This window comes from Pleurodeles waltl, chromosome 2_2 (genome assembly GCF_031143425.1).
Source record: "Pleurodeles waltl isolate 20211129_DDA chromosome 2_2, aPleWal1.hap1.20221129, whole genome shotgun sequence".
In the NCBI taxonomy this organism is placed as follows: domain Eukaryota; kingdom Metazoa; phylum Chordata; class Amphibia; order Caudata; family Salamandridae; genus Pleurodeles; species Pleurodeles waltl.
In genome coordinates, this window is record NC_090439.1 from 1,192,116,681 (window position 1) to 1,192,405,038 (window position 288,358).

Sequence of the window (288,358 nt, forward strand, 5' to 3'; positions counted from 1 at the left end):
CTACTGATACAGAGTCGATTTCCGAGAGGCTCAACCCACAGCCACCAACCCCGGTCCTTGAGGGAAAAGGCATATCAATCATGACGTGGAATCTAGCAGGCCTTGGGAGGAAATTAGATGACAATGACTGGTGCTCGTATATTAACACCCAAGACATATGTCTTTTTCAAGAAACATGGACCAAAGAGCCGACCACCTTAGACGGTTTTCTTTCTTTTAATGTGGCTGCTCAACCCTCCACAAAATTGACGGGCAGAGCCAAAGGTGGACTTTTGATGCTAATAAATAAAACTGTGCAGTGCATATATAAGACCCTAAAGTTCGATAGCCCAGATCTGACGGGGCTACAAATTACGTTCCAACAGGATTTCACCATAACGTTTGTTAATATTTATGCCCGCTCGGTTTCGCGAGGGGCTGAGTCACCAGTCTTAAAACAGCTTCTTGATTTTCTAGACACCCTGCAATCAACCTCCTACCTAATAATAGCTGGGGATGTAAACTGCACCTTTGAACCCTCTGTGATACTAACTGGTCTCACAGAGGATGAAGATGAAACATGGGGGATTGCACAGTTGACTAGTGAAAATAAATGTTTTAATTCTCGTGTAGCTACCCAATTGGCATCCCTTTGTTTAAAACACGGTCTCAGGGCATGCAATGGCCGAATGCCCTCTGACCTGGATACTGCCCCCACTTTTAAACGTGGTTCAATCACAAGCGTAATCGATTACTTTTTAGTGGATGTGAGACTGTGGCCCCTTCTGAATGACATGAAGGTGGACGCTAGAACCGAAAGCGACCACTATCCTTTGCTACTCTCTGTCAGGTGTTGCTTTTGGTAGGACTTCGAACCAACAAACTACTTTGGTCCCTATTCCTACCATGAACATCACATCTACGAAGGTCAGGTGGCCAAAGGTCCAGTCAAACCCTTACCTGCTAAGCGAGATTTATCAGGCTTTTATAGATATCCTTGCTCCATACAGTGACCACGATTCTAATGATATACCCTTCCTATCTATACATGAAAATATGATCACAAGATTACAACGTACATTCTATAGGAAGGTTGGGGCAAGACATCAAGGAGCTACCTCTAACACAGGGTTTGACGAGTCCTGCCACATGGCCAAGAAAGGATTAAAAGGAGCCCTCTTGAACGGTTCCCATGGGGAAATACTATTAGCTAGACGTACTTACAAAGAATCCATCACCCGAGCAAAAAAAACCTGGGAAGACACAACTTGGCAGAGTTTGTTGGATGCTACTCAATCCAACAATAACAAATTGTTTTGGGAATTGTTAGGCAAACGACAGAAAGAGGGCAGGATTGGTGTGAGAAGCCACATACAGCCAGAAAAATGGGTTGACCATTTCTCTGGCCTATACAGGAAAATTGAGACCCCCATAATCTTAGCTACAGGGGAAACAGATCAAGATCTTCCTTCTATTCCTGATGAGCATTATGGCCCAGCTCCTCCTGTAGGGGGCAAACAGGTTTTTAAGAACCACATCTGCTTTACTACTAAAGAAACAGCCAATGCTATTAGTTCTTTAAAACTTGGGAAAGCTCCAGGCCCAGACAAAATACCGGGGGATCTCTACTCGTCTGAACCAATAGTCTGGACTTGGTATATCAATACACTCTCTAATAGAATTGCCGAAGGGGGGCAGATCCCCATGACATGGAAGGGTGCAGAAATTATCCCCATCCATAAAAAGGGTGACGTAAACCTTCCGACAAATTACAGACCAATCAGTTTAATCGATAACATCCAAAAAATATTTGCCAAACAAGTTCTAGGTAGATTAACCAATTGGGCCAAAGATCAGAATATCCTTTCCCCTCTCCAAGCCGGATTTCGAACAAGGACCAGTACAGTAGACCAGGTCATTAGACTGGCCATTCTGTACTGGAAGTATACAGCCCTGGCCAAACAACCATTATAAATCGCCTTTGTCGATCTGAGATCAGCATTTGATCTGGTCCCGAGGGAAAAGTTGTGGGAGGTGCTACAAAAAATAGGGACTCCGGCCAATCTAATCCAACTTTTAAAGCGGTTGCACAAGGACACATATGCACAGGTGAGATGGGGGAACCTAGGCGAACTAACGGACAAAATCCCCATAAATAGGGGTGTTCGCCAGGGTTGTGTGTTGGCACCTTTTTTATTCTCTATCTTTATTAACGAGGTTGTACAGGTTTTAATGACGTGCCAGAATGATGCCCCCACCCTATGCGCTCAAAAAATTCCAATCCTTCTTTTTGCTGATGATTCTCTTCTTATTTCTAAATCTCCCATGGGCCTTCAAACTCTTATCAATAGATTTAACTCCTTTTGTCGAGACTACGGCCTAGAGCTAAACCATAAAAAGACCAAACTAATGGCGTTCCGCTCAGGAGTGCGGAAGAAATGCACTATCCATTTAGAAGGGAACCTCTTGGATAAGGTTTCCTCCATTGACTACTTGGGCATAAGGATTGCTGACAATCTAAATTGGGGAGAACAGATCAACAAAAGTGTGGGCCGCCTGCAGCATGGTGCGGCATCAATCCTGCGCTTCTACAGGGGTACGACAGCAAAAACTGTCTCCCCGGCAATTAAGATCTACATCGCCAGAGCACAGGGTGCCGCCGCATATGGAGCAGAGGTCTGGGGTTCTTATGATTGTAACAGGCTCACTATTAGTGAGAACAGTTTTGCGAGGTCATTGTGTGCTTGTCCTCCTAGTACTCCACTGATACCACTGTTCTTAGATCTGGGCCTGAGACGCATAGCCGATCTAATTATCTTAAGACCATTATTATATTGGATACGACTATGGACCACCCCCGAATTAGACGTTTATAAGACCTCACTCCACGACCTGCTAATGTGTCCCAATTCAACCTCCATTCCCTGGGTCAAACATGTATCCAGTTGGTTCAATAAACTTGGCCTCAGCCACTTTTGGGAGGAACCCCACAAACTAGAAAAGGCTCACTCCATTGTGCTGAAACGCATATATTGGTCCTATGTATGTAATGACCATATTACCCACAGAACCTATGGCACCTTAACAAATCGCTTCACAGATTTTAAGTGGTATCCACAATTTGAACCATACTTAGACAATATTCCTGACATCCTCGGTAAAAGCTTATACGCCAGATTCCGTTTCGGGTCACTGCCGTTGAAGACATTGATGTGCAGATGGGGTACAAAAACAGAAACAAGTACATGCCCAGCTTGCGGTGTAAAATCAGAAACGGTTGAACATTTCATGTTTTTTTGCCCTGCATACTCCCTTCCCAGGTCTAAGTGGATCTGTCATATTTGCCGCGATATGGGGATAAGAGATTGTGCCTCTGCTTTGAGGATTTTAAAAAGTCACCATTCCACGGTTTTAATACTTGCTGTTAGTAAATATTTATTAGCAGCATGGCGAATACGCAATTCCATTGCAAAGACTGTGTTTTAACCTAGTGTCTTATTTTTTTATTCTTTTACCCTTACAAGAACTGTAGGAAGGGGGTTGGAACCGTATTATATGTACTATGTGTATTATGTGTACTGAGATTTTTAATTAGACTATGCTTTTAGGAACCTATGTTCCACAATAATTTTTATCTATGTTCTATAACATTAATATTATAGGTTTTATCCTTATTCTTATTATTATTGTATATTCGCTTTGATGATTGATTGATCAAATAAAGCATGTGTTAAACCAAACAATGGGCTGGCTTGGGATGTGAGCAGGCAATAAGACACTCGGCTTGTGTAGGATGCAAGCAGGCAACAGGACACACTCACATGGTGTGGGATGTGAACAAGTAATAAGACACACTGTGCAGGTGTGGGATGTGAGCAGGAAATAGGAGACACTTAGTGGTTTGAGATGTGAGCAGGCAATAGGACACAACAGAAAAGAATCCAAATCACAACACAAGAAGGTTTCTCTTTTTTTCTTTGTGAGAAAGTAGCCTCTTGCTAGCCTTGTTACCCCCACTTTTGGCCTGTTTGTGAGTGTATGTTAGGGTGTTTTCACTGTCTCACTGGGATCCTGCTAGCCAGGGCCCAGTGCTCATAGTGAAAACCCTATGTTTTCAGTATGTTTGTTATGTGTCACTGGGAACCTGCTAGACAGGACCCCAGTGCTCATAAGTTTGTGACCTATACGTATGTGTTCCCTGTGTGATGCCTAACTGTCTCACTGAGGCTCTGCTAACCAGAACCTCAATGGTTATGCTCTCTCTGTACAAATTGTCACTAACAGGCTAGTGACCAATTTCACCAATTCACATTGGCATACTGGAACACCCTTAGAATTCCCTAGTATATGGTACTGAGGTACCCAGGGTATTGGGGTTCCAGGAGATCCATATGGGCTGCAGCATTTCTTTTGCCACCCATAGGGAGCTCTGACAATTCTTACACAGGCCTGCCACTGCAGCCTGAGTGAAATAACGTCCACGTTATTTCACAGCCATTTTACACTGCACTTAAGTAACTTATAAGTCACCTATATGTCTAACCTTTACCTGGTAACGGTTAGGTGCAAAGTTACTTAGTGTGAGGGCACCCTGGCACTAGCCAAGGTGCCCCCATATTGTTCAGGGCCAATTCCCTGAACTTTGTGAGTGCGGGGACACCATTACACGCGTGCACTACATATAGGTCACTACCTATATGTAGCTTCACAATGGTAACTCCGAATATGGCCATGTAACATGTCTATGATCATGGAATTGCCCCCTCTATGCCATCCTGGCATAGTTGGCACAATCCCATGAGCCCAGTGGTCTGCAGCACAGACCCTGGTACTGCCAAACTGCCTTTTCTGGGGTTTCACTGCAGCTGCTGCTGCTGCCAACCCCTCAGACAGGTTTCTGCCCTCCTGGGGTCAAGCCAGGCTTATCCCAGGATGGCAGAACAAAGGACTTCCACTGAGAGAGGGTGTTACACCCTCTCCCTTTGGAAAATGGTGAGAAGGCAGGGGAGGAGTAGCCTCCCCCAGCCTCTGGAAATGCTTTCTTGGGCACAGATGTTCCCAATTCTGCATAAGCCAGTGTACACCGGTTTAGGGACCCCTTAGCCCCTGCTCTGGCGCGAAAATGGACAAAGGAAAGGGGAGTGACAACTCCCCTGACCTGCACCTCCCCTGGGAGGTGTCCAGAGCTCCTCCAGTGTGCTCCAGACCTCTGCCATCTTGGAAACAGAGGTGCTGCTGGCACACTGGACTGCTCTGAGTGGCCAGTGCCACCAGGTGACGTCAGAGACTCCTTCTGATAGGCTCCTTCAGGTGTTAGTAGCCTATCCTCTCTCCTAGGTAGCCAAACCCTCTTTTCTGGCTATTTAGGGTCTCTGTCTCTGGGGAAATTTTAGATAACGAATGCAAGAGCTCATCAGAGTTCCTCTGCATCTCTCTCTTCACCTTCTGCCAAGGAATCGACTGCTGACCGCGCTGGAAGCCTGCAAAACTGCAACATACTAGCAAAAACGGCTACTGCAACTCTGTAACGCTGATCCTACCGCCTTCTCGACTGTTTTCCTGGTGGTGCATGCTGTTTGGGTAGTCTGCCTCCTCTCTGCACTAGAAGCTGCGAAGAAATCTCCCGTGGGTCGACAGAATCTTCCCCCTGCAACCGCAGGCACTAAAAAGCTGCATAACCGGTTCCTTGGGTCTCCTCTCAGCACGACGAGCGAGGTCCCTTGAAACCAGCAACTCTGTCCAAGTGACTCCCACAGTCCAGTGACTCTTCAGTCCAAGTTTGGTGGAGGTAAGTCCTTGCCTCCCCACGCCAGACTGCATTGTTGGTAAGCGCAACTTTTGCAACTTCTCCGGCCCCTGTGCACTTCCGGCGGAAATCCTTTGTGCACAGCCAAGCCTGGGTCCACGGCACTCTAACCTGCATTGCACGACTTTCTAAGTTGGTCTCCGGCGACGTGGTTCTCCTTTGTGTAACTTCAGGTGAGCACAATTTCACGCATCCTCGTAGTGCCTGTTTCTGGCACTTTTCCGGGTGCTACCTGCTGCTAAGAAGACTCCTTGTCTTGCTCGATGTCCCCTCTCTCTCCTGACGCAAATTGCGACATCCTGGTCCTTGCTGGGCCATAGCAGCATCCAAAAACGCTAACCGCATGATTTGCAGCTAGCAAGGCTTGTTGGCGTTCTTTCGGCGGGAAAACACTTATGCACGACTCTCCAAGGTGAGTTAGATCCGTCCTCCGAAGGGGAAGTCTCTAGCCCTTTTTGTTCCTGCAGAAACCTCAGCTTCTTCTGTCCATTAGAAGCTTCTTTGCACCCGCAGCTGGCATTTCCTGGGCATCTGCCCATCTCCGACTTGCTTGTGACTTTTGGACTTGGTCCCCTTGTTCCACAGGTACCCTAGATTGGAAATCCACTGTTGTTGCATTGTTGGTTTGTGTCTTTCCTGCATTATTCCTCTATCACGACTTCTTTGTCTTTAGGGGAACTTCAGTGCACTTTGCACTCACTTTTCAGGGTCTTGGGGAGGGCTATTTTTCTAACCCTTACTATTTTCTAATAGTCCCAGCGACCCTCTACAAGGTCACATAGGTTTGGGGTCCATTCGTGGTTCGCATTCCACTTTTGGAGTATATGGTTTGTGTTGCCCCTATCCCTATGTGTCTCCATTGCATCCTATTGTAACTATACATTGTTTGCACTGTTTTCTAAGACTATACTGCATATTTTTAGTACTGTGTACATATAACTTGTGTATATTTGCTATCCTCACTCTGAGGGTACACTCTGAGATACTTTGGCATATTGTCATAAAAATAAAGTACCTTTATTTTTAGTATAACTGTGTATTCTGTTTTCTTATGATATTGTGCAAGTGACATTTGTGGTACTGTAGTAGCTTCACACGTCTCCTAGTTCAGCCTAAGCTGCTCTGCTAAGCTACCATTATCTATCAGCCTAAGCTGCTAGACACCCTATACACTAATAAGGGATACCTGGGCCTGGTGCAAGGTGTAAGTACCCCTTGGTACTCACTACAAGCCAGTCCAGCCTCCTACATTGGTTGTGCAGCGGTGGGATAAGTGCTTTGAGACTGCTTACCACTCTTGTCATTGTACTTTTCATAAGAGAAAAATATACAAAACAAGTTCAGTGTGTGTACACATAGCTAAAAAGTTTTGCATTTCCTCTTTTCACTGTTTTCTAAGTGCTGAAAAGTACTTCTAAACTTTCAAAAAGTTCTTAAAAGTTTAAAAGGTTTTTTTCTGTCTTTCCAAAAAGTTCTGAAAACTTTTTTCTCTTTTTCTATCACTTTAACTCTCTCTAAAAATGTCTGGCACAGGCCAAAATGTTGACCTGTCTAAGATTGCATATGATCACCTTAGCTGGAAAGGAGCAAGGAGTCTCTGCATAGAGAGAGGTTTGAGTGTAGGGAAGAATCCTTCCTTGGAATTGTTACTTAACATGCTTAGAGAACAAGATAAGGCTAAAAGTGCCCCATCTGTTGAAAAAGTAGCTAATGGTTCCCAATCTGATCCAGGGACTCCCCCAGGAAAAGTTTCAGGAAAGAAAGTTCCTAGCCTGCCCATTACTAGACAGTCTAGCATAGTTGGTACTGAGGTGGAGTCACATCATACAGATGATGTGCTCTCACATTACACTGTCAGCCAAGCTGTTAGGGTGGCCTCTGTAAGGGACAGGTCTCCTTCTGTGCTCTTCAGGGGGTGGAGATAAAACAAATTCTTCCTATTCTTCTCAACCTACACAATTTAAAAAGCCTTGGTGCTTTGTGTGTAAAAATAGAGGCCATAGGCCAGGGGATAAGTCCTGTCCAGGTAAACCCCCTGAGCCTACCACCACTAATACATCAAGCTCTAGTGCCCCTAGCAGTAGTGGTACTAGTGGTGGGACTGCTGGCAACAGTCAAGTTAAGGGTGTAGTTGGGTTCACTTATGGGTCCATAGTAGAAACTGGGGTAGTCAGTCCCAAGACAGTTTCTGTCACACCTAGTGGCATTGGCCTTGCCACACTGGCTGCTTATCCCCTTACAATGGATAAGTACAGGCAGACAGTTTCAATAAATGGTGTTGAGGCCTTGGCCTACAGGGACACAGGTGCCAGTATCACTTTGGTGACTGAGAACCTAGTGCACCCTGATCAACACATCATTGGACAACAGTATAAGATTATTGATGTCCATAACTCCACTAAGTTTCTTCCCTTAGCTATAATTCAGTTTAGTTGGGGTGGAGTTACTGGCCCTAAGCAGGTGGTGGTATCACCTAGCTTACCTGTAGAATGTCTCTTAGGTAATGACCTAGAGGCCTCAGGTTGGGCTGATGTAGAGTTTTATGCCCATGCAGCCATGCTGGGCATCCCTGAGGAATTGTTCCCTGTCATTTCTACTGAAATGAAAAAGCAAAGGAGAGAAGGCCTGAAAACTCAGGATCCCTCTCCATCAACAGGTAAAAAGGGTATCACAGTATCCCCTAACCACCCTACCATTCAGGATACCATTCCTGTGGTGGGAGAAACCTCTCCTGGGGTGGCACCTGTTCCAAGGGAATCATCAGTTGGCAAAACTGTACTCCCTGAGGTGGAAGTACCTCTCTGTGGGATAACTAACATTGGTGACAAAAAGAGCACCATTTTAGTTAACATGGAGCATCCCTCCAACCCTCCCAGAGAAACTTTAGTGCAGAAACCCTGCACTGCCTCACAACACTTAGGACAGCATCCCTGCCCTAGTGTGGAGCTCATAGGACAGCATCCCTGCCCTGCCCTGCTCCAACTCAAGAGAAGCAGCATCCCTGTTCTCTCTTCCAGCCATATGGACAAAGTTTTTGCCCAGCTATGGCTTTTCTGAGACAGCATCCCTGTCTGGCATTTCCATCACTACAAATAGGTTCAGTGGACAATTCCCACTGCTCTAAACTAAAACTTACTGATAGAAACTCTGAAAATACATCATCACATTGTTGCTTAGCTAAAAAACTTCAAACAGGGTGGTTTACATCCCCACAGGGAAGTAACCATATAGTGGATGATAAAGGGAGAAACCAGTCTATTGCAGAGCTACTCTCTACTTATCAGCACTTAGACAATAAAGTCTCAACTGGCCAAGTTTAGCCTTATTGTCCTTCGTTTGGGGGGGGGGAGGGTTGTGTGAGAAAGTAGCCTCTTTCTGGCCTTGTTACCCCCACTTTTGGCCTGTTTGTGAGTGTATGTCAGGGTGTTTTCACTGTCTCACTGGGATCCTGCTAGCCAGGGCCCAGTGCTCATAGTGAAAATCCTATGTTTTCAGTATGTTTGTTATGTGTCACTGGGACCCTGCCAGTCAGGACCCCAGTGCTCATAGGTTTGTGGCCTATATGTATGTTTTACCTGTGTGGTGCCTAACTGTCTCACTGAGGCTCTGCTAACCAGAACCTCAGTGGTTATGCTCTCTCATTTCTTTCAAATTGTCACTAACAGGCTAGTGACCAATTTTACCAATTTACATTGGCTTACTGGAACACCCTTATAATTCCCTAGTATATGGTACTGAGGTACCCAGGGTATTGGGGTTCCAGGAGATCCCTATGGTCTGCAGCATTTCTTTTGCCACCCATAGGGAGCTCTGACAATTCTTACACAGGCCTGCCACTGCAGCCTGAGTGAAATAACGTCCACGTTATTTCACAGCCATTTTACACTGCACTTAAGTAACTTATAAGTCACCTATATGTCTAACCTTTACCTTGTAAAGGTTAAGTGCAAAGTTACTTAGTGTGAGGGCACCCTGGCACTAGCCAAGGTGCCCCCACATTGTTCAGGGCCAATTCCCTGAACTTTGTGAGTGCAGGGACACCATTACACGCGTGCACTACATATAGGTCACTACCTATATGTAGCTTCACAATGGTAACTCCGAATATGGCCATGTAACAGGTCTATGATCATGGAATTGCCCCCTCTATGCCATCCTGGCATAGTTGGCACAATCCCATGATCCCAGTGGTCTGTAGCAAAGACCCTGGTACTGCCAAACTGCCTTTCCTGGGGTTTCACTGCAGCTGCTGCTGCTGCCAACCCCTCAGACAGGTTTCTGCCCTCCTGGGGTCAAGCCAGGCTTGTCCCAGGATGGCAGAACAAAGGACTTCCTCTGAGAGAGGGTGTTACACCCTCTCCCTTTGGAAAATGGTGTGAAGGCAGGGGAGGAGTAGCCTCCCCCAGCCTCTGGAAATGCTTTCTTGGGCACAGATGTGCCCAATTCTGCATAAGCCAGTGTACACCGGTTCAGGGACCCCTTAGCCCCTGCTCTGGTGAGAAACTGGACAAAGGAAAGGGGAGTGACCACTCCCCTGACCTGCACCTCCCCTGGGAGGTGTCCAGAGCTCCTCCAGTGTGCTCCAGACCTCTGCCATCTTGGAAACAGAGGTGCTGCTGGCACACTGGACTGCTCTGAGTGGCCAGTGCCACCAGGTGACGTCAGAGACTCCTTCTGATAGGCTCCTTCAGGTGTTAGTAGCCTATCCTCTCTCCTAGGTAGCCAAACCCTCTTTTCTGGCTATTTAGGGTCTCTGTCTCTGGGGAAATTTTAGATAACGAATGCAAGAGCTCATCAGAGTTCCTCTGCATCTCTCTCTTCACCTTCTGCCAAGGAATCGACTGCTGACCGCCCTGGAAGCCTGCAAAACTGCAACATAGTAGCAAAGACGACTACTGCAACTCTGTAACGCTGATCCTACCGCCTTCTCGACTGTTTTCCTGGTGGTGCATGCTGTGGGGGTAGTCTGCCTCCTCTCTGCACTAGAAGCTGCGAAGAAATATCCCGTGGGTCGACGGAATCTTCCCCCTGCAACCGCAGGCACCAAAAAGCTGCATTACCGGTCCCTTGGGTCTCCTCTCAGCATGACAAGCGAGGTCCCTTGAATCCAGCAACTCTGTCCAAGTGACTCCCACAGTCCAGTGACTCTTCAGTCCAAGTTTGGTGGAGGTAAGTCCTTGCCTCCCCACGCCAGACTGCATTGTTGGTAACCGCAACTTTTGCAACTTCTCCGGCCCCTGTGCACTTCCGGTGGAAATCCTTTGTGCACAGCCAAGCCTGGGTCCACGGCACTCTAACCTGCATTGCACGACTTTCTAAGTTGGTCTCCGGCGACGTGGTTCTCCTTTGTGTAACTTCAGGTGAGCACCATTTCACACATCCTCGTAGTGCCTGTTTCTGGCACTTTTCCGGGTGCTACCTGCTACTAAGCAGACTCCTTTTCTTGCTCGATGTCCCCTCTCTCTCCTGACGCAAATTGCGACATCCTGGTCCTTGCTGGGCCATAGCAGCATCCAAAAACGCTAACTGCATGATTTGCAGCTAGCAAGGCTTGTTGGCGTTCTTTCGGCGGGAAAACACTTATGCACAACTCTCCAAGGCGAGATAGATCCGTCCTCCGAAGGGGAAGTCTCTAGCCCTTTTTGTTCCTGCAGAAACCTCAGCTTCTTCTGTCCAGTAGAAGCTTCTTTGCACCCGCAGCTGGCATTTCCTGGGCATCTGCCCATCTCCGACTTGCTTGTGACTTTTGGACTTGGTCCCCTTGTTCCACAGGTACCCTAGATTGGAAATCCACTGTTGTTGCATTGTCGGTTTGTGTCTTTCCTGCATTATTCCTCTATCACGACTTCTTTGTCTTTAGGGGAACTTCAGTGCACTTTGCACTCACTTTTCAGGGTCTTGGGGAGGGCTATTTTTCTAACCCTTACTATTTTCTAATAGTCCCAGCGACCCTCTACAAGGTCACATAGGTTTGGGGTCCATTCGTGGTTCGCATTCCACTTTTGGAGTATATGGTTTGTGTTGCCCCTATCCCTATGTGTCTCCATTGCATCCTATTGTAACTATACATTGTTTGCACTGTTTTCTAAGACTATACTGCATATTTTTAGTACTGTGTACATATAACTTGTGTATATTTGCTATCCTCACTCTGAGGGTACACTCTGAGATACTTTGGCATATTGTCATAAAAATAAAGTACCTTTATTTTTAGTATAACTGTGTATTGTGTTTTCTTATGATATTGTGCAAGTGACATTTGTGGTACTGTAGTAGCTTCACACGTCTCCTAGTTCAGACTAAGCTGCTCTGCTAAGCTACCATTATCTATCAGCCTAAGCTGCTAGACACCCTATACACTAATAAGGGATAACTGGGCCTGGTGCAAGGTGCAAGTACCCCTTGGTACTCACTACAAGCCAGTCCAGCCTCCTACATTGGTTGTGCAGCGGTGGGATAAGTGCTTTGAGACTTCTTACCACTCTTGTCATTGTACTTTTCATAAGAGAAAAATATACAAAACAAGTTCAGTGTGTGTACACATAGCTAAAAAGTTTTGCATTTCCTCTTTTCACTGTTTTCTAAGTGCTGAAAAGTACTTCTAAACTTTCAAAAAGTTCTTAAAAGTTTAAAAAGTTGTTTTCTGTCTTTCCAAAAAGTTCTGAAAACTTTTTTCTCTTTTTCTATCACTTTAACTCTCTCTAAAAATGTCTGGCACAGGCCAAAATGTTGACCTGTCTAAGATTGCATATGATCACCTTAGCTGGAAAGGAGCAAGGAGTCTCTGCATAGAGAGAGGTTTGAGTGTAGGGAAGAATCCTTCCTTGGAATTGTTACTTAACATGCTTAGAGAACAAGATAAGGCTAAAAGTGCCCCATCTGTTGAAAAAGTAGCTAATGGTTCCCAATCTGATCCAGGGACTCCCCCAGGAAAAGATTCAGGAAAGAAAGTTCCTAGCCTGCCCATTACTAGACAGTCTAGCATAGTTGGTACTGAGGTGGAGTCACATCATACAGATGATGTGCTCTCACATTACACTGTCAGCCAAGCTGTTAGGGTGGCCTCTGTAAGGGACAGGTCTCCTTCTGTCCATTCTCACCATACTTCTGTGTCTAGGAATGTCCCTCCCGCCCACCCTGATGACAGATTGTTAGAAAGGGAGCTCAATAGATTGAGAGTGGAGCAATCCAGACTGAAGCTTAAACAGCAACAGCTGGATTTAGATAGACAATCCTTAGAAGTAGAGAAGGAAAGACAGAAATTGGGTTTAGAAACCCATGGTGGCAGCAGCAGTATTCCCCATAGTCATCCTGCAAAAGAGCATGATTCCAGGAATCTGCACAAGATAGTTCCCCCTTATAAGGAGGGGGATGACATTAACAAGTGGTTTGCTGCACTTGAGAGAGCCTGTGTTGTACAGGATGTCCCTCAAAGGCAGTGGGCTGCTATCCTATGGCTATCATTTAGTGGAAAAGGTAGGGATAGGCTCCTTACTGTGAAAGAAAGTGATGCCAATAATTTTACAGTTCTTAAGAATGCACTCCTGGGTGGTTATGGCTTAACCACTGAACAATACAGGATAAAGTTCAGAGAGACCAAAAAGGAGTCTTCACAAGACTGGGTTGATTTCATTGACCATTCAGTGAAGGCCTTGGAGGGGTGGTTACATGGCAGTAAAGTTACTGATTATGACAGCCTGTATAACTTGATCCTGAGAGAGCATATTCTTAATAATTGTGTGTCTGATTTGTTGCACCAGTACTTGGTGGACTCTGATCTGACCTCTCCCCAAGAATTGGGAAAGAAAGCAGACAAATGGGTCAGAACAAGGGTGAACAGAAAAGTTCATACAGGGGGTGACAAAGAGAACACTAAGAAGAAAGATGGTGAAAAATCTCAAGATAAGCATGGGGATAAGGGTAAAACCAAAGATTCCACTTCAAATCTTAAACACTCTTCAGGGGGTGGAGATAAAACAAATTCTTCCTATTCTTCTCAACCTACACAATTTAAAAAGCCTTGGTGCTTTGTGTGTAAAAATAGAGGCCATAGGCCAGGGGATAAGTCCTGTCCAGGTAAACCCCCTGAGCCTACCACCACTAATACATCAAGCTCTAGTGCCCCTAGCAGTAGTGGTACTAGTGGTGGGACTGCTGGCAACAGTCAAGTTAAGGGTGTAGTTGGGTTCACTTATGGGTCCATAGTAGAAACTGGGGTAGTCAGTCCCAAGACAGTTTCTGTCACACCTAGTGGCATTGGCCTTGCCACACTGGCTGCTTGTCCCCTTACAATGGATAAGTACAGGCAGACAGTTTCAATAAATGGTGTTGAGGCCTTGGCCTACAGGGACACAGGTGCCACTATCACTTTGGTGACTGAGAACCTAGTGCACCCTGATCAACACATCATTGGACAACAGTATAAGATTATTGATGTCCATAACTCCACTAAGTTTCTTCCCTTAGCTATAATTCAGTTTAGTTGGGGTGGAGTTACTGGCCCTAAGCAGGTGCTGGTATCACCTAGCTTACCTGTAGACTGTCTCTTAGGTAATGACCTAGAGGCCTCAGGTTGGGCTGATGTAGAGTTTTATGCACATGCAGCCATGCTGGGCATCCCTGAGGAATTGTTCCCTCTCATTTCTACTGAAATGAAAAAACAAAGGAGAGAAGGCCTGAAAACTCAGGATCCCTCTCCATCAACAGGTAAAAAGGGTATCACAGTATCCCCTAACCACCCTACCATTCAGAATACCATTCCTGTGGTGGGAGAAACCTCTCCTGGGGTGGCACCTGTTCCAAGGGAATCATCAGTTGGCAAAACTGTACTCCCTGAGGTGGAAGTACCTCTCTGTGGGATAACTAACATTGGTGACAAAAAGAACACCATTTTAGTTAACATGGAGCATCCCTCCAACCCTCCCAGAGAAACTTTAGTGCAGAAACCCTGCACTGCCTCACAACACTTAGGACAGCATCCCTGCCCTAGTGTGGAGCTCATAGGACAGCATCCCTGCCCTGCTCCAACTCAAGAGAAGCAGCATCCCTGTTCTCTCTTCCAGCCATATGGACAAAGTTTTTGCCCAGCTATGGCTTTTCTGAGACAGCATCCCTGTCTGGCATTTCCATCACTACAAATAGGTTCAGTGGACAATTCCCACTGCTCTAAACTAAAACTTACTGATAGAAACTCTGAAAATACATCGTCACATTGTTGCTTAGCTAAAAAACTTCAAACAGGGTGGTTTACATCCCCACAGGGAAGTAACCATATAGTGGATGATAAAGGGAGTAACCAGTCTATTGCAGAGCTACTCTCTACTTATCAGCACTTAGACAATAAAGTCTCAACTGGCCAAGGTTAGCCTTATTGTCCTTCGTTTGGGGGGGGGGGGGGTTGTGTGAGAAAGTAGCCTCTTTCTAGCCTTGTTACCCCCACTTTTGGCCTGTTTGCGAGTGTATGTCAGGGTGTTTTCACTGTCTCACTGGGATCCTGCTAGCCAGGGCCCAGTGCTCATAGTGAAAACCCTATGTTTTCAGTATGTTTGTTATGTGTCACTGGGACCCTGCTAGTCAGGACCCCAGTGCTCATAAGTTTGTGGCCTATATGTATGTGTTACCTGTGTGGTGCCTAACTGTCTCACTGAGGCTCTGCTAACCAGAACCTCAGTGGTTATGCTCTCTCATTTCTTTCAAATTGTCACTAACAGGCTAGTGACCAATTTTACCAATTTACATTGGCTTACTGGAACACCCTTATAATTCCCTAGTATATGGTACTGAGGTACCCAGGGTATTGGGGTTCCAGGAGATCCCTATGGTCTGCAGCATTTCTTTTGCCACCCATAGGGAGCTATGACAATTCTTACACAGGCCTGCCACTGCAGCCTGAGTGAAATAACGTCCACGTTATTTCACAGCCATTTTACACTGCACTTAAGTAACTTATAAGTCACCGATATGTCTAACCTTTACCTGGTAAAGGTTAAGTGCAAAGTTACTTAGTGTGAGGGCACCCTGGCACTAGCCAAGGTGCCCCCACATTGTTCAGGGCCAATTCCCTGAACTTTGTGAGTGCGGGGACACCATTTCACGCGTGCACTACATATAGGTCACTACCTATATGTAGCTTCACAATGGTAACTCCGAATATGGCCATGTAACATGTCTATGATCATGGAATTGCCCCCTCTATGCCATCCTGGCATAGTTGGCACAATCCCATGATCCCAGTGGTCTGTAGCACAGACCCTGGTACTGCCAAACTGCCTTTCCTGGGGGTTCACTGCAGCTGCTGCTGCTGCCAACCCCTCAGACAGGTTTCTGCCCTCCTGGGGTCAAGCCAGGCTTGTCCCAGGATGGCAGAACAAAGGACTTCCTCTGAGAGAGGGTGTTACACCCTCTCCCTTTGGAAAATGGTTTGAAGGCAGGGGAGGAGTAGCCTCCCCCAGCCTCTGGAAATGCTTTCTTGGGCACAGATGTGCCCAATTCTGCATAAGCCAGTCTACACCGGTTCAGGGACCCCTTAGCCCCTGCTCTGGTGCGAAACTGGACAAAGGAAAGGGGAGTGACCACTCCCCTGACCTGCACCTCCCCTGGGAGGTGGCCAGAGCTCCTCCAGTGTGCTCCAGACCTCTGCCATCTTGGAAACAGAGGTGCTGCTGGCACACTGGACTGCTCTGAGTGGCCAGTGCCACCAGGTGACGTCAGATACTCCTTCTGATAGGCTCCTTCAGGTGTTAGTAGCCTATCCTCTCTCCTAGGTAGCCAAACTCTCTTTTCTGGCTATTTAGGGTCTCTGTCTCTGGGGAAACTTCAGATAACGAATGCAAGAGCTCATCAGAGTTCCTCTGCATCTCTCTCTTCACCTTCTGCCAAGGAATCGACTGCTGACCGCGCTGGAAGCCTGCAAAACTGCAACATAGTAGCAAAAACGACTACTGCAACTCTGTAACGCTGATCCTACTGCCTTCTCGACTGTTTTCCTGGTGGTGCATGCTGTGGGGGTAGTCTGCCTCCTCTCTGCACTAGAAGCTGAGAAGAAATCTCCCGTGGGTCGACGGAATCTTCCCCCTGCAACCGCAGGCACCAAAAAGCTGCATTACCAGTCCCTTGGGTCTCCTCTCAGCACGACGAGCGAGGTCCCTTGAATCCAGCAACTCTGTCCAAGTGACTCCCACAGTCCAGTGACTCTTCAGTCCAAGTTTGGTGGAGGTAAGTCCTTGCCTCCCCACGCCAGACTGCATTGTTGGTAACCGCGACTTTTGAAACTTCTCCGGCCCCTGTGCACTTCCGGCGGAAATCCTTTGTGCACAGCCAAGCCTGGGTCCACGGCACTCTAACCTGCATTGCACGACTTTCAAAGTTGGTCTCCGGCGACGTGGGACTCCTTTGTGTAACTTCGGGTGAGCACCGTTTCACGCATCCTCGTAGTGCCTGTTTCTGGCACTTTTCCGGGTGCTTCCTGCTGCTAAGAGGACTCCTTGTCTTGCTCGACGTCCCCTCTCTCTCCTGACGCAATTTTCGACATCCTGGTCCTTGCTGGGCCATAGCAGCATCCAAAAACGCTAACTGCATGATTTGCAGGTAGCAAGGCTTGTTGGCGTTCTTTCGGCGGGAAAACACATCTGCACGACTCTCCAAGGAGAGAAATCCGTCCACCAAAGGAGAAGTCTTTATCCCTTTTCGTTCCTGCAGAAACCTCAGCTTCTTCTGTCCAGTAGAAGCTTCTTTGCACCCGCAGCTGGCATTTCCTGGGCATCTGCCCATCTCCGACTTGCTTGTGACTTTTGGAATTGGTCCCCTTGTTCCACAGGTACCCTAGATTGGAAATCCACCGTTGTTGTATTGTTGGTTTGTGTCTTTCCTGCATTATTCCTCTATCACAACTTCTTTGTCTTTGGGGGAACTTCAGTGCACTTTGCACTCACTTTTCAGGGTCTTGGGGAGGGCTATTTTTCTAACCCTTACTATTTTCTAATAGTCCCAGCGACCCTCTACAAAGTCACATAGGTTTGGGGTCCATTCGTGGTTCGCATTCCACTTTTGGAGTATATGGTTTGTGTTGCCCCTATCCCTATGTGTCTCCTTTGCATCCTATTGTAACTATACATTGTTTGCACTGTTTTCTAAGACTATACTGCATATTTTTAGTACTGTGTACGTATAACTTGTGTATATTTGCTATCCTCACTCTGAGGGTACACTCTGAGATACTTTGGCATATTGTCATAAAAATAAAGTACCTTTATTTTTAGTACAACTGTGTATTGTGTTTTCTTATGATATTGTGCAAGTGACATTTGTGGTACTGTAGTAGCTTCACACGTCTCCTAGTTCAGCATAAGCTGCTCTGCTAAGCTACCATTATCTATCAGCCTAAGCTGCTAGACACCCTATACACTAATAAGGGATACCTGGGCCTGGTGCAAGGTGTAAGTACCCCTTGGTACTCACTACAAGCCAGTCCAGCCTCCTACATTCTTCATTATTGGTTCCTTTGAGAGGTAGTGGCATGGGAATATGCAGCAGGAAAAAGGACACAATTGGCCTGTGTGGGATGTGATGTGGCAATAGGACACACTGGACTGGTGTAGGAAGTAAGCAGGCAATATGACAGACTCATCTGGTGTAGAATGTAAGCAGACAACAGGACAGAAGTGGCCGGTGTTGAGATGTAAGCATTCAATGGGACACACTGGGCCGGTGTGGGATGTTATAGGAAGGTGGCATCTTTCTAACCTTGTTACCCCCCCTTTTGGCCTGTTTTTTGAATATATGTCAGTGAGTTTTCACTGTCTCACTGGAAATCCTGCAAGCCAGGGCCCAGTGCTCATAGTGAAAACCCTATGTTGTAAGTGTGGTTGTTATGTGTCACTGGGATCCTGCAGGACAGGACCCCAGTGCTCATAAGTTTGTGGTCTGTATGTGTTCCCTGTGTGGTGCCTAACTGTATCACTGAGGCTTTGCTAACCAGAACCTCAGTGGTTATGCTCTCTCTGCTTTTAAAATTGTCACTGCAGGCTAGTGACTAATTTTACAAATTCTGATTGACACTAGAACACCCTTATAATTCCCTAGAATATGGTACCTAGCTACCCAGGGTATTGGGGTCCCAGGAGATCCCTATGGGCTGCAGCATTTCTTTTGCCACATATAGGGAGTTCACACAATTCTTACACAGGACTGCCACTGCAGCCTGAGTGAAATTACGTCCACGTTATTTCACAGCCATTTTACACTGCACTTAAGTAACTTATAAGTCACCTATATGTCTAACCTTCACTTAGTGAAGGTTAGGTGCAAAGTTACTTAGTGTGAGGGCACCCTGGCACTAGCCAAGGTGCCCCCACATTTTTCAGGGCTATTTCCCCAGACTTTGTGAGTGCGGGGACATCATTACACGCGTGCACTACATATAGGTCAATACCTATATGTAGCGTCACCATGGTAACTCCGAACATGGCCATGTAACATGTCTAGGACCATGGAATTTTCCCCCCAATACCAGAATGGTATTGGGGGGACAATTCCATGCATCCCCCAGCTCCACTATGGACCTCAGGTACTGCCAACCCAGCTCTCTGGGGTTTTCTATACAGCTACCGCTGCTGCCAACCCTTGGACAGGTTTCTGCCGCCCCTGGGTCCTGGCAGCCCAGTCCCAAGAAGGCAGAACAAAGGATTTCCTCTGAGAGAGGGTGTTACACCCTCTCCCTTTGGGAATAGGTGTTATGGGCCTGAGAGGAGTAGCCTCTCCTGGCCTCTAGAAATGCTTTGAAGAACACCAATGGTGCCCTCATTGCATAAGCCAGTCTACACCAGTTCAGGGATCCCCCCAGCCCTGCTCTGGCGCGAAACTGGACAAAGGAAAGGGGAGTGAACACTCCCCTGACCAGCACCTCCCAGGGGAGGTTCCCAGAGCTCCTCCAGTGTGTCCCAGACCCCTGCCATCTTGGATGCAAAGGTGTGAGGACACAATGGACACCTCTGAGTGGCCAGTGCCAGCAGGTGACGTCAGAGACCCCTCCTGATAGGTGCTTACCTTCCTCTGTAGCCAATCCTCCTCTGAGGGCTATTTAGGGTCTCTCCTGTGGGTATCTCACCAGATAACGAATGCAAGAGCTCACCAGAGTTCCTCTGCACTTCCCTCTTCGACTTCTGCCAAGGATCGACCGCTGACTGCTCCAGGACGCCTGCAAAACTGCAACAAAGTGGCAAGAAGACTCCCAGCAACATTGTAGCGCCTCATCCTGCCGGCTTTCTTGACTGTTTCCTGGTGGTGCATGCTCTGAGGGCTGTCTGCCTTCACCCTGCACTGGAAGCCAAGAAGAAATCTCCTGTGGGTTGATGGAATCTTCCCCCTGCCAACGCAGGCACCAAACTTCTGCATCACCGGTCCTCTGGGTCTCCTCTCATCCTGACAAGCGTGGTCCCTGGAACACAGCAGCTAGGTCCAAGTGTCCCTGACAGTCTACTGGCCCTACTGTCCAAATTTAGTGGCGGTAAGTCCTTGCCTCCCCACGCCAGACAGTAATCCTGTGTAGTGCGTGAACTGCAGCTGCTAGGGCTTCTGTGCACTTGTGCAAGACTTCCTTAATGCACAGCCTACCCCAGGTCCCCAGCACTCCGTCCTGCATTGCCCAATTCACTGAGTTGGACTCCGACTTCGTGGCACTCCCTTTTGTTGTGCTGAGTCGACCGCCATCCTCAGATCTTCTAAGCGCCTGTTCAGGTCCTTCTGCAGGTGCCGCCTGCTTCTGCATGGGCTCTCCCTGTTGCTGAGTGCCCCCTCTGTCTCTTCCTCCAAGGGGCGACCTCCTGGTCCTTCCTGGGCCCTGGCAGCACCCAAAATCATCAACTGCGAATCTTGCAGCTAGCAAGGCTTGTTTGTAGTCTTTCTGTGTGAAAACAACTCTGCAGCCTCCAGCACGCCATGGGACATCTTCTGACCAAAGGAGAAGTTCCTGGCACCTTCTGTTGTTGCAGAATCTTTGGCTTCTTCCACCCAGAGGCAGCCTTTTTGCACCTTCATCCAGGGTTTAGTGGGCTCCTGCCCCTCCTGGACACTTGTGTGACTCTTGGACTTGGTCCCCTTCCTTTGCAGGTCCTCAGGTTCAGGAATCTGTCTTCAGTGCTTTGCAGTCAGTTGTTGTCCTTGCAGAATCGCCTATCTCGACTTTACTGTCTTTCTGGGGTAGTAGGGTAACTTTACTCCTACTTTTTATGGTCTTGGGGTGAGGTATCTTGGACACCCTTAGTGTTTTCTTACACTCCCAGCGACCCTCTACACACTACACTAGGCCTGGGGTCCATTCGTGGTTCGCATTCCACTTTTTCAGTATATGGTTTGTGTTGCCCCAGGCCTATGTTTCCCTTTTGCATGGTATTGTGTTCTACAGTGTTTGCACTACTTTTCTAACTGTTTACTTACCTGATTTGGTTTCTGTGTGTATAATTTGTGTATATTACTTACCTCCTAAGGGAGCACATCCTCTGAGATACTTTTGGCATATTGTCACTAAAATAAACTACCTTTATTTTTAGTAACTCTGAGTATTGTGTTTTCTTATGACATAGTGCTAAGTGATATAAGTGGTATAGTAGGAGCTTCGCATGTCTCCTAGTTCAGCCTAAGCTGTTCTGCTATAGCTACCTCTATCAGCCTACGCTGCTAGAAACACCTCTTCTACACTAATAAGGGATAACTGGACCTGGCACAAGGTGTAAATACCACAAGGTACCCACCATAAGCTAGGCCAGCCTCCTATAGATGTGAGCAGCCAATAGGACACACTCAGCCAGTGTAGGATGTGAGCATGTAATACGACATACTATGCTGGTTTGTGATGTGAGCAGACAACAGGAAACATTCCGTGGTGTGGGATGTGAGCAAGCAATAGGACTCACCAGAAAAGAAGTCAAAATCTTCCACAAATCACACCACCAGCAGGCTTCTCTTTTTCTCTTTATCATTGATTCCTTTGAAAGAGGTAGTGGTAAGGAAATGTGCAGCAGGAAATAGGACACACTTGGCCAGTGTTGAATGTAAGCAGGCAATAGTACACACTCAGCCAGTATGGGATGTGAGCAGACAACAGGAGATACTCAGTGGTGTGTGATGAAGCAGGCATTAAAACACAACAGAAAAGAAGCCAAAATCTTCCACAAATCACACCACCAGCAGGTTTCTCTTTTTTTTTGTTCATTATTGGTTCCTTTGAAAGAGGTAGTGGCAAGGGAATGTGCAGCAGGAAATGGGACACAATTGGCCCGTGTGGGATCTGATCAGGCAATTGGACATACTGTGCTGGTTTGTGATGTGAGCAGACAATAGGAAACACTCAGTGGTGTGTGAAGTGAGTAGGCAATAGGACATGCCAGAAAATAAACCAAAATCTTCTACAAATCACACCTACAGACTTCTCTTTTTCTCTTTATCATTGATTCCTTTGAAGAGGTGGTGGTAAGGGAATGTGCAGCAGGAAATAGGACAAACTGTGGGATGTGAACAGGAACTAGGACACACTTGGCCGGTGTGGAATGTAATCAGGCAATAGTACACATTCAGCCAGTATGGGATGTGAGCAGGCAATATGACAAACTCACCTGGTGTGGGATATGAGCAGGCAATAGGACAAACTGACCTGGTGTGAGATGTGAGCAAGCAATAGGACACAACAGAACAGAAGCCAAAATGTTCCACAAATCACAGCACCAGCAGGTTTCTCTTTTTTCCTTCATCATTGGTTCCTTTGAAACAGGTACTCACCTGATGTGGGATATGAGGAGATAGTTGGACAAACTGTGCTGGTTTGGGATGTGCCATAGGAAATAGGGCACACTGGGCTGGTGTGGGATGTAGGCAGGCAATAGGACACTCTCAGCTGGTGTAGGATGTGAGCAGGCAATAGGACACACTGGGCGAGTGTGGGATGTAAGCAGGCAATAGAACACACTCAGCCAGTGTAGTATGCGAGCAGACAACAGGTCACACTCACATGATGTGGGATGTGAGCATGTAATAGGACACACTGTGCTGGTGTGGGGTGTGAGCATGGGATGTGATCAGGCAATAGGAGACACTCAGTGGTGTGGAATGTGAGCAGGCAATAGGACACAACAGGAAAGAAGACAAACTCTTCCACAAATTGCACCACTAGCAAGTTTCTCTCTTTCTCTTCATCATTGGTTACTTTGAAAGATGTAGTGGCAAGGAAAAGTGCAGCAGGCAAAAGGACAGACTCACATGGTGTGGGATATGAGCAAACAATAAGACACACTGTGCTGGTTTGGGATGTGCCACAGAAAATAGGACACACTGGGCTGGTGTGGGATGTAAGCAGGCAATAGGACACTCTCGGCCAGTGTAGGAAGGGAGCAGGCAATAGGACACACTGGGCTGGTGTGGGATGTAAGCAGGCAATAGACACTCTCGGCCAGTGTAGGAAGGGAGCAGGCAATAGGACACACTGGGCTGGTGTGGGATGTAAGCAGGCAATAGACACTCTCGGCCAGTGTAGGAAGGGAGCAGGCAATAGGACACACTGGGCTGGTGTGGGATGTAAGCAGGAAATAAGACACACTTGGCTGGTACAGATTGTGAGCAGGTAATAGGGCACCCTCAGCTGGTGTAAGATATGAGCCAGCAATAGGAAAAACTCACCTTGTGTGGAATGTGAGCAGGCAATAGGACATACTATGCTGGTGTAGGATGTATAATAGGAAAAAGGCCACACTGGGCTGGTGTGGGATGTAAGCAGGTAATAGGACACTCTCGGCCAGTGTAGGATGGGAGCAGGCAATAGGACACACTGGGCCGGTGTGGGATGTAAGCAGGCAATAGGACACTCTCGGCCAGTGTAGGATGGGAGCAGGCAATAGGACACACTGGGCTGGTGTGGGATGTAAGCAGGCAATAGCACAAGTTCATCTGGTGTAGGGTGTAAGTATGTAATAGAACACACTATGCTGGGGTGGGATGTCAGCATACAATTGGACACCCTCAGTGGTGTGGGATCTGGGCAAGCAATAGGACACGCCAGAAACAAAGACAACATCTTTCACAAATCATTCCACAAGCATAATTCTCTTTTTCTCTTCATCGCTGGCTCCTTTGAAAGAGGTAGTGACAAGGGAATGTGCAGCAGGAAATAGGACACACTTGGCCCGTGTGGGATGTGACCAGGCAATAGGTGTAGGAGGCTGGCCTGGCTTGCAGTGGGTACCAAGGGGTACTTACACTCTGCACCAGGTCCAGTTATCCCTTATTAGTGTAGAAGAGGTGTTTCTAGCAGCTTAGGCTGAACTAGGAGACATGCAAAGCTCCTACTGTACCACTGGTGTCATATGCACAATATCATAAGAAAACACAATACACAGATATTCTAAAAATAAAGGTAGTTTATTTTTATGACAATATGCCAAAAGTATCTCAGTGAGTACCTCAGTATGAGGATAGCAAATATACACAAGATATATGTACACAATACCAAACATATGCAGTAATAGCAAAAGGAAGTAATGTAAGCAATGTAAAGTTACTGTAGATTGCAATAGGAGCACATAGGTATAGGGGCAACACAAACCATACACTCCAAAAGTGGAATGCGAATAACGTATGGACCCCAAACCTATGTGACCTTGTAGAGGGTCGCTGGGACTGTAAGAAAACAGTGAGGGTTAGAAAAATAGCACACCCCAAGACCCTGAAAAGTAGGTGTAAAGAGCACCTATATTCCCCAGAGAGCACAGAAGTCGTGATAGGGGAATTCTGCAAGGAAGGCCAACACCAGCAATGCAACCAAAGTGGATTTCCGGACGAGAGTATCTGTGGAACAAGGGGACCAAGTCCAACAGTCGCGACAAAGTCGAGATTGGGCAGATGCCCAGGAAATGCCAGCTGAGGGTGCAAAGAAGCTGCCACCGGATGGTAGAAGCTGAGGATTCTGCAAGAACGAAGAGGACTAGGAACTTCCCCTTTGGAGGATGGATGTCCCACGTCGCGAAGAAGCTTGCAGAGGTATTCTCACGCAGAAAGACCACAAACAAGCCTTGCTATCTGCAAGGGTCACGGTTAGGGTTTTTGGATGCTGCTGTGGCCCAGGAGGGACCAGGATGTCGCCAATTGCGGGAGGAGACAGAGGGGGCGCCCAGCAAGACAAGGAGCCCTCACAGAAGCAGGCAGCACCCGCAGAAGTGGTGTAGCAGGCACTTCAAAGAGGAGTGAACCAGGGCTCACCTGAAGTCACAAAAGAAGATCTCACAACGCCGGAGGACAACTCAGGAGGTTGTGCACTGCAGGTTAGAGTGTCGGGGACCCAGGCTTGGCTGTGCACAAAGGAAATCCTGGAAGAGTGCATAGGAGACGGAGCAGCTTCAAATCCCTTGGTACCCAGCAATGCAGTCTAGCGTGGGGAGGCAAGGACTTACCTCCACCAAACTTGGACTGAAGAGTCACTGGACGGGGGGAGTCACTTGGACAGAGTTGCTGAGTTCCAGGGACCACGCTCGTCGTGCTGAGAGGGGACCCAGAGGACTGGTGATGCAGTCTTTTTTTGCCTGCGGTTGCAGTGGGAAGATTCCGTCGACCCACAGGAGATTTCTTCGGAGCTTCTAGTGCAGAGAGGAGGCAGACTACCCCCACAGCATGCACCACCAGGAAAGGAGTCGAGAAGGCAGCAGGATCAGCGATACAAGTTTGCAGTAGTCGTCTTTGCTACTTTGTTGCGGTTTTGCAGGTGTCCTGAGCAGTCAGCGGTCGATTCCTTGGCAGAAGGTGAAGAGCGAGATGCAGAGGAACTCTGATGAGCTATTGCATTCAATATCTAAAGAATTCCCCAAAGCAGAGACCCTAAATAGCCAGAAAAGGAGGTTTGGCTGCCTAGGAAGGAGGATAGGCTGGCAACACAGGTAAGAGCCTATCAGAAGGAGTCTCTGACGTCACCTGGTGGCACTGGCCACTCAGAGCAGTCCAGTGTGCCAGCAGCACCTCTGTTTCCAAGATGGCAGAGGTCTGGAGCACACTGGAGGAGCTCTGGACACCTCCCAGGGGAGGTGCAGGTCAGGGGAGTGGTCACTCCCCTTTCCTTTGTCCAGTTTCGCGCCAGAGCAGGGCTAAGGGGTCCCTGAACCGGTGTAGACTGGCTTATGCAGAATTGGGCACATCTGTGCCCAAGAAAGCATTTCCAGAGGCTGGGGGAGGTTACCCCTCCCCTGCCTTCACACCATTTTCCAAAGGAGAGGGTGTAATACCCTCTCTCAGAGGAAGTCCTTTGTTCTGCCATCCTGGGACAAGCCTGGCTTGACCCCAGGGAGGCAGAAACCTGTCTGAGGGGTTGGCAGCAGCAGCAGCTGCAGTGAAACCCCAGGAAACGGAGTTTGGCAGTACCAGGGTCTGTGCTACAGACCACTGGGATCATCAAATTGTGCCAACAATGCCAGGATGGCATAGAGGGGGCAATTCCATGATCTTAGACATGTTACATGGCCATATTCGGAGTTACCATTGTGAAGCTACATATAGGTATTGACCTATATGTAGTGCACGCGTGTAATGGTGTCCCCGCACTCACAAAGTTCAGGGAATTGTCTCTGAACAATGTGGGGGCACCTTGGCTAGTGCCAGGGTGCCCTCACACTAAGTAACTTTGCACCTAACCTTTACCAGGTAAAGGTTAGACATATAGGTGACTTATAAGTTACTTAAGTGCAGTGTAAAATGGCTGTGAAATAACGTGGACGTTATTTCACTCAGGCTGCAGCGGCAGGCCTGTGTAAGAATTGTCAGAGCTCCCTATGGGTGGCAAAAGAAATGCTGCAGCCCATAGGGATCTCCCGGAACCCCAATACCCTGGGTACCTCAGTACCATATACTAGGGAATTATAAGGGTGTTCCAGAAAGCCAATGTAAATTGGTAAAATTGGTCACTAGCCTGTTAGTGACAATTTGAAAGAAATGAGAGAGCATAACCACTGAGGTTCTGATTAGCAGAGCCTCAGTGAGACAGTTAGTCACTACACAGGTAACACATTCAGGCACACTTATGAGCACTGGGGCCCTGGTGAACAGGGTCCCAGTGACACATACAACTAAAACAACATATATACAGTGAAAAAATTGGGGTAACATGCCAGGCAAGATGGTACTTTCCTACACAACCCCCCCCCCCAAACGAAGGACAATAAGACTAGCCATGACCTGATGAGTCTTCATTGTCTAAGTGGAAATATCTGGAGAGTCCATCTGCATTGGAGTGCTACTCCCAGGTCTATGTTCCACTGTATAGTCCATTCCCTGTAGGGATATGGACCACCTCAACAATTTAGGATTTTCACCTTTCATTTGTTTTAGCCAAAGTAGAGGTTTGTGGTCTGTCTGAACAATGAAGTGAGTGCCAAACAGGTATGGCCTCATCTTCTTCAGAGCCCAGACCACAGCAAAGGCCTCCCTCTCTATGGCAGACCAACGCTTTTCTCTACGGGTCAACCTCCTACTAATAAAAGCAACAGGTAGATCCTGGCCCTCAGAATTAAGTTGTGATAGGACTGCACCTACTCCTAATTCAGATGCATCAGTTTGGACATAGAATTTTTTAGAGTAACAAGGGCTTTTCAGGACAGGTGCAGAGCACATGGCCTGCTTCAGCTCCTCAAAAGCTTTCTGACAGTTTGCTGTCCATAATACCTTTTTAGGCATCTTCTTGGAAGTGAGGTCATTAAGAGGGGCTGCAATGGAGCGATAGTTCTTAATGAACCTCCTGTAATACCCAGTGAGGCCTAGGAAGGCTCTCACCTGAGTCTGTGTAGTAGGGGGAACCCAATCAATAATTGTTTGGATTTTCCCCTGAAGTGGTGCAATCTGTTCCCCACCAACAAGGTGTCCCAGATAAACCACCTTACCCTGCCCTATCTGGCACTTTGAAGCCTTGATAGTGAGGCCTGCCTTTTGCAGGGCCTCCAAAACTTTCCATAGGTGGACCAGGTGATCATCCCAGCTGGAGCTAAAGACAGCTATATCGTCCAAATATGCTGCACTGAAAGCTTCCAGCCCTTGCAGGACTGTATTCACCAACCTCTGAAAAGTGGCAGGTGCATTTTTCAAACCAAAAGGCATTTCAGTAAACTGGTAATGTCCTCCAATGGTTGAAAATGCTGTTTTAGGTTTAGCATCTGCTGACAATTTGATCTGCCAATACCCTGCAGTCAAGTCAAAAGTGCTTAGATACTTGCCAGATGCCAGTGTATCTATGAGCTCATCTGCCCTGGGTATAGGGTGAGCATCAGTTTTGGTTACCAAGTTGAGACCTCTATAGTCTACACAAAACCGCATTTCCTTCTTTCCATCTTTGGAATGGGGTTTTGGTACAAGTACCACAGGAGAAGCCCATGGACTTTCAGAGTGCTCAACCACTCCTAGTTCTAAAATTTTCTGGACTTCTTGCTTTATGCAGTCCCTGACATGGTCAGGCTGCCTATAGATCTTACTTTTGACAGGCAAGCTGTTTCCAGTATCTATAGTGTGCTCACACCAAGAAGTGGTACCTGGCACACTAGAGAAGAGTTCAGAGAATTGATCTAGGAGATTTATGCAATTATCTTTCTGCTCAGCAGTAAGACAATCAGCCAAAACTACACCTTCCACAAGAGCATCTTGTTCTGTGGAAGAGAAGAGATCAGGTAGAGGATCACTGTCTTCTTCCTGTCCCTCATCAGTTGCCATGAGCAGGGTGAGATCAGCCCTGTCATAGTAGGGTTTTAGGCGGTTTACATGGAGTACCCTAAGGGGACTCCTTGCAGTGCCTAAGTCAACTAAATAGGTGACTTCCCCCTTTTTCTCAACAATTGTGTGGGGTCCACTCCATTTATCTTGGAGTGCTCTTGGGGCCACAGGCTCCAAGACCCACACTTTCTGCCCTGGTTGGTACTGAACCAAAACAGCCTTCTGATCATGCCATTGCTTCTGGAGCTCTTGGCTGGCCTGAAGGTTTTTACTGGCCTTTTTCATATACTCAGCCATCCTTGATCTGAGGCCAAGTACATAATCCACAATATCCTGCTTAGGAGCTTTTAAAGGTTGTTCCCAACCCTCCTTCACAAGTGTTAGTGGACCCCTAACAGGGTGTCCAAAAAGAAGTTCATAGGGGCTGAAGCCCACTCCTTTCTGGGGTACCTCCCTGTAGGCAAAAAGGAGGCATGGTAGAAGGATATCTTATCTCCTGCGGAGTTTTTCAGGGAGACCCATAATCATGCCTTTGAGAGTTTTGTTAAATCTCTCCACCAGTCCATTTGTTTGTGGATGATAGGGTGTTGTGAACTTATAAGTTACACCACACTCCTTCCACATGGCCTTTAAGTATGCAGACATGAAATTGCTTCCCCTGTCTGATACTACTTCCTTTGGGAAGCCCACCCTGGAAAATATTCCCAGGAGGGCCTTTGCCACTGCAGGAGCTGTAGAGGTCCTTAAAGGAATAGCTTCAGGATATCTTGTGGCATGGTCCACTACCACCAAGATGAATCTATTGCCTGAAGCTGTAGGAGGGTCAAGGGGGCCAACTATGTCAACCCCTACCCTTTCAAAGGGAACCCCAACCACAGGCAGTGGGATAAGGGGTGCCTTTGGGGTGCCACCTGTCTTGCCACTGGCTTGACAGGTTTCACAGGACTTACAAAAATCTTTTGTGTCCTCAGACATCCTAGGCCAATGAAACAAGGGAACAAGCCTGTCCCAAGTTTTCATTTGTCCCAGGTGCCCAGCTAGGGGAATGTCATGTGCCAGGGTTAGGAGGAACTTTCTGTACTCCTGAGGAATCACTAATCTCCTGGCAGCTCCAGGTTTAGGATCCCTATGCTCAGTGTACAAGAGGTTGTCCTCCCAGTAAACTCTGTGAGAGTCACTGACATCCCCATTAGCCTGTTTGACAGCTTGCTGTCTTAGACCCTCTAATGTGGGACAGGTTTGCTGTGCCACACTCAGCTCCTCTCTGGCAGGCCCCCCTTCACCCAAAAGCTCAGCAGTATCTGCTTCAAGCTCCTCTGGTGTAGGTTCTGCACAGGGAGGGAATTCTTCTTCCTCAGAAGTTGAATCCACTGTAGAGAGAGGGATAGTAGGAAGTGGTTTGCTTCTACTAGCCCTAGCTTTAGGGAGCACTTGGTCCACTGTTCCAGGATCCAAGCTTCCCTGTCCGTTTTGCTTTTTGGCCTGAGCCCTGGTTAAAGCAAAAATATGCCCTGGGATGCCCAGCATTGCTGCATTTGCCTCCAACTCCACATCTGACCAAGCTGATGTCTCCAAATCATTTCCTAGTAGACAGTCTACAGGTAAATCTGTGGCTACCACAACTTTCTTTGGACCAGTAACCCCCCCCAGTTGAGATTAACAACAGCCATGGGGTGGCTAAGTGTGTTGTTGTGAGCATCGGTTACTTGGTACTGGTGACCAAGTAGGTGTTGTTCAGGGTGGACCAGTTTCACTATGACCATAGTCACACTGGCACCAGTGTCCCTGTAGGCCTGAACCTCAACACCATTTATTAGGGGTAGCTGCTTGTACTTATCCATATTAAGGGGACAAGCAGCTAAGGTGGCTAAATCAATAGCCCCCTCAGAGACTAACACAGCCTCTGTGGCCTCCCTAACAAGGCCAATCCCAACTAAGTTACCAATAGTGAGACCAGCTACTCCCTTGGATTGGCTATTACTGTAGTAGGTTTGCTCCCACCACCACTGCTATTAGTAGGGGCACTAGGTGTAGCAGTAGGAGTTGTAGTGGTAGGAGGCTTGGTGCTTTTCTTTGGACAACTGGGATCTGTTGTCCAATGGCCTTTTACTTTACAAAAATAGCACCATTGTTTCTTTTCCTTGTTCTGATTAAAAGAGGATTTGGGCCCACCACCCCCACCAGAGTGTTTTTGTGGGCCTGATGAAGACTCATTTTTAGATTTGTCCCCACCCTTGTCAGAAGACTTACCATCCTTCTTTTTGTTGCCATCTTTGTCACCCCCTGTATGAACTTTTCTGTTCACCCTTGTTCTGACCCATTTGTCTGCCTTCTTTCCCAATTCTTGGGGAGAGGTCAGATCAGAGTCCACCAAGTACTGGTGCAACAAATCAGACACACAATTATTAAGAATATGCTCTCTCAGGATCAAGTTATACAGGCTTTCAAAGTCAGTAACCTTACTGCCATTTAACCACCCCTCCAAGGCCTTCACTGAATGGTCAATGAAATCAACCCAGTCTTGTGAAGACTCCTTTTTGGTCTCTCTGAACTTTATCCTGTATTGTTCAGTGGTTAAGCCATAACCATCCAGGAGTGCATTCTTAAGAACTTGGAAATTATTAGCATCATTTTCTTTCACAGTAAGGAGCCTATCCCTACCTTTTCCACTAAATGATAGCCATAGGATAGCAGCCCACTGCCTTTGAGGGACATCCTGTACAACACAGGCCCTCTCAAGTGCAGCAAACCACTTGTTAATGTCATCCCCCTCCTTATAAGGGGGAACTATCTTGTGCAGATTCCTGGAATCATGCTCTTTTACAGGATGACTATGGGGAATACTGCTGCTGCCACCATGGGTTTCTAAACCCAATTTCTGTCTTTCCCTCTCTATTTCTAAAGACTGTCTATCCAAATCCAGCTGTTGCTTTTTAAGCTTCAGTCTGGTTTGTTCCACCCTCAACTTATTGAGTTCCCTTTCTAACAGTCTGTCATCAGGGCTGGTGGGAGGGACATTTCTAGATACAGAGGTATGATGGGAATGAACAGAAGGAGACCTGTCCCTTACAGAGGCCACCCTAACAGCTTGGCTGACAGTGTAATGTGAGAGCACATCATCTGTATGATGTGACTCCACCTCAGTACCAACTATGCTAGACTGTCTTGTAATGGGCAGGCTAAGAAGTTTCTTCCCTGAACCTTTTCCTGGGGGAGTCCCTGGATCAGATTGAGAACCATTAGCTACTTTTTCAACAGATGGGGCACATATGGCCTTATCCTGTTCTCTAAGCATGTTAATTAACACTTCCAAGGAAGGATTCTTCCCTACACTCAAACCTCTCTCTATGCAGAGACTCCTTGCTCCTTTCCAGCTAAGGTGATCATATGCAAGTTTGGACAGATCAACATTTTGGCCTGTGCCAGACATTTTTAGAGAGAGTTAAAGTGATAGAAAAAGAGTAAAAAGTTTGTCAGAGCTTTTTAGAAAGACAGAAAAAAACTTTTTAAACTTTTAAGAACTTTTTGAAAGTTTAGAAGTACTTTTCAGCACTTTTGAAAACAGTGAAAAGAGGAAATGCAAAACTTTTTAGCTATGTGTACACACACTGAACTTGTTTTGTATATTTTTCTCTTATGAAAAGTACAATGGCAAGAGTGGTAAGTAGTCTCAAAGCACTTATCCCACCACTGCACAACCAATGTAGGAGGCTGGACTGGCTTGTAGTGAGTACCAAGGGGTACTTGCACCTTGCACCAGGCCCAGTTATCCCTTATTAGTGTATAGGGTGTCTAGCAGCTTAGGCTGATAGATAATGGTAGCTTAGCAGAGCAGCTTAGGCTGAACTAGGAGACGTGTGAAGCTACTACAGTACCACAAGTGTCACTTGCACAATACCATAAGAAAACACAATACACAGTTATACTAAAAATAAAGGTACTTTATTTTTATGACAATATGCCAAAGTATCTCAGAGTGTACCCTCAGAATGAGGATAGGAAATATACACAAGATATATGTACACAGTACTAAAAATATGCAGTATAGTCTTAGAAAACAGTGCAAACAATGTATAGTTACAATAGGATGCAATGGGGACACATAGGGATAGGGGCAACACAAACCATATACTCCAAAAGTGGAATGCGAACCACGAATGGACCCCAAACCTATGTGACCTTGTAGAGGGTCGCTGGGACTATTAGAAAATAGTGAGAGTTAGAAAAATAGCCCTCCCCAAGACCCTGAAAAGTGAGTGCAAAGTGCACTAAAGTTCCCCAGAAGACAAAGAAGTCGTGATAGAGGAATAATGCAGGAAAGACACAAACCAACAATGCAACAACTGTGGATTTCCAATCTAGGGTACCTGTGGAACAAGGGGACCAAGTCCAAAAGTCACAAGCAAGTCGGAGATGGGCATATGCCCAGGAAATGCCAGCTGTGGATGCAAAGAAGCTTCTACTGGACAGAAGAAGCTGAGGTTTCTGCAGGAACGAAAAGGGCTAGAGACTTCCCCTTTGGTGTACAGATCCATCTCGCCGTGGAGAGTCGTGCAGAAGTGTTTTCACGCCGAAAGAACGCCAACAAGCCTTGCTAGCTGCAAATCGTGCGGTTAGCGTTTTTGGACGCTGCTGTGGCCCAGGAGGGACCAGGAGGTCGCAAATTGGACCAGGAGAGAGAGGGGATGTCGAGCAAGACAAGAAGTCCTATTAGGAGCAGGTAGCTCCCGGAGAAGTGCCAGAAACAGGCACTACGAGGATGTGTGAAACGGTGCTCACCCGAAGTTACACAAAGGAGTCCCACGTCGCCGGAGACCAACTTAGAAAGTCGTGCAATGCAGGTTAGAGTGCCGTGGACCCAGGCTTGGCTGTGCACAAAGTATTTCTGCCGGAAATGCACAGGGGCCGGAGTAGCTGCAAAAGTCGCGGTTCCCAGCAATGTAGTCTAGCGAGGTGAGGCAAGGACTTACCTCCACCAAACGTGGACTGAAGAGTCACTGGACTGTGGGGGCCACTTGGACACAGTTGCTGGATTCGAGGGACCTCGCTCGTCGTGCTGAGAGGAGACCCAAGGGACCGGTAATGCAGCTTTCTGGTGCCTGCGGTTGCAGGGGGAAGATTCCGTCGACCCACTGGAGATTTCTTCGGAGCCTCTAGTGCAGAGAGGAGGCAGACTACCCCCACAGCATGCACCACCAGGAAAACAGTCGAGAAGGCGGCAGGATCAGCATTACAGAGTTGCAGTAGTCGTCTTTGCTACTTTGTTGCAGTGTCGCAGGCTTCCAGCGCGGTCAGCAGTCGATTCCTTGGCAGAAGGTGAAGAGAGAGATGCAGAGGAACTCTGATGAGCTCTTGCATTCGTTATCTAAAGTTTCCCCAGAGACAGAGACCCTAAATAGCCAGAAAAGAGGGTTTGGCTACCTAGGAGAGAGGATAGGCTAGCAACACCTGAAGGAGCCTATCAGAAGGAGTCTCTGACGTCACCTGGTGGCACTGGCCACTTAGAGCAGTCCAGTGTGCCAGCAGCACCTCTGTTTCCAAGATGGCAGAGGTCTGGAGCACACTGGAGGAGCTCTGGACACCTCCCAGGGGAAGTGCAGGTCAGGGGAGTGGTAACTCCCCTTTCCTTTGTCCAGTTTCGCGCCAGAGCAGGGCTAAGGGGTCCCTGAACCGGTGTAGACTGGCTTATGCAGAATTGGGCACATCTGTGCCCAAGAAAGCATTTCCAGAGGCTGGGGGAGGCTACCCCTCCCCTGCCTTCACACCATTTTCCAAAGGGAGAGGGTGTAACACCCTCTCTCAGAGGAAGTCCTTTGTTCTGCCATCCTGGGACAAGCCTGGCTTGACCCCAGGGGGGCAGAAACCTGTCTGAGGGGTTGGCAGCAGCAGCAGCTGCAGTGAAACCCCAGGAAAGGCAGTTTGGCAGTACCAGGGTCTGTGCTACAGACCACTGGGATCATCGAATTGTGCCAACAATGCCAGGATGGCATAGAGGGGGCAATTCCATGATCTTAGACATGTTACATGGCCATATTCAGAGTTACCATTGTGAAGCTACATATAGGTATTGACCTATATGTAGTGCACGCGTGTAATGGTGTCCCCGCACTCACAAAGTTCAGGGAATTGGCTCTGAACAATGTGGGGGCACCTTGGCTAGTGCCAGGGTGCCCTCACACTAAGTAACTTTGCACCTAACCTTTACCAGGTAAAGGTTAGACATATAGGTGACTTATAAGTTACTTAAGTGCAGTGTAAAATGGCTGTGAAATAACGTGGACGTTATTTCACTCAGGCTGCAGTGGCAGGCCTGTGTAAGAATTGTCAGAGCTGCCTATGGGTGGCAAAAGAAATGCTGCAGCCCATAGGGATCTCCTGGAACCCCAATACCCTGGGTACCTCAGTACCATATACTAGGGAATTATAAGGGTGTTCCAGAAAGCCAATGTAAATTGGTAAAATTGGTCACTAGCCTGTTAGTGACAATTTGAAAGAAATGAGAGAGCATAACCACTGAGGTTCTGATTAGCAGAGCCTCAGTGAGACAGTTAGTCACTACACAGGTAACACATTCAGGCACACTTATGAGCACTGGGGCCCTGGTGAACAGGGTCCCAGTGACACATACAACTAAAACAACATATATACAGTGAAAAAATGGGGGTAACATGCCAGGCAAGATGGTACTTTCCTACAGTCGGCCAGTGTGGTACTTGCAGTAGGCAATATGAAACAGTCAGGCAGTAGGCCAGTGTGGTACAAAACTTCTACATCACCGGTCCTCTGGGTCCCCTCTCATCTTGACCAGCGTGGTCCCTGTAACACAGGAGCTGGATTCAAGTGACCGTGACAGTCCAGTGGTCCTTCAGTCCAAATTTGGTGGAGGTAAGTCCTTGCCTCCCCACGCCAAACAGTAATCCTGTGTACTGCGTGATCTGCAGCTGCTAGGGCTTCTGTGCACTTTTGCAAGGATTCCTTTCTGCACAGCACAGCCCAGGTCCTCAGCACTCCGTCCTCCATTGCTCAACTTGCTGAGCTGACCACCGGCTCCGTGGGACTCTCTTTTGTTGTGTTGAGATGACCGCCGTGCTCAGATTTCTTGGATGCCTGCTCAAGTGCTTCTGCAGGTTGTAGGAGGCTGGACTGGCTTGTAGTGAGTACCAAGGGGTACTTGCACCATGCACCAGGCACAGTTATCCCTTATTAGTGTATAGGGTGTCTAGCAGCATAGGCTGATAGATAATGGTAGCTTAGCAGAGCAGCTTAGGCTGAACTAGGAGACGAGTGAAGCTCCTACAGTACCACTAGTGTCACTTGCACAATATCATAAGAAAACACAATACACAGTTATACTAAAAATAAAGGTACTTTATTTTTATGACAATATGCCAAAGTATCTTAGAGTATACCCTCAGTATGAGGATAGCAAATATACACAAGTTATATGTACACAATACCAAAAATATGCAGTATAGTCTTAGAAAACAGTGCAAACAATGTATAGTTACAATAGAATGCAATGGGGTCACATAGGGATAGGGGCAACACAAACAATATACTCCAAAAGTGGAATGCGAACCACGAATGGACCCCAAACCTATGTGACCTTGTAGAGGGTCACTGGGACTATTAGAAAATAGTGAGGGTTAGAAAAATAGCCCACCCCAAGACCCTGAAAAGTGAGTGCAAAGTGCACTGAAGTTCCCCAGAGGACAAAGAAGTCGTGATAGGGGAATAACGCAGGAAAGACACAAACCAGCAATGCAACAACAATGGATCTCCAGTCGAGGGTACCTGTGGAACAAGGGGACAAAGTCCAAAAGTCACAAGCAAGTTGGAGATGGGTAGATGCCCAGGAAATGCCAGCTGTGGGTGCAAAGAAGCTTCTACTGGACAGAAGAAGCTGAGGATTCTGCAGGAACGAAAAGGGCTAGAGACCTCCCCTTTGGAGGACGGATCCCACTCGCCGTGGAGAGTGGTGCAGAAGTATTTTCCCACCGAAAGACCGCCAACAAGCCTTGATAACTGCAAATCATGCGGTAAGTGTTTTTGGATGCTGCTGTGGCGCAGGAGAGACCAGGATGTCGCAAATTACGTCAGGAGAGAGAGGGGACGACGAGGAAGACAAGGAGCCCTCTCAGCAGCAGGTAGCATCAGGAGAAGTGCCAGAAACAGGCACTACGAGGATGCGTGAAACGGTGCTCACCCGAAGTTGCACAAAGGAGTCCCACGTCACCGGAGACCAACTTAGAAAGTCGTGCAATGCAGGTTAGAGTGCCGTGGACCCAGGCTTGGCTGTGCACAAAGGATTTCCGCCGGAAGTGCACGGAAGCCGGAGCAGCTGCAAAAGACACAGTTTCCAACAATGCAGTCTGGCGTGGGGAGGCAAGGACTTACCTCCACCAAACTTGGACTGAAGAGTCACTGGACTGTGGGAGTCACTTGGACAGAGTTGCTGGATTCAAGGGACCTCGCTCGTCGTGCTGAGAGGAGACCCAGGGGACCAGTAATGCAGTTCTTTGGTGCCTGCGGTTGCAGGGGGAAGATTCCGTTGACCCATGGGAGATTTATTCGGAGCTTCTAGTGCAGAGAGGAGGCAGACTACCCCCAAAGCATGCACCACCAGGAAAACAGTCGAGAAGGTGGCAGGATCAGCGTTACAGAGTTGCAGTAGTCGTCTTAGCTACTTTGTTGCAGTTTTGCAGGCTTCCAGCGCGGTCAGCAGTCGATTCCTTGGCAGAAGGTGAAGAGAGAGATGCAGAGGAACTCTGATGAGCTCTTGCATTCGTTGTCTAAAGTTTGCCCAGAGACAGAGACCCTAAATAGCCAAAAAAGAGGGTTTGGCTACCTAGGAGAGAGGATAGGCTAGCAACACCTGAAGGAGCCTATCAGAAGGAGTCTCTGACGTCACCTGGTGGCACTGGCCACTCAGAGCAGTCCAGTGTGCCAGCAGCACCTCTGTTTCCAAGATGGCAGAGGTCTGGAGCACACTGGAGGAGCTCTGGACACCTCCCAGGGGAGGTGCAGGTCAGGGGAGTGGTCACTCCCCTTTCCTTTGTCCAGTTTCGCGCCAGAGCAGGGCTAAGGGGTCCCCTGAACCGGTGTAGCCTGGCTTATGCAGAATTGGGCACATCTGTGCCCATGAAAGCATTTCCAGAGGCTGGGGGAGGCTACTCCTCCCCTGCCTTCACACCATTTTCCAAAGGGAGAGGGTGTAACACCCTCTCTCAGAGGAAGTCCTTTGTTCTGCCATCCTGGGACAAGCCTGGCCTGACCCCAGGGGGGCAGAAACCTGTCTGAGGGGTTGGCAGCAGCAGCAGCTGCAGTGAAACCCCAGGAAAGGCAGTTTGGCAGTACCAGGGTCTGTGCTACAGACCACTGGGATCATGGGATTGTGCCAATTATGCCAGGATGGCATAGAGGGGGCAATTCCATGATCTTAGACATGTTACATGGCCATATTCGGAGTTACCATTGTGAAGCTACATATAGGTATTGACCTATGTGTAGTGCACGCGTGTAATGGTGTCCCCGCACTCACAAAGTCCGAGGAATTTGCCCTGAACAATGTGGGGGCACCTTGGCTAGTGCCAGGGTGCCCACACACTAAGTAACTTTGCACCTAACCTTTACCAGGTAAAGGTTAGACATATAGGTGACTTATAAGTTACTTAAGTGCAGTGAAAATGGCTGTGAAATAATGTGTGCATTATTTCACTCAGGCTGCAGTGGCAGGCCTGTGTAAGAATTGTCAGAGCTCCCTATGGGTGGCAAAAGAAATGCTGCAGCCCATAGGGATCTCCTGGAACCCCAATACCCTGGGTACCTCAGTACCATATACTAGGGAATTATAAGGGTGTTCCAGTAAGCCAATGTAAATTGGTAAAATTGGTCACTAGCCTGTTAGTGACAATTTGAAAGAAATGAGAGAGCATAACCACTGAGGTTCTGGTTAGCAGAGCCTCAGTGAGACAGTTAGGCACCACACAGGGAACACATACATATAGACCACAAACTTATGAGCACTGGGGTCCTGACTAGCAGGGTCCCAGTGACACATAACAAACATACTGAAAACATAGGGTTTTCACTATGAGCACTGGGCCCTGGCTAGCAGGATCCCAGTGAAACAGTGAAAACACCCTGACATACACTCACAAACAGGCCAAAAGTGGGGGTAACAAGGCTAGAAAGAGGCTACTTTCTCACACAACCCCCCCCCCCCCAAACGAAGGACAATAAGGGTAACCTTGGCCAGTTGAGACTTTATTGTCTAAGTGGTGATAAGTAGAGAGTAGCTCTGCAATAGACTGGTTACTCCCTTTATCATCCACTATATGGTTACTTCCCTGTGGGGATGTAAACCACCCTGTTTGAAGTTTTTTAGCTAAGCAACAATGTGAAGATGTATTTTCAGAGTTTCTATCAGTAAGTTTTAGTTTAGAGCAGTGGGAATTGTCCACTGAACCTATTTGTAGTGATGGAAATGCCAGACAGGGATGCTGTCTCAGAAAAGCCATAGCTGGGCAAAAACTTTGTCCATGTGGCTGGAAAAGAGAACAGGGATGCTGTTTCTCTTGAGTTGGAGCAGGGCAGGGGTGCTGTCCTATGAGCTCCACACTAGGGCAGGGATGCTGTCCTAAGTGTTGTGAGGCAGTGCAGGGTTTCTGCACTAAAGTTTCTCTGGGAGGGTTGGAGGGATGCTCCATGTTAACTAAAATGGTGCTCTTTTTCTCACCAATGTTAGTTATCCCACAGAGAGGTACTTCCACCTCAGGGAGTACAGTTTTGCCAACTGATGATTCGCTTGAAACAGGTGCCACCCCAGGAGAGGTTTCTCCCACCACAGGAATGGTATCCTGAATGGTAGGGTGGTTAGGGGATACTGTGATACCCTTTTTACCTGTTGATGGAGAGGGATCCTGAGTTTTCAGGCCTTCTCTCCTTTGCTTTTTCATTTCAGTAGAAATGAGAGGGAACAATTCCTCTGGGATGCCCAGCATGGCTGCATGGGCATAAGACTCTACATCAGCCCAACCTGAGGCCTCTAGGTCATTACCTAAGAGACAGTCTACAGGTAAGCTAGGTGATACCACCACCTGCTTCTGGCCAGTAACTCCACCCCAACTGTAGTGCTTTCCTCTTATCTAGTTTCTAAGCACTTACATAAAACACCAGAAATGCACTTCTGAGTTCAAAGAAGACTTTTATTGTTGTTAATTCTTCCCCAACCACACTTTTTATGTTGACGAATTAGTAGCTTTCAAGCCCGCGTTAATCAAACAAAATATATCGGTTTGCAATATACACAGCAGGTTATATTTATAAGATATTGAATGCAAAGCAAAACAAATACTTCACTGTGTGGGAAACTATTTACAGCTTCATCTTTCTAAGGTCTGCAAGCTGATGACCCCTGTCAGCCGCGAGAAAGAGAGATTCATCTACCCACACGGGATTGCTGGCAGCCTGCGCCAAGCTCCAGCACGAGGTCCGGCAGATTCGAATCTGACTCTCTGCAGCCTGTTACATTCGTTACAAAGGTGTGCCCCCTCCTCTCAGACCTGGGAAACTGAGCAAGCCTTTTGGAGACTGGCCAGGTCTCCAAGACTACTCCTGTTCCCAAGCTCAAGCGGAGAGAACAACACCCATGTACTCTCTCTTATCATGTCTAGTCTACTGTGAGAAAAACATCTTGGTTCTCTGGTGCAAAAACACAGCTTGGAAAAATACAGCTTGGATTCTCAACTGCAATGTCTAACTCCACGTTAAAGGCAATGGGCAGCTAACCTAAATATCAAATGCAATGTCTAGTGTCATGTCAAAGCCAATAAGCATCTAAGCTGAATACAAAATGCAATGTCTTATATCATGTCAAAGCCCATAGGCAGCTGAGCTGAATACAAAATGCAATGTATAATATCATGTCAAAGCCAATAGGCAGCTGAGCTGAATACAAAATGCAATGTATAATATCATGTCAAAGCCAATAGGCAGCTGAGCTGAGCTGAATACAAAATGCAATGTATAGTATCATGTCAAAGCCAATAGGCAGAATATCTAATAGCATGTCAAAGCCAATAGGCAGCTAAACTGACTACATCATGTCAAAGCCAATAGGAATGCAATGTCAAAGCCAATAGGCGGCTAGACTGGATACAGCATGTCAAAGCCAATAGGCAGAATACAGAATGTAATGGCTAATGCAATGTCAAAGCCCATAGGCGGCTCAACTGAATACAGAAAGTAATGGCTAATGCCATGTCAAAGCCAATAGGCAGAATACAGAATGTAATGACTAATGCAATGTCAAAGCCCATAGGCGGCTAAACTGAACAAAACATACCATGTGCTACTGGTGAACATTGAGCAACTAATATGCGCAGTGGTGAAACACAAAGTGATTGGTCAAAACAAAATTTAACAAATGGCAGTACACCAACTAAACTGAATTATAGCTAAGGGAAGAAACTTAGTGGAGTTATGGACATCAATAATCTTATACTGTTGTCCAATGATGTGTTGTTCAGGATGCACTAGGTTTTCAGTCACCAAAGTGATACTGGCACCTGTGTCCCTGTAGGCCTGGGCCTCAACACCATTTATTGAAACTGTCTGCCTGTACTTATCCATTGTAAGGGGACAAGCAGCCAGTGTGGCAAGGACAATGCACTAGGTGTGACAGAAACTGTCTTGGGACTGACTACCCCAGTTTCTACTATGGACCCATAAGTGAACCCAACTACACCCTTAACTTGACTGTTGCCAGCAGTCCCACCACTAGTACCACTACTGCTAGGGGCACTAGAGCTTGATGTATTAGTGGTGGTAGGCTCAGGGGGTTTACCTGGACAGGACTTATCCCCTGGCCTATGGCCTCTATTTTTACACACAACGCACGAAGGCTTTTTAAATTGTGTAGGTTGAGAAGAAGAGGAATCATTTGTTTTATCTCCACCCCCTGAAGAGTGTTTAAGATTTGAAGTGGGATCTTTGGTTTTACCCTTATCCCCATGCTTATCTTGAGACTTTTCACCATCTTTCTTCTTATTGTTCTCTTTGTCACCACCTGTATGAACTTTTCTGTTCACCCTTGTTCTGACCCATTTGTCTGCCTTCTTTCCCAATTCTTGGGGAGAGGTCAGATCAGAGTCCACCAAGTACTGGTGCAACAAATCAGACACACAATTATTAAGAATATGCTCTCTCAGGATCAAGTTATACAGGCTGTCATAATCAGTAACTTTACTGCCATGTAACCACCCCTCCAAGGCCTTCACTGAATGGTCAATTAAATCAACCCAGTCTTGTGAAGACTCCTTTTTGGTCTCTCTGAACTTTATCCTGTATTGTTCAGTGGTTAAGCCATAACCATCCAGGAGTGCATTCTTAAGAACTGTAAAATTATTGGCATCACTTTCTTTCACAGTAAGGAGCCTATCCCTACCTTTTCCACTAAATGATAGCCATAGGATAGCAGCCCACTGCCTTTGAGGGACAAACTGTACAACACAGGCCCTCTCAAGTGCAGCAAACCACTTGTGAATGTCATCCCCCTCCTTATAAGGGGGAACTATCTTATGCAGATTCCTGGAATCATGCTCTTTTGCAGGATGACTATGGGGAATACTGCTGCTGCCACCATGGGTTTCTAAACCCAACTTCTGTCTTTCCTTCTCTAGTTCTAAAGACTGTCTATCCAAATCCAGCTGTTGCTTTTTAAGCTTCAGTCTGGTTTGTTCCACCCTCAACTTATTGAGTTCCCTTTCTAACAGTCTGTCATCAGGGTTTGTGGGAGGGACATTCCTAGATACAGAGGTATGATGGGAATGAACAGAAGGAGACCTGTCCCTTACAGAGGGCACCCTAACAGCTTGGCTGACAGTGTAATGTGAGAGCACATCATCTGTATGATGTGACTCACCTCAGTACCAACTATGCTAGACTGTCTTGTAATGGGCAGGCTAAGAAGTTTCTTTCCTGAACCTTTTCCTGGGGGAGTCCCTGGATCAGATTGGGAACCATTAGCTACTTTTTCAACAGATGGGGCACTTTTAGCCTTATCTTGTTCTCTAAGTATGTTAAGTAACAATTCAAAGGAAGGATTCTTCCCTACACTCAAACCTCTCTCTATGCAGAGACTCCTTGCTCCTTTCCAGCTAAGGTGATCATATGCAATCTTAGACAGGTCAACATTTTGGCCTGTGCCAGACATTTTTAGAGAGAGTTAAAATGATAGAAAAAGAGAAAACAGTTTTCAGAACTTTTTAGAAAGACAGAAAAAAACTTTTTAAACTTTTAAGAACTTTTTGAAAGTTTAGAAGTACTTTTCAGCACTTTAGAAAAGAGTGAAAAGAGGAAATGCAAAACTTTTTAGCTATGTGTACACACACACTGAACTTGTTTTGTATATTTTTCTCTTATGAAAAGTACAATGACAAGAGTGGTAAGTAGTCTCAAAGCACTTATCCCACCGCTGCACAACCAATGTAGGAGGCTGGACTGGCTTGTAGTGAGTACCAAGGGGTACTTGCACCTTGCACCAGGCCCAGTTATCCCTTATTAGTGTATAGGGTGTCTAGCAGCATAGGCTGATAGATAATGGTAGCTTAGCAGAGCAGCTTAGGCTGAATTAGGAGACGTGTGAAGCTCCTACAGTACCACTAGTGTCACTTGCACAATATCATAAGAAAACACAATACACAGTTATACTAAAAATAAAGGTACTTTATTTTTATGACAATATGCCAAAGTATCTTAGAGTATACCCTCAGTATGAGGATAGCAAATATACACAAGTTATATGTACACAATACCAAAAATATGCAGTATAGTCTTAGAAAACAGTGCAAACAATGTATAGTTACAATAGGATGCAATGGGGTCACATAGGGATAGGGGCAACACAAACCATATACTCCAAAAGTGGAATGCGAACAATGAATGGACCCCAAACCTATGTGACCTTGTAGAGGGTCGCTGGGACTATTAGAAAATAGTGAGGGTTAGAAAAATAGCCCACCCCAAGACCCTGAAAAGTGAGTGCAAAGTGCACTGAAGTTCCCCAGAGGACGAAGAAGTCGTGATAGGGGAATAATGCAGGAAAGACACAAACCAGCAATGCAACAACAATGGATTTCCATTCGAGGGTACCTGTGGAACAAGGGGACCAAGTCCAAAAGTCACAAGCAAGTCGGAGATGGGCCGATGCCCAGGAAATGCCAGCTGTGGGTGCAAAGAATCTTCTACTGGACAGAAGAAGCTGAGGATTCTGCAGGAACGAAAAGGGCTAGAGACCTCCCCTTTGGAGGACGGATCCTTCTCGCCGTGGACAGTCGTGCAGAATTGTTTTCCCGCCGAAAGACCACCAACAAGCCTTGCTAGCTGCAAATAGTGCAGTAAGAGTTTTTGGATGCTGCTGTGGCCCAGGAGAGACCAGGATATCGCAAATTGCGTCAGGAGAGAGAGGGAACGTCGAGCAAGACAAGGAGCTCTCTCAGCAGCAAGTATCTCCCAGAGAAGTGCCAGAAACAGGCACTACAAGGATGCGTGAAATGGAGCTCACCCTAAGTTGCACAAAGGAGTCCCACATCGCCGGAGACCAACTTAGAAAGTCGTGCAATGAAGGTTAGAGAGCCGTGGACCCAGGCTTGGCTGTGCACAAAGGATTTCCGCCGGAAGTGCACGGAAGCCGGAGCAGCTGCAAAAGACACGGTTTCCAACAATGCAGTCTGGCGTGGGGAGGCAAGGACTTACCTCCACCAAACTTGGACTGAAGAGTCACTGCACTATGGGAGTCACTTGGACAGAGTTGCTGGATTCAAGGGACCTAGCTCGTCGTGCTGAGAGGAGACCCAGGGGACCGGTAATGCAGTTCTTTGGTGCCTGCGGTTGCAGGGGGAAGATTCCGTCGACCCACGGGAGATTTCTTCGGAGCATCTAGTGCAGAGAGGAGGCAGACTACCCCCACAGCATGCACCACCAGGAAAACAGTCGAGAAGGCGGCAGGATCAGCGTTACAGAGTTGCAGTAGTCGTCTTAGCTACTTTGTTGCAGTTTTGCAGGCTTCCAGCGCGGTCAGCAGTCGATTCCTTGGCAGAAGGTGAAGAGAGAGATGCAGAGGAACTCTGATGAGCTCTTGCATTCGTTATCTAAAGTTTCCCCAGAGACAGAGACCCTAAATAGCCAAAAAAGTGGGTTTGGCTACCTAGGAGAGAGGATAGGCTAGCAACACCTGAAGGAGCCTATCAGAAGGAGTCTCTGACGTCACCTGGTGGCACTGGCCACTCAGAGCAGTCCAGTGTGCCAGCAGCACCTCTGTTTCCAAGATGGCAGAGGTCTGGAGCACACTGGAGGAGCTCTGGACACCTCCCAGGGGAGGTGCAGGTCAGGGGAGTGGTCACTCCCCTTTCCTTTGTCCAGTTTCGCGCCAGAGCAGGGCTAAGGGGTCCCCTGAACCGGTGTAGCCTGGCTTATGCAGAATTGGGCACATCTGTGCCCATGAAAGCATTTCCAGAGGCTGGGGGAGGCTACTCCTCCCCTGCCTTCACACCATTTTCCAAAGGGAGAGGGTGTAACACCCTCTCTCAGAGGAAGTCCTTTGTTCTGCCATCCTGGGACAAGCCTGGCTTGACCCCAGGGGGGCAGAAACCTGTCTGAGGGGTTGGCAGCAGCAGCAGCTGCAGTGAAACCCCAGGAAAGGCAGTTTGGCAGTACCAGGGTCTGTGCTACAGACCACTGGGATCATGGGATTGTGCCAATTATGCCAGGATGGCATAGAGGGGGCAATTCCATGATCTTAGACATGTTACATCGCCATATTCGGAGTTACCATTGTGAAGCTACATATAGGTATTGACATATGTGTAGTGCACGTGTGTAATGGTGTCCCCACACTCACAAAGTCTGGGGAATTTGCCCTGAACAATGTGGGGGCACCTTGGCTAGTGCCAGGGTGCCCACACACTAAGTAACTTTGCACCTAACCTTTACCAGGTAAAGGTTAGACATATAGGTGACTTATAAGTTACTTAAGTGCAGTGAAAATGGCTGTGAAATAATGTGTGCATTATTTCACTCAGGCTGCAGTGGCAGGCCTGTGTAAGAATTGTCAGAGCTCCCTATGGGTGGCAAAAGAAATGCTGCAGCCCATAGGGATCTCCTGGAACCCCAATACCCTGGGTACCTCAGTACCATATACTAGGGAATTATAAGGGTGTTCCAGTAAGCCAATGTAAATTGGTAAAATTGGTCACTAGCCTGTTAGTGACAATTTGAAAGAAATGAGAGAGCATAACCACTGAGGTTCTGGTTAGCAGAGCCTCAGTGAGACAGTTAGGCACCACACAGGGAACACATACATATAGACCACAAACGTATGAGCACTGGGGTCCTGACTAGCAGGGTCCCAGTGACACATAACAAACATACTGAAAACATAGGGTTTTCACAATGAGCACTGGGCCCTGGCTAGCAGGATCCCAGTGAGACAGTGAAAACACCCTGACATACACTCACAAACAGGCCAAAAGTGGGGGTAACAAGGCTAGAAAGAGGCTACTTTCTCACACAGGTGCTTCCTGCTTCTGCATGAGCTCTCTCTACTGCTGAGCACCCCCTCTGTCTCCTCCTCCAAGGGGCGACCTCCTGGTCCTTCCTGGGCCCTGGCAGCACCCATTATCTTTAATTGCAACTCTTGCAGCTAGCAAGGCTTGTTTGTGGTCTTTCTGCGTGGGAACAACCCTGCACCCTCCAGCACGCTGTGGGGCATCTTCTGACCAAAGGAGAAGTTCCTGGCACCTTCCGTTGTTGCAGAATCTTTAGCTTCGTCCACCCTGAAGCAGCCCTTTTGCGTCTTCATCTGGGGTTTAGTGGGCTTCTGCCCCCCCGGACACTTGCGTGACTGTTGGACTTGGTCCCCTTCCTTTGCAGGTCCTCAGGTCCAGGAATCTGTCTTCAGTGCTTTGCAGTCAGTTGTTGGCTTTGCAGAATCACCTATCTCGACTTTACTGTCTTTCTGGTGTAGTACGGTAACTTTACTCCTACTTTTTCAGGGTCTTGGAGTGGGGTATCTTGGACACCCTTGGTGTTTTCCTAAACTCTCAGTGACCCTCTACACACTGCACTAGGCCTGAGGTCCATTCGTGGTTTGCATTCCACTTTTGGAGTATATGGTTTGTGTTGCCCGTAGGCCTATTGCAATCTATTGTGTTCTATAGTGTTTGCACTACTTTTCTAAGTGTTTTACTTACCTGATTTTGTTTTGTGTGTATATTTTGTGTATTTTACTTAACTCCTAAGGAGTATATCATCTGAGATACTTTTGGCATATTGTCACTAAAATAAAGTACCTTTATTATTTGTAACTCTGAGTATTGGGATTCTTATGATATAGTGCTATATGATATAAGTGGTATAGTAGGAGCTTTGCATGCCTCCTAGTTCAGCCTAAGCTGCTCTGCTATAGCTACCGTCTATCAGTCTAAGCTGCTAGACACCTCTTCTACACTAATAAGGGATAACCGGACCTGGCACAAGGTGTAAGTACCATCAGGTACCCACTATAAGCCAAGCCAGCCTCCTTCGAGGTGTGAAAGTAATGTCACACGTAAGTCTGCACAGCTCAGGTTTTAAATAATTGGCTAGAAGAGCCCATCAGTGGTTATTTTGCGCTCTCTTGCTTACTATGTTGATGATTCATGTAGGATACTGACAATTTTTCAGTTTCTGCGTACGATCCTTCACTTGTATGTCAAAGTTCTGAACATCACTGTAGTTGCGCGTACATTGCAAGAATTGGCCAAATGGAAGGTTAGTTCTTAGGGCTCAAGGATGGTGACTATTACAAGGTAGTAGGCTCTTTCTGTCGGTTTCCTTACGGTAAGTGGTTGTGTGTAATCGTCCCTCCTGTATAGGAATCAACATATCCAAAAAGGGGATCTCTTTGTCAGCAACAGATGCAAAAATCTTAAAGTGTTCATCCAAGCTTCTTATCTAGGTTATGAAATGAGGGATATCCGTGGTGTCTCCTTCACAAATGTTGAGGATATTGTCTATATATTGAATCCACAGATTAATTCCTCAGAAAAATGGATTGCTTGCTTTAAGGATGCATTAGGCATGTAGGAACATGCAAGACTAGGGGCAAAGGTACAACCCATTCAATTCCAAGTATTTGGTGGAACAATAGATTTTCAAATTGAAAAACAAAATCTTTTAAAGCTATGTTGGCACATTCCATTACATAGTGCAATGGGGTTGGGGAATTTGAATCTTCCATCTCTAGGATCTTGTGGAAGACTCTCACGGTGGTAACAAGACTGCTAGATTTTGGGCCCCAGCACCATCAAGCATGGCAGACTGAGTGTGATCCCACACCGTGTGACAGATGTCGGACTAACCCTTTCTGGTTAGCTAGCAGCACATCACCAGTACCAAAGGTAGAAGTGATTTGTGGCAGCCTATCACATGACACTCAGGGGCATATTTATACTCTGCGCTGAATTTTGAAAAAGTTAACTCTATATTTACATTTTGACGCTAGACCTGTCTACCTTCAAAATATTGGAGTTAACGTCATTTTTTTACTATAGAAACCTACCTTGCGTCAATGAGATGCAAGGTAGGCGTTCCCAGGCAAATAATGACTCTAAGGCCTTTGCGACTTATTTATCCTCCCATGCAAAAATCATGCACGGGAGGAGGAGGGCCTTAAATAATGGTGCTGAGCCTGTTTAGCGCCATTATTTAACGCCTGGGTTAGGGCAGGTGTTAGGGGACCTGTGGGCTCATTGCCATGGTCAGAGACCATGGAAGCAGTCCACAGGTGCCCTTCCCTGCCTCCAGGGACACCCCGACCCACACCTGGAGGACACCCAAGGAAGGGGTAACCCATCCAAGGTAAGTCCAGGTACGTTTTTTTTTTTTTTTTTAAAGTGCCATAGGGGTGCCTAACTTGGTCTCCTCTACATGGCACTCTGCCCAATGGCCATGCCCAGGTGACATAAGTCCCCTGGGCATGGGAATTGGACAGGGGGGCATGACTCCTGTCTTTGCTAAGACAGGAGTCATGTCCATTGGGGTTGTGCATCAGAAAATGATGCTAGTCAGGTTAGAGTCAATATTTTTGATGCTAACCTGACTGTCGTCATTCTTTGACGCACAACCTCCAGTCTCCCCTACGCCTCCCCTACCCAGTTAGCCTTCATTTATTTTGATGCTCACCGGGCCTTAATGCCGGCTAGCGTCATTCCTTAAGTATGACACCCGGCTGGCATCTAGGAATGACGGTAGCCAGCGATAAACTAGCGCAGGTTTACATCTAAAAGTATAAATCAGGGCCTCAGCATCCTCAGGAAGGTTGTGGTGTAACAGATCGTACCCCTGAGGATAATTAAACAGAGCATTATTACAGCAGTGACCAGGAAAGTGAAACACAGGAAGAGTCCCACCATCTTGCCACAAATAGCATGTCTAACATCCCTACCTGTACTCCTACGTTTCTACGTGAAGCGAATAGCAGTGATAGCCTTAATGTGCCCATCTGGTCCCAAGAGGAAAGCCCAACCCCAATATCTGTGTTTAGAGGTAAAGAAGAGGTCTGTTAGTCTGCTGAGAGTCCTCCAACATAGATGAAGAAGAACCAAAAGGTTTTGGCAGAAACTGATGATGTGCAGCATAAGAGGACAAGCTGGCAGGAATATCCCATCTAAGATGTTGCGGGTAGTGTGATGTTTTATAATAACATATCTGTTGTTCTAAGAACTGCCCTGATGTGACGACACAAATCTTTCTGTGTAGGGTAGACAATGTACCCTTTGGACACGGCAATACCCAGTAAATAGCGTGCACAGCCTTAAGTTGAGCACAGGATGAAATGTTGTGCAAAGAAACGAATAACAGATTCTACCTGGAAAGACAACTGACAACAGATTAAAACATCTCTATTAAAATGAAGCCTTAAAAAAATAATTTAAGGAACAAAGGACTTGAGATGCCACACATAAACACACCACACCCATGGGAATGTCACACTCAAGGCCTTGAGATGACACATAGACACACTGCACAGATGGGAATGTCATACACAAGGCCTTGAGATGTCACAAATAAACACACTGCACACATAGGAATGTCACACACAAGGTTTTGAGATGTCACAAATAAACACACTGCACACATAGGAATGTCACACACAAGGTTTTGAGATGTCACAAATAAACACACTGCACACATAGGAATGTCACACACAAGGTTTTGAGATGTCACAAATAAACACACTGCACACATAGGAATGTCACACACAAGGTGATTGCACACACACTCCTACATTTGTCTTCCCTTTCCTTGCTATTAACAAACCTGCGTAACTGAATCCAGACAACAATGAGGTTTAATGTATTTATTGCAAGAGTTTGATAATACACAGAGCTGGCTCCAAGGAGCAGCAACAGTTCAGGTAAGCACTTCACAGACAACATGTTTGTCAATGGAGGAGCATCTCCCCCGCAAGGAGCTGGTTTGCCAGAAGACTGCTGCCAAGTGAGCCCAGCTGTGTCCAGGTGACAATCACAATACATGCATTATCAGTTCTAGGGACAGGAAATGATTGGCCCAGAATGGGTTCTCTTTGGTTAAGTTTAGAATTGTAGGCTTTCCCAGCAGGGCAGCTCTCCCGCTCTTTAGTGTGTAAAGGTGACTTGTCTGCAGGATGCTTTCTTCAATGATGTCAGCTATAACTGTTTAAGAGCCCAAAGGTGTCCTCCTGGGTACCCTAGGTGTGTCAGGATGATGGCTGATCAACTAACACATTCTGAACTTTGGGGCCCCCAAGATGTTTACACAGAAGACCAAGGGCCTAACTGAGATCTTGATGGACAAGTGACTCCGTCACAATGGTTACGAATAACCAGTCTGCCGAAAATTAAATCCCCTTATTTCCTACTTGATTTTTATTTCTGTGGACAGGATATCCGTCAACATTATGACAGAGCAACTTATCCGCCAATATCTCAATCAGGCCCCAAGTGTTCACTAGCATTGAGCATTACTTAAAAACATAAAGATAAGAGAAAATACTGCTCCTCGAAAGGCTATCATTCCATTGAGGATCACAAGCCATCCAGAAGGCGGTGGGGAGGAGAAGACTGGGGGTTAGAGGTGCCTAGCACAGCTGAGGTGGGCTTCTAGCAGGATCCCTGGATGTGCTGAGGGCAAACTCACTCCTTGTCTTCTTGTGTTCACCTTTCCTTCCTCTTACACAGCTGAGGCAAGGCCCACGCGGTTGTTCCCTCGGTCAAACACCACAAAGTACCCCCTGATGAAGATGTCCCCCAGGACCCAGTGTCCTCGAGAGGTGACCTGGAAACCACTGTTGCAGGAGCCGGGGTACTAGGGAGAAGGATAAACAGAGAAGGCATTAGGGGGGTGTGTTGAGAGCCACTGAGCAGGAGGTTTCAAGACAAAGGTTGACTGGAGTGGTACCCAGAAAAACAAAATCACTCTAGCTAAGTACAAACTTTCATACATAGGACAACTTGAGATGTGGCATAGATTACAAGGATTCTGTGAGTCACAGCGGAGTTCCTCAGCTACAGTGAACAATGACAGCAATGTCCAGGAACTTCCAAAATGTCTTAACTCCAATCTCATTTGCAATATGTTTTATTGTATTTTACATAATATTTCTTTATTTTAAAATTGCTTTTGTATAGCACTTCTTGTCACCTTTCATTGTTCCAGAGTGCTTCAGCTGTACCAGTCTCTGCATGCTGTGAAGAAGAACCTGGCGGGAAATCTGCTCAAAATTTGGTCACAGAAAAAGCAGTCCCAATTTGGGTACTAAGTGTTTGAAACCACAAATTTATTTTGAGAACCATCCTTGGTAGGAATAAGTGAGTTTACAAAATAAAGAATCAGAGTGGGTACTCATGATGTAGATCACAAATTGTTGCTTACTTCAATTCAGGGATGGTGGATGGTGGCCTCTTGGGTCAGCATCCCAGGCCCTGCCTAGGCCCCATCTCCCACTTACCTTGGACTGGTCCTCTGACCAGTCTAAGGCCCTTCTGGACCAGGCCGTCTTGCCTTGTCGCCCTGCCTCTCTGTGCCTGGCTTTCTGTGCTCATTGTCATGTGCGCCCTCTTTGTTGCAATGCTCAGTCCTTTTGTCTTTTGTGCCCTCATTTGTGTTTGGTCTCTTGTACTTGTTTTTCTTCTGTGCCAATTTTGCCTTTTGTGCTTTGGTGTTTCGTACTTGTTTTTCCTCTGCACCCATGTTCTCTTTTGTGCCTTGGTCTTTTTGTGATCATTTTACCTGTTTCGTGTGCCTTTGTGCTTTCATATCCATTATGCCCATTTCACTCTGCCCAGTTTTTGTGCCTGTAATTGTGCTTCCCCCTGATCTCCCTCCCATGATCTTCCCAACTTCTTCCTCCTCTCCTTAACTGCTTCTCCCATGCCTCTTCTCCCACGAACTTACTCCTGCTGCCTTCTCCCATTGCCTTTAACCCTCCCTAGCCTCATCCCTGCACTCTTCCCCTCCTGGGACCTATTTAATGACAGCTACCGTGTGACCATTCCACAGGTGTGTGAAAGGCAAGCCTGTCTACATCCATCTGTGACTGGACCTGCCCAGAGCCTTGGACCCTGGTCTGTCCAACTGACGTGGCTAAAGCTCAGCAGACCTGCTAGTGATCAACACCAAACCCCCTCCACCACTGCTGCCCCATACTGAACCGCATCACATTGTAGATACCTTCTTATGCGCTCACTGCCGCTGCTCCTGCAGCACCCACCCCCACACTATCGTCTGCACCCATCTCACTCCACACCACCTGCATGATCCGCTAAACCAGATCCCTCTGCAAGAACGCCACCAAGATAAGGAGCCTCATCAACACTCACTCCCTGCACATCCTCGTTCCCACCAAGACCTGACTCAGCCCATCTTCCACCCCAGCTATTGCCGCGGCCAACCCCCTAGACTCAAGATCATCGCCCACAACAGGCCCCACAAACTGGGAGGAGGCCTTGCAGTTATCCACAAGGATACCAATACCTGCACTACCTCTTCGAATGAACCACACTAGCTCATGAAACACCTACACTTCCTACTGCAGATCAGCCCCACCTCCATGACCATCTCTGCCAGCCTCGCTTATCGACTGCCAGGACCCTGCACCACCTTCAGCAACCTCCTCTCAAAACTCCCTCATGCCCCTCTCTATTACAACCAACAACTTTGTCCTACTCAGCAACCACAACATTTATCTCAATGATCCCAAAGACTGCAGTGACAAAACATCGGCCTCATGCAGCTTGTATGTGGCTCGGCTCACGCTACCAGACACACACTTGACCCAACTTTCACATCTAGCAACAAGGTCACCTTCAGCAATAGAGGTGTGGCTATGGGCTGCTTGATCCTGAAGCTCCAAGGCCCAGACCCTAATCCTGCTGAATGCGCCCACAACACACAGCGTCAGTGGTCAAGACAACCAGATTTGTGTTCCTGAAGGGATGCAGCACCCAGAAAGTTCTCTTGGGGTCTTTGAGATGATTTGTGTGCAGTCTGAGCAGTGTCAGCACTCTTGATCACAAGACGACCAACACATGCCAGAGACCCTGGCACCCTGGGCCGGAGAAGTGACAAAGCAGTGAAAGACGTAAACAGAGGTGCCGACGGACAGTGGCGGTAACTTCCACTCTTGAGCCACACAAGTCCTAGTCTGCAAAACAACAGCAGCGCACAGCAGTCACAATACTTCATTGCACTGCTGAAACACACTCAGCGACTTTCAGTAGCGGGGAGGGAGTACTCCTGACCCAGCACATTGACTAATTTGTACATGCAGTATCCCCTGTTTTTTCTTCCCCCTTCCTTCTCACTTGCTCAGTGGTGAATGAGTGAGCCTGATCAGGTGACTGACTGGTGCACCAGAACCGCAGTGCACTGACAGCTGAAGGTGCCACCGCAATGCAACTGCTTCCTCCCCACTTTGGCCCTACATCAAGCTTGGGCTCGCTGAAGGGTTTTAGAAAAGCCTAAGCAGGGCCCTACTGACTATTGTAACCACTGGCATACCAAGCATGCTGGTTGTTCCACCAGGCCTAATTTTTCCACCTTATGTGATTGGTCTCCCCTTATCACACAGATGCAATATTGAATGCTGCCTGCGCTGACTCAAATGGTGCACAAGATTACTGTCTGGGGAGGGAAGGCAAGGACTTATGGCCTCCAAATTCAGACAGTTGGACCGCTGGACAGTCTTGATCACTTTGGTCCACCACCTGTGTTCCAGGAGCCACGCTCGTCTTGATGAGAGGGGACCCAGAGTACCAGTGAAGCTAAATTTGGTGCCTGCTGGAGCAGGGGGAAATTTTGTCAACCCACAGGAGATTTCTTCTTGGCTTCCAGTGCAGGGTGAAGGCAGGCAGCCCCCAGAGCATGCACCACCAGAAAACAGTTGAGAAAGCCGGCAGGGTTAGGTGCTACAATGTCGCTGGTAGTCTTCTTGCTACTTTGTTGCAGTTTTGCAGGTGTCCTGGTGCAGTCAGCAGTCGATCCCTGACAGAAGTTGAAGAGAGAAGTGCAGAGGAGCCCTGATGGATTCTTGCAAATCTTAATCTGAAGAGAAGCCCACAGGAGAGACCCTAAATAGCCCTCAGAGGAGGATTGGCTACTTAGCTAGGTATGCACCTATCAGGAGGGGTCTCTGACGTCACCTGTTGGCACCGGCCACTCAGAGGCCTCCAAAGTGTCCTCACACCTCTGAAAAGAAGATGGCTGAGGTCTGAGACACACTGGAGGAGCTCTGGGCACCACCCCTGGGTGGTGATGGACAGGAAAGTGGTCACTCCCCTTTCCTTTGTCCAGTTTCGTGCCTGAGCAGCCACTGGGGTCCCCTAAACTGGTGTAGACTGGCATATGCAAGGAGGGCACCATCTGTGCCCTTCAAAGCATTTCCAGAGGCTGGGGGTGGCTACCCCTCCCCCCCAGCATTTAACACCTATTTCTAAAGGGAGAGGGTGTAACACCCTGCTCTCAGAGGAAATGCTTTGTTCTGCCTTCCTGAGACTGGACTGCCCAGACCCCAGGAGGGCAGAACCCTGTCTGTGAGGTGGCAGCAGCTGTAGCTGCAGTGCAAGCCTCAGAGAGCTGGTTCAGCAGTACTCGGGGTCCATAGTGGAGTCCCCAGGATGCATGGAATTGGCTCCCCAATACCAGATTTGGAATGGGGACAATTCCATGATCCTAGACATGTTACAAGGCCATATTCGGGGTTACCATTGTGAAGCTACATATAGGTATTGACCTATATGTAGTGTTCACGTGTAATGGTGTCCCCGCACTCACAAAGTCTGGGGAATTTGCCCTGAACGATGTAAGGGCACCTTGGCTAGTGCCAGGGTGCCCTCACACTAAGTAACTTTGCACCTAACCTTCAGCAAGTGAAGGTTAGACATATAGGTGACTTATAAGTTACTTAAGGACAGTGAAAATGGCTATGAAATAATGTGTGCATTATTTCACTCAGGCTGCAGTGGCAGGCCTGTGTAAGAATTGTCAGAGCTCCCTATGGGTGGCAAAAGAAATGCTGCAGCCCATATGGATCTCCTGGAACCCCAATGCCCTGGGTACCTAGGTGGGTCCAGTATGACAATTGAAATTGGTAAATTTAGTCACTAGCCTACAGTGACAAATTTAAAATCAGAGAGAGCATAAGCACTGAGGTTCTGGTTAGCAGAGCCTCAGTGACACAGTTAGTCACTACACATGTATACACATTAGGCCACAAACTATGAGCACTGGGGTCCCTGCTAGCAGGAGCCCAGTGAGACAGGCAAAAAGATACTGACATACATGTAAAATTGGGGGTAACATGCCAAGAAAGATGGTACTTTTCTACAACTATGGAGTACATTTGACCATTAGCCCTGTGGCTTGTGTGCCCAGCAGCCAGTACACCCTGAAGGACTGCCACTGGCCCACTACTGCTGACCCTGTGGCTGCTATACCCTACTCTAAACAGTGTAGGACCTGGCAACTGATGCAGAGGCTCCTGCATTAACTTCTGGGACATGGAGGTACCCTACTTGAGCCAAGCTCTAAAACTGTATCCCCTCTGGTCCCCAGTGCACACTGTGATTAGTGTCCGTAACCTGGTTGTGATTATAATTGCAGCGCATTACACCACTGGGAGGGTTTGCACCCGCAGCCAATGGCCTCGTGAATGTGGTGTCCATGACTAAGGCAGAAGGTTGCAACCAGTGGGGACACGAGGGGAGGAGCACCCCAATTGCCCAGTCCTATACTCTTAAGTCCTCTGAAAGTTGCAAGAGTGAGGTTCGGTCCACAGTGTTGGTGATGACTACCTGCTCCTCTGAACATTAATACTGACAGACATGGGTCAAACTAAACACAAGACTGGAACACCAGCCCCACATTCTCGCTCGAGATGAATGCCCTCAGAGAGCTCAGTTACGCAAATGCCCGAAGATATGATACCCCCCCACCATTATGCTCCTTCAGACTGCCAAACTAGATGTCATTCTTCAAGAAATAGGCAAATCGCAGGTGGCAATTGAGCAGCACTTGGGGACAATCACATCAGATATTAGTAGTCTACAAGATGATCAGAGTAAACTGTCCAATAGAGTCAAAACAAAAGGAACAACCCTTTCAGCCCTCACCACTTGTCAAGTGGATTATACCACACGTTTCACTCACCTGTGTCAACAGCTGGATAGGCTCCAAGACCGTGTGGATGATGCAGAAGGAAGGGCTCGTAGAAATGATGTTCGAATATTGGGAGCACCAGAATGTGTGGAAGGCTCCAATGCAACCTGATTTGTGGAGAGCTGGTTCTACACAATGGTGGGCCAATCCAGTCTGTCTGATTTCTATACGGTGGAGAGGGCACACCGGGTCCTCACTAAGCAGACCATCCTCAGAGGACTGCCATGACCAATGGTGGTCTGGATCCTTAAATTTAAAGACTGGGACACTTTGTTTTATGCAGCATGTGAAAAGGTATCCATTTTTTCTGGACAATGCCAGGGTTTCCTTATTTCCAGGTTACATGCTGTTTGTTCATCAGAGGCTATCCCCATTCCAGGAGGTTGAAAAAATATTGGGTGATGTGGATCTTCAATATGCTTTATTGTTCCCCACTAGACTAAAGATGAATTTTGAGTCACGCACTCACTTCTTTGACACTCCGGAGGGAGCCTGGGATTGGATGGAAATTCATTTACCAGACTCACGAGGCCAACAAGCATCCCAAAGTGCGCCTCCCAAACCACAGCACACTCAGCATGGAATGAGATCTTCTCCTTCCCCACAACAAGTCTGACATTGGTGACGGCAGTGATCACCTAGGCAACCTCCTTAAGACTCAATAATCACCAAGCTCGCTAGCTCCAGTTCATCGCAAGGCAGCATCTATGACTTGGAATCTGCAAGAAGCATGTTATTATGTCTGTCAATCTCCCGCAGTTGGCACATGACTTTGAGTGATGATGGGTATATATGGGGTGTATAATTTCCCTTGTAATCTTTTCCTATTAAGGGTGGACTCTGTGGCCAATAGGTAGCAGTTGTGCAGCCACCGACTTCATCCACACGTAATGCACTGTTACCAACCGTCAAGTGACCTACTTATGGCCTGGAGCTAGGCAATGTTTACCTGTTATATGCATAGTAATGGGTGTTGCAATATTGCTCTGTATCTTTTTTCTACGACTAGGGTGACCTCTCACGCTGGGTATGGTCCCACCCCATTTTTTTACTTTATCTGAAATACATAGCTCTCTGCACCCCCTTTGCATAGGCAAATGTGTTTCCACTGTGGTTATTTTGTTGTTGGATTCACTGTTGGGTCTGGTAGTTACAATAAGCTGGACCGAGTATTTGGGTTTAAATATATATTGTTTGCCTCTGTCACCTACTACACCACTTGAAGATGAAGTGAAATGATAATTGGAAGAGATAAAATTGTTGGGGGGAACTCTGGACATAACATCAATATTAGCTATGGCCACGATTGCAAATAAATATAACATTGTCACCTGGAAAATGCGTGGTCTGAGATCCGTTTACAAATGACACCGGGTTTCAGCATAAATTAATAAACTGCGCCCAAATCATATTTATGGAGGAAACCCACCTTTTCACACATGAGGCCCTAAAATTATGCAGAAAATGGAGGGCACAGTTATTTCACACTTCCTATTCAGCATTGTGCCCGGGGCGTGGTGATATGGTTCCATGCTGGGGTCCCATTTTCTATCCTTGACACAAAGGTAGACACACAGGGGCACCACATACACCTGAGGGGTACGCTAGATGGAGCCCCCATCATGCCAGGGTGCATATACGCACCCACCATGGAACATGATGTGTTCCTATCACACCCATCCTCAGTACTGGCAGAATGGACAGCATACCCCTGGGTGTTGGGTGGACATTTTAGCGCAGTGTGGATACCTCATTAGACAGATCACATCCTCCCGGCCTGGCACAGCATCTATTCGTCAGTCTAAGGCCCTGAAACAATGGATGGAGTCTTTTTAACATCTGGTGCAGACAAAATGTTACAATATGTCCTACTGCCACCCCCATACCCTGCATTCCCACCTCAACAGGTTATTCTGCCCAATGACATTCCTTCCCAACACGACACATGACACATACTTGGGTAAGACATCTGACTGTAACCCAGTAAAAATACTGCTGACTTGGCGACATGTGCCAACCCCGATGCCCACCTGGTGACTACAACCAGCCATACTGAAGGATATAGTTTTCAGGGAAACACTGGCCAGGGCCATTGAGACCTACTTTGCAGAGAATGAGGGTATGGCCTCTTCTCCATTAGTGGATTGGGAGGCTTTTGAAGTCATAGTTCGTGGTTCCCCTATTGGCACGTTAGTGAGAGCTGGACATGAGGTGATGCAGGAAATGATACATCTGGAGAGCAAGCTGTGCCCGCTCACTGACAAAGAGGCGGCGAGCACGCTGCAGGATGCTCGGGTGGCTTATTCTGAACTGCTGGGGCAGCTACGATTTATATATTATAAAACATATACCCAAAAAATAGATTCCAAAGCAGAGAAGTCCGGGCCCTTGCTGGCGTGCCCGATATGATCTGAGGTCACATCGACCCCCATCTTAATCATGCATGACTGCGGCATGCTTGAAACCCCATAGATTGTCAATGGGGCCTGAAGATCTTTATATGGCTCCGCCTGCCACAACTCCCGCAGCTGTTGCTGCATTCTTACAGCATGTAACACTACCTAGAGTATTGCCGGATGAGAGGGAAGCCTTATAGCTGCCCATATCACCAGGAGAGATATGTGGTGCAATCAAAGAACTCGCCAGAGCTAAAACATCAGGATCGCACAGGCTCCTGATAGAGTTTTATTCCATGTATGCCTCAAAATTAGTGCCTCACCAACAAAAACTGTATAATTCTTCTTTAGAGGAATGTATATTACCTCCTTCTACTAGAGAAGCAGTGGTTACATTGCTACTGAAGCCCGATAAGACACTGGCGGAACTCCCTTCGGGCCTGCCCCTCTCCCTATTAAATACTGAATACAAGATACTGAGAAAGGTCCAAGCCCGTTGACTCCTCCCATTAGTCCCATGGTTATTACACAGAGATCAATGTGCCTTCATACCTCGCCGCAATACCATGCTGAACATCCCCCGGCTTTCCCATGTTATGACTGCATCCCAACACCATTAGCAATTTGCAGGTTGTATTTCACTGGACTTACACCAAGCTTTTGGTACCTTGGGATGGGACTGTGTTCACTGGGATCCTGCTAACCAGCACTCCAGTGATTATCCTCTCGCTCCCAAAACTCTGTATTTCATCCCCCAGTTGGCAAACTGGTGCCCCACTGTAAGTCCCTAGTATATGGTACCTAGGTACCGAGGGCATTGGGGTTCCAGGGGATCCCTATGGGCTGCAGCATTTCCTTTACCACCCATAGGGAGCCCAAGCACCGGGTTATGCAGGACTGTCACTGCAGCCTGTATGAAAAGGTTCAAGCACCCTTTCACTGCCACTTTTCACTGAACCAGCTCACTCATAAGTCACCCTTATGGCAGGTCTTCCAGCACAGAGGGTAGGGTGCAAAGTACCTGTGTGTGAGAGCACCCCTGCACTAGCAGAGGTGCCCTCACAACCTTCAGGCCTATTTTCTCAGACTTTGTGAGTGCAGGGATGCCATTTTACGTGTGTACTGGACATAGGTCAGTACCTATGTCCAGCTACATAATGGTAACTCCAAACATAGGCAGGTTTGGTATCAAACATGTAGGAATCATACCCCTATGCTTTTGCAAGCATTGGTTGAATAAACCCAACCACTCTAGGATGACGGTTGAATCATGCAGGAAGTGAGGAGACCCAGGACTGAGCTAATTGCAGTATCTATCAACGTGTTGATGGTCAAGGGATGGAACCCTCCTTCTTCCTCTGAGCGCCATTGGTCTGTGGTAAGTTCTTGGCACTGCCATCATCTCAGACCTCAGCACATGTATAGTACTCAGTGACGTATTGCTATAGAAGATACTTTAAATAAAATACAAATGTCATAATCTTGCAACAATAAAACAAGCATAGAATATGGTCAATAATATCCCAAGATGGCTGACTGGGATGTGGGGCACAGTAAACAAAATGCTCAGCAGGATGTGTGATCGTACTGTCTCTAGAGCTGCAGGATGCTCTAAAAACAAAACAAACAGGAGGAAGAAACAAATTAATGGTGACAGATAAAAGGAGAAAATGGAAACCTAAAGGACTACCCAAGAGCCCATTAAAGATATACACTTGTGATCTGACAAACACTGTTTCAGACTATAGATGGAGTGTGTTGTGGGAGGTCTTTAACATGTCTGCGGATGTCTGACTGTAGATGGACTGTGGTGTGGGAGAATCTTCTACATGTCTGCGGGTGTCTGACTGTAGATGGAGTGTGCTGTGGGGGAATTTTCCACATGTCTGCTGGTGGCTGACTGTAGGTGGAGTGTGATATAGGGGGTCTTCATCATGTCTGCTGGTGTCTGACTTTAGGTAGTGTGTTATGTGGGGGAATGCTCCAGCTGTCTGCTGGTGTCTGACTGTAGCTGGAGTGTGATCTAGGGGGAATCCTCCAGGTCTGCTGGTGTCTGACTGTAGATGGAGTGTGATGTAGGGGGAATCCGCCATGTCTGCTGGTGTCTGACTGTGGATGGAGTGTTGTAGGAGGCTGGACTGGCTTGTAGTGAGTACCTAGGGGTACTTGCACCTTGCACCAGGCCCAGTTATCCCTTATTAGTGTATAGGGTGTCTAGCAGCATAGGCTGATAGATAATGGTAGCTTAGCAGAGCAGCTTAGGCTGAACTAGGAGACGAGTGAAGCTCCTACAGTACCACTAGTGTCATATGCACAATATCATAAGAAAACACAATACACAGATATACTAAAAATAAAGGTACTTTATTTTTATGACAATATGCCAAAAGTATCTCAGTGAGTACCCTCAGTATGAGAATAGCAAATATACACAAGATATATGTACACAATACCAAAATATGCAGTAATAGTCTTAGAAAACAGTGCAAACAATGTATAGTTACAATAGGATGCAATGGGGACACATAGGGATAGGGGCAACACAAACCATATACTCCAAAAGTGGAATGAGAACCACGAATGGACCCCAAACCTATGTGACCTTGTAGAGGGTCGCTGGGACTATTAGAAAATAGTAAGGGTTAGAAAAATAGCCCACCCCAAGACCCTGAAAAGTGAGTGCAAAGTGCACTAAAGTTCCCCAAAGGACATAGAAGTCGTGATAGGGGAATTCTGCAGAAAAGACACAAACCAGCAATGCAACAACGATGGATTTCCAGTCGAGGGTACCTGTGGAACAAGGGGACCAAGTCCAAAAGTCACAAGCAAGTCGGAGATGGGCAGATGCCCAGGAAATGCCAGCTGTGGGTGCAAAGAAGCTGCTACTGGACAGTAGAATCTGAGGTTTCTGCAGGAACGACAAGGGCTAGAGACTTCCCCTTTGGAGGATGGATCCCCCACGCAGTGGAGAGTCGTGCAGAAGTGTTTTCCCGCCGAAAGACCGCCAACAAGCCTTGCTAGCTGCAAATCGTGCGGTTAGGGTTTTTGGATGCTGCTGTGGCCCAGGAGGGACCAGGATTTCACCAATTGCGTCTGGGGACAGAGGGGGCATGGAGCAAGACAAGAAGCCCTCTCAGCATCAGGCAGCACCCGCAGAAGTGCCCGAAACAGTCACTACAAAGATGAGTGAAACAGTGCTCACCCGAAGTCGCACAAAGGAGTCCCACGTCGCCGGAGGACAACTTAGGAGGTCGTGCAATGCAGGTTAGAGTGCCGTGGACCCAGGCTGGACTGTGCACAAAGGATTTCCGCCGGAAGTGCACGGAGGCCGGAGTAGCAGCATGTAGGAAAGTACCATCTTGCCTGGCATGTTAGCCCCATTTTTCACTGTATATATGTTGTTTTAGTTGTATGTGTCACTGGGACCCTGTTCACCAGGGCCCCAGTGCTCATAAGTGTGCCTGAATGTGTTACCTGTGTAGTGACTAACTGTCTCACTGAGGCTCTGCTAATCAGAACCTCAGTGGTTATGCTCTCTCATTTCTTTCAAATTGTCACTGACAGGCTAGTGACCAATTTTACCAATTTACATTGGCTTACTGGAACACCCTTATAATTCCCTAGTATATGGTACTGAGGTACCCAGGGTATTAGGGTTCCAGGAGATCCCTATGGGCTGCAGCATTTCTTTTGCCACCCATAGGGAGCTCTGACAATTCTTACACAGGCCTGCCACTGCAGCCTGAGTGAAATAATGTCCACGTTATTTCACAGCCATTTTACACTGCACTTAAGTAACTTATAAGTCACCTATATGTCTAACCTTTACCTGGTAAAGGTTGGGTGCTAAGTTACTTAGTGTGAAGGTACCCTGGTACTAGCCAAGGTGCCCCCACATTGTTCAGGGCCAATTCCCCGGACTTTGTGAGTGCGGGGACACCATTACACGCGTGCACTACATATAGGTCACTACCTATATGTAGCTTCACAATGGTAACTCCGAATATGGCCATGTAATATGTCGATGATCATGGAATTGCCCCCTCTATACCATCCTGGCATAGTTGGCACAATCCCATGATCCCAGTGGTCTGTAGCACAGACCCTGGTACTGCCAAACTGCCTTTCCCGGGGTTTCACTGCAGCTGCTGCTGCTGCCAACCACTCAGACAGGCATCTGCCCTCCTGGGGTCCAGCCAGGCCTGGCCCAGGATGGCAGAACAAAGGACTTCCTCTGAGAGAGGGTGTTACACCCTCTCCCTTTGGAAAATGGTGTGAAGGCAGGGGAGGAGTAGCCTCCCCCAGCCTCTGGAAATGCTTTCTTCGGCACAGATGTGCCCAGTTCTGCATAAGCCAGTCTACACCGGTTCAGGGGACCCCTTAGCCCTGCTCTGGCGCGAAACTGGACAAAGGAAAGGGGAGTGACCACTCCCCTGACCTGTACCTCCCCTGGGAGGTGCCCAGAGCTCCTCCAGTGTGCTCCAGACCTCTGCCATCTTGGAAACAGAGGTGCTGCTGGCACACTGGACTGCTCTGAGTGGCCAGTGCCACCAGGTGACGTCAGAGACTCCTCCTTCAGGTGTTGCTAGCCTATCCTCACTCCTAGGTAGCCAAACCCTCTTTTCTGGCTATTTAGGGTCTCTGGGGGTTATTCCAACTTTGGAGGAGGTGGTAATCCGTCCCAAATGTGACGGATTTACCACCAGCCGTATTACGAGTTCCATAGGATATAATGGACTTGTAATACGGCTGGTGGTATATCCGTCACTATACCGTCACTTTTGGGACGGATTACCACTTCCTCCAAAGTTGGAATAACCCCCTCTGTCTCTTGGGATTCCTTAGATAACGAATGCAAGAGCTCAGCCGAGTTCCTCTGCATCTCTCTCTTCACCTTCTGCCAAGGAATCGACTGCTGACCGCGCTGGAAGCCTGCAAAACTGCAACATAGTAGCAAAGACGACTACTGCAACTCTGTAACACTGATCCTGCCGCCTTCTCGACTGTTTTCCTGGTGGTGCATGCTGTGGGGGTAGTCTGCCTCCTCTCTGCACTAGAAGCTCCGAAGAAATCTCCCGTGGGTCGACGGAATCTTCCCCCTGCAACCGCAGGCACCAAAAAGCTGCATTACCAGTCCATTGGGTCTCCTCTCAGCACGACGAGCGAGGTCCCTCGAATCCAGCAACTCTGTCCAAGTGACTCCCACAGTCCAGTGACTCTTCAGTCCAAGTTTGGTGGAGGTAAGTCCTTGCCTCACCTCGCTAGACTGCGTTGCTGGGAACCGCGACTTTTGCAGCTACTCCGGCCCCTGTGCACTTCCGGCGGAAATCCTTCGTGCACAGCTAAGCCTGGGTCCACGGCACTCTAACCTGCATTGCACGACTTTCTAAGTTGGTCTCCGGCGACGTGGGACTCCTTTGTGTAACTTCGGGTGAGCACCGTTTCACGAATCCTCGTAGTGCCTGTTTTTGGGGGGTCCATTCGTGGTTCGCATTCCACTTTTGGAGTATATGGTTTGTGTTGCCCCTATCCCTATGTGTCCCCATTGCATCCTATTGTAACTATACATTGTTTGCACTGTTTTCTAAGACTATACTGCATATTTCTGGTATTGTGTATATATATCTTGTGTATATTTCCTATCCTCTCACTGAGGGTACACTCTGAGATACGTTGGCATATTGTCATAAAAATAAAGTACCTTTATTTTTAGTATAACTGTGTATTGTGTTTTCTTATGATATTGTGCATATGACACTAAGTGGTACTGTAGTAGCTTCACACGTCTCCTAGTTCAGCCTAAGCTGCTCTGCTAAGCTACCATTATCTATCAGCCTAAGCTGCTAGACACCCTATACACTAATAAGGGATAACTGGTTCCTGGTGCAAGGTGCAAGTACCCCTAGGTACTCACTACAAGCCAGTCCAGCCTCCTACATTGGTTGTGCAGCGGTGGGATAAGTGCTTTGAGACTGCTTACCACTCTTGTCATTGTACTTTTCATAAGAGAAAAATATACAAAACAAGTTCAGTGTATATACACATTGCCAAAAAGTTTTGCATTTCCTCTTTTCACTCTTTTCTAAGTGCTGAAACGTACTTCTAACTTTCTAAAAAGTTCTAAAAAGTTTTAAAAGTTTTTTTCTCTGTCTTTCTAAAAGCTCTGACAAACTTTTTTCTCTTTTTCTATCACTTTAACTCTCTCTAAAAATGTCTGGCACAGGCCAAAATGTTTACCTGTCTAAGATTGCATATGACCACCTTAGCTGGAAAGGAGCAAGGAGTCTCTGTATAGAGAGAGGTTTGAGTGTAGGGAAGAATCCTTCCTTGGAATTGTTACTTAACATGCTTAGAGAACAAGATAAGGCTAAAAGTGCCCCATCTGTTGAAAAAGTAGCTAATGGTTCCCAATCTGATCCAGGGACTCCCCCAGGAAAAGATTCAGGAAAGAAACTTCTCAGCCTGCCCATTACTAGACAGTCTAGCATAGTTGGTACAGAGGTTGAATCACACCATACTGATGGTGTGCTCTCACATTATACTGTTAGCCAAGCTGTTAGGGTGCCCTCTGTAAGGGACAGGTCTCCTTCTGTCCATTCTCACCATACTTCTGTTTCAAGGAATGTCCCTCCCACCCACCCTGATGACAGATTGTTAGAAAGGGAGCTCAATAGATTGAGAGTGGAACAAACCAGACTGAAGCTCAAGAAGCAACAGCTGGATTTGGATAGACAGACTTTAGAAGTAGAGAAGGAGAGACAGAAACTGGGTTTAGAAACCCATGGTGGCAGCAGCAGTATTCCCCATAGTCATCCTGCAAAAGAGCATGATTCCAGGAATCTGCATAAGATAGTTCCCCCTTATAAGGAGGGGGATGACATTAACAAGTGGTTTGCTGCACTTGAGAGGGCCTGTGCTGTACAGGATGTCCCTCAAAGGCAGTGGGCTGCTATCCTATGGCTATCATTTAGTGGAAAAGGTAGGGATAGGCTCCTTACTGTAAAAGAAAATGAAGCTAATGATTACAAAGTTCTTAAGAATGCACTCCTGGATGGTTATGGCTTAACCACTGAACAATACAGGATAAAGTTCAGAGAAACCAAAAAGGAGTCTTCACAAGACTGGGTTGATTTCATTGACCATTCAGTGAAGGCGTTGGAGGGGTGGTTACATGGCAGTAAAGTTACTGATTATGACAGCCTGTATAACTTGATCCTGAGAGAGCATATTCTTAATAATTGTGTGTCTGATTTGTTGCACCAGTACTTGGTGGACTCTGATCTGACCTCTCCCCAAGAATTGGGAAAGAAGGCAGACAAATGGGTCAGAACAAGGGTGAACAGAAAAGTTCATACAGGGGGTGACAAAGATGGCAACAAGAAGAAGGATGGTAAGTCTTCTGACAAGGGTGGGGACAAATCTAAAAATGAGTCTTCATCAGGCCCACAAAAACACTCTGGTGGGGGTGGTGGGCCCAAACCCTCTTCTAATCAAAACAAGGAAAAGAAACCATGGTGCTATTTATGTAAAATAAAAGGCCATTGGACAACAGATCCCAGTTGTCCAAAGAAAGGCACCAAGCCTCCTACCACTACAACCCCTACTGCTACACCTAGTGTCCCTACTAATAGCAGTGGTGGTGGGAGCAAACCTACTAATAGCCAATCCAAGGGAGTAGCTGGGCTCACTATTGGTAATTTAGTTGGGGTTGGTCTTGTTAGGGAGACCACAGAGGCTATACTAGTCTCTGAGGGGGCTATTGATTTAGCCACATTAGTTGCTTGTCCCCTTAATATGGATAAGTACAAGCAGCTACCCCTAATAAATGGTGTTGAGGTTCAGGCCTACAGGGACACTGGAGCCAGTGTGACTATGGTCATAGAGAAACTGGTCCACCCTGAACAACACCTACTTGGTCACCAGTACCAAGTAACCGATGCTCACAACAACACACTTAGCCACCCCATGGCTGTTGTAAATCTCAACTGGGGGGGGGTTACTGGTCCAAAGAAAGTTGTGGTAGCTTCAGATTTACCTGTAGACTGTCTATTAGGGAATGATTTGGAGACATCAGCTTGGTCAGATGTGGAGTTGGAGGCCCATGCAGCAATACTGGGCATCCCAGGGCATATGTTTGCTTTGACAAGGGCTCAGGCCAAAAAGCAAAAAGGATAGGGAAGCTTGGATCCAGGAACAATGGACCAAGTGCTCCCTAAAGCTAGGGCTAGTAGAAGCAAACCACTTCCTACTATCTCTCCCTCTACAGTGGATTCAACTTCTGAGGAAGAAGAATTCCCTCCCTGTGCAGAACCTACACCAGAGGAGCTTCAAGCAGACACTGCTGAGCTATTGGTTGAAGGGGGGCCTGCCAGGGAGGAGCTGAGTGTGGCACAGCAAACCTGTCCCACATTAGAGGGTCTCAGACAGCAAGCTGTCAAACAGGCTAATGGGGATGTCAGTGACTCTCACAGAGTTTACTGGGAGGACAACCTCTTGTATACTGAGGCAAGGGATCCTAAACCTGGAACTGCCAGGAGATTAGTGATCCCTCAGGAGTACAGAAAGTTCCTCCTAACTCTTGCACACAACATTCCCCTAGCTGGGCACCTGGGACAAATGAAAACTTGGGACAGACTGGTTCCATTGTTTCATTGGCCTAGGATGTCTGAGGACACAAAAGATTTTTGTAAGTCCTGTGAAACCTGTCAAGCCAGTGGCAAGGCAGGTGGCACTCCAAAGGCACCCCTTATTCCACTGCCTGTGGTTGGGGTACCCTTTGAAAGGGTAGGGGTTGACATAGTTGGCCCCCTTGACACTCCTACTGCTTCAGGCAATAGGTTTATCTTGGTGGTAGTGGACCATGCCACAAGATATCCTGAAGCAATTCCTTTAAGGACCACTATAGCACCTGCAGTGGCAAAGGCCCTCCTAGGAATATTTTCTAGGGTGGGCTTCCCAAAGGAAGTAGTATCAGACAGGGGAAGCAATTTCATGTCTGCATACTTAAAGGAGTGTGGGTTGACTTACAAGTTCACTACACCCTATCATCCACAAACAAATGGACGCGTGGAGAGATTTAATAAAACTCTCAAAGGCATGATTATGGGTCTCCCTGAAAAACTCCGCAGGAGATGGGATATCCTGTTACCATGCCTCCTTTTTGCCTACAGGGAAGTACCCCAGAAAGGAGTGGGCTTCAGCCCCTTTGAACTTCTTTTTGGACACCCTGTTAGGGGTCCACTCACACTTGTAAAGGAGGGTTGGGAACAACCTTTAAAAGCTCCTAAGCAAGATATTGTGGATTATGTACTTGGCCTCAGATCAAGGATGGCTGAGTATATGAAAAAGGCCAGAAAAAACCTTCAGGCCAGCCAAGAGCTCCAGAAGCAATGGCATGATCAGAAGGCTGTTTTGGTTCAGTACCAACCAGGGCAGAAAGTGTGGGTCTTGGAGCCTGTGGCCCGAGAGCACTCCAAGATAAATGGAGTGGACCCCACATAATTGTTGAAAAGAAGGGTGAAGTCACCTACTTAGTTGACTTAGGCACTGCCAGGAGTCCCCTTAGGGTGCTCCATGTCAATCGCCTGAAACCCTACTATGACAGGGCTGATCTCACCCTGCTCATGGCAACTGATGAGGGACAGGAAGAAGACAGTGATCCTCTACCTGATCTCTTCTCTTCCACAGAACAAGATGCTCTTGTGGAAGGTGTAGTTTTGGCTGATTGTCTTACTGCTGAGCAGAAAGACCATTGCATAAACCTCCTAGATCAATTCTCTGAACTCTTCTCTACTGTGCCAGGTACCACTTCTTGGTGTGAGCACACTATAGATACTGGAGACAGTTTACCTGTCAAAAGTAAGATCTATAGGCAGCCTGACCATGTCAGGGACTGCATAAAGCAAGAGGTGCAGAAAATGTTAGAGCTGGGAGTGGTTGAGCACTCTGAAAGTCCATGGGCTTCTCCTGTGGTACTTGTACCAAAACCCCATTCCAAAGATGGAAAGAAGGAAATGCGGTTTTGTGTAGACTATAGAGGTCTCAACCTTGTAACCAAAACTGATGCTCACCCTATACCCAGGGTAGATGAGCTCATAGATACACTGGCATCTGCCAAGTATATAAGCACTTTTGATTTGACTGCAGGGTATTGGCAGATCAAATTATCAGAAGATGCTAAACCTAAAACTGCATTTTCAACCATTGGAGGACATTACCAATTCACAGTAATGCCTTTTGGATTGAAGAATGCACCTGCCACTTTTCAAAGGTTGGTGAACACAGTCCTGCAAGGGCTGGAAGCTTTCAGTGCAGCATATTTGGACGATATAGCTGTCTTTAGCTCCAGCTGGGATGATCACCTGGTCCACCTATGGAAAGTTTTAGAGGCCCTGCAAAAGGCAGGCCTCACTATCAAGGCTTCAAAGTGCCAGATAGGGCAGGGTAAGGTGGTTTATCTGGGACACCTTGTTGGTGGGGAACAGATTGCACCACTTCAGGGGAAAATCCAAACAATTATTGATTGGGTTCCCCCTACCACTCGGACTCAGGTGAGAGCCTTCCTAGGCCTCACTGGGTATTACAGGAGGTTCATTAAGAACTATGGCTCCATTGCAGCCCCTCTTAATGACCTCACATCCAAAAAGATGCCTAAAAAGGTATTGTGGACAGCTAGCGGTCAGAAAGCTTTTGAGGAGCTGAAGCAGGCCATGTGCTCTGCACCTGTCCTGAAAAGCCCTTGTTACTCTAAAAAATTCTATGTCCAGACTGATGCATCTGAATTAGGAGTAGGGGCAGTCCTATCACAACTTAATTCTGAGGGCCAGGATCAACCTGTTGCTTTAATTAGTAGGAGGTTGACCCCTAGAGAAAAGCGTTGGTCTGCCATTGAGAGGGAGGCCTTTGCTGTGGTCTGGGCTCTGAAGAAGTTGAGGCCATACCTGTTTGGCACTCACTTCATTGTTCAGACAGACCACAAACCTCTACTTTGGCTAAAATAAATGAAAGGTGAAAATCCTAAATTGTTGAGGTGGTCCATATCCCTACAGGGAATGGACTATACAGTGGAACATAGACCTGGGAGTAGCCACTCCAATGCAGATGGACTCTCCAGATATTTCCACTTAGACAATGAAGACTCATCAGGTCATGGCTAGTCTTATTGTCCTTCGTTTGGGGGGGGGTTGTGTAGGAAAGTACCATCTTGCCTGGCATGTTACCCCCATTTTTCACTGTATATATGTTGTTTTAGTTGTATGTGTCACTGGGACCCTGTTCACCAGGGCCCCAGTGCTCATAAGTGTGCCTGAATGTGTTACCTGTGTAGTGACTAACTGTCTCACTGAGGCTCTGCTAATCAGAACCTCAGTGGTTATGCTCTCTCATTTCTTTCAAATTGTCACTGACAGGCTAGTGACCAATTTTACCAATTTACATTGGCTTACTGGAACACCCTTATAATTCCCTAGTATATGGTACTGAGATACCCAGGGAATTGGGGTTCCAGGAGATCCCTATGGGCTGCAGCATTTCTTTTGCCACCCATAGGGAGCTCTGACAATTCTTACACAGGCCTGCCACTGCAGCCTGAGTGAAATAACGCACACGTTACTTCACAGCCATTTTACACTGCACTTAAGTAACTTATAAGTCACCTATATGTCTAACCTTTACCTGGTAAAGGTTGGGTGCTAAGTTACTTAGTGTGAGGGCACCCTGGCACTAGCCAAGGTGCCCCCACATTGTTCAGGGCCAATTCCCCGGACTTTGTGAGTGCGGGGACACCATTACACGCGTGCACTACATATAGGTCACTACCTATATGTAGCTTCACAATGGTAACTCCGAATATGGCCATGTAATATGTTGATGATCATGGAATTGCCCCCTCTATACCATCCTGGCATAGTTGGCACAATCCCATGATCCCAGTTGTCTGTAGCACAGACCCTGGTACTGCCAAACTGCCTTTCCCGGGGTTTCACTGCAGCTGCTACCAACCCCTCAGACAGGCATCTGCCCTCCTGGGGTCCAGCCAGGCCTGGCCCAGGATGGCAGAACAAAGGACTTCCTCTGAGAGAGGGTGTTACACCCTCTCCCTTTGGAAAATGGTGTGAAGGCAGGGGAGGAGTAGCCTCCCCCAGCCTCTGGAAATGCTTTCTTGGGCACAGATGTGCCCAATTCTGCATAAGCCAGTCTACACCGGTTCAGGGGACCCCTTAGCCCTGCTCTGGCGTGAAACTGGACAAAGGAAAGGGGAGTGACCACTCCCCTGACCTGTACCTCCCCTGGGAGGTGCCCAGAGCTCCTCCAGTGTGCTCCAGACCTCTGCCATCTTGGAAACAGAGGTGCTGCTGGCACACTGGACTGCTCTGAGTGGCCAGTGCCACCAGGTGACGTCAGAGACTCCTTGTGATAGGCTCCTTGAGGTGTTGCTAGCCTATCCTCTCTCCTAGGTAGCCAAACCCTCTTTTCTGGCTATTTAGGGTCTCTGTCTCTTGGGATTCCTTAGATAACGAATGCAAGAACTCAGCCGAGTTCCTCTGCATCTCTCTCTTCACCTTCTGCCAAGGAATCTACTGCTGACCGCGCTGGAAGCCTGCAAAACTGCAACATAGTAGCAAAAACGACTACTGCAACTCTGTAACGCTGATCCTGCCGCCTTCTCGACTGTTTTCCTGGTGGTGCATGCTGTGGGGGTAGTCTGCCTCCTCTCTGCACTAGAAGCTCCGAAGAATTCTCCCGTGGGTCGACGGAATCTTCCCCCTGCAACCGCAGGCACCAAAAAGCTGCATTACCAGTCCCTTGGGTCTCCTCTCAGCACGACGAGCGAGGTCCCTCGAATCTAGCAACTCTGTCCAAGTGACTCCCACAGTCCAGTGACTCTTCAGTCCAAGTTTGGTGGAGGTAAGTCCTTGCCTCACCTCGCTAGACTGCATTGCTGGGAACCGCGACTTTTGCAGCTACTCCGGCCCCTGTGCACTTCCGGCGGAAATCCTTCATGCACAGCCAAGCCTGGGTCCACGGCACTCTAACCTGCATTGCACGACTTTCTAAGTTGGTCTCCGGCGACGTGGGACTCCTTTGTGTAACTTCGGGTGAGCACTGTTTCACGCATCCTTGTAGTGCCTGTTTTTGGCACTTCTCTGGGAGCTACCTGCTGTTAACAGGGCTCCTTGTCTTGCTCAACGTCCCCTCTACCTCCTGGTCCAATTTGCGACCTCCTGGTCCCTCCTAGGTCACAGCAGCATCCAAAAACGCTAACCGCACGATTTGCAGCTAGCAAGGCTTGTTGGCATTCTTTCGGTGGGAAAACACTTCTGCACGACTCTACAAGGCGAGAGGAATCCGTCCTCCAAAGGGGAAGTCTCTAGCCCTTTGCGTTTCTGCAGAAACCGCAGCTTCTTCAGTCCAGTCAAAGCTTCTTTGCACCCGCAGCTGGCATTTCCTGGGCATCTGCCCATCTCCGACTTGCTTGTGACTTTTGGACTTGGTCCCCTTGTTCCACACATACCCCAGATTGGAAATCCAGCGTTGTTGCATTGTTGGTTTGTGTCTTTCCTGCCTTATTCCCCTATCACGACTTCTTTGTCCTTTGGGGAACTTTAGTGCACTTTGCACTCACTTTTCAGGGTCTTGGGGTGGGCTATTTTTCTAACCCTCACTATTTTCTAATAGTCCCATTCGTGGTTCGCATTCCACTTTTGGAGTATATGGTTTGTGTTGCCCCTATCCCTATGTGTCCCCATTGCATCCTATTGTAACTATACATTGTTTGCACTGTTTTCTAAGACTATACTGCATATTTCTGGTATTGTGTATATATATCTTGTGTATATTTCCTATCCTCTCACTGAGGGTACACTCTGAGATACTTTGGCATATTGTCATAAAAATAAAGTACCTTTATTTTTAGTATATCTGTGTATTGTGTTTTCTTATGATATTGTGCATATGACACTAAGTGGTACTGTAGTAGCTTCACACGTCTCCTAGTTCAGCCTAAGCTGCTCTGTTAAGCTACCATTATCTATCAGCCTAAGCTGCTAGACACCCTATACACTAATAAGGGATAACTGGGCCTGGTGCAAGGTGCAAGTACCCCTAGGTACTCACTACAAGCCAGTCCAGCCTCCTACACCCCCCCCCCCCAGTTGAGATTTACAACAGCCATGGGGTGGCTAAGTGTGTTGTTGTGAGCATCGGTTACTTGGTACTGGTGACCAAGTAGGTGTTGTTCAGGGTGGACCAGTTTCACTATGACCATAGTCACACTGGCACCAGTGTCCCTGTAGGCCTGAACCTCAACACCATTTATTAGGGGTAGCTGCTTGTACTTATCCATATTAAGGGGACAAGCAGCTAAGGTGGCTAAATCAATAGCCCCCTCAGAGACTAACACAGCCTCTGTGGCCTCCCTAACAAGGCCAATCCCAACTAAGTTACCAATAGTGAGACCAGCTACTCCCTTGGATTGGCTATTACTGTAGTAGGTTTGCTCCCACCACCACTGCTATTAGTAGGGGCACTAGGTGTAGCAGTAGGAGTTGTAGTGGTAGGAGGCTTGGTGCTTTTCTTTGGACAACTGGGATCTGTTGTCCAATGGCCTTTTACTTTACAAAAATAGCACCATTGTTTCTTTTCCTTGTTCTGATTAAAAGAGGATTTGGGCCCACCACCCCCACCAGAGTGTTTTTGTGGGCCTGATGAAGACTCATTTTTAGATTTGTCCCCACCCTTGTCAGAAGACTTACCATCCTTCTTTTTGTTGCCATCTTTGTCACCCCCTGTATGAACTTTTCTGTTCACCCTTGTTCTGACCCATTTGTCTGCCTTCTTTCCCAATTCTTGGGGAGAGGTCAGATCAGAGTCCACCAAGTACTGGTGCAACAAATCAGACACACAATTATTAAGAATATGCTCTCTCAGGATCAAGTTATACAGGCTTTCAAAGTCAGTAACCTTACTGCCATTTAACCACCCCTCCAAGGCCTTCACTGAATGGTCAATGAAATCAACCCAGTCTTGTGAAGACTCCTTTTTGGTCTCTCTGAACTTTATCCTGTATTGTTCAGTGGTTAAGCCATAACCATCCAGGAGTGCATTCTTAAGAACTTGGAAATTATTAGCATCATTTTCTTTCACAGTAAGGAGCCTATCCCTACCTTTTCCACTAAATGATAGCCATAGGATAGCAGCCCACTGCCTTTGAGGGACATCCTGTACAACACAGGCCCTCTCAAGTGCAGCAAACCACTTGTTAATGTCATCCCCCTCCTTATAAGGGGGAACTATCTTGTGCAGATTCCTGGAATCATGCTCTTTTACAGGATGACTATGGGGAATACTGCTGCTGCCACCATGGGTTTCTAAACCCAATTTCTGTCTTTCCCTCTCTATTTCTAAAGACTGTCTATCCAAATCCAGCTGTTGCTTTTTAAGCTTCAGTCTGGTTTGTTCCACCCTCAACTTATTGAGTTCCCTTTCTAACAGTCTGTCATCAGGGCTGGTGGGAGGGACATTTCTAGATACAGAGGTATGATGGGAATGAACAGAAGGAGACCTGTCCCTTACAGAGGCCACCCTAACAGCTTGGCTGACAGTGTAATGTGAGAGCACATCATCTGTATGATGTGACTCCACCTCAGTACCAACTATGCTAGACTGTCTTGTAATGGGCAGGCTAAGAAGTTTCTTCCCTGAACCTTTTCCTGGGGGAGTCCCTGGATCAGATTGAGAACCATTAGCTACTTTTTCAACAGATGGGGCACATATGGCCTTATCCTGTTCTCTAAGCATGTTAATTAACACTTCCAAGGAAGGATTCTTCCCTACACTCAAACCTCTCTCTATGCAGAGACTCCTTGCTCCTTTCCAGCTAAGGTGATCATATGCAAGTTTGGACAGATCAACATTTTGGCCTGTGCCAGACATTTTTAGAGAGAGTTAAAGTGATAGAAAAAGAGTAAAAAGTTTGTCAGAGCTTTTTAGAAAGACAGAAAAAAACTTTTTAAACTTTTAAGAACTTTTTGAAAGTTTAGAAGTACTTTTCAGCACTTTTGAAAACAGTGAAAAGAGGAAATGCAAAACTTTTTAGCTATGTGTACACACACTGAACTTGTTTTGTATATTTTTCTCTTATGAAAAGTACAATGGCAAGAGTGGTAAGTAGTCTCAAAGCACTTATCCCACCACTGCACAACCAATGTAGGAGGCTGGACTGGCTTGTAGTGAGTACCAAGGGGTACTTGCACCTTGCACCAGGCCCAGTTATCCCTTATTAGTGTATAGGGTGTCTAGCAGCTTAGGCTGATAGATAATGGTAGCTTAGCAGAGCAGCTTAGGCTGAACTAGGAGACGTGTGAAGCTACTACAGTACCACAAGTGTCACTTGCACAATACCATAAGAAAACACAATACACAGTTATACTAAAAATAAAGGTACTTTATTTTTATGACAATATGCCAAAGTATCTCAGAGTGTACCCTCAGAATGAGGATAGGAAATATACACAAGATATATGTACACAGTACTAAAAATATGCAGTATAGTCTTAGAAAACAGTGCAAACAATGTATAGTTACAATAGGATGCAATGGGGACACATAGGGATAGGGGCAACACAAACCATATACTCCAAAAGTGGAATGCGAACCACGAATGGACCCCAAACCTATGTGACCTTGTAGAGGGTCGCTGGGACTATTAGAAAATAGTGAGAGTTAGAAAAATAGCCCTCCCCAAGACCCTGAAAAGTGAGTGCAAAGTGCACTAAAGTTCCCCAGAAGACAAAGAAGTCGTGATAGAGGAATAATGCAGGAAAGACACAAACCAAGTACAGCAAACCACTTGTTAATGTCATCCCCCTCCTTATAAGGGGGAACTATCTTGTGCAGATTCCTAGAATCATGCTCTTTTGCAGGATGACTATTGGGAATACTGCTGCTGCCACCATGGGTTTCTAAACCCAGTTTCTGTCTCTCCTTCTCTACTTCTAAGGACTGTCTATCCAAATCCAGCTGTTGCTTCTTGAGCTTCAGTCTGGTTTGTTCCACTCTCAATCTATTGAGCTCCCTTTCTAACAATCTGTCATCAGGGTGGGTGGGAGGGACATTCCTAGACACAGAAGTATGGTGAGAATGGACAGAAGGAGACCTGTCCCTTACAGAGGGCACCCTAACAGCTTGGCTGTATGATGTGACTCCACCTCAGTACCAACTATGCTAGACTGTCTAGTAATGGGCAGGCTAAGAAGTTTCTTTCCTGAATCTTTTCCTGGGGGAGTCCTTGGATCAGATTGGGAACCATTAGCTACTTTTTCAACAGATGGGGCACTTTTAGCCTTATCTTGTTCTCTAAGCATGTTAAGTAACAATTCCAAGGAAGGATTCTTCCCTACACTCAAACCTCTCTCTATGCAGAGACTCCTTGCTCCTTTCCAGCTAAGGTGATCTTATGCAAGTTTGGACAGATCAACATTTTGGCCTGTGCCAGACATTTTTAGAGAGAGTTAAAGAGATTGAAAAAGAGAAAAAAGTTTGTCAGAGCTTTTAGAAAGACAGAGAAAAAAAACTTTTAAAACTTTTTAGAACTTTTTGAAAGTTTAGAAGTACTTTTTAGCACTTTAGAAAAGAGTGAAAAGAGGAAATACAAAACTTTTTAGTTATGTGTACACACACTGAACTTGTTTTGTATATTTTTCTCTTATGAAAAGTACAATGACAAGAGTGGTAAGTAGTCTCAAAGCACTTATCCCACCGCTGCACAACCAATGTAGGAGGCTGGACTGGCTTGTAGTGAGTACCTAGGGTACTTGCACCTTGCACCAGGCCCAGTTATCCCTTATTAGTGTATAGGGTGTCTAGCAGCATAGGCTGATAGATAATGGTAGCTTAGCAGAGCAGCTTAGGGTGAACTAGGAGACGAGTGAAGCTCCTACAGTACCACTTAGTGTCATATGCACAATATCATAAGAAAACACAATACACAGTTATACTAAAAATAAAGGTACTTTATTTTTATGACAATATGCCAAAAGTATCTCAGTGAGTACCCTCAGTATGAGGATAGCAAATATACACAATATATATGTACACAATACCAAAATATGCAGTAATAGTATTAGAAAACAGTGCAAACAATGTATAGTTACAATAGGATGCAATGGAGACACATAGGGATAGGGGCAACACAAACCATATACTCCAAAAGTGGAATGCGAACCACGAATGGACCCCAAACCTATGTGACTTTGTAGAGGGTCGCTGGGACTATTAGAAAATAGTAGGGGTTAGAAAAATAGCCCACCCCAAGACCCTGAAAAGTGAGTGCAAAGTGCACTAAAGTTCCCCAAAGGACATAGAAGTCGTGATAGGGGAATTCTGCAGGAAAGACACAAACCAGCAATGCAACAACAATGGATTTCCAGTCGAGGGTACCTGTGGAACAAGGGGACCAAGTCCAAAAGTCACAAGCAAGTCGGAGATGGGCAGATGCCCAGGAAATGCCAGCTGTGGGTGCAAAGATGCAGCTACTGGACAGTAGAAGCATAGGTTTCTGCAAAAACGACAAGGGCTAGAGACTTCCCCTTTGGAGGACGGATCCCTCATGCCGTGGAGAATCGTGCAGAAGTAGTTTCCCACCGAAAGACCGCCAACAAGCCTTGCTAGCTGCAAATTGTGCGGTAAAGGTTTTTGGTCGCTGCTGTGGCCCAGGAGGGACCAGGATGTCGCAAATTGCGTCAGGAGACAGAGGGGACGTCGAGCAAGACAAGGAGCCCTCTCAGCAGCAGGCAGCACCCAGAAAAGTGCCAGAAACAGGCACTACAAGGATGCGTGAAACGGTGCTCACCCGAAGTCGCACAAAGGAGTCCACGTCGCCGGAGAACAACTTAGGAGGTCGAGCAATGCAGGTTAGAGTGCCGTGGACCCAGGCTGGACTTTGCACAAAGGATTTCCGCCGGAAGTGCACGGAGGCCGGAGTAGCTGCAAAAGTCGCGGTTTCCAACAATGCAGTCTGGCGTGGGGAGGCCAGGACTTACCTCCACCAAACTTGGACTGAAGAGTCACTGGACTGTGGGAGTCACTTGGACAGAGTTGCTGGATTCAAGGGACCTCGCTCGTCGTGCTGAGAGGAGACCCAAGGTACCGGTGATGCAGTTCTTTGGTGCCTGCGGTTGCAGGGGGACGATTCCGTCGACCCACGGGAGATTTCTTCGGAGCTTCTAGTGCAGAGAGGAGGCAGACTACCCCCACAGCATGCACCACCAGGAAAACAGTCGAGAAGGCGGCAGGATCAGCGTTACAGAGTTGCAGTAGTCGTCTTTGCTACTATGTTGCAGTTTTGCAGGCTTCCAGTGCGGTCAGCAGTCGATTCCTTGGCAGAAGGTGAAGAGAGAGATGCAGAGGAACTCGGATGAGCTCTTGCATTCGTTATCTAAGGAATCCCAAGAGACAGAGGGGAGGCCGCCCACCAGCCCAGTGGGAAACACCCCTCCATGAGGATGCCGGCTCCGAATGGAGCCGGCGGAGTGGAGGATGTGCGACGGGTGCAGTAGCACCCGTCGTGAATTTCAGTGTCTGCTAAGCAGACACTGAAATTCAGGGTGGGACCCTCTTACGGGGGCCCCTGCAGTGCCCATGCCATTGGCATGGGCACTGCAGGGGCCCCCAGGGGCCCCACGACACCCCATACCGCCATCCTGTTCCTGCCAGCCAAAGCCGCCAGGAACAGGATGGCGGTATGGGGGTCAGAATCCCCATGGCGGCGCAGCTTGGATTCTACAGGGCAGCGGAAAACCGGCGGGAGACCGCCGGTTTTCCCTTTCTGGCCGTGGCTGAACCGCCGCGGTCAGAATACCCTGGGGAGCACTGCCAGCCTGTTGGTGGTGCTCCCGCCGACCCCGGCCCCGGCGGTCCTTGACCGCCGGGGTCGGAATCAGGCCCAGAGACCCTAAATAGCCAGAAAAGAGGGTTTGGCTACCTAGGAGAGAGGATAGGCTAGCAACACCTGAAGGAGCCTATCACAAGGAGTCTCTGACGTCACCTGGTGGCACTGGCCACTCAGAGCAGTCCAGTGTGCCAGCAGCACCTCTGTTTCCAAGATGGCAGAGGTCTAGAGCACCCTGGAGGAGCTCTGGGCACCTCCCAGGGGAGGTACAGGTCAGGGGAGTAGTCACTCCCCTCTCCTTTGTCCAGTTTCGCGCCAGAGCAGGGCTAAGGGGTCCCTGAACCGGTGTAGCCTGGCTTATGCAGAAATGGGCACCAAATGTGCCCATGAAAGCATTTCCAGAGGCTGGGGGAGGCTACTCCTCCCCTGCCTTCACACCATTTTCCAAAGGGAGAGGGTGTAACACCCTCTCTCAGAGGAAGTCCTTTGTTCTGCTATCCTGGGCCAGGCCTGGCTGGACCCCAGGAGGGCAGATGCTTGTCTGAGTGGTTGGCAGCAGCAGCAGCTGCAGTGAAACCCCGGGAAAGGCAGTTTGGCAGTACCAGGGTCTGTGCTACAGACCACTGGGATCATGGAATTGTGCCAACAATGCCAGGATGGCATAGAGGGGGCAATTCCATGATCATAGACATGTTACATGGCCATATTCGGAGTTACCATTGTGAAGCTACATATAGGTAGTGACCTATATGTAGTGCACGCGTGTAATGGTGTCCCCGCACTCACAAAGTTCAGGGAATTGTCTCTGAACAATGTGGGGGCACCTTGGCTAGTGCCAGGGTGCCCTCACACTAAGTAACTTTGCACCTAACCTTTACCAGGTAAAGGTTAGACATATAGGTGACTTATAAGTTACTTAAGTGCAGTGTAAAATGGCTCCTTCAGGTGTTGCTAGCCTATCCTCTCTCCTAGGTAGCCAAACCCTCTTTTCTGGCTATTTAGGGTCTCTGTCTCTGGGGAAACTTTAGATAACGAATGCAAGAGCTCAGCCGAGTTCCTCTGCATCTCACTCTTCACCTTCTGATAAGGAATCGACTGCTGAACGCGCTGGAAGCCTGCAAAACTGCAACAAAGTAGCTAAGACGACTACTGCAACTCTGTAACGCTGATCCTGCCGCCTTCTCGACTGTTTTCCTGTTTGTGCATGCTGTGGGGGTAGTCTGCCTCCTCTCTGCACCAGAAGCTCCGAAGAAATCTCCCGTGGGTCGACGGAATCTTCCCCCTGCAACCGCAGGCACCAAAAAGCTGCATTACCGGTCCCTTGGGTCTCCTCTCAGCACGACGAGCGAGGTCCCTCGAATCCAGCAACTCTGTCCAAGTGGCCCCCACAGTCCAGTGACTCTTCAGTCCAAGTTTGGTGGAGGTAAGTCCTTGCCTCACCTCGCTAGACTGCATTGCTGGGAACCGCGACTTTTGCAGCTACTCCGGCCTCCGTGCACTTCCGGCGGAAATCCTTTGTGCACTGTCCAGCCTGGGTCCACGGCACTCGAACCTGCATTGCACGACCTCCTAAGTTGTTCTCCGGCGACGTGGGACTTCTTTGTGCGACTTCGGGTGAGCACCGTTTCACGCATCCTCATAGTGCCTGTTTTTGGCACTGCTACGGGTGCTACCTGCTGCTGAGAAGGCTCCTTGTCTTGCACTACGTCCCCTCTCTTTCCTGGTCCAATTTGCGACCTCCTGGTCCCTCCAGGGCCACAGCAGCGTCCAAAAACGCTAACCGCACGATTTGCAACTACCAAGGCTTGTTGGCGTTCTTTCGGCGGGAAAACACTTTTGCACGACTCTCCACGGCGAGGGGGATCCGTCCACCAAAGGGAAAGTCTCTAGCCCTTTTCGTTCCTGCAGAAACCGCAGCTTCTTCTGTCCAGTAGAAGCTTCTTTGCACCCGCAGCTGGCATTTCCTGGGCATCTGCCCATCTCCAACTTGCTTGTGACTTTTGGACTTGGTCCCCTTGTTCCACAGGTACCCTAGATTGGAAATCCACAGTTGTTGCATTGTTGGTTTGTGTCTTTCCTGCATTATTCCTCTAACACGACTTCTTTGTCCTTAGGGGAACTTTAGTGCACTTTGCACTCACTTTTCAGGGTCTTGGGGAGGGTTATTTTTCTAACTCTCACTATTTTCTAATAGTCCCAGCGACCCTCTACAAGGTCACATAGGTTTGGGGTCCATTCGTGGTTCGCATTCCACTTTTGGAGTATATGGTTTGTGTTGCCCCTATCCCTATGTTTCCCCATTGCATCCTATTGTAACTATACATTGTTTGCACTGTTTTCTAAGACTATACTGCATATTTTTGCTATTGTGTATATATGTCTTGTGTATATTTCCTATCCTCTCACTGAGGGTACACTCTAAGATACTTTGGCATATTGTCATAAAAATAAAGTACCTTTATTTTTAGTATAACTGTGTATTGTGTTTTCTTATGATATTGTGCATATGACACTAGGTGGTACTGTAGTAGCTTCACACGTCTCCTAGTTCAGCCTAAGCTGCTCTGCTAAGCTACCATTATCTATCAGCCTAAGCTGCTAGACACCCTATACTCTAATAAGGGATAACTGGGCCTGGTGCAAGGTGCAAGTACCCCTTGGTACTCACTACAAGCCAGTCCAGCCTCCTACATTGGTTGTGCAGCGGTGGGATAAGTGCTTTGAGACTGCTTACCACTCTTGTCATTGTACTTTTCATAAGAGAAAAATATACAAAACAAGTTCAGTGTATATACACATTGCCAAAAAGTTTTGCATTTCCTCTTTTCACTCTTTTCTAAGTGCTGAAAAGTACTTATAACTTTCTAAAAAGTTCTAAAAAGTGTAAAAAGTTTTTTTTCTCTGTCTTTCTAAAAGCTCTGACAAACTTTTTTCTCTTTTTCTATCACTTTAACTCTCTCTAAAAATGTCTGGCACAGGCCAAAATGTTGATCTGTCCAAACTTGCATATGACCACCTCAGCTGGAAAGGAGCAAGGAGTCTCTGTGTAGAGAGAGGTTTGAGTGTAGGGAAGAATCCTTCCTTGGAACTGTTACTTAACATGCTTAGAGAACAGGATAAGGCTAGAAGTGCCCCATCTGTAGAAAAAGTAGCTAATGGTTCCCAATCTGATCCAGGGACTCCCCCAGGAAAAGATTCAGGAAAGAAACTTCCTAGCCTTCCCATTACTAGACAGTCTAGCATGGTTGGTACTGAGGTGGAGTCTCATCATCCAGATGATGTGCTCTCACATTACACTGTCAGCCAAGCTGTTAGGGTGCCCTCTGTAAGGGACAGGTCTCCTTCTGTTCATTCCCATCATACCTCTGTATCTAGAAATGTCCCTCCCACCCACCCTGATGACAGATTGTTAGAAAGGGAGCTCAATAGATTGAGAGTGGAACAAACCAGACTGAAGCTTAAAAAGCAACAGCTGGATTTGGATAGACAGTCTTTAGAATTAGAGAAGGAAAGACAGAAGTTGGGTTTAGAAACCCATGGTGGCAGCAGCAGTATTCCCCATAGTCATCCTGCAAAAGAGCATGATTCCAGGAATCTGCACAAGATAGTTCCCCCTTATAAGGAGGGGGATGACATTAACAAGTGGTTTGCTGCACTTGAGAGGGCCTGTGTTGTACAGGATGTCCCTCAAAGGCAGTGGGCTGCTATCCTATGGCTATCATTTAGTGGAAAAGGTAGGGATAGACTCCTTACTGTGAAAGAAAGTGATGCCAATAATTTTACAGTTCTTAAGAATGCACTCCTGGATGGTTATGGCTTAACCACTGAACAATACAGGATAAAGTTCAAAGAGACTAAAAAGGAGTCTTCACAAGACTGGGTTGATTTCATTGACCATTCAGTGAAGGCCTTGGAGGGGTGGTTACATGGCAGTAAAGTTACTGATTATGAAAGCCTGTATAACACAATCCTGAGAGAGCATATACTTAATAATTGTGTGTCTGATTTGTTGCACCAGTACCTGGTAGACTCTGATCTGACCTCTCCCCAAGAATTGGGAAAGAAGGCAGACAAATGGGTCAGAACAAGGGTGAACAGAAAAGTTCATACAGGGGGTGACAAAGATGGCAATAAGAAGAAAGATGGTGGAAAATCTCAAGATAAGCATGGGGATAAGGGTAGAACCAAAGATCCCACTTCAAATCTTAAACACTCTTCAGAGGGTGGGGATAAAACTAATTCTTCCTCTTCTTCTCAACCTGCACACATTAAAAAGCCTTCGTGCTTTGTGTGTAAAAACAGAGGCCATAGGCCAGGGGATAAGTCCTGTCCAGGTAAACCCCCTGAGCCTACCACCACTAATACATCAAGCTCTAGTGCCCCTAGCAGTAGTGGTAGTAGTGGTGGGACTGCTGGCAACAGTCAAGTTAAGGGTGTAGTTGGGTTCACTTTTGGGTCCATAGTAGAAACTGGGGTAGTCAGTCCCAAGACAGTTTCTGTCACACCTAGTGGCATTGGCCTTGCCACACTGGCTGCTTGTCCCCTTACAATGGATAAGTACAAGCAGACAGTTTCAATAAACAGTGTTGAGGCCTTGGCCTACAGGGACACAGGTGCCAGTATCACTTTGGTGACTGAAAACCTAGTGCACCCTGATCAACACATCATTGGACAACAGTATAAGATTATTGATGTCCATAACTCCACTAAGTTTCTTCCCTTAGCTATAATTCAGTTTAGTTGGGGTAGAGTTACTGGCCCTAAGCAGGTGGTGGTATCACCTAGCTTACCTGTAGACTGTCTCTTAGGTAATGACCTAGAGGCCTCAGGTTGGGCTGATGTAGAGTTTTATGCCCATGCAGCCATGCTGGGCATCCCTGAGGAATTGTTCCCTCTCATTTCTAGTGAAATGAAAAAGCAAAGGAGAGAAGGCCTGAAAACTCAGGATCCCTCTCCATCAACAGGTAGAAAGGGTATCACAATATCCCCTAACCACCCTACCATTCAGGATACCATTCCTGTGGTGGGAGAAACCTCTCCTGGGGTGGCACCTGTTCCAAGGGAATCATCAGCTGGCAAAGCTGGACTCCCTGAGGTAGAAGTACCTCTCTGTGGGATAACTAACATTGGTGACAAAAAGAGCACCATTTTAGTTAACATGGAGCATCCCTCCAACCCTCCCAGAGAAACTTTAGTGCAGAAACCCTGCACTGCCTCACAACACTTAGGACAGCATCCCTGCCCTAGTGTGGAGCTCATAGGACAGCATCCCTGCCCTGCTCCAACTCAAGAGAAACAGCATCCCTGTTCTCTCTTCCAGCCATATGGACAAAGTTTTTGCCCAGTTATGGCTTTTCTGAGACAGCATCCCTGTCTGGCATTTCCATCACTACAAATAGGTTCAGTGGACAATTCCCACTGCTCTAAACTAAAACTTACTGATAGAAACTCTGAAAATACATCTTCACATTGTTGCTTAGCTAAAAAACTTCAAACAGGGTGGTTTACATTCCCACAGGGAAGTAACCATAGAGTGGATGATAAAGGGAGTAACCAGTCTATTGCAGAGCTACTCTCTACTTATCACCACTTAGACAATAAAGTCTCAACTGGCCAAGGTTAGCCTTATTGTCCTTCGTTTGGGAGGGGGGGGGTTGTGTGAGAAAGTAGCCTCTTTCTAGCCTTGTTACCCCCACTTTTGGCCTGTTTGTGAGTGTATGTCAGGGTGTTTTCACTGTCTCACTGGGATCCTGCTAGCCAGGGCCCAGTGCTCATAGTGAAAACCCTATGTTTTCAGTATGTTTGTTATGTGTCACTGGGACCCTTCTAGTCAGGACCCCAGTGCTCATAAGTTTGTGGCCTATATGTATGTGTTCCCTGTGTGGTGCCTAACTGTCTCACTGAGGCTCTGCTAACCAGAACCTCAGTGGTTATGCTCTCTCATTTATTTCAAATTGTCACTAACAGGCTAGTGACCAATTTTACCAATTTAAATTGGCTTACTGGAACACCCTTATAATTCCCTAGTATATGGTACTGAGGTACCCAGGGTATTGGGGTTCCAGGAGATCCCTATGGGCTGCAGCATTTCTTTTGCCACCCATAGGGAGCTCTGACAATTCTTACACAGGCCTGCCACTGCAGCCTGAGTGAAATAACGTCCACGTTATTTCACAGCCATTTTACACTGCACTTAAGTAACTTATAAGTCACCTATATGTCTAACCTTTACCTGGTAAAGGTTAGGTGCAAAGTTACTTAGTGTGAGGGCACCCTGGCACTAGCCAAGGTGCCCCCACATTGTTCAGAGCCAATTCCCTGAACTTTGTGAGTGCGGGGACACCATTACACGCGTGCACTACATATAGGTCACTACCTATATGTAGCTTCACAATGGTAACTCCGAATATGGCCATGTAACATGTCTATGATCATGGAATTGCCCCCTCTATGCCATCCTGGCATTGTTGGCACAATTCCATGATCCCAGTGGTCTGTAGCACAGACCCTGGTACTGCCAAACTGCCCTTCCTGGGGTTTCACTGCAGCTGCTGCTGCTGCCAGCCCCTCAGACAGGCAGCTGCCCTCCTGGGGTCCAGCCAGGCCTGCCCAGGATGGCAGAACAAAGGACTTCCTCTGAGAGAGGGTGTGACACCCTCTCCCTTTGGAAAATGGTGTGAAGGCAGGGGAGGAGAAGCCTCCCAAAGCCTCTGGAAATGCTTTGTTGGGCACAGATGTGCCCAATTCTGCATAAGCCAGTCTACACCGGTTCAGGGACCCCTTAGCCCTGCTCTGGCGCGAAACTGGACAAAGGAAAGGGGAGTGACCACTCACCTGACCTGTACCTCCCCTGGGAGGTGCCCAGAGCTCCTCCAGTGTGCTCCAGACCTCTGCCATCTTGGAAACAGAGGTGCTGCTGGCACACTGGACTGCTCTGAGTGGCCAGTGCCACCAGGTGACGTCAGAGACTCCTTGTGATAGGCTCCTTCAGGTGTTGCTAGCCTATCCTCTCTCCTAGGTAGCCAAACCCTCTTTTCTGGCTATTTAGGGTCTCTGTCTCTGGGGAAACTTTAGATAACGAATGCAAGAGCTCAGCCGAGTTCCTCTGCATCTCGCTCTTCACCTTCTGATAAGGAATCGACTGCTGACCGCGCTGGAAGCCTGCAAAACTGCAACAAAGTAGCTAAGTCGACTACTGCAACTCTGTAACGCTGATCCTGCCGCCTTCTCGACTGTTTTCCTGTTTGTGCATGCTGTGGGGGTAGTCTGCCTCCTCTCTGCACCAGAAGCTCCGAAGAAATCTCCTGTGGGTCGACGGAATCTTCCCCCTGCAACCGCAGGCACCAAAAAGCTGCATTACCGGTCCCTTGGGTCTCCTCTCAGCACGACGAGCGAGGTCCCTCGAATCCAGCAACTCTGTCCAAGTGGCCCCCACAGTCCAGTGACTCTTCAGTCCAAGTTTGGTGGAGGTAAGTCCTTGCCTCACCTCGCTAGACTGCATTGCTGGGAACCGCGACTTTTGCAGCTACTCCGGCCTCCGTGCACTTCTGGCGGAAATCCTTTGTGCACAGTCCAGCCTGGGTCCACGGCACTCTAACCTGCATTGCACGACCTCCTAAGTTGTTCTCCGGCGACGTGGGACTTCTTTGTGCGACTTCGGGTGAGCACTGTTTCATGCATCCTCGTAGTGCCTGTTTCTGGCACTTCTCCGGGAGCTACCTGCTGCTGAGAGGGCTCCTTGTCTTGCTCGACGTCCCCTCTCTATCCTGGTCCATTTTGCGACCTCCTGGTCCCTCCAGGGCCACAGCAGCATCCAAAAACGCTAACCGCACGATTTGCAGCTAGCAAGGCTTGTTGGCGTTCTTTCGGCGGGAAAACACTTCTGCACAACTCTCCACGGCGAGATAGATCCGTCCACCAAAGGGGAAGTCTCTAGCCCTTTTCGTTCTTGCAGAAACCGCAGCTTCTTCTTTCCAGTAGAAGCTTCTTTGCACCCGCAGCTGGCATTTCCTGGGCATCTGCCCATCTCCGACTTGCTTGTGACTTTTGGACTTGGTCCCCTTGTTCCACAGGTACCCTAGATTGGAAATCCACAGTTGTTGCATTGTTGGTTTGTGTCTTTCCTGCATTATTCCTCTAACACGACTTCTTTGTCCTTAGGGGAACTTTAGTGCACTTTGCACTCACTTTTCAGGGTCTTGGGGAGGGTTATTTTTCTAACTCTCACTATTTTCTAATAGTCCCAGCGACCCTCTACAAGGTCACGTAGGTTTGGGGTCCATTTGTGGTTCGCATTCCACTTTGGAGTATATGGTTTGTGTTGCCCCTATCCCTATGTTTCCCCATTGCATCCTATTGTAACTATACATTGTTTGCACTGTTTTCTAAGACTATACTGCATATTTTTGCTATTGTGTATATATATCTTGTGTATATTTCCTATCCTCTCACTGAGGGTACACTCTAAGATACTTTGGCATATTGTCATAAAAATAAAGTACCTTTATTTTTAGTATAACTGTGTATTGTGTTTTCTTATGATATTGTGCATATGACACTAGGTGGTACTGTAGTAGCTTCACACGTCTCCTAGTTCAGCCTAAGCTGCTCTGCTAAGCTACCATTATCTATCAGCCTAAGCTGCTAGACACCCTATACACTAATAAGGGATAACTGGGCCTGGTGCAAGGTGCAAGTACCCCTTGGTACTCACTACAAGCCAGTCCAGCCTCCTACAATATGTACCTATGTGTGCTCATGTGTATCTAAGTGCACTTACCCCCTGTGCCTGGATCCATGCCAGTGTTGACATCTATGAACCAGTGTATCACAGTCCTGCACTGTCTACTGGAGTCTTCTTGTTCCAGCGTCCTAGCTGGAAACTCATCTCTGCCTATCTATATTTGTCTCCCCAGCCAGAATCCTTGTCAGTGTTCACATCACTGTGACATGGTGTCTCTCAGTCACTGTGTCCTGGTGTCTCTCAGTCTGTGTGTCTCCCTGTGCCAGAATCCTTGTCAATGCTCACATCACTGTGCGATGGTGTCTCTCAGTCACTGTGTCCAGGAGTCTCTCAGTCTGTGTGTCTCCCTGTGCCAGAATCCTTGTCAGTGTTCACATCACTGTGCCATGGTGTCTCTCAGTCACTGTGTCCAGGAGTCTCTCAGTCTGTGTGTCTCCCTGTGCCAGAATCCTTGTCAGTGTTCACATCACTGTGTCATGGTGTCTCTCAGTCACTGTGTCCTGGTGTCTCTCAGTCTGTGTGTCTCCCTGTGCCAGAATCCTTGTCAATGTTCACATCACTGTGCCATGGTGTCTCTCAGTCTGCGTGTCTCCCTGTGCCAGAATCCTTGTCAGTGTTCACATCACTGTGTCCAGGTGTCTCTCAGTCTGTGCGTCTCCCTGTGCCAGAATCCTTGTCAGTGTTCACATCACTGTGTCCAGGTGTCTCTCAGTCTGTGTGTCTCCCTGTGCCAGGATTCTTGTCAATGTTCACATCACTGTGCCATGGTGTCTCTCAGTCACTGTGTCCTGGTGTCTCTCAGTCTGTGTGTCTCCCTTTGCCAGAATCCTTGCCAATGTTCACATCACTGTGCCATGGTGTCTCTCAGTCACTGTGTCCTGGTATCTCTCAGTCTGTGTGTCTCCCTGTGCCAGAATCCTTGTCAGTGTTCTCATCACTGTGTCCAGGTGTCTCAGTTTGTGTGTCTCCCTATGCCAGAATCAATGTCAATGTTCACACCACTGTGCCCAGGTGTCTCTCAGTCTGCGTGTCTCCCTGTGCCAGAATCCTTATCAGTGCTCACATCACTATGTCCAGGTGTCTCTCAGTCTGTGTGTCTCCCTGTGCCACAATCCTTGCCAGTGTTCACACCACTGTGCCCAGGTGACTCTAAGTCTGTGTGTCTCCCTGTGCCAGAACCCTTGTCAATGTTCAGATCACTGTGCCCAGGTGTCTCTCAGTCTGTGTGTCTTCCTGTGCCAGAATCCTTGTCAATTTTCACATCACTGTGCCCAGGTGTCTCTCAGTCTGTCTGTCTCGCTGTGCCAGAATCCTTGCCAATGTTCACATCACTGTGTCCTGGTGTCTCTCAGTCCGTTTGCCTCCCAGTGTCAGTATACATGGCAGTGTTCTCATCACTGTGTTCAGGTGTCCCTCAGTCTGTGTATCCCCCTGTGTCAGTATTGCCTGTGTCAGTATTATTGTCAATGTTCACATCACTGTATTCTGGTGTCTCCTGGTCTGTGCGTCTCCCTGTGTCAGTATCCTTGTCAGCATTCACATCACTGTGTACTGGTGTCTCTCGGTCACTGTGTCCTGGTGTCTCTCATTCTGTGTATCTCCCTGTGTCAGTATCCGTGTCAGTGTTGACAATACTGTGTCCTGGTATCTCTCAGTCACTGTGTCCTGGTGTCTCTCAGTCACTGTGTCCTGGTGTCTCTTAGTCACTGTGTCCTGGTGTCTCTCAGTCACTGTGTCCTGGTGTCTCTCAGTCACTGTGTCCTGGTGTCGTCTCTCAGTCACTGTGTCCTGGTGTCTCTCAGTCACTGTGTTCTGGTGTCTCTCAGTCACTGTGTCCTGGTGTCTCTTAGTCACTGTGTCCTGGTGTCTCTTAGTCACTGTGTCCTGGTGTCTCTCAGTCACTGTGTCCTGGTGTCTCTCAGTCATAGGTCCTGGTGTCTCTCCATCTTTGTGTATCCCTGTGCCAGTATCTATGCCAGTTTTCACATCCCTCTATTCTGGTGTCTCTCAGTCACTGCGTTCTGGTGTCTCTCAGTCACTGTGTCCTGGTGTCTCTCAGTCACTGTGTCCTGGTGTCTCTCAGTCACTGCGTCCTGGTGTCTCTCAGTCACTGTGTCCTGGTGTCTCTCAGTCACTGTGTTCTGGTGTCTCTCAGTCACTGTGTTCTGGTGTCTCTCAGTCACTGTGTCCTGGTGTCTCTCAGTCACTGTGTTCTGGTGTCTCTCAGTCACTGTGTTCTGGTGTCACTCAGTCACTGTGTCCTGGTGTCGTCTCTTAGTCACTGTGTCCTGGTGTCTCTTAGTCACTGTGTCCTGGTGTCTCTTAGTCACTGTGTCCTGGTGTCTCTCAGTCATAGGTCCTGGTGTCTCTCCATCTTTGTGTATCCCTGTGCCAGTATCTATGCCAGTTTTCACATCCCTCTATTCTGGTGTCTCTCAGTCACTGCGTTCTGGTGTCTCTCAGTCACTGTGTTCTGGTGTCTCTCAGTCACTGTGTCCTGGTGTCTCTCAGTCACTGCGTTCTGGTGTCTCTCAGTCACTGTGTTCTGGTGTCTCTCAGTCACTGTGTCCTGGTGTCTCTCAGTCACTGTGTTCTGGTGTCTCTCAGTCACTGTGTCCTGGTGTCTCTCAGTCACTGTGTCCTGGTGTCTCTCAGTCACTGCGTTCTGGTGTCTCTCAGTCACTGTGTCCTGGTGTCGTCTCTTAGTCACTGTGTCCTGGTGTCGTCTCTCAGTCACTGTGTCCTGGTGTCTCTCAGTCACTGTGTTCTGGTGTCTCTCAGTCACTGTGTCCTGGTGTCTCTTAGTCACTGTGTCCTGGTGTCTCTTAGTCACTGTGTCCTGGTGTCTCTCAGTCACTGTGTCCTGGTGTCTCTCAGTCATAGGTCCTGGTGTCTCTCCATCTTTGTGTATCCCTGTGCCAGTATCTATGCCAGTTTTCACATCCCTCTATTCTGGTGTCTCTCAGTCACTGCGTTCTGGTGTCTCTCAGTCACTGTGTCCTGGTGTCTCTCAGTCACTGTGTCCTGGTGTCTCTCAGTCACTGCGTCCTGGTGTCTCTCAGTCACTGTGTCCTGGTGTCTCTCAGTCACTGTGTTCTGGTGTCTCTCAGTCACTGTGTTCTGGTGTCTCTCAGTCACTGTGTCCTGGTGTCTCTCAGTCACTGTGTTCTGGTGTCTCTCAGTCACTGTGTTCTGGTGTCTCTCAGTCACTGTGTCCTGGTGTCGTCTCTTAGTCACTGTGTCCTGGTGTCTCTTAGTCACTGAGTCCTGGTGTCTCTTAGTCACTGTGTCCTGGTGTCTCTCAGTCATAGGTCCTGGTGTCTCTCCATCTTTGTGTATCCCTGTGCCAGTATCTATGCCAGTTTTCACATCCCTCTATTCTGGTGTCGCTCAGTCACTGCGTTCTGGTGTCTCTCAGTCACTGTGTTCTGGTGTCTCTCAGTCACTGTGTCCTGGTGTCTCTCAGTCACTGCGTTCTGGTGTCTCTCAGTCACTGTGTTCTGGTGTCTCTCAGTCACTGTGTCCTGGTGTCTCTCAGTCACTGTGTTCTGGTGTCTCTCAGTCACTGTGTCCTGGTGTCTCTCAGTCACTGTGTCCTGGTGTCTCTCAGTCACTGCGTTCTGGTGTCTCTCAGTCACTGTGTCCTGGTGTCGTCTCTTAGTCACTGTGTCCTGGTGTCTCTTAGTCACTGTGTCCTGGTGTCTCTTAGTCACTGTGTCCTGGTGTCTCTCAGTCATAGGTCCTGGTGTCTCTCCATCTTTGTGTATCCCTGTGCCAGTATCTATGCCAGTTTTCACATCCCTCTATTCTGGTGTCTCTCAGTCACTGCGTTCTGGTGTCTCTCAGTCACTGTGTTCTGGTGTCTCTCAGTCACTGTGTCCTGGTGTCTCTCAGTCACTGCGTTCTGGTGTCTCTCAGTCACTGTGTTCTGGTGTCTCTCAGTCACTGTGTCCTGGTGTCTCTCAGTCACTGTGTTCTGGTGTCTCTCAGTCACTGTGTCCTGGTGTCTCTCAGTCACTGTGTCCTGGTGTCTCTCAGTCACTGCGTTCTGGTGTCTCTCAGTCACTGTGTCCTGGTGTTGTCTCTTAGTCACTGTGTCCTGGTGTCTCTTAGTCACTGTGTCCTGGTGTCTCTCAGTCATAGGTCCTGGTGTCTCTCCATCTTTGTGTATCCCTGTGCCAGTATCTATGCCAGTTTTCACATCCCTCTATTCTGGTGTCTCTCAGTCACTGCGTTCTGGTGTCTCTCAGTCACTGTGTTCTGGTGTCTCTCAGTCACTGTGTCCTGGTGTCTCTCAGTCACTGCGTTCTGGTGTCTCTCAGTCACTGTGTTCTGGTGTCTCTCAGTCACTGTGTCCTGGTGTCTCTCAGTCACTGTGTTCTGGTGTCTCTCAGTCACTGTGTCCTGGTGTCGTCTCTCAGTCACTGTGTCCTGGTGTCTCTCAGTCACTGTGTCCTGGTGTCGTCTCTCAGTCACTGTGTCCTGGTGTCTCTCAGTCACTGTGTTCTGGTGTCTCTCAGTCACTGTGTCCTGGTGTCTCTCAGTCACTGCGTCCTGGTGTCTCTCAGTCATAGGTCCTGGTGTCTCTCCATCTTTGTGTATCCCTGTGCCAGTATCTATGCCAGTTTTCACATCCCTCTATCCTGGTGTCTCTCAGTCACTGTGTCCTGGTGTCTCTCAGTCACTGTGTCCTGGTGTCTCTCAGTCACTGTGTTCTGGTGTCTCTCAGTCACTGTGTCCTGGTGTCTCTCAGTGACTGTGTCCTGGTGTCTCTCAGTCATAGGTCCTGGTGTCTCTCCATCTTTGTGTATCCCTGTGCCAGTATCTATGCCAGTTTTCACATCCCTCTATCCTGGTGTCTCTCAGTCACTGTGTCCTGGTGTCTCTCAGTCATAGGTCCTGGTGTCTCTCAGTCATAGGTCCTGGTGTCTCTCCATCTTTGTGTATCCCTGTGCCAGTATCTATGCCAGTTTTCACATCCCTCTATCCTGGTGTCTCTCAGTCACTGTGTCCTGGTGTCTCTCAGTCACTGTGTCCTGGTGTCTCTCAGTCACTGTGTCCTGGTGTCTCTTAGTCACTGTGTCCTGGTGTCTCTCAGTCACTGTGTCCTGGTGTCTCTCAGTCATAGGTCCTGGTGTCTCTCCATCTTTGTGTATCCCTGTGCCAGTATCTATGCCAGTTTTCACATCCCTCTATCCTGGTGTCTCTCAGTCACTGTGTCCTGGTGTCTCTCAGTCACTGTGTCCTGGTGTCTCTCAGTCACTGTGTCCTGGTGTCTCTTAGTCACTGTGTCCTGGTGTCTCTCAGTCACTGTGTCCTGGTGTCTCTCAGTCATAGGTCCTGGTGTCTCTCCATCTTTGTGTATCCCTGTGCCAGTATCTATGCCAGTTTTCACATCCCTCTATTCTGGTGTCTCTCAGTCACTGCGTTCTGGTGTCTCTCAGTCACTGTGTTCTGGTGTCTCTCAGTCACTGTGTCCTGGTGTCTCTCAGTCACTGCGTTCTGGTGTCTCTGAGTCACTGTGTTCTGGTGTCTCTTAGTCACTGTGTCCTGGTGTCTCTTAGTCACTGTGTCCTGGTGTCTCTCAGTCATAGGTCCTGGTGTCTCTCCATCTTTGTGTATCCCTGTGCCAGTATCTATGCCAGTTTTCACATCCCTATATTCTGCTGTCTCTCAGTCACTGCGTTCTGGTGTCTCTCAGTCACTGTGTTCTGGTGTCTCTCAGTCACTGTGTTCTGGTGTCTCTCAGTCACTGTTTCCTGGTGTCTCTCAGTCACTGCGTTCTGGTGTCTCTCAGTCACTGTGTTCTGGTGTCTCTCAGTCACTGTGTTCTGGTGTCTCTCAGTCACTGTGTCCTGGTGTCTCTCAGTCACTGTGTCCTGGTGTCTCTCAGTCACTGCGTTCTGGTGTCTCTCAGTCACTGTGTCCTGGTGTCGTCTCTCAGTCACTGTGTCCTGGTGTCGTCTCTCAGTCACTGTGTCCTGGTGTCTCTCAGTCACTGCGTTCTGGTGTCTCTTAGTCACTGTGTCCTGGTGTCTCTCAGTCACTGCGTCCTGGTGTCTCTCGGTCATAGGTCCTGGTGTCTCTCCATCTTTGTGTATCCCTGTGCCAGTATCTATGCCAGTTTTCACATCCCTCTATCCTGGTGTCTCTCAGTCACTGTGTCCTGGTGTCTCTCAGTCACTGTGTCCTGGTGTCGTCTCTCAGTCACTGTGTCCTGGTGTCTCTCAGTCACTGTGTCCTGGTGTCGTCTCTCAGTCACTGTGTCCTGGTATCTCTCAGTCACTGTGTTCTGGTGTCTCTCAGTCACTGTGTCCTGGTGTCTCTCAGTCATAGGTCCTGGTGTCTCTCCATCTTTGTGTATCCCTGTGCCAGTATCTATGCCAGTTTTCACATCCCTCTATCCTGGTGTCTCTCAGTCACTGTGTCCTGGTGTCTCTCAGTCACTGCGTTCTGGTGTCTCTCAGTCACTGTGTCCTGGTGTCGTCTCTCAGTCACTGTGTCCTGGTGTCTCTCAGTCACTGTGTCCTGGTGTCGTCTCTCAGTCACTGTGTCCTGGTGTCTCTCAGTCACTGTGTTCTGGTGTCTCTCAGTCACTGTGTCCTGGTGTCTCTCAGTGACTGTGTCCTGGTGTCTCTCAGTCATAGGTCCTGGTGTCTCTCCATCTTTGTGTATCCCTGTGCCAGTATCTATGCCAGTTTTCACATCCCTCTATCCTGGTGTCTCTCAGTCACTGTGTCCTGGTGTCTCTCAGTCACTGTGTCCTGGTGTCTCTCAGTCACTGTGTCCTGGTGTCTCTTTGTCACTGTGTCCTGGTGTCTCTCAGTCACTGTGTCCTGGTGTCTCTCAGTCATAGGTCCTGGTGTCTCTCCATCTTTGTGTATCCCTGTGCCAGTATCTATGCCAGTTTTCACATCCCTCTATCCTGGTGTCTCTCAGTCACTGTGTCCTGGTGTCTCTCAGTCACTGCGTTCTGGTGTCTCTCAGTCACTGTGTCCTGGTGTCGTCTCTCAGTAACTGTGTCCTGGTGTCTCTCAGTCACTGTGTCCTGGTGTCGTCTCTCAGTCACTGTGTCCTGGTGTCTCTCAGTCACTGTGTTCTGGTGTCTCTCAGTCACTGTGTCCTGGTGTCTCTCAGTGACTGTGTCCTGGTGTCTCTCAGTCATAGGTCCTGGTGTCTCTCCATCTTTGTGTATCCCTGTGCCAGTATCTATGCCAGTTTTCACATCCCTCTATCCTGGTGTCTCTCAGTCACTGTGTCCTGGTGTCTCTCAGTCACTGTGTCCTGGTGTCTCTCAGTCACTGTGTCCTGGTGTCTCTTAGTCACTGTGTCCTGGTGTCTCTCAGTCACTGTGTCCTGGTGTCTCTCAGTCATAGGTCCTGGTGTCTCTCCATCTTTGTGTATCCCTGTGCCAGTATCTATGCCAGTTTTCACATCCCTCTATCCTGGTGTCTCTCAGTCACTGTGTCCTGGTGTCTCTCAGTCACTGTGTCCTGGTGTCTCTCAGTCACTGTGTCCTGGTGTCTCTTAGTCACTGTGTCCTGGTGTCTCTCAGTGACTGTGTCCTGGTGTCTCTCAGTCATAGGTCCTGGTGTCTCTCCATCTTTGTGTATCCCTGTGCCAGTATCTATGCCAGTTTTCACATCCCTCTATTCTGGTGTCTCTCAGTCACTGTGTCCTGGTGTCTCTCAGTCACTGTGTCCTGGTGTCTCTCAGTCACTGCGTCCTGGTGTCTCTCAGCCCTGGTACCTCCCAGTGTCCGTACCCATGGCAGTGTTCGCATAAAGGAGATTCTCTTTTTGGGGGGGTTGGAACCCCTGCCAATAGCCTTCCAGCATTATCCAGTTTTCCAGGTGCTCAAGGTAGGTATTCTATGTAATCAATGAACATCAGCCTCTCCAAGAAGTGGAATCATTTCTCCCTTTCCTGAAGATCAAGGCAGCCTAATCATCCATTTTCTGATTCTTTTAAAACCTGTTCCTTACTCCTAATGTCAAGGAGTATTGTGGCCCTCATGGATATACGTTGTTCACAGATTATAGCTTTAAAGTTATCCCATTTGACAAGCACTGATGCTGTTGTATCTTGGCTCTCAGCAAAGCACTGCTGGATCTCTTTCCCAATTGTGTACTTGGAGGCATCTGGTCAGGATACTACCTCTATTCCAGACCCATCTTATCGTCATCCAAAGTTGGTTTGGTCAGAATGAGTCCTAGCTACATCTTCAGTACATTCGACATGTGTGTGTAAGTGCAGGCAGCAGACAAATGTATCCTGGTTGACATGAAAGCTGTGCATATTGGAATTAATATTTTCTTGCAGTGGGATGTGTCCTGCAACATCTTTCAGAGGCCAGTGGGCCCCTGTACCTGTGGGGCTCTGGTGGGTCCATGTCTGTATAAGGTGTGTGTGAAATATCTTGTATTACATCAGCTGCACTGATAGTCTCTCCCCCATCAGCTGAGGATAATGCAATACTTTGTCTCTTTCTTTTGAGTACTTGTTCACAAACATGTCTCCTCAGGAAATACACATTTACTAGGGCGTCTTTCCCTTAATGTTTTCCCCAACTACCAAATATCACTCCTCTGTACCTGTTATCTCTACTGTGGGTTGGAAAGAAACTCCTAGTGTAGCTACAATTAGTGTGTGTGGGAGAAGTGACCAAACCTTCATTTTTTGGAGTGTTACCCCTTCCACTTTGGTTAAATGTGTTTTCTAATGTTTCTTGTAGTTTGTGTCACTTTGCCCTACCTGCACTAGACAAAGACATACTGACCCCTCCTTCTCCAGTAAAGTCAGCTCTATCTCCATTGTTGTGTGTCTCTCATTATTTGTCACACTAATTACACAGAAAAAACAGAACAGAACCCCTACTGTACCCAGGCTCAACAGTAGGGAAAAAGCCCCCATCCAAACCATCATCTTTTACTACAGTTCCATTCTGCTGCCAAAGCCCACTTCTGGCACCTGGTCATGTGCTGTGAGTAAAGGGGGAGGTGGCTGAACCAAAGCATTTCACACCCTTGGTCACCTTCAGCAGTCATTGTAATATTGCCAGTCTCTTCCACCTAGGGCTCTCCTACTGACCTCAGCTCGGCCAGATGTGGCTGCTGTGATCAATGGTCCACCAGAGTGGTCTTTACTCTCCTTTATATGAGTTTATCTGCTGCTTTGGGAGTTACTTCTTCACAAGGTATGGGTGGGCGGAACACCCAGAATTGGACTCAGCGAAATTCCACTGAGTTACATAAAAACTCTGTGAAATTCTGCGGAGATCTGCCAACACGTGGAAATAGGCATGTTATGCTGCTCACACTGTGATTTCACGCCGGAAACAGATTTCACACCGAAAAGTCAGCGCAAATGGCACCACACAGTGCGCCAGAGGACGCAGCTAAGAAAGTTGATTTTGCTAAACTAAGAGTGGATTTTGCACTTAAGCAACAACTTACTGACTGCGAATGATCATGACGGCCTGAGAGTGCCTACATTAGAAAAATCTTGTCTGATGTCCTCCTTGCGACCATACATCCCACTATGGGATGCCAAATCTTGCTCACCAACATACTGTTCTGGAGCTCCGCACAATACAAAATCCCACCTTGCGGCAATTTGTGAAATTTGGCCGGAACTCTGTATTACAAGAGTATTGCGGATTGACAAAATGTTGCCAGTTCCACCGTTTAAATGAAATGTTTGTCCCACCTCTAGCTTTTAGTGTGTGCTGATTGTTCTGTACCCGTGCTATGGCTGCAGGGTCAGAATGGGAACCTAAAGCAGCCCTTGAAAATATTGTCAGACCAATCCCAGAGGGTGCATAGCGAGTGAGACTGACCATTACAATGAGTAGTAAATGATGACCTTGAGTGCACCAGGATGCAGCAATCTTCATTGGGGCACTTCAATGATTCCCTCACAATCACCCTCAAACAGTCCCTCTCATCTCTCCATAGCCCGTCTCACATGTATTTCATTTGTTTTATAGCACCTCATACCAGCATAGGGTGTTTGAGCACTTTACATGACACACACATACAGAGGCAATGAATCATACGTTATAAATCAGTGTATAGAAAATGTTATATACGGCAAAGGGGACTACAAGGTATAGGATTTACATGTCATCCACACTAGTAGGCATTTTTAAGAGCGCTTGGTCTTGGAAAGCATAAACTCAGGATTAAGAACGTAACAAAGGGGTTAGGGTTAACTATACTAATAACAATTTATTTCTACCCAAACCCTTTTTGGCAAAACAAGGATAATTAAAGACTGGGAAAGAACTTAACTTTTTAACATGTATCATGCATTTCCATGCAGCGCTTTGATGGCAATTCACAGTTCACTGCGCTAGATTATGATAGTAATTTATGAACTGTACAGTAACAAAAGGATCTCCACTGAGCTAAGCACATAAAATACGGTTCTGTAATCTGCATAGTACACATTCTGTGCAGCAGGCAAATTAACCATCTGTGCTTCCTTAGATGAGTGAAAACTGCCACTAGATAAAACTCCTACCTCTCTCCAGCAGGTGCATTAATCACCCAAGTTATCTTGGCACTTTTATTCTTGCCCTTTGAAAACTGTTGAATTTACAAGGAACTCTAAAAGTGCTGCAGATCTACAAAACCGTCCCACAGTAATAGAAGTGCCCCCCTACTCTTTCAGCCCCCTGGGGAAACACCTGATGCGCGGTTCGGCCAGTCCAGCCTGGTCTGGCTGCCTGCTGTGGAATAACTGCTGCCATCAGTCCTAGGATCTTCTCTTAGGTTTGCTGCCGCTGCCCTCTTTCTTTCCAGTTTAGCCTGTGAGAAAGTGGAGCCCCATGCTCTGAGTCTCTTCCCACATCTCTTTCTGGGCAGCTGACTGGTCAGCATGTTGCCCTCATGCGGGTTCAGGTTGTGTTTCTCTGTCCAGTACCACACATCTTGTGATCTGTGAAATAGAGGTTTTCATACAACCATGATTTTAAGCTTAGGAGGGAAGAGCAAAGCACATTTGACTCCCTTGTCTCAAAGGCTCTTCTTTATTTCTCAGTGTGGGAGGATGTCTGAGGCTGGTCTGCAGCAGTGAAGTCTGGAAAAGCCAGGTCTATGCTTTCTTCGATAATGATGCAACCTGTCACACGTGCATGAAGCTGTGATCTACATAGTGTAGCAATGTGTAGTGTAGTGTAGTGTCCACAGCAATTTGCAAGTAGGTGAATAACAGAGAAACATCCTTTCGGGGACTCACAATACCTCATGTAGGGTGGGCAGCAGTGAGTAAGGGGGGCACAGACCTTTACAGGCTCACCATGGCGAGCTGAAGAGCCATGTTTTCAACCCTTTTCTGAAAAGGGTGGGATTAGCTTGAGATCTTATGGACACTGGCAAAGAGTTCCAGAGTTTTCAGGCAAGGAAGAAAACCTTTTGCCTTCGCATTGTGTTTTATTGATCTGGGTACGGCTACCAGTTTCTTGCATGAAGTGGTGGTGTGTATCATTTAAAAATATTTTGTAAGTACTGAGGTCCTGTACCATCTGGCGCTCGATGCGTAATGCAAGGGGCCTTCACCTTTACTCTGTCAAAGATGGGCAGCCAATGTAAATCCCGGATTTTGTTAGTTATAGGGCTAGACTTGGGAACTTTGAGGAGCAGATGGACGACTGCATTTTGTAAGGATTTCAGCTTAGCTTGTGACCTCTTGTTCATGCCCAAGTACAAAGAATTACAATAACCAATCCTCAGTAGTATGAGGACAACCACCACAGATTTTTGCATCTCATAAGGGATAAATGGAAAAGTCTTTTTCAACATTCTAATCAGATGAAGACAAGATGAAGTGATGGAATTGATCTGATCTGAAAAGCCCAACTGATCATCAAATAGCACCCCCACAATTTCTAGCTTGCTAACAGGGGACGAAATAGGACCAAGATTTTCCAGCCACCAAGAAATACTTCAAAAATCAGGGTTGTTTCCAAGAAGTAATACCTCGGTTTTGTCAGAATTCAACTTCAGGCAGATTGGGACATGTCTTGGACAGATATTGAAGTTATTAGCCACCCTGCTAACCTTGTGAGAGCAGGAGTGCATCAGGGGTATATCATTAAGTAGGCTAAAGATACTAGCATTAACAGTAGATGAACAATCTCAATTGCTGTTTTACACAAGCGGGGTGTGGGTTCAGCTCCCACCTGCTGGATGTAGGCACTAGCCGGCTTTGAGTCCAGCACCGCGCTGATGGTGAAACCATCGCAGGTTTAGAGCTTATGGAGGTGCAGGTGGAGCTGACTCTTACTGGCTCGATGCAGGCACTTGCGGGCACCATCTACGGGACCTCAGTGATGGCAAAGGCCATCTCAGTCATGGATCTGATGGAGGTGTGGGATAGGGGGTTGAATGTTGTTGGATGTAGAGGCTGCCTTGTACCCCACACTGAACACCACCATTTGTGATGGCCATCTCAGGCATGGAGCGGATAGAGGCTCATGGAAGCAGATTGAGGCACTAGGAGGTCATCTCTTATCTAATTTATGTAGGCAGTGGCCCACACAGTGCCCTGGCCTATCTGGGCCTGATTCACAAAAGTAAACTTAGACCAAAAGTCAACACTTGAACCAAAAGTCTAACTTTACTACTATTAAAGTTAGATTTTAGGTTTAAACATATACTTTGCTATACGTTTACCTTTGTGAATCAGGCCCCATGTTTGGTGATGACCAACTCATGCATGGAACTGAGAGGCACTATGAAGGGTTAGCTCTTAGGTGCTGGATGTTAGCAATCGCCAGCACTGTGTCCTGGATCCCATTGATGGTGATCACCATCTCAAGCATGTGCAGGGGGGTCATCTTCTTGTATCGCCATTTTAGTGATGCCTCTGGGCGTGTTATTTTAGCAACTAGCCCTGCCACTTGTGTCCTTTAGTCCAGTTACAATTTATTCTGTTTCATCTTTTATTATTTCAGAATAGGGCACATTTGTGGTGTTGTTTTATTTTCTTCATCTAGTTGTTCTTTTGCTTAGGAAAACATTGTTTCACAGCAAGACATTCTTTTCACTTTGTGTTTTCTTCAAGGCTGCAGCGAGATAGGGTTGCCGGCACAAGTGGTACACTTCATCACCAATGTTCCCACAAACACATACATCCTTACATGGGGACCTTTCTCAGAACATCAGCTGTTTTATTGTAAAAACATTTCTCGGTCCCATGCACATTAGAGGAGGATTCCAGCCAGATGACCACAACTGCATGCGGATTGACTTTACTACAACTGCTTGCTGAGACTACTGGTTCCCCAGCCTACATGGGGATGGTGTCTCTATAGACAACAGGCTTCCTTGCTCAGGTATGGGGGATGATGTCTTCCCAGGGGGGAAATCCTGAAGGACAGATTAGGGCTTATCATGCTGTGCTCTAACATAGCTTAGGTAGGAACCTCATATATTACGCATATTGACAGTATGGTGTGACTTTTCCTGTGTTTCACTTTTCTTGTCACTGGTTTGCTTCTAATATGTTTCATCATTCTAAGCATTGCAATTTGTGCCATCCTATCTAAGATGCAGTTGTTTCAATAAATCGTATTGAACCACTTTCTCTCTCTGTTTGTCTTTGCATATGTGAGACTAATTTAACAGAGAGAAAAGGATGAGATCTGATACACTACGATTTCTCTGAGAAGTCATCTTGTCATGTGCTTGGTCGCACAAATCATCCTTGCTCTTGGGCAGAGATGAGGCGCTGTTAGCTGGCTGGAAATGGATGAGGCAGGCAGTTGTCACATGGTGTGGGATTGGACTCAGTTCCCCAATATTCAGGTGATGCTGCAGCCTGAATCCAGCAGCCTCATTATGATAAAGAGAGCCAACGTGACAATCTCTCACCTGATGGATGTAAGAACTGGCCAGCATTGGGTGCTGAACAAAACATATTGTGATAACCATCTAAGGCATGGAGCTGAAAGGAATAAGGGGGATCAGTTCTTACCTGTTAGAAGTAGGCATGGGCCTACACCACGTCGTGGACTCCATGTTTGGTGATGACTATCCAAGGAATGTGGCAGAGAGGCTTGGGGGGGTCAATTCTTACCTGTCAGATGTAGGCACTGCCCACACTGCATCCTGGACTCCGTGTTTGGCGATTACCATCTAAGACATGGAACTGAGAGGCATGGAGGGTCAGCCTTCACTTGTTGGATGTCGACACTGGCCCACACTGCGTCCTGAACTCCATGTTTGGTGGTGACCATTCAAGGCATGGAACTGAGAAGCATGGGGGTAAGCTCTCACCTGTTGGATGTAAGCGCTGGCCCACACCACATCCTGAACTTCATGTTTGGTGATGACCATCTAAGGCATGGTGCTGAGAGGCTCGCAGTAGTTCTTACCTGTTGAATGTAAGTGCTGGCCGGTACTGGGAACTGGACCCCACCAATGGTGATGATCATCTCAGGCATGGAACTGATTGAAGCACAGTTCACAGTGAACTAGAGAGAAGCAACACACAGTAGAGAGTCAGGCTCAAGGATTCCAAGAGTAGAAGCAGTGGGGCTTAACTCAAAATGCAAATAATTGATTAATGCAGATGGGGTACAGCATTAACTGCACCAATGTCAACAGTGCAATAAACCTGACATCACAGGGAGTACTTCAAACAAAGCCTCATTATCACTCAAAGACAAGCATTAGCAATTATAAGTTTGTTTTCATTATCTGGACCTCAACATAATAGGAGGATCAGCTAAGTTAACCGTATTATCATCAGGCAAAACCAGGGACACGCTGAATCTCTGAATCAGTGAGTGCAGTGAGAGAACTCAGCCATTAGACAATGCATTCTGGGGTGACTAAAAAGGTTTATATAGTTCTAAAGTGGGAGCATAAGAATTCCTTTTAATATTCCTAATGGCACCCCAGAATAATCATTCACGTGAGCCAATAAAGGATTTGTATGCCCATGGTAGAACAGTTTTCTAGCTCCTGGGGTACCAAAGTGTAACCAGGTAAAACCTGTGACCAGTATTGTTGTTGTCCTTGGAGCCACAGGGGCCAGATCTTACAGAGAGCTCACTAAACCACAGCAGCCAGATACTCCTCCAAGCTCAATGAACCACAGCAGCCAGACACTACTGTGAGCTCAGTGGACCACAGCGCCCAGATACTACTGCAAGCTCAGCAAATCACAGCAGCCAGATACTACTGCGAGCTCACTAAACCACAGCAGCCAGATACTACTGATAGTTCACTAAACCACAGCAGCCAGATACTACTGCAAGCTCAGCAAACCACGGCAGCCAGATACTACTGCAAGCTCACTAAACCACAGCAGCCAGATACTACTGACAGCTCACTAAACCACAGCAGACAGATACTACTGACAGCTCACTAAACCACAGCAGCCGGATACTACTGCAAGCTCAGCAAACCACAGCAGCCAGATACTACTGCAAGCTCAGCAAACCACAGCAGCCAGATACTACTGCGAGCTCACTAAACCACAGCAGCCAGATACTACTGACAGCTCGCTAAACCACAGCAGCCCGATATTACTGCAAGCTAACTGAACCAGAGCAGCCAGATACTACTGATAGCTGACTAAACCACCGCAGCCAGATACTACTGCAAGCTAACTGAACCAGAGCAGCCTGATACGACTGCAGGCTTGCTGATTCACAGCAGCCATATATCACTGCGAGCTCACTGAACCACAGTAGGCAGATACTACAATGAGCTCAGTGAACTACAGAATCCAGATGCTATTGTGAGCTACCTGAACCACAGTGGCATGATAATGCTGAGAGCTCACCAAACCACAGCAGCTAGATACTACGGAAAGCTCACTGAACCACAGCAGCCAGAAACTACTGTGAGCTATTTGAGGCACAGATGCTAGGCACTACTGCAAGCTCAATGAACCACGGCAGCCAGACACTACTGTGAGCTCACTGAACCACAGCAGCTGGATACTACTGTGAGTTCACTGAACCACAGCATCCACATACTACTCCAAGCCCACGGAACCACAGCAGCCAGATACTACTGCGAGGTCATGAACCACATCAGTCAGATAATACTGCAAGCTTGCCGAACCATAGTCACAGTAGCCAGATACTACTGCAAGCTTACTGAACCACAGCAACCAAATAAGAGTGTGAGCTTACAGAACCACAACAGCCAGTCACTACTGCAAGCTCACTGAACAACAGGAGCCAAGTACTACTGAAAGCTCAGGGAACTACAGAAGCCAGATACTACTGCAAGCTCAGTGAACCACAGCAGGCGGGTACTACTGCAAGCTCAGTGAGCCACAGCAGGCCAGACATTACTGCAAGCTCTCTCAACCACAGCAGTCAGATACTTCTGCAAGCTTGCTGAACCACAGCAGCCAGATACTACCGCAATCTCACTGAACCACAGCAACCATATACTACTGCGAGCTTACTGAACCACAACAGCCAGTCACTACTGCAAGCTCACTGAACCACAGGAGCCAAGTACTACTGCAAGCTCAGGGAACTACAGAAGCCAGATACTACTGCATGCTCAGTGAACCACAGCAGGCGGGTACTACTGTGAGCTTATAGAACCACAGCAGCCAGATTCTACTGCAAGCTCACTTAACCATTGCATGCAGATACTACTACAAGCTCAGTAAACGACTACAGCCAGATACTACTGTGACCTCACTGACCTACAGGAGCCAAATATTTGTGTGAGCTCACTGAACCACACCAGCCAGGTACTACTGCAAGCTCACTAAACTAAACCAGCCAAGCACTACTACAAGCTCACTGAACCATAGCAGCCATATACTACTGTGAGCTCACTGAACCACAACAGCTAGATAATGCTGTGAGCTCAATGAACCACAGCAACTAGATAATACTGTGAGCTCAATGAACCACAGCAGCCAGAAAGCAGCCAGATACTACTGTGAGCCCACAGAACCACAGAGCCCTTACCCCTCCATGGGAGATGGCCACACTTTTTCCCTCTGGTCAATTCCTGTCTTAAGGCACATAGGCAGAGCGTCTTGCAAGTGAAGGTGTGCACTGCAACAGCTTGTATTTGTTGTAGCAACTGCTGGGCTGCACCTCTAGGTGGATGTAGGGAGTACATTGGTGGATAGTGTGTAACTGAAACACCAGCACAGACCATCTGGTGGTTAAGGCAAAACGACACCATAGTAAAAGCAACATTAAGCCCACCAAGACCAAAATTAAGAATAATTCACTGACCAAAACATGCCATTGTCTGGCCTCTTTCATGCAACTCTGTGTCTCCTAGTTAATGGTTCTGGGCCTACAGTGACACTATGAGACCCCGACCTGGCCCAATCCTAAAGAACATACAACTCTCAATAGTTGTTGCAGCCCTCGCTATGATTGCGGTCACCTCCCCATTATCAGGTACCTTCTCCTTTGAGGCCATCCCCTTGTCCCACTATCTCAGAAAGAACCTCTCAAGATGGGAAATCAGGCTTCAGCAGAGAGAATGATCTGAAATGCCCTCTCTTTAGGAACACTGATTAAAAGAGCAGCGTTCTCTGTTACGTCCTGGAAAAAAACAACCTACTTTCAGAAGAAGAGACTGGGTGTTAACCTCAAATGGACACAGAATTAGTGCTGATTTACATCTAGTTTCTAAATTCTTTGCTAGCATTTAGGCACATGCTTGTACAGGAAGTTCTGCTCATGATCATGGACTCAAGGGGCGAAAGAGCAAATCAAACACAGGGAAGGACAGGGATGCAAAGGCGGGGGGACCAAGGGGGCAAGAATACACTGATTTCTCTGTAAATTTCCTTTACCACTACATTTCCAGCAATGGTTCTATTTGCTGTGTTTGACATCATCCTCCATCCTTCCATTCTGGAGACACTAGTAGAATTTAGCATCAAAGAAAGCATCCTTGACTGGTTCTCCCGCCACCTCTCCCACATATCCAGCATCATCCTGGGGCCTCTTTCACATCAGCACCCTCCAGTACCAGGGTTGGGGCACCATAAGGCTCATGCTGACAGCTCCCTATCAGGTCACCACAATATTTAACGTCCTTCCAGCCAAGCTACAACCATATGAGGAGGCTCAGTTTGATGAAAGCTGGGATGTCAAGGTACCACAACATCACAGGGGTGGATTGCAGCTATCAACCAGTGGATACATGGAAGTCTCCTTTAACTTCAGTCTTCTGGAACAGTTGTCTTCTAATGAAGAGAATGGAAAAGCCACCAGCCTAATGCTGTCTGAAGTGAGAAACCTAAGAGTGATCATGGGTTCTAGACTTGATCTGCTCTATCAACCTCCGGTGCAAACCTTTCCACAGTGAGGTTTCTGCAGAAGGTCCAAACGACCATCTACCTCTTTCTGTCTTGTGTCCACTATGCAAATGGACTCCACCTGGGGTCCTGCAATTTCTTACATGAACACTAAAAAGACAAAGGGTGTGATTTAGATCTTGGTGGAGGGGAATACTCTGTCACAAACGTGATGGATATCCTGCCCGCCGTATTATGGTCACTTTACGTCCTATGGGGATTGTAATGTGGTAACATGGTGTACGGGATATCCGTCATGTTTGTTTTTCCCCTCTTCCAAGATCTAAATCAGACCCCATATCTCTCCTTCCCTCTAAGACCTCCATTCACAGTGCCAGGCTCCCCGCCTCACTGAGTCGCCATCCATGCAGTGCTTAATTTCAGCCAGGGTTGCAGGTGGGGTCCACAGCACACCTTTTACGGGATCAGGATGTATTTTTCATGCATGAGACTTTGACCCAGAACAGGAGACAGAAAGGCAGATTAGGGGATAAGAAGGAGGAACAGAATGAAAAACAGTGAGAAAGGGAGAAAGCAGAAATGAAAAACAACCCACAGGAGTGAGATACAGAGACTGGGAGTGTTGGGTGGTGGATGAAAGCGGTATTAGATGGAATAAAAACTAATTGTCAACCCTGGCAATCACCAGCTCTGGCTGCAGGCTTCAGAGAAAATTGTGGGCACCTGCACTTATTATTATATAAATTAAGCTTTGCATCCATGGGAAAGGCCCAGCTTCTGTTAGAATCTATCTTCAAAGATATTCCCAGAAGAAACCTCTCCACTCTAGAAATGCATGGATAGAACCTCCTTCTCTGTACAAGCACATAACTTTGGAATTATCTCATGGCAAAGAGAGGAAACATGAAAGATTACATGGAATCCAGCAAGTCAGTGGAAATGTGGCTAGTCCTTAAATGATCCGAGAGCAAGTCACAGACTCAGGATCAAATCCACCTGGAAAGGTATCTCTCCACCGAAGTGTTGCAGGCACGGACACCCACAGGTGACCCTCCCCTACGCTGCTACACTCCACGAGTGAGCACAGCCACAATATTCACAGACCTCAGAAGTAAAGGTCCCACAGCAAAATATTTGTAAAATAATTTCCCCACAAACCTTTTCTTCGCTACAGATTTCTCATTACAAAAGTCCATATCACTCAAACAACTTAATGACATTCCTGTCACTTTCATGACACCTGGCTTTGGCATATTGCAGGCCCTTGTGTTTTGTGTCCTCCCATCCCCTTATAAAAATCCGTCAGAGGCAGACTGCATTCAATGCTAAGACAGAATTTAAAATACTTTTTTTATTTAAAAAAAATGATGTTATGAACTTTTCTTAAAATGTTAATATCCTACAGTGCATGACACATTCAACAGCTTTGGAGACCCTTTATGAAGTGGAATACTGTGGATAACAGAATTGGGGCCCGATTTAGGGCGGACGGTTAATCCATCACAAACATGAAGGATATCACGTCCACCAGGTGATGATTCCCATAGGATAAAATGGGATCATAATACGGCAGAAGGGATATCGGTCATGTTTGTGGTGGAGTAACCCCATTGGCCAAACTCTAAATCAGGCCCTGTGGGCTTGATATAGATATCAGTGAATAGGTTATTCTGTCACAATGGTGATGGATACCCCATCTGCCAAAATATACATTCCATAGGCTATAATGGGATTTCTATTTCAAAGGAGGCGATATCCATCACTGATGTGCCAGAGTAACCCATCCACCAATATCTAAATCAAGCCCTAAATCTTAGACCAACTCACTGATTTCTAAATTGGTTTCTCACTCACACACATGTACCACTGCTAAGAACTAGATATCTATGCATTCTTTGTGAGACCATATCTGAGGAAGACGTACCAGTCCATAAGGGTCTGAAGTGGCCCCGATCATGCTTTGGATGAGGCTGATTGATGCGGGGTCACCGGCGATCATTGATGTCCCAGTGTCCACGATAGCCTGACATCCACCACTGCAGGCGATGACCTTCCCATTCATGGAGATGCTGTGGAGAGAGACATACTTGACTGACACACCTTGTGGCATATACTCGTAGGGAAAGCCTGGTTAGATGTCTGTCCTTCTACAAGAGTCTAACAAATCTGTACTTACTCTCTGTACCTACAGAAGCCCACAGACCATAGCTGTCTAGGGTACCAAGCCCAAACGTGTGCAAGATATGAGCAGTACATTTAAAATAAATATCTGGGGTTCTCTGCTCCTAATCATTACCACACCAGAATGTCAGGAACTTGCTCTACAGATACCATTGCCATAGTGTAACTAAACAGTACAGCAACTAAAACCAGAGAAAAAGATGACAAAGGATCTGACTGACCAAGGTGACCCCTGGGAGGTGAAACAAAGAACACACTTAATGCTCCTGCCTGCTTGCACCTGTACCTACAGCTCTCTCCATCACTAAGCAGGGGCTCCACAGGAGCTGCAGACTAAGGTGATCCCTGGCAGGAGGAACAAAGAACACTCAATTCTCCTCACCTGCTCTTGCTAGATCTTGAGGCTCTGAGCTCTTCTCATCAATGGGTGGGAGCTTCCCAGGAGATTCAGACCCTTGGTGTCTGAAGCAGGACATGACTGTAGGAGGTTGGCCTGGTGTGTGGTGGGTACCTATGGTACTTACATCTTATACCAGGTATTAGTGTAGAGTAGTCATTGTCTAGAAGCCGGGCTCTCTAGAGGTAGCTGTGGATGAGCAGCCAAGGCTTATCTAGGAGACATGCAAAGCTCATACCATACCACTGTAGTCACACAGTACTCACACACATTAAAGAAAACAGTCAGTATTACAAAAATAAAGGTACTTTATTTTGGTAACACAAATACCAAAAATACAAAAGATGCTATACACACTTAGGAGGTAAGTAATACACAAGTTATATACACTACTATGCAGAAATAGGCATAAAACAGTAAGAAAACAGTGTCATTAGTGAAGATCACAATAGAGGGAAATAGCCATATAGGGAGCAAAACCATATACTAAAAAAATAAACTACAAAAGTCAGTCCCCCACCTAGGTAAGCGAGTGTGTAGAGAGGAGCTGGGAGTACTAGGAACCCCCGAAAGGTAAGTACCACAACCCACCCCAGCGACCAGGAAAACAGGAATAAATCACAGTAAGTTTCCAAGAACACTCACATAAAGAAGAAAAGAAAAATACTGCAAAACCCAGAAGAGACTGCAAGACACCAACAGTGGATTCCTGGACTACAGGAGCTGTGGAAGGAGGGGCCCAAGTCCAAGAAGTATAGAAGAGTCCAGGAAGGGCAGGAGCCTCTACCCACTAGGATAAAGGTGCAAGACGTGAACCACAGGTGAAGAAGAAGAGTCAGCACTGCACCCAAAAAGATGAAGATGGATTTCTGGAGGGTGCAGGTTATGTACTACACTGTAAGGAAGATTGCAGTCTGGTTTGCGTCGTCGAGTTCTGCCAACAAGCTTTGGCACATGCAAAACTCGTAGTTAGTAGAAAGTGGATCTGCAGGGGACCACGAAGGACCAGATGGACTGTACTCAGGAGTGGGAGTCAGAGGGAGCCCTAGGCAACACAGAGAGCCCACAGAAGCCAAGGCACACCCACAGAAGTCCCACATGATGGGGACAGAAGTGTTGCAGAATTAGCCCATGCAGCACTACGACAAAGGCTCCCATGCTGTCGGAGAACCACTCAGGAAGCTATGCATCACTGGAAGGAGTGCTGGGGGTTGGAGCTTCAAGATGTATGAAGGAGGAAGGATGCCAACAAGCCTTGGCAGCTGCAAAGGATGTGGTGTATGGGGGTACTGTCCTGTGTGGGCAGTCAAAGGCTTACCTCCACCCAAGTTGGACATTTTGAAGAGAGGACTGTCGGGACTACTTCATTCTACCACCCGTGATGCAGGATCCATGCAGGAGAGGGGATCCACGCAGCCGGTCATCGTTCCAGGTGGTGCCTGCAGAAGCAGGGAAGTGACTCCTTCACCCCAAGGGAGATTCCTTCTTCTTTTTGATTCAGGCTATAGAGAGGCTGTCCTCAGAGGATGCACAACTGGGGAAATGTTGCATTTGCTGGAAGGAGCCATGGATACAATATTGCAGAAGGCATCTTGCTTCTTTGGTGTAGCTTGCCAGGTCCTAGAGCATCCAGATACCATTGTTCTCGGTCAGAAGTCAAAGTGCAGTGTACAGAGGACTCCTGCTGGAGAGTGGCAATCCGAATCTGAGGAACCACCCAAGAGAGATGCCCTAAATAGCCCTGAAAGAGGGATTGGTCACCTAGCTGGGTGACCACCTATAAGTAGGGGGCGCTGACGTCACCTGATGGCACTGAACACTCAGATGCTCCCAGAGTTCCCTGCACACCTTGACTCCAAGATGGCAAAACTCAAGGACCCTCTGGAGGAGCTCTGAGTACCACCCCTGTGGTAGTGATGGACAGGGAAGTGGTCACTCCACTTTCCTTTGTCCAGGTTTGTGCCAGAGCAGGGAGTGGAGGTCCCTGAACCAGTGTAGACTGGTTTATGTAAGGAGGGCATCAAATGTGCCCTTTAAAGCATTGCCAGTGACTTGGAGAGGTTACCCCCCAGCCTGTAAAACCTATTTCCAAAGGGAGAGGGTGCAACACCCCTTCCCAAAATCCTTTGTTCTGCCTTGCTGGACTTGAACTTCCCAAGCAACAGGAGGGCAGAAACCTGTCTGGGAGGTGGCAGCAGCTTGAGATGCCTGGAAACCCTCAGAAGGCTGAAATAGCAATACTGGGGGTCCTTTAAGGAGCCCCCAGAGTGCATGGAATCATACAAACAATGCTTGCAAATGTTTTGGGGTATGATTCTAACACGTTTGATACCAAACACGCATGTGTTCGGATTTACCATTATGTAGCTGGACATAGGTAGTGACCTATATAGGTAGTGACCTATGTCCAGTGTACACATAAAATGGCGTCAACACACTCATAAAGTCTGGGAAAATGGTCCTGGAGTTTGTAGGGGCACCTCTGCTAGAGCAGGTGTGCCATCACACACAGTTACTTTGCACCCTGTCCTCTGGGCTGGAGGGCCTGCCATAGGGTTGACTTATAAGTGACCTGGTGCAGTGAAAAGTGGCAGTGAAAGGGTGTTTGCACATTTTCACGCAGGCTGCACTGGCAGTCCTGCAGAACCCTTTGCTTGGGCTCCTTATGGGTGGCAAAATATATGCTGAAGCCCATAGGGATCCCCTAGAATCCCAATGTCCTGGGTACCTAGGTACCATATAATAGGGACTTATAGTGGGGGACAAGTGTGCAAATTGTGGAATGAAATACAGAGTTTTGGGAGAGAGAGCATAATCACTGGGGTCCAGGTTAGCAGAATCTCAGTGAACACAGTCAAACACACTGACATCAGGAAGAAAAAGGGGGTAACAATTCCAAGAAAGAGGGTACATTCCAACACAAACCACTGAACTATCCACCTGAGGTGCCTTGCCGGTTAGGTTGACTTTGCAGCTTCTCTCACTATGTTCTTCTCCACAGCAGCAAATCTGTTTCAGCATTCCTTTGCCATAGGGATTTCCAACTTTGTGGTACTGTCTTCGGCTGCTGCCTTCTGCCTTGTCCTACTAGAGGTTTTTCAATTTCCATTTCGGTGACTAAATCCAAATGTAGAAATCTTCACCACAGCTTAAACCCAAGGCCATATGACAATGGTGCTCCCTCCTTTGACCTCCCCTACAGCCTTGCCCCACTGATCTTTACCTTCTCAGAAATTTTTCTTCAAAAACAATTCTAATTCCGAAGGTAAGTGCTGACTGGACCTAATTCCTGTATCTGAACAGCATTCTAACCATGGTCGGACATATTTTTCGACTTTGATCAGGTCTTGCACAACTAGATGTCCATTGTTGGTACTGATATTTTCAGTGATAGATTTCCCTAAAAAAAATTGAAATTCTTAATTGCGGTTCTACGGATTGAACTGTTGTTTTTTTGTCAAATAATTTATTAACATTTTCTCTATTTTTTGTATTGTTTTGGTGTAGGAGGCTGTTCTGGTTTGTAGTGGGTACCTGTTGGAAATTGCCTTTCTGCAGGGTCACCCCCAAACCTTTTGCCTTCCGCCTTCTCTTTTTCTGACCTCATTTTTGCTGCCTTTACGACTCTGCACACTTCACCACTGCTAATCAGTGCTAAAGTGCATATGCTCTCTCCTTAAAACATGGTGACATTGGCTCGTACCCAATTGCCTTATTTAATTTACTTGTAAGTCCCTAGTCAAGTGCACTACATGTGCCCAGAGTCTGTAAATTAAATGCTAATAGTGGGCTGCAGCACTGGTTGTGCCACCCACATAAGTAGCCCCCTAACAGTGTCTCAGGCCTATTTTCAAGGCCTGTGCGTGCAATTTCCCTGCCACTACGACTTGGCATTTAAAAGTATTTGCCAAGCCTTAAACTCCCTTTTTTTCTACATACAGGTCACCCCTAGGTAGGCCCTAGGTAGCCCATAGGGCAGGGTCCTATGTAGGTAAAAGGCAGGACATGAACATGTATGTTCTATATGTCCTGGTAGTGTAAAACTCCTAAAATTTGTTTTACACTGCTGTGAGGCCTGCTCCTTACATAGGATAGCATTAGGGCTACCCTTATATACTGTTTGAGTGGTAGATCCTGATCTGAAAGAAGTAGCCAGGACATATTTAGTATGGCCAGAATGGTGATACAAAATTCTGCTTAATGGTGAAGTTGGATTACTAGTTTAGAAATGCTACTTTTAGAAAGTGAGCCTTTCTCTACACTTGGGGCCAGATGTAGGAAGCCTTTTGCGCCTCGCAAACAGCAAAAAACGCAGTTTGCGAGCTGCAAAAGGCTTAACGCGATGCACAACCTCAAATTGCGAGGCGGTATCGACTCGCAATTTGAGGCTGCGACTCGCAAATAGGAAGGGGTGTTCCCTTCCTATTTGCGACCGCATCGCCATGCAGAGTTGCTTTGGGACCGCGAATGCGGTCGCAAACCAACTCGCAGTTACCATCCACTTGAAGTGGATGGTAACACATTCGCAAAAGGGAAGGGGTCTCCATGGGACCGCTTCCCCTTTGTGAATGCCCCCAAAAATATTTTTTCAGAGCAGGCTGTGGTCCTATGGACCACTGCCTCCTCAGAAAAAAACAAAACTAAATGGTTTCGGAGCTTTTCTTTTTGCAGCTCGTTTTCCTTTAAGGAAAACGGGCTGGAAAAAGAAAAAAAAAAGCTGCTTTATTTTAAAGCAGTCACAGACATGTTGGTCTGCTGTCTCCAGCAGGCCACCATCCCTGTGAGTGCTTTGACTCGCTATGGGGTTGCAAACTGCGACCCACCTCATTAATTTTCATGAGGTGGGTCTTTGCGACCCCATAGCGAGTCGCAGAAGGTGTCTGAGACACCTTTCTGCAGAACATTTTGCGAGCTGCAAATTGCGAGTCGCTATGACTCGCTATTTTCAAGTCGCAAAATGTTTCTTTGCTACATCTGGCCCTTGAATCCTTCTCTGCCCTCCAAACCACGTCTAGCTAGGTTTAGTTGACAGCTCCCTTGTTCATTCACTCAGACAACCCCAAACACAGGATGTCACACTTGCATACATCTGCATATTGAATGGGTCTTCCTGGGCTGGGAGGGTGGAGGGCCTGACACTTACATGTCAAAGGTCAGTAGCTTGACCTCACATAAAAGACTGACACACCCCCTACTGGGACACTGGCGGACAGGATGGACTCTTTGAAGTCTCCCCCACTTCAAAGGCACATTTGGGTATTTAAGCAGGGTCTCTGACCCCACCAACTCAGACACTTCTGAAGTAGACCCTTCTAATTCACAGACACTGCTTGGAGAAGAAACCCTCAACCAGAACCTGCAACCTGCCAAGAAGAACTGCCTGGCTGCCAAAAGGACTACCCTGGACTGCTTTTCTGAGAAGGGCTGCTGCCTTGCTGTTGCCCTGCTGCCTTGTTGCTCTCTGGCTGTGCTAAGAAGTGCTCTCCAAGGGCTTAGATAAAGCTTGCCTCCTGTTCCTTGAAATCTCAGGACCAAAAAGACTTCATCTCTGCAAAGAACTTCTTGTGCACTGGAAATCGATGCAAAGCCTTTCTCTGCGTGGAAAATAAACGATGCATTGTCTGTGTGCGGCCGGAGAAATCGACGTACACCTCCCCGTTTTCCACACATCTCCTCCTCTGCGGTCCAAAAAGGTAAGTAATAGAACCCACCCCAGAGCCAAGGAAAGCAGCAGTAAATCACAGTAACTCACCTAGAACACACAAGAACACGAGTCAGAAGATTATGCAAGAACCAGAAGAGACTGAAAGACACCAAAAGGGGATTCTTGGACCTGAAGACCTGTAGAAGAAGGGGAGCAAGTCCAAAAAGCACAGAAGAGTACAGGGAGAACTGGAGCCCCTGCTGACCTGGATGAAGGTGCAAAAGAGGGTCTCTCCTCTGGGGGGTTCCTCAGATTCAGGTTACTAGACTCCAAGAGGACTCCTCTGCATCATTTACTTCATCTTCTACCTTCTACTGAGGTGTCTAGGAACTGGAAATTGTGCCCCCAATCTGATTCTGATATTGTGGGGCCAATTCAATGCACCCTGGGGGCTCCACCATGGACCCCCAGTACTGCCAAACCAGCTCTCTGAAGTTTCCATTGCATCCCCAGCTGCTGCCACCTCACAGACAGGGTTCTGCCCTCCTGGGGTTTGAGCAGCCCAATCCCAGGAAGGAAGAAAAAAGCATTTCCTTTAGGAGAGGGGTGTTACACCCTCTCCCTTTGCAAATAGGTGTTACAGGCATGGGAAGGGCCACCCTCCCAGAGCCTCTCAAAGTGCTTTGAAGGGCATAGATGGTGCCCTCCTTACATAATTCAGTCTACCCGGTCCCTGCTCTGGCATGAAACAGGACAAAGGAAAGGGGAGTGACTACTCCCCTGTCCATCACCACCCCTGGGGTGGTGACCAGAGCTCCTCCAGAGTGTCCCTGGGTGCTGCCATCTTGTTTTCAGGATGGTCAGGGAACTCTGGGAGCATCTGAATGGCCAGTGCCAGCAGCTGACGTCAGAGACCCTCCTGTTAGGTACACAGCTACCTCTAGACAGCCTGGCTTGTAGACACTGACTACTTTTCACTAATAAGGGATAACTGGACCTTGTATATGGTGTGACAACCTATGGTACCCACTACAGACCAGGCCAGCCTCCTACACTGAGGTCCTAGACCTTAAGGCAATGGTGGAGTCCAAAGAAATTGTATGGTGTCTGCCTATGACAAGCCAGTATCCTGACAGTACAGCATAGAGCCGGGCCAGTGAAAGGAGAAAAGCAAATATTACACATCTAGAATATTGTTAAATACCCAAAGCATGTCTCCTCAGTCTGGATTGGCAGGGGGGTAACCAGTTTACAAGCAGCTGTAGGACATGCTCCTGGGGATCCATGCAAGGGAAGCAGGGGCACTCCATGGGCACAAACCATTGAGTCATCTGAAATAGAGCAGGAAATCCATCCAGGAGTGCTGCTATCCCAACCCACTGCTATTGGCGGCATGAGCAGGAATGTGAGGGGGACACCAGCAGTGACTCTGGCAAATAAATGCAGTCAGATTAATAAATAGGTGAGGGAAGAAAGTTTGTGGTTAGAAGGAAGTAAAGCAGGGGATTGTTAAAGGTAAGGGGCTCAAGGACTCAACCCTTATCTGCATCTGAAAGATGTATTTAATCTTTCTGTCCTTAGACTCTCTGGACCCCAACTGGACACCAGAGCTGAATAGACTGAAGGGAGAGCCTCAGTGCACTGAGATCTACTTAAACGATGACAGAGGTCAGTTGTAGGGAGGGTGGATTCTAGGGATGCGTGGAGACGGTGATCCAAGCACAACTGGTCATCCATGAACCGGCAGGAGAAAGCACCTGGGGAGGCAAATAGAAAACACCAACGGGTATATTGTGCAGGAAGTTTTAAAAAGATATCTCTCACTGCACCCAAAAATGCAAGTAGCATTAGCACCTAGTGTCCATTTCAAAACTCCCAGAGAGGTCCACCATGCTCAAGGCTGCGGGTGGAACCAGGGTAAGGGAGGAGTGGGGTCGATGTGTAGGTCTTTATTTATTACACTGATTGTATCATTTTTCCAATTCCTGATATATATTTACCCAAAACGGAGCAGCCCTGTGTCCCTATGACTGTTTCAGGACACCCTAGCACATGCAGAACCTGCCACATACACCTGCCTTTTGTGATATACCAGCACTTTTGCACTGCTAGCAGCACCCAGGTCAGGCTCCCCCTGCACCCTAGCACAGGTAGAACCAGTCCCACACACCTGCCTATTGTAATAAACCAGTACTTCTGTACTGTGAAGGACACCCAGTACAGGCTCCCCCTGCACCCTAGCACAGGTAGAACCAGTCCCGCACACCTGTCTTTTGAGATATACCAGTACTTATGAATGATTAGTGGCACCCAGGTCAGACTGTTGCTTTACCCTAGCATAGATACCAGTCCCACATGCCTGTCTATTGTAATATACCAGTACTTACACACTATTATTGGCACCCAGGTAAGGCTCCCGCTCCACCCTAGCACAGGTAGAACTATTTGTACACACCTGTCTATTGAGATATACCGGTACTTCTACTGTGTTAGCAGCACCCAGGTCAGGCTCCTGATACATCCTAACACAGGGAGAATCAGCTTCACACACCTCTGTCTGTTGTGATACACCAGTACATCTGCACTGTGACGGACACCCATGTCAGGCACCCGCTGCACCCTAGCACAGGTAAAGCCAGTCCCACAGACCTGTCGATGGTGATCTGCTAGTACTTCTGCACTGTGACGGACACCCATGTCAGGCACCCGCTGCACCCTAGCACAGGTAAAGCCAGTCCCACAGACCTGTCGATGGTGATCTGCTAGTACTTCTGCACTGTGACGGACACCCATGTCAGGCACCCGCTGCACCCTAGCACAGGTAAAGCCAGTCCCACAGACCTGTCGATGGTGATCTGCTAGTACTTCTGCACTGTGACGGACACCCATGTCAGGCCCCCGCTGCACCCTTGCACAGGTAGAACCAGTCCCACAGACCTGTCGATGGTGATCTGCTAGTACTTCTGCACTGTGACGGACATCCATGTCAGGCCCCCGCTGCACCCTAGCACAGGTAAAACCAGTCCCACAGACCTGTCGATGGTGATCTGCTAGTACTTCTGCACTGTGACGGACACCCATGTCAGGCACCCGCTGCACCATAGCACAGGTAAAGCCAGTCCCACAGACCTGTCGATGGTGATCTGCCAGTACTTCTGCACTGTGACGGACACCCATGTCAGGCACCCGCTGCACCCTAGCACAGGTAAAGCCAGTCCCACAGACCTGTCGATGGTGATCTGCTAGTACTTCTGCACTGTGACGGACACCCATGTCAGGCACCCGCTGCACCCTAGCACAGGTAAAGCCAGTCCCACAGACCTGTCGATGGTGATCTGCTAGTACTTCTGCACTGTGACGGACACCCATGTCAGGCACCCGCTGCACCCTAGCACAGGTAAAGCCAGTCCCACAGACCTGTCGATGGTGATCTGCTAGTACTTCTGCACTGTGACGGACACCCATGTCAGGCACCCGCTGCACCCTAGCACAGGTAAAGCCAGTCCCACAGACCTGTCGATGGTGATCTGCTAGTACTTCTGCACTGTGACGGACACCCATGTCAGGCACCCGCTGCACCCTAGCACAGGTAAAACCAGTCCCACAGACCTGTCGATGGTGATCTGCCAGTACTTCTGCACAGGTAAAGCCAGTCCCACAGACCTGTCGATGGTGATCTGCTAGTACTTCTGCACTGTGACGGACACCCATGTCAGGCACCCGCTGCACCCTAGCACAGGTAAAGCCAGTCCTACAGACCTGTCGATGGTGATCTGCCAGTACTTCTGCACAGTGACCGGCACCCAGGTCAGGCTCCCGCTGTAGTATGAAGAGTCGATCCCACCAAAGATGACCACGCTTCCAGTGTCCTTATGGCTGCAACACATAAAATCTGGTTTTAGTTTTATCCACTGACAGAGTTGTAACTTGTAAGCAAACACTTGGGCATGTAACATCAGCAAATCATGTATGCGAGTGCAGCTCTCTGCCAACAATCATGCAAAATCAAGTAGGGACACCAAAGCAACCATGTGCATTAGAGGGGATGGATACATTTTGAATCAAGAGTTGGACCCCATGATGGGACCGCTCTTCTTCTGCCCAGTTCCTCCTCGAACATGGATGCATTTGAGGCCATTGAAAGCCCTCCCCTAAATCTAATCCTTCCAATATGAAGATCCCATTAATGTAATCAGTCTCTGAATGGCGGCTCCCACGGACTTCACAGAATGCTGTAGTGCGCTTTCTTGTTTTCTCACCAGTGCTTCAATGTCTGCTGATCCTAGTTAAAGGTCTGGTCTTTTGTGGCAGTCTCAAAAACTAAAGTAGGTTTGTGATTGGTTCTTGATATCTGATTGAGGTGAGCAGCTGTAAAGCTTTAACCAGATCTTCAGTGGGCTTCACAGAATGAGATACTAGAAAAATGTCCCAAACTCTGTCCTAGTAGGGCTATACATGGGAATTTGTATTTTGTGACAGTCATGTCTTTATTATTCAGTCCACTCAATACTCCTTTCTTCTCAATATGGAGTCTTGGATTTTTCTAACCCATACATTTTTTTGCTGATCGAAAGGCAATTTCAGACACCTGTACTCACCTTCAGGTGATACTCTCAGGACATGGAACAGCTTTCCCACCGATATCAGAACTACCTTGACTCCCTTGGCCTTCTGAAAGGAGTTGGTGATTGAGCTCTTCCAGAAGCACAATTCTCTGGTCTTCACCCCTAGCACACCACCAAGAGCAATGTACCTGCTAGCCACCTCTCTGGACTCTACTGTGTATCCTACCCTCTGGCCATCATGCTGGGGTCATCACCTAGCTGGGTGTTCACTGCACTTCTACAGGCATACCTTCAACTAGCATTGGCTAAAACAAGGCATTGGTCAAATTCAGATTCAAACTTCTCTGGTTGTTAAAGGAGGGGCCTAACAGTACAGGATTCAAATATCAATGGAGGTAGAGAGAGAGTCTGAAACTATGTTTGCAACAAGGAGGAATCTAGGAGTGGATAGTTGACGGAGTAGTAAAGTGACCTGTGATGGCACATAATATGTATGAGTGACCTACAGTGATAGGAGAATTATTTATTAACTGTCTGGAGGGAAACCCAAAGAGACCATTGAAGCCTGCTTGGAGAAGTCATGTCTCAGTGACAGATCATGTGTAAGTGGAACACGAGTAAGGTCCATGTGAGTCACTGCACTGACACAAACATATGAAGAGTACAGCAAGGATTTTGCTCATCCATTTTAGGTATAAAAGGATTATTAATCTACAAGTTGCTTCTCATCATCATCTGTGAAGTTGACCACGTGTGACATGGATCGCCTGTGGAGTGAACCTTCTGTGACATGAACATCCTGTGATGCGTGCCTCCTGTAATGTGAACCTCCTGTGGTGTGAACCTTCTGTGGCATGGCCCTCCTATGGCATGAACCTACTATGACGTGGACCTCCTGTGATGGGGCTCCTTGTGACACGGACCTCCTGCAGCAGAAACCTCCTGTATCGTGGACCTTTTCTGACGTGAACCTTCTATGATGTGGATCGCCTTGGTGGTCCTGCGAGACCAACATCTTGGAGGAGGAAGCTTGTGTGCTTCAGTGACCTGATAAACAGACATTAATGATGATGGGAGTCTTGGGATCCTGAACCAGGTTCTAGTTCATGTGAGCTGAGGCTCTGCAGGCCGAGGCCACCAGTTCCAAAACTGAGCTAAGAGGTGGACAAGAGGATACAGTGTCACAAAAGTCCAAACTCTGTAGGCTGCAGTAGGTGACAGCCCTCACATGTGAAACTTTCCTAGCACATGAAAATAGATCAATACTTGAAAGACTCAAGGCTTGAAAGACTCTTGACACTGCCCCTGAGAATGGGACCTTGGTGTGACTTCAATCAGGGACCTCTAGGGGAGCTGCGGTATTGCCTGCTCACCCTGCTTTATAGAGTATATGATGGGATCGCTCTGGTGAAGACCTTCTCCCTGCAGCCTCAGAGCTGAGACTTTGGAGCAGTGCAGGGATCAAGGGCAGTGAGGGGAAGCATGTGTGAGACGCTCACTCTGGAGGAGACCTTCTCCCTCCAGCCTGCAGAGCTGAGACCCTGGAGCTGCGCAAGGTTGAGGGCAGTGAAGGGAAGCATGTGTGAGACGCTCACTCTGGAGAAGACCTTCTCTCTGCAGCTTCCAGAGCTTAGTCCTTGGAGTGTAGTGAGATATGTGTGAGATGTCACTCAGGAGGAGACCTTCTCCCTGCAGCATCCAGAGCCGAGACCTTAGAACGTTGGAGGGTTCAGGGTCAGGGAAGTGAAGCATGTGTGAGACGATCACTCTGGTGGAGAGCTTCTCCCTGCACCCTTCACAGTGGAGTTTGAGCGCTGCAACATTCAAGGGCAGTAAAGGGAAGCCTGTATGAAGTGCTCACTCTTGAGGAGACGTCCTTCCTGCAGCCTTCAGAGCTGAGACCTTGGAGTGGTGCAGGGCTCAAGGGGAGTAAAGTAAAGCATGAGTAAGATACTGATTCAGGAGGAGACCTTCTCCCTGCAGCCTCAGAACTGAGAACCTGGAGTGGTGAAGGGCTCAAGGGCAGAGAAGTGAAGCATGTGTGAGACACTCAGTCAGGAGGAGACCTTCTCCCTGCAGCCTCCAGATATGAGAACCTGAAGCAGTGCAGCGTCAATGGAAGAGAAGTGAAGCACGTGTGAGACGCTCAGTCTGGAGGACATCATCTCCCTGCAGCCCCCAGAGCTGAGAACTTAGAGAGGTGCTTGCTTCAAGAGAAATAAAGTGAACTATGTGTGAGACATTCACTCTGGAGGAGACTTTCTCCCTGCAGCCTCTAGAGCTCAGAAGTTAGAGGAGTGCAGGTTTCAAGGGCAGTGAAGTGAAGCATGTGTGAGACACTCAGTCTGGAGGAGACCTTCTCCCTGCTGTCTCCAGATCTGAGACCTTTGCGTGGTGCAGGTTTCAATGGCAGTGAAGTCCAGCATGTGTGAGACACTCAGTCTGGAGGAGACCTTCTCCCTGCTGTCTCCAGATCGGAGATCTTTGCGTGGTGCAAGTTTCAATGGCAGTGAAGTCAAGCGTGTGTAAGACCCTCACTCTGGAGGAGACGTTTCCCCTTCCACTTCCATAAATGAAACCTTGGAGTGGTGCAGGGCTCATGGGCAGTGAAGTCAAGCTTGTGTGAGATGCTCACTCTGGAGGAGACCTCCCTGCTACCTGTAGAGCAGAGACCATGGAGCAGTGCAGGTTTCAAGGGCAGCGAAGTCAAGCATGTGTGAGACGCTCACTCTTAAGGAGACCTTCTTCCTGCAGCCTTCAAAGCTGAGAACCTGAAGCAGTGCAGGTTTTAAGGGCAGTGAAGTCAAGTTTCTGTGAGACGCTCACTCTGGAGGAGACCTCGCTGCTACCTGTAGAGCAGAGACCATGGAGCAGGGCAGGTTTCAAGGGCAGTGAAGTGAAGCTTGTGTGAGACGCTCAGTCTGGAGGAGACCTTCTTCCTGCTGTCTCCAGATCTGAGACCTTTGCGTGGTGTAGGTTTCAAGGGCAGTAAAGTCAAGCTTGTGTGAGACGCTCACTCTGGCGGAGACGTTTCCTCTTCCACTTCCATAAATGAAACCTTGGAGTGGTGAAGGGCTCATGGGCAGTGAAGTCAAGCTTGTGTGAGACGCTCAGTCTGGAGGAGACCTTCTTCCTGCTGTCTCCAGATCTGAGACCTTTGCGTGGTGCAGGTTTCAAGGGCAGTGAAGTCAAGCATGTGTGAGACGCTCACTCTGGAGGAGACCTTCTTCCTGCTGTCTCCAGATCTGAGACCTTTGCGTGGTGCAGGTTTCAAGGGCAGTGAAGTCAAGCATGTGTGAGACGCTCACTCTGGAGGAGACCTCCATGCTATCTTTAGAGCTGAGACAATGAAGCAGTGCAGGTTTCAAGGGCAGTGCAGTCAAGCATGTGTGAGACGCTCACTCTGGAAGAGACCTTCTTCCTGCTGTCTCCAGATCTGAGACCTTTGCGTGGTGCAGGGTTCAAGGGCAGTGAAGTCAAGTTTCTGTGAGACGCTCACTCTGAAGGAGATCTCCCTGCTACCTGTAGAGCAGAGACCATGTGTGAGAAAGTAGCCTCTTTCTAGCCTTGTTACCCCCACTTTTGGCCTGTTTGTGAGTGTATGTCAGGGTGTTTTCACTGTCTCACTGGGATCCTGCCAGCCAGGGCCCAGTGCTCATAGTGAAAACCCTATGTTTTCAGTATGTTTGTTATGTGTCACTGGGACCCTGCTAGTCAGGACCCCAGTGCTCATAAGTTTGTGACCTATAAGTAGGTGTTCCCTGTGTGATGCCTAACTGTCTCACTGAGGCTCTGCTAACCAGAACCTCAGTGGTTATGCTCTCTCATTTCTTTCAAATTGTCACTAACAGGCTAGTGACCAATTTTACCAATTTACATTGGCTTACTGGAACACCCTTATAATTCCCTAGTATATGGTACTGAGGTACCCAGGGTATTGGGGTTCCAGGAGATCCCTATGGGCTGCAGCATTTCTTTTGCCACCCATAGGGAGCTCTGACAATTCTTACACAGGCATGCCACTGCAGCCTGAGTGAAATAACGTCCACGTTATTTCAGAGCCATTTTACACTGCACTTAAGTAACTTATAAGTCACCTATATGTCTAACCTTTACCTGGTAAAGGTTAGGTGCAAAGTTACTTAGTGTGAGGGCACCCTGGCACTAGCCAAGGTGCCCCCACAGTTTTCAGGGCCAATTCCCCGGACTTTGTGAGTGTGGGGACACCATTACACGCGTGCACTACATATAGGTCACTACCTATATGTAGCTTCACATTGGTAACTCCGAATATGGCCATGTAACATGTCTATGATCATGGAATTGCCCCCTCTATGCCATCCTGGCATAATTGGCACAATCCCATGATCCCAGTGGTCTGTAGCACAGACCCTGGTACTGCCAAACTGCCTTTCCTGGGGTTTCACTGCAGCTGCTGCTGCTGCCAACCCCTCAGACAGGTTTCTGCCCTCCTGGGGTCAAGCCAGGCTTGTCCCAGGATGGCAGAACAAAGGACTTCCTCTGAGAGAGGGTGTTACACCCTCTCCCTTTGGAAAATGGTGTGAAGGCAGAGGAGGAGTACCCTCCCCCAGCCTCTGGAAATGCTTTCTTGGGCACAGATGTGCCCAATTCTGCATAAGCCAGTCTACACCGGTTCAGGGGACCCCTTACCCCTGCTCTGGCGCGAAACTGGACAAAGGAAAGGGGAGTGACCACTCCCCTGACCTGCACCTCCCCTGGGAGGTGTCCAGAGCTCCTCCAGTGTGCTCCAGACCTCTGCCATCTTGGAAACAGAGGTGCTGCTGGCACACTGGACTGCTCTGAGTGGCCACTGCCACCAGGTGACGTCAGAGACTCCTTCTGATAGGCTCCTTCAGTTATTGCTAGCCTATCCTCTCTCCTAGGTAGCCAAACCCTCTTTTCTGGCTATTTAGGGTCTCTGTCTCTGGGGAAACTTTAGATAACGAATGCAAGAGCTCATCAGAGTTCCTCTGCATCTCTCTCTTCACCTTCTGCCAAGGAATCGACTGCTGACCGCGCTGGAAGCCTGCAAAACTGCAACATAGGAGCAAAGACGACTACTGCAACTCTGGAACGCTGATCCTGCCGCCTTCTCGACTGTTTTCCTGGTGGTACATGCTGTGGGGGTAGTCTGCCTCCTCTCTGCACTAGAAGCTCCGAAGAAATCTCCCGTGGGTCGACTGAATCTACCCCCTGCAACCGCAGGCACCAAAAAGCTGCATTACCGGTCCCTTGGGTCTCCTCTCAGCACGACGAGCGAGGTCCCTCGAATCCAGCAACTGTGTCTAAATGACCCCCACAGTACAGTGACTCTTCAGTCCAAGTTTGGTGGAGGTAAGTCCTTGCCTCCCCACGCCAGACTGCATTGCTGGGAACCACGACTTTTGCAGCTACTCCGGCCCCTGTGCACTTCCGGAAGAAATCCTTTGTGCACAGCCAAGCCTGGGTCCACGGCACTCTAACCTGCATTGCACGACTTTCTAAGTTGGTCTCCGGCGACGTGGGACTCCTTTGTTCAACTTCGGGTGAGCACTGTTTCATGCATCCTCGTAGTGCCTGTTTCTGGCACTTCTCCGGGTGCTACCTGCTGCTGAGAGGGCTCCATGTCTTGCTCGACGTCCCCTCTCTCTCCTGACGCAATTTGCGACATCCTGGTCCCTCCTGGGCCATAGCAGCATCCAAAAACGCTTACCGCACGATTTGCAGCTAGCAAGGCTTGTTGGCGGTCTTTCGGCGGGAAAACACTTCCACGCGACTCTCCACGGCAAGTGGGATCCGTCCACCAAAGGGGAAGTCTCTAGCCCTTTTCGTTCCTGCAGAAACCTCAGCTTCTTCTGTCCAGTAGAAGCTTCTTTGCACCCACAGCTGGCATTTCCTGGGCATCTGCCCATCTCCGACTTGCTTGTGACTTTTGGACTTGGTCCCCTTGTTCCACAGGTACCCTCGACTGGAAATCCATTGTTGTTGCATTGCTGGTTTGTGTCTTTCCTGCAGCATTCCTCTATCACGACTTCTATGTCCTTGGGGGAACTTTAGTGCACTTTGCACTCACTTTTCAGGGTCTTGGGGTGGGCTAATTTTCTAACCCTCACTATTTTCTAATAGTCTCAGCGACCCTCTACAAGGTCACATAGGTTTGGGTTCCATTCGTGGTTCGCATTCCACTTTTGGAGTATATGGTTTGTGTTGCCCCTATCCCTATGTGTCCCCATTGCACCCTATTGTAACTATACATTGTTTGCACTGTTTTCTAAGACTATACTGCATATTTTTGGTATTGTGTACATATATCTTGTGTATATTTCCTATCCTCTCACTGAGGGTACACTCTGAGATACTTTGGCATATTGTCATAAAAATAAAGTACCTTTATTTTTAGTATAACTGTGTATTGTGTTTTCTTATGATATTGTGCAAGTGACACTTGTGGTACTGTAGGAGCTTCACTCGTCTCCTAGTTCAGCCTAAGCTGCTCTGCTAAGCTACCATTATCTATCAGCCTATGCTGCTAGACACCCTATACACTAATAAGGGATAACTGGGCCTGGTGCAAGGTGCAAGTACCCCTTGGTACTCACTACAAGCCAGTCCAGCCTCCTACACCATGGAGCAGGGCAGGTTTCAAGGGCAGTGAAGTCAAGTATGTGTGAGACACTCAGGGGCATATTTATACTCTGTTTGCGCCAAATGTGCATCAAACTTTTTGACGCACAATCGGCGCAAACCCTGCCCCATATTTATACTTTGACGTCCGACCCCGCGGGCGTCAAAGTTCCACCATGTGCGTCATTTTTTGGAAGGGGGAACCAGCCTTGCATTAATTATATGCAAGGTAGGCGTTCCCTTCCAAAAAATGACTTTAAGGCCTGTGCCCCATATTTATACTCTGATGTCATTTTGACGCACATGAGGGGGCAGGCCTTAAAAAACGGCGCCCAGCCTGATGGGCGCCGTTTTTTAACGCCTGGGTCAGAGCAGGTGTTAAGGGACCTGTGGGCTCAGAAGGAGCCCAGAGGTGCCCTCCCATGCCCCCAGGGACACCCCCTGCCACCCTTGCCCACCTCAGGAGGACACCCAAGGCTGGAGGGACCCATCCCAGGGAAGTTGAGGTAAGTTGGGGTAAGTATTTTTTTTCTTATTTTTTTTGTGGCATAGGGGGGCCTGATTTGGTCCCCCCCTACATGCCACTATGCCCAATGACCATGCCCAGGGGACATAAGTCCCCTGGGCATGGCCATTGGGCAAGGGGGCATGATTGCTAAGACAGGAGTCATGTCAATGGAGGTTGGGCGTCAAAACAACTGGCACAAATGGGGTTGAGGCCTGAATTTTGCCTCAGACTTGACTTGCCCCATTTTTTGACGCCCAACCTCCATTTTCCCCTACGCCGGCGCTGCCTGGTCTGAGTCATTTTTTTTTACGCACACCAGTCCGCAGCGAGGGCTAACGTCATTAAATAAATAAGGCGCCCGCATGGCGCTTTGGAATGGCGTTAGCCGGCGGTAAAATTTTTGACGCACAACAGCGTTGGCGCAGTTGTGCGTCAAAAAGTATACATATGGGCCTCAGTCTGAAGGAGACCTTCTCCCTGCTGTCTCCAGATCTGAGACCTTTGCGTGGTGCAGGTTTCAAGGGCAGTGAAGTCAAGTTTCTGTGAGACGCACCACCACGACATTTAAGTGCCTCTTGGATATTTGAACATTGAGGGTAGTTCCGAGGACTTCCGGTTTTTCAAACTAGCCTTGATAAGACAAGTAATCAGCTAATATTAGACTGCGCATGTCAGTGCTTGTCTCAGTCTGGATAAGGTTATCACGGCTGTTCTCCAAGCGCTATAGTATACCCTGTAACCTACTGTGCCTATCAGTAATGCTTTCTTAAACAGCAGCAACAAAGCAATCTCTGGCTAAAGATTGTCTCCCTGAATACCGTCTAGACTCGAGGCGCTGTACCCGGTGGTGACTCCGACATGGAGCACTGGAGCCTGTCAGTAGGAGGTACTTCCTGTCTGTCCCGCCCAGGGCTGTGCCACCTATCCCTCTAATTAAAGGGGTTCCCCTCCCTAAACCCCTATTACTCCCGCCATAGTTAAAGGGCTACCACTTCCTGAACCCTTCGATGTCTCTAGTTAAAGGGATTCCAGTCCATGAACCCCTCTATAACTCTACATATAATGGTTCCTCTCCCTGAACCCCCATTACTTCTCTCTAGTTAAAGGGGTTCATCTCCCTGAACCCCCATTACTGCCTCTAGTTAAAAGGGTTCCTCTGCCTCAACCCCCATTACTGCCTCTCTAATTAAAGGGGTTCCCCTCCCCGAACCCCTATTACTCCCGCCATAGTTAAAGGACTACCACTTCCTGAACCCTTCTATGTCCCCAGTTAAAGGGATTCCAGCCCCTGAACCTCTGTATACCTCTACTTATAACGGTTCCTCTCCCTGAACCCCCATTACTGCCTCTCTAGTTAAAGGGGTTCCCCTCCCTGAACCCCTCCATCCCTCTACATATAATGGTTCCTTTCCCTGAACCCCCAATACTGCCTCTCTAGTTAAAGGGGTTCCCCTCCCTGAACCCCTCCATCCCTCTACATATAATGGTTCCTTTCCCTGAACCCCCAGTACTGCCTCTCTAGTTAAAGGGGTTCCCCTCCCTGAACCCCTCCATCCCTCTACATATAATGGTTCCTTTCCCTGAACCCCCAGTACTGCCTCTCTAGTTAAAGGGGTTCCCCTCCCTGAACCCCTCCGTCCCTCTACATATAATGGTTCCTTTCCCTGAACCCCCAGTACTGCCTCTCTAGTTAAAGGGGTTCCCCTCCCTGAACCCCTCGGTCCCTCTACATATAAAGGTTCCTCTCTCTGAACCCCCAGTACTGCCTCTCTAGTTATAGGGGTTCTTCTCCCCGTCTCCTTAGGGCTGTCCTCCCCTCCCCACTCCGTGCTGTTATGTTTCTTCTCCATGAGGTTGGCACCTGTGCCCCCGGCATGGAGTTTCTGCCGAGGATCACACGGGATGTCCAGTGCAGCCGCTGGTCATCTCTGCCTCCACCCATCCTGCCCTGTGACGTGTCCCAGAGGAAAGACCCTTAGCAGCCACGCTGAGACCCTTGTGCTCTCCAAGGCGCTATCAAGAGTACAACTTCTCCAACTTTCTGCAGTTCCTGCTCGAACGCTCCCTCCGTGGGTAACCTACCTCACTCGGGCCAGGACTCGCTTCTAGGCGCATCTTGACTCACCGGTGGGCACTTCAAGGAGCTTGTCTGTCACTGCCCAGCAGCCCCACCCCTTGCTTCAGCGTCCCTCGTGCGCCTCGAAGCCTTCAGTACCGCCTCCCTTATGCCCCTTGAAGTAGGATGCCCAGGCGTCCCGGGGTTGCCGGGACAGTCCCGGTTTCTCACAAACTGTCCCGGCAGATTTAGACACATTTAGCTCATGGCCCGGTTTCTGGAGAGGGTTTCCTGAAAACGCAGGGAGTTATTTTTTGTTTTCCACAGCAGAGATACTCAGCAAGAGTTAGCAGAAAGCAATTCAGGTAACAGGCATTATTACTCTGGCTTTGAAAATTGCATTTTATTAATGTTCTTAGCGCCACTTTTGTAATTCTACCCAGATAAGCGCTGTAATTCCGTGCGTTTGGTTGAAGCCAAACTATCCTTCTATTTTTGTGAAATGTCCCGGTTTTGGGCTTTAAAATTCTGGTCACCCTACTGTAGGAGGCTGGCCTGGCTTGTAGTGGGTACCAAAGGTACTTACACCAGGCCCAGTTATCCCTTATTAGTGTAGTGTAGGCAGTGTCTAGAAGCCAGGCTCTCCAGAGGAAGCTGTGGATGAGCGGCCAAGGCTTATCTACGAGGCATGCAAATCTCATGTGATAACACTGCAGTCACACACTACTCACACACATTAAAGACAATACTCAGTGTTACAAAAATAAAGGTACTTTTTTTTAGTCACACAATGCCAAAAATACTTTGAAGGCTATACTCCCTTAGAAGGTAAGTAAATTACACAATATATACACTAGTAACCAAAAACAAGTAAGTACACAGTAGAAAAACATCGCAAATAGTGAAAATCACAATACGTCACAAAAGGCCTAGGGAGAACAAAAACCATATGCTAAAATAGTGGAATGTGAATGTTGGTTTCCTACCTAGGCAAGTGTAGTGTGTAGAGGGGCGCTGGGAGTGTAACAAAACACCGTAGGTAAGTAATATATCCCACCCTAGAGCGCAGGAAAGCAGGAGTAAAACACAGCAAGTTTCCGAAAACACACTAGAAATCGTGATAGAAGATATTGCAAGAACCAGAACAGACTGCAAGACACCAATGATGGATTCCTGGACCTGAAGACCTGTGGAAGAAGGGGACCAAGTCCAAGAAGCACAGAAGAGTCCAGGGAGAACAGGAGCCCCTGCTGGATGGATAAATACAGTCTGGTTTGCGTCGCTGGATTACACCATCAAGCCTTGGCACCGCAAAGCTCGCCATTAGCAGAAAAGGGACATGGTGGCCTCTACCCAGGAGTGGGAGACAGAGGGGGCTCTAAGCAACTCAAAGAACCCTCAGAAGACCAGGCAGCTTTCACAGGAGTCCCACAGCACAGGGACAAAGAAGGTGCAAAAGGAGGCCCACGCAGCACAACACAAAAGGATCCCACGCCGCCGGAGAACCACTAAGGAAGCTGTGCATTGCAGGAAGGAGTGCTGGGGGCCGGAGCTGTGCTGTGCATGAAGAACTTTGTGGAAGGTCGCACACAACCCTTTGCAACCAGAAGTCACGCGGTGCAAGAGGGTACTGTCTTGCGTGGGGAGGTGTAGGAGGCTGGACTGGCTTGTAGTGAGTACCAAGGGGTACTTGCACCTTGCACCAGGCCCAGTTATCCCTTATTAGTGTATAGGGTGTCTAGCAGCTTAGGCTGATAGATAATGGTAGCTTAGCAGAGCAGCTTAGGCTGAACTAGGAGACGTGTGAAGCTACTACATTACCACCTAGTGTCATATGCACAATATCATAAGAAAACACAATACAGAGTTATACTAAAAATAAAGGTACTTTATTTTTATGACAATATGCCAAAGTATCTCAGAGTGTACCCTCAGTAAGAGGATAGGAAATATACACAAGATATATATACACAATACCAAAATATGCAGTAATAGTCTTAGAAAACAGTGCAAACAATGTATAGTTACAATAGAATGCAATGGAGGCACATAGGGATAGGGGCAACACAAACCATATACTCCAAAAGTGGAATGCGAACCACGAATGGACCCCAAACCTATGTGACCTTGTAGAGGGTCGCTGGGACTATTAGAAAATAGTGAGAGTTAGAAAAATAACCCTCCCCAAGACCCTGAAAAGTGAGTGCAAAGTGCACCAAAGTTCCCCTAAGGACAAAAGAGTCGTGTTAGAGGAATAATGCAGGAAAGACACAAACCAGCAATGCAACAACTGTGGATTTCCAATCTAGGGTACCTGTGGAACAAGGGGACCAAGTCCAAAAGTCACAAGCAAGTCGTAGATGGGCAGATGCCCAGGAAATGCCAGCTGCGGGTGCAAAGAAGCTTCGACTGGACAGAAGAAGCTGAGGTTTCTGCAGGAACGAAAAGGGCTAGAGACTTCCCCTTTGGTGGACGGATCCCTCTCGCCTTGGAGAGTCGTGCAGAAGTGTTTTCCCGCCGGAAGGACGCCAACAAGCCTTGCTACACGCAAATCGTGCGTTTGGCGTTTTTGGAAGCTGCTGGGGCCCAGGAGGGACCAGGAGGTCGCAAATTGGACCTGCAGAGAGAGGGGACGTCGAGCAAGACAAAGAGCTCTCACTGAAGCAGGTAGCACCCAGAGAAGTGCCAGAAACAGGCACTACAAGGATGCGTGAAACGGTGCTCGCCGAAGTTGCACAAAGGAGTCCCACGTCGCCGGAGACCAACTTAGAAAGTCGTGCAATGCAGGTTAGAGTGCCGTGGACCCAGGCTTGGCTGTGCACAAAGGATTTCCGCCGGAAGTGCACAGGGGCCGGAGTAGCTGCAAAGTCGCGGTTCCCAGCAATGCAGCCCAGCGAGGTGAGGCAAGGACTTACCTCCACCAAACTTGGGCTGAAGAGTCACTGGACTGTGGGGGTCACTTGGACAGCGTCGCTGGATTCGAGGGACCTCGCTCGTCGTGCTGAGAGGAGACCCAAGGGACCGGTAATGCAGCTTTTTGGTGCCTGCGGTTGCAGGGGGAAGATTCTGTCGACCCACGGGAGATTTCTTCGGAGCTTCTGGTGCAGAGAGGAGGCAGGCTACCCCCACAGCATGCACAAGCAGGAAAACAGTCGAAAAGGCGGCAGGATCAGCGTTACAGAGTTGCAGTAGTCGTCTTTGCTACTATGTTGCAGGTTTGCAGGCTTCCAGCGCGGTCAGCGGTCGTTTCCTTATCAGAAGGTGAAGAGAGAGATACAGAGGAACTCGGCTGAGCTCATGCATTCGTTATCTAAAGTTTCCCCAGAGACAGAGACCCTAAATAGCCAGAAAAGAGGGTTTGGCTACCTAGGAGAGAGGAAAGGCTACTAACACCTGAAGGAGCCTATCAGCAGGAGTATCTGACGTCACCTGGTGGCACTGGCCACTCAGAGCAGTCCAGTGTGCCAGCAGCACCTCTGTTTCCAAGATGGCAGAGGTCTGGAGCACACTGGAGGAGCTCTGGACACCTCCCAGGGGAGGTGCAGGTCAGGGGAGTGGTCACTCCCCTTTCCTTTGTCCAGTTTCGCGCCAGAGCAGGGGCTAAGGGGTCCCTGAACCGGTGTAGACTGGCTTATGCAGAATTGGGCACATCTGTGCCCAACAAAGCATTTCCAGAGGCTGGGGGAGGCTACTCCTCCCCTGCCTTCACACCATTTTCCAAAGGGAGAGGGTGTCACACCCTCTCTCAGAGGAAGTTCTTTGTTCTGCCATCCTGGGCCAGGCCTGGCTGGACCCCAGGAGGGCAGCTGCCTGTCTGAGGGGTTGGCAGCAGCAGCAGCTGCAGAGAAACCCCAGGAAGGGCAGTCTGGCAGTACCAGGGTCTGTGCTACAGACCACTGGGATCATGGAATTGTACCAACAATGCCAGGATGGCATAGAGGGGGCAATTCCATGATCATAGACATGTTACATGGCCATATTCGGAGTTACCATGGTGAAGCTATATATAGGTAGTGACCTATATGTAGTGCACGCGTGTAATGGTGTCCCCGCACTCACAAAGTTCAGTGAATTGGCTCTGAACAATGTGGGGGCACCTTGGCTAGTGCCAGGGTGCCCTCACACTAAGTAACTTTGCACCTAACCTTTACCAGGTAAAGGTTAGACATATAGGTGACTTATAAGTTACTTAAGTGCAGTGTAAAATGGCTGTGAAATAACGTGGACGTTATTTCACTCAGGCTGCAGTGGCAGGCCTGTGTAAGAATTGTCAGAGCTCCCTATGGGTGGCAAAAGAAATGCTGCAGCCCATAGGGATCTCCTGGAACCCCAATACCCTGGGTACCTCAGTACCATATACTAGGGAATTATAAGGGTGTTCCAGTAAGCCAATGTAAATTAGTAAAAATGGTCACTAGCCTGTCAGTGACAATTTGGAAAGAAATGAGAGAGCATAACCACTGAGGTTCTGATTAGCAGAGCCTCAGTGAGACAGTTAGTCACTACACAGGTAACACATTCAGGCACACTTATGAGCACTGGGGCCCTGGGTTACCAGGGTCCCAGTGACACATACAACTAAAACAACATATATACAGTGAAAAATGGGGGTAACATGCCAGGCAAGATGGTACTTTCCTACACAACCCCCCCCCCCCCCCCAAACGAAGGACAATAAGACTAGCCATTACCTGATGAGTCTTCATTGTCTAAGTGGAAATATCTGGAGAGTCCATCTGCATTGGAGTGGCTACTCCCAGGTCTATGTTCCACTGTATAGTCCATTCCCTGTAGGGATATGGACCACCTCAACAATTTAGGATTTTCACCTTTCATTTGTTTTAGCCAAAGTAGAGGTTTGTGGTCTGTCTGAACAATGAAGTGAGTGCCAAACAGGTATGGCCTCAACTTCTTCAGAGCCCAGACCACAGCAAAGGCCTCCCTCTCAATGGCAGACCAACGCTTTTATCTAGGGGTCAACCTCCTACTAATAAAAGCAACAGGTTGATCCTGGCCCTCAGAATTAAGTTGTGATAGGACTGCCCCTACTCCTAATTCAGATGCATCAGTTTGGACATAGAATTTTTTAGAGTAACAAGGGCTTTTCAGGACAGGTGCAGAGCACATGGCCTGCTTCAGCTCCTCAAAAGCTTTCTGACAGCTTGCTGTCCATAATACCTTTTTAGGCATTTTCTTGGATGTGAGGTCATTAAGAGGGGCTGCAATGGAGCCATAGTTCTTAATGAACCTCCTGTAATACCCAGTGAGGCCTAGGAAGGCTCTCACCTGAGTGTGAGTGGTAGGGGGAACCCAATCAATAATAGTTTGGATTTTCCCCTGAAGTGGTGCAATCTGTTCCCCACCAACAAGGTGTCCCAGATAAACCTCCTTACCCTGCCCTATCTGGCACTTTGAAGCCTTGATAGTGAGGCCTGCCTTTTGCAGGGCCTCCAAAACTTTCCATAGGTGGACCAGGTGATCATCCCAGCTGGAGCTAAAGACAGCTATATCGTCCAAATATGCTGCACTGAAAGCTTCCAGCCCTTGCAGGACTGTGTTCACCAACCTCTGAAAAGTGGCAGGTGCATTTTTCAAACCAAAAAGCATTACAGTAAACTGGTAATGTCCTCCAATGGTAGAAAATGCAGTCTTAGGTTTAGCATCTTCTGACAATTTGATCTGCCAATACCCTGCAGTCAAATCAAAAGTGCTTAGATACTTGGCAGATGCCAGTGTATCTATGAGCTCATCTGCCCTGGGTATAGGGTGAGCATCAGTTTTGGTTACCAAGTTGATACCTCTATAGTCTACACAAAACCTCATTTCCTTCTTTCCATCCTTAGAATTGGGTTTTGGTACCAGTACCACAGGGGAAGCCCATGGACTGTCAGAGTGCTCAACCACTCCTAGTTCCAACATTTTCTGAACTTCTTGCTTTATGCTGTCCCTGACATGGTCAGGCTGCCTATAGATCTTACTTTTGACAGGTAAACTGTCTCCAGTATCTATAGTGTGCTCACACCAAGAAGTGGTGCCTGGCACAGTAGAGAAGAGTTCTGAAAATTGTCCTAGGAGATTTATGCAATTGTCTTTCTGCTCAGCAGTAAGACAATCAGCCAAAACTACCCCTTCCACAAGAGCATCTTGATCTGTGGAGAGAAGAGATCAGGTAGAGGATCACTGTCTTCTTCCTGTCCCTCATCTGTTGCCATGAGCAGGGTGAGATCAGCCCTGTCATAGTAGGGTTTCAGGCGGTTGACATGGAGCACCCTAAGGGGACTCCTGGCAGTGCCTAAGTCAACCAAGTAGGTGACTTCACCCTTCTTTTCAACAATTGTGTGGGGTCCACTCCATTTATCTTGGAGTGCTCTTGGGGCCACAGGCTCCAAGACCCACACTTTCTGCCCTGGTTGGTACTGAACCAAAACAGCCTTCTGATCATGCCATTGCTTCTGGAGCTCTTGGCTGGCCTGAAGGTTTTTACTGGCCTTTTTCATGTACTCAGCCATCCTTGATCTGAGGCCAAGTACATAGTCCACAATATCCTGCTTAGGAGCTTTTAAAGGTTGTTCCCAACCCTCCTTTACAAGTGTGAGTGGACCCCTAACAGGGTGTCCAAAAAGAAGTTCAAAGGGGCTGAAGCCCACTCCTTTCTGGGGTACCTCCCTGTAGGCAAAAAGGAGGCATGGTAGAAGGATATCCCATCTCCTGCGGAGTTTTTCAGGGAGTCCCATAATCATGCCTTTGAGAGTTTTATTAAATCTCTCCACCAGTCCATTTGTTTGTGGATGATAGGGTGTTGTGAACTTGTAAGTTACACCACACTCCTTCCACATGGCCTTTAAGTATGCAGACATGAAATTGCTTCCTCTGTCTGATACTACTTCCTTTGGGAAGCCCACTCTGGAAAATATTCCCAGGAGGGCCTTTGCCACTGCAGGAGCTGTAGTGGTCCTTAAAGGAATAGCTTCAGGATATCTTGTGGCATGGTCCACTACCACCAAGATAAACCTATTGCCTGAAGCAGTAGGAGGGTCAAGGGGGCCAACTATGTCAACCCCTACCCTTTCAAAGGGAACCCCAACCACAGGCAGTGGGATAAGGGGTGCCTTTGGAGTGCCACCTGTCTTGCCACTGGCTTGACAGGTTTCACAGGACTTACAAAATTCCTTTGTGTCCTCAGACATCCTAGGCCAATGAAACAATGGAACCAATCTGTCCCAAGTTTTCATTTGACCCAGGTGCCCAGCTAGGGGAATGTCATGTGCCAGTGTTAGGAGGAACTTTCTGTACTCCTGAGGAATCACTAATCTCCTGGCAGCTCCAGGTTTAGGATCCCTATGCTCAGTGTACAAGAGGTTGTCCTCCCAGTAAACTCTGTGAGAGTCACTGACATCCCCATTAGCCTGTTTGACAGCTTGCTGTCTGAGACCCTCTAATGTGGGACAGGTTTGCTGTGCCACACTCAGCTCCTCCCTGGCAGGCCCCCCTTCACCCAAAAGCTCAGCAGTGTCTGCTTCCAGCTCCTCTGGTGTAGGTTCTGCACAGGGAGGGAATTCTTCTTCCTCAGAAGTTGAATCCACTGTAGAGGGAGGGATAGTAGGAAGTGGTTTGCTTCTACTAGCCCTAGCTTTAGGGAGCACTTGGTCCATTGTTCCAGGATCCAAGCTTCCCTGTCCTTTTTGCTTTTTGGCCTGAGCCCTTGTCAAAGCAAAAATATGCCCTGGGATGCCCAGCATTGCTGCATGGGCCTCCAACTCCACATCTGACCAAGCTGATGTCTCCAAATCATTCCCTAATAGACAGTCTACAGGTAAATCTGAAGCTACCACAACTTTCTTTGGACCAGTTACCCCCCCCCAGTTGAGATTTACAACAGCCATGGGGTGGCTTTGTGTTATGTTGTGAGCATCGGTTACTTGGTACTGGTGTCCAAGTATGTGTTGTTCAGGGTGCACCAGTTTCTCAATCACCATTGTGACACTGGCACCTGTGTCCCTGTAGGCCTGGACCTCAACACCATTTATTAGGGTTAGTTGCTTGTACTTCTCCAAGTTATGGGGGCAAGCAACCAAAGTGGCTAAATCAATAGCCCCTTCAGAGACTAAAGTAGCCTCTGTGGTCTCCCTAATCAGACCAACCCCAACTAAATTACCAAAAGTGAGCCCAGCTACTCCCTTGGATTGGCTATTAGTAGGTTTGCTCCCACCACCACTGCTATTAGTAGGGACACTAGGTGTAGCAGTAGGGGTTGTAGTGGTAGGAGCTGTGGTGCCTTTCTTTGGACAACTGGGATCTGTTGTCCAATGGCCTTTTATTTTACATAAATAGCACCATGGTTTATTTTCCTTGTTCTGATTAAAGGAGGATTTGGACCCACCACCCCCACCAGAGTGTTTTTGTGGGCCTGATGAAGACTCATTTTTAGATTTGTCCCCACCCTTGTCAGAAGACTTACCATCCTTCTTTTTGTTGCCATCTTTGTCACCCCCTGTATGAACTTTTCTGTTCACTCTTGTTCTGACCCATTTGTCTGCCTTCTTTCCCAATTCTTGGGGAGAGGTCAGATCAGAGTCCACCAAGTACTGGTGCAACAAATAAGACACACAATTATTAAGAAAATGCTCTCTCAGGATTAAGTTATACAGGCTGTCATAATCAGTAACTTTACTGCCATGTAACCACCCCTCCAAGGCCTTCACTGCCTGGTCAATGAAATCAACCCAGTCTTGTGAAGACTCCTTTTTGGTCTCTCTGAACTTTATCCTGTACTGTTCAGTGGTTAAGCCATAACCATCCAGGAGTGCATTCTTAAGAACTTGGAAATTATTAGCATCATTTTCTTTTACAGTAAGGAGCCTATCCCTACCTTTTCCAGTAAATGATAGCCATAGGATAGCAGCCCACTGCTTTTGAGGGACATCCTGTACAGCACAGGCCCTCTCAAGTGCAGCAAACCACTTGTTAATGTCATCCCCCTCCTTATAAGGGGGAACTATCTTGTGCAGATTCCTGGAATCATGCTCTTTTGCAGGATGACTATGGGGAATACTGCTGCTGCCACCATGGGTTTCTAAACCCAACTTCTGTCTTTCCCTCTCTACTTCTAAAGACTGTCTATCCAAATCCAGCTGTTGCTTCTTGAGCTTCAGTCTGGTTTGTTCCACTCTCAATCTATTGAGCTCCCTTTCTAACAATCTGTCATCAGGGTGGGTGGGAGGGACATTTCTAGATACAGAGGTATGATGGGAATGAACAGAAGGAGACCTGTCCCTTACAGAGGGCACCCTAACAGCTTGGCTACCAGTATAATGTGAGAGCACACCATTAGTATGGTGTGATTCAACCTCTGTACCAACTATGCTAGACTGTCTAGTAATGGGCAGGCTGAGAAGTTTCTTTCCTGAACCTTTTCCTGGGGGAGTCCCTGGATCAGATTGAGAACCATTAGCTACTTTTTCTACAGATTGGGCACTTATGGCCTTATCCTGTACTCTAAGCATATTAATTAACAGTTCTAAGGAAGGATTCTTCCCTACACTCAAACCTCTCTCTATGCAGAGACTCCTTGCTCCTTTCCAGCTAAGGTGATCATATGCAAGTTTGGACAGTTCAACATTTTTTCCTGTGCCAGACATTTTTTAGAGAGAGTTAAAGTGATAGAAAAAGAGAAAAAAGTTTTCAGAACTTTTTGGAAAGACAGAAAAAACTTTTTAAACTTTTAAGGACTTTTTGAAAGTTTAGAAGTACTTTTCAGCACTTAGAAAAGAGTGAAAAGAGGAAATGCAAAACTTTTTGGCTATGTGTATATACACTGACCTTGTTTTGTATATTTTTCTCTTATGAAAAGTACAATGACAAGAGTGGTAAGTAGTCTCAAGCACTTATCCCACCACTGCACAACCAATGTAGGAGGCTGGACTGGCTTGTAGTGAGTACCAAGGGGTACTTGCACCTTGCACCAGGCCCAGTTATCCCTTATTAGTGTATAGGGTGTCTAGCAGCTTAGGCTGATAGATAATGGTAGCTTAGCAGAGCAGCTTAGGCTGAACTAGGAGACGTGTGAAGCTACTACAGTACCACTTAGTGTCATATGCACAATATCATAAGAAAACACAATACACAGTTATACTAAAAATAAAGGTACTTTATTTTTATGACAATATGCCAAAGTATCTTAGAGTGTACCCTCAGTGAGAGGATAGGAAATATACACAAGATATATATACACAATAGCAAAAATATGCAGTATAGTCTTAGAAAACAGTGCAAACAATGTATAGTTACAATAGGATGCAATGGGGAAACATAGGGATAGGGGCAACACAAACCATATACTCCAAAAGTGGAATGCGAACCACGAATGGACCCCAAACCTATGTGACCTTGTAGAGGGTCGCTGGGACTATTAGAAAATAGTGAGAGTTAGAAAAATAACCCTCCCCAAGACCCTGAAAAGTGAGTGCAAAGTGCACCAAAGTTCCCCTAAGGACAAAAGAGTCGTGTTAGAGGAATAATGCAGGAAAGACACAAACCAGCAATGCAACAACTGTGGATTTCCAATCTAGGGTACCTGTGGAACAAGGGGACCAAGTCCAAAAGTCACAAGCAAGTCGTAGATGGGCAGATGCCCAGGAAATGCCAGCTGCGGGTGCAAAGAAGCTTCGACTGGACAGAAGAAGCTGAGGTTTCTGCAGGAACGAAAAGGGCTAGAGACTTCCCCTTTGGTGGACAGATCCCTCTCGCCTTGGAGAGTCGTGCAGTCCTACACGCAAATCGTGCATTTGGCGTTTTTGGATGCTGCTGGGGCCCAGGAGGGACCAGGAGGTCGCAAATTGGACCTGCAGAGAGAGGAGACGTCGAGCAAGACAAAGAGCCCTCACTGAAGCAGGTAGCACCCAGAGAAGTGCCAGAAACAGGCACTACAAGGATGCGTGAAACGGTGCTTGCCGAAGTTGCACAAAGGAGTCCCACGTCGCCGGAGACCAACTTAGAAAGTCGTGCAATGCAGGTTAGAGTGCCGTGGACCCAGGCTTGGCTGTGCACGAAGGATTTCCGCCGGAAGTGCACAGGGGCCGGAGTAGCTGCAAAGTCGCGGTTCCCAGCAATGCAGCCCAGCGAGGTGAGGCAAGGACTTACCTCCACCAAACTTGGGCTGAAGAGTCACTGGACTGTGGGGGTCACTTGGACAGCGTCGCTGGTTTCGAGGGACCTCGCTCGTCGTGCTGAGAGGAGAACCAAGGGACCGGTAATGCAGCTTTTTGGTGCCTGCAGTTGCAGGGGGAAGATTCCGTCGACCCACGGGAGATTTCTTCGGAGCTTCTGGTGCAGAGAGGAGGCAGGCTACCCCCACAGCATGCACAAGCAGGAAAACAGTCGAGAAGGCGGCAGGATCAGCGTTACAGAGTTGCAGTAGTCGTCTTTGCTACTATGTTGCAGGTTTGCAGGCTTCCAGCGCGGTCAGCGGTCGTTTCCTTATCAGAAGGTGAAGAGAGAGATGCAGAGGAACTCGGCTGAGCTCATGCATTCGTTATCTAAAGTTTCCCCAGAGACAGAGACCCTAAATAGCCAGAAAAGAGGGTTTGGCTACCTAGGAGAGAGGAAAGGCTACTAACACCTGAAGGAGCCTATCAGCAGGAGTCTCTGACGTCACCTGGTGGCACTGGCCACTCAGAGCAGTCCAGTGTGCCAGCAGCACCTCTGTTTCCAAGATGGCAGAGGTCTGGAGCACACTGGAGGAGCTCTGGACACCTCCCAGGGGAGGTGCAGGTCAGGGGAGTGGTCACTCCCCTTTCCTTTGTCCAGTTTCGTGCCAGAGCAGGGGCTAAGGGGTCCCTGAACCGGTGTAGACTGGCTTATGCAGAATTGGGCACATCTGTGCCCAACAAAGCATTTCCAGAGGCTGGGGGAGGCTACTCCTCCCCTGCCTTCACACCATTTTCCAAAGGGAGAGGGTGTCACACCCTCTCTCAGAGGAAGTTCTTTGTTCTGCCATCCTGGGCCAGGCCTGGCTGGACCCCAGGAGGGCATCTGCCTGTCTGAGGGGTTGGCAGCAGCAGCAGCTGCAGAGAAACCCCAGGAAGGGCAGTCTGGCAGTACCAGGGTCTGTGCTACAAACCACTGGGATCATGGAATTGTGCCAACAATGCCAGGATGGCATAGAGGGGGCAATTCCATGATCATAGACATGTTACATGGCCATATTCGGAGTTACCATGGTGAAGCTATATATAGGTAGTGACCTATATGTAGTGCACGCGTGTAATGGTGTCCCCGCACTCACAAAGTTCAGTGAATTAGCTCTGAACAATGTGGGGGCACCTTGGCTAGTGCCAGGGTGCCCTCACACTAAGTAACTTTGCACCTAACCTTTACCAGGTAAAGGTTAGACTTATAGGTGACTTATAAGTTACTTAAGTGCAGTGTAAAATGGCTGTGAAATAACGTGGACGTTATTTCACTCAGGCTGCAGTGGCAGGCCTGTGTAAGAATTGTCAGAGCTCCCTATGGGTGGCAAAAGAAATGCTGCAGCCCATAGGGATCTCCTGGAACCCCAACACCCTGGATACCTCAGTACCATATACTAGGGAATTATAAGGGTGTTCCAGTAAGCCAATGTAAATTGGTAAAAATGGTCACTAGCCTGTCAGTGACAATTTGGAAAGAAATGAGAGAGCATAACCACTGAGGTTCTGATTAGCAGAGCCTCAGTGAGACAGTTAGTCACTACACAGGTAACACATTCAGGCACACTTATGAGCACTGGGGCCCTGGGTTACCAGGGTCCCAGTGACACATACAACTAAAACAACATATATACAGTGAAAAATGGGGGTAACATGCCAGGCAAGATGGTACTTTCCTACAGGAGGCAAGCTCTTACCTCCACTAAAGTTGGATAGCTTTACAGTGGGACTGCCAGAGTCACTTTAGTCCAACACCTGTGTTGCTGGATCCACACCTGTCGTCTGGAGAGGAGGGTCCAAGCCACCGGTCATCGCTGCAGAGAGGTGCTTGCTGAATCAGGGAAGTGACTCTGTCACTCCACAAGAGATTCCTTCGGTTCTTCTGGTGCAGGATGAAGGCAGTAAGGGCCAGATGTAGCATTATTCCAAATTGCGACTTGCAATTTGCGAGTCCCAGCGACTCGCAAATTGCAGCTCGCAATTTGGAATGCAGAAAGGTGTCTCAGACACCTTCTGCGAGTCGCTAAGGGGTCGCAAAGACCCACCTCATTAAAATTAATGAGGTGAGTCGCAATTTGCGACCCCATAGCGAGTCAGGGCACTCACGGGGAGGGTGGCCTGCTGGGAACAGCAGACCACCATGTTCTTGACTGCTTTTAAATAATGCAGTTTTTTTTTTTCAAAATGAAACCCATTCTCCTTAAAGGAAAATGAGCTGCACTTTGAAAAATAAACCGAAACCTTTTGGTTCGGTATTTTTCAGGGCAGGTAGTGGTCCATTGGACCACTGCCTGCTCTGAAAAATGATTTTTAGTGCCAGACACAAAGGGGAAGGGGTCCCATGGGGACCCCTTCTCGTTTGCGCCTGGGTTACCATCCACTTCAAGTGGATGGTAACTGCGCTTATTGCGGTCGCAAATGAAAATGCATACCATAGCGACTCGCAAATAGGAAGGGAACACCCCTTCCTATTTGCGACTCGGAAATGCATTTTGCGAGTCGGTTCTGACTCGCAAAATGCATTACTACATGGCAAAGGGCCTTTAGCGACTCGCAAACGGCGATTTTCGAATTACCATTGTGAAGCTATAGATAGGTATTGACCTATAGGTAGTGCACGCGTTAAATGGCGTCCCGCACTCACAAAGTCAGGGAAAATGGGCCTGGATGATGTGAGGGCACCTCTGCTAGTGCAGGGGTGCCCCCAAACAAAGGTACTTCACACCCAGCCTTCAGGGTTTGAAGACCTGATATATAAGTGACCTGGTGCAGTGTCTATGGGTGTGAAATAGTGCTTGCACTATTTCACACAGGCTGCAATGCAAGTCCTGAAGAAGTGTTTGTATGAGCTCCTTATGGGTGGCAAAAGAAATGCTGCAGCCCGTAAGGATCCCCTGGAACCCCAATGCCCTGGTTACCTAGGTACCATATGCTAGGGACATATAAGGGGGGACCAGTGTGCCAATTTGGACTGAAATATGGAGTCACTAAACTGTAGTGAAAAATTTAGAAACAGAGAGAGCATGAGCTCTGGAGTTCTGGTTAGCAGGACTCCAGTGACAATTTAAAAAACAGTGAAACACACCGACAAGCAGGCCATAAACCATAAGCACTGGGGTCCTGACTAGCAGGATCCCAGTGACACAGTCAAAAACACACTGACATCAGGCAGAACTTTGCGGTAAAATGCCAAAAAGAGGGTCCTTTCCTACACCTACCTTGAAACCTTCAGTGCCGCATCCCTCGTGTGCCTCGAAGCTGTCAGTGCCACTTGTCTTCTTCCCCTCTGATCTGTTCTCTACGTTTTCGCTCCCCAGTTTTCTGTGACTCCATCTCATGTGTCCTTCACCTTCTGAGTGGCAAACACTGGCCCCTCTCCCTGAAGTCCAGCATCTTCTCTGCAGTGTCTCCAGAGAGGACACCGGTGGCAGGTTCAGGACCAGGGGCCTGGTGACCCTTCTTGATCGATAACAGCAAGGACCGGCCTCTGGGATCCACTATGGACCATCCTCTGGGATCCAATATGGACCAAACCCTGGAATCCACTATGGACCAACCTCTGGGATCCACTGTGGACTGGCTTCTGAGATCCACTATGGACCAGCCTCTGACATCCACTATGGACCAATCTCTTACATCGCGTATGGACTAGCTTATGGGATCCAGTATGGACCGACCTCTGGGATCCACTATGGACTGGCCTCTGGAATCCACTTCCAGCTTAGTCACTGGTTCATGAAAACCTCCCTTTTAGGATTAGGATCACCCATCCGGTTGGATAAGGCTTTTTCCACTCTCTGTTCCATCCTAAGTACTCACCCCTGCTTCTCCGCTCTCCTCATGGTGAGGCTTTAGTTTCCAGGCTCTGCGGGAGGGCCCTTCTGAATCAATAAATCAATCAAGTACTTGTAAAGCGCAGCTGTTCACCCGTTAGGGTCTCAAGGCGCTGGGGGGGGGGAGCAGAAGTGAAGGTCAGAAGGGATCATGTGAAGAGCCAAGTTTTGAGATCCTTTCTGAATTGAGAAAGTGTGGGAGATCTTCTAAGGTGGATCATGAGGGAGTTCCAGGTCTTGGCGTTGTGGTGGGAGGAGGACCTTCCTCCGGCTGTGGCCTTCCGGACATGTGGGACAGCGGCGAAGGCAAAGTCAGCAGAGCAGAAGTTCCTGGTGGACGTGTAGAAGTGGAGTCTTTGGTTGAGGTATTCTGGTCCGGCGTTTTGAAGGGCTTTGCATGTGTGCGTGAGAAGTTTGAATGTATTTATTTTGTCTATTGGGAGCCAGTACAGGTCTCTCAGCAGGGCGGAGATGTGGCTGTGCTCGGGAGCGTTCTTGATGAGACGGGTGGAGGCGTTCTGGATGCGTTGTAGTATTCTTTTTGCCTTGGTGGTGGTTCTGGCGTAGAGTGCGTTGCCGTAGTCCAAACGGCTGCTGATGATGCCTGGGTGACTGGTCTTTTGGTTTCAGTAGGGATCTATTTGAAGATCTTGCCACTTTCGATTATTTTAAACATTTATATTTTATTGTATTGAGGAGAATTATATAGTGTGAATAGTTTACCTTAGGGCAGAGCAGTCCTATGGATAAAAAGTCAGAGTCTTTTCTTTTGCACCTGCACCTTTCTTCATCGCCGAGGATGAGGAGGATGAGGGTGCTGTCTCCCTGGCCCCACCCTACCTGTTGTCTCTTCCATCCCTTATCCATGCTGCATCACTGTAGTGCCTTGTGGTGAGAGAGGGCTGGGGTGAGAGAGAGGTGGGTCTGTCCACAGGGATCCTTGGGGTGAGAGAGGGGCGTGTCTGTCCACAAGAGTTTGCGGTGAGAGGGGTGGGTCTGTCCACAGGAATCCTTGGGATTAGAGAGGGGTGGGTCTATCCACAGGGACTTGGGATGAGACAGGAGTAGGTATGTCCACAGAGGCTTGGGCAGCGGTGGTTCCTCTGCTATGGCGGAGGAGCATCGCCCGTCAGCAGCAGCAGCTGCAAAACATTTCCAATAAAATGATAATAAACTATGTTTATTATTGTTTTATTATAAAAGGGGTGGGCCCATGGGGCATGACAGGGACAGATGGAGAGTGCACAGCACTCCCCCTCAGTGCGCACTGAGCTCTTTCCAACCCGGCACAGTGTTGCTGGGTTGGAGACAGCAGGCACAGGCTCCCACTCTGCCTCGGAGCACCCTGGCTGGGCGCACATCAAATCCTGATGCTGCTTTCATGCTGCCAGCAGCATGAAAGCAGCATTTGGATTGGCCACATGGCAGGCCTGGAGCCTATGCCTGTAGCAGTGAGGACAGAAGAGCGGAGCTGTGTGGCGGAGGCAGTGAGAAAGGTAAGTATTATTATTATAAATTTTTATTTGTCGTTTCCCCCCTCCCCCTGCCACGTGCCATGCCACCCCGCCTCTTTCCTCCCCTGTGAGCCACGAGTGGGTTTGGGGTGACAGGGGTGGGTCTGTCTACAGGGTTTGGGGTGAGAGAGAGGGGACGGGTGAAAGAGGGGTGGGGTAGGAGAGGGGTGGGTCTGTCCACAGGTGTCTGTCTTTGCCTCCATGAATTGTCTCCGGTGCCTGGTGCACATGTGCAGCAGCATGTGTGCATGTGTGTTTGTGTGTCTGTGTTAGTGCGCCTGCGCTTGGATGAGTGGGTGTAGTCTTGGAATCAAAACAATAAATGTAATCTTTCCTCAGCTACATTTTCCTTCAGGGATGGATGGATGGATAGATATTTTATGTTGTGTTCAGTCTCTATAGTCTGATTTTTGACACTGCAATTCCATGTCCTAAGATGTCCTAAATGTGAACTGTGGCATTAGTCTGCACACAAGTGCTGGAATGTGGGTGAAGATACACACTGCAACAAAGAACCAACAGCTGGAATCCCATCCAAAAACAAACCTCATGGTTTACCTTAGAGGCAATTGTGTTCCGGCCTACATCATCAATAGACAATCATCTAAACACCTTCATGGTATCCTGTACAGTTGACATCAGACTCACGGGCTCAAGTAGACAGAGAAGAGGTCCTGGGACAGCAGGCCCTGGCTCCACATGTTGTCAAACACAGGACTGGTTTTGGCCACTGAGAGGCTGGGATAAGCTAGGCCCAGGATTCCATCGAAGTGAGAGAAGGCAAACAAGGCGGCCTCAGTGTCGCTCATGGCGAAGGACTGGTGAGTGTCCACCAGGCTCCCAACCTATTGAGAAGAAGTGACAGATGACACATGAGAACAGCACTTAAAAACACACCCAGGATCCAGGAGACAGCAACTGACCCAAGAAATACCCTGGAGTCAGGAAGTGGGAGCCATTCCATGGACGACACATTTGATCTAGGCCTGGGCAGAGTTTTAACTATGCTGCAATAGTCAGAATAATTTCAACAATATACATGAGCATAATTGTGAGAATAAACATACAAATAATAATATGAGTAAGTATAAATGTAAGAATAAGCTTACAAACAAGAATATGAGTGAGTATAAGTATAAGCATGGCAGTACAAACAATTATATGATTGAGTATGAGTGTAAGAATAAACATACAAACAAAAATATGAGTGAGTATAAGTGTAAGAATAAGAATACAAACGAATATGAGTGAGTATAAGTGTAACAATAAAAATACAAACATGAATATGAATGAGTATGTGTAAGAATAAACATACGAATAATAATATGAGTGAGTACAAATATAAGAATAAGGTTACAACCAAGAATATGAGTGAGTATAAGTGTAAGAATAAGATTACAAACAAGAATACGAATGAGTGTAAGTGCAAGTATTAGAATACAAACAGGAATGAGTGAGTATAAGTAGAAGCATAAGAATACAAACAAGAATATGAGTTAGTATAAGTGTAAGAATAAACATAAAAACACAAATATGAGTGAGTATGATTAAGAATAAGATTACAAACAAGAATATGAGTGAGTATAAGCACAAGCAAGCATAAGAATACAAATAGGAATGAGTGAGTATAAGTAGAAGCATAAGAATACAAACAAGAATGTGAGCTAGTATACTGTAAGTGTAACAATAAAAATACAACCAAGAATATGAGTGAGTATGTGTAAGAATAAAAATACAAATAATAATATGAGTGAGTATAAGAGTATGAATACGGTTACAAACAAGAATATGAGTGAGTATAAGTATAAGCATAATAATACAAACAAGAATATGAGCTAGTATAAGTGTAACAATAAAAATACAAACAAGAATATGAGTGAGTATGTGTAAGAATAAAAATACAAATAATAATATGAGTGAGTATAAGAGTAAGAGTACGGTTACAAACAAGAATATGAGTGAATATAAGTATAAGCATAAGAATACAAACAAGAATATGAGCTAGTATAAGTGTAACAATAAAAATACAAACAAGAGTATGAGTATGTGTAAGAATAAAAACACAAATAATAATATGGTGAGTATAAGAGTAAGAATACGGTTACAAACAAGAATATGAGTGAGTATAAGTATAAGCAGAAGAATACAAACAAGAATATGAGCTAGTATAAGTGTAACAATAAAAAATACAAACAAGAATATGAGTGAGTTTAAGTGTAACAATAAAAATACAAACAAGAATATGAGTGAGTGTGAATAAGAATAAGATTACAAACATGAATATGAGTGAGTATGTGTAAGAATAAAAATGCACACCAGGAATATGAGTGAGTATACGTGTAACAATGAAAATACAAACAAGAATATGACTGAGTATTAGAGTAAGAATAAGAATACTGTAGGAGGCCGGCTCAGTTTATGGGCTACACCTATGATGTTGCACCATATACTGAGTCAATGCAACACTTAGTCATACTGTGTTGATGCCTAGATACCCAAAGCTCTCTACGGGTAGCTGTGGAGAGCAGCTCAGACTTATCCGGGAAGAGTGTAAAGCACTTTCAATCCCAAAAAAGTCAGTCAGTGATGTCCCCGCAAAAAAGAACCATACCAAGCATCACAAACTACAGTCTCTACACATATTGACACCAGGCAAACAGTGGGGGCAACTATGTCAGAAATATACTACTTTCCTACAAATACAAACTAGAATATGAGTGAGTATAAATGTAGGAATAAGAATAGAACCAGAAATATGAATGAGAATAAGAGTAACAGTAAGAATGAGTATCAGGAGTGGTGGTTTAACTCGTGTTAGTCATTTTGTTGTCACTGTGGCATTAGGGATGTTTTATTAAGAGTAACATTTTCCTGTTCTTACAATACTTTGGACTTTGCACAATTATCACATCTAACACCTCTACTTGTGGGATATATTCTGGTTACAGGAGTGTGATTTTGGGGTACTAATATCTAACCCAACAGGACTGTGGGTAGAAGCTGTCTGTAATGATGATAAAAGTCTAGAGAAAGTTTGACATGCTTTTGGTTTGAAGGGTCCATATGGAACAGGCCTCCCACATTTGCTACAATAAATTGTCTATTCTTTACCCCCCCCCACGATGGTTCCCCCCTCACCTGCACAGTGTCGTAGCCCAAGGCTCCAGTCATGCTTCCTGCACCATAGGCGATGGAGATGCTGATGTCTGTCGGCTGGAAGGTGGAGGACAGCTGGGGGTTGAACCTGTGGTGGTTTGCTGACAAAGAATAGAATTGTGGGTCACTTGTGATGCTGGAAGTTTAACAACTGTGTCTAGTTAAGGAATGTCAAGCTAAAGCTGAGCACTCGAGAACTGTGGAGAACAGGTGCAGAAGGACACATCCTGGTCTACTTCTACATGCATGTAAACTCCAGGCATGTGCTTATCTCATCCTTCTCAAACATAGGCATAAACTCAAGGCATGATCCTATCCATCTCAGGATTCTTCAACGTTTGAACAAACCCCAGGCCTGTATCGCAGCTCTATCATCTTGCTCCTGCATGTGCACATACAACATAGGTATATTCTGTGCATCAGTACCTGCGCCTGAATATGTACAACTCCTTGGGCTGTAGTGTGTACATCTGTGCATGCTCCGGCACACACAATCACTCTAGGCTGGTATCTCAGTCTTCTCCTGCATGCAAGTATAATATGTACATCTCAGCCTGCTCCTGTGTGTGCACATACACCCAGGTATGTACTGAGTATATCTGAGTCTACCATTGCATGTGTACGTGCCCCAGGACAGCAATGTGCACATCTCAGCCTGCTCCTGTGTGCACCCACACCACAAGCATGCACTGAGCATATCGGAGCATACCCCTGCATGTGTACATGCCCCAGGACTGTAATGTGAACGTCTCAGCCTGCTCCTGTGTGTGCACATACACCCCCTATGTACTAACTATATCTGAACCTACCCCTGCATGTGCACATGCCCCGGGACTCTAATGTGCACGTCTCAGCCTACTCCTGTGTGTGCACATATTCACCAGGCATGTACTAAGTATATCTAAGCCTACCCCTACCCCTGCATGTGTATATGCCACAGGACAGCCATGTGCACATCTCAGCCTGCTCCTGTGTGTGCGCATACACCCAGGTATTTACTGAGTGTATCTGAGCCTCCCCCTGCATGTGTACATGCCCCAGGACAGCAATGTGAGCATCTCAGCCTGCTCCTGTGTGTGCGCACATACACCACAGGCAGGTACTTAGTATATCAGAGCCTACCCCTGCATGTGTAGATGCCCCAGGACGGTAATGTACGTATCTCAGCCTGCTCCTGTGTGTGCACAGACACCACAGGCATGTACTGAGCATATCTGAGCCTACCCCTGCATGTGTACATGCCCCAGGACTGTAATGTACACACCTCAGCCTGCACCTCTGTGTGCACAGACACCACAGGCATGTACTGAGTATATCTGAGCCTACCCCTGCATGTGTACATGCCCCAGGACAGCAATGTGCACATCACAGCCTGCTCCTGTGTGCGCACATACACCACAGGCATGTACTGAGTATATCTGAGCCTAGCCCTGCATGTGTACGTGCCCCAGGACTACAATGTGCACATCCCAGCCTGCTTCTGTGCATGCACAGACACCACCGGCATGCACTGACTATATCTGAGCCTACCACTGCACGCATATATGCCTCAGGACTGTAAGGTACACATCTCAGCCTGCTCCTGTGTGTGCACATACACCCAGGTATGTACTGAGTATATATGTTCCTACCCCTGCATGTAAATGTGCCGCAGGACTGTAAGGTACACATCTCAGCCTGCTCCTGTGTGTGCAGACACACCCAGGTATGTACTGAGTATATATGTTTCTACTCCTGCATGTGTACATGCCCCAGGACTGTAATGTTCACGTCTCAGTCTTCACCTGTGTGTGCACAGACACCACAGGCAAGTACTGAGTATCTCTGAGCCTGCCACTGCATGTGTACATGCCCCAGGACAGCAATGTGCACATCTCAGCCTGCTCCTGTGTGTGCACATACACCTAGGTATGTACTGAGTATATCTGAGGCTACCCCTGCACGTGTACATGACCTAGGACTGCAATGTGCACATAGCCTGCTCCTGTGTGTGCATATACACCCCGGCATGTACTGAGTATACCTGAGCCTACCCCTGCATATGTACATGCCCCAGGACAGCAACATGCACATCTCAGCCTTCTCCTGTGTGTGCACAGACACCACAGGCATGTACAGAGTATATATGAGCCTACCCCTGCATGTGGACACGCCCCAGGACTGTAATGTGCAACTCTCAGGCTGCTCCTCTGTGTGCACATACACCACAGGCATGTACTGAGTATATCTGAGCCTACCACTGCATGTGTACGTGCCCCAGGACTGTAATGAGAACATCTCAGCCTGCACCTGTGTGCACATACACCACAGGCAAGCAGTGAGTATATCAGAGCATACCCCTGCATGTGTACGTGCCCCAGGACGGCAATGAGCGCACCTCAGCCTGCTCCTGTGTGCACAGACACCTCAGGCATGTACTGAGTATATCTGAGCCTACCCCTGCATATGTACATGCCCCAGGACAGCAACATGCACATCTCAGCCTTCTCCTGTGTGTGCACAGACACCACAGGCATGTACTGAGTATGTATGAGCCTACCCCCGCATGTGGACATGCCCCAGGACTGTAATGTGCACATCTCAGCCTGCTCCTGTGTGTGTGCATTCAACGCAGGCATGTACTGAGTATATCTGAGCCTACCACTGAATGTGTACATGTCTCAGGACTGCAATGTGCACATCTCAGCCTGCTCCTGTGTGTGGCTAAAACAGTTTCAGGAGACCTTCAAGATCTTTCCTTAGTTTTTGTCTCATTCCTTTTCCATCCATGCGTGTAGGAAAGTACCATCTTGCCTGGCATGTTACCCCCATATTTCACTGTATATATGTTGTTTTAGTCTATGTGTCACTGGGACCCTGCCAGCCAGGGCCCCAGTGCTCATAAGTGTGCCCTGTATGTGTTCCCTGTGTGATGCCCAACTGTCTCACTGAGGCTCTGCTAACCAGAACCTCAGTGGTTATGCTCTCTCTGCTTTCTAAATTGTCACTAACAGACTAGTGACCAATTTCACCAATTCACATTGGTATACTGGAACACTCTTATAATTCCCTAGTATATGGCACTGAGGTACCCAGGGTATTGGGGTTCCAGGAGATCCCTACGGGCTGCAGCATTTCTTTTGCCACCCATAGGGAGCTCAGACAATTCTTACACAGGCCTGCCACTGCAGCCTGAGTGAAATAACGTCCACGTTATTTCACAGCCATTTAACACTGCACTTAGGTAACTTATAAGTCACCTATATGTCTAACCTTCACCTGGTGAAGGTTGGGTGCAAAGTTACTTAGTGTGAGGGCACCCTGGCACTAGCCAAGGTGCCCCCACATCGTTCAGGGCAAATTCCCCGGACTTTGTGAGTGCGGGGACACCATTACACGCGTGCACTATACATAGGTCACTACCTATGTATAGCCTCACAATGGTAACTCCGAACATGGCCATGTAACATGCCTAAGATCATGGAATTGTCCCCCCAATGCCATTCGGGCATTGGGGGGACAATTCCATGATCCCCCGGGTCTCTAGCACAGTACCCGGGTACTGCCAAACTGCCTTTCCGGAGTCTCCACTGCAGCTGCTGCTGCTGCCAACCCCTCAGACAGGTTTCTGCCCTCCTGGGGTCCAGGTAGCCCTGGCCCAGGAAGGCAGAACAAAGGATTTTCTCTGAGAGAGGGTGTAACACCATCTCCCTTTGGAAATAGGTGTGAAGGCTGGAGAGGAGTAGCCTCCCCCAACCTCTGGAAATGCTTTGATGGGCACAGATGGTGTCCACCTCTGCATAAGCCAGTCTACACCGGTTTAGGGATCCCCCAGCCCTGCTCTGGCGCAAAACTGGACAAATGAAAGGGGAGTGACCACTCCCCTGACCTGCACCTCCCAGGGGAGGTGCCCAGAGCTCCTCCAGTGTGTCCCAGACTTCTGCCATCTTGGAAACAGGGGTGTCTGTGGCACACTGGACTGCTCTGAGTGGCTAGTGCCAGCAGGTGACGTCAGAGGCTCCTTCTGATAGGCTCTTACCTCTCTTGGTAGCAAATCCTCCTTCCTTGGTAGCCAAACCTCCTTTTCTGGCTATTTAGGGTCTCTGCTTTGGGGAATTCTTCAGATAACGAATGCAAGAGCTCATCAGAGTTCCTCTGCATCTCCCTCTTCACCTTCTGCCAAAGGATCGACCGCTGACTGCTCAGGATGCCTGCAAAACCGCAATAAAGTAGGAAGACGACTACTAGCAACCTTTTATCGCTTCATCCTGCCGGCTTTCTAGACTGTTTCCAGGTGGTGCATGCTCTGGGGGTAGCCTGCCTCATTCTTGCACCAGGAGCTCTGAAGAAATCTCCAGTAGGTCGACGGAATCTTCTCCCTGCAACCGCAGGCAGCAAAAGACTGCATCACCGGTCCTCTGGGTCCCCTCTCAGCACAATGAGCGTGGTCCCTGGAACACTGCAACTCTGTCCAAGTGACTCCCACAGTCCAGTGACTCTTCAGTCCAAGTTTGGTGGAGGTAGGTCCTTGCCTCCCCATGCTAGACTGCATTGCTGGGTACCAAGTGATTTGCAGCTGCTCCGGCTGCTGTGCACTCTTCCAGGATTTCCTTTGTGCACAGCTGTAGGAAAGTACCATCTTGCCTGGCATGTTACCCCCATTTTTCACTGTATATATGTTGTTTTAGTTGTATGTGTCACTGGGACCCTGTTCACCAGGGCCCCAGTGCTCATAAGTGTGCCTGAATGTGTTACCTGTGTAGTGACTAACTATCTCACTGAGGCTCTGCTAACCAGAACCTCAGTGGTTATGCTCTCTCTGCTTTCTAAATTGTCACTAACAGGATAGTGACCAATTTCACCAATTCACATTGGTATACTGGAACACTCTTATAATTCCCTAGTATATGGCACTGAGGTACCCAGGGTATTGGGGTTCCAGGAGATCCCTACGGGCTGCAGCATTTCTTTTGCCACCCATAGGGAGCTCTGACTATTCTTACACAGGCCTGCCACTGCAGCCTGAGTGAAATAACGTCCACGTTATTTCACAGCCATTTAACACTGCACTTAGGTAACTTATAAGTCACCTATATGTCTAACCTTCACCTGGTGAAGGTTGGGTGCAAAGTTACTTAGTGTGAGGGCACCCTGGCACTAGCCAAGGTGCCCCCACATCGTTCAGGGCAAATTCCCCGGACTTTGTGAGTGCGGGGACACCATTACACGCGTGCACTATACATAGGTCACTACCTATGTATAGCCTCACAATGGTAACTCCGAACATGGCCATGTAACATGCCTAAGATCATGGAATTGTCCCCCCAATGCCATTCGGGCATTGGGGGGACAATTCCATGATCCCCCGGGTCTCTAGCACAGTACCCAGGTACTGCCAAACTGCCTTTCCGGAGTCTCCACTGCAGCTGCTGCTGCTGCCAACCCCTCAGACAGGTTTCTGCCCTCCTGGGGTCCAGGTAGCCCTGGCCCAGGAAGGCAGAACAAAGGATTTTCTCTGAGAGAGGGTGTAACACCATCTCCCTTTGGAAATAGGTGTGAAGGCTGGAGAGGAGTAGCCTCCCCCAACCTCTGGAAATGCTTTGATGGGCACAGATGGTGTCCACCTCTGCATAAGCCAGTCTACACCGGTTTAGGGATCCCCCAGCCCTGCTCTGGTGCAAAACTGGACAAATGAAAGGGGAGTGACCACTCCCCTGACCTGCACCTCCCAGGGGAGGTGCCCAGAGCTCCTCCAGTGTGTCCCAGACTTCTGCCATCTTGGAAACAGGGGTGTCTGTGGCACACTGGACTGCTCTGAGTGGCTAGTGCCAGCAGGTGACGTCAGAGGCTCCTTCTGATAGGCTCTTACCTCTCTTGGTAGCAAATCCTCCTTCCTTGGTAGCCAAACCTCCTTTTCTGGCTATTTAGGGTCTCTGCTTTGGGGAATTCTTCAGATAACGAATGCAAGAGCTCATCAGAGTTCCTCTGCATCTCCCTCTTCACCTTCTGCCAAAGGATCGACCGCTGACTGCTCAGGATGCCTGCAAAACCGCAATAAAGTAGGAAGACGACTACTAGCAACCTTTTATCGCTTCATCCTGCCGGCTTTCTAGACTGTTTCCAGGTGGTGCATGCTCTGGGGGTAGCCTGCCTCCTTCTTGCACCAGGAGCTCTGAAGAAATCTCCAGTAGGTCGACGGAATCTTCTCCCTGCAACCGCAGGCAGCAAAAGACTGCATCACCGGTCCTCTGGGTCCCCTCTCAGCACAATGAGCGTGGTCCCTGGAACACTGCAACTCTGTCCAAGTGACTCCCACAGTCCAGTGACTCTTTGTGAGAAGGTAGCCTCTTTCTAGCCTTGTTACCCCCACTTTTGGCCTGTTTGTGAGTGTATGTCAGGGTGTTTGTCACTGTTTTCACTGTCTCACTGGGATCCTGATAGCTAGGCCTCAGTGCTCATAGTGAAAACACCATGTTTTCAGTATGTTTGTTATGTGTCACTGGGATCCTGCTGGTCAGGACCCCAGTGCTCATAGGTTTGTGGCCTATATGTATGTGTCACTGGGACCCTGTCACACAGGGCCCCAGTGCTCATAGGTGTGCATGTATATGTTCCCTGTGTGGTGCCTAACTGTCTCACTGAGGCTCTGCTAACCAGAACCTCAGTGGTTATGCTCTCTCATTACTTCCAAATTGTCACTGACAGGCTAGTGACCATTTTTACCAATTTACATTGGCTTACTGGAACACCCTTATAATTCCCTAGTATATGGTACTGAGGTACCCAGGGTATTGGGGTTCCAGGAGATCCCTATGGGCTGCAGCATTTCTTTTGCCACCCATAGGGAGCTCTGACAATTCTTACACAGGCCTGCCACTGCAGCCTGAGTGAAATAACGTCCACGTTATTTCACAGCCATTTTACACTGCACTTAAGTAACTTATAAGTCACCTATATGTCTAACCTTTACCTGGTAAAGGTTAGGTGCAAAGTTACTTAGTGTGAGGGCACCCTGGCACTAGCCAAGGTGCCCCCACATTGTTCAGAGCCAATTCGCTGAACTTTGTGAGTGCGGGGACACCATTACACGCGTGCACTACATATAGGTCACTACCTATATGTAGCTTCACCATGGTAACTCCGAATATGGCCATGTAACATGTCTATGATCATGGAATTGCCCCCTCTATGCCATCCTGGCATTGTTGGTACAATTCCATGATCCCAGTGGTCTGTAGCACAGACCCTGGTACTGCCAGACTGCCCTTCCTGGGGTTTCTCTGCAGCTGCTGCTGCTGCCAACCCCTCAGACAGGCAGCTGCCCTCCTGGGGTCCAGCCAGGCCTGGCCCAGGATGGCAGAACAAAAGAACTTCCTCTGAGAGAGGGTGTGACACCCTCTCCCTTTGGAAAATGGTGTGAAGGCAGGGGAGGAGTAGCCTCCCCCAGCCTCTGGAAATGCTTTGTTGGGCACAGATGTGCCCAATTCTGCATAAGCCAGTCTACACCGGTTCAGGGACCCCTTAGCCCCTGCTCTGGCGCGAAACTGGACAAAGGAAAGGGGAGTGACCACTCCCCTGACCTGCACCTCCCCTGGGAGGTGTCCAGAGCTCCTCCAGTGTGCTCCAGACCTCTGCCATCTTGGAAACAGAGGTGCTGCTGGCACACTGGACTGCTCTGAGTGGCCAGTGCCACCAGGTGACGTCAGAGACTCCTTGTGATAGGCTCCTTCAGGTGTTAGTAGCCTTTCCTCTCTCCTAGGTAGCCAAACCCTCTTTTCTGGCTATTTAGGGTCTCTGTCTCTGGGGAAACTTTAGATAACGAATGCATGAGCTCAGCCGAGTTCCTCTGCATCTCCCTCTTCACCTTCTGATAAGGAATCGACCGCTGACCGCGCTGGAAGCCTGCAAACCTGCAACATAGTAGCAAAGACGACTACTGCAACTCTGTAACGCTGATCCTGCCGCCTTCTCGACTGTTTTCCTGCTTGTGCATGCTGTGGGGGTAGTCTGCCTCCTCTCTGCACCAGAAGCTCCGAAGAAATCTCCCGTGGGTCGACGGAATCTTCCCCCTGCAACCGCAGGCACCAAAAAGCTGCATCTCCGGTCCCTTGGGTCTCCTCTCAGCACGACGAGCGAGGTCCCTCGAATCCAGCGACACCGTCCAAGTGACCCCCACGGTCCAGTGACTCTTCAGCCCAAGTTTGGTGGAGGTAAGTCCTTGCCTCACCTCGCTGGGCTGCATTGCTGGGAACCGCGACTTTGCAAGCTTCTCCGGCCCCTGTGCACTTCCGGCGGAAATCCTGTGTGAACAGCCAAGCCTGGGTCCACGGCACTCTAACCTGCATTGCACGACTTTCTAAGTTGGTCTCCGGCGACGTGGGACTCCTTTGTGCAACTTCGGCGAGCACCGTTTCACGCATCCTCGTAGTGCCTGTTTCTGGCACTTCTCCGGGAGCTACCTGCTTCAGTGAGGGCTCTTTGTCTTGCTCGACGTCCCCTCTCTCTGCAGATCCAATTTGCGACCTCCTGGTCCCTCCTGGGCCCCAGCAGCGTCCAAAAACGCCAAACGCACGATTTGCGTGTAGCAAGGCTTGTTGGCGTCCATCCGGCGGGAAAACACTTCTGCACGACTCTCCAAGGCGTGTGGGATCCATCCTCCAAAGGGGAAGTCTCTAGCCCTTGTCGTTCCTGCAGTATTCACAGTTCTTCAGCCTAGTAAGAGCTTCTTTGCACCAACCGCTGGCATTTCTTGGGCATCTGCCCATCTCCGAGCTGCTTGTGACTTTTGGACTTGGTCCCCTTGTTCCACAGGTACCCTCAGACAGGAATCCATCGTTGTTGCATTGCTGATTTGTGTTTTCCTTGCATTCTCCCTCTAACACGACTATTTTGTCCTTAGGGGAACTTTGGTGCACTTTGCACTCACTTTTCAGGGTCTTGGGGAGGGTTATTTTTCTAACTCTCACTATTTTCTAATAGTCCCAGCGACCCTCTACAAGGTCACATAGGTTTGGGGTCCATTCGTGGTTCGCATTCCACTTTTGGAGTATATGGTTTGTGTTGCCCCTATCCCTATGTTTCCCCATTGCATCCTATTGTAACTATACATTGTTTGCACTGTTTTCTAAGACTATACTGCATATTTTTGCTATTGTGTATATATATCTTGTGTATATTTCCTATCCTCTCACTGAGGGTACACTCTAAGATACTTTGGCATATTGTCATAAAAATAAAGTACCTTTATTTTTAGTATAACTGTGTATTGTGTTTTCTTATGATATTGTGCATATGACACTAAGTGGTACTGTAGTAGCTTCACACGTCTCCTAGTTCAGCCTGAGCTGCTCTGCTAAGCTACCATTATCTATCAGCCTAAGCTGCTAGACACCCTATACACTAATAAGGGATAACTGGGCCTGGTGCAAGGTGCAAGTACCCCTTGGTACTCACTACAAGCCAGTCCAGCCTCCTACATTGGTTGTGCAGCGGTGGGATAAGTGCTTGAGACTACTTACCACTCTTGTCATTGTACTTTTCATAAGAGAAAAATATACAAAACAAGGTCAGTGTATATACACATAGCCAAAAAGTTTTGCATTTCCTCTTTTCACTCTTTTCTAAGTGCTGAAAAGTACTACTAAACTTTCAAAAAGTTCTTAAAAGTTTAAAAAGTTTTATCTGTCTTTCCAAAAAGTTCTGAAAACTTTTTTCTCTTTTTCTATCACTTTAACTCTCTCAAAAAAAATGTCTGGCACAGGAAAAAATGTTGAACTGTCCAAACTTGCATATGATCACCTTAGCTGGAAAGGAGCAAGGAGTCTCTGCATAGAGAGAGGTTTGAGTGTAGGGAAGAATCCTTCTTTAGAACTGTTAATTAATATGCTTAGAGTACAGGATAAGGCCATAAGTGCCCAATCTGTAGAAAAAGTAGCTAATGGTTCTCAATCTGACCCAGGGACTCCCCCAGGAAAAGGTTCAGGAAAGAAACTTCTCAGCCTGCCCATTACTAGACAGTCTAGCATAGTTGGTACAGAGGTTGAATCACACCATACTGATGGTGTGCTCTCACATTATACTGGTAGCCAAGCTGTTAGGGTGCCCTCTGTAAGGGACAGGTCTCCTTCTGTTCATTCCCATCATACCTCTGTATCTAGAAATGTCCCTCCCACCCACCCTGATGACAGATTGTTAGAAAGGGAGCTCAATAGATTGAGAGTGGAACAAACCAGACTGAAGCTCAAGAAGCAACAGCTGTATTTGGATAGACAGTCTTTAGAATTAGAGAAGGAAAGACAGAAGTTGGGTTTAGATACCCATGGTGGCAGCAGCAGTATTCCCCATAGTCATCCTGCAAAAGAGCATGATTCCAGGAATCTGCACAAGATAGTTCCCCCTTATAAGGAGGGGGATGACATTAACAAGTGGTTTGCTGCACTTGAGAGGGCCTGTGTTGTACAGGATGTCCCTCAAAGGCAGTGGGCTGCTATCCTATGGCTATCATTTAGTGGAAAAGGTAGGGATAGGCTCCTTACTGTGAAAGAAAATGATGCCAATAATTTTACAGTTCTTAAGAATGCACTCCTGGATGGTTATGGCTTAACCACTGAACAGTACAGGATAAAGTTCAGAGAGACCAAAAAGGAGTCTTCACAAGACTGGGTTGATTTCATTGACCATTCAGTGAAGGCCTTGGAGGGGTGGTTACATGGCAGTAAAGTTACTGATTATGAAAGCCTGTATAACACAATCCTGAGAGAGCATATACTTAATAATTGTGTGTCTGATTTGTTGCACCAGTACCTGGTAGACTCTGATCTGACCTCTCCCCAAGAATTGGGAAAGAAGGCAGACAAATGGGTCAGAACAAGGGTGAACAGAAAAGTTCATACAGGGGGTGACAAAGATGGCAATAAGAAGAAAGATGGTGAAAAATCTCAAGATAAGCATGGGGATAAGGGTAAAACCAAAGATCCCACTTCAAATCTTAAACACTCTTCAGAGGGTGGGGATAAAACAAATTCTTCCTCTTCTTCCCAACCTGCACACATTAAAAAGCCTTGGTGCTTTGTGTGTAAAAACAGAGGCCATAGGCCAGGGGATAAGTCCTGTCCAGGTAAACCCCCTGAGCCTACCACCACTAATACATCAAGCTCTAGTGCCCCTAGCAGTAGTGGTACTAGTGGTGGGACTGCTGGCAACAGTCAAGCAAAGGGTGTAGTTGGGTTCACTTATGGGTCCATAGTGGAAACTGATGTAATCAGTCCCAAGACAGTTTCTGTCACACCTAGTGGCATTGGCCTTGCCACACTGGCTGCTTGTCCCCTTACAATGGATAAGTACAGGCAGACAGTTTCAATAAATGGTGTTGAGGCCTTGGCCTACAGGGACACAGGTGCCAGTTTCACTTTGGTGACTGAAAACCTAGTGCCTCCTGAACAACACATCATTGGACAACAGTATAAGATTATTGATGTCCATAACTCCACCAAGTTTCTTCCCTTAGCTATAATTCAGTTTAGTTGGGGTGGAGTTACTGGCCCTAAGCAGGTGGTGGTATCACCTAGCTTGCCTGTAGACTGTCTCTTAGGTAATGACCTAGAGGCCTCAGGTTGGGCTGATGTAGAGTTTTATGCCCATGCAGCCATGCTGGGCATCCCTGAGGAATTGTTCCCTCTCATTTCAAGTGAAATGAAAAAGCAAAGGAGAGAAGGCCTGAAAACTCAGGATCCCTCTCCATCAACAGGTAAAAAGGGTATCACAGTATCCCCTAACCACCCTACCATTCAGGATACTATTCCTGTGGTGGGAGAAACCTCTCCTGGGGTGGCACCTGTTCCAAGGGAATCATCAGCTGGCAAAGCTGGACTCCCTGAGGTGGAAGTACCTCTCTGTGGGATAACTAACATTGGTGAGAAAAAGAGCACCATTTTAGTTAACATGGAGCATCCCTCCAACCCTCCCAGAGAAACTTTAGTGCAGAAACTCTGCACTGCCTCACAACACTTAGGACAGCATCCCTGCCCTAGTGTGGAGCTGATAGGACAGCATCCCTGCCCTGCTCCAACCCAAGAGAAACAGCATCCCTGTTCTCTCTTCCAGCCATATGGACAAAGTTTTTGCCCAGCTATGGCTTTTCTGAGACAGCATCCCTGTCTGGCATTTCCATCACTACAAATAGGTTCAGTGGACAATTCCCACTGCTCTAAACTAAAACTTACTGATAGAAACTCTGAAAATACATCTTCACATTGTTGCTTAGCTAAAAAACTTCAAACAGGGTGGTTTACATCCCCACAGGGAAATAACCATATAGTGGATGATAAAGGGAGTAACCAGTCTATTGCAGAGCTACTCTCTACTTATCACCACTTAGACAATAAAGTCTCAACTGGCCAAGGTTAGCCTTATTGTCCTTCGTTTGGGGGGGGGTTGTGTGAGAAGGTAGCCTCTTTCTAGCCTTGTTACCCCCACTTTTGGCCTGTTTGTGAGTGTATGTCAGGGTGTTTGTCACTGTTTTCACTGTCTCACTGGGATCCTGATAGCTAGGCCTCAGTGCTCATAGTGAAAACACCATGTTTTCAGTATGTTTGTTATGTGTCACTGGGATCCTGCTGGTCAGGACCCCAGTGCTCATAGGTTTGTGGCCTATATGTATGTGTCACTGGGACCCTGTCACACAGGGCCCCAGTGCTCATAGGTGTGCATGTATATGTTCCCTGTGTGGTGCCTAACTGTCTCACTGAGGCTCTGCTAACCAGAACCTCAGTGGTTATGCTCTCTCATTACTTCCAAATTGTCACTGACAGGCTAGTGACCATTTTTACCAATTTACATTGGCTTACTGGAACACCCTTATAATTCCCTAGTATATGGTACTGAGGTACCCAGGGTATTGGGGTTCCAGGAGATCCCTATGGGCTGCAGCATTTCTTTTGCCACCCATAGGGAGCTCTGACAATTCTTACACAGGCCTGCCACTGCAGCCTGAGTGAAATAACGTCCACGTTATTTCACAGCCATTTTACACTGCACTTAAGTAACTTATAAGTCACCTATATGTCTAACCTTTACCTGGTAAAGGTTAGGTGCAAAGTTACTTAGTGTGAGGGCACCCTGGCACTAGCCAAGGTGCCCCCACATTGTTCAGAGCCAATTCGCTGAACTTTGTGAGTGCGGGGACACCATTACACGCGTGCACTACATATAGGTCACTACCTATATGTAGCTTCACCATGGTAACTCCGAATATGGCCATGTAACATGTCTATGATCATGGAATTGCCCCCTCTATGCCATCCTGGCATTGTTGGTACAATTCCATGATCCCAGTGGTCTGTAGCACAGACCCTGGTACTGCCAGACTGCCCTTCTTGGGGTTTCTCTGCAGCTGCTGCTGCTGCCAACCCCTCAGACAGGCAGCTGCCCTCCTGGGGTCCAGCCAGGCCTGGCCCAGGATGGCAGAACAAAAGAACTTCCTCTGAGAGAGGGTGTGACACCCTCTCCCTTTGGAAAATGGTGTGAAGGCAGGGGAGGAGTAGCCTCCCCCAGCCTCTGGAAATGCTTTGTTGGGCACAGATGTGCCCAATTCTGCATAAGCCAGTCTACACCGGTTCAGGGACCCCTTAGCCCCTGCTCTGGCGCAAATCTGGACAAAGGAAAGGGGAGTGACCACTCCCCTGACCTGCACCTCCCCTGGGAGGTGTCCAGAGCTCCTCCAGTGTGCTCCAGACCTCTGCCATCTTGGAAACAGAGGTGCTGCTGGCACACTGGACTGCTCTGAGTGGCCAGTGCCACCAGGTGACGTCAGAGACTCCTTGTGATAGGCTCCTTCAGGTGTTAGTAGCCTTTCCTCTCTCCTAGGTAGCCAAACCCTCTTTTCTGGCTATTTAGGGTCTCTGTCTCTGGGGAAACTTTAGATAACGAATGCATGAGCTCAGCCGAGTTCCTCTGCATCTCCCTCTTCACCTTCTGATAAGGAATCGACCGCTGACCGCGCTGGAAGCCTGCAAACCTGCAACATAGTAGCAAAGACGACTACTGCAACTCTGTAACGCTGATCCTGCCGCCTTCTCGACTGTTTTCCTGCTTGTGCATGCTGTGGGGGTAGTCTGCCTCCTCTCTGCACCAGAAGCTCCGAAGAAATCTCCCGTGGGTCGACGGAATCTTCCCCCTGCAACCGCAGGCACCAAAAAGCTGCATCTCCGGTCCCTTGGGTCTCCTCTCAGCACGACGAGCGAGGTCCCTCGAATCCAGCGACACCGTCCAAGTGACCCCCACGGTCCAGTGACTCTTCAGCCCAAGTTTGGTGGAGGTAAGTCCTTGCCTCACCTCGCTGGGCTGCATTGCTGGGAACCGCGACTTTGCAAGCTTCTCCGGCCCCTGTGCACTTCCGGCGGAAATCCTGTGTGCACAGCCAAGCCTGGGTCCACGGCACTCTAACCTGCATTGCACGACTTTCTAAGTTGGTCTCCGGCGACGTGGGACTCCTTTGTGCAACTTCGGCGAGCACCGTTTCACGCATCCTCGTAGTGCCTGTTTCTGGCACTTCTCCGGGTGCTACCTGCTTCAGTGAGGGCTCTTTGTCTTGCTCGACGTCCCCTCTCTCTGCAGGTCCAATTTGCGACCTCCTGGTCCCTCCTGGGCCCCAGCAGCGTCCAAAAACGCCAAACGCACGATTTGCGTGTAGCAAGGCTTGTTGGCGTCCATCCGGCGGGAAAACACTTCTGCACGACTCTCCAAGGCGTGTGGGATCCATCCTCCAAAGGGGAAGTCTCTAGCCCTTGTCGTTCCTGCAGTATTTACAGTTCTTCAGCCTAGTAAGAGCTTCTTTGCACCAACCGCTGGCATTTCTTGGGCATCTGCCCATCTCCGAGCTGCTTGTGACTTTTGGACTTGGTCCCCTTGTTCCACAGGTACCCTCAGACAGGAATCCATCGTTGTTGCATTGCTGATTTGTGTTTTCCTTGCATTCTCCCTCTAACACGACTATTTTGTCCTTAGGGGAACTTTGGTGCACTTTGCACTCACTTTTCAGGGTCTTGGGGAGGGTTATTTTTCTAACTCTCACTATTTTCTAATAGTCCCAGCGACCCTCTACAAGGTCACATAGGTTTGGGGTCCATTCGTGGTTCGCATTCCACTTTTGGAGTATATGGTTTGTGTTGCCCCTATCCCTATGTTTCCCCATTGCATCCTATTGTAACTATACATTGTTTGCACTGTTTTCTAAGACTATACTGCATATTTTTGCTATTGTGTATATATATCTTGTGTATATTTCCTATCCTCTCACTGAGGGTACACTCTAAGATACTTTGGCATATTGTCATAAAAATAAAGTACCTTTATTTTTAGTATAACTGTGTATTGTGTTTTCTTATGATATTGTGCATATGACACTAAGTGGTACTGTAGTAGCTTCACACGTCTCCTAGTTCAGCCTGAGCTGCTCTGCTAAGCTACCATTATCTATCAGCCTAAGCTGCTAGACACCCTATACACTAATAAGGGATAACTGGGCCTGGTGCAAGGTGCAAGTACCCCTTGGTACTCACTACAAGCCAGTCCAGCCTCCTACACTCTTCAGTCCAAGTTTGGTGGAGGTAGGTCCTTGCCTCCCCATGCTAGACTGCATTGCTGGGTACCAAGTGATTTGCAGCTGCTCCGGCTGCTGTGCACTCTTCCAGGATTTCCTTTGTGCACAGCTGTAGGAAAGTACCATCTTGCCTGGCATGTTACCCCCATTTTTCACTGTATATATGTTGTTTTAGTTGTATGTGTCACTGGGACCCTGTTCACCAGGGCCCCAGTGCTCATAAGTGTGCCTGAATGTGTTACCTGTGTAGTGACTAACTGTCTCACTGAGGCTCTGCTAATCAGAACCTCAGTGGTTATGCTCTCTCATTTCTTTCCAAATTGTCACTAACAGGCTAGTGACCAATTTTACCAATTTACATTGGCTTACTGGAACACCCTTATAATTCCCTAGTATATGGTACTGAGGTACCCAGGGTATTGGGGTTCCAGGAGATCCCTATGGGCTGCAGCATTTCTTTTGCCACCCATAGGGAGCTCTGACAATTCTTACACAGGCCTGCCACTGCAGCCTGAGTGAAATAACGTCCACGTTATTTCACAGCCATTTTACACTGCACTTAAGTAACTTATAAGTCACCTATATGTCTAACCTTTACCTGGTAAAGGTTAGGTGCAAAGTTACTTAGTGTGAGGGCACCCTGGCACTAGCCAAGGTCCCCCCACATTGTTCAGGGCCAATTCCCTGAACTTTGTGAGTGCGGGGACACCATTACACGTGTGCACTACTTATAGGTCACTACCTATATGTAGCTTCACAATGGTAACTCCGAAAATGGCCATGTAACATGTCTAAGATCATGGAATTGCCCCCTCTATGCCATCCTGGCATTGTTGGCACAATCCCATGATCCCAGTGGTCTGTAGCACAGACCCTGGTACTGCCAAACTGCCTTTCCTGGGGTTTCACTGCAGCTGCTGCTGCTGCCAACCCCTCAGACAGGTTTCTGCCCCCCTGGGGTCAAGCCAGGCTTGTCCCAGGATGGCAGAACAAAGGACTTCCTCTGAGAGAGGGTGTTACACCCTCTCCCTTTGGAAAATGGTGTGAAGGCAGGGGAGGAGTAGCCTCCCCCAGCCTCTGGAAATGCTTTCTTGGGCACAGATGTGCCCAATTCTGCATAAGCCAGTCTACACCGGTTCAGGGGACCCCTTAGCCCTGCTCTGGTGCGAAACTGGACAAAGTAAAGGGGAGTGACCACTCCCCTGACCTGCACCTCCCCTGGGAGGTGTCCAGAGCTCCTCCAGTGTGCTCCAGACCTCTGCCATCTTGGAAACAGAGGTGCTGCTGGCACACTGGACTGCTCTGAGTGGCCAGTGCCACCAGGTGACGTCAGAGACTCCTTGTGATAGACTCCTTCAGGTGTTGCTAGCCTATCCTCTCTCCTAGGTAGCCAAATCCTCTTTTCTGGCTATTTAGGGTCTCTGTCTCTGGGGAAACTTTAGATAACGAATGCAAGAGCTCATCAGAGTTCCTCTGCATCTCTCTCTTCACCTTCTGCCAAGGAATCGACTGCTGACCGCGCTGGAAGCCTGCAAAACTGCAACAAAGTAGCTAAGACGACAGCTGCAACTCTGTAACGCTGATCCTGCCGCCTTCTCGACTGTTTTCCTGGTGGTGCATGCTGTGGGGGTAGTCTGCCTCCTCTCTGCACTAGAAGCTCCGAAGAAATCTCCCGTGGGTCGACGGAATCTTCCCCCTGCAACAGCAGGCACCAAAAAGCTGCATTACCGGTCCCTTGGGTCTCCTCTTAGCACGACGAGCAAGGTCCCTCGAATCCAGCAACTCTGTCCAAGTGACTCCCACAGTCCAGTGACTCTTCAGTCCAAGTTTGGTGGAGATAAGTCCTTGCCTCACCTCGCTAGACTGCATTGCTGGGAACCGCGACTTTTGCAGCTACTCCGGCCCCTGTGCACTTCCGGCGGAAATCCTTTGTGCACAGCCAAGCCTGGGTCCACGTCACTCTAACCTGCATTGCACGACTTTCTAAGTTGGTCTCCGGCGATGTGGGACTCCTTTGTGTAACTTTGGGTGAGCACTGTTTCACGCATCCTCGTAGTGCCTGTTTTTGGCACTTTTCTGGGTGCTACCTGCTGCTAAGAGGACTCTTTGTCTTGCTCGACGTCCCCTCTACCTCCTGGTCCAATATGCGACCTCCTGGTCTCTCCTGGGCCACAGCAGCGTCCAAAAATGCTTACTGCACGTTTTGCAACTAGCAAGGCTTGTTGGTGTTCTTTCGGCGGGAAAACACATCTGCACGACTCTCCACGGCGAGACGGATCCGTCCACCAAAGGGGAAGTCTCTAGCCCTTTTCGTTCTTGCAGAAACCTCAGCTTCTTCTGTCCAGTAGAAGCTTCTTTGCACCCACAGCTGGCATTTCCTGGGCATATGCCCATCTCCAACTTGCTTGTGACTTTTGGACTTGGTCCCCTTGTTCCACAGGTACCCTAGATTGGGAATCCATCGTTGTTGCATTGTTGGTTTGTGTCTTTCCTGCATTATTCCTCTATCACGACTTCTTTGTCCTTGGGGGAACTTTAGTGCACTTTGCACTCACTTTTCAGGGTCTTGTGGAGGGTTATTTTTCTAACTCTCACTATGTTCTAATAGTCCCAGCGACCCTCTACAAGGTCACATAGGTTTGGGGTCCATTTGTTGTTTGCATTCCACTTTTGGAGTATATGGTTTGTGTTGCCCCTATCCCTATGTGTCCCCATTGCATCCTATTGTAACTATACATTGTTTGCACTGTTTTCTAAGACTATACTGCATATTTTTGCTATTGTGTATATATATCTTGTGTATATTTCCTATCCTCTCACTGAGGGTACACTCTAAGATACTTTGGCATATTGTCATAAAAATAAAGTACCTTTATTTTTAGTATAACTGTGTATTGTGTTTTCTTATGGTATTGTGCAAATGACACTTGTGGTACTGTAGTAGCTTCACACGTCTCCTAGTTCAGCCTAAGCTGCTCTGCTAAGCTACCATTATCTATCAGCCTAAGCTGCTAGACACCCTATACACTAATAAGGGATAACTGGGCCTGGTGCAAGGTGCAAGTACCCCTTGGTACTCACTACAAGCCAATCCAGCCTCCTACATTGGTTGTGCAGCGGTGGGATAAGTGCTTTGAGACTACTTACCACTCTTGTCATTGTACTTTTCATAAGAGAAAAATATACAAAACAAGGTCAGTGTATATACACATAGTCAAAAAGTTTTGCATTTCCTCTTTTCACTCTATTCTAAGTGCTGAAAAGTACTTCTAAACTTTCTAAAAAGTTCTAAAAAGTTTTTAAAGTTTTTTTTCTCTGTCTTTCTAAAAGGTCTGACAAACTTTTTTCTCTTTTTCTATCACTTTAACTCTCTCTAAAATGTCTGGCACAGGCCAAAATGTTGACCTGTCTAAGATTGCATATGATCACCTTAGCTGGAAAGGAGCAAGGAGTCTCTGCATAGAGAGAGGTTTGAGTGTAGGGAAGAATCCTTCCTTGGAACTGTTACTTAACATGCTTAGAGAACAAGATAAGGCTAAAGGTGCCCCATCTGTTGAAACAGTAGCTAATGGTTCTCAATATGATCCAGGGACTCCCCCAGGAAAAGGTTCAGGAAAGAAACTTCTTAGCCTTCCCATTACAAGACAGTCTAGCATAGTTGGTACTGAGGTGGAGTCACATCATACAGATGATGTGCTCTCACATTACACTGTCAGCCAAGCTGTTAGGGTGCCCTCTGTAAGGGACAGGTCTCCTTCTGTTCATTCCCATCATACCTCTGTATCTAGAAATGTCCCTCCCACCAACCCTGATGACAGATTGTTAGAAAGGGAACTCAATAAGTTGAGGGTGGAACAAACCAGACTGAAGCTTAAAAAGCAACAGCTGGATTTGGATAGACAGTCTTTAGAACTAGAGAAGGAAAGACAGAAGTTGGGTTTAGAAACCCATGGTGGCAGCAGCAGTATTCCCCATAGTCATCCTGCAAAAGAGCATGATTCCAGGAATCTGCACAAGATAGTTCCCCCTTATAAGGAGGGGGGTGACATTAACAAGTGGTTTGCTGCACTTGAGAGGGCCTGTGTTGTACAGGATTTCCCTCAAAGGCAGTGGGCTGCTATCCTATGGCTATCATTTAGTGGAAAAGGTAGGGATAGGCTCCTTACTGTGAAAGAAAGTGATGCCAATAATTTTACAGTTCTTAAGAATGCACTCCTGGATGGTTATGGCTTAACCACTGAACAATACAGGATAAAGTTCAGAGAGACCAAAAAGGAGTCTTCACAAGACTGGGTTGATTTCATTGACCATTCAGTGAAGGCCTTGGAGGGGTGGTTACATGGCAGTAAAGTTACTGATTATGACAGCCTGTATAACTTGATCCTGAGAGAGCATATTCTTAATAATTGTGTGTCTGATTTGTTGCACCAGTACTTGGTGGACTCTGATCTGACCTCTCCCCAAGAATTGGGAAAGAAGGCAGACAAATGGGTCAGAACAAGAGTGAACAGAAAAGTTCATACAGGGGGTGACAAAGATGCCAACAAAAAGAAGGATGGTAAGTCTTCTGACAAGGGTCTGGGTCCCCTACACTCTAACCTGCAGTGCACAACCTTCTGAGTTGTCCTCCGGCGTCGTGGGACTCCCTTTTGTGACTTCGGGTGGACTATGGTTCACTTTTCTTCTAAGTGCCTGTTCAGGTACTTGTGCGGGTGCTGCCTGCTTCTGTGAGGGCTCCCTGACTTGCTGGGCGCCCCCTCTGTCTCCTCATCCAAGTGGCGACATCCTGGTCCCTTCTAGGCCACAGCAGCATCTAAAAAACCCTAACCATGACCCTTGCAGTTAGCAAGGCTTGTTTGCAGTCTTTCTGCGTGGGAACACCTCTGCAAGCTTCTTCACGACGTGGGACATCCATCCTCCAAAGGGGAAGTTCCTAGTCATCTTCGTTCTTGCAAAACACCTAGCTTCTTCCATCCAGTGGCAGCTTCCTTGCACCCTCAGCTCTTCTTTCCTGCGCTCCTGCCACTCTCGACACTGTCATGACTCTTGGACTTGGTCCCCTTGTCTTACAGGTACTCAGGTCCGGAAATCCCCTGTTGTTGCATTGCTGGTGTTGGTTTTCCTTGCAGAATCGCCCTATCACGACTTCTGTGCTCTGTGGGGAACTTAGGTGCACTTTACACCTACTTTTGAGGGTTTTGGGGTGGGCTATTTTTCTAACCCTCACTGTTTTCTTACAGTTCCAATGACCCTCTACAAGGTCATATAGGTTTGGGGTCCATTCGTGGTTCGCATTCCACTTTTGAAGTATATGGTTTGTGTTGCCTCTATACCTATGTGCTCTCATTGCAATCTATTGTGACTGTACATTGCTTGCACTGTTTTCTATTGCTATTACTGCATAATTTTGGTATTGTGTACATATATCTTGTGTATATTTGGCATCCTCATACTGAGGGTACACTCTGAGATACTTTTGGCATATTGTCATCATAAGTACCTTTATTTTTAGTACTTCTGTGTATTGTGTTTTCTTGTGATATTGTGCAAGTGACACTAGTGGTACTGTAGGAGCTTCACTCGTCTCCTAGTTTTAAGCTGCTCTGCTAAGCTACCATTATCTATCAGCCTAAGCTGCTAGAAACACCTCTTCTACACTAATAAGGGATACCTGGACCTGGCACAAGGTGTAAGTACCTCTGGTACCCACTAGATAGGCCATCCTCCTACAATGCGTCCCTCGGAGCCTTTCTATTAAAATTGGTAAATAACACACTTTTTTGCCATAACGGGTTTCATGACATTTCTCCGTCCCTTCACTGGGGTAAAATAACGAATCTCTCAAAATTATTCTCAGTATCTTGATTGCCACTGAAAACATATTAAAGAACGAAAAAATAAAATGAAATATTTATGGCATCAACTTTTAATATTTATGACAGGTCTACGAACCATCATGGGCCAGATGTAGGAACCATTTTGCGACTCGCAAATGGCAAAAATTGCCGTTTGCGAGTCGCAAGCCGGAGTTTCCAACGCAGAAATGCATTTTGCGAGTCGGGACTGACTCGCAAAATGCATTTCCGACTCGCAAATAGTAAGGGGTGTTCCCTTCCTATTTGCGACTCGCAGTGGTATGCAATTCCATTTGCGACCGCATACGCGGTCGCAAATGGTGTCGCAGTTACCATCCACTTCAAGTGGATGGTAACCCACTCGCAAATTGGAAGGGGTCCCCATGGGACCCCTTCCCCTTTGTGAATGGACCCAAAAATATTTTTTCAGGGCAGGTAGTGGTCCAAGGGACCACTACCTGCCCTGCAAAAATTCTGAAACAAAAGGTTTCGGATTTTTTTTTAAGTGCAGCTCGTTTTCCTTTAAGGAAAACGGGCTACACTTAAAAAAAAAACTGCTTTATTTAAAAGCAGTCACGGACATGGAGGTCTGCTGACTACAGCAGGCCTCCATACCCGTGAGTGCCCATAGTCTGTATGGGGCCGCAATTTGCGACACACCTCATTAATATTAATGAGGTGTGTCTTTGCGACCCCATAGCGACTCGCAGACGGTGTCTGAGACACCGTTCTGCATTGCAAATTGCGAGTCGCAAATTGCTTTGTACCTACATCTGGCCCCATGTTAACTAAAGAAGCCCACGTCAGACTATTAACATATTTATCTACAATTTAATTAATATATCCCCGTATGGAAGAAATTATGTCATTGAATCTACCTAATTGTTTTCAAACGATTCACATTATTTAAACAAATCATGAAATGGTCTTTCTTATCAATTACCAATTTTGCAATTTTTGCAAGTGCTTGAACCCCCATTATGTAATTACATTTAGCCACAAAATCAAACACGAATCATGCTTGCTCTCAATGTGAAACTGTCTAATTATAAATCCACATATTGGCACTCACTTAAAACTGTTTATCTTTAATACTATCCAAATTAAATTAATCTTCTCAAGTCTTCCACTATGTGAACATTTCACATCTAGTGTAGAAATATTTAATATTTAAACTAATCCAAAACATCTTATAAGAAATCCTGCAATTAAATTGCTCAGCAGTAATTCTGCAGGGATTTATTAGCTCTTTGAGGCTGGCAAAGGCGGTACATTTTTAGAAAAAGATGCATCATTGCAAGATCAAACACTTTTCTGCGCTCTTGACATGGTGATAAAGATTTTGGTTGATGCTAAGGTGAACATCAAGTGTGAAAAATCTTCCTTAAGTGGTAGGATGGAGGATACTTCCCAGAGCTCGTGACTCTCCAGGAAATGCCACAGTAGCCCTGCCTCAGTGAGCCATGGGTGGCACTAGTCATATTGCCCCCCCATGCATCTGTGCACAGCTGCCTGGTTGAGTAATGATCTGTCAGCAACTTATCTGCCAGGCAGGCGACCACCTTGCATTAGTGGAGACCTACAGAGTTAGATCTCGTGAGACTGACTTTCATATCACAAATCCATGCAGGCAGGCGAGTTTTCAATTTACCCTTTGTAGGAGGCTGGACTGGCTTGTAGTGAGTACCAAGGGGTACTTGCACCTTGCACCAGGCCCAGTTATCCCTTATTAGTGTATAGGGTGTCTAGCAGCTTAGGCTGATAGATAATGGTAGCTTAGCAGAGCAGCTTAGGCTGAACTAGGAGACGTGTGAAGCTACTACAGTACCACCTAGTGTCATATGCACAATATCATAAGAAAACACAATACACAGTTATACTAAAAATAAAGGTACTTTATTTTTATGACAATATGCCAAAGTATCTTAGAGTGTACCCTCAGTGAGAGGATAGGAAATATACACAAGATATATATACACAATAGCAAAAATATGCAGTATAGTCTTAGAAAACAGTGCAAACAATGTATAGTTACAATAGGATGCAATGGGGAAACATAGGGATAGGGGCAACACAAACCATATACTCCAGAAGTGGAATGCGAACCACGAATGGACCCCAAACCTATGTGACCTTGTAGAGGGTCGCTGGGACTATTAGAAAATAGTGAGAGTTAGAAAAATAACCCTCCCCAAGACCCTGAAAAGTGAGTGCAAAGTGCACCAAAGTTCCCCTAAGGACAAAATAGTCGTGTTAGAGGGAAAATGCAAGGAAAACACAAATCAGCAATGCAACAACGATGGATTCCTGACTGAGGGTACCTGTGGAACAAGGGGACCAAGTCCAAAAGTCACAAGAAGCTCGGAGATGGGCAGATGCCCAAGAAATGCCAGCGGTTGGTGCAAAGAAGCTCTTACTAGGCTGAAGAACTGTGAATACTGCAGGAACGACAAGGGCTAGAGACTGCCTCTTTGGAGGATGGATCCCACACGCCTTGGTGAGTCGTGCAGAAGTGTTTTCCCGCCAGATGGACGCCAACAAGCCTTGCTACACGCAAATCGTGCGTTTGGCGTTTTTGGACGCTGCTGGGGCCCAGGAGGGACCAGGAGGTCGCAAATTGGACCTGCAGAGAGAGGGGACGTCGAGCAAGACAAAGAGCCCTCACTGAAGCAGGTAGCACCCAGAGAAGTGCCAGAAACAGGCACTACAAGGATGCGTGAAACGGTGCTCGCCGAAGTTGCACAAAGGAGTCCCACGTCGCCGGAGACCAACTTAGAAAGTCGTGCAATGCAGGTTAGAGTGCCGTGGACCCAGGCTTGGCTGTGCACGAAGGATTTCCGCCGGATGTGCACAGGGGCCGGAGTAGCTTGCAAAGTTGCGGTTCCCAGCAATGCAGCCCAGCGAGGTGAGGCAAGGACTTACCTCCACCAAACTTGGGCTGAAGAGTCACTGGACTGTGGGGGTCACTTGGACGGTGTCGCTGGATTCGAGGGACCTCGCTCGTCGTGCTGAGAGGAGACCCAAGGGACTGGTAATGCAGCTTTTTGGTGCCTGCGGTTGCAGGGGGAAGATTCCGTCGACCCACAGGAGATTTCTTCGGAGCTTCTGGTGCAGAGAGGAGGCAGACTACCCCCACAGCATGCACAAGCAGGAAAACAGTCGAGAAGGCGGCAGGATCAGCGTTACAGAGTTGCAGTAGTCGTCTTTGCTACTATGTTGCAGGTTTGCAGGCTTCCAGCGCGGTCAGCGGTCGATTCCTTATCAGAAGGTGAAGAGGGAGATGCAGAGGAACTCGGCTGAGCTCATGCATTCGTTATCTAAAGTTTCCCCAGAGACAGAGACCCTAAATAGCCAGAAAAGAGGGTTTGGCTACCTAGGAGAGAGGAAAGGCTACTAACACCTGAAGGAGCCTATCACAAGGAGTCTCTGACGTCACCTGGTGGCACTGGCCACTCAGAGCAGTCCAGTGTGCCAGCAGCACCTCTGTTTCCAAGATGGCAGAGGTCTGGAGCACACTGGAGGAGCTCTGGACACCTCCCAGGGGAGGTGCAGGTCAGGGGAGTGGTCACTCCCCTTTCCTTTGTCCAGTTTCGCGCCAGAGCAGGGGCTAAGGGGTCCCTGAACCGGTGTAGACTGGCTTATGCAGAATTGGGCACATCTGTGCCAAACAAAGCATTTCCAGAGGCTGGGGGAGGCTACTCCTCCCCTGCCTTCACACCATTTTCCAAAGGGAGAGGGTGTCACACCCTCTCTCAGAGGAAGTTCTTTGTTCTGCCATCCTGGGCCAGGCCTGGCTGGACCCCAGGAGGGCAGCTGCCTGTCTGAGGGGTTGGCAGCAGCAGCAGCTGCAGAGAAACCCCAGGAAGGGCAGTCTGGCAGTACCAGGGTCTGTGCTACAGACCACTGGGATCATGGAATTGTACCAACAATGCCAGGATGGCATAGAGGGGGCAATTCCATGATCATAGACATGTTACATGGCCATATTCGGAGTTACCATGGTGAAGCTACATATAGGTAGTGACCTATATGTAGTGCACGCGTGTAATGGTGTCCCCGCACTCACAAAGTTCAGTGAATTGGCTCTGAACAATGTGGGGGCACCTTGGCTAGTGCCAGGGTGCCCTCACACTAAGTAACTTTGCACCTAACCTTTACCAGGTAAAGGTTAGACATATAGGTGACTTATAAGTTACTTAAGTGCAGTGTAAAATGGCTGTGAAATAACGTGGACGTTATTTCACTCAGGCTGCAGTGGCAGGCCTGTGTAAGAATTGTCAGAGCTCCCTATGGGTGGCAAAAGAAATGCTGCAGCCCATAGGGATCTCCTGGAACCCCAATACCCTGGGTACCTCAGTACCATATACTAGGGAATTATAAGGGTGTTCCAGTAAGCCAATGTAAATTGGTAAAAATGGTCACTAGCCTGTCAGTGACAATTTGGAAAGAAATGAGAGAGCATAACCACTGAGGTTCTGGTTAGCAGAGCCTCAGTGAGACAGTTAGTCACTACACAGGTAACACATTCAGGCACACTTATGAGCACTGGGGCCCTGGGTTACCAGGGTCCCAGTGACACATACAACTAAAACAACATATATACAGTGAAAGATGGGGGTAACATGCCAGGCAAGATGGTACTTTCCTACACAACCCCCCCCCCAAACGAAGGACAATAAGACTAGCCATTACCTGATGAGTCTTCATTGTCTAAGTGGAAATATCTGGAGAGTCCATCTGCATTGGAGTGGCTACTCCCAGGTCTATGTTCCACTGTATAGTCCATTCCCTGTAGGGATATGGACCACCTCAACAATTTAGGATTTTCACCTTTCATTTGTTTTAGCCAAAGTAGAGGTTTGTGGTCTGTCTGAACAATGAAGTGAGTGCCAAACAGGTATGGCCTCAACTTCTTCAGAGCCCAGACCACAGCAAAGGCCTCCCTCTCAATGGCAGACCAACGCTTTTCTCTAGGGGTCAACCTCCTACTAATAAAAGCAACAGGTTGATCCTGGCCCTCAGAATTAAGTTGTGATAGGACTGCCCCTACTCCTAATTCAGATGCATCAGTTTGGACATAGAATTTTTTAGAGTAACAAGGGCTTTTCAGGACAGGTGCAGAGCACATGGCCTGCTTCAGCTCCTCAAAAGCTTTCTGACAGTTTGCTGTCCATAATACCTTTTTAGGCATTTTCTTGGATGTGAGGTCATTAAGAGGGGCTGCAATGGAGCCATAGTTCTTAATGAACCTCCTGTAATACCCAGTGAGGCCTAGGAAGGCTCTCACCTGAGTCTGAGTGGTAGGGGGAACCCAATCAATTATAGTTTGGATTTTCCCCTGAAGTGGTGCAATCTGTTCCCCACCAACAAGGTGTCCCAGATAAACCACTTTACCCTGCCCTATCTGGCACTTTGAAGCCTTGATAGTGAGGCCTGCCTTTTGCAGAGCCTCCAGAACTTTCCATAGGTGGACCAGGTGATCATCCCAGCTGGAGCTAAAGACAGCTATATCATCCAAATATGCTGCACTGAAAGCTTCCAGCCCTTGCAGGACTGTGTTCACCAACCTCTGAAAAGTGGCAGGTGCATTTTTCAAACCAAAAGGCATTACAGTAAACTGGTAATGTCCTCCAATGGTAGAAAATGCAGTCTTAGGTTTAGCATCTTCTGACAATTTGATCTGCCAATACCCTGCAGTCAAATCAAAAGTGCTTAGATACTTGGCAGATGCCAGTGTATCTATAAGCTCATCTGCCCTGGGTATAGGGTGAGCATCAGTTTTGGTTACCAAGTTGAGACCTCTATAGTCTACACAAAACCTCATTTCCTTCTTTCCATCTTTAGAATTGGGTTTTGGTACCAGTACCACAGGAGAAGCCCATGGACTGTCAGAGTGCTCAACCACTCCTAGTTCCAACATTTTCTGAACTTCTTGCATTATGCAGTCCCTGACATGGTCAGGCTGCCTATAGATCTTACTTTTGACAGGTAAACTGTCTCCAGTATCTATAGTGTGCTCACACCAAGAAGTGGTGCCTGGCACAATGGAGAAGAGTTCTGAAAATTGTCCTAGGAGATTTATGCAATTATCTTTCTGCTCAGCAGTAAGACAATCAGCCAAAACTACACCTTCCACAAGAGCATCTTGTTCTGTGGAAGAGAAGAGATCAGGTAGAGGATCACTGTCTTCTTCCTGTCCCTCATCTGTTGCCATGAGCAGGGTGAGATCAGCCCTGTCATAGTAGGGTTTCAGGCGGTTGACATGGAGCACCCTAAGGGGACTCCTGGCAGTGCCTAAGTCAACCAAGTAGGTGACTTCACCCTTCTTTTCAACAATTGTGTGGGGTCCACTCCATTTATCTTGGAGTGCTCTTGGGGCCACAGGCTCCAAGACCCACACTTTCTGCCCTGGTTGGTACTGAACCAAAACAGCCTTCTGATCATGCCATTGCTTCTGGAGCTCTTGGCTGGCCTGAAGGTTTTTACTGGCCTTTTTCATGTACTCAGCCATCCTTGATCTGAGGCCAAGTACATAATCCACAATATCCTGTTTAGGAGCTTTTAAAGGTTGTTCCCAACCCTCCTTTACAAGTGTGAGTGGACCCCTAACAGGGTGTCCAAAAAGAAGTTCAAAGGGGCTGAAGCCCACTCCTTTCTGGGGTACCTCCCTGTAGGCAAAAAGGAGGCATGGTAGAAGGATATCCCATCTCCTGCGGAGTTTTTCAGGGAGTCCCATAATCATGCCTTTGAGAGTTTTATTAAATCTCTCCACCAGTCCATTTGTTTGTGGATGATAGGGTGTTGTTAACTTGTAAGTTACACCACACTCCTTCCACATGGCCTTTAAGTATGCAGACATGAAATTGCTTCCCCTGTCTGATACTACTTCCTTTGGGAAGCCCACCCTGGAAAATATTCCCAGGAGGGCCTTTGCCACTGCAGGAGCTGTAGTGGTCCTTAAAGGAATTGCTTCAGGATATCTTGTGGCATGGTCCACTACCACCAAGATAAACCTATTGCCTGAAGCAGTAGGAGGGTCAAGGGGGCCAACTATGTCAACCCCTACCCTTTCAAAGGGAACCCCAACCACAGGCAGTGGGATAAGGGGTGCCTTTGGAGTGCCACCTGTCTTGCCACTGGCTTGACAGGTTTCACAGGACTTACAAAATTCTTTTGTGTCCTCAGACATCCTAGGCAAATGAAACAGTGGTACCAATCTGTCCCAAGTTTTCATTTGACCCAGGTGCCCAGCTAAGGGAATGTCATGTGCCAGTGTTAGGAGGAACTTTCTGTACTCCTGAGGAATCACTAATCTCCTGGCAGCTCCAGGTTTAGGATCCCTATGCTCAGTGTACAAGAGGTTGTCCTCCCAGTAAACTCTGTGAGAGTCACTGACATCCCCATTAGCCTGTTTGACAGCTTGCTGTCTGAGACCCTCTAATGTGGGACAGGTTTGCTGTGCCACACTCAGCTCCTCCCTGGCAGGCCCCCCTTCACCCAAAAGCTCAGCAGTGTCTGCTTCCAGCTCCTCTGGTGTAGGTTCTGCACAGGGAGGGAATTCTTCTTCCTCAGAAGTAGAATCCACTGTAGAGGGAGGGATAGTAGGAAGTGGTTTGCTTCTACTAGCCCTAGCTTTAGGGAGCACTTGGTCCATTGTTCCAGGATCCAAGCTTCCCTGTCCTTTTTGCTTTTTGGCCTGAGCCCTTGTCAAAGCAAAAATATGACCTGGGATGCCCAGCATTGCTGCATGGGCCTCCAACTCCACATCTGACCAAGCTGATGTCTCCAAATCATTCCCTAATAGACAGTCTACAGGTAAATCTGAAGCTACCACAACTTTCTTTGGACCAGATACCCCCCCCCAGTTGAGATTTACAACAGCCATGGGGTGGCTTTGTGTTATGTTGTGAGCATCGGTTACTTGGTACTGGTGTCCAAGTATGTGTTGTTCAGGGTGCACCAGTTTCTCAATCACCATTGTGACACTGGCACCTGTGTCCCTGTAGGCCTGGACCTCAACACCATTTATTAGGGTTAGTTGCTTGTACTTCTCCAAGTTATGGGGGCAAGCAACCAAAGTGGCTAAATCAATAGCCCCTTCAGAGAATAAAGTAGCCTCTGTGGTCTCCCTAATCAGACCAACCCCAACTAAATTACCAAAAGTGAGCCCAGCTACTCCCTTGGATTGGCTATTAGTAGGTTTGCTCCCACCACCACTGCTATTAGTAGGGACACTAGGTGTAGCAGTAGGGGTTGTAGTGGTAGGAGCTGTGGTGCCTTTCTTTGGACAACTGGGATCTGTTGTCCAATGGCCTTTTATTTTACATAAATAGCACCATGGTTTCTTTTCCTTGTTCTGATTAAAGGAGGATTTGGACCCACCACCCCCACCAGAGTGTTTTTGTGGGCCTGATGAAGACTCATTTTTAGATTTGTCCCCACCCTTGTCAGAAGACTTACCATCCTTCTTTTTGTTGCCATCTTTGTCACCCCCTGTATGAACTTTTCTGTTCACTCTTGTTCTGACCCATTTGTCTGCCTTCTTTCCCAATTCTTGGGGAGAGGTCAGATCAGAGTCCACCAAGTACTGGTGCAACAAATCAGACACACAATTATTAAGAATATGCTCTCTCAGGATCAAGTTATACAGGCTGTCATAATCAGTAACTTTACTGCCATGTAACCACCCCTCCAAGGCCTTCACTGCCTGGTCAATGAAATCAACCCAGTCTTGTGAAGACTCCTTTTTGGTATCTCTGAACTTTATCCTGTACTGTTCAGTGGTTAAGCCATAACCATCCAGGAGTGCATTCTTAAGAACTTGGAAATTGTTAGCATCATTTTCTTTTACAGTAAGGAGCCTATCCCTACCTTTTCCAGTAAATGATAGCCATAGGATAGCAGCCCACTGCTTTTGAGGGACATCCTGTACAGCACAGGCCCTCTCAAGTGCAGCAAACCACTTGTTAATGTCATCCCCCTCCTTATAAGGGGGAACTATCTTGTGCAGATTCCTGGAATCATGCTCTTTTGCAGGATGACTATGGGGAATACTGCTGCTGCCACCATGGGTATCTAAACCCATCTTCTGTGTTTCCCTCTCTATTTCTAAAGACTGTCTATCCAAATCCAGCTGTTGCTTCTTGAGCTTCAGTCTGGTTTGCTCCACTCTCAATCTATTGAGCTCCCTTTCTAACAATCTGTCATCAGGGTGGGTGGGAGGGACATTTCTAGATACAGAGGTATGATGGGAATGAACAGAAGGAGACCTGTCCCTTACAGAGGGCACCCTAACAGCTTGGCTACCAGTATAATGTGAGAGCACATCATCAGTATGATGTGATTCAACCTCTGTACCAACTATGCTAGACTGTCTAGTAATGGGCAGGCTGAGAAGTTTCTTTCCTGAAACTTTTCCTGGGGGAGTCCCTGGATCAGATTGAGAACCATTAGCTACTTTTTCTACAGATTGGGCACTTATGGCCTTATCCTGTACTCTAAGCATATTAATTAACAGTTCTAAAGAAGGATTCTTCCCTACACTCAAACCTCTCTCTATGCAGAGACTCCTTGCTCCTTTCCAGCTAAGGTGATCATATGCAAGTTTGGACAGTTCAACAATTTTTCCTGTGCCAGACATTTTCAGAGAGAGTTAAAGTGATAGAAAAAGAGATAAAAAGTTTTCAGAACTTTTTGGAAAGACAGAAAAAACTTTTTAAACTTTTAAGAACTTTTTGAAAGTTTAGAAGTACTATTCAGCACTTAGAAAAGAGTGAAAAGAGGAAATGCAAAACTTTTTGGCTATGTGTATATACACTGACCTTGTTTTGTATATTTTTCTCTTATGAAAAGTACAATGACAAGAGTGGTAAGTAGTCTCAAGCACTTATCCCACCACTGCACAACCAATGTAGGAGGCTGGACTGGCTTGTAGTGAGTACCAAGGGGTACTTGCACCTTGCACCAGGCCCAGTTATCCCTTATTAGTGTATAGGGTGTCTAGCAGCTTAGGCTGATAGATAATGGTAGCTTAGCAGAGCAGCTTAGGCTGAACTAGGAGACGTGTGAAGCTACTACAGTACCACCTAGTGTCATATGCACAATATCATAAGAAAACACAATACACAGTTATACAAAAAATAAAGGTACTTTATTTTTATGACAATATGCCAAAGTATCTTAGAGTGTACCCTCAGTGAGAGGATAGGAAATATACACAAGATATATATACACAATAGCAAAAATATGCAGTATAGTCTTAGAAAACAGTGCAAACAATGTATAGTTACAATAGGATGCAATGGGGAAACATAGGGATAGGGGCAACACAAACCATATACTCCAAAAGTGGAATGCGAACCACGAATGGACCCCAAACCTATGTGACCTTGTAGAGGGTCGCTGGGACTATTAGAAAATAGTGAGAGTTAGAAAAATAACCCTCCCCAAGACCCTGAAAAGTGAGTGCAAAGTGCACCAAAGTTCCCCTAAGGACAAAATAGTCGTGTTAGAGGGAAAATGCAAGGAAAACACAAATCAGCAATGCAACAACGATGGATTCCTGACTGAGGGTACCTGTGGAACAAGGGGACCAAGTCCAAAAGTCACAAGCAGCTCGGAGATGGGCAGATGCCCAAGAAATGCCAGCGGTTGGTGCAAAGAAGCTCTTACTAGGCTGAAGAACTGTGAATACTGCAGGAACGACAAGGGCTAGAGACTTCCCCTTTGGAGGATGGATCCGCCACGCCTTGGAGAGTCGTGCAGAAGTGTTTTCCCGCCGGATGGACGCCAACAAGCCTTGCTACACGCAAATCGTGCGTTTGGCGTTTTTGGACGCTGCTGGGGCTCAGGAGGGACCAGGAGGTCGCAAATTGGACCTGAAGAGAGAGGGGACGTCGAGCAAGACAATGAGCCCTAACTGAAGCAGGTAGCTCCCGGAGAAGTGCCAGAAACAGGCACTACGAGGATGCGTGAAACGGTGCTCGCCGAAGTTGCACAAAGGAGTCCCACGTCGCCGGAGACCAACTTAGAAAGTCGTGCAATGCAGGTTAGTGTGCCGTGGACCCAGGCTTGCCTGTGCACGAAGGATTTCCGCCGGAAGTGCACAGGGGCCGGAGTAGCTTGCAAAGTTGCGGTTCCCAGCAATGCAGCCCAGCGAGGTGAGGCAAGGACTTACCTCCACCAAACTTGGGCTGAAGAGTCACTGGACTGTGGGGGTCACTTGGACGGTGTCGCTGGATTCGAGGGACCTCGCTCGTCGTGCTGAGAGGAGACCCAAGGGACCGGTAATGCAGCTTTTTGGTGCCTGCGGTTGCAGGGGGAAGATTCCGTCGACCCACGGGAGATTTCTTCGGAGCTTCTGGTGCAGAGAGGAGGCAGACTACCCCCACAGCATGCACAAGCAGGAAAACAGTCAAGAAGGCGGCAGGATCAGCGTTACAGAGTTGCAGTAGTCGTCTTTGCTACTATGTTGCAGGTTTGCAGGCTTCCAGCGCGGTCAGCGGTCGATTCCTTATCAGAAGGTGAAGAGGGAGATGCAGAGGAACTCGGCTGAGCTCATGCATTCGTTATCTAAAGTTTCCCCAGAGACAGAGACCCTAAATAGCCAGAAAAGAGGGTTTGGCTACCTAGGAGAGAGGAAGGGCTACTAACACCTGAAGGAGCCTATCACAAGGAGTCTCTGACGTCACCTGGTGGCACTGGCCACTCAGAGCAGTCCAGTGTGCCAGCAGCACCTCTGTTTCCAAGATGGCAGAGGTCTGGAGCACACTGGAGGAGCTCTGGACACCTCCCAGGGGAGGTGCAGGTCAGGGGAGTGGTCACTCCCCTTTCCTTTGTCCAGTTTCGCGCCAGAGCAGGGGCTAAGGGGTCCCTGAACCGGTGTAGACTGGCTTATGCAGAATTGGGCACATCTGTGCCCAACAAAGCATTTCCAGAGGCTGGGGGAGGCTACTCCTCCCCTGCCTTCACACCATTTTCCAAAGGGAGAGGGTGTCACACCCTCTCTCAGAGGAAGTTCTTTGTTCTGCCATCCTGGGCCAGGCCTGGCTGGACCCCAGGAGGGCAGCTGCCTGTCTGAGGGGTTGGCAGCAGCAGCAGCTGCAGAGAAACCCCAGGAAGGGCAGTCTGGCAGTACCACGGTCTGTGCTACAGACCACTGGGATCATGGAATTGTACCAACAATGCCAGGATGGCATAGAGGGGGCAATTCCATGATCATAGACATGTTACATGGCCATATTCGGAGTTACCATGGTGAAGCTACATATAGGTAGTGACCTATATGTAGTGCACGCGTGTAATGGTGTCCCCGCACTCACAAAGTTCAGTGAATTGGCTCTGAACAATGTGGGGGCACCTTGGCTAGTGCCAGGGTGCCCTCACACTAAGTAACTTTGCACCTAACCTTTACCAGGTAAAGGTTAGACATATAGGTGACTTATAAGTTACTTAAGTGCAGTGTAAAATGGCTGTGAAATAACGTGGACGTTATTTCACTCAGGCTGCAGTGGCAGGCCTGTGTAAGAATTGTCAGAGCTCCCTATGGGTGGCAAAAGAAATGCTGCAGCCCATAGGGATCTCCTGGAACCCCAATACCCTGGGTACCTCAGTACCATATACTAGGGAATTATAAGGGTGTTCCAGTAAGCCAATGTAAATTGGTAAAAATGGTCACTAGCCTGTCAGTGACAATTTGGAAAGAAATGAGAGAGCATAACCACTGAGGTTCTGATTAGCAGAGCCTCAGTGAGACAGTTAGTCACTACACAGGTAACACATTCAGGCACACTTATGAGCACTGGGGCCCTGGCTGGCAGGGTCCCAGTGACACATACAACTAAAACAACATATATACAGTGAAAGATGGGGGTAACATGCCAGGCAAGATGGTACTTTCCTACACCCTTTAAATCAATTAGTGCAGATCATTCCAGCACTTTAATGACCGTAACAAAACTGATAGGTTCACCACTGAGAAGTAGAATCACGTTCAAAGGTAAAACAACATCTGTTCAGCCAAGGTCAGTCAGCTTCCAGGAAAGATTGAGTACACTTTTGTAAGTTTTATCTGAAAAGCAGTTTCGGGAAATTCCTGAAGTGAAATTCCAACCCTTGTTTGAAGTCCTAGGCTTAGCTCTCACATTCTCAGAAACAAAGTGTGGGGGTCCACGCACCCCCTGGTGCAGTGGGAAATGGACTATACCAGGTCATTCTTGTCAGTGACAGTGCTTCAATGCCTTTTTTGGTTTTATGTGCTTTATAATTTCAAAATTAAAATTCAGCGGGTCTTGACAAGAAGAATTTTACCGATGATAAAAGTTACATTGTGAGAAGGGCCTCCGCCCTTTGTGTGTGGCTTGAAAAGTGCAGGTGTGCAGTGAAGACCACCATCAGAGATGAGGTTTGAGTTTCCATGCTGGGACTCACGTGGGAGAGATGGATGTACCTGGGCTCGAGCGACAGTCCCTTCTGAGCGCTGTGAGGACAGAGAATCGCTGATGTCGCTTTGGTTCTTTCAGAAGTTACCCGTCACACCTCAGTCCTTCTGCAGATTCTAGTTTGTGTTGGAAATGTCTGCAGGTGGGTGTGTCCCGCTGAAGGGAAAGATGTCCCCTCTCTCTTTTAGGAAGGTGTTGAGTTGATGCCAAAGAGTTTTGGGGGCAGCTGAGCAAGCACTGTGAGAAGTCTGCAGTTACCTCTTCCTCTGACTCGTACATGGCCCACACTCCACCTGCTCATGGTCGGTCCACTCTCATCAGAGCTGGAGGGGGCGCAACACCTTCTGCGTGTGGCTCCTTGTGATTTAGTATATCACTGGTGTATGTTCAGTGCCAGTAATACAAAAAGCTGAACTTAAAACAACATTCTATCCCACCTGCTCAATTCTTCCCTCAGACTCTCAGCAGCCAAGCATGTATAGAATATAACCACAAATGTGGGTTCCCGTCCCCCAATTCCTCGATTTTCAGGCAGTCTGCCCTGGTTGGGTCTCATTAGAGCTCTATTGAGGAATCCTCTCTGTCAGACATAGAAGCCCCTCAACTTCTGTAATTTCCACAGTGGTAATGTGGAATGGCTCCGTCACAGCATCATCCCTCAGAGATACAATAGCGGTGCGCGACATTCCTACAATCTCTGGAAGAGTCAAGAAGTGGGTCTCTAGGCACTGCTTACCACGGATGAAGGGACATGAGCGAGCTATACTCAAAACACGCTTATGCTGAATTTCTCTCAGGGAAGGAAAGTCTGGCAGTCATCACAGAGCATCGGAGCCGATTGAACTGAGGTTGCAGCATGAAGGTAACTATGAGGCATCAATCTGACATCTACAACTTCCAGCTGGTCATCACCTCTTGCACATTCTAGAGAGATGGTAGCCTCATTGATTTCTGGGTATAGGTGGTGTGAGAAGCTGGCCTGGTTTGTAGTGGGTACCAGAGGTACTTACACATTATACCAGGTCCAGTTATCCCTTATTAGTGAAATGTAGTAGTGTTCCAGCAGCCTAGGCTGTGTAGAGGTAGCTGTAGCAGAGCAGCTTAGGCTGAACTAGAACACATGCAAAGCTCATGCAATACCACTATAGTTACACAGTACTTATACACAATAAAATGCAATATTCAGTGTTACCAAAAATACATTTGCTTTATTTTAGTGTCACAAGGCCAAAAATATCTTAGAGGATATACTCCCTCTGGAGGTAAGTATTATACACAATATATACACTAGAGACCAAAATCAGGTAAGTAAACAGTCATAAAATAGTGCAAACAGTAGAAAATACGATAGATTGCAATGGGCAACACAAACCATATACTAAACTAGTGGAATGCGAATGTGGGTTTCCCCCACTAGACAGGTGCAGTGTGTAGAGGGGCACTGGGAGTGTAAGAAAACACCAAGGTAAGTAAAATACCCCACCCCAGAGCCCAGGAAAACAGGAGTAAAGTACAGCAAGTTTCCTTAAACACACTAGAAGTCGTGCTAAAGTATAATGCAAAAACCAATCAAGACTGCCAGACACCAGAGATGGGTTCCTGGACCCGAAGACCTGCGGAGAGAGGACACCAAGTCGAAGAACAGATGAAGAGTCCAGGAAGAACAGGAGCCCCTGCTAACCCAGATGAAGGTGCAAGAGTGGATTCTCCGGTTGGAAGAAAGAGTCAGAAATGCACCAAAGAAGACAGCTGCGGGTTCCTACTTGGTGCAAGAGATGTCCCACATTCAGTTGTTGGATGCAGGCTGTTTTTTATTGTTGGATTCTGCCAACAAGCCTTGGCCCACACAAATGTTGCGGTTTGCGGTAAAAGGTGCCACATGGGCCCAGGAGGGACCTGGGGGTCTCAACTCAGACTGAGGAGACAGAGGGGGCTCTCATCACTTTAGAGAGCCCTCAGAAGAACAGGCAGCACCTACAGAAGTCCCAAAACATAGGGACAAAGGAGTTGCAAAAGACAGTCATCGTAGCACTGCACAAAAGGATCCCACTCCGCCGGAGAACAACTCAGGGAGCTGAGTATCACAGGATAGAGTGCTGGGGACCTGGGCTATGCTGTGCATGAAAGAGTTCTGGAAGAAGCGCACAGAAGTGCAAGGAGCTGCAGAACACATAGAGCACAGGGATACTGTCTGGCTCTGGGAGGCGAGCCCATTCCTCTTTGAAATTGGGACAGCTGGAACTTTGGACAGTCAGGATCACTTTGGTTCACCACCTGTGTTCCAGGGATCACGCTCGTCAACAGGAGAGGAGTCCCAGAGTACCGGTTGTCATCGCAGAAGGGTGCCTGCTGAAGCAGGGAAGTGACTCCGTCACTCCACGGGAGATTCCTTTGTTCCTTCTGGTGCAGAATGAATACAGGCAGTCCTCAGAGCATGCACAACCTTGAAACCATTGCAGTTGCTGGCAGGAGCTGAAGTTCAAGAGTTGCAGTAGACTTCTTGGATACTTTGTTGCAGTTACTTTGTTCCTGGAGCAGTCTGCTGTTGATGCGATGGTCAGAAGCTGAAGCAGAGGATGCAGAGGAGTCCTGGAATCTGATGAAACACCCACAGGAGAGACCCTACATAGCCCTGAGAGGTGGATTGGCTACCTAACCAGGTATGGACCTATCAGGAGGGGTCTCGGCTGGCACTGGCCACTCAGATGCTCCCAGAGGGTCCCCACACCTTGGACTCCAAAATGGACCTTCTGAAGGAGCTCTGGGCACCACCCCTGGGGTGGTGATGGACAGGGGAGTGCTCACTCCCCTTTCCTTTGTCCAGTTTCACGCCAGAGCAGGGACACACTGACAAACAGGTAGAAATTGGGGGTAAAATGCCAAGAAGGAAGGTACTTTCCTACAGCTGGCCTCTGCAGCCAGGACCTTGGTAGAAAGATCTCTGATTGACCCATTGCTTTCCTAAGAATTTAGATCAAAGGACATTTGTAATGCAGAGAATGATTCAGCAAATAGGATTATTGTTGCAAACCATGTTTGAGCTATTTTTGACCTATCTTTGAACATTAAACTAACTCTTCTAAAATTGAGGTTTTTCACATTTAGAAATGAGGGCACTGGCAGGATTCCCAAACTGAACTATGTTACTCATACTATGAATATCTGTGTCTCTGTTAATTATAAGGCATTACATTTCTGTATGCTCATATTAGGGAACATCAGAATATCAAAAATGATACAGCTCTGCAACAGTCAAGTAGGAGCTATAAGGTAATGATTGTCCACATGGCAACAACGCTGGAGATAGTTATTTCAGTTATAGGTAGAGGTGTTCCTAAAGATGTACTTGGGGCACTCATTCTTTTTGTATTTAGTTATAAGAAAATGCAAACTCTGCATCAAAGCACTGAGAGTTGGTCACTCATAGATACTGCTATCTTATATCCATTTAATATTGGGGTTAAGCAAAGACCCTTTTTATATGGCAGGATATTCAAGATATCTGCTGCATCCTGAGACATTCTTGATATTCACAGATCTGACGAGTCAGCATGATGGAGTCCTGTGTCACTGCTTCCTCTTGTCCAATCTGCCTTTCTCCGTTCCAACTACGGGCCCCCAAATTCCTGTGTATGTGGTCACTGGTGGAGGGCTAGAGATGAAAGAGTGCATCGATTCTGTTGCATTTCAGGCACGTGGTCAGTGCACGCGGTCAGTGCATCCTGACAAGAAGGCAAAGGCTGTGTGAGCTTCCCCCTCCTTCTGTGCGGTTCTTGTGAACAACTGCGACCAGTGTCTGCCCATCAATTCCACCACCTGCACATGTGTGCTCAGCTGGCCATGAACCAGGGGCTCTGGGGGCCTTACAGGAGAACATCCACCGTCCTCTCGCAGTCCACAGTCTGCATAGCATGGGTCCCCTGGTCCTAAAATATTACAGATGTACATCCGCCACCTTCCAGTGTTCAGCTCCACATGCCAGCAGGCTCCTGGGGTATTACAGGAGATGTTCAGCTGCCTTCTCACAGTCCACAGTCAGCGGTGCATGGACACCCTAGTCCTCAAGTATTACAGGTGTAGATCCCCCACCGTCTCACAGTCAGCTGTGCATGGCCAGTTTGTCCTAGAGTATTACAGGTGTAGATCCCCCACCTTCCTGTGTTCAGCTGCACATGCCAGCAGGCTCCTGGGGTATTACAGGTGTAGATCCCCCACCGTTTCACAGTCAGCGGTGCATGGACACCCTAGTCCTCGAGTATTACAGGTGTAGATCCACCACCGTCTCACAGTCAGCGGTGCATGGACACCCTAGTCCTCGAGTATTACAGGTGTAGATCCCCCACCGTCTCACAGTCAGCAGTGCCTGGCCAGTTAGCCCTAGAGTATTACAGGTGTAGATCCCCCACCTTCCTGTGTTCAGCTGCACATGCAAGCAGGCTCCTGGGGGATTACAAGGGGGGATCCATGTTCTTACAGTCCACAGTCAGAAGGCACCTGCTCCAGGAGTATTTAGGGGATATCAAAGTTGATTCAATTTCTTGTCTTGGTCTGTCAGATGTCTTCTGCTTACAGCCTCTTAAACTCTGCTGGGTGTCACAGAAAGCAGCTTCCTTTGTACAGCTCTCTCTGTGCAGGTCCCTCTGTACAGCTCCTTCTGTGCATCTGTATTTGTACAGCTCCCCTTGTGCAGCTCCCTCTATACAGCTCCTTCTGTGCATCTCTACCTGTACATCTCCCTTTGTACGGCTCCCTCTGTGCAGCTCCCTCCGTACAGCTCCTTCTGTGCATCTCTATCTGTACATCTCCCTTTGTACGGCTCTCTCTCTGCAGTTCCCTCTGTACATATCCTTCCGTGCATCTCTATCTGTACAGCTCCCTTTGTGCAACTCCCTCTGTGCATCTCTATTTCTACATCTTCCTACAGCTTGCAGCTCCTTCTGCACCTCTCTATCTCTACATCTCTATTTGTGCATCTCCTTCTGCACCTCTCTATCTGTATATCTCCCTCTGTACAGCTCCTTGTGTGCATCTCTATCAGTGCATCTCCCTTTGTACAGCTCTCTCTATGCAGATCCCTCTATACAGCTCCTTCTGTGCATCTCTATCTGTACATCTCCCTTTGTACAGCTCCCTCTGTGCAGCTCCCTCTTTACAGCTCCTTCTGTGCATCTCTATCTGTACATCTCCCTTTGTACAGCTCTCTGTCTGCAGCTCCCTCAGTACAGCTCCTCCTGCACCTCTCTATCTATACATCTACCTTTGTACAGCTCCCTCTGTGCAGCTCCCTCTGTACAGCTCCTTCTATGCATTTCCATCAGTACATCTCCCTTTGTACCGCTCCCTCTGTGCAGCTCCCTATGTACAGCTCCTTCTGTGCATCTCTATCTGTACATCTACCTTTGTACAGCTCTCTCTCTTCACCTCCCTCTGTACAGCTCCTTCTGAACCTCTCTATCTGTACATCTCCCTTTGTACAGCTCCCTCTGTGCTGCTCCCTCTGTACAGCTCCTTCTGTGCATCTTTATCTGTACATCTCCCTTTGTACAGCTCCCTCTGTGCAGCTCCCTCTGTGCACCTCCTTCTGCACCTCTCTAGCTGTACATCTCCCTTTGTGCAGCTCCTTCTGTGCATCTCTATCTGTGTCATCTCCCTTTGTACAGCTCCCTCTGTACAGCTCCTTCTGAGTATTTCTATTTGTACATCTCCCTCTCTGCAGCTCCCTCGGTGCAGCTCCCTCTGCACGCCTCCTTCTGCACCTCTCCATCTCCCTTTGTACAGCTCCTTCTGTTCAGCTCCTTCTGTGCATCTCTATCTGAACATCTCCCTTTGAACAGCTCCCTCTGTGCAGCACCCTCTGTACACCTGCTTCTGTGCCTCTCTGTTTGTAAGCTCCCCTTCTACAGCTCCCTCTGTGCAGCTTCCTCTATGCACCTCCTTCTGCACTTCTCTAGCTGTACATCTCCCTCTGTGTAGCTCCTTCTGTGCATCTCTATTTCTACATCTCCCTTTGTACAGCTCGCAGCTCCTTCTGCACCTCTCTATCTGTACATCTCCCTTTGTACAGCTCCCTCTGTGCATCTCCCTCTGTGCATCTCCATCTGTACATCTCCCTTTGTACAGCTCCCTCTGTACAGCTCCTCCTGTGCATCTCCATCTGTACATATCCCTTTGTACAGCTCCCTCTGTGCAGCTCCTTCTGTGCATCTCTATCGGCACATCTCCCTTTGTACAGCTCTCTGTGCAGCTCCCTCTGTACAGCTCCTTCTTTGCATCTCCATCTGTACAGCTCCCTTTGTGCAGCTCTGTCTGTGCAGCTCCCTCTATGCATCTCTATAAGTACATCTACGTTTGTATAGCTCCCTGTGCAGCTCCCTCTGTACGGCTCCTTCTGTGCATCTCTATCTGTACAGCTCCCTTTGTGCAACTCCCTCTGTGCATCTCTATTTCTACATCTTCCTTTGTACAGCTCGAAGCTCCTTCTGCACCTCTCTATCTCTACATCTCTATTTGTGCAGCTCCTTCTGAACCTCTCTATCTGTATATCTCCCTCTGTACAGCTCCTTCTGTGCATCTCTATCGGTGCATCTCCCTTTGTACAGCTCTCTCTGTGCAGCTCCCTCTGTACAGCTCCTTCTGTGCATCTCTATCTGTACATCTCCCTTTGTACAGCTCCCTCTGTGCAGCTCCCTCTTTACAGCTCCTTTTGTGCATCTCTATCTGTACATCTCCCTTTGTACAGCTCTCTCTCTGCAGCTCCCTCTGTACAGCTCCTCCTGCACCTCTCTCTGTACATACATCTCCCTTTGTACAGCTCTGTCTGTGCAGCTCCCTCTATGTATCTCTATATGTAAATCTCCCTTTGTATAGCTCCCTGTGCAGCTCCCTCTGTACGGCTCCTTCTGTGCATCTCTATCTGTACAGCTCCCTTTGTGCAACTCCCTCTGTGCATCTCTATTTGTACATCTTCCTTTGTACAGCTCGCAGCTCCTTCTGCACCTCTCTATCTCTACATCTCTATTTGTGCATCTCCTTCTGCACCTCTCTATCTGTATATCTCCCTCTGTACAGCTCCTTCTGTGCATCTCTATCAGTGCATCTCCCTTTGTACAGCTCTCTCTGTGCAGCTCCCTCTGTACAGCTCCTTCTGTGCATTTCTATCTGTACATCTCCCTTTGTACAGCTCCCTCTGTGCAGCTCCCTCTTTACAGCTCCTTCTGTGCATCTCTATCCGTACATCTCCCTTTGTACAGCTCTCTCTCTGCAGCTCCCTCTGTACAGCTCCTCCTGCACCTCTCTATCTGTACATCTACCTTTGTACAGCTCCCTCTGTGCAGCTCCCTCTGTACAGCTCCTTCTATGCATTTCCATCAGTACATCTCCCTTTGGACAGCTCCCTCTGTGCAGCTCCCTATGTACAGCTCCTTCTGTGCATCTCTATCTGTACATCTCCGTTTGTACAGCTCTCTCTCTCTTCAGCTCCCTCTGTACAGCTCCTTCTGCACCTCTCTATCTGTACATCTCCCTTTGTACAGCTCCCTCTGTGCTGCTCCCTCTGTACAGCTCCTTCTGTGCATCTCCATCAGTACATCTCCCTTTGTACAGCTCCCTCTGTGCAGCTCCCTCTGTGCACCTCCTTCTGCACCTCTCTAGCTGTACATCTCCCTTTGTGCAGCTCCTTCTGTGCATCTCTATCTGTGTCATCTCCCTTTGTACAGCTCCCTCTGTACAGCTCCTTCTGTGCATCTCTATTTGTACATCTCCCTCTCTGCAGCTCCCTCGGTGCAGCTCCCTCTGCACACCTCCTTCTGCACCTCTCCATCTCCCTTTGTACAGCTCTCTCTGTACAGCTCCTTCTGTACAGCTCCTTCTGTGCATCTCTAGCTGTACATCTCCCTTTGTACAGCTCCCTCTGTGCAGCACCCTCTGTACACCTCATTCTGTGCATCTCTATTTGTAAGCTCCCCTTCTACAGCTCCCTCTGTGCATCTTCCTCTGTGCACCTCCTTCTGCACTTCTCTAGCTGTACATCTCCCTCTGTGCAGCTCCTTCTGTGCATCTCTATTTGTACATCTCCCTTTGTACAGCTCGCAGCTCCTTCTGCACCTCTCTATCTGTACATCTCCCTTTGTACAGCTCCCTCTGTGCAGCTCCCTCTGTGCATCTCCATCTGTACATCTCCCTTTGTACAGCTCCCTCTTTACAGCTCCTCCTGTGCATCTCCATCTGTACATCTCCCTTTGTACAGCTCCCTCTGTGCAGCTCCTTCTGTTCATCTCTATCAGCACATCTCCCTTTGTACAGCTCTCTGTGCAGCTCCCTCTGTACAGCTCCTTCTTTGCATCTCCATCTGTACAGCTCCCTTTGTGCAGCTCTGTCTGTGCAGCTCCCTCTATGCATCTCTATAAGTACATCTCCCTTTGTATAGCTCCCTGTGCAGCTCCCTCTGTACGGCTCCTTCTGTGCATCTCTATCTGTACAGCTCCCTTTGTGCAACTCCCTCTGTGCATCTCTATTTGTACATCTTCCTTTGTACAGCTCGCAGCTCCTTCTGCATCTCTCTATCTCTACATCTCTATTTGTGCAGCTCCTTCTTCGCCTCTCTATCTGTATATCTCCCTCTGTACAGCTCCTTCTGTGCATCTCTATCAGGTCATCGCCCTTTGTACAGCTCTCTCTGTGCAGCTTCCTCTGTACAGCTCCTTCTGTGCATCTCTATCTGTACATCTCCCTTTGTACAGCTCCCTCTGTGCAGCTCCCTCTTTACAGCTCCTTCTGTGCATCTCTATCTGTACATCTCCCTTTGTACAGCTCTCTCTCTGCAGCTCCCTCTGTACAGCTCCTCCTGCACCTCTCTCTGTACATACATCTCCCTTTGTACAGCTCTCTCGATGCAGCTCCCTCTATACAGCTCCTTCTATGCATTTCCATCGGTACATCTCCATTTGTACAGCTCCCTCTGTGTAGCTCCCTATGTACAGCTCCTTCTGTGCATCTCTATCTGTACATCTCCCTTTGTACAGCTCCCTCTCTTCAGCTCCCTCTGTACAGCTCCTTCTGCACCTCTCTATCTGTACATCTCCCTCTGTACAGCTCCTTCAATGCATCTCCATTGGTACATCTCCCTTTGTACAGCTCCCTCTGTGCAGCTCCCTCTGTGCAGCTCCTACTGTGCATGTACATCTGTACATCTCCCTCTGTACAGCTCCCTCTCTGTAGCTCCCTCCGTACAGCTCCTTCTGTGCATCTCTATTGGTTCATCTCCCTTTGTACAGCTCTCTCTGTGCAGCTCCCTCTGGTACCTCCTTCTGTGCATCTCCATGTGTACAGCTCCCTTTGTGCATCTCTCTCTGCGCATTTACTTCTGTATATCTCTCTTTATACAACCCTCTCTCTGCAGCTCCCTCTGTACAGCTCCTTCTGTGCATCTCTATCTGTACATCACCCTTTCTACAGCTCCTTCTGTGCAGCTCCCTCTGTACTGCTCCTTCTGTGCATCTCCATCTGTACATCTCCCTTTGTACAGCTCACTCTGTTCACCTCTTTCCGTGCATCTCTATATGTACAGCTCCCTTTGTGCATCTCTCTCTGTGCATTTACTTCTGTACGACTCCTCCTGCATCTCTCTATCTGTACATCTCCCTTTGTGCAGCTCCTTCTGTGCATCTCTACCTGTACATCTCCCTTTGTACAGCTCCCTCTGTACAGCTCCTTCTGTGCATCTCTATTTGTACAGCTCCCTTTGTACAGCTCCCTCTGTGCAGCTCCCTCTGTGCACCTCCTCTGCACCTCACTAGCTGTGCATCTCCCTTTGTGCAGCTCCTTCTGTGCATCTCTATCTGTGTCATCTCCCCTTGTACAGCTCCCTCTGTACAGATCCTTCTGTGCATCTCTATTTGTACATCTCCCTCTGTGCAGCTCCCTCTGTGCAGCTCCCTCTGTACACCTCCTTCTGCACCTCTCCATCTGACTTTGTACAGCTCTCTCTGTACAGCTCCCTCTGTACAGCTCCTTCTGTGCATCTCTATCTGTACATCTCCCTTTTTACAGCCCCCTCTGTGCAGCTCCCTCTGTACACCTCCTTCTGTGCATCTCTATCGGTACATCTCCCTTTATACAGCTCCCTCTGTGCAGCGCCCTCTGTACACCTCTTTCTGTGCATCTCTATTTGTAAGCTCCCCTTCTACAGCTCCCTCTGTGCAGCTTCCTCTGTGCACCTCCTTCTGCACCTCTCTAGCTGTATATCTCCCTCTGTGCAGCTCCTTCTGTGCATCTCTATTTGTACATCTCCCTTTGTACAGCTCGCAGCTCCTTCTGCACCTCTCTATCTGTACATCTCCGTTTGTACAGCTCCCTCTGTGCAGCTCCCTCTGTGAATCTCCATCTGTACATCTCCCATTGTACAGCTCCCTCTGTACAGCTCCTTCTGTGCATCTCCATCTGTACATCTCCCTTTGTACAGCTCCCTCCGTGCAGCTCCTTCTGTGCAGCTCTATCGACACATCTCCCTTTGTACAGCTCTCTGTTCATCTCCCTGTGTACAGCTCCTTCTTTGCATCTCCATCTGTACAGCTCCCTTTGTGCAGCTCTGTCTGTGTAGCTCCCTCTGTGCATCTCTATCTGTACATCTCCCTTTGTCCAGCTCCCTGTGCAGCTCCCTGTGTACGGCTCCTTCTGTGCATCTCTATCTGTACAGCTCCCTTTGTGTGACTCCCTCTGTGCATCTCTATTTGTACATCTTCCTTTGTACAGCTCGCAGCTCCTTCTGCACCTCTCTATCTGTACATCTCTATTTGTGCAGCTCCTTCTGCACCTCTCTATCTGTATATCTCCTTCTGTACAGCTTCTTCTGTGCATATCTATCTGTACATCTCCCCTTGTGCAGCTCCTTCTGTGCATCTATATGTGTACAGCTCCTTCTGTGCATCTCTATCTGTACAGCTCCCTTTATGCAGCTCCCTCTGTGCAGCTCCCTCTGTGCATCTCTATCTGTACATCTCCCCTTATGCAGCTCCTTCTGTGCATCTATATGTGTACAGCTGTCTTTGTGCATCTCTCTCTTTGCATTTACTTCTGTACAGCTCCCTTTGTACAGCTCTCTGTCTACAGCTCCCTCTTTGCAGCTCCTTTTGCGCATCTCTATCTGTACAGTTCCCTTTGTACAGCTCTCTCTCTGCAGCTCACTCTGTACAGCTCCTTCTGCGCATCTCTATCTGTACAGTTCCCTTTTTTGCAGGTCGCTCAATACAGCTCCTTTCTTTGCAGCTCCATGTTCCTCTGACAATCCGCAGCACAAATTTAAACTGCACATTGAGCTGTTCACTTTACAGGCAGGGTTACTTCATGGATTGTAATGACACCTTTGTTTTGTGGCTCTTGCCTGGGGCAGGGGAGTTTGCACACTCCAGTTACCTGGATGTCTTGGTGTGGTTCTGTTGCTCCCAGCATACACTATAATATAGATAGTTTTTAAAGCTCAGATCACGGACATGAGCGATAGATTTACACTACGAAACAGGCTTGTGAGCTGATCAGAGCGGAGCCATAGTTGGTCTATTTCTATATATTGATCACAGATACCGGAAGAGACATGCTCCACACATTCCCAGAATGAAAAAAATAAATTACATTGACATTTAAAATATGTATCTATTTAGTGACAAAATTATACATGATTATTATTTGATCATTTTATTATTTTGCAATTTATTAATACACTGAATTTAAATAAAAGAAAATTCAAACTGTAAACATCTATTAAAATAAGCAAACACAACTTTTAACGAAAAATGCTAAATATCAAATAAAATTATAATTGTTAGTGGGGTCGGTATTTTCTAATTTTCTTTTACAAAATATGATTTCTAAATTAAATTAATGTATCTAAATTTAAATTATTCTCTTAATTAATAAATATGATATTTGAACAATTAGTATACTGTAACATTTTGTTTTATTACTTATAGCATTACCGAACATTTGAAAACTAATTTACATTATAATGTATAATAAAATATTTTATTTATTTAATATTTTTAAAGAATAATAAACTTTAAAATGTTCCCTATATTTTCCTATAAGGAGATCCCTACTTCAGAGCCGAAGGCCTCCCTGAACAATGCAGAGTTAGAGTACAAAGTTTACACTTATAAGTTCAGTCGTAGGATGGCCTAAGACACGTCCATCATCTCTGTGTGTAAATTGCCACTCGGAAATGGTGAATAGTAATATTCCTTGAACCATGAACGCTTAGACATATGTTTGAACCCGCTTGTGGGAGGAGGCGGTGAGAGCAGACAACGCGACAGAGAGCTGTGTAGGAGCCTGCCTTGGGCCGACTGAGAGACAATACATGAGTGACACCTCAATCCTGTGAGACAAACTACATCATCAACATCAAGGGCCTCATTTAGAGTTTAGCGGATGAGTTACTCCGTCCCACACATGACAGATGGCATGTCCATCATAATTCAATTTCCTTAGGATATAATATCGTAATACGGTGGACAGGATAGCCGTCACATTTGTGACAGAGTAACCAAATCTGCCAATTACTAACTCGGGTCCTAAGTAAAGATGGAATTTCACCAATTGTAGTCCTGGGTTCTTCATGCTGGTATTACTCCAAACCACAAGGATGCATGTTCCCTTCAAGATAGGCAGCATTCCCACCAAACAGCACCTGGTGGAGGGTTTGTTGATGACAGGTGTTGATGCCAAGATGAACTCAGTGTAATATTAGTGCTCAATCAAAGAGATCAGCAAAGCCGACAGTAAACAACTGAAGAGCCCGGAAGGGCCGATCATGGGAAAAGGCTGGAGGGTGAGGAGACACCTGAGAGGAGAGCACCGGCCGTGTTGAGAAGTTGGAGCACAGAGGACGACAGAAGTGTGGAATACTGGACATCATTTCACAATTACCCCCCATGGACATTGCCTTTTTGTGGCTACACACTGCATAAGGTCATCGCAATACGTACTCAGACTGTTGAGATTACATTTGGACTTCTCTTGGCTTCCTTTGTTAAATTGCTGTTCTTCCGCCTTGAGAAAGCCCCAGGCCTGTGTGCCAGAAAGGGGCAAAACACGTGTTGGCTGTTTCTACACATTTTGGTTCATTTGAACCCCTTTGAATTATTAAGAATAAAAATCATCCTACACAAACTCAAGATAACTGAATTCATGAACTCATTTGAACTACAAAAACAAAGTATGACACAGTTACTCAGTTTTGTCCTTTAACTCTGTGAACATTTCCCAAACTTACTGCAGGCTGAGCCGGAGCAGGACACAGAAGGGACCCAGAAGTCTGAGGACCCGGTGTCGAACACTACGCTGAACTCCTGTGGTGGGGTTCCGATGGAGACCGTCCCAAAATATTCATTCTGCGGGGAAAGAGAGTGTATCAGCAGGGCATGGGAACGGACATTCTGCACAGGAAGAGAGAGAGAGGGCAGAGAGAGAGAGAGAGAGGAGAGAGAGAGAAAGAGAGAGAGAGAGAGAGTAACAGAGAGAGAGGGAGAGAGAGAGGAAGAGGGAGAGAGAGTATCACCAGAATTGGAGCTATTCATTCTGGAGAAAGAGAGAGTGACAAAGAGAGAGAGGAAGAGAAAGAGACAGAGAGAGAGAGAGATAGAGAGAGATGGAGAGAGAGAGAGAGAGAGAGAGACACAGATAGGAGAGAGAGAGAGAGGACAGAGAGAGAGAGAGAGAGAGAGAGAGAGAGACAGAGACAGAGGGAGACACACAGATAGGAGGGAGACAGATAGAGAAAGAGAAAGAGAGAGAGCGAGAGAGAGAGAGAGAGAGCAAGAGATAGAGAGAGAGAGAGACAGAGAGAGAAACACCAGACCTGTGCATATTAGTTCTGTGGAGAAGGAAGGAGAGAGGCCCACATTAACTAGGAGGTGGTGTGGTGCGTGCCGGCGCCACTGTTGAAATACAGGGATGCACCGTATTTACAAAACTACAACGCACCCCTCTGCTTCCCCTAACACTGGTGCTAAATTCATCTGCCTAGCGCCACGCAGGCGCCCTGGCACAGTAGTGCAGGGATTGACTGTTTATGGCAGGTGGGTGTCCCTTTGTAAACACGGCGAATCCCTGCATTTCAGAAGTGATATAGCACTGCACTGCCAATTGTGGCGCCGCGCCGTGCCACATCACTCTCTAGTACACATGGGCCATGGAAAAAGCAACTGGAAGAAAGAAAGGAAGAAAGAAGGAAAGAAAGAAGGAAAGAAAGGAAGGAAGGAAGAAAGAAAAAAGGAAGAAAGAAAGAACAAAAGAAAGAAAGAAAGAAAGAAAGAAAGAAAGAAAGAAAGAAAGAAAGAAAAGAAAAGAAAAGAGAGAAGAGGAAGAAAGAAAGAAAGAGAAAGTAAGCAGGAAAGACAGAAAGAAAGAAAGAAAGAAAGAAAGAAAGAAAGAAAGAAAGAAAGAAAGAAAGAAAGAAAGAAAGAAAGAAAGAAAGATGGATGGTTTTCCTCATCACAAATATTACACATGCCATTGGATCTTGGCATGGCAAGTGGGATATATGTCGCTTTGGGATATAGTAATCCATCTGTCGAACTCTCAATCAGTCAATAGCGTATCACAAGAACTGGGGATGTTTATTCTGCAGAGAAACAAAGCGAGTGTGTCCCCAGAACTAGGAATATTCATCCTGCGAGTAAAGAGACAGAGTAACTCCAGAAGTGAGGAAACTAAAAAATATTCTTCCAGGAAAAGAGAACTGGAAACTTCAGAATCGAGAATGAAACAATACAGTGCAACCCCAGAACTGGGAATCATACTGCAGGAAACAATACAGTGCAACCCAGAACTGGGAATCATACTGCAGGAAACAATACAGTGCAACTGCAGAACTGGGAATCATACTGCGGGAGAATAAAGAGTAACCCCAGAACTGGGAATCATACTGCAGGAAACAATACAGTGCAACCCCAGAACTGGGAATCATACTGCAGGAAACAATACAGTGCAACCGCAGAACTGGGAATCATACTGCAGGAAACAATACAGTGCAACCCCAGAACTGGGAATCATACTGCAGGAAACAATACAGTGCAACTCCAGAACTGGGAATCATACTGCGGGAGAATAAAGAGTAACCCCAGAACTGGGAATCATACTGCAGGAAACAATAAAGTGCAACCCCAGAACTGGGAATCATACTGCAGGAAACAATACAGTGCAACCCCAGAACTGGGAATCATACTGCAGGAAACAATACAGTGCAACCCCAGAACTGGGAATCATACTGCAGGAAACAATACAGTGCAACCCAGAACTGGGAATCATACTGAAGGAAACAATACAGTGCAACCCCAGAACTGGGAATCATACTGAAGGAAACAATACAGTGCAACCCCAGAACTGGGAATCATACTGCAGGAAACAATACAGTGCAACTCCAGAACTGGGAATCATACTGAAGGAAACAATACAGTGCAACCCCAGAACTGGGAATCATACTGCAGGAAACAATACAGTGCAACCCAGAACTGGGAATCATACTGCAGGAAACAATACAGTGCAACCCAGAACAGGGAATCATACTGCAGGAAACAATAAAGTGCAACCCCAGAACTGGGAATCATACTGCAGGAAACAATACAGTGCAACCCAGAACTGGGAATCATAATGAAGGAAACAATACAGTGCAACCCCAGAACTGGGAATCATACTGAAGGAAACAATACAGTGCAACCCCAGAACTGGGAATCATACTGCAGGAAACAATACAGTGCAACTCCAGAACTGGGAATCATACTGCGGGAGAATAAAGAGTAACCCCAGAACTGGGAATCATACTGAAGGAAACAATACAGTGCAACCCCAGAACTGGGAATCATACTGAAGGAAACAATACAGTGCAACCCCAGAACTGGGACTCATACTGCGGGAGAAGAGAGAAAGGAGCATGATACTGGCTTGTGGGAGTGATCCCTGTTGGGCCAGCTCCTTGGTTAGTACTGGGATAAGAAGAGCCTTCCTGAAGGTAATGAAGATTACTGGTGCGTAAGGTTCCTTTGTGTAACACCATGTCCCCTGGCCGTAGGCAATAAAACACTTGACAGTGGTAAACACAAGGTCCCACGTTGGACCTGCTGTGACTTTATGCTGCAGTGTGTGACAGACACTCATACAATTTCATCTTTAACTGTGGAAGGGCAGAAATGTGGGGCCATGAATGGTGTTTTCTTAATATACATTGGGACATATTTACAAGGAACTGGTGCATTGGCTTCAATGCACCAGTTTCCTTGTATCACCCTGCGTGGCCCTGACAACACCATGGGAGCGCTGTATCTACAATGCAGCGCACCATTGTGCACTTTAGGACAAGAGCTTCAAAACTGTTGAGGCTATTGTGGCGCTTTGCTGGACTAGCGCCATAAATTGTGGTGCTATCCCAGCGCAACACAGAGAGGCCCATAGGCTAATGCACTAACGTCACGTTAACACCTGCCCCGGGCAGGCATAAAAAATGACGCTAGAATATAGATTTCACTGTGCCATTTTGGCCTCCCTGAATGAGAACACTTCCTTTGCATACATTATACCTGGCGCAAGTATAATGTGGCGCAAGGGGTTACAAAGTGGCGCAATGCATGCATTGTGCCACTTTGTAAATATGGCCCGGGAGGGGGAATGGTCATCACCAGCTTTGCTTCAATAAAATTACGCTAAGGTGGGCCAAGGGCTCGTAAATATGCCCCATTGTTTTAAGGCTTTTGCAGTATTTATTTGTAAGACATTTCCATCCGTATTTAATAACAAGTTATCTTTGGCTATCCTATTAATATTACATATTTGTTTCTACTTAGTTAATAACATTTTAACTCTTACATTTGTACATGAATTTAATCAATGAATGTGCACACACACTTTAACCCCTGTCGGTTTCTAGTACATCAAACACCCAAATATAACACCGCTATGCTTAGATGTACATTTATTTGAGGAAATGTCATCCTGTTTTTTTTATTCCCCTTGTCATCCCTGGGCTAAGCCTAAAACTCATGAATTCTAGCAAGAGGCGTCCCCCAGAAGAGCCCTGCATCTCTGTACAATTCCCCTTTTAGATAACTACAGTCGGGAAGCACTCTGTTCTTTCTTGTGAATTTACCTGTAAACACAATGTCAGCTCCCTCCGCTGCCCTCCTGCCCCAGGTGCAGCGAGGGCTGGGGCCGGGTCCGGGCAGCAGCTGCTGCCACAGGTCAGAAGGGAGAGGCAGCTGACCTCTGTAGGCTTGTGTCTGCTGCCCCCTAGCGGTGTCTCTACAAGCTGCGCCTAGACTCAAGTGATAAAGTGGTCACTTGTGGGTTGAAGGCAGACGTGTGCATGGGTCCGTACCTGCGTCACAGGGCTGACGTCAGGCAGCAGCCTTAGGACCGCCCACAATACTAAGCCTTGGCGGAACCCGCGTAATGTCACTCTGCGGAATTCTGCGGAGTTACAGGAAAAGTCCGCGAGATTCCACGGAGTTCAGCGAGCGGCGGAATTTAGGGATATTGCGCTTCTCGGTCTGATTTATAGGGCCAGGGTCTTGTTCCGAGCTGTAAAATCAACGCCAATGGCACAACATGGAGCACAAGAGGGTGCTGCTTCTTTCTACCGCTCGAGTAGATTTTATACCCAAGCCACAGCTTTCTCAATGCAAACACTCGCACTGACACGGAGACATCTCTCCGGGAGGAGTTCTAGCACCCAAAAATCACACAAGGGATGGAAATTCCCTCTCACGTTCGACAATTTAACATTAGCAAACCACGCACAAGAAAACTCTGCCCTCTGAGCAGAACACAGAGCGGGCAAAACACTGCAAACTCCGTCAGTGAAGCGTGATTTTTCACCCACCCTCCTTAATACAGTGGCACATTTACAGTGAGAAGCCCTGGAAATGAGCTGTTCATCATGTATAGGGAGTGTGTTGTGAGGTAAAATTCTATTGTGGCTAGAATGCTGAAAACCTGGCACTGTGCTGAGGCAGAGGGGTAGATTTACTGAAGACTAGAGCACTGCAGCTCAGGATCCTAAGTGGCCATGTGAGAGAGAGACTGATACTCAGCACTGACCTGCTCTTTACCCAGTGCTGGTGCACGCTCGGGCTGCCGAGCGCAGTACACACCCAAAAAAGTACAGCAACAAAATAATGCCTGGACAAACTTTAGACTGTCCTGTTTGCTGGATAGGTGGGCATGCATGCAAACTCTAAAACATTCTCCTTTTTAACGCAAGCCTCAAAGTGACGTTATTTTTGTCACAAAACACAGTCTACTATTGTTAGTAAATAGGGCTTTGCATCAAAACCCTGGGTAGCTGCACGGGAAACCCACGCACCACCCAGGCAGCGCTCCAAAGTAATGGAAATACTAACTTTGAGGATCAACACATTGTGCAGTGGATATAAAATTCCGAAGAGAATATAAGTCGATTTGCCCCAGAGCTTTTCCAACCATTCAGCAGCACATGGACTCCTTACCTTTGTCTCTTGCTTAAGAAACACATTGATGACATTTCATGAAAGACTGGAGACCTGGCAGTTCAGCCAAGAAACACCTTGGCGCCTGCTGGTATTAACGCAGTATCAGAAGAGTAACTTGCTAAGGTTTTCAACTGTGATGTCACTCATTGACTCCTACATACTTTGTGGACCCAGAGCACTGCACATAAATAGCACATAACACAGCTGTGGGGAGCCAGCTGTTGCTGCTGCTCACAGGTGATCCAGAGGTCAGGTGACCATCATGCCTCTTGTGTCAGAGACCTTGTGCTCATCAGCCCTCACAGGGCTGCCTCAACCCAGTACTCACATCCATGTAGCTCATCAGCGGCTCGTCGGACACTCCGGACACACTCAGCTCAGAGACGTATTTACTGCCCGGATCGAAGCGTAGATTTCTTGTGATGTGTTCCAGCAGCCCATGGTCCTTCAGGCTCTGCCTCAGAGATTTGTGTTTCAGCAGAGGCACCCTGAGGGGAGAGGAAAGGAGGAAGAGGTGTGAAGGCGCTACATAAAACAGCACAACCTAACACCAAGGGCCTGATTCACAAAGGTAAACTCAGACCAAATGTCTAGACCAAAAGTGTAAGTTTAGACCTAAAGTCCATCTTTACTGGTAGTAAAGTTAGACTTTTGGTCTAACTTTAGATGTTTGTTGTAAGTTTAGACCAAAAGTCTAAACTTGGATCAAAAATGTAAGCTTAGCCCAAAAGTCTAACTTTACTACGAGTAAAGATGGACCTTACGTCTACACTTACACTTTTGGTCTATACTAGACCTTTGGTCTAAGTTTACCTTTGTGAATCAGGCCACATGTGTTAGGAATTCAAAGGTACATGGGCCTAATTTCTCAAAGTGTTGAACCACTTCCGCACCACGCAACGGTGTGCAAAAATCAACACAACTCTTAAAGTGCGATTTATCAAGCAACGCAAGGCCACCTGGCTTGATAAATCCAGAGTAATGCAACGCAGAGCAAATCACTGTGCTGTGTTACTTTGCCCCAGGGAGATGTCCCATGGGTGTTATGTGGTGTTTCTACACAACACCCCTGGATCTTGACACATTCCCAGATTTACTGAAAATAGTTGACTTGGAAATGTGCCAAAATTGCTACAACTCCCTAGAATGAGGAAATGCCTCAGGAGATTCTTTTTATGAAGGAAGGTGCCCCTCCCTGCACAAAACCAACACACCTTACAACGTAGATGCCCTTGCACCATGGTGCAAGATTGTCCGCAATGGCGCTGGGCAGCACATTCTGTGCCAGCCCTTGGGAAAGGCAAGAACTCGCATTATAATTGTTATTAAGTTGTGAACAAAGTTTAATGGAAAGCTAATAACTAATTGTCTTTTTATAGTTATTGTTCAAGAGAAAACAGTAAAACAGTATTGCAGAATGCAAATAAGTTAAAGGGTATTACGCCACTTCCTGCTAATTGTTTATTCTGCATGAGTGAACACCAACTAAATAATATTATATACACTAAGCACAGGATGCAGTGTTAGAGGAGAGCTTCAAGTTGGGCGACACAAATGAGACAGGCTGTGGGGAATCACATCACACACTTTGGCTGAAGGCTAACGAGAAGGAGCTCAGCCTTCACTTATTAGCTGCTCATATTAGCCCAGCTGAGAGCATAGGGCAAGAATGGCAGGCTTTCCAATTATAGTGAATGTAAAACCTTATTCAAACAGGTATATCGGTGTGCGTCATCTCTGAAACTCGCCTTAGACTTACCTTTCAAGTCTAAGCTTAGCTTGGTGAACATACAAATGAGGGTGGGTTTGCAATTTTTTTTTATAGAATAGATATTGAATTATTTTCTAAAGTTAGAAAATGTTGAAGCTATCTTTCTGTTTACCTTTATTGTAGTAACAAACACCTTTTTTCCACCTCAAGATCCAGGACCAGGAAGTGTCGTTCACCTGGCACCGAAACCTGCGACCGACTCACCTTCTCCAGAACCCACCCAGAACATCCACGACTGGTCCAGGCTCACCACGGAGGAAACAGTCAACATCATGAACAGCACCCATTTCCGAGCCCCCTTGGACTCCGGCCCGCACCACATATAATCAGAGCCAGCGCATCCATCGCCCCCGAGCTTCGTAACACAATCAAGTGCTCCATCAGCACGGGCACCTTCCCTGAACACTGAAAACACGCCCAAATACTCCCTCTCTTGAAGAAACCTTTGGCTGGCCCATCAGAACTAAAGAATTTCCGGCCCATCTTGCTGCTACCCTACCCCGCCAAAGAACTAGAGAAACCAATCAATGCACAACTATGGAGTTTCATCGAGGCCAACAACTCCCTGGACAGCTCCCAGTTCAGCTTCCACAGCAATCACAGCATGGAGACAGCAGTCCTGGCAACCACCAATGACATCCGATTACTCCTAGACTGCGGTCACACTACAGCACTCATACTCCCGACCTCTCTGTAGTTTTTTCGTCACAGTCTCTCACAGCACTCTGTGCACCAGACTCCATGACATAGGAATCCGCAGAAGAGCCCTGAAATTGATCCATTCCTTCTTGTCCAGTAGGACGCAGAGGGTCAGACTCCCGTCCTACACCTCCAGACCCACAGGAGTCAACTGCGGAGTCCCCAAGGATCCTCACTGAGTCCCACGCTGTTCAACATTTACATGGACCCTCATGCTGCCATCGTCAGAAGCCATGGTATGAACATTGTGTCACATGCCAATGACACACAACTTATCATTTCCCTCAGTGAAGACATGGACATGGCAAAAAAGAACTTTCACGCAGGAATTGAAGCCGTCGCCACCTGGTTGAGAGAAAGCTGCCTCAAGTTCATCTTCGACAAGACGAAGCTCATCATCTTTGGAAATGCCACCTCAGCTTGTGGTGGCCCACATCCCTCAGCGCCCCCCCGCACTGACCGAGCACGCCCACAATGTAAGAATCATGCTTGACTCCTCCCTATCCATGACCCGCCAGGTACATTCTGTCATCTCCTCCAGCTGGCACACATTCCCCAAACTCCGGAGGATCTTCAGATGGATCCCAGCAGACGGTTGCAGGACAGTCACCCACGCCTTAGTCACAAGCAAGCTCGACTACGGCAACACCCTCTATGCCGGGACCTCAACTAGAAACATCAAAAAACTTCAACTCATCCAGAATGCCTTCGACAGACTCATTCTGGACCTCTCTCGCCAAGAACACATCTCTCATCACTTAAGGAACCTCCACTGGCTACCGGTCGAGAAGCAAATGACCTTCAAGCTTCTCACCCACACCTATAGGGCCATACACAACGCAGGACCAGCCTACATGAACCACCACGTCCCCTTCCACACCCACGCCAGATCCCTTCGCTCCGCCCTGATGGTCCTGGGCACTGTCTTTCACATCCGCTAAACCACCACTGGATGACGATCTTTTACCTACACTGCAGCGAAGGGCTGGAACAACCTCCCCCTGCACCTCAAACAAAGCCCGTCGCTCACCATCTTCAGGAAGAACCTCAAGACTTGGCTCTTCGGATGAGGCACCTCCCCTCCCCCCCAGCGCCTTGAGACCCTTCGGGGTGAGTAGCCGCACTTTACAAATACTGATTGGTTGATATCTTGTGCACTAAGATAGGATATTGATTTTAAAAATACATCTTTAAAATGTGTCCCTGATTTCCTAGTGTTCTTGAAGGTACTCTTCCATAAAGAAGATGTTTTGGAGTTTTACAAAGTTTCCCTGTGATTACTCGTAGGATTGATTGTTACCTGAAAAAACATCTCAATTAAATATTGCTCAGTGGGTTGTTGCAGTCCAAATGGTTTTCAGTCTCGGGTTGGCAAATTGACTAATCCAGAAAACAAAAAAAATTTGGAGTGTGTTCTTAGAGCGTTATGTAGAAAACATGTCATAGGTTTTTGGTTCTCAGGAATCAATGGGCCTGTTGAGGTGCATCTCGAAGAGACCAGTTCTCAACTCCTTCCTCGATTTCCAAAGAACTTGTGCAGAACTCACATGAACCCCACCTAAAGGATTCACACTAACCATCCATTCAGAATTCACACCAAATGCACCTACAGAATTCACTCCCTCTACATATTGAGATCTTACACCATGCACTCCAACCACACACACAAAACTAAAACTTGGCGCACCTACAGAATTAAAACCAACCATCTATGCAGAATTACAGCAGCTACATAACTCACACCAGTTGTACTTAAAAGGTTTTTTCCTCCAGAACTCATGCCAGACACAGCTACATAACTCAAACCAACAATGCTTAGAGAATTCACACCATCCTCACCTCTAAAGCTATCATAGCTACAGAACTCACATCAGCTGCATGTACAGTATTAGCTGCACCTACAGAACTCACAACACACGCATCTATAGAAACTCAGCAGTGCTACACCTATAGAACTCACACCAAGCAATCTCACAGACTCACATCAACTGCACCTAAAGAACTCACAGCAGCATCACCTAAAGAACTCACAACCAGTGCATCTACAGAACCCACAGCAAGCAATCTTTCAGAACTCACATCAACCGCACCTACAGATTTCAGTCCTTGTTCACCTACAGAACTCACACCACTTCACCCAGTGAAAGTATCGCTTCTGTAATGCCTAATGGCACACAATTAACTGACTCTGCAGGCTCCAGCATTATCAATCTTGGTGTTTCAGTTTCTCAGAAAGGCTCTCACTAAAATCCATGAAGTAAACATTTCCTGATTCCCCCCTTCCCTATAAATCTTCTCACATATAACTTCCTCAACTAAATGTAAAGATAACTCACTGCGTTCAGTCCTACTGAAGATTAAAATAAAAAATGAACTCCCAACGGGACAATTGTATGCAATGTTTATTTCATTGAGCTTTCTGTACACGATATTCTGGCATCTATCCTCCCTTGGACAATGGACCTTGGGGAGTACCTCCTTCATGACGGGAAACAATCATCATGAATGTCTTCAGGGATGTAGATGGACTAGCTCCTTCTTGGAAGATATCCAGATGCATGGCTAGAATTGGTCTCAACACAATGGTAAGTTCAACAGGACCTGAAGGATTTCTGAAGATAGTGGATTGTCCTTAAAGAAGGACAAGTGCAAATGTGTGTGAGCTGGTTGGGATTAATTAGAGCATCACATTCCTGAACAATAGGTAGAGCCTAAATTCAAAATCTTAAGAGAGAGTGAGGGTGATCTCTCCCTGGTAGACAAAGATCAACTGTGATGTTTTTTAGGTTTAGTGGAATATTATTCCAAACCTGCCTTGAATTTTACTAATAAACCTGCACCTCTGTACAAGCTACTTAGTTAAAACCAATGTTATGTCTGGGGTGTGGACTGCGAGTGAGCATTCAGGACAATATTTATACTTTTTTAGTGCTGAATTTGCGGCTTGTTTTGACGCAAAAGCGGCACAAACGTACAAAATACAAACTATATTTTGTAAGTTTCCGACGCTTTTCTGTCAAAAAATTACGCAAATGCGACGCTAAAAAGTATAAATATGGGCCGGCGATGGGAGTGATGTATTTTTGAAAGTTTGTGTGGGGCACAAATTTCATACTGAGGACAGATCATAAGCCTTTGATAAATGTATTGTCCCCCTGTAGAGAGGGCAAGGCTACTTCATGTGTTGCTAAGTTGTATTTGTAAGACTTTTTGTATAAACTGGAATGTGATACTGGCTCAACAAATTTCACAGTAGATCGTTTGCTCAAATTGCCCTTCCTAGATTTGAAAGATTCAATGATATGGAGATTCAGGCTGTTTGCATGGTTTGTCAGGTTGGGAGTGTGGGCAACAGAGCATTCTCATAAGATGAGGCTCAATGATGATTAGTTGTTGGGAGGGGCTATTGAGCACATTAATAAGGGTTGACTGAATATTAAAGGGTTATGGTCAGAAAGTTCAGCTTTTGCTTGAATTAACACTGAGTGATATGTTATCAGGGCCTGATTAGGAGGGGTGTTTTGCTAGTCATCCCTGAGAGGATGTGCAGCAAGGTTTCATCTTTTGCACTCAAAGGGTAATGAAATGCAGGTTCAGGTTGGCCTGGCGTGAATAAAGTGTTCAAAAGATTTCTGAAATATTGTGGTTCATGCATTGTGAGTGATAAGACCCAGATTACTGTGACTTTTGTAGGTGGAAAATGGTAAACCTTTGACTCCTCGGATCAAAGTACCCATGGATAAATCAGGTCCCTTTAGGATTTTGAGTGAGTTTCCTAAATACACATTAGCACAGTTGACTGTATAGTCTTAGCCCAAAAAAATTAAAAATATATGGAGTCATACATTTATCCATTGGATGTGTGAGGTGTTTGCACTGTACGGTTACCTGATAGTGGGGTGCAATTGACATCCATTCAGACAAAGAATTTCTTTCAGTCCCCTGGCATCAAACACATTAGAATGTCACTTTACTATCCAGGAAACAATGGGTTGGTTGAGAGAGTGAACCCTATTGTGAAAGATCAGTTAGCCGTAGCCAGGTATTGCTCAGAAATGCTATTTTCTGTAATTACATCCACTGATCTTTCACTGCCTCTTCTGTTGGTTTCACGTTCTATTCTTCTCATCTACGCCATTGATTTGCCTCTAAAATCATTTGTTTTTTTTGTCTCTTTCCTTTCTCTCCTTGTTAACGTCTTTCTTTCTCATTCTGCTTGTGTCCCTTTGACTTTCTGTAAGCTGGCTTTTTCTACACACCCTTAACTTTGTAGGATGCTCCCTTATCCAAACTGTTAATTGCTGAGCCACAGTGGCCAAGATCTCAGGTGGAATTACAAATTGCAGTCCTTCCTACAGGGACCTTCTATATAACCCAGGCTGCAAATCATGTATTCTAATACAATATCATGGGGGCATCTGACTCTGTAAGTGTAGTTTGCTCCATTATCTGTATTGAACCAGGCTCCAATTGCATACCAGCAGGCTCATAAACACCAGCAGCAAGGGTCCTGTGAGATGCTATTGGAAAACTTGAGGCTTATCACAATCAAAAGGTTTATTCTACAAGCCAATCTTGGTCAAGTCATTCACTATGTGAAATGAGGGTCTGTGGCCTTTGTCACCATATTTATTAATCAATAAAAACAAGTCTTCTGGCTTTAGCTTGAACATAAACATGACTATAAGACCCATCAAGCAATTTTGGCAGACCCAAAGTGTTAATCAACATGAACATTATCTCTCCGCCTGAAATCAGTGAACAGACCTTAAAAGTTATTAATGTACTAAACCACTTCCTATTGTATATGTCACAGAGATGACAACATACATACTGGGAATCTCTCTGGACTCTAACCTGACCTTGCAGGACCATATTAAGTCAAACGCTAATAATGCCTTCCGCAGCCTTAAACTTCTTCACAAAATCAAATCCTTCATACCCCACGATGACCTCAAACAGGCCACTCAAGCACTGGCACTCTCAAGACTAGACTATGGGATCTCTATCCTCACTGGCACGGCCAAATCCCGACTCGCCCCTATGAGGTCCACTCTTCATGCAGCAGCTAGACTAGTGACAGGAACTAACAAATTTGACCATATCTCCCCAGCCCTGAAGAACCTGAAATGGCTCTCGATTGAGGCCCGCTGCCTGTTCCGCACTGCCTGCCTGACACACAAAGCCCTTCACACTGGAAAACCTGAATACCTCGCTAACAAGCTAGTGAAAGCTGGTCAAACCAGATCTCTGAGAAGCACAAACTCTCTCCTCCTCCTCCTTCCGAAACCCAACAAGCAAAAAACTCGATCATGCTCATTCTCTAACAACGCTCCGAGAATATGGAACTCCTTACCCATCCACATCAGATCTAACACCTCCCACCTGTCCTTTAAGAAACTACTGAAAGAATTCCTCCTAAACCACCCCTCTCAGTAATAAGGATCCCTCCCTCTCCACCCCCCCTTCCCCGAACTGCCACCCTTCTATCCGTGAGAACCCACTTGTACCCCCATTGTACAAAATGACTCTTGTCTTGTTGTGTTTCTTATGTTTATTCTTATGTTTATCATGTTTATTCTTATGTTTACTTCCTGTCATGCTGTAAAGCGCTCTGTTACCCTCTCGGTCTTGCTAGCGCTATAGAAAACTCTTAAAATAAATAAATAAAAATAAAAAAATACAACACATTCCTACTGTGTTTGTCAAATAGTTGAAAATGTCAAACTCTTCCTATTACATCTAACACAGGGTTCACAGTGTAAACTCCTTGCCCGCGGTGCTCACCAACAGGCTCACAATGTGAACCTCTTGCCTGCGGTGCTCACTAACAGGCTCACAATGTAAACCCCTTGCCTGCGGTGCTCACCAATGGGTTCACAATGTGAACCTCTTGCCTGCGGTGCTCACTAACAGGCTCACAATGTAAACCCCTTGCCTGCGGTGCTCACCAATGGGTTCACAATGTAAACCCTTAGCCCGCAGTGCTCACCAATGTGGTCACAATGTAAACCCTTAGCCCGCGGTGCTCACCAATGTGGTCACAATGTAAACCCTTAGCCCGCGGTGCTCACCAACGGGCTCACAATGTAAACCCTTAGCCCGCGGTGCTCACCAACGGGCTCACAATGTAAACCCCTTGCCCGCGGTGCTCACCAACGGGCTCACAATGTAAACCCCTTGCCCGCGGTGCTCACCAATGGGTTCACAATGTAAACCCCTTGCCCGCGGTGCTCACCAACGGGCTCACAATGTAAACCCCTTGCCTGCGGTGCTCACCAATGGGTTCACAATGTAAACCCCTTGCCTGCGGTGCTCACCAACGGGCTCACAATGTAAACCCTTAGCCCGCGGTGCTCACCAACGGGCTCACAATGTAAACCCCTTGCCCGCGGTGCTCACCAACGGGCTCACAATGTAAACCCCTTGCCTGCGGTGCTCACCAATGGGTTCACAATGTAAACCCCTTGCCTGCGGTGCTCACCAATGGGCTCACAATGTAAACCCCTTGCCTGCGGTGCTCACCAATGGGTTCACAATGTAAACCCTTAGCCCGCGGTGCTCACCAATGGGTTCACAATGTAAACCCCTTGCCTGCGGTGCTCACCAACGGGCTCACAATGTAAACCCTTAGCCCGCGGTGCTCACCAATGTGGTCACAATGTAAACCCTTAGCCCGCGGTGCTCACCAACGGGCTCACAATGTGAACCTCTTGCCTGCGGTGCTCACTAACAGGCTCACAATGTAAACCCCTTGCCTGCGGTGCTCACCAATGGGTTCACAATGTAAACCCCTTGCCTGCGGTGCTCACCAACGGGCTCACAATGTAAACCCCTTGCCTGCGGTGCTCACCAATGGGTTCACAATGTAAACCCCTTGCCTGCGGTGCTCACCAACGGGCTCACAATGTAAACCCCTTGCCTGCGGTGCTCACCAATGGGTTCACAATGTAAACCCCTTGCCTGCGGTGCTCACCAACTGGCTCACAATGTAAACCCTTAGCCCGCGGTGCTCACCAACGGGCTCACAATGTAAACCCCTTGCCCGCGGTGCTCACCAACGGGCTCACAATGTAAACCCCTTGCCTGCGGTGCTCACCAATGGGTTCACAATGTAAATCCCTTGCCTGCGGTGCTCACCAACGGGCTCACAATGTAAACCCCTTGCCTGCGGTGCTCACCAATGGGTTCACAATGTAAACCCTTAGCCCGCGGTGCTCACCAATGGGTTCACAATGTAAACCCCTTGCCTGCGGTGCTCACCAACGGGCTCACAATGTAAACCCTTAGCCCGCGGTGCTCACCAATGTGGTCACAATGTAAACCCTTAGCCCGCGGTGCTCACCAACGGGCTCACAATGTGAACCTCTTGCCTGCGGTGCTCACTAACAGACTCACAATGTAAACCCCTTGCCTGCGGTGCTCACCAATGGGTTCACAATGTAAACCCCTTGCCTGCGGTGCTCACCAACGGGCTCACAATGTAAACCCCTTGCCTGCGGTGCTCACCAATGGGTTCACAATGTAAACCCCTTGCCTGCGGTGCTCACCAACGGGCTCACAATGTAAACCCTTAGCCCGCGGTGCTCACCAATGTGGTCACAATGTAAACCCTTAGCCCGCGGTGCTCACCAACGGGCTCACAATGTAAACCCTTAGCCCGCGGTGCTCACCAACGGGCTCACAATGTAAACCCCTTGCCCGCGGTGCTCACCAACGGGCTCACAATGTAAACCCCTTGCCTGCGGTGCTCACCAATGGGTTCACAATGTAAACCCCTTGCCCGAGGTGCTCACCAACGGGCTCACAATGTAAACCCCTTGCCTGCGGTGCTCACCAATGGGTTCACAATGTAAACCCCTTGCCTGCGGTGCTCACCAACGGGCTCACAATGTAAACCCTTAGCCCGCGGTGCTCACCAACGGGCTCACAATGTAAACCCCTTGCCCGCGGTGCTCACCAACGGGCTCACAATGTAAACCCCTTGCCTGCGGTGCTCACCAATGGGTTCACAATGTAAACCCTTGCCTGCGGTGCTCACCAATGGGCTCACAATGTAAACCCCTTGCCTGCGGTGCTCACCAATGGGTTCACAATGTAAACCCTTAGCCCGAGGTGCTCACCAATGGGTTCACAATGTAAACCCCTTGCCTGCGGTGCTCACCAACGGGCTCACAATGTAAACCCTTAGCCCGCGGTGCTCACCAATGTGGTCACAATGTAAACCCTTAGCCCGCGGTGCTCACCAACGGGCTCACAATGTGAACCTCTTGCCTGCGGTGCTCACTAACAGGCTCACAATGTAAACCCCTTGCCTGCGGTGCTCACCAATGGGTTCACAATGTAAACCCCTTGCCTGCGGTGCTCACCAACGGGCTCACAATGTAAACCCCTTGCCTGCGGTGCTCACCAATGGGTTCACAATGTAAACCCCTTGCCTGCGGTGCTCACCAACGGGCTCACAATGTAAACCCTTAGCCCGCGGTGCTCACCAATGTGGTCACAATGTAAACCCCTTGCCAGTGGTGCTCACCAATGGGCTCACAATGTAACCCCCCAGCCTCCGGTGCTCAGCAATGGGCTCACAATGTAACCCCCCTGCCCGCAGTTCTCACCGATGGGTTCACAATGTAAACCCCTTGCCCGTGGCGCTCACCAACGGTTTCACAATGTAAACCCCTTGCCCACGGTGCTCACCAACGGGCTCACAATGTAAACCCCTTGCCCGCGGTGCTCACCAACGGGCTCACAATCTAAAGTCTCATCCTTTTGTAGTTGAAAGAACATTTACAACATAGAGCCACTTTCTACTGCCTTTATCAGAAAGTTCACAATGTAAAACCACCGTATCATTGTCTTTACATTATCCTCAAGGTCACAAGCAGCTGAGAATGATTACAAACAGAGATCTCCTACATGCAAAGTGGCTTTACATTGTGAACGCTCTGACAAACACAGTACGGAGGGGCTTTTCATTGGGGAACTCACAGTTCACTGTCAGAAAGGTACCCGTTCCCCCTCTACCCACTATACCCATTCCCACTATAGCCACTATATCCACTCTACCCATTCCACCCACTATACACTATACACCCACTATACCCATCCCCACTATAACCACTATGCCCACTATACCCACTATACCCATTCCCACTATACCCATACCCAGTATACCCACTATACCCATTCCCACTATATCCACTACACCCACTATACTCACTACACCCAGTATACCCATCTCCACTATACCCACTATACTCATTCCCACTATACCCACTATATCCATACCCATTATACCCATTACACCCACTACACACATTCCCATTATACCAACAATACCCATTCCCCCTATACCCACTATGCCCCATAAAGCATCTATACCCACTATACCCATTCCCACTATACCCATTCCAACTATATTGGTCATGTGGTGACAGCATGTAAAGCCTCTGATTCGACCTGCGGTACTCCTTCACAGTGTCCCTATTGGCTCTGAGCAGTAAATCTACTTCTTAAGCACGCTGATGTAACTATTTCTCAGGCAAATTCTTGTAGAATGAACAAGTGGGCGGAGCCACGGCTCCCTCTCAGTATTCACTTTTAACTTTTTGTGGTAATTTCATGAGCCCTCCAAGACAGTTGCTCTGTCAAGTCTGTCTGAAAAACACATTTAAAACAATGAAAAAACATGGTTTGTCAGAGGGGTTAGCCAAACCCTTGCCTACTAAGGAAACAGATGTCTGCTGCCTTTAACAGTGTAATACAATCCCACCAAAAAGACATGTTGGCTTTAACAAAGGTAACAAAGGCTTTTTACAGTAAACTATTCAGGCATATGGTGGCATCTGACAATTTATCTCATGAACCATTCAGACCTACAACTATCATCAGTGACTTGTCACCATAACCAACTCAGGACTACTGCACCGGACTTAATCTCTGTGGAAGCACAGAACCTGTGCCCAATCAAGTCCAATATGAAGGAAGATCAACATCTGAGTGGAGGCAAAATCCCCTTCTGAGTAGGGCTTCTTAAAGTAGGGCTTCACATCAAATCTGGTAGCACCTGTGCTGTCAAGCCAGACTTAAAAAAAGGAGGATTGTAAGGATTTTGAGGTGAGGAAAATGTATAGAGATTGAAAGCAATGTTCTGAGAACTGTGCTTCCAGCTTGGTAAGGTATTCTATTGTGACCTCAGGTTGGCATCACATGGAAGAGGCCAGGGGTCACAAGGAGAATACCCAGGGTGGCAACCTGCACCTCCGGCGGATGCCAAATGACGATGGGGTGAATTACCCCTTTTCTGTATTTCTTCATTACCCTGATACAGCAATGTCACCTCTATTCTTCATCTGACTTTCTGCTATGTTGTACCCAAAATCTGAATTGCTCCTCCAATCTATCAATAACTTTGCCCAAAGTATACCCAGGTTTTGGGAAAACATTGATCTTAACTCGCTTTTCTCTTCGTCTTCCCTCCACTCAAACCATTTTCAAATGTCCTTCCACTCCCTGCATAGCTTTGGAGATTCTTTGTTACACGCACTGCGACCCTTCATTTCCCTCGAAGCCATCAGGACCCAGTGAGGTTTGCTTTACTACACACAAATGACTACAATAAAATTATCCTAGTATCACATCTACCCTTTCCAAGCACCTTTCTTGTTACTATATCTCTCGCGTTCACGTGTGTGCTTTTCATAAAGTGTACACTACAGCCGAACACCTGCAACTTTTAAAAGTCAATGGAGGGAAGATCAGCTGAGGGCCCTGTTGTGAAGAAACCAAAGATCCCTGGCGTAAGGAGAGGCTGAGGTCCCCAGATTGAACAGACTCTGACATCCCCTAAGTGAGAAGAATCAGAGCTTCACAGAGTGAAGATAACTTGACATCTCTAATAGCCTGATTAAGGAGATGCTGAGCTTCGAAGTGTGAGGGGATTATTTATCCATATGCAGAAGAGACTAGGAGATCCACAGAGTAAGAAGAAACAGAACTCTGATAGTGAGGCTGTGCATAGCTCCCTGGAGTGAGGAGAATATGAGATCCCAATAGTGTGGATAACCTGTGATGAGAAACTGAAATCCAGAGAGTAAGGATAAGCAGAGATCTGCAAAGTGAAAAGAAGCAGTGACTGCTGAAGTTAGGAGAAGCAAATATCCCCAGAGTTAGAAGCAGGGATCTCTAGAGTTAGAAGAAACACAGATCCCTGGAGACAGAAGAACCAGAGATTCCTAGAGTGAGGTGAAGCAGAGATCCCCAGAGTTTGAAGCAGAGATCACTAGAACTAGGAGGAGCAGAGATCCCCAGAGTGAGAAGAAGCAGAGATCCCCAGAATGAGAAGAAACATAGATTTCTAGAGTGAGAAGAAGCAGAGATCCCCAGAGTTACAAGAAGCAGAGATCCCTAGAGTGAGAAGAAGCAGAGATCCCCAGAGTTACAAGAATAAGAAATCCCTAGAGTGAGAAGAAGCAGAGATCCCCAGAGTTAAAAGAATAAGAAATCCCTAGAGTAAGGAGAAATAGTAATCCTTAGAGCTAGAAGAAGCAGAGATCCCTAGAGTTAGGAGAAGCAGGCATCCCCAGAGTTAGGAGAAGTAGAGATCCATAGAGTTAGGCGATACAGAGATTCCTAGAGTTAGAAAAAGCAGAGATCCCTAGAGTTAGGAGAAGTAGAGATCCATAGAGTTAGGCGATACAGAGATTACTAGAGTTAGAAGAAGCAGAGATCCCTAGAGTTAGGAGAAGTAGAGATCCATAGAGTTAGGCGATACAGAGATTCCTAGAGTTAGAAGAAGCAGAGATCTCCAGCGTGGGGCGAAGCAGAGATCCCTAGAGTTAGGAGAAACATAGATCCTTAGAGTTATTAGAAGCAGAGATCCTTGGAGTTATTAAAAGCAGAGATCCTTGGAGTTATTAGAAGCAGAGATCCTTAGAGTTATTAGAAGCAGAGATCCTTAGAGTTATTAGAAGCAGAGATCCTTAGAGTGAGGAGAAATAGCGCTCCCCAGAGTTGGGAGAAGCAGATATCCCCAGAGTTAGGAAAAGCAGAGATCTCCAGAGTGAGTTCAAAGTCAGCTATCCAAAGACAAGAGAAGCAGACCACCCCACAAGTGAGGAGAAACCAGAGTGAAGAGAAGCAGATGCACTCACAATGAGGAGTGGTAGAGCACCCCAATGGAGGAGAAACAGATCTCAGATGAGGCGAGACAGAAATCCCAGAATTAGTAGAAGCATAGATCCCTAGAGTTAGGAGAAGCTGAGATTCTCAGAGCGAAGCAATGCAGAGCTTCCAAGAATGAGGAGAAGCTGGGTTAAACAGTGTGCAGGAAACCAGACATCCTCAGAGTGAGGACAAGCTGAGGTCTTCAGAGTGAGCAGAAGCATACCTCTCCAGACTCAGCGGAAGCAGAGATCTCCAGAGTGAGTTTAAGATGAGCTATCCAAAGTGAGGAGAAGCACAGTACCCCCAAATGTAGAGAAACAGATGCAAGAGTGAGAAAAAGCAGATGCACTAGGAATGAGGAACAGCAGAGACACCACTCGGGGAGGAGACACAAGGAGAAACAGAAATCTCAGAATGAAGAGAAGCAGAGCTACCCAGAATGAAGAGACAATGACTTAACCTGAGTTAAAGAGAAGAGCTTTCTAAGTACTCACTTGACCAGTGCTTGGGAGAGCGTCCCCAGAAGGAGGAGTAGCAGGCACCTCATGGCTCTTCCAACAAGCGCACTAGAGGACAGATCCCTGCGATCAATAGAAGGAGGCTGGTTACCTAACGCCTCAAATGTGGATTTGTACTTGTGACTTTCTCTTATCTTATATCCCAGAGCAAACATGGAAAGGACCCGTCTCCTTCCCAAGGTGAATGAACAGCAGTGTTCTGCGAACTCTATTGGCTGGTGTCCCAGAGTGTGGGGACATAATGACGTGCAGTGTAGATTAGACGGGAACGTGACTCCTTGAAGGTCCTCACTCCGAGGCTGGCAAAGTAAAAGGTCACAGAGCTCCCAGCCAGTGGCCTTACCCTGAGCGGAGCACCAGAGCTGGTTGAGGCAATGGTACACAGAATACATCTGTGCACCAGAAACCAAGTAGACCGCTGATTTGCAACCTAACATATCCCCCTTGTGCAGTCTCATTAGCACAAACCCATAAACTAGAGCTGCCAGTGTGCTGTAAAGCGTAGTGGCAACCTCAGTGCTCTGAGGAATCGGAGTCTAAGAGCCAGATTTACGAGGCCCCAGCACCTCACCGCGCCACATTAGCATAATTTTTTATGCTAATGTGGAACAAGGAGGACATTTTTGCTGCACCATACTTTCGGAGTGGTGCAATGCATTTGGAACCCTTGCGCCACATTATACATCAGGCATAATCTGTGCAAGAGGGGTGATCCGGCGATAGGAGGCCCTCAAAAATGGTGCAGTGAAGTCTACAAGATTTCAGAGCGCCATTTTAGGCATCATTTTGCGCTTTGCTACACTAGCTTCAACATTTTTGATGCCAGTTTAACAAAGCGCACGATAGCATCAAAATTGTTGACGCTATTGGCCTAATGGGCACCATAATGTGCTGTGTTGTAAATATTGCGTACACAGGGTGTTGTTAGGTGGGGCAAGGGCGACGCAAGAAAAGTGGCACATCAGTACTGACATGCCACTTTCTTGTACATCTGGCCTAAGTGCCCTCGCTCCCACATCCTTTTAAACTCACGCTCTCTACATTTCTATTGACCTACTCCATTCACCCTGTATTTGTCCACCCCAGACTCAGTCCCTGTGGTGGGGCACCACAGACTCAGTACCTGTGGTGAGGCACAACAGACTCAGTCCCTGTGGTGGGGCACCCCAGACTCAGTCCCTGTGGTGGGGCACCCCAGACTCAGTCCCTGTGGTGGGGCACCCCAGACTCAGTCCTTGTGGTGGGGCACCCCAGACTCAATCCCTGTGGTGGGGCACCACAGACTCAGTCCCTGCAGCGGAGCACAACAGACTCAGTATCTGTGGTGGGGCATTTTTGTGTTATTACAATAAAAATATGTTCCCAATCATTCCCCTTATTGGTTCTGATTTAATTCACTTGACTAACTATTCTTAATTTTCGCCCAGTCTATCCTTGTGATGATATTTAACTATAATTGCAGTTACTGCCTTAGAAATATGTCCACCCTCCCCTCCTTGTAGGAGGCTGGCATGGATTGTACTGGATACCTAAGGTACTTACAACTTATACCAGGTCCAGTTATCCCTTATTAGTGAGATGTAGTCAGTGTCCAGAAGCCAGGCTCTCTAGGGGTAGCTGTAGCTGAGCAGCCAAGGCTTATCTTGGAGATATGCAACGCTCTTGCAATACCAATGTAGTCACACAGTACACACACACATGACAAACAAGAAAGGTACTTTATTTTGGTAACACAAATGTCAAAAATACCTCAGAGAATATACTCCCTAAGGAGGAAAGTAATATACACATATATACACTAGTATGCAGAACTGTGCACAGAAACAGTTAGAAAACAGTGAAATTAGTGAAAATCACAATAGTTAGAAATGGGCCTAGGGGGAGCACAAAGCATATACTAAGAAAGTGGAATGCGAATGTCAGTTTCCCACCTAGGCAAGTGTAATGTGCAGAGGGGCGCTGGGAGTATTAGAAAACACCAAAGGTAAGTAATAGAACCCACCCCAGAGCCCAGGAAAGCAGGGGTAAAACACAGTAACTTTCCTAGAACATACAAGAAATATGAGAAAGAAGATTAGGCAAGAACCAGAAAAGTCACCAACAGTGGATTCCTGGACTTGAAGACCTGTGGAAGTAGGGGAACAAGTCCAAGAAGCACAGAAGAGTCCCTACTCACCCAGATGAAGGTGCAAAAGAAGAACCACCGGTGAAGAATAACAGTCAGTACTGCACCCAAGAAGATGGATTTGGTTGGTGCAGATGATGTCCCACACCGAATGGAAGATTGCGGTCTAGTTTGCGTCTCTCAAGTCCTTCTACAAACCTTGGCACATGCAAAGTTCACGGTTACCAGAAAATGCGCTTCCCAGGACCAGAAGGGACCTGGTGGATTCTACCCAGGAGGGGTAGTCAGAGGGTCTCTCAGCAATTCAGAGACCCCACAGAAGACCAGGCAGTGCACACAGAAGTCCCACAGCATGGGGACAAAGAAGGTGCAAAAGGAGGCCCATGCAACATTACGACAAAGGCTCACACGCCGCCGGAGAACCACTCAGGAAGATGTGCATCGCAGGATAGAGTGCTGGGGCCGGATCAGCACGGTGCATGAAGAACTTCGTGGAAGGATGCCAACAAGCCTTGGCAACTGCAAAACGTGGTGCACGAGAGTACTGTCTTGTGTGGGGAGGCAAGCTCTTACCTCCACCAAAGTTGGACAGTAGGACGTCAGTACCATTAGGACTACTTCAGTCCACTGCCCATGATTCAGGATCCATGCAGCTCATCAGGAGAGGGGATCCATGTAGCCGGTTGTCGATGCAGAGAGGTGCCTGCTGAAGCAGGGGTGTGACTCCTTCACTCCAAGGAAGATTCCTTTCTTCTTCTGGTGCAGGCTGAAGACTGGCTGTCCTCTGAGGATGCACAACCAGGAAACTATAGCAGTTGCTGGCAGGAGCTGAAGATACAATGTTGCAGAAGTCATCTTTGCTTCTTTGTTGCAGTTTATAGGGTTCTTGGAGGGTCCAGTTGCAGTTTCTTTGGTGAGAAAGTGAAGTAAAGGATGCAGAGGATTCCTCCCGAGTCTTGCAATCCGAATCTGAAAAGCCACCCAAAGGAGAGACCCTAAATAGCCCTGAAAGGGGGATTGGTAACCTAACAGGGGAGGGCTCTGATGTCACCTGCTGGCACTGGCCACTCAGATGCTCCCACAGTTCCCTGCCAACTTAGAATCCAAGATGGCAAAACCCAGGGACCCACTGGAGGAGCTCTGAGCACCACCCTTAGGGTGGTGATGGACAGGGGAGTGGTCATTTCCCTTTCCTTTGTCCAGTTTCACACCAGAGCAGGGACTGGGGGTTCCTGAACCGGTGAAGACTGGATTTTGCAAGGGGGGCCCCATCTGTACCCTTCAAAGCATTTCCAGAGGCTCTGGGAGGCTACCCCTCCCATGCCTGTAACACCTATTTCCAAAGGGAGAGGGTATAACATCCCTCTCCGAAAGGAAATCCTTTGTTCTGCCTTCCTGGGCTTGAGCTGCTCAAGCATCAGGAGGGCAGAAACCTGTCTGTGAGGTGGAAACAGCTGGGGGTGCCTGTAAAACCTCAGAAAATTGTAATGGCAGTACTGGGGCTCCTCTAAGGAGCCTCCAGAGTGCATGGAACCATACAACCAATGCTTGAAAAAGCCTTAGGGTATGATTCCAACATGTTTGATACCAAACATGGCCATATTTGGAGTTACCATTGTGAAGCTGTACATAAGTAGTGACCTATGTATAGTGCACACGTAAAATGGCATCCTGGATGACGTGGGGTCAATTCTGCTAGTGCAGAGGTGCCCTCACACACAGGTACTCTGCACCCTGCCTTCAGGGCTGGAAGGCCTGCAATAGGGGTGACTTATAAGTGACCTGGTGCAGTGCAAATAGGAGTGAAAGGATGCATTCACAATTTCACGCAGGCTGCAATGGCAGTCCTGTAGAAGCCTTTGCATGGGCTCCCTATGGGTGGAAAAAGAAATGCTGCAGCCCATGGGGAACCCCTGGAACCAACTGGGTACCTAAGTACCATATACTAGGGACTTTAAGGTGGCACCAGTATACCAATTGTGGGTGGAACACTGGATTGCTAGTATCCTATAACCATAGTTTAAGGGAGAGAGCATAACTACTGGGGTCCTGATTAGCAGTCAAACACACTGAGAAACAGGCCAAAAGAGGGGGAGTAACCATGCTAGAAGGAGGCTACTTACCTACACCTCCCCCTTTGCAAACCTCCACTTTTAGAGGGAGCAAAGGCGGGACACCACACAAAGGGTAGGAGGAGTGGCCTCACTTAGCCTGCACCACCCCTAGGGGCTTCCAGGTGAAGTGGACCCTTCATTTAATTTTCCTCCATGTTGGATGGCAGGAAAATAGCCAATAAGGCTTAGGGAAGTGACCCTTCCCACATGAAGTAGTCACTGTAGTGGGTGTAATCAGATTCATCTAGAAGAAAAGAAGACAGCACCAAAAAAAAAACACGACAAAGGACATGCTGCACCAGAAGAGGTTCCAAACCCCTGCTTGTTGCACCAGTGACCCGACAATCGCTGATGTGGAGGACCTGACCACTGGACCGACCTCAAAAAACCCAGAGGACCTCCAGACTTTGCAAATAGCCTGAGATCTCCCTCCTGAGTGAATACACCACTCAAGAAACCACAGGAACCTATAAGGAACCTACAAACCTTCACCGACCGGATGATATCTCTGCAACTGGAAGTTGCAGCCAGACCTGACAACACACCAATGACAGCATGGATGAGACCTGCAAGTGTGCTCGATTTGGTGGCACAGCACCCTCCCATGGCCGGGATGTGGCAATAGCCTAGGTACTGACCAGTGCTCGTCGGACATCACCAACAACAGCTCCCCCAGAGCTGCATCTGGACAAGGAGGAAGTCCCAATCAAGGGACTTCAGTGACACCCTTGACCTCCCACCAGAGCACCCGCAACATCCTGCACGTCCTCCAGAAGAAGACTTACCTCCAGCTCCAAAGGGTCCCATTGCACACAGCATCCAAGACCTCCGAAACGCCCAGCACCTGGCCTCCCTGAGCCTTGCATCACGGGATCTGCTGTGTGCTCCAGGTCCCCAACTGCTTGCGACCACATCAGCCCAAGGGGACCCCCAGGCACCAACTTTAAATCTGCAAACCAGCTTATTTTATAGGTGGCCCCTCCAGGGGGCCCTGTGCCAAGAGGTTTTCCAACGCTGCTTCTGCCAGAACCGGGAGCCTGCCCAAGGCTCTACATATGGCACAGTGTGCCCACGGACCACTACGGCCCCTTGCAAGAGAAGAAACTGAAAATCTAAATGTATGATTTTTAATGCATTTTTAAAAGTGGCTGCCTATTGATTTCTATGGTGCGTAAATATACACAGAAAGATTAAGGCCCCGATTTGTACTTTTTGGGGCAAACGCAGTTCTGCAGCAAAAAGTTTAGCACCGGCTTGCACCATTCCTCAGCACCAGACAGGCACCATATTTATGGAATGGTGCAAGCCCATGCAAAGTGTAGGCTAGAGTAAAAAAAAAATGACTTTAGCCAGGTGGGGCTGGAAGTATGGAAGATGGGGGTTTTGCAACAAAAAATGACGTTAGAGTAAAACAAAAATGACTCTGACCAGCCTAGTGTCATTTTCTGACACAAAACCATCCATACCACATGACTCCTATCATGGCCACAACCCCAATGACCAGGGTCCACTGGCATGGCCATTGCACCCAGTGCCATTTAGGGGGACCCATTTCAGGGCCCCCAATGGCACTTAAAAATAATACTTACTTGTACTTACCTATACTTACCTGAGATGGGGTCCCCACCCCAGGCCCCAGGGACACCCCCACCCACACCAGAGGAAAGCGGAGGATGGGGGACTTCATCCCAGGTAAGAATAGGTAAGTACAGGTTAGCGTTTTATTTTTTAAAATGCCATTGGGGACCCTGAAATGGACCCCCTACATGGCACTGGGTGCAGTGTCCATGCCCAGGGGACATTGGTCCCCTGTGCTGGCCATTGGGGTGGTGGGCATGACTCCTGTCCTTTCTAAGACAGGAGTCATGTGGTATGGATGGTTTTGCATGAGAAAAGGACGCTAGGCTGGTTAGAGCCATTTTTTTACTCTAACCTGCCTAGTGTCATTTTTTGGTGCAAAAAAACTTTCTCCGATACCGCCACCCCCACCCGGCTAATGTCATTTCTTTTAATGCTAGTGTAGGAGGCTGGACTGGCTTGTAGTGAGTACCAAGGGGTACTTGCACCTTGCACCAGGCCCAGTTATCCCTTATTAGTGTATAGGGTGTCTAGCAGCTTAGGCTGATAGATAATGGTAGCTTAGCAGAGCAGCTTAGGCTGAACTAGGAGACATGTGAAGCTACTACAGTACCACAAGTGTCACTTGCACAATATCATAAGAAAACACAATACACAGTTATACTAAAAATAAAGGTACTTTATTTTTATGACAATATGCCAAAGTATCTTAGAGTGTACCCTCAGTGAGAGGATAGCAAATATACACAAGTTATATGTACACAATACCAAAAATATGCAGTATAGTCTTAGAAAACAGTGCAAACAACGTATAGTTACAACAGGATGCAATGGGGACACATAGGGATAGGGGCAACACAAACCATATACTCCAAAAGTGGAATGCGAACCACGAATGGACCCCAAACCTATGTGACCTTGTAGAGGGTCGCTGGGACTATTAGAAAATAGTGAGAGTTAGAAAATTAGCCCTCCCCAAGACCCTGAAAAGTGAGTGCAAAGTGCACTGAAGTTCCCCAAAAGACAAAGAAGTCGTGATAGAGGAATAATGCAGGAAAGACACCAACCAACAATGCAACAACTGTGGATTTCCAATCTAGGGTATCTGTGGAACAAGGGGACCAAGTCCAAAAGTCACAAGCAAGTCGGAGATGGGCATATGCAAAGGAAATGCCAGCTGTGGATGCAAAGAAGCTTCTACTGGACAGAAGAAGCTGAGGTTTCTGCAGGAACGAAAAGGGCTAAAGACTTCCCCTTTGGTGGACGGAACCCACTCGCCGAGGACAGTCGTGCAGAAGTATTTTTCCGCCGAAAGAACGCCAACAAGCCTTGCTAGCTGCAAATCGTGCGGTTAGCGTTTTTGGGCGCTGCTGTGGCACAGGAGGGACCAGGAGGTCGCAAATTGTACCAGGAGAGAGAGGGGACGTAGAGCAAGACATGGAGCCCTCTCTGGAGCAAGTGGCTCCCAGAGAAGTGCCAGAAACAGGCACTACGAGGATGCATGAAATGGTGCTCACCCGAAGTTACACAAAGGAGTCCCACGTCGCCGGAGACCAACTTAGAAAGTCGTGCAATGCAGGTTAGAGTGCCGTGGACCCAGGCTTGGCTGTGCACAAAGGATTTCCGCCGGAAGTGCACAGGGGCCGGAGTAGTTGCAAAAGACGCGGTTTCCAATAATGCAGTCTGGCGTGGGGAGGCAAGGACTTACCTCCACCAAACTTGGACTGAAGAGTCACTGGACTGTGGGAGTCACTTGGACAGAGTTGCTGGATTCAAGGGACCTCGCTCGTCGTGCTGAGAGGAAACCCAAGGGACCGGTAATGCAGCTTTTTGGTGCCTGCGGTAGCAGGGGGAAGATTCTGTCGACCCACGGGAGATTTCTTCGGAGCTTCTGGTGCAGAGAGGAGGCAGACTACCCCCACAGCATGCACAGACAGGAAAACAGTCGAGAAGGCGGAACGATCAGCGTTACAGAGTTGCAGTAGTCGTCTTTGCTACTTTGTTGCAGTGTTGCAGGCTTCCAGCGCGGTCAGCAGTCGATTCCTTATCAGAAGGTGAAGAGAGAGATGCAGAGGAACTCGGATGAGCTCTTGCATTCGTTATCTAAAGTTTCCCCAGAGACAGAGACCCTAAATAGCCAGAAAAGAGGGTTTGGCTACCTAGGAGAGAGGATAGGCTACTAACACCTGAAGGAGCCTATCAGAAGGAGTCTCTGACGTCACCTGGTGGCACTGGCCACTCAGAGCAGTCCAGTGTGCCAGCAGCACCTCTGTTTCCAAGATGGCAGAGGTCTGGAGCACACTGGAGGAGCTCTGGACACCTCCCAGGGGAGGTGCAGGTCAGGGGAGTCGTCACTCCCCTTTCCTTTGTCCAGTTTCGCACCAGAGCAGGGGCTAAGGGGTCCCTGAACCGGTGTAGACTGGCTTATGCAGAATTGGGCACATCTGTGCCCAAGAAAGCATTTCCAGAGGCTGGGGGAGGCTACTCCTCCCCTGCGTTCACACCATTTTCCAAAGGGAGAGGGTGTAACACCCTCTCTCAGAGGAAGTCCTTTGTTCTGCCATCCTGGGACAAGCCTGGCTTGACCCCAGGGGGGCAGAAGCCTGTCTGAGGGGTTGGCAGCAGCAGCAGCTGCAGTGAAACCCCAGGAAAGGCAGTTTGGCAGTACCAGGGTGTAGGAAAGTACCATCTTGCCTGGCATGTTACCCCCATTTTTCACTGTATATATGTTGTTTTAGTTGTATGTGTAACTGGGACCCTGGTAACCCAGGGCCCCAGTGCTCATAAGTGTGCCTGAATGTGTTACCTGTGTAGTGACTAACTGTCTCACTGAGGCTCTGCTAATCAGAACCTCAGTGGTTATGCTCTCTCATTTCTTTCCAAATTGTCACTAACAGGTTAGTGACCATTTTTACCAATTTATATTGGCTTACTGGAACACCCTTATAATTCCCTAGTATATGGTACTGAGTTACCCAGGGTATTGTGGTTCCAGGAGATCCCTATGGGCTGCAGCATTTCTTTTGCCACCCATAGGGAGCTCTGACAATTCTTACACAGGCCTGCCACTGCAGCCTGAGTGAAATAACGTCCACGTTATTTCACAGCCATTTTACACTGCACTTAAGTAACTTATAAGTCACCTATATGTCTAACCTTTACCTGGTAAAGGTTAGGTGCAAAGTTACTTAGTGTGAGGGCACCCTGGCACTAGCCAAGGTGCCCCCACATTGTTCAGAGCCAATTCCCTGAACTTTGTGAGTGCGGGGACACCATTACACGCATGCACTACATATAGGTCACTACCTATATGTAGCTTCACAATGGTAACTCCGAATATGGCCATGTAATATGTCTATGATCATGGAATTGCCCCCTCTATGCCATCCTGGCATAGTTGGCACAATCCCATGATCCCAGTGGTCTGTAGCACAGACCCTGGTACTGCCAAACTGCCCTTCCTGGGGTTTCTCTGCAGCTGCTGCTGCTGCCAACCCCTCAGACAGGCATCTGCCCTCCTGGGGTCCAGCCAGGCCTGGCCCAGGATGGCAGAACAAAGAACTTCCTCTGAGAGAGGGTGTGACACCCTCTCCCTTTGGAAAATGGTGTGAAGGCAGGGGAGGAGTAGCCTCCACCAGCCTCTGGAAATGCTTTCTTGGGCACAGATGTGCCCAATTCTGCATAAGCCAGTCTACACCGGTTCAGGGACCCCTTAGCCCCTGCTCTGGCGCGAAACTGGACAAAGGAAAGGGGAGTGACCACTCCCCTGACCTGCACCTCCCCTGGGAGGTGTCCAGAGCTCCTCCAGTGTGCTCCAGACCTCTGCCATCTTGGAAACAGAGGTGCTGCTGGCACACTGGACTGCTCTGAGTGGCCAGTGCCACCAGGTGACGTCAGAGACTCCTGCTGATAGGCTCCTTCAGGTGTTAGCAGCCTATCCTCTCTCCTAGGTAGCCAAACCCTCTTTTCTGGCTATTTAGGGTCTCTGTCTCTGGGGAAACTTTAGATAACGAATGCAAGAGCTCATCCGAGTTCCTCTGCATCTCTCTCTTCACCTTCTGATAAGGAAACGACTGCTGACCGCGCGGGAAGCCTGCAAACCTGCAACATAGTAGCAAAGACGACTACTGCAACTCTGTATCGCTGATCCTGCCGCCTTCTCGACTGTTTTCCTGCTTGTGCATGCTGTGGGGGTAGCCTGCCTCCTCTCTGCACCAGAAGCTCCGAAGAAATCTCCCGTGGGTCGACGGAATCTTCCCCCTGCAACCGCAGGCACCAAAAAGCTGCATTACCGGTCCCTTGGGTCTCCTCTCAGCACGACGAGCGAGGTCCCTCGAATCCAGCGACTCTGTCCAAGTGACCTCCACAGTCCAGTGACTCTTCAGCCCAAGTTTGGTGGAGGTAAGTCCTTGCCTCACCTCGCTGGGCTGCATTTCTGGGAACCGCGACTTTGCAGCTACTCCGGCCCCTGTGCACTTCCGGCGGAAATCCTTTGTGCACAGCCAAGCCTGGGTCCACGGCACTCTAACCTGCATTGCACGACTTTCTAAGTTGGTCTCCGGCGACGTGGGACTCCTTTGTGCAACTTCGGCGAGCACCGTTTCACGCATCCTTGTATTGCCTGTTTCTGGCACTTCTCCGGATGCTACCTGCTTCAGTAAGGGCTCTTTGTCTTGCTCGACATCCCTTCTCTCTTCAGGTTCAATTTGCGACCTCCTGGTCCCTCCTGGGCCCCGGCAGTGTCCAAAAACGCCAAACGCATGATTTGCAACTAGCAAGGCTTGTTGGCGTCCCTTCGGCGGGAAAACCCTTCTGCACGACTCTCCAAGGCGCGAGGGATCCGTCCTCCAAAGGGGAAGTCTCTAGCTCTTTTCGTTCCTGCAGAAACCTCAGCTTCTTCTGTCCAGTAGAAGCTTCTTTGCACCCGCAGCTGGCATTTCCTGGGCATCTGCCCATCTCTGACTTGCTTGTGACTTTTGGACTTGGTCCCCTTGTTCCACAAGTACCCTAGATTGGAAATCCACAGTTGTTGCATTGCTGGTTTGTGTCTTTCCTGCATTATTCCTCTAACACAACTTCTTTGTCCTTAGGGGAACTTTAGTGCACTTTGCACTCACTTTTCAGGGTCTTGGGGAGGGTTATTTTTCTAACTCTCACTATTTTCTAATAGTCCCAGCGACCCTCTACAAGGTCACATAGGTTTGGGGTCCATTCGTGGTTCGTATTCCACTTTTGGAGTATATGGTTTGTGTTGCCCCTATCCCTATGTTTCCCCATTGCATCCTATTGTAACTATACATTGTTTGCACTGTTTTCTAAGACTATACTGCATATTTTTGCTATTGTGTATACATATCTTGTGTATATTTCCTATCCTCTCACTGAGGGTACACTCTAAGATACTTTGGCATATTGTCATAAAAATAAAGTACCTTTATTTTTAGTATAACTGTGTATTGTGTTTTCTTATGATATTGTGCATATGACACTAAGTGGTACTGTAGTAGCTTCACACGTCTCCTAGTTCAGCCTAAGCTGCTCTGCTAAGCTACCATTATCTATCAGCCTAAGCTGCTAGACACCCTATACACTAATAAGGGATAACTGGGCCTGGTGCAAGGTGCAAGTACCCCTTGGTACTCACTACAAGCCAGTCCAGCCTCCTACATTGGTTGTGCAGTGGTGGGATAAGTGCTTGAGACTACTTACCACTCTTGTCATTGTACTTTTCATAAGAGAAAAATATACAAAACAAGGTCAGTGTATATACACATAGCCAAAAAGTTTTGCATTTCCTCTTTTCACTCTTTTCTAAGTGCTGAAAAGTACTTCTAAACTTTCAAAAAGTTCTTAAAAGTTTAAAAAGTTTTTTCTGTCTTTCCAAAAAGTTCTGAAAACTTTTTTCTCTTTTTCTATCACTTTAACTCTCTCTAAAAAATGTCTGGCACAGGCCAAAGTGTTGATCTGTCCAAACTTGCATATGACAACCTTAGCTGGAAAAGAGCAAGGAGTCTCTGTATAGAGAGAGGTTTGAGTGTAGGGAAGAATCCTTCCTTGGAACTGTTACTTAACATGCTTAGAGAACAGGATAAGGCCATAGGTGCCCCATCTGTTGAAAAAGTACCTAATAGTTCTCAATCTGATTCAGGGACTCCCCCAGGAAAAGATTCAGGAAAGAAACTTCCTAGCCTGCCCATTACTAGACAATCTAGCATAGATGGTAATGATGATGAGCCACACCAAATAAATAGTGTTGTTTCACATCATAGCAAAAGCATTTATTCTCACCATACTGGTAGTAATGTTTCTGTAAACCAAGCTGTTAGGGTGCCTTCTGTAAGGGACAGGTCTCCTTCTGTTCATTCCCATCATAGCTCTGTTTCTAGAAATGTCCCTCCCACCAACCCTGATGACAGAATGTTAGAGAGGGAACTCAATAAGTTGAGGGTGGAACAAACCAGACTGAAGCTTAAAAAGCAACAGCTGGATTTGGATAGACAGTCTTTTGAATTAGAGAAGGAAAGACAGAAGTTGGGTTTAGATACCCATGGTGGCAGCAGCAGTATTCCCCATAGTCATCCTGCAAAAGAGCATGATTCCAGGAATCTGCACAAGATAGTTCCCCCTTATAAGGAGGGGGATGACATTAACAAGTGGTTTGCTGCACTTGAGAGGGCCTGTGTTGTACAGGATGTCCCTCAAAGGCAGTGGGCTGCTATCCTATGGCTATCATTTAGTGGAAAAGGTAGGGATAGGCTCCTTACTGTGAAAGAAAATGATGCTAATAATTTCCAAGTTCTTAAGAATGCACTCCTGGATGGTTATGGCTTAACCACTGAACAGTACAGGATAAAGTTCAGAGAGACCAAAAAGGAGTCTTCACAAGACTGGGTTGATTTCATTGACCAGGCAGTGAAGGCCTTGGAGGGGTGGTTACATGGCAGTAAAGTTACTGATTATGACAGCCTGTATAACTTAATCCTGACAGAGCATATTCTTAATAATTGTGTGTCTGATTTGTTGCACCAGTACTTGGTGGACTCTGATCTGACCTCTCCCCAAGAATTGGGAAAGAAGGCAGACAAATGGGTCAGAACAAGAGTGAACAGAAAAGTTCATACAGGGGGTGACAAAGATGGCAACAAAAAGAAGGATGGTAAGTCTTCTGACAAAGGTGGGGACAAATCTAAAAATTAGTCTTCATCAGGCCCACAAAAACACTCTGGTGGGGGTGGTGGGTCCAAATCCTCCTTTAATCAGAACAAGGAAAAGAAACCATGGTGCTATTTATGTAAAATAAAAGGCCATTGGACAACAGATCCCAGTTGTCCAAAGAAAGGCACCACAGCTCCTACCACTACAACCCCTACTGCTACACCTAGTGTCCCTACTAATAGCAGTGGTGGTGGGAGCAAACCTACTAATAGCCAATCCAAGGGAGTAGCTGGGCTCACTTTTGGTAATTTAGTTGGGGTTGGTCTGATTAGGGAGACCACGGAGGCTACTTTAGTCTCTGAAGGGGCTATTGATTTAGCCACTTTGGTTGCTTGCCCCCATAACTTGGAGAAGTACAAGCAACTAACCCTAATAAATGGTGTTGAGGTCCAGGCCTACAGGGACACAGGTGCCAGTGTCACAATGGTGATTGAGAAACTGGTGCACCCTGAACAACACATACTTGGACACCAGTACCAAGTAACCGATGCTCACAACATAACACAAAGCCACCCCATGGCTGTTGTAAATCTCAACTGGGGGGGGGTAACTGGTCCAAAGAAAGTTGTGGTAGCTTCAGATTTACCTGTAGACTGTCTATTAGGGAATGATTTGGAGACATCAGCTTGGTCAGATGTGGAGTTGGAGGCCCATGCAGCAATGCTGGGCATCCCAGGGCATATTTTTGCTTTGACAAGGGCTCAGGCCAAAAAGCAAAAAGGACAGGGAAGCTTGGATCCTGGAACAATGGACCAAGTGCTCCCTAAAGCTAGGGCTAGTAGAAGCAAACCACTTCCTACTATCCCTCCCTCTACAGTGGATTCTACTTCTGAGGAAGAAGAATTCCCTCCCTGTGCAGAACCTACACCAGAGGAGCTGGAAGCAGACACTGCTGAGCTTTTGGGTGAAGGGGGGCCTGCCAGAGAGGAGCTGAGTGTGGCACAGCAAACCTGTCCCACATTAGAGGGTCTCAGACAGCAAGCTGTCAAACAGGCTAATGGGGATGTCAGTGACTCTCACAGAGTTTACTGGGAGGACAACCTCTTGTACACTGAGCATAGGGATCCTAAACCTGGAGCTGCCAGGAGATTAGTGATTCCTCAGGAGTACAGAAAGTTCCTCCTAACACTGGCACATGACATTCCCTTATCTGGGCATCTAGGACAAATGAAAACTTGGGACAGGCTTGTTCCCCTGTTTCATTGGCCTAGGATGTCTGAGGACACAAAGGAATTTTGTAAGTCCTGTGAAACCTGTCAAGACAGGTGGCACCCCAAAGGCACCCCTTATCCCACTGCCTGTGGTTGGGGTTCCCTTTGAAAGGGTAGGGGTTGACATAGTTGGCCCCCTTGACCCTCCTACTGCTTCAGGCAATAGGTTTATCTTGGTGGTAGTGGACCATGCCACAAGATACCCTGAAGCAATTCCTTTAAGGACCACTACAGCTCCTGCAGTGGCAAAGGCCCTCCTGGGAATATTTTCCAGGGTGGGCTTCCCAAAGGAAGTAGTATCAGACAGAGGAAGCAATTTCATGTCTGCATACTTAAAGGCCATGTGGAAGGAGTGTGGTGTAACGTACAAGTTCACAACACCCTATCATCCACAAACAAATGCACTGGTGGAGAGATTTAATAAAACTCTCAAAGGCATGATTATGGGTCTCCCTGAAAAACTCTGCAGGAGATGGGATATCCTTCTACCATGCCTCCTTTTTGCCTACAGGGAGGTACCCCAGAAAGGAGTGGGCTTCAGCCCCTTTGAACTTCTTTTTGAACACCCTGTTAGGGGTCCACTCACACTTGTAAAGGAGGGTTGGGAACAACCTTCAAAAGCTCCTAAGCAGGATATTGTGGATTATGTACTTGGCCTCAGATCAAGGATGGCTGAGTACATGAAAAAGGCCAGTAAAAACCTTCAGGCCAGCCAAGAGCTCCAGAAGCAATGGCATGATCAGAAGGCTGTTTTGGTTCAGTACCAACCAGGGCAGAAAGTGTGGGTCTTGGAGCCTGTGGCCCCAAGAGCACTCCAAGATAAATGGAGTGGTCCCCACACAATTGTTGAAAAAAAGGGAGAAGTCACCTATTTAGTTGACTTAGGCACTGCCAGGAGTCCCCTTAGGGTGCTCCATGTCAACCGCCTGAAACCCTACTATGACAGGGCTGATCTCACCCTGCTCATGGCAACTGATGAGGGACAGGAAGAAGACAGTGATCCTCTACCTGATCTCTTCTCTTCCACAGAACAAGATGCTCTTGTGGAAGGTGTAGTTTTGGCTGATTGTCTTACTGCTGAGCAGAGAGATAATTGCATAAATCTCCTAGGACAATTTTCAGAACTCTTCTCTACTGTGCCAGGCACCACTTCTTGGTGTGAGCACACTATAGATACTGGAGACAGTTTACCTGTCAAAAGTAAGATCTATAGGCAGCCTGACCATGTCAGGGACTGCATAAAGCAAGAAGTTCAGAAAATGTTGGAACTGGGAGTGGTTGAGCACTCTGACAGTCCATGGGCTTCTCCTGTGGTACTGGTACCAAAACCCAATTCTAAAGATGGAAAGAAGGAAATGAGGTTTTGTGTTGACTATAGAGGTCTCAACTTGGTAACCAAAACTGATGCTCACCCTATACCCAGGGCAGATGAGCTTATAGATACACTGGCATCTGCCAAGTATCTAAGCACTTTTGATTTGACTGCAGGGTATTGGCAGATCAAATTATCAGAAGATGCTAAATCTAAGACTGCATTTTCTACCATTGGAGGACATTACCAGTTTACTGTAATGCCTTTTGGTTAGAAAAATGCACCTGCCACTTTTCAGAGGTTGGTGAACACAGTCCTGCAAGGGCTGGAAGCTTTCAGTGCAGCATATTTGGACGATATAGCTGTCTTTAGCTCCAGCTGGGATGATCACCTGGTCCACCTATGGAAAGTTTTGGAGGCCCTGCAAAAGGCAGGCCTCACTATCAAGGCTTCAAAGTGCCAGATAGGGCAGGGTAAGGTGGTTTATCTGGGACACCTTGTTGGTGGGGAACAGATTGCACCACTTCAGGCGAAAATCCAAACTATTATTGATTGGGTTCCCCCTACCACTCAGACTCAGGTGAGAGCCTTCCTAGGCCTCACTGGGTACTACAGGAGGTTCATTAAGAACTATGGCTCCATTGCAGCCCCTCTTAATGACCTCACATCCAAGAAAATGCCTAAAAAGGTATTATGGACAGCAAACTGTCAGAAAGCTTTTGAGGAGCTGAAGCAGGCCATGTGCTCTGCACCTGTCCTGAAAAGCCCTTGTTACTCTAAAAAATTCTATGTCCAAACTGATGCATCTGAATTAGGAGTAGGGGCAGTCCTATCACAACTTAATTCTGAGGGCCAGGATCAACCTGTTGCTTTTATTAGTAGAAGGTTGACCCCTAGGGAAAAGCGTTGGTCTGCCATTGAGAGGGAGGCCTTTGCTGTGGTCTGGGCTCTGAAGAAGTTGAGGCCATACCTGTTTGGCACTCACTTCATTGTTCAGACAGACCACAAACCTCTACTTTGGCTAAAACAAATGAAAGGTGAAAATCCTAAATTGTTGAGGTGGTCCATATCCCTACAGGGAATCGACTATACAGTGGAACATAGACCTGGGAGTAGCCACTCCAATGCAGATGGACTCTCCAGATATTTCCACTTAGACAATGAAGACTCATCAGGTCATGGCTAGTCTTATTGTCCTTCGTTTGGGGGGGGGTTGTGTAGGAAAGTACCATCTTGCCTGGCATGTTACCCCCATTTTTCACTGTATATATGTTGTTTTATTTGTATGTGTCACTGGGACCCTGGTAACCCAGGGCCCCAGTGCTCATAAGTGTGCCTTCCAACGACGCAGCTCTCAACCTCACAAACTGGATCTCCAACTGCGCTGACAACCTTGCTCCCCTCAAACGCACGCATCGACAGACCAACACCAAAAAACCTCTCTGGTTCTCTGACACCCTCAAAGAATCAAAGAAAACTTGTCGTGCCCTTGAGAAGGCCTGGCGCAAGGACCACACCGCTGACAACATGACCGCCCTCAAGAACGCTACACGCGAACACCACCACCTGATCTGCACTGCCAAAAGGAACTTTTTCACCGACAGACTAGACAAAAACAGCCACAACAGCAGAGAACTCTTCAGCATCGTCAAAGAGTTCTCCAACCCCAGCGCCAGCGCCAACGCCGTCACGCCCTCACAGGATTTGTGCGAATCCCTCGCCACTTTCTTCCATCGCAAGATCAGCGACCTCCACGACAGCTTCAGACACCAGACCCAACCATACACCACTGAACCCGCTTCCCCGGACATCACCCTCAACAACTGGACCCACATCAACACGGAAGAAACCAAATCCATCATGAACTCTATCCACTCCGGCGCCCCTTCGGACCCCTGCCCGCACTTCATCTTTAACAAAGCCGACGACATCATCGCCCCGCACCTCCAGACCGTCATCAACTCTTCTTTTTCTTCTGCTACCTTCCCCGAATGCTGGAAGCACGCTGAAGTCAACGCCCTACTAAAGAAACCTACGGCTGACCCAAGCGACCTGAAAAACTTCCGCCCCATCTCTCTTCTACCTTTCCCAGCCAAGGTAATAGAAAAGACCGTCAACAAACAGCTGACCACCTTCCTGGAAGACAACAACCTGCTCGACCCTTCACAAACCGGATTCCGAACCAACCACAGCACGGAAACCGCCCTCATCTCAGTCACAGACGACATCAGAACTCTGATGGACAACGGTGAAACAGTCGCCCTCATTCTCCTCGACCTCTCGGCTGCCTTTGACACCGTCTGTCACCGCACCCTAATCACCCGCCTACGCTCCACCGGGATCCAAGGCCAGGCCCTGGACTGGATCGCCTCCTTCCTCGCTAACCGCTCCCAAAGAGTTTACCTCCCTCCGTTTCGCTCAGAACCCACCAAGATCATCTGCGGCGTACCTCAAGGCTCATCGCTCAGCCCGACACTCTTCAATGTCTACATGAGCCCCCTCGCCGATATCGTACGCAAGCACGACATCATCATCACCTCCTACGCCGACGACACCCAACTTGTACTCTCCCTCACCAAGGACCCCGCCAGCGCCAAGACCAACCTACAAGAGGGTATGAAGGACGTCGCAGATTGGATGAGGCTCAGCCGCCTAAAGCTGAACTCTGAAAAAACGGAAGTCCTCATCCTCGGCAACACCCCGTCCGCCTGGGACGACTCCTGGTGGCCCACGGCCCTCGGCACCGCACCGACCCCCGCAGACCACGCCCGCAACCTCGGCTTCATCTTGGACCCTCTTCTCACCATGACCAAGCAAGTCAACGCCGTGTCCTCCGCCTGCTTCCTCACTCTCCGCATGCTCCGCAAGATCTTCCGCTGGATCCCCGCCGACACCAGAAAAACCGTGACCCACGCCCTTGTCACGAGTCGCCTGGACTACGGCAACACCCTCTACGCCGGGACCACCGCCAAACTCCAAAAAACCGCCTGCAACGCATCCAAAACGCCTCGGCCCGCCTCATCCTCGACGTACCCCGCAACAGCCACATCTCCGCACACCTGAGACACCTGCATTGGCTCCCAGTCAGCAAAAGGATCACCTTCCGTCTTCTCACCCACGCACACAAAGCCCTCCACAACAAGGGACCGGAATACCTCAACAGACGCCTCAGCTTCTACGTCCCCACCTGCCCCCTCCGCTCCGCTGGCCTCGCACTTGCTGCCGTCCCTCGCACCCGCCGCTCCACGGCGGGTGGGAGATCTTTCTCCTTCCTGGCGGCCAAGACCTGGAACTCCCTCCCCACCAGCCTCAGGACCACCCAGGACCACTCCGCTTTCCGGAGACTCCTAAAGACTTGGCTGTTCGAGCAGCGATAACCCCCCCTTTCCCCCCTAGCGCCTTGAGACCCGCACGGGTGAGTAGCGCGCTTTATAAATGTTAATGATTTGATTTGATTTGCCTGAATGTGTTACCTGTGTAGTGACTAACTGTCTCACTGAGGCTCTGCTAATCAGAACCTCAGTGGTTATGCTCTCTCATTTCTTTCCAAATTGTCACTAACAGGCTAGTGACCATTTTTACCAATTTACATTGGTTTACTGGAACACCCTTATAATTCCCTAGTATATGGTACTGAGGTACCCAGGGTATTGGGGTTCCAGGAGATCCCTATGGGCAGCAGCATTTCTTTTGCCACCCATAGGGAGCTCTGACAATTCTTACACAGGCCTGCCACTGCAGCCTGAGTGAAATAACGTCCAAGTTATTTCACAGCCATTTTACACTTCACTTAAGTAACTTATAAGTCACCTATATGTCTAACCTTTACGTGGTAAAGGTTAGGTGCAAAGTTACTTAGTGTGAGGGCACCCTGGCACTAGCCAAGGTGCCCCCACATTGTTCAAAGCCAATTCCCTGAACTTTGTGAGTGCGGGGACACCATTACACGCGTGCACTACATATAGGTCACTACCTATATGTAGCTTCACAATGGTAACTCCGAATATGGCCATGTAACATGTCTATGATCATGGAATTGCCCCCTCTATGCCATCCTGGCATAGTTGGCACAATCCCATGATCCCAGTGGTCTGTAGCACAGACCCTGGTACTGCCAAACTGCCCTTCCTGGGGTTTCTCTGCAGCTGCTGCTGCTGCCAACCCCTCAGACAGGCATCTGCCCTCCTGGGGTCCAGCCAGGCCTGGCCCAGGATGGCAGAACAAAGAACTTCCTCTGAGAGAGGGTGTGACACCCTCTCCCTTTGGAAAATGGTTTGAAGGCAGGGGAGGAGTAGCCTCCCCCAGCCTCTGGAAATGCTTTCTTGGGCACAGATGTGCCCAATTCTGCATAAGCCAGTCTACACCGGTTCAGGGACCCCTTATCCCCTGCTCTGGCGCGAAACTGGACAAAGGAAAGGGGAGTGACCACTCCCCTGACCTGCACCTCCCCTGGGAGGTGTCCAGAGCTCCTCTAGTATGCTCCAGACCTCTGCCATCTTGGAAACAGAGGTGCTGCTGGCACACTGGACTGCTCTGAGTGGCCAGTGCCACCAGGTGACGTCAGAGACTCCTGCTGATAGGCTCCTTCAGGTGTTAGTAGCCTATCCTCTCTCCTAGGTAGCCAAACCCTCTTTTCTGGCTATTTAGGGTCTCTGTCTCTGGGGAAACTTTAGATAACGAATGCAAGAGCTCATCCGAGGTCCTCTGCATCTCTCTCTTCACCTTCTGATAAGGAAACGACTGCTGACCGCGCGGGAAGCCTGCAAACCTGCAACATAGTAGCAAAGACGACTACTGCAACTCTGTAACGCTGATCCTGCCGCCTTCTCGACTGTTTTCCTGCTTGTGCATGCTGTTTCGGGTAGCCTGCCTCCTCTCTGCACCAGAAGCTCCGAAGAAATCTCCCGTGGGTCGACGGAATCTTCCCCCTGCAACCGCAGGCACCAAAAAGCTGCATTACCGGTCCCTTGGGTCTCCTCTCAGCACGACGAGCGAGGTCCCTCGAATCCAGCGACTCTGTCCAAGTGACCCACACAGTCCAGTGACTCTTCATTTGGTGGAGGTAAGTCCTTGCCTCACCTCGCTGGGCTGCATTGCTGGGAACCGCGACTTTGCAGCTACTCCGGGCCCTGTGCACTTCCGGCGGAAATCCTTTGTGCACAGCCAAGCCTGGGTCCAAGGGACTCTAACCTGCATTGCACGACTTTCTAAGTTGGTCTCCGGCGACGTGGGACTCCTTTGTGCAACTTCGGCGAGCACCGTTTCACACATCCTCGTAGTGCCTGTTTCTGGCACTTCTCCGGGTGCTACCTGCTTTAGTGAGGGCTCTTTGTCTTGCTCGACGTCCCTTCTCTCTTCAGGTCCAATTTGCAACCTCCTGGTCCCTCCTGGGCCCCGGCAGCGTCCAAAAACACTAAATGCATGATTTGCAACTAGCAAGGTTTGTTGGCGTCCCTTTGGCGGGAAAACACTTCTGCACGACTCTACAAGGCGAGAGGGATCCGTCCACCAAAGGGGAAGTCTCTAGCCCTTTTCGTTCCTGCAGAAACCTCAGCTTCTTCTGTCCAGTAGAAGCTTCTTTGCACCCGCAGCTGGCATTTCCTGGGCATCTGCCCATCTCCGACTTGCTTGTGACTTTTGGACTTGGTCCCCTTGTTCCACAGGTACTCTAGATTGGAAATCCACAGTTGTTGCATTGCTGGTTTGTGTCTTTCCTGCATTATTCCTCTAACACGACTTCTTTGTCCTTAGGGGAACTTTAGTGCACTTTGCACTCACTTTTCAGGGTCTTGGGGAGGGTTATTTTTCTAACTCTCACTATTTTCTAATAGTCCCAGCGACCCTCTACAAGGTCACATAGGTTTGGGGTCCATTCGTGGTTCGCATTCCACTTTTGGAGTATATGGTTTGTGTTGCCCCTATCCCTATGTTTCCCCATTGCATCCTATTGTAACTATACATTGTTTGCACTGTTTTCTAAGACTACACTGCATATTTTTGCTATTGTGTATATATATCTTGTGTATATTTCCTATCCTCTCACTGAGGGTACACTCTAAGATACTTTGGCATATTGTCATAAAAATAAAGTACCTTTATTTTTAGTATAACTGTGTATTGTGTTTTCTTATGATATTGTGCATATGACACTAAGTGGTACTGTAGTAGCTTCACACGTCTCCTAGTTCAGCCTAAGCTGCTCTGCTAATCTACCATTATCTATCAGCCTAAGCTGCTAGACACCCTATACACTAATAAGGGATAACTGGGCCTGGTGCAAGGTGCAAGTACCCCTTGGTACTCACTACAAGCCAGTCCAGCCTCCTACACAGGGTCTGTGCTACAGACCACTGGGATCATGGAATTGTCCCAATAATGCCAGGATGGCATAGAGGGGGCAATTCCATGATCTTAGACATGTTACATGGCCATATTCGGAGTTACCATTGTGAAGCTACATATAGGTAGTGACCTATATGTAGTGCACGCGTGTAATGGTGTCCCCGCACTCACAAAGTTCAGGGAATTGGCCCTGAACAATGTGGGGGCACCTTGGCTAGTGCCAGGGTGCCCACACACTAAGTAACTTTGCACCTAACCTTTACCAGGTAAAGGTTAGACATATAGGTGACTTATAAGTTACTTAAGTGCAGTGTAAAATGGCTGTGAAATAACGTGGACGTTATTTCACTCAGGCTGCAGTGGCAGGCCTGTGTAAGAATTGTCAGAGCTCCCTATGGGTGGCAAAAGAAATGCTTCAGCCCATAGGGATCTCCTGGATCCCCAATACCCTGGGTACCTCAGTACCATATACTAGGGAATTATAAGGGTGTTCCAGTAAGCCAATGTGAATTGGTAAAATTGGTCACTAGCCTGTTAGTGACAATTTGAAAGAAATGAGAGAGCATAACCACTGAGGTTCTGATTAGCAGAGCCTCAGTGAGACAGTTAGTCACTACACAGGTAACACATTCAGGCACACTTATGAGCACTTGGGCCCTGGAGAACAGGGTCCCAGTGACACATACAACTAAAACAACATATATACAGTGAAAAATGGGGGTAACATGCCAGGCAAGTTGGTACTTTCCTACAGTAGGTATGACTGAGGGGCCATGTGCATGTTAGTGGACCATCCTGGGCAGGATGTAGTGAGTCTAGAACCAGGGCCAGAAGGAAGGACCTCTTTGCATTCCCAATTCACAGGCACAACTGAGTATAGGACCTGGACTCATTGCACTTCTGGACCTATAAACACTCTGCCAGGAAGAAGGACTCCTGTGCTTCGAAAGGACTGCCATTCTGCTTGACTGCTGCTTTGCTGGACTCAAACCTTGCTGTGCTACCCTGCTTCCTGCTCTTCCCCTGCCTGGCTGAAAAGGACTGGACCTGTATCACTTCAACCTAGAGTGACTCCAAGTGTTAGCTGGCTGGCCTCCTGATCTGAAGTCTCAGGGACATAAAAGACTTCCAGCCACCTTGCTCCTGGACTCTGCCATCTGGGAGTCTTCCCTGCCAATTGGCGCCACCCCAAACCTGGACCCTTTGAAGTGGATCTAAAGTGTTTGCACCAGCAGAACTGACACATGCATGAACCAGAAATGGTGCATCAGCTTCAAAACCATTAATGCTTTTCCCTGCACAAGGTCATTGCAACCCCAGCAACTCATTAGAAATAATGGATCGCCTCAACTGCATAATGCATCCTCAACATCAATCTTCAAATTCCAAGCTCTGGTGCCAGAGTCCTTGATATTGGCACAGTAGGAAATCACACCTTAACTCTGCCACATTTTAGAACTGATGCATCGCTGCTCTACAACCAGGATTCAAGATATTTTAGGTTCAGCAGGCTCACCTGGGTTACTGTAGCCGGCCTGTGCTCCATTGCGGTCAGGCTGAACTTTTGACATTATCCAGGTTTGGTGCCACCAGATATCCCCGGTTGGAGCTTTTTGCTTCTAAATGTTATTTTACAGTCATTGTTTGAAACTTCATAACTCAAGTTCTACTTATCGGATTTTTGTTGTTTTGATGTTGTTTTATTTATTTAATTTAGATCTTTGTTTCTAACCTGGTGTGGAATCTTTTTGTCTGGTGTTTTCACTGTTTTACTGTTTGATGTGTTGCACAAATACTTTAAACACCGCCTCTGAGTTTAGCTGACTGCTCTGTTCCGAGCTACCAGAGGGTAAGCACAGGTTAATTTAGGGTTTTCCTGACATTTGCCCTGCCTAGGAATGTTGATGCTGTGTGACTAAGGTTCACATCCCAGTCAATAAACAACCCAATTTCTAACATTGGTGAACAGCAGTTAGGATAGGACTTGTGTTTGTGCAGCACCATACACCGAATTGGTGTACACTATTATTCCCCATCCAAGACAAATGAACTTTTTAAATCCTCCCTGACTTTTATGATTTTTCTCAAAAATTATGTCTCTGGCTGCTGGTTCTACAACAGAGAACATAAGGCCAGATTAATACAAAACTGGCACATCAGTACTGATGCACCAGTTTTCTTGCGTCACCTCTGCCCCACCTAATGGCACCATGTGTGCACCGTATTTATAATACGACACACCATGGCACATGTTAGGCCAATAGCATCAGAATTTTTATGCTATTGTGGTCCTTTGCTCACTAGCCTCAAAAACCTTGATTCTAGTGAAGCAAAGTGCAAGGAGGCCCATAGGTTAATATGGGTGCGTAATTTTAACACCTGCTCTGAGTATGCATTGAAAATTATGCCAAAAATATTGCAGATTTCACTGCAACATTTTTGCGGGCCTCCCAACGCTAGAATGCCCCCCTGCATACATTATGCCTGATGCAGGCATTATGTGGTGTAACGGCTTACAAAGTGGCGCAATTCATGTATTGCGCCAGTTTGTAAATATTGTAAGATTGCCTCCTTGAGCCACATTAGCATCAAACAAAATTATGCTAGTGTGGCAAAAGGACGCCATAGGGCCTTGTAACTCTGGCCCATGGAATTTTCGCTGGCCACCCTGGAAACTTCTGCAGTGGCCGAGCTCAGAGACTTCTGCAAGGAGTTGGGGGTTACCGTCAAGAGTGCCACTAAGAAGGTGGAGTTGCGAAAGGTGCTTAGGACCTGGGCAGAAGCTCTCTTTGGACAGGAGGAGGACCCAGAAGAGAATGATGGATTAGGGGAGCCTGAGAATGATTCTTTTGAGGAACCACCTACAGTGACTGGGGGTGATATCCTGATTTGGAGCTCCCTGTCAGGGCAGTGAGCAGTGTCTCTTCCTGTGGCCTATTCCCCGAACAAGTGGCAGTGAGGAGGAGCAGAGAGAATGCAGCAGGTCAAAATAAAGATGGAGGAATAGAAACTAGTCATGGAGGAGAAAAATACTGAAATGGTATTGGAAGAGTAAAAGATGCTGTTGGCTGATGAGGGAGTAGGCCCACACAGATTGATTCCAACAGTGATCATGGCAGCATACCTGCAGCACCTGAAGGAGAGAAAAGGATTACACACTCAAGGATTTGATGCCCAGTTATGTGGTGGGGAATCAACATTAATAAATGGTTTTATGGTTAGGAAGTTCCACTGAGGGTTCATAACATTCTTGAGGAGCACTGAAGGGCGTGGTCTGTGGAAACACATAACTACTGTGGGGAGGGACCTACTTCTGACACTAGTGGTTGGGGACCAAACCAAGTATACCCCTATGAAGACCATTCTCATTAACAAACGTGGATTGACACCTTAGAAGTATCGCCAAAGATTCAGGGACTAATCCTGGGTAGATTCAAAGTACTACTCCACTAAGGCTCCGAACGGATTGGGTGTGGGTCCACAAAGTAAATTATTATGTTGGGTTGTACAATTTAATCATGAGAGAGCACATGCTCAATATCTTTTTTATAGAGCTGTGAGCCCAAATTAGCTTGCTGAGAAGACAGACCTCTGGACTGGCACTAGAGTGTCCAACAAGGTATCTGGGGAGGACTCCCACAAGGTGACCAGGGATACAACCAAGGGAAAAAGGGGGGGAACTTAAAATTAAGGCGTTCTCAACAGGCCTCCAGAATAATTCCCCAGGGAGTAGTGGTAACCAGTCCCAGTCTGAGTCTGGGAAGAAGGTGTTCTTTGATAAACAGACAGGAAGGTTTGTACTCTAATGTATTGAGGGCTAAGTATGGGCACTCCAAGGGCAACTTTAAATGTCCCAAGAGTACACAGCCCCCAACTGGTGGGCAGACATGTTGGTTGGCGAGTGTAGCACTGAGGGAGGAGGCAATCCCATTTTGCTGTGGGGAGCAGACAAAGGTGACTCCAGTTTTCCTGCCTCTAAGTATAGGCAGTGGGTCACCTTTGGTGGACAATTGGTGGAGGCTCTGCATGACACAGGAGCCAGCATCACAACAGTCAGGTGTCAGCTAGTGTCTGCACAGCAGGTCCCATCAAACACATTCCACCCTGTCGTAGGCACTGAAAATTGAGTGTGCATCTGTAGGAAAGTACTATCTTGCCTGGCATGTTACCCCCATATTTCACTGTATATATGTTGTTTTAGTCTATGTGTCACTCTGACCCTGCCAGCCAGGGCCCCAGTGCTCATAAGTGTGCCCTGTATGTGTTCCCTGTGTGATGACTAACTGTCTCACTGAGGCTCTGCTAATCAGAACCTCAGTGGTTATGCTCTCTCTGCTTTCTAAATTGTCACTAACAGGCTAGTGACCAATTTCACCAATTCACATTGGCATACTGGGGCAACCCATATAATTCCCTAGTATATGGTACTGAGGTACCCATGGTATTGGGGTTCCAGGAGATCCCTATGGGCTGCAGCATTTCTTTTGCCACCCATAGGGAGATCTGACAATTCTTACACAGGCCTGCCACTGCAGCCTGAGTGAAATAAGGTCCTCGTTATTTCACAGCCATTTACCACTGCACATAAGTAACTTATAAGTCACCTATATGTCTAACCTTCACTTAGTGAAGGTTGGGTGCAAAGTTGCTTAGTGTGTGGGCACCCTGGCACTAGCCAAGGGGCCACCACATCGTTCAGGTCAAATTCCCCGGACTTTGTGAGTGCGGGGACACCATTACTCGTGTGCACTATACATGGGTCACTACCTATGTATAGCGTCACAATGGTAACTCCGAACATGGCCATGTAACAAGTTTAAGATCATGGAATTGTCACCCCAATGCCATACTGGCATTGGGGAGACAATTCCATGATCCCCCGAGTCTCTAGCACAGACCCGGGTACTGCCAAACTGCGTTTCCCGGGGTTTCACTGCAGCTGCTGCTGCTGCCAACCCCTCAGACAGGTTTCTGCCCTTCTGGGGTCCAGCCAGGCTTGGCTCAGGAAGGCAGAACAAAGGACTTCCTCAGAGAGATGGTGTTACGCCCTCTCCCTTTGGAAAAAGGTGTCAGGGCTGGGGAGGAGTAGCCTCCCCCAGCCTCTGGAAATGATTTGATGGGCACAGATGGTGCCCATCTCTGCATAAGCCAGTCTACACCGGTTCAGGGATCCCCCAGCCCTGCTCTGGCGTGAAACTGGACAAAGGAAAGGGGAGTGACCACTCCCCTGACCTGCACCTTCCAGGGGAGGTGCCCAGAGCTCCTCCAGTGTGCTCCAGACCTCTGCCATCTTGGAAACAGAGGTGCTGCTGGCACACTGGACTGCTCTGAGTGGCCAGTGCCAGCAAGTGACATCAGAGACTCCTCCTGATAGGCTCTTACCTGTGTTGCTTGCCTATTCTCCTTCCTAGGTAGCCATACCTCCTTTTCTGGCTATTTAGGGTCTCTGCTTTGGGGAATTCTTTAGATAACGAATGCAAGAGCTCATCAGAGCTCCTCTGCATCTCTCTCTTCACCTTCTGCCAAAGGATCAACCGCTGACTGCTCAGGACGTCTGCAAAACCGCAACAAAGTAGCAAAGACGACTACTGCAATCTTGTTCCTGGTGCCTTCTAGACTGTTTTCCTGGTGGTGCATGCTGTGGGGGTAGCCTGCCACCTCTCTGCACTAGGAGCGCTGAAGAAATCTCCCGTGGGTCGACTGAATCTTCCCCCTGCAACCACAGGCAACAAAAGACTGCATCACCGGTCCTCTGGGTACCCTCTCAGCACGCTGAGCGTGGTCCCTGGAACTCAGCAACTCTGTCCAAGTGACTCCCACAGTCCAGAGACTCTTCAGTCCAAAGTTTGGTGGAGGTAAGTCCTTGCCTCCCCACGCTAGACTGCATTGCTGGGTACCGCGTGATTTGCTGCTGGACTGCAGGACTTTCTTCGTGCACAGCCAAGCCTGGGTCCCCGACACTCTAACCTGCAGTGCACAACCTCCTGAGTTGTTCTCTGGTGTCGTGGGACTTCCTTTTGTGTCTTCAGGTGAGCTCCGGTTCACTCATCTTCGTGGTGCCTGTTCCGGCACTTCTGCGGGTGCTGCCTGCTTCTGTGAGGGCTCCCTGACTTTCTGGGCACCCCCTCTGTCTCCTCATCCAATTGTGAAATCCTGGTCCCTCCTGGGCCACAGCAGCATCCAAAATCCCTAACTGTGACCCTTGCAGCTAGCAAGGCTTGTTTGCGTTCTTTCTGCGTGGGAACACCTCTGCAAGCTTCTTCATGACATGGGACATCCATCCTCCAAAGGGGAAGTTTCTAGCCCTCTTCGTTCTTGCAGAATCCACAGCTTCTACCATCCAGTGGCAGCTTCTTTGCACCCTCAGCTGGCATTTCCTGGGCATCTGCCCAATCTAGACTTTGTCGCAACTCTTGGACTTGGTCCCCTTGTTCGAAAGGTACTCTTGTCCAGAAATCCACTTTGGTTGCATTGCCGGTGTCTTTAGAACTAGAGAAGGAAAGACAGAAGTTGGGTTTAGAAACCCATGGTGGCAGCAGCAGTATTCCCCATAGTCATCCTGCAAAAGAGCATGATTCCAGGAATCTGCATAAGATAGTTCCCCCTTATAAGGAGGGGGATGACATTAACAAGTGGTTTGCTGCACTTGAGAGGGCCTGTGTTGTACAGGATGTCCCTCAAAGGCAGTGGGCTGCTATCCTATGGCTATCATTTAGTGGAAAAGGTAGGGATAGGCTCCTTACTGTGAAAGAAAGTGATGCCAATAATTTTACAGTTCTTAAGAATGCACTCCTGGATGGTTATGGCTTAACCACTGAACTATACAGGATAAAGTTCAGAGAGACCAAAAAGGAGTCTTCACAAGACTGGGTTGATTTCATTGACCATTCAGTGAAGGCCTTGGAGGGGTGGTTACATGGCAGTAAAGTTACTGATTATGACAGCCTGTATAACTTGATCCTGAGAGAGCATATTCTTAATAATTGTGTGTCTGATTTATTGCACCAGTACTTGGTGGACTCTGATCTGACCACTCCCCAAGAATTGGGAAAGAAGGCAGACAAATGGGTCAGAACAAGGGTGAACAGAAAAGTTCATACAGGGGGTGACAAAGAGAACAATAAGAAGAAAGATGGTGAAAAATCTCAAGATAAGCATGGGGATAAGGGTAAAACCAAAGATCCCACTTCAAATCTTAAACACTCTTCAGGGGGTGGGGATAAAACAAATTCTTCTTCTTCTCAACCTACACAATTTAAAAAGCCTTGGTGCTTTGTGTGTAAAAACAGAGTCCATAGGCCAGGGGATAAGTCCTGTCCAGGTAAACCCCCTGAGCCTACCACCACTAATACATCAAGCTCTAGTGCCCCTAGCAGTAGTGGTACTAGTGGTGGGACTGCTGGCAACAGTCAAGTTAAGGGTGTAGTTGGGTTCACTTATGGGTCCATAGTGGAAACTGATGTAATCAGTCCCAAGACAGTTTCTGTCACACCTAGTGGCATTGGCCTTGCCACACTGGCTGCTTGTCCCCTTACAATGGATAAATACAGGCAGACAGTTTCAATAAATGGTGTTGAGGCCTTGGCCTACAGGGACACAGGTGCCAGTATCACTTTGGTGACTGAAAACCTAGTGCATCCTGAACAACACATCATTGGACAACAGTATAAGATTATTGATGTCCATAACTCCACTAAGTTTCTTCCCTTAGCTATAATTCAGTTTAGTTGGGGTGGAGTTACTGGCCCTAAGCAGGTGGTGGTATCACCTAGCTTACCCGTAGACTGTCTCTTAGGTAATGACCTAGAGGCCTCAGGTTGGGCTGATGTAGAGTTTTATGCCCATGCAGCCATGCTGGGCATCCCAGAGGAATTGTTCCCTCTCATTTCTACTGAAATGAAAAAGCAAAGGAGAGAAGGCCTGAAAATCAGGATCCCTCTCCATCAACAGGTAAAAAGGGTATCACAGTATCCCCTCACCACCCTACCATTCAGGATAACATTCCTGTGGTGGGAGAAACCTCTCCTGGGGTGGCACCTGTTCCAAGGGAATCATCAGCTGGCAAAGCTGGACTCCCTGAGGTAGAAGTACCTCTCTGTGGGATAACTAACTTTGGTGACAAAAAGAGCACCATTTTAGTTAACATGGAGCATCCCTCCAACCCTCCCAGAGAAACTTTAGTGCAGAAACCCTGCACTGCCTCACAACACTTAGGGCCATATTTATACTCCGTTTGCGCCGAAATTGCGTCGTTTTTTTTGACGCAATTTCGACGCAAAACTAACGCCAACTAACGCCATATTTATACTATGGCGTTAGAGGCGAATAGCGCCAAACTTCCCGGAATGTGCGTCATTTTTTAGCGTGAACCCCTTCCTTGCGTTAATGATATGCAAGGGAGGCGTTCCCGTCTAAAAAATGACTCCCAGGCCTTTACGTGGTATTTATACTCCCGGGCAAAAGAGACGCCCGGGAGTTGGCGTGGCAAAAAACGGCGCATTTGCGCCACTTTTTAACGCCTGCTCAGGGCAGGCGTTAAGGGGCCTGTGGGCTCAAAATGAGCCCACAGGTGCCCTCCCATGCCCCCAGGGACCCCCCCTGCCACCCTTGCCCACCCCAGGAGGACCCCCAAGGATGGAGGGACTCACCCCAGGGACATTCAGGTAAGTTCAGGTAAGTATAATTTTTTATTTTTTATATTTTTTTTTGGTGGCATAGGGGGGCCTTATTTGTGCCCCCCTACATGCCACTATGCCCAATGACCATGCCCAGGGGACAGAAGTCCCCTGGGCATGGCCATTGGGCAAGGGGGCATGACTCCTATCTTTACAATGATAGGAGTCATGTTGATGGGGGATGGGCGTCGTTAAAAAATGGCGCAAGTCGGGTTAAGACGATTTTTTCGTCGTAACCTGACTTGCCCCATTTTAAGACGCCCATGCGCCATTTTCCCCCTACGCCGGCGCTGTCTGGTCTACGTGGTTTTTTCCCACGCAAACCAGGCAGCGCCGGTCTGATTGCGCCGTCTAACGCCATTCCATAAATACGGCGCCCGCTTGGCGCTTCAGAATGGCGTTAGACGGCGCAAAACTTTTTGACGCTAAACTGCGTTAGCGCAGTTTAGCGTCAAAAAGTATAAATATGGGCCTTAGGACAGCATTCCTGCCCTAGTGTGGAGCTCATAGGACAGCACCCCTGCCCTGCTCCAACTCAAGAGAAACAGCATCCCTGTTCTCTCTTCCAGCCATATGGACACAGTTTTTGCCCAGCTATGGCTTTTCTGAGACAACATCCCTGTCTGGCATTTCCATCACTACAAATAGATTCAGTGGACAATTCCCACTGTTCTAAACTAAAACTTACTGATAGAAACTCTGAAAATACATCTTCACATTGCTGCTTAGCTAAAAAACTTCAAACAGGGTGGTTTACATCCCCACAGGGAAGTAACCATATAGTGGATGATAAAGGGAGTAACCAGTCTATTGCAGAGCTACTCTCTACTTATCACCACTTAGACAATAAAGTCTCAACTGGCCAAGGTTAGCCTTATTGTCCTTCGTTTGGGGGGGGGGGGGTTTGTGTGAGAAAGTAGCCTCTTTCTAGCCTTGTTACCCCCACTTTTAGCCTGTTTGTGAGTGTATGTCAGGGTGTTTTCACTGTCTCACTGGGATCCTGCTAGCCAGGGCCCAGTGCTCATAGTGAAAACCCTATGTTTTCAGTATGTTTGTTATGTGTCACTGGGACCCTGCTAGTCAGGACCCCAGTGCTCATAAGTTTGTGGCCTATATGTGTGTGTTCCCTGTGTGGTGCCTAACTGTCTCACTGAGGCTCTGCTAACCAGAACCTCAGTGGTTATGCTCTCTCTGTACAAATTGTCACTAACAGGCTAGTGACCAATTTTACCAATTTACATTGGCTTACTGGAACACCCTTATAATTCCCTAGTATATGGTACGGAGGAACCCAGGGTATTGGGGTTCCAGGAGATCCCTATGGGCTGCAGCATTTCTTTTGCCACCCATAGGGAGCTCTGACAATTCTTACACAGGCCTGCCACTGCAGCCTGAGTGAAATAACGTCCACGTTATTTCACAGCCATTTTCCACTGCACTTAAGTAACTTATAAGTCACCTATATGTCTAACCTTTACCTGGTAAAGGTTAGGTGCAAAGTTACTTAGTGTGAGGGCACCCTGGCACTAGCCAAGGTGCCCCCACATTGTTCAGGGCCAATTCCCCGGACTTTGTGAGTGCGGGGACACCATTACACGCGTGCACTACATATAGGTCACTACCTATATGTAGCTTCACAATGGTAACTCCGAATATGGCCATGTAACATGTCTATGATCATGGAATTGCCCCCTCTATGCCATCCTGGTATAGTTGGCACAAACCCATGATCCCAGTGGTCTGTAGCACAGACCCTGGTACTGCCAAACTGCCTTTCCTGGGGTTTCACTGCAGCTGCTGCTGCTGCCAACCCCTCAGACAGGATTCTGCCCTCCTGGGGTCAAGCCAGGCTTGTCCCAGGATGGCAGAACAAAGGACTTCCTCTGAGAGAGGGTGTTACACCCTCTCCCTTTGGAAAATGGTGTGAAGGCAGGGGAGGAGTAGCCTCCCCCAGCCTCTGGAAATGCTTTCATGGGCACATTTGGTGCCCATTTCTGCATAAGCCAGTCTACACCGGTTCAGGGACCCCTTAGCCCTGCTCTGGCGCGAAACTGGACAAAGGAAAGGGGAGTGACCACTCACCTGACCTGCACCTCCCCTGGGAGGTGTCCAGAGCTCCTCCAGTGTGCTCCAGACCTCTTCCATCTTGGAAACAGAGGTGCTGCTGGCACACTGGACTGCTCTGAGTGGCCAGTGCCACCAGGTGACGTCAGAGACTCCTTCTGATAGGCTCCTTCAGGTGTTGCTAGCCTATCCTCTCTCCTAGGTAGCCAAACCCTCTTTTCTGGCTATTTAGGGTCTCTGTCTCTGGGGAAACTTTAGATAATGAATGCAAGAGCTCATCCGAGTTCCTCTGCATCTCTCTCTTCACCTTCTGCCAAGGAATCGACTGCTGACCGCGCTGGAAGCCTGCAAAACTGCAACATAGTAGCAAAGACGACTACTGCAACTCTGTAACGCTGATCCTGCCGCCTTCTCGACTGTTTTCCTGGTGGTGCATGCTGTGGGGGTAGTCTGCCTCCTCTCTGCACTAGAAGCTCCGAAGAAATCTCCCGTGGGTCGACGGAATCGTCCCCCTGCAACCGCAGGCACCAAAGAACTGCATCACCTGTCCTTTGAGTCTCCTCTCAGCACGACGAGCGAGGTCCCTCGAATCCAGCAACTGTGTCCAAGTGACCCCCACAGTCCAGTGACTCTTCAGTCCAAGTTTGGTGGAGGTAAGTCCTTGCCTCCCCACGCCAGACTGCATTGCTGGGAACCGCGACTTTTGCAACTACTCCGGCCCCTGTGCACTTCCGGCAGAAATCCTTTGTGCACATCCCAGCCTGGGTCCACGGCACTCTAACCTGCATTGAACGACTTTCTAAGTTGGTGTCCGGCGACGTGGGACTCCTTTGTGTAACTTCGGATGAGCACCGTTTCACGCATCCTCGTAGTGCCTGTTTCTGGCACTTCTCCAGGTGCTACCTGCTGCTAAGAGGGCTCTTTGTCTTGCTCGCCGTCCCCTCTATCTCCTGGTCCAATTTGCAACCTCCTGGTCCCTCCTGGGCCACAGCAGCATCCAAAAACGCTAACCGCATGATTTGCAGCTAGCAAGGCGTGTTGGCGTTCTTTTGGCGGGAAAACACTTCTGCTCAACTCTCCACGGCGAGAGGGATTAGTCCTCCAAAGGGGAAGTCTCTAGCCCTTTTCGTTCCTGCAGAAACCTCAGCTTCTTCTGTCCAGTAGAAGCTTCTTTGCACCCACAGCTGGCTTTTCCTGGGCATCTGCCCATCTCCGACTTTCTTGTGACTTTTGGACTTGGTTCCCTTTTTCCACAGGTACCCTCGACTGGAAATCCATCATTGTTGCATTGCTGGTTTGTGTCTTTCCTGCAGTATTCCTCTATCACGACTTCTATGTCCTTGGGGGAACTTTAGTGCACTTTGTACTCACTTTTCAGGGTCTTGGGGTGGGCTATTTTTCTAACCCTCACTATTTTCTAATAGTCCCAGCGACCCTCTACAAGGTCACATATGTTTGGGGTCCATTCGTGGTTCGCATTCCACTTTTGTAGTATATGGTTTGTGTTGCCCCTATCCCTATGTGTCCCCATTGCATCCTATTGTAACTATACATTGTTTGCACTGTTTTCTAAGACTATACTGCATATTTTTGGTATGGTGTACATATATCTTGTGTATATTTCCTATCCTCTCACTGAGGGTACACTCTGAGATACTTTGGCATATTGTCATAAAAATAAAGTACCTTTATTGTTAGTATAACTGTGTATTGTGTTTTCTTATGATATTGTGCATATGACACTAGGTGGTACTGTAGGAGCTTCACTCGTCTCCTAGTTCAGCCTAAGCTGCTCTGCTAAGCTACCATTATCTATCAGCCTATGCTGCTAGACACCCTATACACTAATAAGGGATAACTGGGCCTGGTGCAAGGTGCAAGTACCCCTTGGTACTCACTACAAGACAGTCCAGCCTCCTACATTGGTCTTCCTTGCAGAATTCCCCCATCACGACTTCTGTGCTCTCTGGGGAATAAAGGTGCACTTTACACCTACTTTTCAGGGTCTTGGGGTGGGCTATTTTTCTAACCCTCACTGTTTTCTTACAGTCCCAGCGACCCTCTCCAAGCTCACATAGGTTTGGGGTCCATTCGTGGTTCGCATTCCACTTTTGGAGTTTATGGTTTGTGTTGCCCCTATACCTATGTGCTCCTATTGCAATCTACTGTAACTTTACATTGCTTGCATTACTTCCTTTTGCTATTACTGCATATTTTTGGTATTGTGTACATATATCTTGTGTATATTTGGCATCCTCATACTGAGGGTACTCACTGAGATACTTTTGGCATATTGTCATAAAAATAAAGTACCTTTATTTTTAGTATATCTGTGTATTGTGTTTTCTTATGATATTGTGCATATGACACCAGTAGTATAGTAGGAGCTTTGCATGTCTCCTAGTTCAGTCTAAGCTGCTCTGCTATAGCTACCTTCTATCAGCCTAAGCTGCTAGAAACACCTCTTCTACACTAATAAGGGATAACTGGACCTTATACAGAGTGTAAGTACCCCTTGGTACCCACTACAAGCCAGGCCAGCCTCCTACATGAGGCCAGTCAAGAAGTCAAGAAACTCTGGGATTACCAGAAGGCCACTTTGTTAGAGTGTCAGCATGGCCAGAAGATATGGGTTACAGAGCCAGTAAAGTCCAGAGGTCTCCAGGACGGTCGGACTGGCCCATATGAAGTATGAGTGGAAAAGGGAGTCCACCTAATTGGTGGATGTCCAGACCCCTAGGAACCTCCTAAGGGTGCTCCATGTAATAGATTGAAACCTTACTTTGAGAGGTCTGCAGTGCAGTGAGCATGCTCCTCCGGACGCATGAGGGTATGGAAGAGGAGAGTGAACCTCTCCCTGACCTCCTCTCCCCACAGGAAAATGATGGGTCAATAGAGGGTATCAAACGTTATGCCACCCTGACCCCAGAGCAGCAAGGTGAATGTAGGAGGCTGGACTGGCTTGTAGTGAGTACCAAGGGGTACTTGCACCTTGCACCAGGCCCAGTTATCCCTTATTAGTGTATAGGGTGTCTAGCAGCTTAGGCTGATAGATAATGGTAGCTTAGCTAAGCAGCTTAGGCTGAACTAGGAGACGTGTGAAGCTACTACAGTACCACTAGTGTCACTTGCACAATATCATAAGAAAACACAATACACAGATATACTAAAAATAAAGGTACTTTATTTTTATGACAATATGCCAAAGTATCTCAGTGAGTACCCTCAGTATGAGGATAGCAATTATACACAAGTTATATGTACACAATACCAAAACTATGCAGTATAGTCTTAGAAAACAGTGCAAACAATGTATAGTTACAATAGGATGCAATGGGAACACATAGGGATAGGGGCAACACAAACCATATACTCCAAAAGTGGAATGTGAACCACGAATGGACCCCCAAACCTATGTGACCTTGTAGAGGGTCGCTGGGACTATTAGAAAATAGTGAGAGTTAGAATATTAGCCCTCCCCAAGACCCTGAAAAGTGAGTGCAAAGTGCACTAAAGTTCCCCAAAAGAGAAAGAAGTTATGATATGGGAATAATGCAGGAAAGACACAAACCAACAATGCAACAACTGTGGATTTCCAATCTACGGTACCTGTGGAACAAGGGGACCAAGTCCAAAGTCACAAGCAAGTCGGAGATGGGCAAATGCCCAGGAAATGCCAGCTGTGGGTGCAAAGAAGCTTCTACTGGACAGAAGAAGCTGTGGTTTCTGCAGGAACGAAAAGGGCTAGAGACTTCCCCTTTGGTGGACGGATCCCACTCGCCGTTGAGAGTTGTGCAGAAGTGTTTACCCGCCGAAAAAACGCCAACAAGCCTTGCTAGCTGCAAATCGTACAGTTGGCGTTTTTGGACGCTGCTGCGGCCCAGGAGGGACCAGGAGGTCGCAAATTGGACCAGGAGAGAGAGGGGACGGCGAGCAAGACAAAGAGCCCTCTTAGCAGCAATTAGCTCCCAGAAAAGTGCCAGAAACAGGCACTACGAGGATGCGTGAAATGGTGCTCGCCGAAGTTGCACAAAGGAGTCCCACGAGTACCAACTTAGAAAGTTGTACAATGCAGGTTAGAGTGCCGTGGACCCAGGCTTGGCTGTGCACAAAGGATTTCCGCCGGAAGTGCACAAAAGCCGGAGTAGTTTGCAAAAGTTGCGGTTTCCAACAATGCAGTCTGGCGTGGGGAGGCAAGGACTTACCTCCACCAAACTTGGACTGAAGAGTCACTGGACTGTGGGAGTCACTTGGACAGAGTTGCTGGATTCAAGGGACCTCGCTCGTCATGCTGAGAGGAGACCCAAAGGGACCGGTAATGCAACTTTTTGGTGGCCTGCGGTAGCAGGGGGGAAGATTCCATCGACCCACGGGAGATTTCTTCGGAGCTTCTAGTGCAGAGAGGAGGCAGACTACCCCCACAAGCATGCACCACCAGGAAAACAGTCGAGAAGGCGGCAGGATCAGCGTTACAGAGTTTGCAGTAGTCGTCTTTGCTACTATGTTGCAGTTTTGCAGGCTTCCAGCGCGGTCAGCAGTCGATTCCTTGGCAGAAGGTGAAGAGAGAGATGCAGAGGAACTCTGATGAGCTCTTGCATTCGTTATCTAAAGTTTCCCCAGAGACAGAGACCCTAAATAGCCAGAAAAGAGGGTTTGGCTACTTAGGAGAGAGGATAGGCTACTAACACCTGAAGGAGCCTATCAGAAGGAGTCTCTGACGTCACCTGGTGGCACTGGCCACTCAGAGCAGTCCAGTGTGCTGGCAGCACCTCTGTTTCCAAGATGGCAGAGGTCTGGAGCACACTGGAGGAGCTCTGGACACCTCCCAGGGGAGGTGCAGGTCAGGTGAGTGGTCACTCCCCTTTCCTTTGTCCAGTTTCGCGCCAGAGCAGGGGCTAAGGGGTCCCTGAACCGGTGTAGACTGGCTTATGCAGAATTGGGCACATCTGTGCCCAAGAAAGCATTTCCAGAGGCTGGGGGAGGCTACTCCTCCCCTGCCTTCACACCATTTTCCAAAGGGAGAGGGTGTAACACCCTCTCTCAGAGGAAGTCCTTTGTTCTGCTATCCTGGGACAAGCCTGGCTTGACCCCAGGGGGGCAGAAACCTGTCTGAGGGGTTGGCAGCAGCAGCAGCTGCAGTGAAACCCCAAGAAAGGCAGTTTGGCAGTACCAGGGTCTGTGCTACAGACCACTGGGATCATGGAATTGTACCAATAATGCCAGGATGGCATAGAGGGGGCAATTCCATGATCTTAGACATGTTACATGGCCATATTCGGAGTTACCATTGTGAAGCTACATATAGGTAGTGACCTATATGTAGTGCACGCGTGTAATGGTGTCCCCGCACTCACAAAGTTCAGGGAATTGGCCCTGAACAATGTGGGGGCACCTTGGCTAGTGCCAGGGTGCCCTCACACTAAGTAACTTTGCACCTAACCTTTACCAGGTTAAGGTTAGACATATAGGTGACTTATAAGTTACTTAAGTGCAGTGTAAAATGGCTGTGAAATAACGTGGATGTTATTTCACTCAGGCTGCAGTGGCAGGCCTGTGTAAGAATTGTCAGAGCTCCCTATGGGTGGCAAAAGAAATGCTGCAGCCCATAGGGATCTCCTGGAACCCCAATACCCTGGGTACCTCAGTACCATATACTAGGGAATTATAAGGGTGTTCCAGTAAGCCAATGTAAATTGGTAAAATTGGTCACTAGCCTGTTAGTGACAATTTGTACAGAGAGAGCATAACCACTGAGGTTCTGGTTAGCAGAGCCTCAGTGAGACAGTTAGGCACCACACAGGGAACACACACATATAGGCCACAAACTTATGAGCACTGGGGTCCTGACTAGCAGGGTCCCAGTGACACATAACAAACATACTGAAAACATAGGGTTTTCACTATGAGCACTGGGCCCTGGCTAGCAGGATCCCAGTGAGACAGTGAAAACACCCTGACATACACTCACAAACAGGCCAAAAGTGGGGGTAACAAGGCTAGAAAGAGGCTACTTTCTCACAGTGACTGTTACCACTTACTGGGACAGTTCACTTCTCTGTTCTCTCTCACCTCTTGTAGGAGGCTGGACTGGCTTGTAGTGAGTACCAGGGGGTACTTGCACCTTGCACCAGGCCCAGTTATCCCTTATTAGTGTATAGGGTGTCTAGCAGCTTAGGCTGATAGATAATGGTAGCTTAGCAAAGCAGCTCAGGCTGAACTAGGAGACGTGTGAAGCTACTACAGTACCACTTAGTGTCATATGCACAATATCATAAGAAAACACAATACACAGTTATACTAAAAATAAAGGTACTTTATTTTTATGACAATATGCCAAAGTATCTTAGAGTGTACCCTCAGTAAGAGGATAGGAAATATACACAAGATATATATACACAATAGCAAAAATATGCAGTATAGTTTTAGAAAACAGTGCAAACAATGTATAGTTACAATAGGATGCAATGGGGAAACATAGGGATAGGGGCAACACAAACCATATACTCCAGAAGTGGAATGCGAACCACGAATGGACCCCAAACCTATGTGACCTGGTAGAGGGTCGCTGGGACTATTAGAAAATAGTGAGAGTTAGCAAAATAACCCACCCCAAGACCCTGAAAAGTGAGTGCAAAGTGCACCAAAGTTCCCCTAAGGACAAAATAGTCGTGTTAGAGGGAGAATGCAAGGAAAACACAAATCAGCAATGCAACAACGATGGATTCCTGTCTGAGGGTACCTGTGGAACAAGGGGACCAAGTCCAAAAGTCACAAGCAGCTCGGAGATGGGCAGATGCCCAAGAAATGCCAGCGGTTGGTGCAAAGAAGCTCTTACTAGGCTGAAGAACTGTGAATACTGCAGGAACGACAAGGGCTAGAGACTTCCCCTTTGGAGGATGGATCCCCCACGCCTTGGAGAGTCGTGCAGAAGTGTTTTCCCGCCGGATGGACGCCAACAAGCCTTGCTACACGCAAATCGTGCGTTTGGCGTTTTTGGACGCTGCTGGGGCCCAGGAGGGACCAGGAGGTCGCAAATTGGACCTGCAGAGAGAGGGGACGTCGAGCAAGACAAGGAGCCCTCACTGAAGCAGGTAGCACCCGGAGAAGTGCCAGAAACAGGCACTACGAGGATGCGTGAAACGGTGCTCGCCGAAGTTGCACAAAGGAGTCCCACGTCGCCGGAGACCAACTTAGAAAGTCGTGCAATGCAGGTTAGAGTGCCGTGGACCCAGGCTTGGCTGTGCACAAAGGATTTCCGCCGGAAGTGCACAGGGGCCGGAGTAGCTTGCAAAGTCGCGGTTCCCAGCAATGCAGCCCAGCGAGGTGAGGCAAGGACTTACCTCCACCAAACTTGGGCTGAAGAGTCACTGGACTGTGGGGGTCACTTGGACGGTGTCGCTGGATTCGAGGGACCTCGCTCGTCGTGCTGAGAGGAGACCCAAGGGACGGGAGATGCAGCTTTTTGGTGCCTGCGGTTGCAGGGGGACGATTCCGTCGACCCACGGGAGATTTCTTCGGAGCTTCTGGTGCAGAGAGGAGGCAGACTACCCCCACAGCATGCACAAGCAGGAAAACAGTCGAGAAGGCGGCAGGATCAGCGTTACAGAGTTGCAGTAGTCGTCTTTGCTACTATGTTGCAGGTTTGCAGGCTTCCAGCGCGGTCAGCGGTCGATTCCTTATCAGAAGGTGAAGAGGGAGATGCAGAGGAACTCGGCTGAGCTCATGCATTCGTTATCTAAAGTTTCCCCAGAGACAGAGACCCTAAATAGCCAGAAAAGAGGGTTTGGCTACCTAGGAGAGAGGAAAGGCTACTAACACCTGAAGGAGCCTATCAGCAGGAGTCTCTGACGTCACCTGGTGGCACTGGCCACTCAGAGCAGTCCAGTGTGCCAGCAGCACCTCTGTTTCCAAGATGGCAGAGGTCTGGGGCACACTGGAGGAGCTCTGGACACCTCCCAGGGGAGGTGCAGGTCAGGGGAGTGGTCACTCCCCTTTCCTTTGTCCAGTTTCGCGCCAGAGCAGGGGCTAAGGGGTCCCTGAACCGGTGTAGACTGGCTTATGCAGAATTGGGCACCTCTGTGCCCAACAAAGCATTTCCAGAGGCTGGGGGAGGCTACTCCTCCCCTGCCTTCACACCATTTTCCAAAGGGAGAGGGTGTCACACCCTCTCTCAGAGGAAGTTCTTTGTTCTGCCATCCTGGGCCAGGCCTGGCTGGACCCCAGGAGGGCAGATGCCTGTCTGAGGGGTTGGCAGCAGCAGCAGCTGCAGTGAAACCCCAGGAAGGGCAGTTTGGCAGTACCAGGGTCTGTGCTACAGACCACTGGGATCATGGAATTGTACCAACAATGCCAGGATGGCATAGAGGGGGCAATTCCATGATCATAGACATGTTACATGGCCATATTCGGAGTTACCATTGTGAAGCTACATATAGGTAGTGACCTATATGTAGTGCACGCGTGTAATGGTGTCCCCGCACTCACAAAGTTCAGGGAATTGGCTCTGAACAATGTGGGGGCACCTTGGCTAGTGCCAGGGTGCCCTCACACTAAGTAACTTTGCACCTAACCTTTACCAGGTAAAGGTTAGACATATAGGTGACTTATAAGTTACTTAAGTGCAGTGTAAAATGGCTGTGAAATAACGTGGACGTTATTTCACTCAGGCTGCAGTGGCAGGCCTGTGTAAGAATTGTCAGAGCTCCCTATGGGTGGCAAAAGAAATGCTGCAGCCCATAGGGATCTCCTGGAACCCCAATACCCTGGGTACCTCAGTACCATATACTAGGGAATTATAAGGGTGTTCCAGTAAGCCAATGTAAATTGGTAAAAAATGGTCACTAGCCTGTTAGTGACAATTTGAAAGTAATGAGAGAGCATAACCACTGAGGTTCTGGTTAGCAGAGCCTCAGTGAGACAGTTAGGCACCACACAGGGAACATATACATGCACACCTATGAGCACTGGGGCCCTGTGTGACAGGGTCCCAGTGACACATACATATAGGCCACAAACCTATGAGCACTGGGGTCCTGACCAGCAGGATCCCAGTGACACATAACAAACATACTGAAACCATAGTGTTTTCACTATGAGCACTGAGGCCTGGCTATCAGGATCCCAGTGAGACAGTGAAAACAGTGACAAACACCCTGACATACACTCACAAACAGGCCAAAAGTGGGGGTAACAAGGCTAGAAAGAGGCTACCTTCTCACACCTCTGCACTCAATCACTGTGTGTCCAGGTTGTCAGGTAAGTATTAAAGAGGAGGACACAAAGATGCTGGACTTAGGGGTGATTAAGTATTCCATTAGCCCCTGGTCCAGCCATGTGGTTTTGATAGCAAAGTCTGCCCCACTGAGTAACACTCCAGTACTCTGGTCCTGTGTGGACTACCAGTGATTCAATTCCTTCATCAAAACAAATGCACTCTCCATTCCCCGAGCTGATGAGCTCGTTGACATGCTTCCAAATGCCTCAGTGTGTTTCATTTGTCATCAGGGTACTGGCTGATTGCTCTGACTGAGGGGACTAAAGGAAGAGGTCAACATTCTCAAATCTGGAGGGCCACCCCTAGTTTTAGGTGATGCCCTTTGGTTTGAGGATTGTCCCTGCCTCCTTCCAGAGGTTGATGAACAGGGTCCTGGATGGAAAGCAGGCATTTGTGCCACCTACCTAGACAACATTGCTGACTACAGTTCCAGCTGGGAGGAACATCTATAAATCCTCAGTAATGTAATTTGGGCCCTGCAACAGGCAGGCCTGACAATCAAGGCCATTAAGAGCCAGATTGGGCAGGGGTCTCTGGTGTACTTGGGTCACCTGGTGAGTGGCAAGGTGCAGCCCTTCCAGGCCAAGATTGAAACTATCATAACCTGGAAACCCCCTAATGTCATAAAGAATTGAGGGCCTACCTGGCCTCTATAGGAAATGTGTTAGGGGGTAAGGCACCATTGTGGCCCCCTTAACAGAGCTGATTTTGAAAAATTAGCCCAGATTGGTGATCTGGACAGGGGCTTGCCAGAAAGCCTTTGATACCCTCAAGGAGGCCATGTGTATGGCATCTGTACTCAAGGCTGCTGTCTATTAAAAGGAATTCATAGTACGCAGATGCTTCAGAGCATGGAATAGGAGTGGTCTTAGCACATGAATAAAGAGGACCTAGATCAACCAGTATGAATCAATCAGGGAATTTGTAAAGCGCACTACTCACCAGGGAGGGTCTCTAGGCGCTGGGGGGGGGGAATTACTGCTCGAACAGCCAAGTCTTGAGAAGTTTCCTTGGTCTGACGAGAGAGAGGGCATGCAATTGAAAAATAAGCTTTTGCTGTGGTCTGGGCATTGAGGAAGCTGGGACCATAACTGTTTAGGACTCACTTCCGGGTTCAGACAGACCACAGGCCCCCCAGATGGCTCATGCAAATCCTAAACTCTGGAGGTGGTCCATCTCCCTACAGGGAATGGATTTTACGGTGGAGCATCGCCTGGGGACTGACCCCGCACATGCTAATGGTCTCTCCAGGTTCTTCCCCTTTGGAAAATAAAACTCCCAAGGGGTTGGATAGCTCTCCCCACTTTCAGCTGGGGGAAAATAAAATGTTAGGCCTGATAGCTTAAGATCCTCTTCCCCCCAACTTTTTACCTATTTTCCTACACTTTTCTGGCCATGTTTTTCCTAGCTTTAGGACTCTCTGCAATCTACCAGTGCTAAAGTTTTTGTGCGCTCTCCCCCAAACATAGTAACATTGACTTATCCCCAATTTGAATATTCAATTTACTTGTAAACCCCCAGTAAAGTGTACTACATGTGCACAGGGTCTGCAAATTAAATGCCTCTTGCGGGTTGGCGGCACTGATAGTGCCATGCGCTTAAGTAGCCCTTTCACCATGTCTCAGGCCTCCAATTGCAGAGCCTGTATTTGCAGTATTGCCCTGCCATGTCGATCTGGAAAAACAACCCTTTTTCCAGGCCCAAACCTTCCTTTTTTATACATATAATCCACCCCTAAAGTAGGCCCAGAGGGCAGGGTGCAATGTATTTAAAAGGCAAGATATGTACTTTGAAGTTTAACATGCTCGAGTAGGGAAAAACTCCCAAAGTCATTTTTTTCTACAGCAAGGCCTATCTCTCCCATTGGATAACATTGGGATTACCTTACTACATCTTATAAGTGTAATTCAGAATCTGGAAGAGATAAACTTTTCATGTTGGTTAATTATCCCTTTAAAACCTGTCCCAGTCCTGCCATTACTGCCAGAATGTTGTTTTAAACTACCATGTTGACTTGCCATTTAAATCCCCCTCGCAAACCTTACGTTCTCCTTTTATTACAAATAAATGACCCATAAGAAAAGCCCTAGGTATTCCAGCGGGCAGGGTGTTGTCTAATTAAAAGGCTGGAAATGCACTTTGAAGTTTTACATGTCCTGTTAGTGAGAAAACTAAATTTGTTTTTCACTACTGGCCTACCCGTCCCATAGGATAGCATTGAGTGTTCCTTGTTACATTTAAAAAACTGTAATTATTAATTAGGAGCAGGTAGCTATATAATGTTTAGTACCTATGCAATTGAAATGATAAACCCTCTTTAATGGTAAAGTTAGATATTTCATTACAATTTTGAAAATGCAACTTTTATGAAGTTGGCCCTTTGTGCTTACAGCCTTTCTTGGGTCACACGACTGAGTGTAACTCATAAACTTTGTGATTTCCTCACAGCCAGTCATACAATAAAGGAATTAGATATGTCTCTATGCACCATCTGCTGGCAGGATAGGGGGACAGAATTGAGCACAGCCTCACTTAAAATTGAATAGCCTGTGCTCTGCCATCACACAAAGGGCCTAAAGACCCTGTATAGGCATTGCAGCCAGTTCGGAGACAGGGTAGTGGGATCAGGAAATTGCATGCACTTCGAAGAACCTTTTCAGAAAAAAAGCACCAGGGTACAAATGTTGGACCTTAAGACTCATTCTTCAGTACTAGATCTGCAGAAGGGCTCTTAGAGGACTGTCTGATGCTGTGACCTGATGTCCACTCTGCCATACTGTAGCTATATCTGAAAGAACTTCTTGCTGCCTGGATCCTGCCTTGAACTCTCAGAGGCCAGTGTTGCTGTGGAACGTGACATCTTCATCTGCACCCAGCACTACCAGAAGTGATTTCAAAAGATAGTTTTCTGGTCTCCTGCTCAGAGCCATAGGGGCATAACAGGCTCCCACCATGTTATACCTGTATCTAGACCCAGCTTAGGTGTGTCTTGAACCCCCAAGAGGTGTTCCACCATATCTGGACCCTTGGTTGTGGTGATAGAGGTAACAACAACAGGATAATGGATGAAATCGCTTGAGCCACATCCCAAACCAGTTTTTTTAACCCACCATGCTGCCTCAGTTTAGACCCAGCCATATGTGAATCAGTCTTGACCCTGCTCCAATAGGAACAGTTCAACTTGAACTGCCGAGCCAGGTTCTCTTTGAACTGGAGTGCGAGCAAGATAGGAGCAGATTCACCCTAGTTATGGGCTCATCAGCAGGGTACAGCTTGAGTCTAGTGGCACAGTGAGCAAGGTACCCATGTCTGGGCATAACTGGCACACTGCCTCACATAGTGTAGGAGGCTGGACTGGCTTGTAGTGAGTACCAAGGGGTACTTGCACCTTGCACCAGGCCCAGTTATCCCTTATTAGTGTATAGGGTGTCTAGCAGCTTAGGCTGATAGATAATGGTAGCTTAGCAGAGCAGCTTAGGCTGAACTAGGAGACGTGTGAAGCTACTACAGTACCACTTAGTGTCATATGCACAATATCATAAGAAAACACAATACACAGTTATACTAAAAATAAAGGTACTTTATTTTTATGACAATATGCCAAAGTATCTTAGAGTGTACCCTCAGTGAGAGGATAGGAAATATACACAAGATATATATACACAATAGCAAAAATATGCAGTATAGTCTTAGAAAACAGTGCAAACAATGTATAGTTACAATAGGATGCAATGGGGAAACATAGGGATAGGGGCAACACAAACCATATACTCCAAAAGTGGAATGCGAACCACGAATGGACCCCAAACCTATGTGACCTTGTAGAGGGTCGCTGGGACTATTAGAAAATAGTGAGAGTTAGAAAAATAACCCTCCCTAAGACCCTGAAAAGTGACTGCAAAGTGCACTAAAGTTCCCCTAAGGACAAAGAAGTCGTGTTAGAGGAATAATGCAGGAAAGACACAAACCAGCAATGCAACAACTGTGGATTTCCAATCTAGGGTACCTGTGGAACAAGGGGACCAAGTCCAAAAGTCACAAGCAAGTCGGAGATGGGCAGATGCCCAGGAAATGCCAGCTGCGGGTGCAAAGAAGCTTCTACTGGACAGAAGAAGCTGAGGTTTCTGCAGGAACGATAAGGGCTAGAGACTTCCCCTTTGGTGGAAGGATCTCTCTTGCCTTGGAGAGTCGTTCAGAAGTGTTTTCCCGCCGGAAGGACGCAAACAAGCCTTGCTAGTCGCAAATCGTGCGTTTGGCGTTTTTGGAAGCTGCTGGGGCCCAGGAGGGACCAGGAGGTCGCAAATTGGACCTGAAGAGAGAAGGGACGTCGTGCAAGACAAAGAGCCCTCACTGAAGCAGGTAGCACCCGGAGAAGTGCCAGAAACAGGCACTACAAGGATGCGTGAAACGGTGCTCGCCGAAGTTGCACAAAGGAGTCCCACGTCGCCGGAGACCAACTTAGAAAGTCGTGCAATGCAGGTTAGAGTACCGTGGACCCAGGCTTGGCTGTGCAAAAAGGATTTCCGCCGGAAGTGCACAGGGGCCGGAGTAGCTGCAAAGTCGCGGTTCCCAGCAATGCAGCCCAGCGAGGTGAGGCAAGGACTTACCTCCACCAAACTTGGACTGAAGAGTCACTGGACTGTGCGGGTCACTTGAACAGAGTTGCTGGATTCGAGGGACCTCGCTCGTCGTGCTGAGAGGAGACCCAAGGGACCGGTAATGCAGCTTTTTGGTGCCTGCGGTTGCAGGGGGAAGATTCCGTAGACCCACGGGAGAGTTCTTCGGAGCTTCTGGTGCAGAGAGGAGGCAGGCTACCCCCACAGCATGCACAAGCAGGAAAACAGTCGAGAAGGCGGCAGGATCAGCGTTACAGAGTTGCAGTAGTCGTCTTTGCTACTATGTTGCAGGTTTGCAGGCTTCCAGCGCGGTCAGCAGTCGTTTCCTTATCAGAAGGTGAAGAGAGAGATGCAGAGGAACTCGGATGAGCTCTTGCATTCGTTATCTGAAGTTTCCCCAGAGACAGAGACCCTAAATAGCCAGAAAAGAGGGTTTGGCTACCTAGGAGAGAGGATAGGCTACTAACACCTGAAGGAGCCTATCAGCAGGAGTCTCTGACGTCACCTGGTGGCACTGGCCACTCAGAGCAGTCCAGTGTGCCAGCAGCACCTCTGTTTCCAAGATGGCAGAGGTCTGGAGCACACTGGAGGAGCTCTGGACACCACCCAGGGGAGGTGCAGGTCAGGGGAGTGGTCACTCCCCTTTCCTTTGTCCAGTTTCGCGCCAGAGCAGGGGCTAAGGGGTCCCTGAACCGGTGTAGACTGGCTTATGAAGAATTGGGCACATCTGTGCCCAAGAAAGCATTTCCAGAGGCTGGGGGAGGCTACTCCTCCCCTGCCTTCACACCATTTTCCAAAGGGAGAGGGTGTCACACCCTCTCTCAGAGGAAGTTCTTTGTTCTGCCATCCTGGGCCAGGCCTGGCTGGACCCCAGGAGGGCAGCTGCCTGTCTGAGGGGTTGGCAGCAGCAGCAGCTGCAGTGAAACCCCAGGAAGGGCAGTTTGGCAGTACCAGGGTCTGTGCTACAGACCACTGGGATCATGGGATTGTGCCAACTATGCCAGGATGGCATAGAGGGGGCAATTCCATGATCATAGACATGTTACATGGCCATATTCGGAGTTACCATGATGAAGCTACATATAGGTAGTGACCTATATGTAGTGCACGCGTGTAATGGTGTCCCCGCACTCACAAAGTTCAGGGAATTGGCTCTGAACAATGTGGGGGCACCTTGGCTAGTGCCAGGGTGCCCTCACACTAAGTAACTTTGCACCTATCCTTTACCAGGTAAAGGTTAGACATATAGGTGACTTATAAGTTACTAAAGTGCAGTGTAAAATGGCTGTGAAATAACGTGGACGTTATTTCACTCAGGCTGCAGTGGCAGGCCTGTGTAAGAATTGTCAGAGCTCCCTATGGGTGGCAAAAGAAATGCTGCAGCCCATAGGGATCTCCTGGAACCCCAATACCCTGGGTACCTCAGTACCATATACTAGGGAATTATAAGGGTGTTCCAGTAAGCCAATGTAAATTGGTAAAAATGGTCACTAGCCTGTTAGTGACAATTTGGAAAGAAATGAGAGAGCATAACCACTGAGGTTCTGATTAGTAGAGCCTCAGTGAGACAGTTAGTCACTACACAGGTAACACATTCAGGCACACTTATGAGCACTGGGGCCCTGGGTTACCAGGGTCCCAGTGACACATACAACTAAAACAACATATATACAGTGAAAAATGGGGGTAACATGCCAGGCAAGATGGTACTTTCCTACACAACCCCCCCTCCAAACGAAGGAAAATAAGACTAGCCATGACCTGATGAGTCTTCATTGTCTAAGTGGAAATATCTGGAGAGTCCATCTGCATTGGAGTGGCTACTCCCAGGTCTATGTTCCACTGTATAGTCCATTCCCTGTAGGGATATGGACCACCTCAACAATTTAGGATTTTCACCTTTCATTTGTTTTAGCCAAAGTAGAGGTTTGTGGTCTGTCTGAACAATGAAGTGAGTGCCAAACAGGTATGGCCTCAACTTCTTCAGAGCCCAGACCACAGCAAAGGCCTCCCTCTCAATGGCAGACCAACGCTTTTCTCTAGGGGTCAACCTCCTACTAATAAAAGCAACAGGTTGATCCTGGCCCTCAGAATTAAGTTGTGATAGGACTGCCCCTACTCCTAATTCAGATGCATCAGTTTGGACATAGAATTTTTTAGAGTAACAAGGGCTTTTCAGGACAGGTGCAGAACACATGGCCTGCTTCAGCTCCTCAAAAGCTTTCTGACAGTTTGCTGTCCATAATACCTTTTTAGGCATTTTCTTGGATGTGAGGTCATTAAGAGGGGCTGCAATGGAGCCATAGTTCTTAATGAACCTCCTGTAATACCCAGTGAGGCCTAGGAAGGCTCTCACCTGAGTCTGAGTGGTAGGGGGAACCCAATCAATAATTGTTTGGATTTTCCCCTGAAGTGGTGCAATCTGTTCCCCACCAACAAGGTGTCCCAGATAAACCACCTTACCCTGCCCTATCTGGCACTTTGAAGCCTTGATAGTGAGGCCTGCCTTTTGCAGGGCCTCCAAAACTTTCCATAGGTGGACCAGGTGATCATCCCAGCTGGAGCTAAAGACAGCTATATCGTCCAAATATACTGCACTGAAAGCTTCCAGCCCTTGCAGGACTGTGTTCACCAACCTCTGAAAAGTGTCAGGTGCATTTTTCAAACCAAAAGGCATTACAGTAAACTGGTAATGTCCTCCAATGGTTGAAAATGCAGTCTTAGGTTTAGCATCTTCTGACAATTTGATCTGCCAATACCCTGCAGTCAAATCAAAAGTGCTTAGATACTTGGCAGATGCCAGTGTATCTATAAGCTCATCTGCCCTGGGTATAGGGTGAGCATCAGTTTTGGTTACCAAGTTGAGACCTCTATATTCTACACAAAACCGCATTTCCTTCTTTCCATCTTTAGAATTGGGTTTTGGTACCAGTACCACAGGAGAAGCCCATGGACTGTCAGAGTGCTCAACCACTCCTAGTTCCAACATTTTCTGAACTTCTTGCTTTATGCAGTCCCTGACATGGTCAGGCTGCCTATAGATCTTACTTTTGACAGGTAAACTGTCTCCAGTATCTATAGTGTGCTCACACCAAGAAGTGGTGCCTGGCACAGTAGAGAAGAGTTCTGAAAATTGTCCTAGGAGATTTATGCAATGGTCTTTCTGCTCAGCAGTAAGACAATCTGCCAAAACTACACCTTCCACAAGAGCATCTTGTTCTGTGGAAGAGAAGAGATCAGGTAGAGGATCACTGTCTTCCTCCTGTCCCTCATCAGTTGCCATGAGCAGGGTGAGATCAGCCCTGTCATAGTAGGGTTTCAGGCGGTTGACATGGAGCACCCTAAGGGGACTCCTGGCAGTGCCTAAGTCAACCAAGTAGGTGACTTCACCCTTCTTTTCAACAATTGTGTGGGGTCCACTCCATTTATCTTGGAGTGCTCTTGGGGCCACAGGCTCCAAGACCCACACTTTCTGCCCTGGTTGGTACTGAACCAAAACAGCCTTCTGATCATGCCATTGCTTCTGGAGCTCTTGGCTGGCCTGAAGGTTTTTACTGGCCTTTTTCATGTACTCAGCCATCCTTGATCTGAGGCCAAGTACATAATCCACAATATCCTGCTTAGGAGCTTTTAAAGGTTGTTCCCAACCCTCCTTTACAAGTGTGAGTGGACCCCTAACAGGGTGTCCAAAAAGAAGTTCAAAGGGGATGAAGCCCACTCCTTTCTGGGGTACCACCCTGTAGGCAAAAAGGAGGCATGGTAGAAGGATATCCCATCTCCTGCGGAGTTTTTCAGGGAGACCCATAATCATGCCTTTGAGAGTTTTATTAAATCTCTCCACCAGTCCATTTGTTTGTGGATGATAGGGTGTTGTGAACTTGTACGTTACACCACACTCCTTCCACATGGCCTTTAAGTATGCAGACATGAAATTGCTTCCTCTGTCTGATACTACTTCCTTTGGGAAGCCCACCCTGGAAAATATTCCCAGGAGGGCCTTTGCCACTGCAGGAGCTGTAGTGGTCCTTAAAGGAATAGCTTCAGGATATCTTGTGGCATGGTCCACTACCACCAAGATAAACCTATTGCCTGAAGCAGTAGGAGGGTCAAGGGGGCCAACTATGTCAACCCCTACCCTTTCAAAGGGAACCCCAACCACAGGCAGTGGGATAAGGGGTGCCTTTGGGGTGCCACCTGTCTTGCCACTGGCTTGACAGGTTTCACAGGACTTACAAAATTCCTTTGTGTCCTCAGACATCCTAGGCCAATGAAACAGGGGAACCAGCCTGTCCCAAGTTTTCATTTGTCCTAGATGCCCAGCTAAGGGAATGTCATGTGCCAGTGTTAGGAGGAACTTTCTGTACTCCTGAGGAATCACTAATCTCCTGGCAGCTCCAGGTTTAGGATCCCTATGCTCAGTGTACAAGAGGTTGTCCTCCCAGTAAACTCTGTGAGAGTCACTGACATCCCCATTAGCCTGTTTGACAGCTTGCTGTCTGAGACCCTCTAATGTGGGACAGGTTTGCTGTGCCACACTCAGCTCCTCTCTGGCAGGCCCCCCTTCACCCAAAAGCTCAGCAGTGTCTGCTTCCAGCTCCTCTGGTGTAGGTTCTGCACAGGGAGGGAATTCTTCTTCCTCAGAAGTAGAATCCACTGTAGAGGGAGGGATAGTAGGAAGTGGTTTGCTTCTACTAGCCCTAGCTTTAGGGAGCACTTGGTCCATTGTTCCAGGATCCAAGCTTCCCTGTCCTTTTTGCTTTTTGGCCTGAGCCCTTGTCAAAGCAAAAATATGCCCTGGGATGCCCAGCATTGCTGCATGGGCCTCCAACTCCACATCTGACCAAGCTGATGTCTCCAAATCATTCCCTAATAGACAGTCTACAGGTAAATCTGAAGCTACCACAACTTTCTTTGGACCAGTTACCCCCCCCAGTTGAGATTTACAACAGCCATGGGGTGGGTTTGTGTTATGTTGTGAGCATCGGTTACTTGGTACTGGTGTCCAAGTATGTGTTGTTCAGGGTGCACCAGTTTCTCAATCACCATTGTGACACTGGCACCTGTGTCCCTGTAGGCCTGGACCTCAACACCATTTATTAGGGTTAGTTGCTTGTACTTCTCCAAGTTATGGGGGCAAGCAACCAAAGTGGCTAAATCAATAGCCCCTTCAGAGACTAAAGTAGCCTCTGTGGTCTCCCTAATCAGACCAACCCCAACTAAGTTACCAATAGTGAGCCCAGCTACTCCCTTGGATTGGCTATTAGTAGGTTTGCTCCCACCACCACTGCTATTAGTAGGGACACTAGGTGTAGCAGTAGGGGTTGTAGTGGTAGGAGCTGTGGTGCCTTTCTTTGGACAACTGGGATCTGTTGTCCAATGGCCTTTTATTTTACATAAATAGCACCATGGTTTCTTTTCCTTGTTCTGATTAAAGGAGGATTTGGACCCACCACCCCCACCAGAGTGTTTTTGTGGGCCTGATGAAGACTCATTTTTAGATTTGTCCCCACCCTTGTCAGAAGACTTACCATCCTTCTTTTTGTTGCCATCTTTGTCACCCCCTGTATGAACTTTTCTGTTCACTCTTGTTCTGACCCATTTGTCTGCCTTCTTTCCCAATTCTTGGGGAGAGGTCAGATCAGAGTCCACCAAGTACTGGTGCAACAAATCAGACACACAATTATTAAGAATATGCTCTCTCAGGATTAGGTTATACAGGCTGTCATAATCAGTAACTTTACTGCCATGTAACCACCCCTCCAAGGCCTTCACTGAATGGTCAATGAAATCAACCCAGTCTTGTGAAGACTCCTTTTTGGTCTCTCTGAACTTTATCCTGTACTGTTCAGTGGTTAAGCCATAACCATCCAGGAGTGCATTCTTAAGAACTTGGAAATTATTAGCATCATTTTCTTTCACAGTAAGGAGCCTATCCCTACCTTTTCCACTAAATGATAGCCATAGGATAGCAGCCCACTGCCTTTGAGGGACATCCTGTACAACACAGGCCCTCTCAAGTGCAGCAAACCACTTGTTAATGTCATCCCCCTCCTTATAAGGGGGAACTATCTTGTGCAGATTCCTGGAATCATGCTCTTTTGCAGGATGACTATGGGGAATACTGCTGCTGCCACCATGGGTATCTAAACCCAACTTCTGTCTTTCCTTCTCTAATTCAAAAGACTGTCTATCCAAATCCAGCTGTTGCTTTTTAAGCTTCAGTCTGGTTTGTTCCACCCTCAACTTATTGAGTTCCCTCTCTAACATTCTGTCATCAGGGTTGGTGGGAGGGACATTCCTAGAAACAGAGCTATGATGGGAATGAACAGAAGGAGACCTGTCCCTTACAGAAGCCACCCTAACAGCTTGGTTAACAGAAACATTACTACCAGTATGGTGAGAATAAATGCTTTTGCTATGATGTGAGACAACACTATTTATATGGTGTGGCTCATCATCATTACCATCTATGCTAGATTGTCTAGTAATGGGCAGGCTAGGAAGTTTCTTTCCTGAATCTTTTCCTGGGGGAGTCCCTGAATCAGATTGAGAACTATTAGGTACTTTTTCAACAGAAGGGGCACCTATGGCCTTATCCTGTTCTCTAAGCATGTTAAGTAACAGTTCCAAGGAAGGATTCTTCCCTTCACTCAAACCTCTCTCTATACAGAGACTCCTTGCTCTTTTCCAGCTAAGGTTGTCATATGCAAGTTTGGACAGATCAATATTTTGGCCTGTGCCAGACATTTTTAGAGAGAGTTAAAGTGATAGAAAAAGAGAAAAAAGTTTTCAGAACTTTTTGGAAAGACAGAAAAAAACTTTTTAAACTTTTAAGAACTTTTTGAAAGTTTAGAGGTACTTTTCAGCACTTAGAAAAGAGTGAAAATAGGAAATGCAAAACTTTTTGGCTATGTGTATATACACTGACCTTGTTTTGTATATTTTTCTCTTATGAAAAGTACAATGACAAGAGTGGTAAGTAGTCTCAAGCACTTATCCCACCACTGCACAACCAATGTAGGAGGCTGGACTGGCTTGTAGTGAGTACCAAGGGGTACTTGCACCTTGCACCAGGCCCAGTTATCCCTTATTAGTGTACAGGGTGCCTAGCAGCTTAGGCTGATAGATAATGGTAGCTTAGCAGAGCAGCTTAGGCTGAACTAGGAGACGTGTGAAGCTACTACAGTACCACTTAGTGTCATATGCACAATATCATAAGAAAACACAATACACAGTTATACTAAAAATAAAGGTACTTTATTTTTATGACAATATGCCAAAGTATCTTAGAGTGTACCCTCAGTGAGAGGATAGGAAATATACACAAGATATATATACACAATAGCAAAAATATGCAGTATAGTCTTAGAAAACAGTGCAAACAATGTATAGTTACAATAGGATGCAATGGGGAAACATAGGGATAGGGGCAACACAAACCATATACTCCAAAAGTGGAATGCGAACCACGAATGGACCCCAAACCTATGTGACCTTGTAGAGGGTCGCTGGGACTATTAGAAAATAGTGAGAGTTAGAAAAATAACCCTCCCCAAGACCCTGAAAAGTGAGTGCAAAGTGCACTAAAGTTCCCCTAAGGACAAAGAAGTCGTGTTAGAGGAATAATGCAGGAAAGACACAAACCAGCAATGCAACAACTGTGGATTTCCAATCTAGGGTACCTGTGGAACAAGGGGACCAAGTCCAAAAGTCACAAGCAAGTCGGAGATGGGCAGATGCACAGGAAATGCCAGCTGCGGGTGCAAAGAAGCTTCTCCTGGACAGAAGAAGCTGAGGTTTCTGCAGGAACGAAAAGGGCTAGAGACTTCCACTTTGGTGGACGGATCTCTCTTGCCTTGGAGAGTCGTGCAGAAGTGTTTTCCCGCCGGAAGGACGCCAACAAGCCTTGCTAGTCGCAAATCGTGCTTTTGGTGTTTTTGGACGCTGCTGGGGCCCAGGAGGGACCAGGAGGTCGCAAATTGGACCTGAAGAGAGAAGGGACGTCGAGCAAGACAAAGAGCCCTCACTGAAGCAGGTAGCACCCGGAGAAGTGCCAGAAACAGGCACTACAAGGATGCGTGAAACGGTGCTCGCCGAAGTTGCACAAAGGAGTCCCACGTCGCCGGAGACCAACTTAGAAAGTCGTGCAATGCAGGTTAGAGTACCGTGGACCCAGGCTTGGCTGTGCACAAAGGATTTCCGCCGGAAGTGCACAGGGGCCGGAGTAGCTGCAAAGTCGCGGTTCCCAGCAATGCAGCCCAGCGAGGTGAGGCAAGGACTTACCTCCACCAAACTTGGACTGAAGAGTCACTGGACTGTGTGGGTCACTTGGACAGAGTTGCTGGATTCGAGGGACCTCGCTCGTCGTGCTGAGAGGAGACCCAAGGGACCGGTAATGCAGCTTTTTGGTGCCTGCGGTTGCAGGGGGAAGATTCCGTAGACCCACGGGAGATTTCTTCGGAGCTTCTGGTGCAGAGAGGAGGCAGGCTACCCCCACAGCATGCACAAGCAGGAAAACAGTCGAGAAGGCGGCAGGATCAGCGTTACAGAGTTGCAGTAGTCGTCTTTGCTACTATGTTGCAGGTTTGCAGGCTTCCAGCGCGGTCAGCAGTCGTTTCCTTATCAGAAGGTGAAGAGAGAGATGCAGAGGAACTCGGATGAGCTCTTGCATTCGTTATCTGAAGTTTCCCCAGAGACAGAGACCCTAAATAGCCAGAAAAGAGGGTTTGGCTACCTAGGAGAGAGGATAGGCTACTAACACCTGAAGGAGCCTATCAGCAGGAGTCTCTGACGTCACCTGGTGGCACTGGCCACTCAGAGCAGTCCAGTGTGCCAGCAGCACCTCTGTTTCCAAGATGGCAGAGGTCTGGAGCACACTGGAGGAGCTCTGGACACCTCCCAGGGGAGGTGCAGGTCAGGGGAGTGGTCACTCCCCTTTCCTTTGTCCAGTTTCGCGCCAGAGCAGGGGCTAAGGGGTCCCTGAACCGGTGTAGACTGGCTTATGCAGAATTGGGCACATCTGTGCCCAACAAAGCATTTCCAGAGGCTGGGGGAGGCTACTCCTCCCCTGCCTTCACACCATTTTCCAAAGGGAGAGGGTGTCACACCCTCTCTCAGAGGAAGTTCTTTGTTCTGCCATCCTGGGCCAGGCCTGGCTGGACCCCAGGAGGGCAGCTGCCTGTCTGAGGGGTTGGCAGCAGCAGCAGCTGCAGTGAAACCCCAGGAAGGGCAGTTTGGCAGTACCAGGGTCTGTGCTACAGACCACTGGGATCATGGGATTGTGCCAACTATGCCAGGATGGCATAGAGGGGGCAATTCCATGATCATAGACATGTTACATGGCCATATTCGGAGTTACCATGGTGAAGCTACATATAGGTAGTGACCTATATGTAGAGCACGCGTGTAATGGTGTCCCCGCACTCACAAAGTTCAGGGAATTGGCTCTGAACAATGTGGGGGCACCTTGGCTAGTGTCAGGGTGCCCTCACACTAAGTAACTTTGCACCTATCCTTTACCAGGTAAAGGTTAGACATATAGGTGACTTATAAGTTACTTAAGTGCAGTGTAAAATGGCTGTGAAATAACGTGGACGTTATTTCACTCAGGCTGCAGTGGCAGGCCTGTGTAAGAATTGTCAGAGCTCCCTATGGGTGGCAAAAGAAATGCTGCAGCCCATAGGGATCTCCTGGAACCCCAATACCCTGGGTACCTCAGTACCATATACTAGGGAATTATAAGGGTGTTCCAGTAAGCCAATGTAAATTGGTAAAAATGGTCACTAGCCTGTTAGTGACAATTTGGAAAGAAATGAGAGAGCATAACCACTGAGGTTCTGATTAGCAGAGCCTCAGTGAGACAGTTAGTCACTACACAGGTAACACATTCAGGCACACTTATGAGCACTGGGGCCCTGGGTTACCAGGGTCCCAGTGACACATACAACTAAAACAACATATATACAGTGAAAAATGGGGGTAACATGCCAGGCAAGATGGTACTTTCCTACACAACCCCCCCCCCCAAACGAAGGACAATAAGACTAGCCATGACCTGATGAGTCTTCATTGTCTAAGTGGAAATATCTGGAGAGTCCATCTGCATTGGAGTGGCTACTCCCAGGTCTATGTTCCACTGTATAGTCCATTCCCTGTAGGGATATGGACCACCTCAACAATTTAGGATTTTCACCTTTCATTTGTTTTAGCCAAAGTAGAGGTTTGTGGTCTGTCTGAACAATGAAGTGAGTGCCAAACAGGTATGGCCTCAACTTCTTCAGAGCCCAGACCACAGCAAAGGCCTCCCTCTCAATGGCAGACCAACGCTTTTCACTAGGGGTCAACCTCCTACTAATAAAAGCAACAGGTTGATCCTGGCCCTCAGAATTAAGTTGTGATAGGACTGCCCCTACTCCTAATTCAGATGCATCAGTTTGGACATAGAATTTTTTAGAGTAACAAGGGCTTTTCAGGACAGGTGCAGAGCACATGGCCTGCTTCAGCTCCTCAAAAGCTTTCTGACAGTTTGCTGTCCATAATACCTTTTTAGGCATTTTCTTGGATGTGAGGTCATTAAGAGGGGCTGCAATGGAGCCATAGTTCTTAATGAACCTCCTGTAATACCCAGTGAGGCCTAGGAAGGCTCTCACCTGAGTCTGAGTGGTAGGGGGAACCCAATCAATAATTGTTTGGATTTTCCCCTGAAGTGGTGCAATCTGTTCCCCACCAACAAGGTGTCCCAGATAAACCACCTTACCCTGCCCTATCTGGCACTTTGAAGCCTTGATAGTGAGGCCTGCCTTTTGCAGGGCCTCCAAAACTTTCCATAGGTGGACCAGGTGATCATCCCAGCTGGAGCTAAAGACAGCTATATCGTCCAAATATACTGCACTGAAAGCTTCCAGCCCTTGCAGGACTGTGTTCACCAACCTCTGAAAAGTGTCAGGTGCATTTTTCAAACCAAAAGGCATTACAGTAAACTGGTAATGTCCTCCAATGGTTGAAAATGCAGTCTTAGGTTTAGCATCTTCTGACAATTTGATCTGCCAATACCCTGCAGTCAAATCAAAAGTGCTTAGATACTTGGCAGATGCCAGTGTATCTATAAGCTCATCTGCCCTGGGTATAGGGTGAGCATCAGTTTTGGTTACCAAGTTGAGACCTCTAGAGTCTACACAAAACCGCATTTCCTTCTTTCCATCTTTAGAATTGGGTTTTGGTACCAGTACCACAGGAGAAGCCCATGGACTGTCAGAGTGCTCAACCACTCCTAGTTCCAACATTTTCTGAACTTCTTGCTTTATGCAGTCCCTGACATGGTCAGGCTGCCTATAGATCTTACTTTTGACAGGTAAACTGTCTCCAGTATCTATAGTGTGCTCACACCAAGAAGTGGTGCCTGGCACAGTAGAGAAGAGTTCTGAAAATTGTCCTAGGAGATTTATGCAATGGTCTTTCTGCTCAGCAGTAAGACAATCTGCCAAAACTACACCTTCCACAAGAGCATCTTGTTCTGTGGAAGAGAAGAGATCAGGTAGAGGATCACTGTCTTCCTCCTGTCCCTCATCAGTTGCCATGAGCAGGGTGAGATCAGCCCTGTCATAGTAGGGTTTCAGGCGGTTGACATGGAGCACCCTAAGGGGACTCCTGGCAGTGCCTAAGTCAACCAAGTAGGTGACTTCACCCTTCTTTTCAACAATTGTGTGGGGTCCACTCCATTTATCTTGGAGTGCTCTTGGGGCCACAGGCTCCAAGACCCACACTTTCTGCCCTGGTTGGTACTGAACCAAAACAGCCTTCTGATCATGCCATTGCTTCTGGAGCTCTTGGCTGGCCTGAAGGTTTTTACTGGCCTTTTTCATGTACTCAGCCATCCTTGATCTGAGGCCAAGTACATAATCCACAATATCCTGCTTAGGAGCTTTTAAAGGTTGTTCCCAACCCTCCTTTACAAGTGTGAGTGGACCCCTAACAGGGTGTCCAAAAAGAAGTTCAAAGGGGATGAAGCCCACTCCTTTCTGGGGTACCACCCTGTAGGCAAAAAGGAGGCATGGTAGAAGGATATCCCATCTCCTGCGGAGTTTTTCAGGGAGACCCATAATCATGCCTTTGAGAGTTTTATTAAATCTCTCCACCAGTCCATTTGTTTGTGGATGATAGGGTGTTGTGAACTTGTACGTTACACCACACTCCTTCCACATGGCCTTTAAGTATGCAGACATGAAATTGCTTCCTCTGTCTGATACTACTTCCTTTGGGAAGCCCACCCTGGAAAATATTCCCAGGAGGGCCTTTGCCACTGCAGGAGCTGTAGTGGTCCTTAAAGGAATAGCTTCAGGATATCTTGTGGCATGGTCCACTACCACCAAGATAAACCTATTGCCTGAAGCAGTAGGAGGGTCAAGGGGGCCAACTATGTCAACCCCTACCCTTTCAAAGGGAACCCCAACCACAGGCAGTGGGATAAGGGGTGCCTTTGGGGTGCCACCTGTCTTGCCACTGGCTTGACAGGTTTCACAGGACTTACAAAATTCCTTTGTGTCCTCAGACATCCTAGGCCAATGAAACAGGGGAACCAGCCTGTCCCAAGTTTTCATTTGTCCTAGATGCCCAGCTAAGGGAATGTCATGTGCCAGTGTTAGGAGGAACTTTCTGTACTCCTGAGGAATCACTAATCTCCTGGCAGCTCCAGGTTTAGGATCCCTATGCTCAGTGTACAAGAGGTTGTCCTCCCAGTAAACTCTGTGAGAGTCACTGACATCCCCATTAGCCTGTTTGACAGCTTGCTGTCTGAGACCCTCTAATGTGGGACAGGTTTGCTGTGCCACACTCAGCTCCTCTCTGGCAGGCCCCCCTTCACCCAAAAGCTCAGCAGTGTCTGCTTCCAGCTCCTCTGGTGTAGGTTCTGCACAGGGAGGGAATTCTTCTTCCTCAGAAGTAGAATCCACTGTAGAGGGAGGGATAGTAGGAAGTGGTTTGCTTCTACTAGCCCTAGCTTTAGGGAGCACTTGGTCCATTGTTCCAGGATCCAAGCTTCCCTGTCCTTTTTGCTTTTTGGCCTGAGCCCTTGTCAAAGCAAAAATATGCCCTGGGATGCCCAGCATTGCTGCATGGGCCTCCAACTCCACATCTGACCAAGCTGATGTCTCCAAATCATTCCCTAATAGACAGTCTACAGGTAAATCTGAAGCTACCACAACTTTCTTTGGACCAGTTACCCCCCCCCAGTTGAGATTTACAACAGCCATGGGGTGGGTTTGTGTTATGTTGTGAGCATCGGTTACTTGGTACTGGTGTCCAAGTATGTGTTGTTCAGGGTGCACCAGTTTCTCAATCACCATTGTGACACTGGCACCTGTGTCCCTGTAGGCCTGGACCTCAACACCATTTATTAGGGTTAGTTGCTTGTACTTCTCCAAGTTATGGGGGCAAGCAACCAAAGTGGCTAAATCAATAGCCCCTTCAGAGACTAAAGTAGCCTCTGTGGTCTCCCTAATCAGACCAACCCCAACTAAGTTACCAATAGTGAGCCCAGCTACTCCCTTGGATTGGCTATTAGTAGGTTTGCTCCCACCACCACTGCTATTAGTAGGGACACTAGGTGTAGCAGTAGGGGTTGTAGTGGTAGGAGCTGTGGTGCCTTTCTTTGGACAACTGGGATCTGTTGTCCAATGGCCTTTTATTTTACATAAATAGCACCATGGTTTCTTTTCCTTGTTCTGATTAAAGGAGGATTTGGACCCACCACCCCCACCAGAGTGTTTTTGTGGGCCTGATGAAGACTCATTTTTAGATTTGTCCCCACCCTTGTCAGAAGACTTACCATCCTTCTTTTTGTTGCCATCTTTGTCACCCCCTGTATGAACTTTTCTGTTCACTCTTGTTCTGACCCATTTGTCTGCCTTCTTTCCCAATTCTTGGGGAGAGGTCAGATCAGAGTCCACCAAGTACTGGTGCAACAAATCAGACACACAATTATTAAGAATATGCTCTCTCAGGATTAGGTTATACAGGCTGTCATAATCAGTAACTTTACTGCCATGTAACCACCCCTCCAAGGCCTTCACTGAATGGTCAATGAAATCAACCCAGTCTTGTGAAGACTCCTTTTTGGTCTCTCTGAACTTTATCCTGTACTGTTCAGTGGTTAAGCCATAACCATCCAGGAGTGCATTCTTAAGAACTTGGAAATTATTAGCATCATTTTCTTTCACAGTAAGGAGCCTATCCCTACCTTTTCCACTAAATGATAGCCATAGGATAGCAGCCCACTGCCTTTGAGGGACATCCTGTACAACACAGGCCCTCTCAAGTGCAGCAAACCACTTGTTAATGTCATCCCCCTCCTTATAAGGGGGAACTATCTTGTGCAGATTCCTGGAATCATGCTCTTTTGCAGGATGACTATGGGGAATACTGCTGCTGCCACCATGGGTATCTAAACCCAACTTCTGTCTTTCCTTCTCTAATTCAAAAGACTGTCTATCCAAATCCAGCTGTTGCTTTTTAAGCTTCAGTCTGGTTTGTTCCACCCTCAACTTATTGAGTTCCCTCTCTAACATTCTGTCATCAGGGTTGGTGGGAGGGACATTCCTAGAAACAGAGCTATGATGGGAATGAACAGAAGGAGACCTGTCCCTTACAGAAGCCACCCTAACAGCTTGGTTAACAGAAACATTACTACCAGTATGGTGAGAATAAATGCTTTTGCTATGATGTGAGACAACACTATTTATATGGTGTGGCTCATCATCATTACCATCTATGCTAGATTGTCTAGTAATGGGCAGGCTAGGAAGTTTCTTTCCTGAATCTTTTCCTGGGGGAGTCCCTGAATCAGATTGAGAACTATTAGGTACTTTTTCAACAGAAGGGGCACCTATGGCCTTATCCTGTTCTCTAAGCATGTTAAGTAACAGTTCCAAGGAAGGATTCTTCCCTACACTCAAACCTCTCTCTATACAGAGACTCCTTGCTCTTTTCCAGCTAAGGTTGTCATATGCAAGTTTGGACAGATCAATATTTTGGCCTGTGCCAGACATTTTTAGAGAGAGTTAAAGTGATAGAAAAAGAGAAAAAAGTTTTCAGAACTTTTTGGAAAGACAGAAAAAAACTTTTTAAACTTTTAAGAACTTTTTGAAAGTTTAGAGGTACTTTTCAGCACTTAGAAAAGAGTGAAAAGAGGAAATGCAAAACTTTTTGGCTATGTGTATATACACTGACCTTGTTTTGTATATTTTTCTCTTATGAAAAGTACAATGACAAGAGTGGTAAGTAGTCTCAAGCACTTATCCCACCACTGCACAACCAATGTAGGAGGCTGGACTGGCTTGTAGTGAGTACCAAGGGGTACTTGCACCTTGCACCAGGCCCAGTTATCCCTTATTAGTGTATAGGGTGTCTAGCAGCTTAGGCTGATAGATAATGGTAGCTTAGCAGAGCAGCTTAGGCTGAACTAGGAGACGTGTGAAGCTACTACAGTACCACTTAGTGTCATATGCACAATATCATAAGAAAACACAATACACAGTTATACTAAAAATAAAGATACTTTATTTTTATGACAATATGCCAAAGTATCTTAGAGTGTACCCTCAGTGAGAGGATAGGAAATATACACAAGATATATATACACAATAGCAAAAATATGCAGTATAGTCTTAGAAAACAGTGCAAACAATGTATAGTTACAATAGGATGCAATGGGGAAACATAGGGATAGGGGCAACACAAACCATATACTCCAAAAGTGGAATGCGAACCACGAATGGACCCCAAACCTATGTGACCTTGTAGAGGGTCGCTGGGACTATAAGAAAATAGTGAGAGTTAGAAAAATAACCCTCCCCAAGACCCTGAAAAGTGAGTGCAAAGTGCACTAAAGTTCCCCTAAGGACAAAGAAGTCGTGTTAGAGGAATAATGCAGGAAAGACACAAACCAGCAATGCAACAACTGTGGATTTCCAATCTAGGGTACCTGTGGAACAAGGGGACCAAGTCCAAAAGTCACAAGCAAGTCGGAGATGGGCAGATGCACAGGAAATGCCAGCTGCGGGTGCAAAGAAGCTTCTACTGGACAGAAGAAGCTGAGGTTTCTGCAGGAACGAAAAGGGCTAGAGACTTCCCCTTTGGTGGACGGATCTCTCTTGCCTTGGAGAGTCGTGCAGAAGTATTTTCCCGCCGAAAGGACGCCAACAAGCCTTGCTAGTCGCAAATTGTGCGTTTGGCGTTTTTGGACGCTGCTGGGGCCCAGGAGGGACCAGGAGGTCGCAAATTGAACCTGAAGAGAGAAGGGACGTCGAGCAAGACAAAGAGCCCTCACTGAAGCAGGTAGCACCCGGAGAAGTGCAAGAAACTGGCACTACGAGGATGCGTGAAACGGTGCTCACCGAAGTTGCACAAAGGAGTCCCACGTCGCCAGAGACCAACTTAGAAAGTCGTGCAATGCAGGTTAGAGTACCATGGACCCAGGCTTGGTTGTGCACAAAGGATTTCCGCCGGAAGTGCACAGGGGCCGGAGTAGCTGCAAAGTCGCGGTTCCCAGCAATGCAGCCCAGCGAGGTGAGGCAAGGACTTACCTCCACCAAACTTGGACTGAAGAGTCACTGGACTGTGGGGGTCACTTGGACAGAGTTGCTGGATTCGAGGGACCTCGCTCGTCGTGCTGAGAGGAGACCCAAGGGACCGGTAATGCAGCTTTTTGGTGCCTGCGGTTGCAGGGGGAAGATTCCGTCGACCCACGGGAGATTTCTTCGGAGCTTCTGGTGCAGAGAGGAGGCAGGCTACCCCCACAGCATGCACAAGCAGGAAAACAGTCGAGAAGGCGGCAGGATCAGCGTTACAGAGTTGCAGTAGTCGTCTTTGCTACTATGTTGCAGATTTGCAGGCTTCCAGCGCGGTCAGCAGTCGTTTCCTTATCAGAAGGTGAAGAGAGAGATGCAGAGGAACTCGGATGAGCTCTTGCATTCGTTATCTGAAGTTTCCCCAGAGACAGAGACCCTAAATAGCCAGAAAAGAGGGTTTGGCTACTTAGGAGAGAGGATAGGCTACTAACACCTGAAGGAGCCTATCAGAAGGAGTCTCTGACGTCACCTGGTGGCACTGGCCACTCAGAGCAGTCCAGTGTGCCAGCAGCACCTCTGTTTCCAAGATGGCAGAGGTCTGGAGCACACTGGAGGAGCTCTGGACACCTCCCAGGGGAGGTGCAGGTCAGGGGAGTGGTCACTCCCCTTTCCTTTGTCCAGTTTCGCGCCAGAGCAGGGGCTAAGGGGTCCCTGAACCGGTGTAGACTGGCTTATGCAGAATTGGGCACATCTGTGCCCAAGAAAGCATTTCCAGAGGCTGGGGGAGGCTACTCCTCCCCTGCCTTCACACCATTTTCCAAAGGGAGAGGGTGTCACACCCTCTCTCAGAGGAAGTTCTTTGTTCTGCCATCCTGGGCCAGGCCTGGCTGGACCCCAGGAGGGCAGCTGCCTGTCTGAGGGGTTGGCAGCAGCAGCAGCTGCAGTGAAACCCCAGGAAGGGCAGTTTGGCAGTACCAGGGTCTGTGCTACAGACCACTGGGATCATGGGATTGTGCCAACTATGCCAGGATGGCATAGAGGGGGCAATTCCATGATCATAGACATGTTACATGGCCATATTCGGAGTTACCATGGTGAAGCTACATATAGGTAGTGACCTATATGTAGTGCACGCGTGTAATGGTGTCCCCGCACTCACAAAGTTCAGGGAATTGGCTCTGAACAATGTGGGGGCACCTTGGCTAGTGCCAGGGTGCCCTCACACTAAGTAACTTTGCACCTATCCTTTACCAGGTAAAGGTTAGACATATAGGTGACTTATAAGTTACTTAAGTGCAGTGTAAAATGGCTGTGAAATAACGTGGACGTTATTTCACTCAGGCTGCAGTGGCAGGCCTGTGTAAGAATTGTCAGAGCTCCCTATGGGTTGCAAAAGAAATGCTGCAGCCCATAGGGATCTCCTGGAACCCCAATACCCTGGGTACCTCAGTACCATATACTAGGGAATTATAAGGGTGTTCCAGTAAGCCAATGTAAATTGGTAAAAATGGTCACTAGCCTGTTAGTGACAATTTGGAAAGAAATGAGAGAGCATAACCACTGAGGTTCTGATTAGCAGAGCCTCAGTGAGACAGTTAGTCACTACACAGGTAACACATTGAGGCACACTTATGAGCACTGGGGCCCTGGGTTACCAGGGTCCCAGTGACACATACAACTAAAACAACATATATACAGTGAAAAATGGGGGTAACATGCCAGGCAAGATGGTACTTTCCTACACATAGGTCTTAGTTTGTTTAGGGGAATATGGCCACTGCTGTCTTTACTGTGGCACAGGTAACCTTGGCAGTCATGCCAGCATGAAAATATCTACACCGGTGTATCAGATGGGGAGACTTTCAGCTTGGCATGGAGGATGCTCCATTGCCGTTATGACTGAGTACCCGTTACAAGAAGCAGCCACAGAGGTCTGTCATTATTGTTGGTTTGTTAAACACTAGCCCTACATTGTATAATGTGTTTCGTAATAAGTTTACTTTACCCACATCTGACCTATTAATTATTGTAATACTGCTTTATACTTCATTAATCACCTTTAAACACTGTGTTAATGACCCATTCACCACCTGCCACAACACTAACGACTTCTAGCATGGCACCAAGACCCCATCCGGCACCGCAGAGGACACAAATGGTAGAAACTGTTAGAGTTAGGAGTCAAATGGCTACTCTTTTGTCTGTCTTAAGAGTTGAATATCTGCTCTTTTGGCTTTGGGTCTAACCTCTTTATTTGTTACTGATAAGGTAGATTTGTGTATATTTTCTTTCCTATTTTCTCCCCAATCAAGTATATATTGTCTGATAACGATGCCTTTAGACATTGGCATTGAAATGGTGATGATGGTGTTTAGATGTCCTGGAATGCTAAATGTAACTTCAGATTTGTACATGTGCCATACATTCAAGTCAACACAGTGGTAAGTATTTAAGGGTAGCTGTAGCAGAGCAGCCAAGGCTGAACTAGGAGACATGCAAAGCTCCTGCAATACCACTATAGTTACACAGTACTTAAACACAATAAAAGACAATACTCAGTGTTACCAAAAATAAAGGTACTTTATTTTAGTGGCACAAGGCCAAAAATATCTTAGAGGCAATACTCCCTTAGGAGGTAAGTATTATACAGAATATATACACTAATAACCAAAATCAGGTAAGTAAACAGTCATAGAATAGTGCAAACAGTAGAAATTCCAATAGATTACCATGGCCTAGGGGCAACACAAACCATAGACTAAAATAATGGAATGCGAATGTCGAATTCCCCCCTAGGCAAGTGTAGTGTGCTGCGAGGAGCTGGGAGTGTAAGAAAATACCAAAGGTAAGTAAAGTCCCCACCCCAGACCCTCGCAAAGCAGGAGTAAAGTACAGCAAGTTTCCTCAGGACACACTACAAGTCATAATGAAGAATTACGCAAGAACCAAGCAAGACTGCAAGCAACCACTAGTAGATTCCTGGACCTGAAGACCTGTGGAGATAGGAGACCAAGAAGCCGAAGAAGAGTCCAGGAAGAACAGGAGCCCCTACCTACCTAGAAGAAGGTGCAAAAGTTGATTCTCCGGTTGGAAGAAAAGTACATAAATGCACCAAAGAAGAAGAAGATAGCTGTGGGTTCCTGCTTGCTGCAAGGGAGGTCCACGTTGAGTTTGTTGGATGCAGGCTGTTTGCGTCGCTGGGATCTGCCAACAAGCCTTGGTTCACACAAGTACGCCGTTTGCATCAAACAGGAGCTGCCTGGACCCAGGAGGAACCTAGGGGACTCAACTCAGGGACAAAGGAGTTGCAAAGTGCAGTTGTCACAGCACTACACTGGAGGATCCCACGCCGCCAAACAACTCAGAGAGCTGTGCGTCACAGGATGGAGTGCTGTGGACCTGGGTACGCTGTGCACGAAGAACTTTTGGAAGAAGTGCACAGAAGCCCAAGGAGCTCCAGAAGACCGGTGCACTGTCGCTGTACCAGGACTCAAGCCTTTACCTCCACCAAATTTGGGCAGGTGGAACGTTGGACAGTCTGGGTCACTTTGGTCCACAACCTGTGTTCCAGGGATCACTCTCGTCGACAGGTGAGGAGTCCCAGAGTACCGGTTGTCATCGCAGAGAGTTGCCTGCTGAAGAAGAAAGTGACTCAGTCACTCCACCGGAGATTACTTTGGGTCTTCTGATGCAAGGTGAAGACAGGCAGTCCTCAGAGCGTACAAACTGTTGCAATTGCTGGCTGGAGCTGAATTTGCAGGTCACAGGAGTCTTCCTGGATTCTTTGTTACAGTTACAGCGGTTCCTGGAGAAGTCTGCAGTTGATTTGATGGTCAGAAGCTGAAGCAGAGGATGCAGAGGACTCCTGGAGGAATCTTGCAAACCGAATCTGAGGAAACACCCAGAAGAGAGACCCTAAATAGCCCTGAGAGGGGGATTGGCTACCTATCTAGGTTTGCACCTATCAGGAGAGGGCTCTGATATCACCTGCTGCCACTGGCCACTCAGATGGTGTAGGAGGCTGGACTGGCTTGTAGTGAGTACCAAGGGGTACTTGCACCTTGCACCAGGCCCAGTTATCCCTTATTAGTGTATAGGGTGTCTAGCAGCTTAGGCTGATAGATAATGGTAGCTTAGCAAAGCAGCTCAGGCTGAACTAGGAGACGTGTGAAGCTACTACAGTACCACTTAGTGTCATATGCACAATATCATAAGAAAACACAATACACAGTTATACTAAAAATAAAGGTACTTTATTTTTATGACAATATGCCAAAGTATCTTAGAGTGTACCCTCAGTGAGAGGATAGGAAATATACACAAGATATATATACACAATAGCAAAAATATGCAGTATAGTCTTAGAAAACAGTGCAAACAATGTATAGTTACAATAGGATGCAATGGGGAAACATAGGGATAGGGGCAACACAAACCATATACTCCAAAAGTGGAATGTGAACCACGAATGGACCCCAAACCTATGTGACCTTGTAGAGGGTCGCTGGAACTATCAGAAAATAGTGAGAGTTAGAAAAATAACCCTCCCCAAGACCCTGAAAAGTGAGTGCAAAGTGCACCAAAGTTCCCCTAAGGACAATATAGTCGTGTTAGAGGGAAAATGCAAGGAAAACACAAATCAGCAATGCAACAACGATGGATTCCTGTCTGAGGGTACCTGTGGAACAAGGGGACCAAGTCCAAATGTCACAAGCAGCTCGGAGATGGGCAGATGCCCAAGAAATGCCAGCGGTTGGTGCAAAGAAGCTCTTACTAGGCTGAAGAACTGTGAATACTGCAGGAACGACAAGGGCTAGAGACTTCCCCTTTGGAGGATGGATCCGCCACGCCTTGGAGAGTCGTGCAAAAGTGTTTTCCCGCCGGATGGACGCCAACAAGCCTTGCTACACGCAAATCGTGCGTTTGGCGTTTTTGGACGCTGCTGGGGCCCAGGAGGGACCAGAAGGTCGCAAATTGGACCTGCAGAGAGAGGGGACGTCGAGCAAGACAAAGAGCCCTCACTGAAGCAGGTAGCATCCGGAGAAGTGCCAGAAACAGGCACTACGAGGATGCGTGAAACGGTGCTCGCCGAAGTTGCACAAAGGAGTCCCACGTCGCCGGAGACCAACTTCGAAAGTCGTGCAATGCAGGTTAGTGTGCCGTGGACCCAGGCTTGGCTGTGCACACAGGATTTCCGCCGGAAGTGCACAGGGGCCGGAGAAGCTTGCAAAGTCGCGGTTCCCAGCAATGCAGCCCAGCGAGGTGAGGCAAGGACTTACCTCCACCAAACTTGGGCTGAAGAGTCACTGGACTGTGGGAGTCACTTAGACGGTGTCGCTGGATTCGAGGGACCTCGCTCGTCGTGCTGAGAGGAGACCCAAGGGACCGGAGATGCAGCTTTTTGGTGCCTGCGGTTGCAGGGGGAAGATTCCGTCGACCCACGGGAGATTTCTTCAGAGCTTCTGGTGCAGAGAGGAGGCAGACTACCCCCACAGCATGCACAAGCAGGAAAACAGTCGAGAAGGCGGCAGGATCAGCGTTACAGAGTTGCAGTAGTCGTCTTTGCTACTATGTTGCAGGTTTGCAGGCTTCCAGCGCGGTCAGCGGTCGATTACTTATCAGAAGGTGAAGAGGGAGATGCAGAGGAACTCGGCTGAGCTCATGCATTCGTTATCTAAAGTTTCCCCAGAGACAGAGACCCTAAATAGCCAGAAAAGAGGGTTTGGCTACCTAGGAGAGAGGAAAGGCTACTAACACCTGAAGGAGCCTATCACAAGGAGTCTCTGACTTCACCTGGTGGCACTGGCCACTCAGAGCAGTCCAGTGTGCCAGCAGCACCTCTGTTTCCAAGATGGCAGAGGTCTGGAGCACACTGGAGGAGCTCTGGACACCTCCCAGGGGAGGTGCAGGTCAGGGGAGTGGTCACTCCCCTTTCCTTTGTCCAGTTTCGCGCCAGAGCAGGGGCTAAGGGGTCCCTGAACCGATGTAGACTGGCTTATGCAGAATTGGGCACATCTGTGCCCAACAAAGCATTTCCAGAGGCTGGGGGAGGCTACTCCTCCCCTGCCTTCACACCATTTTCCAAAGGGAGAGGGTGTCACACCCTCTCTCAGAGGAAGTTCTTTGTTCTGCCATCCTGGGCCAGGCCTGGCTGGACCCCAGGAGGGCAGCTGCCTGTCTGAGGGGTTGGCAGCAGCAGCAGCTGCAGAGAAACCCCAGGAAGGGCAGTATGGCAGTACCAGGGTCTGTGCTACAGACCACTGGGATCATGGAATTGTACCAACAATGCCAGGATGGCATAGAGGGGCCAATTCCATGATCATAGACATGTTACATGGCCATATTCGGAGTTACCATGGTGAAGCTACATATAGGTAGTGACCTATATGTAGTGCACGCGTGTAATGGTGTCCCCGCACTCACAAAGTTCAGTGAATTGGCTCTGAACAATGTGGGGGCACCTTGGCTAGTGCCAGGGTGCCCTCACACTAAGTAACTTTGCACCTAACCTTTACCAGGTAAAGGTTAGACATATAGGTGACTTATAAGTTACTTAAGTGCAGTGTAAAATGGCTGTGAAATAACGTGGACGTTATTTCACTCAGGCTGCAGTGGCAGGCCTGTGTAAGAATTGTCAGAGCTCCCTATGGGTGGCAAAAGAAATGCTGCAGCCCATAGGGATCTCCTGGAACCCCAATACCCTGGGTACCTCAGTACCATATACTAGGGAATTATAAGGGTGTTCCAGTAAGCCAATGTAAATTGGTAAAAATGGTCACTAGCCTGTCAGTGACAATTTGGAAAGAAATGAGAGAGCATAACCACTGAGGTTCTGATTAGCAGAGCCTCAGTGAGACAGTTAGTCACTACACAGGTAACACATTCAGGCACACTTATGAGCACTGGGGCCCTGGGTTACCAGGGTCCCAGTGACACATACAACTAAAACAACATATATACAGTGAAAAATGGGGGTAACATGCTAGGCAAGATGGTACTTTCCTACACAACCCCCCCCCAAACGAAGGACAATAAGACTAGCCATTACCTGATGAGTCTTCATTGTCTAAGTGGAAATATCTGGAGAGTCCATCTGCATTGGAGTGGCTACTCCCAGGTCTATGTTCCACTGTATAGTCCATTCCCTGTAGGGATATGGACCACCTCAACAATTTAGGATTTTCACCTTTCATTTGTTTTAGCCAAAGTAGAGGTTTGTGGTCTGTCTGAACAATGAAGTGAGTGCCAAACAGGTATGGCCTCAACTTCTTCAGAGCCCAGACCACAGCAAAGGCCTCCCTCTCAATGGCAGACCAACGCTTTTCTCTAGGGGTCAACCTTCTACTAATAAAAGCAAGAGGTTGATCCTGGCCCTCAGAATTAAGTTGTGATAGGACTGCCCCTACTCCTAATTCAGATGCATCAGTTTGGACATAGAATTTTTTAGAGTAACAAGGGCTTTTCAGGACAGGTGCAGAGCACATGGCCTGCTTTAGCTCCTCAAAAGCTTTCTGACAGTTTGCTGTCCATAATACCTTTTTAGGCATTTTCTTGGATGTGAGGTCATTAAGAGGGGCTGCAATGGAGCCATAGTTCTTAATGAACCTCCTGTAATACCCAGTGAGGCCTAGGAAGGCTCTCACCTGAGTCTGAGTGGTAGGGTGAACCCAATCAATAATAGTTTGGATTTTCCCCTGAAGTGGTGCAATCTGTTCCCCACCAACAAGGTGTCCCAGATAAACCACCTTACCCTGCCCTATCTGGCACTTTGAAGCCTTGATAGTGAGGCCTGCCTTTTGCAGGGCCTCCAAAACTTTCCAAAGGTGGACCAGGTGATCATCCCAGCTGGAGCTAAAGACAGCTATATCATCCAAATATGCTGCACTGAAAGCTTCCAGCCCTTGCAGGACTGTGTTCACCAACCTCTGAAAAGTGGCAGGTGCATTTTTCAAACCAAAAGGCATTACAGTAAACTGGTAATGTCCTCCAATGGTAGAAAATGCAGTTTTAGGTTTAGCATCTTCTGACATTTTGATCTGCCAATACCCTGCAGTCAAATCAAAAGTGCTTAGATACTTGGCTGATGCCAGTGTATCTATTAGCTCATCTGCCCTGGGTATAGGGTGAGCATCTGTTTTGGTTACCAAGTTGAGACCTCTATAGTCTACACAAAACCTCATTTCCTTCTTTCCATCTTTAGAATTGGGTTTTGGTACCAGTACCACAGGAGAAGCCCATGGACTGTCAGAGTGCTCAACCACTCCTAGTTCCAACATTTTCTGAACCTCTTGCTTTATGCAGTCCCTGACATGGTCAGGCTGCCTATAGATCTTACTTTTGACAGGTAAACTGTCTCCAGTATCTATAGTGTGCTCACACCAAGAAGTGGTGCCTGGCACAATGGAGAAGAGTTCTGAAAATTGTCCTAGGAGATTTATGCAATTATCTTTCTGCTCAGCAGTAAGACAATCAGCCAAAACTACACCTTCCACAAGAGCATCTTGCTCTGTGGAAGAGAAGAGATCAGGTAGAGGATCACTGTCTTCTTCCTGTCCCTCATCTGTTGCCATGAACAGGGTGAGATCAGCCCTGTCATAGTAGGGTTTCAGGCGGTTGACATGGAGCACCCTAAGGGGACTCCTGGCAGTGCCTAAGTCAACCAAGTAGGTGACTTCACCCTTCTTTTCAACAATTGTGTGGGGTCCACTCCATTTATCTTGGAGTGCTCTTGGGGCCACAGGCTCCAAGACCCACACTTTCTGCCCTGGTTGGTACTGAACCAAAACAGCCTTCTGATCATGCCATTGCTTCTGGAGCTCTTGGCTGGCCTGAAGGTTTTTACTGGCCTTTTTCATGTACTCAGCCATCCTTGATCTGAGGCCAAGTACATAATCCACAATATCCTGCTTAGGAGCTTTTAAAGGTTGTTCCCAACCCTCCTTTACAAGTGTGAGTGGACCCCTAACAGGGTGTCCAAAAAGAAGTTCAAAGGGGCTGAAGCCCACTCCTTTCTGGGGTACCTCCCTGTAGGCAAAAAGGAGGCATGGTAGAAGGATATCCCATCTCCTGCGGAGTTTTTCAGGGAGTCCCATAATCATGCCTTTGAGAGTTTTATTAAATCTCTCCACCAGTCCATTTGTTTGTGGATGATAGGGTGTTGTGAACTTGTAAGTTACACCACACTCCTTCCACATGGCCTTTAAGTATGCAGACATGAAATTGCTTCCTCTGTCTGATACTACTTCCTTTGGGAAGCCCACCCTGGAAAATATTCCCAGGAGGGCCTTTGCCACTGCAGGAGCTGTAGTGGTCCTTAAAGGAATTGCTTCAGGATATCTTGTGGCATGGTCCACTACCACCAAGATAAACCTATTGCCTGAAGCAGTAGGAGGGTCAAGGGGGCCAACTATGTCAACCCCTACCCTTTCAAAGGGAACCCCAACCACAGGCAGTGGGATAAGGGGTGCCTTTGGAGTGCCACCTGTCTTGCCACTGGCTTGACAGGTTTCACAGGACTTACACAATTCTTTTGTGTCCTCAGACATCCTAGGC

General features: G+C 47.9%; 1 protein-coding gene across 1 annotated transcript; it reads right to left on the bottom strand.

Moving 5' to 3' along the window:
• Positions 1–50,758: 50,758 nt before the first annotated feature.
• LOC138279281 (pepsin A-like) lies at positions 50,759–202,623 on the bottom strand. Its single transcript, XM_069219393.1, has 9 exons — positions 202,541–202,623; positions 200,894–201,053; positions 195,339–195,456; positions 147,186–147,304; positions 144,696–144,892; positions 117,521–117,637; positions 107,464–107,608; positions 101,650–101,748; positions 50,759–50,893 (listed from the first exon to the last, which is right to left on the bottom strand). The coding sequence occupies exons 1-9, from the start codon at positions 202,621–202,623 to the stop codon at positions 50,759–50,761; spliced, it is 1,173 nt and encodes a 390-aa protein (XP_069075494.1).
• Between the last annotated feature and the right edge of the window lie 85,735 nt (positions 202,624–288,358).

Coding starts and splice junctions, on each gene's coding strand:
- LOC138279281 (XM_069219393.1), bottom strand. CDS start 202,623: ATGGGTGCTGTTCATGATGTTGACTGTTTCCTCCGTGGTGAGCCTGGA. Junction 201,054..202,540: donor CTGGGTGGGTTCTGGAGAAG/GTGAGTCGGTCG, acceptor CTCTCCCCTCAG/GGTGCCTCTGCTGAAACACA. Junction 117,638..144,695: donor TTCTCTGTCTACTTGAGCCC/GTGAGTCTGATG, acceptor TATGTGTTGCAG/CCATAAGGACACTGGAAGCG.